This window comes from Pogona vitticeps, chromosome 3 (assembly GCF_051106095.1).
Source record: "Pogona vitticeps strain Pit_001003342236 chromosome 3, PviZW2.1, whole genome shotgun sequence".
Classification (NCBI taxonomy): domain Eukaryota; kingdom Metazoa; phylum Chordata; class Lepidosauria; order Squamata; family Agamidae; genus Pogona; species Pogona vitticeps.
Window position 1 is genome coordinate 142812086 of NC_135785.1, and position 263744 is coordinate 143075829.

A 263744-nucleotide genomic window follows, 5' to 3' on the forward strand; every position below is an offset into this window, starting at 1 on the left:
AGTAGGCAGAGCTGGAGGGATCTGCCTCCTCCCCCTTGCACGAAACAACACTTGGCTCCAACTGGAGGCTGCCCTGGTGTGGCAGAGCTGTAGGGAGATAAACTATGGCCGCTTGTCAAGAGTCCCTGAGGGTGAGAGTTCGCGCCCCCTGCTTCCCAGGAAGAAATTCATGGGAAGAGCAAGTCCACACTGGACTGCCTGAGGACAACCCTCTTTGTGAAGGTGTCCTCTGGCCTGGTCCAACATCTGAGAAGCATACTTAACAGACACACAAAGGCATAATCTTCCCTTTTTAAGTGACATACATTTTTAAAATCTAATTTTTAATCTGTGCATATTAATTAGCATATGGGAAATTATGTAATGATTTTTCACGGCATAAAAGTGAGACTATCGTAATTAGTTGCACACTGTCAATTTGATTCCAATTTCTGGTCACCCTTGCCAGAATTTCCTAGGCAAAAATTAGTAGTAGTTCACCCGGCCCTTCTTCTGGGACCACTCTGGGATTATGCAGCTTGCCCAAGGCTACACAAGGTGGCTCTTCTCCAGGATGGCATAGCAAGGAATCCGACTCCTGACCTCTAGCTCCACAGCCATAGAGCCAACTCACTGTCGTTAGCTAAAGGGCTGGTCTTGAACCTTATATTAGTCTTTCCGCCTTGAGACTTGGGAAAGCATAGCAATTTCTCAAGGCTTCACATGGTATCCTACTGGGGAGCGCTTATTTGAAAATGGAATATTAAGAAGAGGAGGAGATCTTCTGGAGTGTGAAAGGTGGTGGAAGGAACAGCTGCGATTTGCCAGGTAAATCAGTTTGCTTGAGACCAGGCATGAAGGCTACAAATAGATCTGACAAATGAAACATCCTGTTTGGCAGCCGGTGTGTAAAATCAGAATAAAATCAGAAAAACATGGCAGTGAACAAAAATATTGTAATTACTATTCCATTAATTGACACAATGAGCTTGATTTATATTTGTTTTCCATTCTCTCATGAATGACATTTATTCTGCTGCTCATCCTGGAATCTTTCCTTCTGTGGAGTTCACATTTTTTAAGAGCCTGGAAGTACCGATCTTGAAGTACCATCCCCATGAAGATGCAAATACTGTAGTTCCACTTGACTTCAAGCAGGATACGGCAAATGATTGGCTCAGGGTCATTCAAGGTTTTATGTGGTAGAGTGGGAGTTTAAACCTAAAGCTTCCTTTTCTCAGTTTAACACTCTAACCCTTACACCTTGCTGGTTCTGCTCTTGAAATCCTTGCTGGTTCTGCTCTTGAAATAAATGTAACATTTATTTTTTTAAAAAGCAAGGCAAGGCAGACTTTTCCATACACAAGCTCCCTATTTTATCATCTCAGCAGATAACCTGTCTTTGTGTCAGACCATCTGAATGTGGACTCTGCAAAGAAGCTGGGCTTGTAAAAGTTAGTTTTGGACTCCCAGCAAAACTAACTGTTTTGCTGGGAGTCCACCTGGGGGATTGTGGGAACTGCAGTCTGAAATGTACTTTTTTCCAGACCTTGCAAAGAAGCAAAAGTATCTGCCAGTGATTTGTACAGTTCTGATAGCTTTAATTCTGTGTCTGGCAATGGTGCTGGCCAGCTGTGTTTGCCCCATTGTCTCCTTGCCCCCTTCACATTTTAAAGAATTGCCAAAATGCCCTCCAAGGAAATTGCAGAGGCATTTAAATCTGGCCCTGCATAAGAAATGTGATCACTTGAATTAACATTCCACCTGACAGGATTCTTTGCATTTCTTCATTGCCTTCACATCTCTGCTTGTCTCGGGGATTCTACAAATTCCAGTCTGGATCAGTCATGTTCATTAAAATCCTCCTGCACTGTCTGTTTCATTATTTGTGCCATCTTTCCCCTGAAACAAAGGGGCAGATTGTCTGCTACAAGGGACACCTGCAGGAAGGTGCAGACCGTACAAAGGCTGGGATTGAAATGATTCCTCCTCCCCCCCCCCCAATGTAGGCAGCAAGCAATTACTTTTGCTTGCGATAGCAGACTGTCAGCTTTAAGCCTGAGACATTCCTCTAGAAGATTAGTCCAAATTATATTTTATTGCAGTGGCCTGCTTGCCTGGCCTAAACTTCATCTAGTTCTTAGCCTAATGGAATTCAATCAAGGGTATTAATACATAGTTTATGACATGTTTGGAGTTCTTTTGCTATCAGCACTGTTTCATGAGAGGGGGCTTCAAACAGCATCAGATAACCATAAACTGGATGCTGGATGTTGTAGAGCAAAAAGAGAGGATTTTATCATCTTGTTGAACCAGTGGCGGTGCTTAAATTAAACTGTCTGAACAAAGCTTTTGCATGTCAGCCTGTTGAACAGCAAAATGAAAGAGTGACACACTTCAAAGATCACAGAGGGAGAGAGCAAGAGAGCACCCCAGGAACTTATGTAACTTCAACTGATTACAAGCCACTGAAGCAAAAGTATCTGTTCAGCTTTGTGCAGTATGAGGTTTAGTGCACCAGTCTGTATGTTGCAGTTGCATCTGCTGAATAGAAACAGTGCCTGTTTCTAACTAGCAAAACAGCTTGGTCATGAACATGTATCTCTGTTGGACTTTTAAAAAAAAAAATCTATCAATTGTATTATTTAGTTTCAGGATTACGTTTTAGGTGAAGAGATAATGCTAAAGGACTGTGGTGTGTGCCAGTTAAGGAGGATAGGCCCTGTAACATCTCAGTGTGGCCATAGCCCAACCGGGGCAGTTGTAAAGGTAAAGGTTCCTCTTGACAATTTTTGTCCAGTCGTGTTTGACTCTAGGGGGCGGTGCTTATCCCCATTTCCAAGCCATAGAGCCAGCATAGGGGCAGTTGTACCTCAGTCTAAAAAGCAGATGAAGCTTTTACCTATGCCCCTAACCTTTCTATGTCTCCCCTCATGACATATGTTAAAAGCCAAGAAGTCTCTGTTTAAGTATCAGTTCTTGATTTGTTTAAAGTTGCAACTACATGGGCAAATACTGTGGGATCTGCTCCACTTATGACATGGATAAATTGAAAGTATTTTTATTGTATTTTTTTTACTGATTATATGATGCAAAGGCTGATTTGAATCATTCCAGCCTTTTTTTTTTGCTTCCAAAGCAGTTTTGTTTTTGTTTTCTGCTGCTGGGGGACTTCTACTTTTTCAATCCAGAATGATGTGGACTGGCTTTTCTACATGTGATTAGTTGTGATTAGTTCCTGTAACGACGGGGTGGTGGTGTCTGTAGGTATTTTTGTGACATAGGTAGTTGCAGTGTGATATTCAGGATTGAACATGCTCTGAAGAAGCTACTTGGATGAGTAGCGAAACGTTTCAGCCTAATAAAAAAGAAGTCCAGTTGCCATGACTCAACTTCCAGATGCTCCCACATTCTTTCCTCTCCCCCAATAATCTTCTGAATTATTACTTTTTTACAATAATGAGATTAGTGCTGTCACCTTATTGCTGGGTCATTGTTGTTATGATTCCCCATATTTACACCCCTGTCAGTTTCCTGTCAGATTAGCAGAGGTGGGACTTGAGGAAGGAAATATCATCAGAGGCAAGACTGGAGGAATGAAGGAAAGAAAGGGAGCTGTGGGCTGCATTGAATAGCATCTTGCATGAATAGTGAATTCCTCAATCAATCTGTATGAGCACTGACTGCAAATTCAAATGTAATACCGACTGTGAATCAAATCCAGTGAAGTCACATCCTAAGCTAGAAATGATGGCTATCAGATTCAAACAAGCAAGGACTTAACCCAAATATAGGCCATAGTTTAGGACTTGTCCTAAAGTATTAATTATAGTTTCTTGGGTCAGACAAACCAGGCAGCTGTGTTTAACTAATGTCTAACAGATGCATCTGGCTTAGAAACCATTAAATATGTTCTCTCCCCCTCCTCCATACTTTATCCTTTTTCTTCCCTTGACCAAACTCCAGTATTCATCTTCACTTGTGTAAATGGAGCTCCCTATTTAGAAGTTTAAAGGTACTGATGGCTCACCTGGGGCCACAGGCAGTATAGAGGGGATTTGCCAACCTTGCAGGAGAAGTGAAGGATTGTTTCTCCTCCACAACTAGGAGTTTTTTTTACCAGCGCCAAAATTCAGCCACTGGCTAGTTGGTCCAGTGAGATCCCTTCTTGGCACTACAGGCAGCTGAAGTAAGAAAAGGAAGAGGAGGGAAGATTCTGGCCAATCTCCCTGTGATGACTGAGAGGCAGGCAGAAAGAATATCTGAAGCAGGGGAGACACCTGAGATCCTCACAGGAACCCAGGCAGAGTGATCCTGTAGTTACAGAGCTCCCAAACTGGTTGCTCCTGTCACCATACATTACACTGGACACTACAATTGTTGAAAAGAAAGCCCACCTACTTGACCGGGCTCTTGTTCCAGGTTCCAACACAGGTGAAAAAATGTGTCCTGATTATTTCCCATGGGCAGGGATTTTTCAGTGTGAAGGAGAGGAACAGGCATTTTCAAAGAGGTGACCATTATGGGTGCAAGGGAAAGGAACTCATAGTTGTAGTTTATATAGCATACTTCTAGTAGGTTTGGTTGGGGAGGATCTTTCTAGGCTGGGCTGGCTGCCAATTAGTCCAGTGGTAATCGATTGGCCCTTCCCTGTCTCTGATTTTAAAGAGAGCCATGCCTCTCTGCTTAAGAGTATTTTCCCTCTCTTTTTAGTCTGCTGGCAAGTATGTATCTTCCACTGCCTCCCGGAGTTGTGTCAAATTCATGTTGGTTGCTTCGCAGACACTGTCCAGCCATCTCATCCTCTATTGTCCCCTTCTCCTCTTGCCTTCACACTTTCCCAACATCAGGGTCTTTTCCAGGGAGTCTTCCCTTCTCATGAGATGGCCAAAGTATTGGAGCCTCAGCTTCAGGATTTGTCCTTCCAGTGAGCACTCACGGTTGCTTTCCTTTAGAATTGATAGGTTTGTTCTCCTTGCAGCCCAGGGGACTCTCAAGAGCCTCCTCCAGCACCACAATTCAAAAGCATCAATTCTTCGGTGGTCAGCCCTCTTTATGGCCCAGCTCTCACTTCTGTACATCGCTACTGGAAAAACCATAGCATCGACTATGCGGACTTTTGTTGGCAAGGTGATTTCTCTGCTTTTTAAGATGCTGTTGAGGTTTGTCATCGCTTTCCTCCTGAAAAGCAGGAGTCTTTTAATTTTGTGGCTGCTGTCACCATCTGCAGTGATCATGGAACCCAAGAAAGTAAAATCTGTCACTGCCTCCATATCTTCCCCCTCTATTTGCCAGGAGGTGATGGGACCAGTGGCCACGAACTTAATTTTTTTGATGTTGAACTTTGCACTCTCCTTTTTCACCCTCATTATGAGGTTCTTTAATTCCTCCTCACTTTCTGCCATCAGAGTGGTATAATCTGCATATCGGAGGTTGTTGATATTTCTTCTGGCAGTCTTAATTCTGGTTTGGTATTCCTCCAGTCCAGCCTTTCGCATGATGTATTCTGCATATAAGTTAAACAATATACAGACTTGTACTCCTTTCCCAATTTTGAACTAATCAGTTGGTAGATATGCTTAGAAGCTCAATAATATTTTTCATTTCCTATTTCCTTATAAGAACTCTGATGTTCTTTCATATATTTAAAGTTTTTGGAACTATACTTTTTTATTTTTAAATAAAATATTACAGAGAGGTATTCTCTTTCATATGCTACAATATTGCAGTACTTTTTCTTTTCAAAGGAATTAACCCCATTAAGAGGCAATCTCTCTGTACATGTTTTTGCCACCAGCTTTGGCTTTCACCTAAATCTGTAATATGAGTATCTACTGAGAAAGTAACATTCTGTGTCTGCATCTGCAGAATGGAGTGCTAGATCACTAACAAGGCTGAAGTGCTCCTTTTTGCCACATCTGTCCAAGCCATTCATTCTGGGAGGAAGGCGGTGCTGAGAAAGGCAGGCACAGCGCAGATCAAAAGACCAGTGGAATATGCAAATTTGCTTTCAAATGTTATAAGCACATCAATGGCAGGTTTTTACGTGAACCAGAGCCTGTAATAACACCTGAATAAGAGTTTTCATAAGCCACCTTGGAGGTGACAGAAGCATTACATGGATTAGTGTTCCAGTTGTGGCTCAACAAAATGTGACACTCATCCCAGGGGTTTCTCATGAAAGGCAAACCACAGCATTTGCAAGGATTTGTTTATATCATGTATTTGTTAGTTGTTTTATAAAATGTAAGTGAGGTGAAAACCCAATCTCTTCCATTTCTTGTTTTGAGAAAGTTTTGATTAGAACTGAGAAAAATTCCCTCTACTTACAGCTTTATGAGTAAGAGTGCAATTAGAACAGAGCAGGACAAGTAGAACTCCTTTGTTTGATATACTTTAAGGGAATGAGAGAGCTATAAAAGATCTTTCAAGTCCAGGTTGTTTCCATTCAATTTCTGATAGATAATTTAGAAATAAATATAAACCATCATTATGAAAGAAAATATTTTACCACAATGATACCATTGCTTATCAGCCAAAATCCCGTTGTTTTTTTACATGTGCAGAAACCAAATTGCAAAACGTGTACTGGCTTCTTGCTGCTAATTAACAAGCGCCTGCTTGGATTTCTGGCCGTGTGCCAGTATGATGGGTTGACACACATGCCCCAAAATCCAAACAGTGGCTCAAAAGGTGCCAATGAAAATGCTTTGTGAGTCCTGCTGTTTGCCTGCCACAGATGTGACGATGCATCTACAGGGAAAGCATCCTTATGGACATCTGGCAAAACTTCTGGAATAGAACTTGCAGATTGTCTTCAATACCCCCCACTCCACCCTGTGCTATTCTGGATGTGATAAACACCCAGAGCATTGCGCTGGAAATGTTCTGGCACGAGAGGAGATTTCTATCAAATATGGTGGGACTATTATTTAGCTACCTTAAGCTCGGGAAAAGCTGGTCACTTTCTGATCTCCAATGCAGAGAAATGCCTCTTGGATAGATCTCAAGGAATCTGCAGAATGATACAGAAGCAATGGTCTGTGGTGTCTCTTAGAAGCAAGCCATTCATATTTTCAAAAGAACTAACTGGCCTGAAGAAGAGTCCTGGATAGTTCTTTGTGATGTTTCATTAGTCCTAATAAAAGACACCATCTTAGAGTTGCTTTTTCAATCAATAGGAATTCAAAGTACTTAACTTTATCTGCGTCATGCCCTACTTTTTCTTATGGCCACAATTTTACTAACAAGCACAAAACATGCTTCATATGATTAGCCATTAACTTTAATCCTTTGAAAACAAGCAACACATATTTTGTACTAGAATGAAAAACCTGCAGTGTTCTTTCTTTAAGCAAAGAGACTAGCCTGGATGTCAAGGTTTGGCTGCCATCTAGCGGACTAATATCCTCAAAGCTATTTATTTACCATTACTCTCTTAACAACGAAAAATAGTGATGAAATTCATAATCAAATCACTCTTCTCAGGTTGTGGTATGCAATGTGGCAAACAATGACTTTGGCTGGTCACTAAGTTTTTGAACTGCTTTTTTAAAAAAATACTGATGTCATTGCAAACCTGGAAAAGAAAATAGGAAAAGAGCCACTGGGAATACAAGAACGTCCTGTGGCACCTTAAAGACTAACAAATTTATTTATTATCTCCTAAGCTTTACATGGTCTATTGTCCATTTTGTCAAATCCTTCAGCCTTCCAATTCATTAGTAGATTCCATTCCACTACCAATGGTTTGCATCTAGATAAGAGATTCTTATGACTGCTGATGTAAATCGCTTTACCTTCTGTCAGAATTAGAGATGGGCATGAATTTTTTAAAAAACTAATCACCAAATTTATTCTAAAATTGCTAATTCATCAATTCATATTCATATGAATTAATGCCCCCAACAAATATGAATCAATGAATTTGTAGCGATTTTTGATTCATTGATTTGTTTGGGTATAAAATGGCCCCCAAGGCACCTAGGGACACCAAAATTGAAAGGAAGCTTCGTCTGACTCTCCTCTACAATCCTGCTGTGATTGGTGGCAATTGGGTTTCAGATGTCTGAGTTATACATCCACAAAGAGCCCCCCAAGAAAGTTCCCCCTAGGCACCGAGAGACACCAAAATCACAGAGAAGCTTCCCCTGGCTCTCCTCTATAATCCCTCCAAATTTGGTGAAGAGTGGGTTTCCCCAAGCCAACTGTTAAAGGACATTTTCCTGGGGGGACCAACTATATGTTGTAGGATTAGCTTTTGCTGCAACAGACTAACAGAGCTACCCTTTGGAAATTGTTGCAAGGATGGCTAAGGGATAAGAAAATGTGAAATTGTCTCTGCCTTGATTGTGTTCTTTGTTTAAATTCAACCTACCCTTTCATCCCATCCTCCTTTGTATCAGGCTGTGAGACTGTCTGGTGTGGGAGGGGAAAGGTTCTGTTATGAAATTGGTTCATAGTCTTGACGCACATCCTTTTCGATGCACAACCTTTCTTCTAAATGTGCACATTTTCATACATATGTCCCATTGATTGAAATATGCATTTATCTATATTTATTACAATATATTATACATTGAAAAGAGAAAGAGGAAAAAAGTTCATGTGCCACATATGTTTTATCCCCAGGATGGGAAACTGAAAGATATGCACTCACTTCCATTAATGGTTTCATGAATCAAAAATGAGATGAATTTGCATACAGTTGCTTTTCATGCCAGGTGTAAAATAACTTGGTGAAGGCGATGGAATGGCACTGGAGTGTTTGGGGCAGCTCTTCGGAGCAAAACAGAACCTTCTACAGAAAACAATTTTGGTGATGGAGATGATTGAAAACCAATGGTATCTTATTCAGATAGGTAAGTACTTAGAGTCAAGAAAATACATTTGTATCAATCAGATGCTAGGTACTGTACAGTGGTGCCTTGCAAGACGATGTTAATTCGTTCTGCTAATTCCTCCAGGAAAGACTGTTTTGCGAAGTGCTATAGCAATCACAAAAACTCATCGTCATGCAGATTCATCATTTTGCGAGGTAATCATCTAGCAGGGCACTACTGTATTTATAAATGTCATTCTTTGTACACCTTTTCATTTATTCAGCCAGGTTTTTCGTATTTTACAAGTAATACTATGTAGTGAGAATAAATGCCTATGGGTGGTACCAGAGGGCCTGGAGGAATTAGCAAACAAGAGGCATATGCCCAGACAAGTAGTTCCTATCTCCCCACATGCCTCTCCAGTGACAGAATTCTCTGGTTGCTTGAGAAACAGCAACAAATGGCTCTTCAAATATAAATTATAATTGAATTGCAAATCAGATGTTAAAATGAGGTTTCTGTCCTAAGAACCTTTACTTATAGATTAAAATAAAATTCAACAGGACTTGTTTTAGAGAGAATATAATCAGGATGACAGCCTTAAATAGAAAAAAAATGCTGTTATTTTCTCTGCAGTCTGAATAGGTAAGCCAAATTCATTTCCTTCTAAATGTTATGTCCTCCTGTGTTTTCTCCCAATATTTCTTCTGTACTCTCTCTATTGTAACAAGAAGCATGTTAAAAAACATATAGGAGCATTTTAACTCCTAAGCTAATTGCTGCAGATCACAGTACAAGTCCCTGGATATTGAATTAACTACTAGCATCTCTCTTTAAAACACTTCCAACCCTCATGCTTGCACAAAAATATGAAAAAGAGTTGCAAGTACAGTACAGTTAATAATTTAAAAGATGCAATAGAAGCGAAACTGTAAACTTCTCAGGTTTTAAAGTCAGGGTTTTTTGTTTGTTTGCTTGCTTTAAATCCACTTATTTTAAGGATCAGCCTGGGATTTTGAACAGGTAGATTAGCTGTTAAACTCTGCTCTCCTGAAGATAGCTGCCAGATTCAGCAGGTGAAAGGGGATTTATTACAATTTCTAGCAAGCCAGGGCTTGTTCTCTGACAATTTAATATCACACAAAGAAGTGTAACATGCCAAAGGATGGAGGCAGGCAGATGAATTTTAAAAGGAGGTTTTGTCCCTCCACTTGGAGCAAGTAGTAATGACAATAAATGCAACTTGGCACCTGGTTATCCTTAGGCCACAACACCTGAAAGTATTCTGCCACCAAGCATGCTCACTGCAAAAACTATGAATTGAGGAGACCTTAGCTGATGTACCGCTGCAAAAGAGATATACCTCTGGAAAGACCTGGCAACAAAATTGCAGTTTCCATCTAAGAAATACAGTATTTTGACACACTTGCCAGAATGCTATTTGTCTAGGTATAATATTATTATGCCTACGTAAATGAGCTGGGCGCTACACCATCAAAACAAAGATTGCACAATTAGGTTGTTGTAGGTTTTTTGGGCTGTTTGGCTGTGTTCTGAAGGTTTCTCTTCTTAACGTTTTGCCAGTCTCTTTGCTGACCGTAACATTTGTACAGTGGTGCCTCGCAAGACGAGTGCTCCATTTCACAACGAAATCGCATTACAACGAAGTTTTTGCAATTGCAAAACGATGTTTCCTATGGGGGAATTTCGCTTTGCGATGATCCGTTCCCTGCTTCGGGAACCGATTCTCGCAAAACGATGATTTTTGGCCAGCTGATCAGCAGCTTCAAAATGGCCACCGGGTAAAAAAAATGGCTCCCCGCTCTTTTCTGAGACGGATTCCTCGCTGCATGGGCAGGGAAAATGGCCGCGCTATGGAGGATCTTCGCTGGACGGTGAGTTTCAAGCCCATAGGAATGCATTAATCGGGTTTTAATGCCTTTCTATGGGCTTTTTAATTTCGCTTTACGATGTTTTCGTTCTACAGCGATTTCGCTGGAACGAATTAACATCGTAATGCGAGGCACCACTGTATTTTTGTGATGGGCCTGAATACTGTTTGTAGGTTGCGTTTTTTCAAAAATTTCCCCATGCGGTCAGTGACCCCTTTGATGTATGGCAGAAATACTTTATTTGTGGGTGGCTGTTTTTCTTCTTCAGTTCGGTGTTGCTTTCTTGGTTTGATGGCTCTTGTAATTTCATTCTTAGAACAGCCATTTCCCTGTAGGGCCCAATTCAGATGGCTGAGTTGGGAGCTGAGAAACTGAGCTTCACAGTTCTGATTTGCACGGTCTACCAGTGTTTTGATTATGCCTTTTTTTTTGTTGTGGGTGGTGGTTGGAGTTTTTGTGTAGACCTTGGGTTTTCTGTAGACCTTGTCCCAATAGGAGGTTTGCATATGACCATGATAAAGGACAAAAGGGACCCCCTCACCACTGGAGGAGTATACTGGATACCTTGAAGTTGCAGCCAGGTATATACTGTATTGGGACCACAAAACATAGCATCCAACAACAGAATCAAAGGACATGAAAGACACTGCAGTCCAAAACAATCGGAAAAATTGACAGTAGCTGAACATGCCCTGAAACAAGTTGGACGTGAAATCCTATTTCAAAACACAGGAGTACTGGACAACACCAGCAATCATTATGGTAGACTACACAGGGAAGCCATCGAAATCCACAAACATCAGCAGAGCTTCAGCAAAAAAGAAGAAAGTCTAAAACTCAACAAAGCCTGGCTCCCAGCACTGAAGAATACAGCCTGAAAAAGGTCAACGAACTCTACCCAGCCACAAGGACTGGTGATCTTTGCACACAAAAGACCAGCTAATGACACCCATCTATCACAGTGACAGACCATCCCCCCCTTATCTCAACAATACACCCATAGCAAAAAACACCCTGATCACCATAATCACCCAATCTCCTGAAAAGGACAAAAAACTGATCCCACAGCTTCAAATACTCAATTATCCCGCACACTACATCAGAACACAGACAGAGTTCTTACTCCTATCCTCTAATGATGCCAGCTGCAGAGACTGGTGAAATATTAGGAAGAAAAACCTTCAGAACACAGCCAAACAGCCTGGAAAACCTACAACCACAGAATCATATTTTCACAGAGTTGGCAGAGACCACAGGGGCCATTGAGTCCAACCCCCTGCCATGCAGGAACACCATCATCCATCATCAAACCATTTGATCCTAGCCGTGAAAGTCTTCGAGAATACATTGCACAGTTTGATTGCACAGTTGGTTGAACAGTTCCCATTGTGGTTGATTATGTCACATAGCTGCAGAAGTGCTTTGTGAATAGCACTTCCATTTTGCTTACTACCACATTGTGTAACACTGAGTTACAGGTAGGTAGCTACCAACAGGATTTCAACCACTTGGTAATTTCAATTTGGCTTTTATCTGACCCCAATTGACTGAGCCTAATGAGTTTACTAAATTATCAGCCCAATTCCCAGATGGGGGACTCAGGTTCTCTATGTCACCCCCTTCCCCACCAGCCAAGCAGGAACATATCCATTTTGAACAAAAGCCAAGTGAAGAGGTATGGGAACACACATGGCCTGTGCTTCTTTGTTGGAGAACTGGGTTGTTATACTCATTCCATAGTTGCCTAAGCTGTAACCACAAAACAGCAACCTCCCCAAGAACTCCTAGACTAAGAGCAACTTTCCTGGCAAAATACATCTTGCCATGTACATTTGGACTTTACGCTTTGGATTTTTTAAATTCTTCACAGTGGTACAAACCTGATAAAATGGTTTTAACCCATGAAAGCTTGTTTATTGTATGATTTTTCCCCCTCATGGTCTATTAAGGTATCACCTATTTTTTCATTTGTATTTTAGAGTTTTTTTAGTCACTGTGTTATTACTGGATACATTTCTATTATAAACTTAGTGGAATTTATTTTCCTATTTCTATTGTGGACAGCTGAACCTGCAGGCAAAAGAGGCGAGCCTTTAAAAACAGAGAACACTAATCTTCTAGGAATGAGACTGGAATCCCTACCCCACACAGGCAGTCTTTGTCTTCAGCCATCTAGCTGAAGTGGGAAAGTTATCCCCCTACACTTGTTGAAGCAGTCCTCTTATCACCCCTCACGGCCAGCTGTGCTAGCTAGAGCTAATGAAGTTGCATTACAGTACCTGGGGCTGCATTACACAAGGACCTCTGTAGAGATCCAGGATCTAGTAACTATACACCCCTTTGCCTGTTTCCAAGTTACTACCTTCTTGCTAACAGTGCATAGTCCCCCTTTTGTCATCCCTATGTGCAGTTTTGTATCAGTCCTTTTTCCTTCCTCCTCCACTCACTGGATTCTTGTTCTTTTTAATACTCCTCCTAACTCTTCATCTCTCTGGTACTCCCCCCCCTCCCTTTACAGGATCTTGATACCTGGTTTATTTTTAGTGCTGTGATGTTTTGTTGGGAACCTCTGTTATCTTAGTTCATTATCTCCTTTCCCCTCAAATGTTATTCATCACTAGGGGAAGGATTTCTGTGACATATTTTTTCCGCAATCTATTTTTGAGCTTATTGGTGGGTTTGAACATGTTTATGACTAATCTGGTGAAAAAGACCTATGTGGCGGATGCCCAAGTCGCTCCTGTCAATTACAGTGGAACCTCATGCGCAGGAGCCAATGAGAGGACAGGAGAGGCAGAAGTTTAGTCAGCTAGACAGTTGGAGAGTTAGAGGAGGAGGAGGAGGAGTGAGGTTTGCTGAGAGAGAGATAGTCACAGATAGAGAGATATTACTAATAAATAGACACTGGTTAAATTGAAAATAAATAAACAAGAAGTGATTTAATGTGGAACATAAAATATGATATGATTGTGATCTAATGAACATGAACAAAGACCATCTGTGATTCTGAGTTACCCTTTCATACCCTTTAATAAAACTGTTATTGGCAGCAAGTGTGAGAGTAAAGTTCTTTACTGTGTGGATAAGAGAAATCCACTGGTGGCAGCGAGAAAGAAGGAACGTTGCCAGCGTGGACCTGGGTTGAGGGAAACAAACAGTGTACGTCACAGGCCAGATTACTCATAAACATATTTGAACTTGCTTATGGGTTCAAATGTAGGTTGCAGAGAAAATATGAAATGTCATAGAAATCCTCCCCCTATTCATCACCTACACTTCCTCTACGTCCCACCTCCATCCTTCCCACTTTTCTATTTTATATGCTTGTTAAAAACCTCCTAAACTTTGGTCTCCTTGGTTATTTGTATCTTCTTCTCCCCAGTCCCAACTTCATTCTACACATGTTTTTAAATATTAACCAACATGACACATTTCCCTCGCTTCACTGAAGTCTGACTGCAAGTTATTTAGTTCTCTGAACAGTTCAGTTTCTTACCATCTCAATCTATGTCAGAAACTTGGCTACACCATATACGATTTTTCCCCGATTTCGAAACCTTTATTGGCATATGAGCGGACAACAACAGAACATGGGTACAAGCCAAGCGATGATCAGAGTAAACATAAAATAGGAGATATACTCAACAAGTAGTATCATAGGTAATGGGTTAAATTTGAGATTTCCAAAAGATATCTTGCAACGGCAGATGTAATCCGCGGGCAAGAATCATTCAGGAAAAAGGATAGGGAGTTGGGCAAGAGAGAAAGCCACAGTTCGAGAAACAGCTTTCTCAGAGATGAATGCGCCGGGCAATGAAATAAAACATGGTCCAGGGAATCTGGGAGGGTATGACAGAAAAAGCAGAGCCTATTTGCACGGGGGATCTTAGCAAATCGGCCTGCATGAACCGCCGAAGGGAAGATATTGAGGTGAGCTAACATAAATGCTCTTCTCTGACCAGGGTTGGTCAGTGAAGAGAAATAGTTAGAAGGACGTCCTAGTACACCATATACACAATGCAGTTTGGGTAGATGTGTTGTGTACTGAAAGTGGGAGCACAAATTTAAAATTCCACTAAGAAAATGCAATTTACTATTTCAGCACACTGCTAAGCAAACATCTCAGCTGTATAATGATTTGTTTTATTTGTTATAAAGCAGTAATCTTAATAAAATAAATCATATGTAATCCTCATAACTTTCAAAATTCATACTATGAAAATGTCCTTTCTGTTTCATAAAGTTATGTTATTTTTTCTTCAGATGTTGCCTAACCTAAAATATTCAGATTTTCTTTTCGTTATAAATTTTGTAAAATCCAATGAAGCTATTCTAACATCATGACTGGCTATGTCCCGGTTAGCATTTTCAGTACTCTGAATTCAAGTGTGATACAAAAATCCAAATGAAATACTAAAATACAAAAAGGAAGAAGAAAGGGGAAGAGCAAAAATATGAAAGTAATTCTTAAATCCTTAAAGCAATCCTTAAGTAATCCTTAAAGCAACGCAACACTTAAAAATGCTCTTGCGATTATTAGTGTGGATTGGGGTAGAAAAAGTGTGGATTCAATCCACCCACTGTCATCAAACAAAGATATCACTGTGAAACTGAAGGATCAATTTATGTCCACAAATAAAACTGTGGTCAACCTTCACTGAAGCTGATCACCTTTTCAATGGATGTGCTAATATGTTGTTATTGTTTATATGGTGTTTCATAACACATTAAGAAGATACATGAAGGAATACAAAATTTGATTAGATGAAAATTAAACATGGTTAGTCTCAATGAAAGGAATTTAATAAATGTTTCACCTTTCACTGAAATTAAAGAGAGTTCAGCAAATGCAAATTATGACATATTTCCTCAGAAATAAGTTCCTTTAAAGAACTAATAAAGAATAATTTGCACATACAATATGGATGTATTTAAACAAACAAGGGAAACAAAACCTTTTCCAAACATCAGCTTCCTTCATAGTATGGCATGTTGCTTTTTAAATTTAGTAAAATAACAATCAAAATTTCAATTTTACTCAGTGAGATTTGTACAATATAGGAAAAATCCAATTAAACTGTATGAGAGATTTTGCATATGTTCAAAAGTAAATCCATTTTAATCCAAGTCCCTCATTCAAATTGCAGTTCTACACATAAAGGAAGAATACTTCAAAGGTAATACATTACATGGTTACATTCTAGCATAATTTTAAAGGATATGAACTATCTGGAAGATGGCCAATAAAATACTCAAATTTGTTGACTACATAATTCAGTATTTCTGAAACACTGTATCCCATAAAAACTATGAAAAATTACTGGCTAACAAGTACTGTATTCTAAAACCCCTTATTACATCATACTTCTTCAGTGAAGTCTGCTGAAATCAACACAAGCAATAATAAGGTCATATAGTCCTAGCCAATGGACAATCCCTTAGTTGTCTGCCGGGCTCCTACTTCATTGTTCTTCTCAATGAAAATATCTTCTCAGTATCAGCTGGTCATATTTTCAGTTGCCTAGGAAGAATAATGTAGTTATATGGATTCAGTAAAAATGAAAATTAACATTTTCAGCTGCCCTATTGAAAAGGCAGAATTATCAAGTGTATAAAATTATTGGGATGGCCTAGATGCTCAAAGCATGGTAGGAATGAAAACAAAACAATAATTCTTGAAGTTAGTGCAAGAAAGGTGTCACGGTAAGTGTCCTGAGCACCTGCTTAACTGTTAAACAAGAAACATCCAAATATTATGGGACAGAGAAAGTAGGGTGTTGTTTGCTGCCCCTGCTGTTGCATCAGGCCAAGAGATTATGTGGTATATGCATGCAGACACCTAGCACATGCAATGCTTCTTGAGCATGTAGGATAATAAATTGTAAGGGAATCTACATGTGCATAACAGGCTTTCTGCTTCAGGCTCCTTCCACAACTCTACACAATATATTGGAGAGGATCGAAGCCCGACTTTCACCAGTATGATAACAACTTGGGGCAGGGGATGGTACTTGTAAGATAGTTATGTGTAGCAGAAATACCAGGCTACCCATGCCAAGTCATTTAAAAAAGTGTTCCCTTCTGTTCCACTAACCTGATCATTAGTGTTCTAAACTTTCTACAGTGGCGCCTCGACTTACGAACATCCCAACATACAACCATTTTGAGTTACAACCAGCTGTAGCTGCAAAATTTTGCTTTGACTTGCGGCTGGAACTTTGAGCTACAACCAAAAAAAGGCAGGGAATTCAAATTGCTAAGCATTGGTAGGCTAAGAGGCTGCTTCTTTGTAGATCTTTCACCCCAACAGCTAGAGTGAATGCGATCGGAGGAGGCTTCAGACTGCCTGGTAAGGTAAGGTGCTGCTTTATGCTTTTAAAAATCTGTTCTAGGTGGGTTTTGCAGCGTGGTTCTGGGCTGGGCTGGGCTGATGATTTTATGCTCGTATGGATCTTGGTGGGGGGTTTGTGTTTTTTGGGTTTCCCTTCCCCCATTTCCGATGGGTCCTGCAGGGTTTGTTTGCTTTGCTTTTTTTCATTTCCGATGGGTCTTGCACACTTTGCTTGCTTTCTGTTGTGCTTTTTTGCATTTCCAAAGGGTCTCGCATGGTTTGCTTGCTTTCTGCTTTACTTTTTTGCATTTCCGATGGGTCTTGCAGTTTGCTTGCTTTCTGCTTTGCTTTTTTTTGCATTTCCGATGGGTCTTGCACGCTTTGCTTGCTTTCTGCTTTGCCTTTTTTTGCATTTCCGAAGGGTCTTGCATGGTGTGCTTGCTCTTCTCCCCCCCCCGGCCAGAATGGATTAATCACATTTCTGATGGGTCTTGCAGTGTTTGGGGGGGGGGGGTTTGATGATTTTTTTTCTTTGGTCGGAACAGATTAATTGCATTTCAATGCATTCCTATGGGAAATGGTGCTTTGACTTACAACTATTTTGAGTTACAACCATCTTCTGGAACGGACTATGTTCGTAAGTCGAGGCACCACTGTAATAAGGAAAAGCATTAATACTGCATTGATCTCTTGGGCACTGAAGAGAGGGTCAGAAGCAGGCCTGGATCAAGCTTTGGCATCTTTCTGCACCTATCACAGATGATAAGATTTATACCAGCTATTTTGTCTGCAAATTCTTGCTTCTGCTTTGATAGCTAAGAAGGAAAAAAATCTTTCTGCGCGCATCTCTTTTGAGTGTGATTAAGTTCAGTGGGTGAACTATGATTTACACTTTTCCCTCCACAAATATGCATAGCCATTAACTATTTTTAGAGCAATGTAATCTCACTTGCCATAGCAAAATCGGTGTAAATGTATTCCAGGCAGCCACATTCTGCTCTGTTTTGCACTTATGTAGGCAGACCCTGTGAATTGTGGGGCTAATCTACAAGGGGGTGGTGGGGCTTTTTGGGAAAAAAACTCTTAAGTTTAATACCCCACGAGCGGCCCAGCCATATTATGGAACTAGGAGTCATCAAATTGCAGGCCTCTTACCTCTACTTTGTTCCTACGTTGTTTCTTTAAAAGACACACCACACCCTCCATAGGGACTTGACTCCCCATGCACCCTTACAAATCGCAGGGAATCCTCACAACTCACAATGGTGCAATGAAAGAGTTTTCTGAGATGAAAAGAAACAGCACAGGAATGGCATGGAAGTAAAAGAGTTGCTCTACCCTTTTCAGTTTGATGGCTTCCACTCCTATAATTTGGCCTAGGTAATTCCTGCCTAATTATGGGAATTTTCCTTTTCCCTGAAATTCTCACCCCTACACTTGCAACTGTTTGATGTAAATGCTAATTTCAGATGCAATTTCTGCTGTAAAGTTCTGTTCTACAGCAAAATGGGGAAAAAGCAGGATGGGAGCTAGTCTTCATGTGGCTTTGAATATTTATGTGTACCAAAAAATCCAAAAACATCCACTTCCCTGCAAGAAAAAATAATTTCACTAGTGTTGTTGACATACTTGTTTTACAAATGTTCTGTTAATTTTTTAAATTTTCTATAGGATTAAGCATTCACCTAAATCCAGATATTAATCCCAAACTAAGCAGACCTGCTGAATCAATGGAATTTACAATAGAGTTGATGTTTTCATAGATTTAATAGGTCTTCTGAAGTTGAGACTAATAATTTAGGTCATTATCTTAATCTCAACAGAGAAAGTAGAACTGATCGCATGTCTCCTCAGAACTACATCTGACTGTACTAAATGGCTCTTATTCCTTAAAGCAGTGGTCCTCAACTTTGGGCCTCCAGATGTTCTTGGACTTCAACTCCCAGAAATCCTGGCCAGCAGAGGTGATAGTGAAGGCTTCTGGGAGCTGAAGTCCAAGAACATCTGGAGGCCCAAGGTTGAGGACCACTGCCTTAAAGGATTTAGAGTTGCCACCAAATTTACTGTAAATATAATTTGACATATCCATCTCATTAGTAGCCCCAGGACTCATTAATTTTCATAGCTGGAACAAATCCTAAGTCTGCAACATTTTGTGCGCCTACTTAGAAAGAAACAAGCCAGACCAATCCCACTCACACTTGCTTCCAAGTAAGCATGCAAAGGTCAGGCTGCAAATTTAAAAGGAAACTCTGCTTAACTGGAGGATATATATTCAGGTATGGATGCACATACCCCTTACAAACTCAAATCATAGGGCAACATCCTGTTGAATATTTACATGCACATGTTTTAATTGCAAAAGCTGCCATGGTGACCTGGCATGGCATCTGATGTTTGTCAGTTTATGTGCAGCCAGCACCAACTCAGACTGCTGCACCAGCTTGTACAGCTGGAGCTTTTCATGCACACAAGTATCAAACAAATACTGGGCATAGTTATCTGTTAAAAAAACAGCAGCAGGAGGAGGAAAAGCCCAATGTGAATGACAGGCTACAAAAATTGTTGTTAAAGAAGTCAGTATTTGAGGACAGTTCAGATTTTTTAAAAATTATGATTTTGGAAAGTATGATAAATAGGTGTGTATCAAGTTCAGATTATGTTCTCATGACACCAAGTAAAGAAATGTGCTGGTTTTCCATACATTTTCATACCTTTAGGGCTTCTGTTGCCTTGCGTAGCTCTTTAATTACAGCAGATAATGCCTCTGGGTTTATTCCTTGTTCACAAAGACGTACACAAATGGAGAGAGTTTCCATGTCTAAGCCAGTGTTTAGTATTCTTGATATCTCAAGTAGAACTGAAAAATATTTTCAAATGAAAGTTCAGTGTTTGTTTTTCTATTGATAATTTTTTGTATGTACATAATTTTTCAAAGGCATACTCATAAAAAAACAGAAGTGTAATGTCAGCTGTGAAGTATGAGACAGAAGTACTCTAGGGATCTTCCACAATGATTGTTAAAAATCTATCTGATAGAGTGAAGTTATACTATATATCTGTACTATTTCTCTTACACACAAAACTCTCATGGTGGTGGTACAATCATGTCCACTGGATTCCTTAAGTTATAGAAGTAATGGAAAATAGATGCACATGCTCCTATACATTTTTAATCTGTCAGAGGAAACAGTCATTGGACACATTCCCAGGCCAATTTACCTCTTACCCAGCCACAAGGGCCAGAGATCATTGCACAAAAAGACCAGCTAACGACACCCATCAATCACAGTGACAATTAAACTCTCCCTCCCCCCCTCACAAAAAAAAAATTCTGATCACCCTATCTCCCGAAAAAAGAAAAAAAAACCCTTCCCACAGCTATAAATACTCAACTATCCAACAAACTGCAACAGAGCATGGACAGAGTTCCTACTCCAGTCCTCTGAAGATATCGGCCACAGAGACTGGCGAAACGTTAGGAAGAACAACCTTCAGAGCAAGGCCTAAGAGCTGGAAAAACCCACAACAACCATTAGATCCCGGCCCTGAAAGCCATTACTCTGCTTCAGGGCTTCCCCAGAAGCCCCGGGTTGGCCACGATGGGAAAGGAGATGGATCTGAAGTCCGACGTGAAGGCAGGAGCTCTTCTTAAAAACCAACCTCAACCCACCCACCCACTCGCCACAGTTAGAAACAATGACAACTCGGGGACCATAAGCTCTATTGGGAGAGAGGAAGAGACAGAGGGAAAGGGGGGCAAAGACCCCTCAGAGGGGCAGGAAAAGGGTTGGAAAGCCTCCCCCAACAACCTCCCCCCCCTTCCCCTCCGAAGGGAAGAGCAACAGCCGGCGACTCTCTCTCTCTCTCTCTCTCTGTGTGTGTGTGTGTGTGTGTGAGAGAGAGAGAGAGAGAGAGAGAGAGAAACAACATCTCCCGACAACTGGGCCCCGCAATACAGTACGTCTTCTGAGGGGAGTCGGGGTGGGTGGGGAAGCGGGAGTGAGGAAGGGTTGGGGACCACCGACATCTTCTCCCCCCCCCCCTCCAAGATCCTCACCGTCCATGGTCTCTCTCACGGCGTTTAAATTAGCAGCGGGATTCGCCATGGATGCGCCCGGGGGGGGGGGGAGGCGGAAAAACAACAACAAAATTCTGGGGGCCGCAGAGGCTGGCGGCGCCCTCTCACCCGGATGCAGAAATGTGTCCTTTTTTTTGTTAAAGGGAGCGGCTGGGTGGGTGGAAAGCAGCTAACCTCCCTTTGCTCGGTCCATCCTCAGGCTTGAGTATTAAGACAGAGCAGGTTCCCCCGCACAACAGTTCTCCTCTCTCTCTATTACAGGCAGGGATTATTCTCCCTAAAGAGGGAAGACGAGGGAGCTTCACGGCACACAAACGTTAACGTTGAACAACAGTTTTCATAACTCTATGGTTCACAGGCAATCCCGTTTAACAGTATCCTTCATTTTAGTGCCGGAAGTGCATGCTTTGTAGAGGGTTCTTTTTTTTCCTCCGTGATACTCCCCTGTTTCTCATTGAAAAAAGTCAGTCCCCAGCCGCTTCGCATAGAGCGCATGCGTCAACTAAATGGCTACTTTTTTTCCGCTTCACCCGCCTTCCTACGTTGGTTCTAAGCCCTGCCTCCGAGACCCGTTTCTACCAATAGGGATGTGATATGTTTTGAATGAAATCCCGCCTCCGTGCCGGCTTAGAACTTCCACCGCTGTCAATTTATTTTACTCCCCCGCACTGGCCGATAGCATGGGATAGTTCAAATGTATATAAAAAAGCTCCCGCTCTGAGCCGTGATTGGCCGCGCCAATGGCAGCCCCTGGCGCTGATTGGTCCGGGGCAGAAGAGGAGTTAAAGAGCTGAGGAATTCGGCAGAGTGAGTCTGTAGGGGGGTCTGAATGAACGCGGGGACGAAGAAGAGAGATTTCAAGGGTCATCGAAGGGCTTGCAGGTAAAAATGCTTATGGGGCTTTGAAAGGGGCCATCTTTTCCTGGGTGAAGTTTTGACCGGGTGAGCTTCATTTGCCGACACTTTAACACACCTGCAGTTATTTAATCAGCTTCCGGCTTCAGTGATCCGTTTGGGTCAGTGGCGGCTAGAATACACAGGCATGAAATGCAACACTTAGGTAAATCCCATTGATTTAATATGAACCCTATAATTGGGACTAACAGCTGGATATAGCCTGTTGTGCTTCCCTTTAGTGTCTTTGTTGGGCTGACTTCCCTAGCTAAAAGTTGGTTGGTCATAATAAATTTGCGGTAATTTTAATAACTTTAATGGCAATAATTTTATTAGGATCAACCCAAATACTGTGGAAGTGTGTAAAGCCTTTGGATTCCTAGCCTTACTGTGCTTGGGCTTGAGACTGCTATTTCTGTGGTGTCTGCTTTTTAAAGATATAGTTATTAGGTAGAATGTAAGAACTGATTTACTATTCCCTTCTTCTGGGAGCAATCTACCACCATGTAGCTTGCCTAAGGGTGGCACTTCTCTTGGGAGACAAAGATTGGCTTTCTTTACAAAGATTTATGATAACTAAAACAATGTAACCTAAAGAGGTGTGTGTAATATATGCCTTCAAGTCTCAACAAACTTAGAGCAACTCAAATAAGATTTTACAGTCAGGGAGATATTTAAGGAGTGGGTATACTAGTGCTATTTACACACACACTGTGAGTTTCCATGGCTGAGTGCAGATTTAATTCCAGGTCTTTTGAGTCCTAGTCCACAATTCCATCTACTGCATCACACTGAGTACATCAAAAAAAATAGTCTGCTACTGAGACTGCACTCTGGGCTACATTTACTGGGAAGGGGCCCCACCCCATCAGTCACAGAATTGGTCAGTTTCAGCCTTTTCAGCATCATTGATTGGTGCATAAACTTGGATTACTGTGATGTTGAAAGGTCTGCCTTGGATTCGTATTGAAATCCTTCTGTCATTTTTGAGATTGTATCCCAGTACAGCTTTTCCCACTCTTTTGTTGACTATGAGGGCTACTCCATTTCTTCGATGGGATTCTTGACCACAATAGTAGATATAATTGTCCGAATTGAATTTGCCCATTCCCCTCCATTTTAGTTCACTGACGCCCAGGATGTCGATGTTTATTCTTGCCATCTCCTGTTTGACCACATCCAGCTTCCCAAGGTTCATAGATCTTACATTCCAGGTTCCTATGCAGTATTTTTCTTTGCAGCATCGGACTTTCCCTTAACTTTCAGGCACGTCCACAGCTGAACGTCCTTTCGGCTTTGGCCTAACCATTTCATTAGCTCTGGAGCTACTTGTACTTGTCCTCCACTCTTCCTCAGTAGCATGTTGGATGCCTTCCGACCTGAGGGGCTCATCTTCCAGCATCATATCTTTTAGCCTTTTTGTTTCTGTCCATGGGGTTTTCTTGGCAACAATACTGGAGTGGCTTGACAGTTCTTGCTCCAGGTGGATCACATTTAGTCAGAACTCTCCACTATGACCTGTCCGTCTTGGGTGTCCCTACACGGCATAGCCCATAGCATCTCTGAATTACTCAAGCCTCTTTGCCACAACAAGGCAGCAATCCGTGAAGGGGGTTTATTTAGAAATGAATAAACATTAGGATAGAAATGCAAAAATACATTGAAAGAGAAACTAATTTTCACCATCAGGCATGGCTGAAACAGTTTTGTTCAGTGAGGTTTCTTTGTTTGATATATGTATAAGCCAGTAAAAAAGATGGACGGCCAACTTGGGTGGGTATCCAGATGTTCTTGGTGCTCAGCCAGGAAAGACCAGGAACTGCCACCCAGCACAAGATATGAGAGCTTCCTAGAATTGGTTCCCCTAAATCTTTTGAAACTTTTAGGGGTGCCTATGGCTGGTGCATATTGATTTCAGATCAGACAAATTAGTGAGTAAAGGGTTTCCTGGATGTAAGATTTTCAAACCATTGTTCTAAATCTCTGTTGTGTGCCATCAAGTCACTTCTGATTTATGATGATTGTATGAAAGGGAGGTTTCCAGGATGTCCTGTCCTCAACAGCCCTAGTCAGGTCTTGTAAATTCAGTGCTGTGCAACCCATCTCACATTTGGGTTTCCTTTTTTCTTGCTGCCTTCAATTTTTGCCAGCATTATCATATTTTCCAAAGAATCTTGCCTTCTCATGATGTCCCCAAAGTAAGACAGCCTCAGTTTCAACAATTTTACATCCAGAAGTTATTCAAGTTTTGTTTGCTCTAAGATCCACTTGTTTATCCATAGTTTCTCATGGTATACACAATGCAGGGACATTGCTGTAGTCTCTAAAACACAGATTGATCTCCTGAAATTCTTTGGTGTGCTCCAGTAGCTAGTGAACATTTGCAGTATGACATGGAGTGCCTCTTCCTTTTTGGAATCCAGCTTGAACATCAGGAATTTCTTGCTCCATATAAGCTAAGCCTTCGTTGCAATACCTTGAGCATCCCTTTGCTTGCATGGGAAATTAAAACAATGGTTCTCTAGCTACTGCAGTCCTAGCATTTCCTTTCTTGGGGACTGGAATGTATGTATATAGAATATTTCCAGTCTGTGCACCATTGCTTTGTTTTTCCATATCTGATACCATGTTCTTCCTAGGATTTTGACAGATTCCTTCTCTGTGGCTTGAAATAGTTTTATCGTTATCTACCCCTGCTGGTTTATTTCTTCACAGTGCTTTCAAAGCAGCTTTCACATCACTATCTAGAACTTCAGGTTCTTCATCATAGGATTTATCCACAAATGAGGCGTGTCATCCTTTTATTTTATTTTTTTTTTTTTGGTATGGGTCCTCAGTATACTGTTTTCACCTTTTTATTTTCTCCTAGTCAAATAGTGTCTTCCCTGTTGTTCATTCAATCTAGTATTAAATTCCTTTTTGATTTCTTGGATCTTCTGGAAGAGATCTCTTGGTCCTTCTCCCTCTCCTCCTCCTCCTTAGTTAGTTATCTTTGTCTCTATGTGGCAGTCTCTGAAACAACTGCAATCAGGGTTCTGACCCCATTTCTGTCATCTTTTCCTTTTTGCCTGTTCTTTACACTTTTTAGTGTTTCTTTTGTCATCCATCTACAAGAAATGTCTTTGTGCATTATTTGCTAATAATAGTTTCAATCCACTTTTTTGCTGGTTCAGGATCACTTGAGTTTAGTAATGCAAATCTGTTTCTTATATGGTCTTAACATTAATCAGGTATGCTGTTCAAATTCTGTTACATTGCTTGAAGCATGTGTTTGCAAAATAATAAATGGTTGGTTTTGCAGAACTCTATAAAAAATTCTCCTGTTTTGTTTCTGTCCCCTAGGCTAAATTTTCCAGCAATATTTATTTCTGCTTTGTTCCCTACTTTTGCATTTCAGTCACCTATTATTATAAGTGTATCTTGTTTTGATTCATGATTAATTTCCTCCTGGATGCTTGCATAAAAGCTTTCAATTTCATATTTTTTAGCATCTGTAATTGAAACATAGATTTGAATGATAATTTGTTGATAGGTTTTCCACAGAGTCCAAATAATATTATTCATCAGACCTTGCATTATAGTCCCTAACTGTCTTTGCTACATTGTGCCTCAGTCTTGGATCCATTCCACTTACTCTGAGTTTGTCATTTCCACTGCAGAACATTTTGTAGTTGTGTGACTGAAAAGATCCTATTCCAGCCTACTCTAATTTACTGACACCAAGAAATTTGTTCCATTTCTTGCTTTACAGTTTCCAGTTTACCTTGATTCATACTTTTCACATTCCATGTTCCAATTGTATGTGTTGTACAGTATTGGACTTTCCTTTCACTTCTGTGCACATCAACTACCAGATGTCCTTATCTTGTTGTATCATTAGCAGAGTGCTATTTGTAGTTGTTCTTTGTTCTTTCACAGTAGCTGATTGAGTGCTCTCTGACCTAGAAGTCTCATTTTTCAGCACTGTTTCTTATTTCATTTTTTTTTTTTACTGATTCATCATAGTTTTCATGGTAAGGAAAGTTCAGTAGTGTTTTACCATTGCCACTTTCTGTGCAGTACTAACAAAAGTTAGCTTGAGTGTCACCATCATTTCCACCTCCACCAGTGTCACTCTTAGTTAACACTGCTGCCCAGTAGCCTGCCACCCCCATCACCACTGGAACTTTAAAAGGGTAGATACAGCTTGGCTCTAAATCTATAAGTTAGCTTAAAGATGTCTAATAGAAACAACTTTCTCATTACTTTCTACATGCAGTTGACTATTATGAGCGGTGCAAAAGAAGCTACGATGCAGATTACTTCAGAGACTGCTCAGCTTGCTGTCCAGAACCCCTTTGAAAGTCCAAGTGATTACAGTCATCTACAGGAACAGATTGTCTCAAGTCCAACAATTTTTAAATCCAGAAAATCCTCAATGGTAAGATTTGTGATTTGTCTCTTTGTAGAAATAGGGTGGGAGGAGGATTTTCTTTTATGAATTTGTTGAAAGAAATTATAAGTTAGTGTATACATTCTAACATAGGTTGCAAGCAAGATCAATACATTAAATGATGGGCATGTAAGATTTTTATTTTAAGAAAGTTGTTCCTGATTTAGATAAGCTTGAATCTAACTCTTCTCTAGAGCAGCTAAGCATATCTGTAGATAGTGCAGAAAAAGACGACAATATTAAAATGGAATTCTTACGGTACTATAGTTTTATCTAGTTGGTCTCCTCTAGTGAATGATTAACATTGGATTGGGGGAGATTAAGGGTGACCATGTATTTGTGATCAATGGCTCTGTGTGCTGAGGACAAAAATCTTCAGCAGGAACTTTTTGCGCATTTGGAGGCCAGGTTCTAAATAGTGCAGAGCACCTACGCTGATGCAGAAGGGGTTCATAAATTCTTCTGAATACAGTGGTGCCCCACATGACAACGATAATCCATTCCACGAAAATCGCTGATAAGCGAAATCGTCGTAATGCGAAAAGCCTTTCCCCATTGGAACGCATTAAAACTCGTTTAATGCTTTCCAATGGGGAAATTATCTCATCGTCCAGCGAAGATCACCCATAGGGGAAGCCATTTTCCGAGCGCCGATTTCCTGTTAAAATGGCTGCCCTGCGAAGCATGGGTCCGGAAAAGACAGGGCAGCCATTTTGTGGAGCCAGAAAAATTGTCGTCTTGCAAACAAACGGTTCGCAAAGCACAGACCTAATCGACGTCCAGCAGAATTTCCCCATAGGATCGCAAAAAAGTCATCATCCTGCGTTTTTGTTGTTTAGCAGACTCGTCGTCATGCTGGGCACCACTTTATGTGAAGAATCTTAGAGATTTCACACTTTACTTTTACTCTTTATGTGCTATTCCTTAAAAGCAGATGCCTGAATAGAGCTCACGTTTATTAGTTATTGTTTCTATTTTCCTGTTTCACAGTGAAACTGTGTTTTGGTTAACAGTATGTTGAAACCCATTTTGGGTATTTATCATTTCCAGTTTGTTACATTTTATCTATACGAGCCATATCAAATTGCTGCTGCTGAATTTTGATTGATGAGGATATTCTTTCCATTGAATATTTTGGGCCTTGTTTTGCTACATCCAACATCTATCAAACAGACTTGCTCTGCCCATTTCCTCACTTTTGCACTTTCTTGACCTCTGTCTTGAGGTTGATGGCAGCTGACGCAGCCTGACCTAAGCCAACAGAATGCCCCCCCCCCAGATCAGACCCCCGCATATACCTCTTGTGAGATGTACACAACCCACATCAGTTTGCTCTTCCACTTTTAAGGCACTGAGGGGGAAAAATTAAAACAATGTTGTATCCCTAAGCATAAAAGTTAAATAGGAGGTAAATTGCTAGAGAAACCAACCCCACATTTCCTAGACCAGGATGGAGATTAGAGAATGGTACCTGAGCCAAATGTTCATCTCAAAAACACACCTAACCTTTTCTGCATCGTCCTTAGAAGGAAAGATCAGTAGCGCTGAGCCAGAACTCTTACTGATCCTCCTTGCAAGATTTACCTCCAGCCAGCCTCAAAGGAGGTCCCCTGAAAAGGAATCTGATAGACCAGCCCTATTAGATATTTGTATCTATGGTTTTCTTCAGGAAGATTATATGTCACTGTGGTGTTATCTTCTTCCTATAGACTCCAGGAAAATTTAGATGGTCTATAGATGAACTTGCTTCAATAAATCCTGTGGAAATAGACTCCGAAGACATACGCCGCCAAGCATTGTATTTAAGCCAAGCCAGGTCAGCTGATTTCTCTTGTATGCAGGCAATGAGATTTGATTTGTTTTCAAGTTCCCTTGCCTTGCACAGTCCTAACAAGTGCAACCACTTGCCTGTCCAAATCCTTCTGTTCTTCTGTGTCACAAAGTATCTTTTGTTTGCCACAGTGAACTGACAGCCCTGTTTCTTTTGGTGTTTTGTTCCCATTTTATAGAGTCGATAAAGAGATGGAAGAAAAAAGACAAAAAGCCATTGAAGAGGTAACTATTAATATGGTGGCCTTTCAGACTAGAAGATTAATGTTGCATAAGGTATATTGCATCTTGTATTCAGAGGTATGTGGCACCAAAGGAGTTTCGTTTGTTCAGCAACTCAAGTCTGGCCTACTGAAGCAGCTCATTGCATAGTAAACCAGCCCCAGAAATGTATGACCTGTTTGTGTTTGTTCAGTGGTGCATGTGTATATAGAAACACTTCGTTTTTAAAACAACACAACACACACACACACGCACACACACACACACACACACACAAAAACCCTTCACTTCTCTTGAGAAGCCTGCCTTGGTGGTGGAACAGTCCTTTTAGCCTAGATTTGCCCCTGACACGCTTGTTTCCAGTAAATAGGATTTATGGGGCTGCTTTTTCCCTGCTTCCAGGAGCTTCCATAATACCATCCCCTCCCCACTGTTTAAAGTTGTACAGTCTAAAAAGAGCTTTGCCATGTGGTGAATTCTTTATCCAGATAAAGGGTGGGATAAACTTTTACCCTGCAGATGTTGAAAGTACAATTGCCATTGGCTCTGCCAGTATGGTGTGGATTTGAGTGACAGGAGAATGAAGTGCATCAAGATTGAGAGAGTTGTGGTTTTGATTGATTAGTGTTTAAGATAAGGTATATTGATGACTGTGCCATTGAATAGTGTGTAAAAAGGTAAAGGTTCCCCTTGACAATTTTTGTCCAGTCGTGTTCTACTCTCATTTGCGGTGCTCATCCCCATTTCCAAGCCATAGAGCCGTCGTTTTGTCCGAAGACAATCTTCCGTGGTCACATGGCCGGTGCGACTTAGACACGGAATGCTTTTACCTTCCCACCGAGGTGGTCCCTATTTATCTACTTGCATTTGCATGCTTTCAAACCGCTAGGTTGGCGGGAGGTGGGACAAGCGACGGGCACTCACTCCGTCACGTGGATTCGATCTTACGACTGCTTGGTCTTCTGACCCTGCAGCACAGGCTTCTGTGGTTTAGCCCACAGCGCCACCACGTCCCTGAATAGTGTGTACATTTTAGCAAATAGGAAGGCTCTATCAAGTCTTTATCGCTGCTCTAGTACTGGAGGCGGTGGTCTGGGATCTTCTACCTGTGTCCCCAGCTGATGCAGGAATGAGATGATGGGGTGGAGTTGATGTTGCTTTTTAAGTTGGTTGTTAACCTACAATGGATACAGTATTATGGTGCATAAATATCTCAACATTCCTTTCAGTTCTTCACCAAAAGTGTCATTGTGCCATCTCCTTGGACTGATCACAGTGGGAAGCAGGCTTCTCAGTTTCATTCAACACGATGTACGTATTGACTCTTGTATCTAAACTAGAAAGGTTCAGATGTCCAGTGCAAGCCCCTTTGGCCTTCATATTTTGAGTTATCGATCTTCATATTTAAATGCAGTGGCCATAATCTTCTTTACGAATACTGCCTTTACTACATTGTGCCTCAGTCTTAGAGGTGGTTGGCATTTCTTTCTTTAGACTCCGGATTGCAGTTATGTCCCATTCAACACAACAGGGTTTTGTGCTTGCACAAAAGGTTAGTCTGTTCACTTTTGTGCAAGCTGCAGGGAAAGAGGAAGTGCCCACAGCACCGACAATTCCATATTTATTTAGGAACATTTCTTTTTCACAGTGTCTTGTTTTAGACATTTTTATGTTTCTTGCTTCCACTCCTATCTGTTTAACTTTATTACTTTCAGTAACTATTCCAACTTAACCGGGAAAATTATGAACCAATGTGAAATGTGTGTGTCCATCCATGTACACATACAAAAGTGTTTGTATAAGTGTTATTTCAGTTTTTAAATGAAAACTTAATATCTTGCAGGTATTGATATAAATAGTGCTTCACCGATTGGCAGAGAAATAGTTGTGGATCCTGGGAAAAATAATGGTCTGTATGATAACAATCTGGGAATGGACAATGTATCTGCTGGAATAAGTTTTGCTATTGCAGGCTAAGAAAATACTTTTCAAATAACTGCCTCTGTGCTAATCTGAAATATGTATATTTCATGCTCTGGAACTGAAGGATTAATACTTATTTGCGAGTTCCTACAGAACTGGGGAATTTTAAGAAGATCCTAATCCTGCAAATTATATTTATCATAATTTATTTATGCTTGTTCTCGTCCTGGGGTGGAAAAGGGAGATGGGAGATGGTAGGAATGGGAGAAATAGATGGGCTGTCATAAATTTGCTCTGCATCCATTACGCTGGATATCTTTGAACAGTTTATGTCCCCCCCCCATTTCTGCAAAAGTTACTTTTGCACAAAAATATGCACAAAAATGAGGAGGAGATAAATTTAACCCTAGAGGAGCCCAGTGGAGCATTCAATACTGTGTGTCTCTTCTGTTCTACAATTTTAGAATGTTTAGTTATATTATGCAGGCTTCACTTCTTTAAGGCATAGTAAACCAGTGCCGTTTGGATTATGTAGCAGGAATTAAACGTTTGCATGCAGCTGCTCATAATGCCAAGGAAGATTTTTTTAAGAAGCTAATTTTTGGTTTTTATAGCATGGGAGGTGGCTAAGAAATATTTCTGTTCAGGTTTTGTAGCAATACCCAGTCAATATAAGCTTCCTACAGGCTGTGTATGGACACCATAATAAATTATGGCTTATTTTGATGTGAATGAGACAAGGTAAGTCCAAGGCATGTGCGCTTCCCTGTCTCTGTTCCTTCAATGCAGCTGTGAGGAGAAGATTAGAAGCTTTTGTGAGTTTGTTTGAAACAAGTTAATTTTAGGCTGTGAGTTGTGAAGCTGGATTGCTTCAATAGCCGATTAAACACAGTTTAGGGGTAGGATGATATGCTAAACTGTGGTTAATCAGAAATGAAAGTGAATGCTTCGCATCTCCTTATATCCCTGGTGGAGGAAAAAAGGGGGCAGCATGTGAATCCAAGGCTTATCTAGGTCTGTTCCCACCATGATAAACCATGGTTTATCATATTGTCCAAACACAAGAGTCTTAAAGCAGACCATAGTGGTTTCATACAGCCTTCACTCACCCACCCACCCACACATATTAATCTTAGTCATATTGTCCTAAATTTCTGTTTGCTTTTTTTCCAGCTGCTTGCCAGACTTTATTATCTCTGCCTGTAGATTTTGACGTGGAAAAAATACTAGGTATGTAACTTGAAAAAATGAAGGTCTGTGCTACAGAGCATCTGTGAAGAAATAGCTATGGCGGGAACTGAGTTTCATATAAATGTTGATAGAACTGATTGATGACAATACTTACCACTGGCATACAATATGTAATTTAGAATGTTCCATAAAATACTTCATTTACATAATCTTTGATTGTTACATCAATCTTACACAGTAGGCTGCTAGTATTATCCTTGTGGTACATATAAGGTCCAGACGCTGAGAGATTGCCTAAACTCATATAATAAGTTTCTGACCGAAACAAGATTTCAACCAGGGGCTGCTGGCTTTTAACCTTTTTTCTGCACTACAGTGGTGCCCCGCATAACGAGCGCTTCGTTTAACGATGAATCCGCATAGCGATTGAGTTTTTGCGATCGCAAAAGTGATTGCATAATGTTTTAAATGGGAAAGAATCGTTTTGCGATGATCGGTAAGCTGTTTCGCTTACCGATTATCGCATAACAATGTTTTTCCAACAGCTGATCGGTGGTTCCAAAATGGCTGCCGGGTAAAGAAAATGGCCGCCCACTGTGTTTTCGCGCCCTTTCCTCACTTACTGGGCAGCGAAAATGGCGGCCGTATGGAGGATTTTCACATAACAGTGAGTTTTTTGCCCATAGGAACACATTAAACATGTTTTAATGCGTTCCTATGGGCTTTTTTGTTCCGCATAGTGACGAATCCGTATAGCAACAATTTTTTCGGAACGGATTATCATCGCTATGTGGGGCACCACTGTATATAGATTCTTGTCCGTCTATATCACTGGTTCCCAAACTTGGGTCCCCAGATGTTCTTAGACTACAACTCCCAGAAATCCTGCCCAGCACTGCTAGTGGTGAAGACTTTTTAGTTCAAGAACATCTGAGGACCTAAAATTGGGAACCACTGGTCTATACCAATCTTGTCCAAGCTGGTTCCTTTCAGATTTATTGGACTACTGCCCCCATGTTCTGTCACCATTGGCCATGCTTGCTGAAACCAGTGGGAGTTGCAGTGCAAAACAGCTGCTTGAAGACTCCCTGTGTATCTAGTGACAAAGCATGGCCTAACCTGGAAGGAAAGGTGAGGCTGTGTCATGGCTGCAGTCCCACTCACAGGTATCAGAAAAACAGTTGATATTAATGGGAATTCAGCCACCTGAGCTGCTGCACAAGGTTGCAGTAGAAGTATCTGCTGAAAAGGACTGTGCTAAAACAGTTGCTACAATACTATATTGTCACATTTGTGGTTCGTATATTTATCTACAACTTGCTATATATATTTTTGTTATTATTAATGTTAACGTAACTTGTATCATCATAGAAACATATTTCTTTCACTTCACTTATTATGCCTATTGTCACTCAGGTGAATATTTTAAAGTGGATGAATTGGCTGACCAGTCTCAGGAAAGCCTGAGCACTTCCTCCCTGAGAAGGAAGCTTTTCTTAGATGAGAATGGAAGCCTCTCCTCTGAGAACTTATCTGCTTCTCCTCAAAGTCCGCGCAATGCTCCTTCCTCCCTGGGAGTACTGTGTTCAATAGACATCTCGCCAGTCCGTTGCAGAAGCCCCCTAAACACACCAAGCTCGGTAAGGAGTTGGCGTGAGGCACTTTGAAGGGCATCCTCCCTCATGGTAACAGCTTGCCTTTGAAATGTGTATCTGCTTGTCCAAGCAGTGGCTGGCTCGGTCTTGCATTTGTTGGACTCAGCGAGGAAAGCAATCGGTTTCTAGATTTTGGAGAACATGTGGCCCTCTAGATCAGTGGTCCCCAACCTTGGGCCTCCAGATGTTCTTGGACATCAACTCCCAGAAATCCTGGACAGCAGAGGTGGTGGTGAAGGCTTCTGGGAGATTTAGTCCAAGAACATCTGGAGGCCCAAGGTTGGGGACCACTGATCTAGATGATGTTGAACAACAACTCTCACCATCGGTTGCGCTGATGGGAGTGGCAGTCAGTGGAAATCAGTGGAATCTATGCCAGTTGTTACAAATGCAACCTTAATGCTATTAAAAGTAGTCTGCAACTACTACTGATGATACTTCTGTTAGTCATTGCAGGTCCAATGTGTAATGAACAGCTGGGTACTGCTTTAATGAAATATACTACTAAACCCCTTAGTGCATGTATGGGGAGCTTGTTGCTCTCTAGATGATATTGGACTACAAGTCCCATAATCTCTGACCTCACTGGCTTGGACTCATGGGAGCTCTAATGCATCTAGGCCACAGGTTCCCCAGCCCTACCTTAATGAGAAGCAACAGATTGAATTTTACTGCACCTTTGAACAATGACGATAAAACTTTGCCAACAGATTAATTTAGCAGATCATTGAAATGAAGACTACTCGTGGTGTTTTTCATCCTGAGTTAAGAGCCAATAAATGGTGGCAGTGTGGATATCACTCTGTGTTTCTCACTAGCGTTGGAACTAGATACTTTATTGAAGTTGTTTCTTGGAGGCAGTTACATCACAGGAAAAGGACAGGAGTCGTATTAGGTACACACCAAAGAGCAACAGAAGGAACAGCTTGGTCTTCAATGGAATTTCTTATTTGTTTCTCCAAGACACTGGACATTTCTCACTTTTTGTGTCCATAAGACCACATATTTCCTTTTTTTCCCTTTTTTTTCTTTTTTCTTTCTTTCTTTCTTTCTTTCTTTCTTTCTTTCTTTTTTTTTTTTTTTGCTTGTGCCCTGCACTGTATGTTGGAAACAGTGGCATTGGCTACCATCCTTTTCCTTGAGCAAGGTTGGCCTTGGCCCAAGCCCCTGAGGGTTGAGCTTCCTTGAAGAAGAACATCATAAGGAGAAATTGAGCCTATCAGCATCAAGCCTATAGCATAGAAAGACCCATATGTTTAGGAAGATTAGTACCTTTGTGTTTTGTTAAATGCTGCCATGTGCTTAGCTTTTTCATTCAAGTTATCTTTATATTTAACTTATGAAGTGAAATGGTGTTATTTCTATGCTTCCTTTCTGAAACTTCAGGTTATGTGTAAGCGGCAGTTAGAGATCTGATTTAAACCTAGGAATAGTACTAAATTGTGAACTTAACTTTAGATTAAATCCATTGTCAAATCCAGTTGTAGCGGACACATTCAATCAATGGGTCTTCAGCCACCATGTAAGTCCCATCAATTCAATGTGTCTGCTAAAGTTGAGATGAAGAGGTGAATTTAAGCTAATTTTATTCACTTACGTAAACTTAGATGTGTCATAGGTGTGCCACTGTTTAACCTTACTTGTAAAAATTCTCATTTGTTGAAAGGGCCAATTGTCCTCCAGCCCTATTCAAGGAGGGACACGAACCTACAGTCTGGGCAGCTTATCAAGTCCTTCTTTTCCAGAGAGAAATCCTGCAAATATTGCCTCTCCTACTTTCTCTCCAATAGGCTTTCAAATAAGGAAGTCGCCACTGTCGGGTATGTTTTTACTTGTTATGCTATTTAGTTTTTTGACTCAGAGCTGCTGAGCCATGATTTACTTACCAAGGGTTGGATTCTTCTTCTTGGCGGTTTGAAAGCATCTCCCATTTTGCGAGGGTGGGGGTTGGTGGAGGCTATATCTGATTGCGTAAGAAGCTTGAAATCTGATAATTGAAGAAGCTTGAAATCAGAAGTAAGGGTTGTCTTATGTTTTACAAGCCAAAATGTTTGACTCAGGTTTTTGCAGTCTAAAGAAGTACTGTATGTGGATTTGCTACTTCTTTGAAGTACAGATGTGAAGAGTGGGTAATTCTGAAAAGCACACACCTTTTTCTAGGGGATGGTTCCCATTTCCCCACCCCTGACTTTTACTTCTCTGCTTTGGGTTAAATTGACTCACTCTGTGTTTGTGTGTTCTTTCTTTCTTTTTTTCCCAAATGCAGAACAAAGACCATTTATTTTTCGGTCTCCAGAAATCCCTTCTGTTTCAAATGCCTGCCGACCAGCTCCAGCTGGCACCAGGAGTTCTTACACAGAATGTTCTCCTTTAAAAACCGGTTCGCCCATGAAAATTGTGGCCTGCCGAGGAGCCACCCTGTATCAGACCTCTTTCATTCGCTTACCTTCTACACCTGAAAGCTCCAAAGAAGAACAGGAAGAGGAAGCGACTGCTTTGTCTGCAGACATTCCCTCACAGAAAGTCAATCTGCAACTGAATGGGGAGGCTTTTGCACATGGTACCCATTTGGTGGTTGCCCGTGTGTCCATTTCACCAGATCTCTCTGAAGGCAACCAGCAAGGGCGGATGTTGATCCATGAGCTTGGTAGTTTCAAGGAAAACCATACGGTGGATATGGTTGATTCCGAAGCGATGTTGGATGAAAACTCAGTAAAGGGTTCCGCTGGAGATAGTGGCATGGCAGTGGCTGGCTTTAACCTTGAAGGTTCTTGCATCTGCATGTCTCCTCTAGCCGAAAGCAGTGCAAGTCCCTGTGAAAGCAGCAGCCTTCAGGTAAGGTTGGTGGCTCCATATTTCATGCCTTGCTTCAAGCCTTGTAACAGAAGTAGTTTGCCTGATTTGGTTGAGGTGTTTTGGCTCAGAATTCTCACCTTTCATCTGATTTATAGAAATGTATAATATCTGCTCTTGTGTACTATTTTTGGAGGGCTGGAGCATGCCTCCTGTGCAAAGAGGTAAGGAGTTGGGGAAATTTCTTTTTGCTATTCTTGTTTCCTATGACTAATACTGAATTCAAATCCATGATAATGTGGCAAAGCCCCCCTCGTAACTGAGGAACCACTTCAGGTCTTCCCTATGGCTATTTCCCATGATGAACCTACAGGGAAACCCTGTGTCCAGAGGAAATATATTCCTCTGAAAACTCCAGATGGAACAGGCTTTACTTCCATGCTCTGCTCCTGAACTTTTTGGAAGCATTGGACTGGAAGTTTTTTGGAAATATAGTGGTGAGTTCCATGGGGCAAAGAAATATTTCCTTTCCTTTGAGAGTAGTTACAATTCAATTATTTTTAATATACTGTATCTTGTTGAATATTATATAGTGGTGCGTTGCAAGACGAATTTGTTCCACAAGTAGCATTGTCTTGCAAAAAATTCATCTTGCAAAATGTGGTTTCCCATAGGAATGCATTGAAATCTAATTAAGGCGTTCCTGTGGGCAAAAAAGGTCAGAACAAAGTCAAATTTGGTTTACAAAGGGTTTATTAAGTGCTATTTAAAGGCATAAATACTGTACTGATGATTTCAAAAATTTCAGTCAAAAAACTAACTTTTTAAGTATCATAGAAAAACATTTAAAAATCAGCAAACATGAGGCAGGAACATCTGCCTTCACTGAAACTGAACAGAAACAGTCACTAACAGTTCTTGGGTTGTGCAAAACTCTTCAGAAAGTGCTTTTTCAAGGCATGTAAACATACAGAACCCAACAGTACAGAAACTTTTTACATTTCACATTTTAAAGTGAATAAGTGAGGCTGAAATCTCTAAACCATCAGGACCAGTGTTTTAAGTCAGGAAACTGGAGGCAGACAGAATTGTCTCCACATCACAGCAGCAGTCTTTTACTTTCCCAGAGCTGCAGAGGGTCTCTCTGGTGATGGCCCGAACGATGGTCAACTGGGAGAAGGCTTTAAGCCTTGACCACAAGGCTTCTAGGAGGACGAGGAGGAGGAAGGCAACTGGGCACCACTGGTAGAAGCAGCAGGTTCCTCTTCCTGTCTCGGCCACTTCGTAACGAACCTCTCCATGGTCAGCTCCTTCTGCTGCCTTTTCAGCATCCTTCTGAAAGGGGACATGACCCTTGCGTCAGACATGTTGGCAAGGTCATGTGCCAGAGCCCAGTCTGCACGTTTTGCCATTAAACTGAAGAACTCCTTCAGTTTAGTGGTGGGCAGCTGTTCCTCCCCTGGCTCTTCTTCCTCTTCCAAAGAGGCCTGCTCCTCCATAGCCTCTGCCTGCAGCTCGACCAGCTCTTGGGTGGACAGCTCCTGGTCGTGGCCCTCCCTCCACCAGTTCACAGATGTCCTCCTCTGTGACCTCGAGGCCCATTGTCCTCCCCAAGGCAACAATGTCCTACATCACTGTTGACACTGGTGCAGGTGCAGAAACATCAGAGTCACTTGTTGCTACACAGTCTGGCCACAGGTTGCGCCAAGCAGAATTAAGATTTCTCCGGATGATCCTGTCCCAGGCTATGGTGATCAACTTCAAGCAGGTGACAATGTCAAAGTGGTCCCTCCAGTAATCATGCAGGTGGGATTGGTGGAATCGGGCACCTCGAAGCAGCGCCTGAAAAGCTCCTTGGTGTACAGTTTCTTGAAGTTCGTAATCACCTGCTGATCCATTGGCTGGCGTACCGGGTGGAGTTAGGTGGCAGAAACATGATTTTAATGAACTTGAACTCCTCTAACAAGTCTTCTTCAAGGCCTGGAGGATGGGCAGGAGCACTGTCCTTCAGGAACAGGGCTTTCAGCGGCAGGTCATTGTTCAGCAGGTACTGCTTGACAGCTGGGCCAAAAGCAAGATTGACCCAGTCCACAAACAGGACGCGTGTGACCCAAGCCCTAGCAGATCACCACAACACACCCAGTTGGCCTTTGTTGACCTTGTGCTTCTTGAAAGCCTGTGGGTTCTCCAAGTGGTACACTAGCAAGGGCTTTATCTTCATGGTTGTTGTGGGTTTTTCGGGCTCTTTGGCCATGTTCTGAAGGTTGTTCTTCCTAACGTTTCGCCAGTTTCTGTGGCCGGCATCTTCAGAGGACAGCACTCTGTGCTCTGGTCCCCGCTGGTGTTGGCACAGAAGAGGAGGGTCAGACGGTCCTTCATGGGCTTGTGGCCAGGCAGCTTGCTCTCCTCTTGAGTGAGGAAGGTCCTTTTGGGCATCCTCTTCGAAAACAGCCCAGTTGAAGACCTGCTGTAGAAGGTAGCCCTGTGTTGTCATGATCTCCAGGAACTCTGTGGCAAAGTCCTTAGCCACAGGAACATTGGAACTGGCAGCGTCTCCATGCCTGACCATGCTGTGGATTCCAGATCTGGTTTTGAAGCATTCAAACCAGCCTCTGCTTGCTTTGAAGTCTTCTGACTTGGTTGAGGTTCCTGGCTGTTGCTGCACAAGGTCTGCATAGAAGGCCTTGGCCTTCTCACAAATGACAGCCTCAATCACTGTGTCCTCTGCACGCTGCTTCTCTTGTATCCAGATGAGCAGCAGCTTTTCCACCTCTTCCAGAACAGCTGGCTGGTTCTTCACGATCCTGATGACTCCCTTGGTTACATCTGTTGCAAGGATCTTCTCCCTCATCTTAAGGATAATACTGATGGTGGATGGATTCCTCCAGTACTCCCTGGCAAGGTCTATCACTCGCATGCCTCCGTCGTGCTTCCTGATGGTCTCCTTCTTCATCTCTAGAGTATTCTTCTCCTTTGTCATTTTCCTGACCTCTGCAGAAGCAAGCTTCTTGGGAGCCATGTCAGCACAGTTGCTACGTTCACAAAAATAAAAGGCAGTGCTTCACACACACCTTCCCACCCCTGGCCAAAACTGCCTTGGACAAACAAGTGGCATTACACCCCCCCCCCAGCTAAGCCTGCTACCTTTCCTGTGCAACTTACAAAAAAAAATTTAATTGGCATAACACACACCCCCAGCACAAGCTAAGCCTTTCCTGTGCATCACATCCGCTTCACACACACCTTCCCATATACCTTCCTACCCCTGGCCAAAACTGCCCTGGACAAATAAGTGGCATAACACCCCCCCAAGCACAAGCTAACCTTTCCTGTGCAACTTAAAAAAATTGGCATAACACCCTCCTAGCACAAGCTAAGCCCCCTACCTTTCCTGTGCAACTTACAACAAAATTTAAATTGGCATAGCAACCCCCCCCCCAACACAGGAGAACAAATGCACACCCTACCTTTTGCTGGCCAAAAAGTTCTGAAAACCTTCATTTTCTCCAAAGACCACACCAACTTCTCCAAAGACAGGATGCCACCACATCAAACACAGGATGTGCCCACAACACAGACCACAGTTGCTCCTCTCAAAGTCAACCTTGGAACTGCATGTGGATAAGTGAACCCAGGCTGCATTGGGGAGGCTTTTTAAACCTCCCGGCACAATGCAAAATGCATCCTGGGTATTAACGACTGATATTTGAACAACAACAAAAAACCTGAAAATACTAGTCTTGTGAAAATCATCCATAGAAACATTCGTCTTGCGAGGCATCACTGTATATACAGTATCTTTGTGTGTTTGCTTCAAGCTTTTCTTGAGATAGTGAGGTGATGGCTCATTTGCTAATCAGCACATTTTAGTGACTAGCAAATGACTTCATAAAATAGTCTTGTATCCAGGTTAAATAGAAAGCAACTCCTGCTCAGGGAATCATCTGTCTAAAACAGATGGCAAACAAGGAAATGGGAAGGGGAACAAGCAAACTTAGGGATCAGTACGTACTTTATGTAGTAAGGCTAACTTTGGGAAAAGCGGGACAAAACAGCAGAAGGTCTTGCAGCTAAAACTATGTGGTGGGTCCTGCTATTCCTTCTTTCCCTTTGCCACAACGACAATATTTGTCTAAAAGCTGGATCTGGTCTGAAAACACATTGGTTACCATAGAAACAAAACATGTAGCTGTGCCTTTTGTCAGTGATTCTCTGATTTTTGTTTGTTTCACTGAATGTGAGGGAAAGGAGAGGAGACTCATTTCTCTTTGGTCTGGAACACATCATGTTTTTGCTACAGCTCATGTCATTGAGGCAAAAACAAGTTTTTCCTCTCTTGAATTTTTCATTCATGATCTTGTTTTGGGCCACAGGTGTCTATGTTGTCTTTGGCCATCCAAAGAGGGAAAGGGATTTTTATTGTCTTGCATTTGATTTGTATCATTATTTGTTTTATAATAAAGTACTATAGTTTTATGGTAAGTACTATATTATATTTTGCTGGGTTGCTTGACTGTCTGCTATGGTTTCTCCCGCTTCTTGCAGCTAGTTGGGGGGTCTGCTGCTTTTTTGCCTCCTGCATAACCTGTACACGTAGCAGCTTTTCTCATACTCCATCCTATCTTTTTGCTAGGTTGATAGTGGTTACAACACCCAAACTTGTATCAGTAGCCTTATGGACACTGCTGGAGCTGAGACCAGTTGCAAAGAAAATGATTCACACCATCATGAGCCTCAGAGCAAATTCCATGTTTTTAAAGCAAAGGTAAGATTGTTAAGGGCATGTGCAAAATCATAGTTTGAGCAGTATTGAGCTTTAATAGCTGCCAACATGTACGTAGGGCCTCTCTCTGAGGTGAATTGTATGTCAGAGAGGAGACTAGCAGTCAAATCCTAATGTATCAGCTCAAAAGTTAGTATAATTAAGTGTAATTATAATTATAATATTAAGAGTAAACTTAGTACTGCTGCAGTCCTCTGTTGTTTTCCTTTCCTGTATTTACTTTGTGGAATCAAAGAAAACTGAAGTGCACGGAGAACAAGAGTGGGGGAAAGAAACAGGAAATAAAATCAAACCTATTGTAAGCTGTCTTCAGGATTCATTGAGAAAAAAGCAGGGGATAAGGCTTTCTTTTAAAAGCACATTTGAATAAAAATGATTTTCTATGGTTAATAGGTTAATAAAATTCTCAGGTGGCGATTGTTGCATTCTTGAGTTCTATTTTCTTAATTTGACTGTTGATGTACATTTATGAATTCACTGTCCTCTTCTTTCCTACCCAATTGTAACCTGTTAATAAACACTTTTGAGTTTAAGTGAGGACTGTCTCCAGAAGCTCATTTTAAAAGGGGGTGGGTTTCAGACAGGGAGAGTAAACCCACTCACAATTATAGTACAGTGTCTCTCAGAAGGAATTTGTTTGCCCTGTGGACTACCTGCTGACAGCCAGAGCAAGTCACTTCTGTTGTGCTGCTTCTTGGTTTCCTCAAAAGATGGTATGGGGCATTGTCCAAATCAAACCACACTTGTTGTGACATGTTTGTCTATATGGAAAAATATTTGAAATTTGAGGACATTGTTTATAGTTTGCAAGTGACAATGCTCTTTACTACAAGTCTGTGTATGTTCTGCAAGACAAAATTGACATTGAGGGTCTACAGTGTCCCATTGTACCGTGTGTGGGTTGATAACAATGAAAAACTATTGATTGAATTCTGATAATTTGGTCCAATTCCATTTCAAGAAATAGGTCCCTCCTTGTTTCAGGCATGAAAAGGGGGCTATTTGGTTACAAGCAGTTTCCCAGAAATTGATCTGATACACTTAGTGAAAAGGATTGCTTGAGTTTTACAAACAGCAAATCAATTTTCTTTAATAATTACATGCAATTTTGAGTTGTGTTTGTTTCTCTTTTTTAAGCCTGGAAAAAGCATTCCTAGACAATGGACTGAAAATGACCCCAGCAGCCATCTTCTCGAGATGCCTTTGACCAAATGATGCAACTGTGCCATGCTTATGCTATTGTATGAATGTATGGATATATTTCTCAGCGTTCTTGAGAAACATATGAAGTCTGACACAACTGTTTTCCATTATCAGAAGAATCACTGTTAAGTAAATAGCCTGTGGAAACAACTCACCTGAGAAGTTTACTAAAAGACTAAATAGTAGTATGCAATAGCAGTTCTGCCAGTAATTAGGGAGCATGCAGAGCTGCCAAAAGACATGATCCCTGATAGCTCTCACATAGAAATGCTGCTGCCATACAGCCTGCACAAACAACTTCCCTGCTAGTGCATTTTTGGGCATGACAAGTTTACAAAACTGTGCAATGACACATAAACAGAACTCAGCGCAGCAATCTGCTCAATGTATTTTCCATGAAAATAAGTTCTACTTGTAGACAAACAACAAATGTGTATCTCCAATATCTGGATAGAAGATTATGCAAAGGATACAGTGCACTGTGATTTTAATGTAATTTTGCTTTTTTATAAAAAACTTATTACATATACAGAAATACGAACTTTCTTAGGACCTCCTGTTTACAACTTACACAACTGTGAACAGTATCATACACCACTGAGCACATATTGTAAAATAATCCTTTACATATTTTGATCACAAATTATATTTTTTAAAAATACTGGAACGACTGTAGATCAATAAAATAAAGACTTCTCACATCTAGGCTGAAAGTTGTTCATATTATGATTCATTAAGAGATTATCATAGATAATGGTGAGACAATGGTTTATAAATTTATTTATTTATTTAACTTATATGCCGCCCACACTACCCGAAGGTCTCTTAAGGTTACTTAAGTCTTCTGAAGATTTCAGGTAAGTTGGTTCTTGATGCTTTTAAAGCACAAAGTCTGTGGGCAGATCTTTTTATTGGCCATTCAGCATGGCTCCATTCCTTCATTTCAACTGATACTCTTTTATTGGGTAAAAGTAACAAAAAATACCCCATTGGTAAATAAATAGTTCTAGACTGAGAGAAGGGAATCCAGTAATTTCTAACTGCATACCTAGGGACAACAAATAATCTACTACTTAACTGGAGATGGCAACAGAACTTAAATAGTACATTTTTTCCTCTGTAGGACCTTGAGCAACACCTCTCAGAATCCCCTAGCAGCATGAGACTATGGAAATTATAGGCCATGTCATTGAGGGGCAACATGCCAACATTATTTAGATACTATCACTAAGAACATGCTCTATTTCAGTTCTATCTGGGATTTTAGTTTATTCCAGTGTCATTTATTAAAAGCTCTTTTTCAAGATTTACAATGGCATGATTAAACCTACTATCCAAAATATAACAGACTCAATACAGCACCATAACCAAGGTTACTTTGGAAAAAGCACAGCAAGAACGTTAGGGTCTGTGTATTCATGGACATGTATTTTACGTACTAGTTACCCATTAATTTCTGGGCACAATTCAAAGTGTTGGTGACAACTAAGGATTTAAATAACATAATACAGAAATAATTGGATAAGAGCTTCTAGTCATCTAAAGACTTTTGCACTGCAGTGAGAGGAAGTGGTGTGCCTTCAGACAGGTGAGTCCTGTGCTGTTTATGGCTTTAAAACCAAGCACCATCTCTCAGAAGCAAATACTGTAGATGGATAGTGCAACTCCTTCAGAGCATGGAATACAATTCTCCCAACTACACCGAGACTTGCAAATGATTGCAGCCCTACATACAACACATTATGACAGGGTAAATTGTCACTTCAAGTTCTGAAAAAATGAAGGAAAAAAACATTTTGACAGGTTCAGACTGCAGCAGAAAGTTAGCCCCTGGTATCTCGGAGTTCACCCACTCCTGTATTACAGTAAGTCAGCTCAGCAATACTGAAGTCCAAAATGACTGATCCTAAAACTTATCTCCTAGTCAAATCTGTTATGTGCCATCAAGTAAGAACCAACTTCGAGCAATCCTAACAGTTTTTAAGGAATGTGAAGTATGTATTTAAAGAGTGGTTTTACCAATTCCACCCCCCCCCAGTGAGTTTCCATGGCAGAGCTGGAAAATCACACCCAGGTCTCCTGAGTCCTGGTCCATTACTCTGTTCACTACCTTATACTGGGTACCAAGTCAAAGTAAGGTTCTTTGAATTTATTGCCATTACCTTTTGAATACTTTTCTAGTGTGTTATCACTGTAAAAAACAAATACATTCCAGATTTTGTTGTTCTCACCCAGCTTCCTCTGTGATATAGTTCTATGTAGAGAAAGTATTATACTTTTACTGCTTCATGTATGATTTGAGCTGTCCATTTGTAAGCCAAAGAATAAAACCTGCAACTGACCTTGTCCAATCACCACTTCTTGATTATTAGAGCTTATTCAATCATTACTAGCAGCCTGAACACCCACCAATCATTTAAATGCTCTATCAGTGCACATCAATAAAATGTATATTATAAATATAACACAAAACATAAACTTAATATTTTTAATTGATGATCCCAACATGGGGACTTGTTCTTTTCAAGAAAAAGTAAATCTGCTATGCTCTCTATTCCATCACAAAACTGGATGATCTTCCTTCTTCAAAGGTAAGAAGGAAGCAATATCAGACTTGAAAGACAAGGCTACAATTGCTGCCTACTGGAAACTTTTGGGGAGAGAAGTGGAATGAAATTATGAAGAGAACAGAGCAGCCAGAATGAAGAAGTGAGAGGAGGCAAAAACAAAACAAGCTCCTTTTGCCCTTTTTTTGATTTTGCACAAGAGAAGCCACCAAAATGGTACACTATGTTTATCTAAGCAGATCAAACCACAGCATGATCGTCTGGTTTCTTGTGGGATCAGAACATAGATTCTCATATTTTTTAAACATGCTTTTTACCTGTCCTCCTAAATAGTCAATATCCAATCATAACTCATTTTTGCATTCACAAACTCAAGTGTTTCATGATTCTGGTGGTAATTTTGCTGCCATTCTATGTAAAAATCACAAAACTTGGGCCTCCCCAATTCCCACTACGTCGTCTTCAGACACCAATGCAAATTTAATATTGCAATATTTATTGGAGAAGGGAGAATTTTATGCAAGTACAATGCAGTCAAGGAGATCAGTATTTATTGAACAGATCTTTTCCTGGCAATATGTGACAACTGACACATTTGCCTTGTGTGTCCCATTTATAGGTATGTCCACAAGCTCTTTCTTGCAATTATGATGTGCCCAAAGCTCCAAAAAGACAGTTTTAAAAAATGGATTCCATGTGACAGAGTTGGAGTTAGCTATAGATCTCAAGGGTTACATCTAATCATCAGTCCCAGTTCAAATAGAAAGGTTGGATAGATGGCACTTGAAGGCTATGTCACTACCACTGATTCAATGGGATAGACAACTGGATTTAGTCCCAGTTCTGCAAACTGAAGATTACTGGATTACACATCAAATGTTCTAAATATCAGAATTTAAATACAATTTTAGATTAATACTACACATGAAAAATATTGAAAAATGATATTGTAACTAGAATAAAAAAATATTTAAAGAGCTATAAGCCACATAAAACAATTCACTAAAATGGTATAAAACAATTTGTCTGAAATATAATTTATTTCTGATCTGAACAACTTGTTTATAAAATGAAACTATTTTCACAGCTGCTTCTTCTTCTTTTTCTCCGGTTCAGTGTTACTGCTCAGTTGCATGGACTGTCTTGGAACACTACTGTCTACAATCTGGCAGAGAAAAAAATGTTACATGCAACCTGTTAAAAAGTGAGCTTGTAAAGGTGCTGTTCTTTTTTTGTTGTTATGATCATTTTGTCAACCAACTTTAACATATACAACTTCAAAATCACAAAAAAGGAGTCTTCTGAGAAGCCACAAGGGTATGTGTGTGCTATGACATCCTTTAAATTCTCGAAAGCTTAAAATGGGATCACTTATGCTTCTTGATCATGAATACCCAGATCCAGTTCCAAGTGTTCCCTTGCACACTGAAACAAGGATGGGCGACTCTCCAGAAATGGTGGGACTGACCGCTGCTCCCAGCAGACTTCCTATGCTAGCCAGGGAGGATGGCAGCTGCATTCCTATGACATCTGAAGAATTCTAAACTCCTCACTCAGGCTTTAAGCCTTCTGTGTGCACTCAAAAGCAGGGCTGCCTCAATACACAAAACACTGAGTTGCTGTCCAGCATTGCCCCACCTTCAGTGTCATCTCCACTGCATAACTCCTTCCCCATCCCCATTATCTACCCTATCACTGCAAACTTTAGAGAAGGTCTCTTTACAGACATTTGTACTGAATATCCAGAGGTCTTGCAGCCATAGGTAATGTGCACCACATCAGGTTTTCAAGTACTTAAGGTTGTACAAAACTTGGGTTACAGGCAGTTTTCCCAAACACGATTACATTCTTCCCATACTGACAGATAGTAAGACTGCATCTTTTTTTCAGAACTTATCAATTTACAAAACATCAGTATTTACAGAATTATATTAAAATAATTCACCTCTGAACTTTCATAAGGCTCCTCCACAAAAATTAAAACTACTTAAGACTCCATTCTGTCTCCTGTAAACATCAACTGTTCTTCATCTTAGAAAAAGTATGCACATCACATTTAGAAAATAATGTTCAAGGACCAACAATCACATTCTAAATGCTGCTTTAAGAACTACTTTAAAGCAACATATTACAGTAGGAAGCCCTTATCCACTGGGAAATGGTTCCAAGCCCTACCACGGATACTGAAAGCCATGGATATTGGTACATATAGCACGGTAAAAGGGAAAAAATGGTTTCACATGCATTACAACTGGCCACTAGAAGGTGCCAGAGACCATGTTATGTATTCTTTTTTCTTTTTAATATTTTTAGACTGTGGATACGTGAAATGGCAGATACTGATCCTACAGATACTGGGGTCCTGCTGTATTTACCGTATTTTTCGCTCCATAAGACGCACCTCTCCATAAGACGCACTAAATTTTTAGGTGAAGAAAACAGGAAAAAATAATCTGGGAATTTCGCTCCATAAGACGCATACACTTTTCCCCCAATGTTTTTTTGGAAAAAAAGTGTGTCTTATGGTGCGAAAAATACGGTATATATTGCATTTCTCCCCCATAGGAGACCTAAGGTGGCTCACAACTAAAATGATAAAACAAACAACAGTTTTAAAATAACATAAATATCATACTAAACAGTTAACATATATTGTTAAAAACCAAGATTATAAATCATTTTGAAACATTTAAAAATCTGTAAGTTAATGAACAAGCATTCCTGTTTGAATCATACTACCATATTACTTTGAAACAACTGTCAGCTACCTACCTTTGGCTCTACTAGCGCCATACGGATTTTCTGGTGTTGGATATTGGAAGCATCTAACATAATGTTCACAGTAACTTTGTCAAATACATGGAAGGTTGTGCCTTGAACAGTAAGTGAGGGAATCTACAAAAGGAACATTTTTCCTTAATTTAAGTAGCACAGGTTAATTCTCACACGTCTGTTTTCAAAATTTATGGTAGATTTCAGTAAAAATACACAAAAATATCTATCAATCTTAGTTCTGACATACAGGAAAAAGTACGCCAAACACTGAAGAAAACACAATGGCTGCAAGTAAGTAACTTTGGTTAAACACAAATGTGGGCTTCCATCAAAAGATACAAATATATATCTACTGCATCTCCACCAAAGTAAACTTACAGGTTATTCAGACAGACAGAACCTGTAAAAGCTGCTTAAATGAGCATACACATGCACATCCACATGTGTACACGCACACACGCGCACGCGCACACACACACACACACACAAACACCTCAAATCTGTTTCTGTCAAGCTCATGCTAATATTACAAAATATTCGAAATTTTGAGAATCTGAAAGGCAAAATGGTAAGAGAATTCTTTCAAAAGCATGACTAAAGGAGTTGCTTTCACCATTTCATTTCACTTTCACACTGGCGCAAGGTGAAATACACATACATATAACAAAATTAAAACAACAAAGGTTGTTGAGTTAAATTTTGTAAAGATAGCCCTAGAATTAATATGATTTCCAAACAATAAATATGTAATCCAAAAATAAACACATTTTTACCTCATCATTGTATACCAGTGCTGGTTTGGGCTTATCTTTTTCTTCAAAAAACACAGTTCCCTCCAACCCGTACTTGGGAATTAGTACCACAATTGCATTCTTCCTTACAAAGAGAATATATGCCTCTTCATTCACCACACCTTTATTTTTGAAAAACAACTAGGAAACAAAAGTAAATTAATATTAAATACCGAAACTATAAAAAAGTATATTCACTGAATTCCTAGGAGAAACATTTCCTTATTCACATTGTCACCAATAAATTATGAGACTTCTCCCTAAAACAGTAAATATATTGTAAGATCGAAGAATCAAACTATTTTATCTATTTTTACTAACCTACTCTGTTTCAAAAAATTTGGATGGCTTAATCAAATCCTTATCATTTTACACTGAATCATAATAAAATTCTCAAATGGCATTTTCGTTGGTGTCATTTATATTGAGAGGGGTGAGGTTGCAAGAGTGAGAGAGTGCATCTATCATCTTTTCTTTTTTGGGCTGGTGAGAGAATAGCACTAATGGTATGGAAAAATCTACAGTGCAATCAAATCAAAGCTATGAACATACTAGTTCAAATTATACAAAATTTCAGTTAATGTGCTCTACTGTTGGAATCAAGAGATGAATACTTAAATTGTCCTGGATGACAGATTTCTTGGTTTGTCAAACATTTAGATTCAATGAGTAAGCAAATACATACAAGCCACCCTATACTCCTTCAGAACAAGACAGTAAAATGCTTCAAGGAGCTGATCTGGGAGACTCTGAGGGCTGCCAAATGTTGAAGATAAGCAGGTGTGATCCAGATCAACATTTGAATGACAAACCAGTAAGAGCCCTGGCTTAGCTGTTGTAAGTTTTCCAAAAAAAAGAATATACATGTTTCATCTTTTTTCAAACCCTTCATTTATAACCTGCTCTTTTGGCAAATGAAACACTGCTAGGCAATTGACAATATAAAACCACTTAAAACCTGCACATTTCAATATTAAAATGCTATATATGTCATAAAAATTGATCTGTCACTTTTCCAACAGTCTTCAATTCTCAAATACTTGGTACCACAAAAAAGAGACAGTGATTCACCTGAGTGTGGAAGGCAACAGAAGCTCTCTGAGCATACTGAGCCATTTTATGCCTGTAGTTGAGATTCTTACACAATTCTGCCAATTTATGTTTATCTGTGAGATCAGGATAAGTACCATCTGCTCCAATAGCCACGGCCAGTAATCGATGCACTATAATATCAGCATATCTGGAAAGAAAAAGAACAATCATCCCCAAGAAACAAACCCTACTCCAATGGTTCCAGGTACCCTAAACTCATATTACATGTTCAGATAGATTTACGAAAGCTGATGCCAGCATGCCACTCTTTTTATCTAGCTTGCCAAAGACACCTTTCTTCTGATAGCCATTCCTTTTTCCTTCATGTCCCAGTGCCTAAAGTCTCTAATGATGCATGTTGCAGTGAAACAACATGACAACACTGCAAAACTTTTCTTCCAGATGTATATCTGGTGGCATTTCCATTCAGAATCCAATGGCTTTGCAGAACAACTGTCCTGATCTCTGCACAGTATTTTCTGAGGCTTCATCCTAGTGATAACAGTATTTGTTTTCAGCTCTTTGCTTGCGCATACCCATTTTTATCTTAATGCTTACCACAAGTATGGTGGGAAATAGCTTAGATGAGTGGCGGTGAACCTTTTGGGGCTTGCGTGCCCAAACTGGGGGGGGGGGAATGGGGCAGCAGAACCGGAAGTGGCGCGGAAGTGGGAATCCCAGGCACGGAGGTGCCTTGAGACCCCACTCTGGATCCTGACTCACTGCTTGTCCGGCCACCAGCACCACGGTTGCAGCTGCCTGCTCAGGGTTGGCTGCGGAGGAGGGGGAGAGTAGCGATCCGGCGACTTATGTGTGCCGGCAGAAAGGGCTCCGTGTGCCAGCTGTGGCACGCATGCCATAGGTTCGCCATCGCTGGCTTAGATGCATAACCCCAAACCCACCATACTTCAAGCCCTGGCCAGCTTCAGGCTAGAATACCTAAATAGGGTTTAAATTATCCAAAATCATCCAAGATAGACCCAAAGTACACGTAAAACATATCAGGTAAACAAACGGTACGCAAATCTGTGACATCTACACATTTGATAGAAGTTCAGAACCGGAGACTGCCTAAAGAGTCATCAGTCCTAGTGGAATCTGGTGGAACATGGCAGTAGTCACACTACCTTTCTTCCCACTTTGAAAATACCATTAGCAGTACCTTCTGATTGGTGATGTAAAGTGTGTATAAATAGGTGAGGCTAAACCATAGTGATGAAAATCATTGTCCATTCCAGAACAAAAATAAACAGCCTGCATCATGCAACGAGTAGCCAAGATACGCAACAGTGTGTTTAAGTATGGAAAAGAAGGAGATTCTGCACAATCTAGTGAATCAGCCAGAGCTTTGGCCGAGTCAGTCTTGATTTCCAAACCCTGTTGAGGAGAAACAAGATGCCACATTCAATACTGAAAACAATTTTCTGTAGTTTAAACATTACCGAACAGACTGCTGACAAAATTCAGGAATGGTTGTTGTAGGTTTTTCAGGATGTTTGGCCATGTTCTGAAGGTTTTTCTTCCTAATGTTTCATCAGTCTCTGTGACCAGCATCTTCAGAGGGCAGAAGTTAGAACTCTGTCTGTGTTCTACACCAAACATCCTGAAAAACCTACAACAACCGTTGGATCCTGGCCATGAAAGCATTTGAGAAAATTCAGAAATCTTAAGTTGCAAAATTTTTAATTGAAATAATATCAACTGAGGGTCCTGATGGCAACTTTAGAGTACTGTATTTTTAATTATATTTTAATTGTTTTATTGTATTTAAATTGTTGTAAGCTACCCGGAGACCTTTGGGTAGTGTGGGCGGCATATAAAATAAAACCTTCAACTCCTGAGGATGACTAGCATTTAATGGTGACACAATCAAGCTCACATTTTTAAAAAATGCATTTTAGAACTCCTCACAGATCTGTATCCTCTAACATGTACTCCAAGCAAAAGTGGAACACTTAAGTGACAGCCATATCATATAATATTATTGTTCACAAGCAAAGTACTAATGAACCTACGTAGATGGATCAGAAGAGGAGGGCCAGGATTTAGGGAAGCTCTCTCTCTCCACACACACACAAATGTTTCCATATCCATCACATTATCGTACTATAATCAGGGTCCTTCCAGAGGAGAAACGTAGGGCACAGAATGGGAGTTTTCAGCTGTGTGACATATGCATGTGGATTTCCACATGCAATATTCTAGATCTCAGTGAATTTCAAATCAATGTTAATCCTTTATCTTTTTTGGTCCTAAGAACTTGCCTTAGACTTCGCTGCCTTCACAAGGATGTCATAATTTGATGGAGGTGGAGCAGGATGCTTTCTCAGCAAGGCATGCTCTGAAAATTCGTTGTAAATCTTTTGTGCCACTGAAATATTAGCAAGCAACATGAACTCTTCAACCATGGAATTGGTTTCTCTGTCAATAAGAATATAATACTTAATAAGAAAGAGAAAGGATAGTTTCTACTGCCATATAGAGATGAAGAATTCAAAACAGGCAATCTTCGTCAATAATATTAATACACTTTTACCTTGGAAATACAATTGTGATATTCCTCCTTATCCTGGAGATTCAGCACCCCTTCTTTTATGCACTCTGAAGTTCAGAGACTAGGTCTAGCTTGTAAGACTTGCTAGAAGCAAGGCTCCCAATGTCCATGATATATCAATATCCTCAAATATTGCTTGCTCCTGCTGCTACTTCCTGTTAACTCTTCCCGTCTGCACACACATGCATATATGTTCCAGACCAGGAGTCTCCAAACTATGGCTCAAACGCCACATCCAACTTGCCTTGCCATTTTATCTGGCCCGTTTCCTTCAGCCTGTGCACACACAGGAGGGCATGCATTCCATATGTTGAAAATATCCAGTGTGGCTCTCACTGTCAAAAGTTTGGAGACCCCTGCTCTAGATTCTAGAAAGTCTAGTCCACCGGCTCACTGTTCAGGGTATTATTTGTTCTGCTCAAACTGGCCAAAATCCTACTGTTCATCTAAGAGCACAGAACAGCAGTCATGCAAAGTGCCATGGCTAATCAATGAAGTGCTGAGAGTGATTGAAAGCACAACCAAATATGCAAGCACTACACTGTGAGTTAGTAGAGGCAACTTCTATGATTCTTTGCATGCAACTGAATGCCCATAAAAGAGAGAGAGACCACACACACACCCTACAGACAATTTCTCATTGATTCAGAACCTATTCCTACTTGACTGTGGTAGGATCAATGCTATGAGCGATTAGCTCAGTTCTGATACTGTAAAAAAAAAAATCCCTAAACGGAGTGCAAGGCTCAAAGGCACCCGAGATACTGGGTCCCAGCTGGTGGATATCAAGGTTTCAGTAAAATGCAAAACATATCCTGAAAGTCTGATTTCTAATCACATCATGTAAACATACAATCTAATCAGCTTTCAAACTCAGACCAACTTAAGTAAAAGTCAAGCATAGCCCACAAAAGCTGCTGCTAGTTCCTCAACATTCTCAGTAGCAAAACTCTCTTCTCAAACTTCTGGTTTGTAAGTCCCAGCAGGTGGAACAATTCATCTTGAAGCCATGGTTAGAAGATACTTTTGGAAGCTGGCTAACAAGAGCTATGTCACAATTTCTTAGGGCTTGTGCTGTCAACGCCAATGTGCAGCACTGCAGATTTTAGAATACAGTTTATTGTGATTTTAGAATGCAGCTCTGATCATAAGCAGACTTAGGCATCTCTAATTTTGCTTTGGCTACTTCAAAGCTCTATGAGAAAATGGTGACTCCAACTATGAAAGGGACACCTGTAACAAAATAATTGATTGTGACAAAAAATATTTTTAAAAACATACTTGAGTTCTTTTGTCTGTAAATCGATAGGATCATGGGTTTCACTATCCATGTGGAAACGGACTTCAGGTGAAGAAAGAGTTAGAGCCCTAGAAAGTAAATCAAACACTTGAAGAAGATAATTTACACAGCTTATTTTTAAAAATACAGACCTTCAAATTAATATTAATCACATTAATTCGTATCATATTTCTCATACAAATGTATCTCATTTCAAAGAAATGTGTCTGTATCTCAGTAATTTCCAGATTTTCATTCCTCAGGGAATATTTTTCATATAGACTTTTTTTTTTTTGCTAAGGACCCTTTAAGCATCTATTACAAAACCTGATCACTGTGAAATATGGTCTGCAAAGTACTACCTATAAAATAGTACTGGCATGGCCTATTGACACTACATGAATAAAATGAGTGAACAGATACTCTAAACTCCTGAGAAAACACAGAAGACAATAGTAGTGTTGGTACATTCAACAAGCTGTAATTCAAGAGAATATTAGTTCACTGCGAACAAATCAGTATAGCTGTGCATCTATAGTTGCAGAACTAAGCAAACTATGGCATTTCAGTTTGCAGTTTGTTTATTGTGATCCACAAACCTGACAAGAAATTAGCTTTATGGCTTCTGTTTCCCCTGAAAGGCCAAAAATTTAATCTTGGATTTACTCTGTAGCTAATTATCTGACTTCTGAGATATAAAACAAATCAAAGAACCAGCTTCCTGCTAGCTATGCACATCAGAATACGCAAGTCTATGGCTGGTTCACTCACTCCCACTGCAAGTGAGATGGAAACACCAGCATGTCATCTGTCCTTGTTAAACTGGGGTTTTGTGCAGGCCTGGCTTCTTCTGATGTTCAATGTGACCAGTTCAAAATTACTATGCTAAGGTAGATTTGGGGGCTAAGTCCAACTGTTAGTCCAAAATAAGGAAGACCCACTTTGACGATTGGATTTACATACATGTTGACTTAACAAGTCCCATTCATTCAATGGGTCTAACACTTGAATTTGGCCCTTTGTTTTTATAGGTGACAATAGGAAGATTGGCAAATGACAAAGAGCTGTACTGGGATGTTGTGAATCTAAGTGTCTGAAAAATGATTACATGCTGAATGAACAGTTACCCTTTATCAATCCTATGCTTTTTAAGAATTTTGGCTAGTTTATTTAGTCCTCTTAGACTAGTTGTAATGTCATCGTTCATGCTGGCAGAATCTATTTTCATCTGTGCTTCAGCATATGTAAGGGAAGCCTTCAAAGAAAGAAAGAAAAAAAACAAGCAATAAGGGGATAATTCTTAAAAGCAACCAATTTGAAAGTGATAGATTTCAAAAATTCATTTTTGTTAAGACTTATGGGTACCAAACCGGCTGTATTCTGGCACAAACAACCTGTTCCGATTTACAGAACTGCTTGTTGGGGATAAGGTGCTCCTATTTTAACAGTACTCTGTTCTTTGCATTATTGTTTATTTTTTTTCCCACTGAATTTTGACTCTTCTCTGTGTCAACAAAGATTCTTTGCATAGATGCTCAGGATGTGCATTTCAACACACAAGTAAATAAAACGACTCATTAATTTTAGGGCTCCTAATAGAAAAGCAATAAATCATACTTCTCTAGCTCCTTTGCTTCAGGAACAGAACTACCGTGAATTAAATGGTTTGCTGAAGATGAATTCTAAATTTGTTTAAACTATGTAAACTCTTTTTTAGAGTGCCTGTATCTTGCAGGTAACTATCTGACTGCAGATTTTTAAGTAGTGTTCTGATATTCCCTGTGCCTGTAGGGGGCAAGGGCAGGAAAACCCGGCCTCAGTCACCAGCTTGTTACCTCCAAGAGTAAAGATATAACAGCTGCAAGTTAGTATAAGAATCACTGCCATAGAAAATCAGCTGTTTAGGAGGTATGCAGAGAAAATGTGAAATTTATTTCTTCAAGACTCCTTATCCTCTACATATTTATAATTGTTAAATATTTGCCTAAACTATTCAGATACTCTGGAGTAGACAAAGTGTTGAATCAAGGGGAGGGACCTGGAATTGGCTCATTTTTAATGTCAAAGTTATGCATAAATCTCATTGCAGACAGCCATTTTCATGGTTTGCAAGATCTGAAAATATCATTCAACTATTTTTCCTAAACAAGCAAATACATATGAGACCTACCTTGGAGTTAATTACACTTTTTGTAAATCTAGTTCTCAAGATTTCTGCATTGTGATTCATTTCCCATATACATGAAAATGCAAGCCTAGAAAAGGAAAACGAATTTACCAATGAAACAGGACAGTCCACCTGACACTTGTTTGGATTGCCCTGCATTTGTTCATGAATAGAAGCTGCTTCCATTCACATGTATCTATCACTTCCCAAGCAATTTCATTTGACCCCGCCTTTCTTCTGCAACCCTCCGTGCAAAACATCCTGGTCCAAATATCTTCTAATTCTGAAAAAAGCGAGTGCCAGTGAATGCAAATGGCTGTAAAACATCAGCTCACACTCACCCTTCCCCAATTTTTGCAGCCTTAGAATCCAATTATCTTTCCAACCAAAAAGTTGATTTAGAAGTAACTTTCCTAATTTTAAAGTAAACACACTTTTCTTTCTTTGTTTTTCAATAAAAACATTTTTCTTTGGAACCAGAAGCAAACTTTTGGTAATTTCTCGTTCTGCTGGAACTGTGGTATGATCTTCAATGGGCCCTTAATGGCAAAATTAACTCTCAGACCTTCTCAAGTTGCCAACTCTGCTATAAAGGGAAGAAAAAGTGCTTTCTGTTCACAAAACAGAGAACAGAATTAAAGCCATGTCCTGCTTAGAACATTTTTAATTAATCTGCAAAATTACCTGTCAACATTGGATCTCAATGAACATAAGTTGGAACTAAGCAGCTCTGGAACCATATCAATTCTCTGTAAGAAATACCACAAATAAATAACCTCAATTATATTTTCATATATACAGACCAGATTTAGAAACCTAAACTCATTTTATTAATAAGATGAACGATGTATTCTTAATCTAAGGCTACTTTCCCCAATTACAGTTCCTAATCCTCCAGCAATCTTTAGCTCCACAAGTTATAGGGCTTGACTTAAAACCCATTTCATGAGTACTCTCCTGTCACAAGAATCTCCTTGGAAATGGCTCCCCAGAGCTATGAAGAGCCAGCCCTACTTGGATAAAATACAGAACTTCAGCCATCTAAAATTCTAAAAAGATACAGATCACATTCTCCTGCCCTGGCTTCCCAATCATACATGTATGACACACATTTATGTATCAAGGCTGGAATATATTTCAAATCTGAAAGAAACCAAGCTATAACCAAGACATGCAGAAAAAAGCTAGCAACAATTACTTTTTCACAGAGATACACAGTTGTGCCCCTTTGTGCAGATTCTTGATCCAGAGCATTTCCTGGCCGAATGAAATGGCTGACATCTGCAATGTGTACACCAACCTAGTAAATGAAAGGAAAATAATGCTTTAGAATTTTCAAATATACATTGTACACAACCTTTCTGTACCTCAAGTGATCTAGCACAAGTATCTATATTCTCTCAGACAGATTACATTTCACTTTTAACTTTCCATACTTCTTGAAGACATTGCAGCAGTGTTTTGCAGTGGGATCAGGTGACTCTTATACTCATTTACATAGTCAACAGTACTGTACTGTATATACAACTGGTTGCATAACTGTACTTGACAAGTGTGCAGAGCACCGAATATTCATTTGTTTGTCTGTTTATTCATTTGACTTTATCCCACCCACCTAGATTCAAATGAATCTACTCTACAGGCATGTAGCTAAGAAATACATCTGAATGAGAAGTAACTTTTTGTCTAACTACTCGCTTATATGGTACCACCCATTGATGCTTTTAGTCTTGCTCCCTGTATACCAAAAGCAAAAGGCATAAAAGTTAAAAGTTGCAATAGAAAAAACAGTGTATCAGCCTTTCACAAATATCTGAAGGGAACTTACCTCCAAATTTCCATTTTCCAACTCTCTGCAGTGCAATGCATCATCAATATCAGTACACCCAGGAGGATCCACACTGCATACACATAAATGCCTCAAGTCTTCTCTGAATTTCATATCCTGCAATTTTATTTTCCAACAATTTTAAAAACTGTTCCACAAACCATTATAAAAACTTAGCACTATTTTCAAAACTACAATGACAAGTAATTAGAAAAATGTAGTAATTAACCATGAACATTCCAGAAAGACCTGTTGCAGGAAAAACAAAGAAATCATGTCTTGTTGCGCCTTAAAATCTATCAATGAATATTGTGGATTAAGCATTAATGGGCCATAGCTTGTTCTCCAGAAGTATAAAATATTCACCTAAGGTACACATGATCTGTACACAATGCAAAGAGAAATCAGCAAATACAACACATCATAAGCAGAGGCAAACACAAGTTCCAGTAGAGCAGATTCAAGACAGAAATACAAAAAGAGAACTTTTGTATTGATTTAAACAGGCACACACTGGATTATGAAATTTACATATTAAGGTTATAGAAACTCATACTCAGGGTAAATGAAATGAGATGGAAGATCTATGTGCAATAATTCTACTAGAAAACAGTAGACAGGAGGTAACAACACTGGAAATACCGAACAGACACCCAGTTTGTGCAAGATTACCCAATGCAGCTACAAAAAAGACAAACAGTGCCTGTGTGGAAGCTAAAGTTTAATACAAGTTTAACATACATTTGGATGGTTATTGTCTTTAATTATGTATTGTGTATGTCAATGCTATGGGAGACAGCAGAGAGGCTATTTGGTATAGTGCTGCATTATACTTGGGAGAAAGCAGTTCAAATTCCCATTTGGCCAGGAAACTCACTGGTTGACTTTGAGCAAGTCACACATGCTCTCCCAGTCCAACCTTTATAGCAAGGGTTATTGGGAGATGAAACTGAAGAGAAGTAGAGATGAGCACATGACCTTGAGCTCGTTATTGGAATACTCAATGGAACATTAATTGAATTAAAAATTAATTCAAAATAGAGCTAGAAGGCACTACATTTGATCTTAGCCAAAAGGCTGAGAAGCAATTTCATGAAGTACCTTATCAGGATTGTTTATGTCCCTGTAATAGTGGGAAAGGGGAAATGGTGGGGCATATTCTTTCACACTGTTCCTTCTACCAGGACTTCTGTAAATAATTTATTCTATCTGTTCTTTTGTGAAGGTGCTATAGCCTGTCGCAGCTCTCCAATGACACTGTTCCCCCCACCCAGTTCTGGATACTTGCAACATAAATTTTACATACTACAGTGGTGCCTCAACTTACGAACGTCCCTACTTACGACCATTTTGAGTTACAATCAGCTCCAGCCGTAAAATTTTGCTTCTAATTGCGGCTGGATCTTCCACTTACGAATAGAAAAAGGCAGGGAAAAAAGGCGGGAAATTAGAATTTCTAACTGTAGGTGGCGACAAGGCTGCTTCCTTGTAGTTCTTCTGCCCCAGCAGTTAGAGTGTGTGCGTCGGAGGAGGCTTCAGACTTCCTCGCTTCTGCTTCTGAGTGAGCGTATGTGTTTGCAGGGAGGCTTCGGGCTGCCTAGTAAGGTAAGGTGACATTTTCTTCTTTTTAAAAACTGTGTTTTTGCAGTATGGTTTTGAGCTTGGGGGTTATGTTTCTTTTCTGTGCTGTGCTGGGTCTTGGGGGGTTGTTTGTTTTTTTGGTTCCCCCCATTTCCAATGGATCTTAGGGGCTTTGGTTGTTTTTTTTCCTCATTTCCGATGGGTCCTGCATGCTTCCCTTGGTTTTTCCTTTGTTTTCTTTGCATTTCTGACCTGCCCTTGTTCTCTGTGTATTCTGATCTGATCTGTTTGTTTTCTGTGCATTTCCAATGGGACTTGCACACTTGATTGCTTCCCCCCCTCCCCCGGCTGGAATGGATTAATCACGTTTCCAATAAGTCTTGCAGTGATTTTTTTTCTTCAGCCGGAATGGATTAATTGCATTTCAATGCATTTCTATGGGAAATGGTGCTTCCACTTACGACCATTTTGAGTTACGTCCATCTTCTGGAACGGATTATCTGGAGGTAATGTTTGGTGCAATGTACAGTCAACCCTTGACTTACAAATGGCCCTAGTTACAAACATTTCTACTTACAAACCGCTTTGATAGAAAAATATTGACTCAACTTGCTAGATTTGAGTTACGAACCGAAGAAACCGCGTGGGAGGTGGGGAAAGTGCGAAATTTGAACTTTCAGTTAACTGTTGGCCAGTGAAGAGGGTGCCTGTCTGCTTCCTCGCTCTTTCCAGCATTTTGAGAGTGGATTGGGAGACAGTCTTAAGACTGCCTGGTATTGCCAGTGCTGTACGGACTGTATTTTTATTTTTTGGCTTTTTAAAAATTTTGGATTTTTAGGATTTTTAAAAGGCGTTCCCTCCCTCCTTTGCTGCCCCCTTTTCCCCAAAAGGTGCTTGTATTGGCTTGTTTTGATTGAAAAGGTGCTTTTCAAGGTAATCTGTTGTCTGAAAGGTGCCTGGTTTTTCCCAGAAGGTGCTTGTCTTGGCTAAAAAGGTGCTTTTCAAGGTATTCTGTTGAAAAGGTGTCTATTCCCTCCTTCCCTCCCTCTTTCCTTTCCCTTTTTTTAAACCTAAGTCTGCTCCTAGTGGTAGGAAAGGATTAACCGATTTTGCATTCGTTCCTATGGGAACTAATGATTCGAGTTACAAACTGCCCCTCGACCTAAGAACCAAAAACAGCCAGAATGGATTAATTGGTTTTCAGTGCATTCCTATGGGAACTGCTGATTCGACTTACAAACTTTTCGACTTACAAACCTCCTTCCGGAACTGATTACGTTTGTAAATCGAGGGTTGACTGTACATTGTACATTCTGTTTTGTTCAGTACTTTGCTTAGTACTTATCTTTGACCGTAATAATTCAATTTCATAGAGCTAGAAGGCAGACGTGGATATAGTGATAAGTCTCCATATTATCTGCAAATATATTGGCAAGATTTTCTCCTTTAAAAAAAGCACTAATAAAAACATTACTGTCCCACCTATATTTAATTATGCTGCTAAAACAAACACAGTTTGGAGTAACCAAATGTATGGAAGGACTATTAGCTTCATTCAGCACTATTGGTCAAAACAAATGCCTGAACTTATAATTTAACTATCAAAGTATATCTCAAGGTTCTTGTTTATTACTGAATTAGAGCTCAAAAGTCTGAAATCTATTCAGATGCTAATTAATTAGTGATTTATTTATTGTTGTCTGTATCAGTGCTGTTATTATACCTGTTCAGTGATACTCCATGGCATCTGGGGAAGGAAACTGAGAACTGCTTGGGAGAAAGGCTGGTGAGGGACATCATGTTCTAGCAAGAGGACTTCAGTTTCAGTCTCCTTATCTCCAGCTGTCCCTAAATTCTTCACAAAATGGCCCTGAAGCAATACAGATCTTAGTTAATATTATGAAACAAGTTATTCTTAAAAAGTATAAATTAGGCTGGAAGCATAAGAGGATTTGCATATGAATTAGCCTCACAAGACATTGGATTCAAGACTTAGCAGGGCCAATAAAATTAATGGGATTTAGATATGGGTCCTACACCATTGCAATGACTTCTGGTGTATTTAAGATTAGTCTGTATGCTAATTCTTACTTAAGCAGAACAGGAGACGGTGTAAATATTCAGAACAGAGCAGCTCAGCTTTTTCTGATAGAGTAGGCCACAATGGTGTTAGATTTAGAGTAGTTTGGAAACAAGATGATAGGTCCTGGTAAAATGCTGTGCTGGCCATACAACACCCACAATAGCATGCAATTAAGTAAGCCCATGGCAGCCTCTTGAAGTTTCATCACTGAGCTGATTTGTTTATTTACAGAACCAACAAAGTATACTTGCACTTCATTTCCGACTTACATTAGGGTACCTTGAATTTCTAGGCCAGCCATCAATAGCTACAATAATTCTTTGCCCTTCAAGCACTGAAGCCTGTCTTGTTTCTATTCGAATTCGAGGGATCCTGCGATCAGCTGGTGTAAATAAATGCCGTCTTGACTGAAAGAAAGCAAAGGTATGTTTTATGAGAATCAACAAAGCACCAAGAAAATCAAGGCTAGATACACCACTATTATAATAAATAAATTCAGGCTCAGGTCTTACCTCTTTTATTTGTGATTTTGAAAGCATGCCACAATAAGGCCTCCAGTTTCTTTTTATAATGCCCACTATTCTGCCAGTTGGTCGCAGCATATTTTTACTCAGAGATGTCTTCAACTAGGTTTAGAAGTAAGTAAATAAAGTGTGAAACTCTCAAACATTTCAACCATGTACATGTAGCCCAACCTATGATGCTCCAGGGAGAGTACTGTCAAGTTCCAAATCATATGATTATTGTGATGTCATATGAGCTAATCTTTTGCACAGAATTGGCTTAAGGCTAGATACAACACTATCATAATACAGAGCAAGGCTGTGACGTGTTTAATTCTACACAGATACGTGATTTGTTATTGGTTGTATTATCTTAAGAATACTTAGTTCCATGAGAAACAAAGAAAATTACAGTGAACTTCTAGCATTTAGACCAGAAATACCTTATGAACAGTTGTGCGGCCATTTCATGAACAAGAAAAAGAACTGAGTAAAATTTCCAGGAGTCATGATTTCAATAGCTTGAGGAATTAATTCCTTTTGCCTTCCCAATACTATCAGAATGGGGAAACAAAATTCTGATAGAAATAAGATGGAACTGTACAAAGAATAAACTGAATTCTTGAACTGAAAAGTTGTGGAACTGCATGCAGTTTTGTTTCATTATACATCCAGCAGGGATACAAGGCCCAAAAAAAGCTATGTGGTACACATACATCTCAATCTCGGCCCTTGGAAATTTTACGAAGACTACATCTAGATCTGAAGACTTCACAAAACATTGTTCAAATATTCAAATCCATGTCTGTAGCTGGAAAGGCTAGAAAAATGACATTCCCCAGATGTTGAATTTTGTACACTTCATAATATTCTAAGTTTATTTTTGAATTTTCTCAAAATCATTGGCAATGCACATCCTCTTGATAACGAATCACCAAATGGAATTATCACACAGACACACATGTAAGCTTTAATGCAAGAATGAAAAATGTAAATGCTGAAGAAAAGATAAATCTGGCATAATTATGTCATACATTGTTCTCTCTTTCCTCTTCTTTTTCCACATTGTCATCTTCATTCTGATCGTCCTCATCAAGCAAAACCACAGATGATGGTGCAACCCAGGCATCCTTTGATAAAAGTTCCACTGCTACAATATCTTCATGGACTGCACGGTTGAGATTTTTAAGTCCTTGTATTATTATCTGTTAGTACAAAACAAACATTTACATTTAAACATCAGTAAAGAAGAATTATGAAACCACATACTAAACCAACTAAAATGTTCTTGTTTATATCTTCAAAAGGGACTGCATGTGTCTCCAAAGAGGCCTCAATTGAAAAGAAGGAAATTTGCACTGACTTATTGCTCACAAGGTTAAATTACAGGTTGCCCACTACAGGAGTGGCCTCAATACAAACATATCCTAACTACAAACTGGTGCCTTAATGTTGGTCCAGACTGCTAGACATACATGGAAACCATGAATCAACCTGCAGTAAACACTTCAACAGTTACAGTTGAAATGCACTAAAATCATTGGCTGATTTAAGAAATCAATCATGCACACTACCCCCCCATCCCATCTGCCTACCTTCAGTTAAAATGTGCAGTAACTCAGAGAACATCATCCAACAACAAGACATCTTTTCCCAATCAGGGATTCCACAGGTTAATTATGCATCAAACAAACCTCTCTCTCATCTCCATCTCCATGAACCCAAACAGTAGCTTCTAGGTAATTATCTCTACTGGCCCTGAAGGTTCCTTGAAGATAAAGCTCTGACTTTATCCCCTGCTGCAGTTTGCTGAGGGGAAGATGCTCTGGGAATATGATCCTTCCATTTTCTATCTCATTCTGTAAAAATCATATGCACAAAAATGAAATGATTAGCTGTGCGATTGATCCTAAGAATTACATTCAGAAGTAGATGTTTCAACACAGTGCAAAACAGAATTCAGCTGTGACATATTAGCAAAGAAACTGTACAGAATTATTTATTTATTTATTTATTTATTTATTTATTTATTTATTTATTTATTTATTTATTTATTTATTTATTTATTTAACTTATATGCCGCCCACACTACCCGAAGGTCTCTGGGAATTATGAGTGCTAAGGAAGACAATAAATCTGATAATTATTTCATGTACAGTGGTGCCCTGCATAGCGAGGTTAATCCGTTCCGGATTAACCCTCGCTATGCGGAATCGTCGCTAAACGGGTAGGGAAAAGGTATTGAAACGCATTAAACCTAGTTTAATGCGTTCCAATACCTTGCTTACTTACCCGTTCAGCGAGGATTCCCCTTGCCGGCAGCCATTTTCGCGCCCTCGCTAAGCGAGGGCAGGGCGTGAAAACGGCTGCCGGCAGCCATTTCCGGGCTTCCGGCGGCCATTTTGGAGCCACCGAACAGCTGTTCGGCGGCTCCAAAATGGCCGCTGCAATACCCGATCTTCGCAATGCGGGTTTTCCCCATTGCGAAGATCGGGTATGTTTCCGTATAGCGATCCCGAAAAAGGGATCGCTATACGGAAACATCGCTATACGGTGCACTCGCTAAGCGAGGCACCACTGTATCTTGTTTTCCCGAAAATAAGCCCTAACCCGAAAAAAAGCCCTAGTATGATTTTTCAGGATGCTCGTAATATAAGCCCTACCCTCAAAATAAGCCCCACCTAAGTGAAACCCCACCCTCCACCATTGTGCAGCAACCAGAAGAAGATGACATGACTAAAATAAAACATCTCCTGAAAATAAGCCCTAATGTGTTTTGGAGCAAAAATTAATAAAAGACCCTGTCTTATTTTCGGGGAAACACAGTATTAACTTAGGCTATCAACATTAATTCTCAAAGAACGCTAAACTGTGTATACCTCCGCTTCCACAATGATCTAAACAGTAACAGGAACTAATACAGTGAAATATTACAACAGAAACAACATGTGGATAAAACACAGCAACAAACACTATATAATAAAAGTAGGCAGTACAGCTGGACATTTAAGAAAACACATATTTTGAGTGAAACACTGAAAAAAAATAGAACTGAAAAACTGCACACCGTATTCTGTATCTTTCCAATTATTTTGGGAAGAATTTTTTTGCTTTATTTTCTCAGCAGAGTCCAATGAAAAGTCACACTATGGGAGAGAGGCGGGGCCAAGATGGGTGGAGGTTGCAAATTGGGAGCTCTCTCTCAATTGTAACCTCTGATGGAGGTTCTGTAGGCTTGAGATAGCCTAATAAATTTTCCAGGAGAGGAAAAATATATTCCAAAGAAGAGAAGCGCTGTCTGAGAAGGTGGGGGGAGCCAGACGCTATCTCCCTATCCCAGCCACCTTATACCTCACAAAGGGGCAGTTACGTCACACTCAATCACTCTTCGTTTCCACTGCCACCAAACATTCCCTCAAATAAAGCTTCAGGCCAAAGTATGATTTCAAAATAAAAACTTAGGTTTATTGTATACAAACAAAAGGAATGGTAAATCACTTGAATATAAATAATACTTTAATCACTATAATAATATAACAATCACACACACACTCTCACAGACCCTCACTATATAGCACAGTTCTCATCTCACAGTATCTCCAAGCCCTATCTCCCTATCTCAACCCTATCTCAAAGCCCTATCTGGCCCTATCTAAAACTCTCACACCATTCACTCCCCTTATATACAACAGCTCCACCCCTTATGTCCCACCCTCCGTCACGCCATTGGCAGATGACACACAGCTTCAGCAGTGACGGGCAGGTGATGTCATAGCTGTATGTAACAATCGGCATTCTCTTTGGCTTCAATATTACATACCTCTGTACAGGTATGTAAAATTGAAGCAGTCCAGAAGGCTGGAGGAGAACGCATACACAATTATATCCCAGATATATAGACACCAGTGTAAGCTAATTTATTTTACTAATGTATTTGAGCTGTACACTTGAAAAGCTACTGTGATATATGAAGATAGGTGGGAGTAATAGGCTGTAAGACTGAACACTGAAAACATTCAAAAGTGGACAGCTGAAGAGAACGGGAGGGAACACAGAAGCTTGTTAAAAGATTTTAGTGTGATGAACTGCTAAACTATCTGTCTGTAAAGTTCCCCCTTAGAGACATGCTGGTTACTACTGAATAGTTCCACAGTATTAATCATTTGGAATGTGCTTACACCCACTTGAAATTCTATCCATGCTGGAAGAAATCAACAAGTCCCTTACAGAGAAGAAAGCAGAAAATGGAGGCTGCTTATAATTGAAGCGACACCCTTGTGGATTATAAAAGGGAATAGATTGGAGTCTAATTTTCTTCTTGATTTTATTTCTTTTGTTGAGTGTGGTTGGGGGAGGAGTTGAAAAATAGCTCTTTGGGTTTAATATCTAATTTTCCTGTTGTTTTTGAAATATATTTTTGGTGGCGACGTTGGAAGAGTTTTTTTTTTCCTCTTTTCTTCCTTACGAGCTTCTATCCCACAATACCTTATCTCCTTCTACTCAAAGACTGGAAACCTGCCCAGAACGCTGAACTAGCTGGCTTTTGCCTTTTTCTCTTTTTCTTTTCTCAAATCTAGACATTAACAGACTTCTTGAAATGGAGTAATATTGACTATATCTATTACATCTAGGATATACTCTCTGTGTAAAAGTGATCAAGGGAAGTTTCCCCTCATCATTAATAACACTGACTCTTTGTTTGATTTAGTGTATCCTGGGCGATCCCCATCTGTTGGCTGATTGATTTGTGTTTGTTGGCTGTTCTTATACCTCTCTATATGTATACATCTTTAATGTATTAGATTATTTAAATCTACATAAGAAGGGTGAAGAGAAAAAGCAGATACCAGTGGAGAATATTGAAGAACGGTCATATAAAGGTTCTTATAAAAATGGCTGCAAAAGGTGGGGAAAGGAAGTCCAGCACCAGAAATTATACCACTGAGACTAATGCAAGAAACCCAGTCCTTTTTATTAACAAAAGAAAATTCTGAGAAGCTCATGAGCACCATGTTCAGCCAACAGACAGCCCATTTTGATAGGAAGTTTGATGAAATTAAGTCGGATATTTCAGATTTGACAACTAAAGTGTCAGACCTTTCCAAACAGGAGGAGGACATAAATTTACAATCGGGGCAAATGAAAGAGGAGGCAACACAGAAAAATCAAGAAATACAGAAGACATGAGACCAGCAAAGAAAATGGAGAAGAAAGTAATAGAACTTCAGAAGGACTTAAGAAAGATGGAAATCCGACAAAACCAGTATGAGACATCAACGATTCAAACCCAGATAGAGAATGCATCATATATTCTGAGGATACAGAATATACTAGAAATGCAAAATGAAGACCTCCCAGAACTCACAACTGACTTATTCTCAGATTGGGTAGAATGTGAAAAGGAGGAAATTAAGGGGAACATAGATGGGGCCAGAAGGATTTCCTCTTTACCAAAAAACAAACAAACAAACAAACAACCATCCCCCAAAAGATAAGCAAAGAGAAGGAAGGAAGACATTGAAATATATCCCCTGGGAAATAAAGAGCCATGGCATATAAGAAATGAAAGAAAAATATATGAAAATGGATAAAGATTATTAGCTATATAATCAATAATCAGAACAATAATATAACAGTCCAAATTGGATTTTCCCTTTTGCTCACTGTTTATATTTCTTTTTGATATGTAGAAATAGTACTAGATACAATGTGATCTGTAATGTATCCATTCAAATCCACCCCCTCCGAGGGTACCCCCATCCCAGTTGTTCCCTACCTTACCCTACCGTTATAAGAAAAATAAAAAATATTTTTAAAACATTTACACTATGAACCTCTTGACATTCCAGAAATTTTTATTCATAAGTCTGAAACATACCCCTTCATCATTTAGGCAAGCAAGTCGATCCACAAGTTCAGGATTACCTATCAAGCTCTTTATGTACTCTTCACCTACACACACACAAAAAAAATAAAAACACTTATTTAAGCAACAGCTATTGTTGGCCACACATCTCAAACTGGTAACAGTATAAACATCAAATTTATAAATAGGTTTGTAAATTACAGCCAGATTTGGTAGCCAAGAATTATTTCGTTTAGCCACTAGAATTCTGGCCTTTCCCATAAGGAATTAAGCAGAAGTCCCTTAAGAAAAATGGAGCTCTTCCCCTCACATCTCTCTTGAATTCTTTTTTCAAATTAATGCATTTCTGAGCCACCAAAGCAACAAAAGCTTCTAGACAGGAAACCTCTTAAAAATCTAGCCTTTATTTTTCAGAATTCCCATTTAGCAACAGGTCCATTTAAGTCTTGAGACGACAATACTGCGAATGCTATGAACACAAAAAAGACCTGCTCAGAATGCCCTCCACTGTAGAAGGCAGTCACTTGGCAAATTCTGTGAGAAAACTCACAGAAAGAGGGACTACCAATGCACAGGTTACAATAAGTTACAATATTACAGCTAGTAAGGCATGCCCAAGCCAATGATTTCTTGTGTCAAACTAGAGTTTAGTCCAAATTTGCTTTGAAGCACTGCTCCTCCAGGAGAAATCTACTTAAGGTTTCCTAGATCATTTTACTATCGATTTGAGCACCTCTAATTGTTGGACTTTCCTCCATCCCTTCTTTCACTCTGCATAAGATCCAATGGCAACCTCAGGACATCCTTGTTCACTATAGCAAAGCACATGCTGAGCCTAAACTTGCAGAGTTTTTAATGAAAAACTGGACTTACATGTATAAGCAGTTATTCCATCTTCCACGGCTTTCTCTTTATTTTTTTTATCATTTGTAAGTAGGATAACTCGAACCTTCTCCTCATTTTGTAATTTAGCGAGATGGTCATTGTACCATTTTGCTGCTACTCTAATGGCTCTGTCATTGCGGTCATTGGAATTTTCTCCTTGTTCTTGTTCTATGTATGTTTCTCTAAAAATAAAATAACCCACATACCAATTAGAAAGTAATATTTAATTATTCAGAACTGAGGGAATCATTTAATTCTGCTTCACCATTATTTCAGTGTAAACAATTCTGCCTACCCCCAGACTCTACTAGGAAGACTATCTGAATCATATGGGTTCTGGAATGGCCACAGCAGGTGCTGAAAAAGGAGTCTGGAATTACCACTAGGCCTGACTTTACCAAATCCCTATCCCCCTGCTCTTTTTCGTTCTCTTCTCTACTTCCTAGCCTCTGTCCTCTAACTCTCATGCTTTGCATTTTAGTCTCCCTCAGTCACATTCTGTTACAGAATCCACACAGAACTAGGACTACAACAGTCACTTGAAATTCTGTAAACAATTGCATTCTGTAAACAATGTGCTCTATGTGGTGATGCCTTTGGAAACTATCAGGAAACTTCAGCAGATCTAAAATGCAGCAGCCAGACTGTCATCTGGGACTGGTTACAAGAATCACATAACCCTCCCGTTACAGCAGCATCACTGGCTGCTGTTCAGTTACCGGGCACTACTTTAAGTGCTGGTTTTAACCTATAAAGCTCTAAATGACCTGGATCCAAGCTATCTCAAAAACCACGTATCCCATTATGACCCAGATCGGGTGTCAAGATCCTCAGGAGAGGGCTTTCTCTAGCTCCTGCCACCTTCACAGGTGGATCTTATGGGGACACAGGAGAGATTGTTGCTGTTCCCAGAATTTGCAACTACCTCCCACAGGAGATCAGACTAGCCCCATATTTGCTATCCTTCAGCAAGCAGGCAAAGACCTTTCTCTTTAGGCAAGCCTTCTCAGTAACCAGCTACCCGTGTGCCATTTTTAGACAGTTATGCTTTACTGCTTTGACTGGACTGTTAGCACTACTTGTGTTTTCCATTTTTGTGTTCTCCATTTCTCAGAATGAGAATTTTTTAAAATTTTCGTATACTTATTGATCCTTGACTTAATATTCCGTTAATCAATGTAAGATCCTTATCCATTGTTCTTAATATTTAAATATTTTAATGATGTTAACCACCACTGTATACTCATTGTTTTCAACTTTAAATATTGTCTTTCATTGTTGTAAGCTGCCTTGGGTCCTTTTCAAGAAGAATAAATAAATAAATAAATCAAGTCTCCAATTTTCAGTCACTTCTTATGCACAATAACAACAACAACAACAAAAAATCTGGGGCAAAATAGTTCCAACACATCTACTGCTTCTTGCCATCAAGGTCCTTTTTCCCCTGCTCCAGGCAATGTACATAACATCTCATACTGTTTTTTTGTGAACTACAAAGCTTAGACAATATACTCTGGTTTGCCAGTACACCCCATTCACTGGAATTCTCAATGGGTTCAGGAAATTCAGTAACTGTAACCCCAGCACTAATTACACTACTATTATTTCTGGGTCATGAAACACCCCACAACTCAGTTCATGAGTTTATATTCTTATTCATGAAGATTAAATGGAACATACTTACAGTAGACATGTTAGCAACACAGCCTTTTTTCCATGCAGGGGAAGAAGATTTTTTTTAAAAAATTCTGGTACGTAACAACTAAAACATCATCATATAAACATTAGTGTTTTACTCCTTGTTTAGATTTATAACCCCACAGTAACTTGAATTGCATTATTACTACTAGTTATAAAGTTTTCAGCCAGAAAAAAAACTGCAGATGTTACAACTTCTTAACCCTTTATGAGCCAGCCCAAGTATTAAGATCATCAGGAATGGCCTTTCTCTAGGTCCCACCACCTTCACAGGTGCATTTGATAATGACACAGAAAGGACTTTCTCTTTGCTGTCCCCAGACTTTGGAACTCCCTCCCACAGGAGCCCAGACTGGCCCCATATTTGCTGTCCTTCCGCAAGCAGGCAAAAGCCTTTCTATTCAAGCAAGTTTTCTCTTAATGACTGGCTGCCTGAGTGGGGCTTTTAAATGGACTGTTGTGCCTTGGTGCTTTGAATGTGTCTTGCTGTTGCTTCTGTTCACCATCTTAATGTAGTATTTTTTTTATCCTTTTTAATATTTTTTCTGTAACTTTAAATATTATCTTTTAATGATGTAAGCCACCTTGGGTCCTTCTTAAGGAGGAAGAATGGGTAAAAATACTTTAAATAAATAAATAAGAAATGAAATAGCTTTAAAAATACTAATCCCTTTCTGACACTACTATATTGTCAGGAACTTTAAAACATAAATGTCAATCAACCATGTCATATATATTACTAGCGTACATTAAAACCATCTCTTAGCAGCAAACAAATATAAATAGCAAAAGAAATTACTACTGCCCATGCTTACTTATGATGTTCATTAGTGAAAGAATAGAAATGTTTTTCAGGATTAGCTATTACATCTCTTATTCGCTTGTATACTGGTGCACTCCGCTTCCTTACTTCCTGAAGAACTGTCTGAAGAATAACAACATTTCTAATAACTGGATCTTCAAGTATATCAATCTGGAAAAAAACATAAGAGCAAATTATGCAATATTCATCTTACATGTTTTTTATCCTATATGATAAATTGAGATTGGAAGTAAAGTTTGAATTGCAGCGCATAAGTCCTACTATTATGCATTTAAAATACTCCAATCCATGCTATTCTCAAAGCAACAAATTCAAACGATATATAATTAAAAAAAATTATAATAATCAAACAAACTGAAAATCAAGTATTTCCCTGAATTTATCTAAAAATGCTTGGGTTTTTTTTTTTTGAACAGTACTTGAATTTCAACAAGTAAAAGCAACTAAGAAAAGTGGCCATACTAAGATGCCATAGGAAAGTTAGTCCTGTGTCTAAGGAGATTTGAGTGTCTCTATTTGATTTTACTACATTAAAGTATTTATGACAATAGTTTAGATCGCCTTATATTTATGTTCTCTTATCTTCATTTGGAGCTCATACAAAAAAGTATTTTCAGGGACTGGGCAACAAAATGAACTGAATAATGATACGTTATTTTTGTCTAAGTTCTAAGTAAGAGTGGCCAAATGTTATGTTAGGCATTTCCCGACGTTCCCCAGAGAAGTCCCTGCTGAGTGTGTCTCCTGCCTCAAGAGCAGCATACCAGTAAATAACCAAATGCTGGTGGTGGGCGGTGGGGGTGTAATATTGGTCCCTCAGTCCTCGCAGTCACTGTGGAAAAACAGGACGCAGCCGGACTAGGCGGTCTTGGGGTGCGAGCCACGTCCTGTCTACCTGGTGCAGCAACACGTTGGTGTCGAGGAGGAGGTAATGAGGGTCCGGGCAGAGGCTGCTGGCGGCCCCGCTGGGCTGGGCTTCCAGGAGGGGCCCGGAGGGGCCGTCTTCCCCGCCGCGGACCTCCCCGCAGGTCTCACAGGCGGCCGCCCCGCAGGAAATGTCGTCGCGCAGGTAGTGCTCGCGCACCACCTTCATCACCGCGCCGGCCCGCGTGCGCTTGAGGAACGTGCGCGAGGTCAGCATCTTCGCCGCCGCGGCCTCCGCCTCCTTCTCGAAAGGGAAGAGCGAGCCGCGGGGACACGGGAAGAAGAGGAAGTCCCGCCGGCCCCACAATGCACAGCGCCGCACACACACAAAGCACGCGACCCGGGGGGAGAGCGTCGGAGGAACCCATGCTCGTCAGCGAGGCCTGGAAAAAAAATGCGCCCTAGAGGTAAGAAAAAAATAGAGAATTCCCTTTGACGGCTTTTAAAGCCTCCAAATTGACGTCATCAGAACGAACGCGGAACTCAGTGTTACCTAATCATGGGTTCAGTCCTTATGCGCTTTAATTTCCTGCGCATATCCAAGCAGAAACGTATGGAATTTTCGAACTATTTTAAACAATAGTTCCAGCTTTAAGTTGAGGAGTAATGCCACTCTGAGCATCTTTGAGAGATGGACAAACGCCTCAAAGCCGCGGCGAGAAAAAGCTGACCAGTCAACGGCGGCTCCCTTCACTTCCTGTTGTATCTCTATGGTGAAGTGCTACTCCCGGCAAGCCTTGCGAAACGGCGGGAGAACAAGCCTTTCAGGCGCTGCGGCGCGTAGCGTGGGGTTGGTTGCCATGGTTACGGAGTTGCCTCTCTTCCGACAGAACGGAGTCCAAGGACGGCGCCTGCGCGACTCGTTGCGCCAGAGGTCGCCCGGTGAGTGAGGGTTTTGGTCTCTCTTGTGTTCGTTCGGAGCCCCGTTTCGGAGTGCGGAGTATTCTGTGCACGCCGTGCCCTCTTTGTGGTCCGTGAGGCGAGCTTGGAGGGACACCGTGACCTTCCAGAGGCAAAAATGCCCTCCCCCCCCCCGCCCCGCTTTGCCTGTTTGTTCTCCCTGGAACCTCCCTGGAGTCTTTCGGGCTCCCACCGCCTTTCAGATTCCCTTGGTATCCAAACCATTGCTTCGTCCTGCCTACCGCGGGCCTTTCTTCTCTCGTTTTGCCCACTTCCTACGTCGTTCTGGCCGTGCATCTTGTAAAGTAGCAGAAAGGTGGTTACTGTACAGTATCTAATTTCTGCTGTGCAACATAGATTGTATGCTTGTATTGCCCCATGCGAAATGATGCGATCCTAGAGCAACTAGGTTAATAGGGATTTTTACTAAACCAGACCAGTAATATTATCCCCATGTTGCAATTTTTAAGGAATTGGCAGTTATCCGAGAGTGTTGGTGACAAAAGGGGGAAAGAATGTATTGGTAGGTGCAAGAATGAAATTTTTCAGTAAATTGTTTTGTTTCTTTTCATGGTGTAATTCTGTTGCTAATGAAGCTACAAAAGTTTAAACACAGTGTGAATAACCATAGTTTGTTGAAACAAGCCAACTTCATAATACATGATTTAAAGCTGTTTGTTGAAATAACCAGTATGTAATCTGAAGCCAAGGCAGACCTTTCAACATCACAGTAATCCACTTTAAATTTTGCCTTTATTGGACTCTTTTTGCATCCCGCCACTGTACACCAATTGTGACGTTTACCATGTGACCCTTGCTTCACCAAACAATGGCTCACGCCGTCATCTCACCAGCAGATATAAATTGAGAAGTTACTTCTCTTTTTCACTGCCACCAGTGGATTTCCATTATTCACAGCATAAAAGACTTTATTCAGACACTTGCTGCCAACAGAATTGATTTATTGAAGTGTATTCAATTATATTGGAATCACAGATGTTATTTATTCATTGCATACAATCAAATCAATATCATATATCTTTTGCCACCACATGCACTGTCTAAGTATCTGTTTATCTGTACCAGCTTATCTCTGTCTCTCTTCGTACTATCTGTCTATCTTTCTATTTCTCTTGATCTTATCTCCTATCTCATATCTCCAACTGTCTGTCTTATTTTCAACTGCTATTTTCCATTCTCTCTAACTGCCACTCTCACTCTGTCACACCTTCTTGTATTTGCTGACTCCGCCCGTCCACTCCTTCCATAGACTCATGCAAATGAGATCTGGACATGGGTGACATGGGGCCAATCCTCACACAGACTTCCAAAGAATAGCAAGGAGAGACAAGAGGGCCTTCTTAAATAAATAGTGCAAAGAAATAGAGGAAAATAATAGAAAGGGAAAAACCAGAAGTCTGTTCAAGAAAATTGGAGATATTAAAGGAACATTTTGTGCAAAGATAGACATGATAAAGGACAGAAATGGTAGGGACCTCGCAGAAGATATCAAGAAGAGGTGGCAAGAATATACAGAGGAATTATACCAGAAAGATTGGGATGTTCCGGACAATCCAGATAGTGTGGTTGCTGACCTTGAGCCAGACATCCTGGAGAGCGAAGTCAAGTGGGCCTTAGAAAGCATGGCGAACAACAAGGCCAGTGGAGGTGATGGCATTCCAGTTGAATTATTTAAAAATTTAAAAGTCGATGCTGTTAAGGTGCTACACTAAATATGCCAGCAAGTTTGGAAAACTCAGCAGTGGCCAGAGGATTGGAAAAGATCAGTTTACATTCCAATCCCAAAGAAAGGCAGTGCCAATGAATGCTCCAACTACTGTACAATTGCACTTATTTCACACACTAGCAACGTTATGCTCAAAATCCTACAAGGCAGGCTTCAGCAATATGTGGACCGAGAACTCCCAGAAGTACAAGCTGGATCTCGAAGGGGCAGAGGAACTAGAGACCAAATTGCTAACATGCACTGGATTATGGAGAAAGCCAGAGAGTTCCAGAAAAACATCTACTTCTGCTTCATTGATAATGCAAAGGCCTTTGACTATGGACCACAGCAAACTATGGCAAGTTCTTAAAGAAATGGGAGTGTCTGAAAACCATATCCATCTCCTGAGAAATCTATATGTGGGACAGGAAGCAACAGTTAAAACTGGATATGGAACAACTGATCAAAATTGGGAAAGGAGTACGACAAGGCTGTATATTGTTCCCCTGCTTATTTAACTTATATGCAGAATATATCATGTGAAAGGCTGGACTGGATGAATCCCAAGCCGGAATTAAGATTGACGGAAGAAATATCAACAACCTCCGATATGCAGATGATACCACTCCAATACTTAGGCCATCTCATGAGAAGAGAAGACTCCCTGGAAAAGACCCTGGTGTTGGGAAAGTGTGAGGGCAAGAGGAGAAGGGGACAACAGAGAATGAGATGGTTGGACAGTCTCATCAAAGCTACCAACATGAATTTGACCAAACTCCAGGAGGCAATGGAAGACGGGGGTGCCTGGTATGCTCTGGTCCATGGGGACATGAAGAGTTGGACACAACTTAATGACTAAACAACAATAATCTGAAGCTTAGCTTGTCATGTTTGTGTGACATGTGAAGGTACAAGTAACAGAAAACAGTAGTGAATTACTCTTTGTAATGGTTTTGGTGGAAGAAATGGAAGGCAAACATATAAGCCAAAAGCTCCCCTAGATTCCTTAGCATATTATTAAATCTTCCTTTATAGAATATACAGATGCAGCCCAGTTTTTGCTCCTTAGCTGCCTATGCACATCACAGTAAACCATTATCTGTGGCATATTCTCGGCAAGTTACTGAGTTGGTACAGACTATATGAAGGCTGCTGTTCATGCAAGTGGCAGCAGCTAAACAAACTTCAGAGATTCCATCTATACTTAATTTAGTGTGATATGTGATACAACAGCTGTGGCTTTCTCTCTCTCTCAAGAACTAAGAGTCATAAACTATGTTATGCCTGTATCACTGGAGTAGAAACAAGCTAGAGTTCCCAGTTCAAGCATAACAATAAACAAATCATGGGAGAAGGGACCACGAGTTATTTATCCACTTAAGCTTGCAACAGAAGATCAGGCAGTATATACCAGCATGTTGCTTGTAAATGTTAATTCCACAGGCATATTTCGGAGTTTGAATTGAGCCAGTAAATTTCAGATTAGTGATAAACAAGCAAGCAGAAGAGTTTTAATTTCATTTAATGTTAACCTCTTGGGGAATACACAGATAATTCTCAAGTTTTAAATTTAACAGCCAAACTTTCTTATTTCTGTGTGTATGTATGCAGTGGCACAAACCTAACTAGTCAAGATTGCTGAACTGACAGTGAGCCAAATGAAGCTAGGCTGAATTCAAACATCTCCCACTCTAGGGATGCTGGGAATTACTGTATTTAAGAAGAACCTGACCCTGACATAAATTTGTGTTGTCATTGTGCCTGTGGGTCTGGGCTGAAATTTGAATTTGGCAGTACTCATCTTCACCTCTGCTCACCTTTTCAATCCTGCTCACCTTTTCAATCCTTGCTAGGAGGTTTGGACACCATAGAAGTTGTGCCAGCAGATCTGAGATCAGACAGCATAAGAGTATTTGTGCTGTCACAAGAGGGATTTCCAATAAGTACAGCTGGCATTTTTTTATTACACTGGTGCCTCACACAACAATGTTAATTGGTTCCAAAAAAATCAACGTTGTGTGAAACATCGTTCTGTGAAACACCATTTCCCATAGGAATGAATTGAAAACTGGTTAATCCGTTCCAATTGGAACAGATTGCCATCGTTCAGTGAAAATCCCCATAGGAAACATCGTTGAGTGAAACAATGTTTCCTATATTGGAATGTATTGAAGCCGACTCAATACATTTCAATGCCTTTGCGAAGTCCTTTTTCGCTCCTGTAAAAGTGTCTTACAATGTTTGGACACTGTTTTAAATGATTGCAATGGTTAGTCCACCTCCTGAAACCTATGCAAACTTAATTTGATGTTGTTCTGAGTCGTCCTTAATTTTTGGTGATTTTTTGAATTTTCTGTCATTGGAATGCATTGGACGGAAAGTTCAATACATTCCAATGAGAGAAAATTCAAAAAATCACCAAAAATTAAGGACGGCTCAGAACAACACCAAATTAAGTTTGCATAGGGTTCAGGTGGTGGGCTAACGATTGCAAGCATTTAAAACCTGTTCCAAACATTGTAAGACCCTTAAAAATGAGCGAAAACGGAAGAGCTTCAAAAGCACTGAAGCCGGCTTCAGTGCTTTTGAAGTCTTTTCCAATGTCCCTTTTCGCTCATTTTTAAGTGTCTTACAATGTTTGGAACAGGTTTTAAATGCTTGCAATTGCTAGCCCACCTCCTGAACCCTATGCAAACTTAATTTGGTGTTGTTCTGAGTCGTCCTTAATTTTTGGTGATTTTTTGTTTTCCCTATTTAAATGAATTGAACTGTCCATTCAATTGATTTAAATGGGGAAAATAAAAAAATCATCAAAAATTAATGAAGACTCAGAACAAAACCAAATTAAGTTTGCACATGTTTCACAAGGTGCACTATGGAATCCAAGCATTTAAAACAGGTTTCAAACATTTTAAGACACTTTTAAATGAGCAAAAAGGGACATCGTTAAGTGAAATTCCCCCATAGAGAACATCGTTAAACGATGGGGGAAATTCCTCAAAAAAAACCATTGCTGTGTGAATTCATCGTTGTATGAAGCAATCGTTGTGCGAGGCACCACTGTATTTTGGATGGTACTATGAAGTACATAGTTGTGATTGGGTTCTCTGTCTAAGGTAGGCAGGCCCAAGGAATTGGCGAGAATGACAGCTGGAGTAGAAGTCATAGTTCCAAACGGTTTTGCTTTATTAACTTTAACACCAGATAACTCCAGACCAAACGGGTCCAACAACTCTTCATCAGTTAACAAGTTACCCGTATTTTTCGCTCCATAAGACACACTTTTCCATAAGACACCAATTTTTTAGGAGAAGAAAACAGGAAAATATAATCTGTTTTCTTCGCTCCATAAGACACACAGACTTTCCACCCCCCTGTTTTGTGGGGAAAAAAGTGTGTCTTATGGTGCGAAAAATACGGTATATTTCTTAGGCTTAGTTCCCGTCTCTACTTCTTTAACTCTTATAGTTTCTTCATCCCAAAGAGGGGGGTTACGTTCTGGTTCAAGGCCGGTGAACTCAGCACCGCACATGTCCCGCAACAGGGATGCTTCACGACGGAACCCTCCAACCTGGGTAGAAAGGGGCTGACCCCACAACGGATCTCGCAATCCTCCATAGGGGGAATAATCAAACCCGCTTCCCGGTTCCATCCCTTCTTCTTCTCACCTGCTCCAAACTTCTTTACTTCCTTAGGCAAAGGCAGCAACCCATCCTCTCTCATGAGGTTCGGGAAATTCTTTACCAGTTTGGCTATCTTTTCCCTTTCTGCTCCGGTCTCTATCATCTGTATCTCCTTATTCACCATCAACGATCTCCCTCCCTTCTTCCTTCCTCCCCTCCTTTATATTGTCATCCCATCTCCACTCCTCCAACTTCTCCCCCCAATCTAGACCTCTCTGCTAGGAACACCTCTACTGCTTTGTTAGTCCCACTCTCTTCTTCGTCCAGTTTGATCAGCTCTCCCACTACACATCCTTCACTTTCTTCCTCTGTTTTCATTAGTGAGGATGGCTCACTCTTGTTCTTCTGCTCACAATAATATAGATTTCCTTATGCGATATTGTGATTTTTTTTGTAGTTAACAAATGAATATTGAGCAGTTTTGGCAACTATAAGGTCCTGCGTCATAGAATGTAATATCTTAATGGTCAATATTCGATTGTGCACGTCTATATATGCAGTAGAAACAATTAGAGGCAACTTACCACTTATTATAAATTTCCTTTTTTCAGTTTTGGAATATGTGTGCTTTGATTTCATTTCCTGTGAGTCATACACATCTCAAAATCAAAAAAGCAATTCTTTGGCTATGGGAAACCTGAAAAAGACTTCATTCCCACTGTGCAGACCAACCAAGCTGTGCAAGAGAATACCAGCCACTGCTCAAATGCTATAATTCAAACAAGGAAATTATCTAGGTATTAGATAACATGTTTATGATTTTGTTCATGTGCACTGTTTTGTATATTGTGTGAAGCAGTTCGAAATCTGTAACACACCTTTGTTTACTTTATTTTTACCTATTCAAGTTGCTTGAGTTGTTAAACGAACAAATGCTGTGAAAATGTCACGGAAAGGCTCCAGAGAATCTAAAAATGTTAATGTCTCCAGCTCTTTGGAATCAGAAGATATTAGTTTGGAGACTACAGTACCCACAGATGACGTTTCTTCCTCGGAGGATCGGGAAGGTACCGTCAAAATTACTAGACAGCTTATTGAGCGGAAAGAGCTGCTTCATAATCTCCAGTTACTGAAAATAGAGCTTTCCCAGAAGAACCTGATGCTAGACAACTTGAAGGTGGAATATCTGACAAAAGTAAGAACCAGTTTTTCTATGTTTGATTTTTTTACAGTTGCAAATGAGAGAATGTAGGTAGCTGTATTTATAGGCTCTTGCATGTTGCTTTTTAAAAGAAGGGTTATAGAAGAAACAAATGTTAATCAATTTTACAGCATGCTTATGTCTCTTAACTCTTATTATTTAGAAGTGTACCTTTGTTAAAAAACCAATTTGCAGAAAATGGAAATGTGTAAGAAAACAAGCATCTTACATTTGAAACAATTGCATTGGTTAGAATGGACTTTTTTGAGTGCCTTGATCAAAACAGTGCAGACGTTAATAAATACAGTCATGCATATGTGAAATTGTTTGTATCATGTATATAGGAGTTACCTGTTATGCTTGACAAAGATTTATCCTTACAACCCTTCCTAAAAGTATTTACATGAAAGTGATTCCCTTTCAGATCTGTGGGACTTGTTTACAAGTACAGTGGTGCCTCGCACAACGATTGCTTCATACAACGATGAATTCACACAGCGATGGGTTTTTTTGAGGAATTTCCCCCATCGTTTAACGATGTTCTCTATGGGGGAATTTCACTTAACGATGTCCCTTTTTGCTCATTTAAAAGTGTCTTAAAATGTTTGAAACCTGTTTTAAATGCTTGGATTCCATAGTGCACCTTGTGAAACATGTGCAGACTTAATTTGGTTTTGTTCTGAGTCTTCATTAATTTTTGATGATTTTTTTATTTTCCCCATTTAAATCAATTGAATGGACAGTTCAATTCATTTAAATAGGGAAAACAAAAAATCACCAAAAATTAAGGACGACTCAGAACAACACCAAATTAAGTTTGCATAGGGTTCAGGAGGTGGGCTAACAATTGCAAGCATTTAAAACCTGTTCCAAACATTGTAAGACACTTAAAAATGAGTGAAAAGGGACATCGGAAAAGACTTCAGAAGCACTGAAGCCGGCTTCAGTGCTTTTGAAGCTCTTCCGTTTTCGCTCATTTTTAAGGGTCTTACAATGTTTGGAACAGGTTTTAAATGCTTGCAATCGTTAGCCCACCTCCTGAACCCTATGCAAACTTAATTTGGTGTTGTTCTGAGTCGTCCTTAATTTTTGGTGATTTTTTGAATTTTCTCTCAATGGAATGCATTGGACGGAAAGTTCAATACATTCCAATGAGAGAAAATTCAAAAAATCACTAAAAATTAAGGACGACTCTGAACAACATCAAATTAAGTTTGCATAGGGTTCAGGAGGTGGGCTAATGATTGCAAGCATTTAAAACCTGTTCCAAACACTGTAAGGCACTTTTACAGGAGTGAAAAAGGACTTCGCAAAGCCATTGAAATGTATTGAGTCGGCTTCAATACATTCCAATGAAGGAAACATTGTTTCACTCAACGATGTTTCCTATGGGTTTTTTCACTTAAAGACGGCAATCTGTTCCAATTGGAACGGATTAACCAGTTTTCAATTCATTCCTATGGGAAATGGTGTTTCACAGAACGATGTTTCACACAACGTTGATTTTTTTGGAACCAATTAACATCGTTGTGTGAGGCACCAGTGTACATAGATTTGTGACTGGATTGCTAGAACCAATTGGAAAAGACTTAACATTTTATGGTTAGCATTATGTGATCCTGTGTAAGGGTTCCAGAGTTGGGCTGTCCCCCATGCCTTCCACCCCAGTAATCCCTCAGATTATCTCCCCAGGATCATTCTGTCCATGGAAGGTGATTATGCTGCTGATTGGCAGAGTTACCAGTGGAGGTGGAGGAAGAGAAAATGATAGGAGTTCTTGCCAAGAAAGTCCAGAGAGCAGGGAACCTTGTGGAAAGAGTGAGGTCCAAGCCTCAAGCTCAATTGGGGTGCCTTAGCTTAGAGGAGGGAAACAGTAGCCAACATCAGATCATGCGGAGCAAATCTAAAGGTCCGTGCACCTCCCATCCTAGCAGCAACTCAAAAGGACTGAATCCAGTGCTTCCCTGCGAAATGCTCCTATAGGCATATAGTAAGGGTTGTATTTTGCAGTCCCAGTCATTTGGGTTCTCTGTTACATAATCATGCGCACTAATGAGCCATTAAAATTTTCAATTAGTCTGTTAGTCTCAGGATGATATGGTGTAGAGTTGATTTGGGTAATCCCACAGGCCTTCCATAACCTTTTTATCAATTTGGAGGTCAAGCTCATCCCCAAATCACTGACTATTTCACTAGCAAATCCCAGTCGGTTCATGTAATTGAGTAAGGCATCTGCCACCGTGTCATTTTCCATGTTACATAAAGGAATTGCCTCGGGATATCTGGTGGCAAAATCCATAATGGTCAGTATGTATTTATTTCCCCTTCTGGTGGCTTTAGGTAGAGGACCCACCAGATCAATTCCCAGCCTTTGCAATGGGGACAGAATGAATTTTGGAGGATCCATGAATTGCCCTCTTCCATTTGGCAATACAGTGGCAAGAGGGATACCTAATAACCAAATAATTTCCTGGTAGCCTAAATTAGAGATGGAGGGAAATGTGGGCCACTACACTCCTCCTTCAAAATGATTCCTTCCTCCATAACATTTTCCGTCGACTGGCGGTCATCGGTCACTCGGTTGACCACTGGATATCGTCTGCTGGTCGTTTTCTAGTGATGTCAGCTTTAAGTCTGGCTCGGGGGTTCACTTGCTCAGCTAGGGAAAGGGTAGGCAGTTCCCTCTCCTCCTCTCGAACATCTTCGGATGCATCCCTCTTTAAGGCATCAGGGCTTACATCTTCCTCTTTCTGTATTACATAATTAACATTGTTCATTTTAGAAATTATTTTATAGGGACCCTCCCAAGCTAATGTAGCTTGTGACCCTTGACTGGCCTAAGTAAAAGAACTTCATCTGCAGTCCCAAACGTTCTTTCACGGGCTTTCTTGTCATACCAGGTCTTCTGCTTAGTCTGGGCAGCCCTTAAGTTCTTTCCGTCTATCTCTAGAGACCTTTGCACGCTTGCCCAGGGACAGAGGCCTCAGAGCAACTAGTAGATTAAACGAAGATGAGTGTATTTGAGCCTCGTGGCGCAGTGGTTAAACCACTGTACTGCAGCTAAAACTGTGCTCACGACCTGGGGTTCAATCCCAGGTAGCCGACTCAAGGTTGACTCAGCCTTCTATCCTTCCGAGGTCGGTAAAATGAGTACCCAGCTCGCTGGGGAGGCAATGTGTAGCCTGCATAATTAAATTGTAAACCGCCCAGAGAGTGCTTGAAGCACTATGGGGCGGTATATAAGCAGCACGCTTTGCACGCTTTGCTAAGGTTTATAGTGTAAATATGGAACCATGAAAGGAAGAACTGGTTTAGAGGAGAGGAATGTGCTTTCTGTTCTTAGAATAGTTGGCTGACACAGAAACAGTTTAGGAATCACTTTTGTGCCAGTTGAAAGAAAGCCAAAAGCCACTGCGTATCAGGAGAACCAGTGAAATAACCTTAGTTCCCTTTTCCCACCTCTGTTGAACCATGATGGGATGTCTTCTACAGAGGCATCAAAGGTTGCTGGTTTCAGGAGAGCAGCGATCTTGAACAGCTTCTGCAGAATAATCCTGCAACCCATAAGCATGGTATTTCAAATGTATATGTAACTTGCAGTTCACGAAAATCAGTACAGTGTTTATTTTAAGGAAAGCATGAGATTAAAAAAAAATGGGGATTTGATTCCCCACTGTGTCTGAGAGATTGGCTCAATGATCTATAGGATGCCTTCCAGCTTGATAGTTCTAAGATTATTATTGTTGGTGTTGTTGTTGTTGTTGTTAGTAATGTAGTTTGTGATGTAATGAAGTGATTTCCTCTTTTTTGTATAATTCAGGATCTCATAAAAATCTGAACTTGAATTACTTCAATTATCATTGTTTTTCTTCTACTTAATTACCTGTTTTAGATTGAAGAATTGGAAGAGAAACTTAATGATGCTCTCCATGGGAAACAGCTGTTATCTTTACGGCTAGATAACCAGTTGGCATTACAGCAAGAAGAAGCTCGGTATGGAAAGAGAACTGAGCACGACTGTTTTTTGAGCTCTGAAGTAGGAGCTAACTCATAGTTCCCTTTCATTTTTTTCATGAACACTTTTGTAAGCTTTACATTTATAGTTCAGATCCTCAAAATAGAGTAGACACAACATCAAACCATTGCTGGCTTCTATGAATGAGCCTGGCAGGACCCTCAGGTCACTGTGCTCCTTACTCCTCTTGCAAATTTTTGCCCTTGCTCCACCTTTTTTTTTGAAATATCCAAACCAAGGAAGTTTCACTTCTCTTCCGTATCAGAACTTAAATGAAATCATGTTAAATTAAGGCAGTAAGAAGTCATATTAAGTTTGCAGTCCTATGTAAACTAACCTAAGAAATACATAAATCAACTAAAAACATGGCTGTTTATTCAGGCCTTCCCTCCAGTCAATACGTGATCTTTTTTCTTTCTTTTATTTTTCTCTATTTATTTTTACTTTATTTTTTCCTGTATTGTAAATTGTTATGAAGTCATTTATGTAATAATTTTTGTGTTGTTTTTATTTGCTGTTTTATGCTGTATTGGAAGCCACCTAGAGTGGTCGTAAGATCAGATAGGTGGGATATAAAACAAACAAACAAACAAACAAACAAACAAACAAATAAATAAATGCAGCCAGCCATTGTTATGAGCTGTCAAGTCACTAGGTGATCCTATGAAATAGTAATCTCTGAAAGGTCGTATGGTTAGCTGCCTTGCTCAGGTTTTGAAAACTTAAGTCCGTCATTTCTTTTATTGAGCCAGTCCATCTTCTGCTCAGTCATCCTCTTTTCCTACTTCCTTCCATATTTCCCAGGCTTACTGTCTTTTGCAGTGAATCAAGTGAGGGGTGGTGGTTAGATAGTTGGACTGGTTTCAGATCCCCATTCATTCATGAAGTTTGTTCATTGCACCTCACAGGGCTATTGTGACAATAAAGCGAGAAATGGAAAGTCATATGCCTCTTGAGTTCACTGGAAACAGGGAGGGGGATAGAAGTTCAACTCATAATAAACTAATGAATAGTCTCTTTTTGTTATAACAAGTGCTGTATGAATGAAAGTAGATAATTACTTACATAAAAAGCTGTGGGAAGCCGATTGTCCTTCTGTTAATGTAAACTTCAGTTCATTGAGAAGCAGTATTGGTTGTGACAGCCTTTCAATTATTATTAAACCTTTGGTGCGTAACTGTTTTTCTGATTGGCTTGGGTTTTACAAATCAAATTATGGTGTCTACAGCATTAAAGTATTAAAATTCCACTGCTATAGCTTTTACAGCACAAGCATGCTAAATCACTGTATTAAAAACTTCTAGAGTTGCAGTGAAAAATCTATTAATGCAGTGACGCAGGTCACAATTTCCAACAAATGTCTTGTTCTGCCCTCATGGGATGTAATCAATAACTTCCCAGGTTTGCCAAAGCCTTGCTTCTGATATCTAGCTGTTCTTTCAAATGAATTGCGTTCATTTAGTGGTTTCATCAGTATTTATGCCACTCGCCCTCTTTGTTTCCTTTCTAACTGGGCATACACTTCTCATCTGGGTGAGGACTGTTGCCTGTTGTGTTATATGTTCCTTTTCAGATGCCACTAAAGGTTCTTGACTTGACTTGACTTGAAATATGCAAACATCATCAGACAGCTTTAAAAATGAACTGTGCATAAATTTATTTTCTGTTCCATAAAAGTGTTCTGTCACTTTCTCATCTATTTGATTTATGTTAAAATGCATAGTAAATCAGAGAGAATGCATAAAAGAGAGAGAGAGAAATATTTTACTAATGAAGTATTCTATAGCTTAACATGCATTATGCCATCTCCATGAACTTAAAAAGTAGCTTTTAGGTGATTCTCTATTGTCTCTTGAAGGCAGAGGCAAGACTATCTTGTGCTGCAGTTTCCTGAGAGGAAAATGCACTGGGAAGATGATCCTTTTTATTTTCTGTATTATTACCTGAGAGCCGTATGCACAAAAATGAAATTATTACCTAGGTCATTGTTCCTAATAATTGTTATTCAGCAGTAAGTGTTATTACACCATATATTAAAATACAGAATTCAGCTACAGAGAAACTTCACAGAATGATCAGTGTTTCTAATGGTTATGGAAGAAGAAAAAGTTTGATAAGTACATTTGCATTGTTAAACTAAATACAGTATGTAGAGTAATATTCAGGGAAAAGAAACTAATTATCTTTTTTAGTAAGTATTGGTAGTTCTAATGAGATTACTGTTTATAATTTTAAAGAATTAAAATTATCAGTTTTATAGAATGAATTAATTTTATAATGTTTTAACTGTTTCCATAGAAAACATCAAGAATTAATGAAACAGGAAATGGAAACTATCTTACTACACCAAAAGCAACTAGAAAAGAATAATAATCAGTTAAGAGAGCGATCTGGAGATATTCGTAGGAGCTTGCGTGATCTTGAATTGACTGAAGAATGCTACGACAAACTCAAATCTCTTCCAGAAGAAGAGCTTTCTATTCCTGAATATGTGTCTGTAAGCATTTGAGACTGCAACAGGCTATCAAAATTTAAATCTGTCAGAGGACTGATTTGGGTGGAGACAACAGTAAAAGAGTAGTAATAAGTGAATCATTATATATATACATTATATATATATATAGACAAAAATGTGACACCTCAAAGACTAATGACTGTATTATTAGGTGCCTTGTGGCGCAGTGGTTAAACTGCTGTACTGCAGCCAAAACTGCTTGCAACCAGGAATTCAATCCCAGGTAGCCAGCTCAAGGTTAGCTCAGGCTTCTGTCTTTCCGAAGTTGGTAAAATGAGTATCCAGCTTGCCAGGGATTGGGATGGGTGGAATGTGTAGCCTGCATAATTAATTTGTAAACCACCCAGACAGTGCTTGAAGCACTTTGGGGTGGTATATAAGCAGCATACTTTCGTTTGTATTTTAATGTTAGCTTTTGTGGATAAATCCACTTCCTCAGTCTATTTTACTTTTCTTTTTGCCTGATATGCTAGCACAGACTAATATGGCTACTTCTTTTGGGATTTCTAAAACAGTTGGCAATATGACGATATGATTGCTTTAGAAATGGTTCTTTTACCTTTGAAATTCAATGCAATTCTAAGATATGGTTAGTTGTGGGTTGTTATGTTGTTTTAAGTATTGGTAAATTTGAATCTAAAACAGAAGCAGGTCATAGACTTTTCGGCCATGGACTCCATACTGCTGAGTTTAAGTGATGTAACATAAAACTCCCCTTGCCCCATTTCATTGTTAAACAAATGTGTGTGGGCCATAGTTCTTGTTTAAAAATAGAAAAAAAATCAGCATTCTTTGATGGAACTATAAAGGATCCCTGGTGAATTCTGGGATAGCTCCATCCACGTTATCTCCCTCATCTCGAGTATAATACAAGATCTATTTAGATTAATTTACAATGTAATGTTCGGATCTGAAGTTTTGATGCTGTTGTTTTTAGGTTCTATGAACATTTCTAAATAAACATGCAAGATTGTACTATAATTTTTTTTAAAAAAATGAGATTGCCATTAAATGCAGATTAAGATCTATATATGGCAACAAATAATATATGGCTTGTGAAATATAAATATTTTGTTGTAATATTTAAGATTTTTGGCTTTTTGTTATATCATTCCATGATTCTTTATCTCCTCTTAGTACCTACATGTAATATAGACTTCAAACAGTTGAGGAACCCTGTGAATAAGTCCCCACAGCAAACATTCCTCTTGACTGAACAGTTAGAACCCAAATAATTCTTTGCACCTTTAAAAAAAGTGTTATGGGTATTACTATAAATGTATCATGTCACTTCTGGGCAGAAACAATGTGTTAAATAATAGCTAAGCTGTTACAGTCAAGTTCTCCTTATTTAGAAAACTTATGTTTCAGATACACAAGAAAGTAAAAGATTGTTATTATGCCAGAAATGGTTTTTAAACATATCTGCATAATAATAGGACAGTAATGATTACGTAAGAGGCCAGGTTTTAAAAAATCTAGAAAGGTGCACTGTAAAAATATTATCTTCATGTTTTAAGATATAAACAATTCTAGACAGCAAGAAATTTCTAATGATTGACCATATTTCTTTCCTTTCTCTGCCTTCCTTGTCTAATTCAGCTTACATTTATATTATTTTTCAATGGCCAATGTCTATAATCCCTTAATTGCCAAATTGCCCTTTTTTCCTTTTGACAAGAGGATAGGGAGATAAAAAGGTATAAAATGATTGATTGACTGACTGACTGACTGATTGATTGATTGATTGATTGATTGGATTTCTATCCTGCCCATCTAGACCAAAGGTCTACTCTGGGCGGTTTACAAATTTAAAAACAATAAAATCAAAAACATATATTATAGGTCCAGGATGGCAAAGTATAAGAAATTAAGATATTACAAGAGGGAAAGCCTGCCCAAATAGCCAGGATTTAAGTTTATTTATTTATGTGTTTGCCTTGTGTTTTTAGATTAGATTCTATGAAGCAATACATCCTTTAAGAAAAGAGTTAATTGAACTGCAGGTGAAGAAAGAAGCAATGTCTGAAGAACTAAATGACTACAGATCACAGCTGAAAATCCTGATGGAGGTTAGTGTGTCAATATTTCTTTTAAAATGTTGTTTCAAAACAGAAATCCCTTCTGCTTACTCATTAGTATGTATTGGCTTTGTGTGCTACTAGCATGTCACACACCCAGTGGATAATGTGATGAACTAGGAATTGGGAGACATGAGTTCAAATTCCTGCTTTGCTATTGAAACTCCTTTGGGGAGGGGGACTGGTAAGACCACTCCTTAAATAATTTACCTACTTTAAAAATCTTGTAGGATCACAATAAGTTAGTTCCAATTTAATGGCATGAAATGCTCACTGCCATTCGCACTTGTTGAAAAACAGCCCTGACAATTGCTTTGTGTTTGGGTGAGAAATGGTTAACTGGTTTAAAAAAGGACTCAGCTTCTGGGATTTTCCCTTGCTTAGTGTCACTTGTGAATGTTAATGAGCACAAGAATGTATCTTGTAAACCAGTGATCCTCAATCTTGGGCTTCCAGATCTTCTTGGACTTCAGCTTCCAAAAATCCTGGCCAGCAGAGGTGGCGGTGAAGGCTCCTGGGAGTTGTAGTCCAACATCTGGAGGCCCAAGGTTGGGGACCACTGCTGTAGACCATCATAACTGCTGCCATTGGTGTTGTCAACATTCAGACTACCCTTTGCTATGTAAAGCTTCTCATCCTTTTTCTTGCTGGCAGCACAGGCACAATATTGTGCAGCAATATCTGGCCATTTTCTGGCATTTTGAATTGTGGGTACAGGAGCACAATATTACACATTCATAAACCAGAGGTGTTTTGAAGAATTAAATATGGAGAATATTTGTCTTGCGTAGTCCTGTTTCATTTTTTCACATATCAGAAGAAGACAATTGTTACTTATTAATTATATATTATTATTTATAAATAAATAAATAGCCATTTGCTTCTGGATTTAAATTAAACTGTTCCTTCTGGTATTCAAACTTGGGGAAGTCTGGCTTTTTAAAAATTCTTCTTGGTAAATAGACCATGTTCAGAAAGTGAGTTGGATTTTTGAGTTATTCTTGCTGAATGTAATTATAATTCTCCCAAGTTCTGGTGTCACAGAGTTGCTATTTAAGGCTTTCAATTTCCTAATGAGCACAATAAATAAAAAATGTAATAAAAGCAATGAAGGTAGAGTTGTTCTTCGGCTCACTAAGTTCTTATTCATTTATTGAGAAGCTTGATTGAATGTGAGTGTAATCTTTCTTCAGAACATCTTAGCATAGTTTCCTATAAATAAAGCTGCTGCATCAAAATAAACAGAACAGAACAGAAATAAAACAAATAGAGAAATAGTATGTTGCAGCAGAAATAAAAGGTATCATATGACACTTTAAAGGCTACCAAAGTTTTGCACCACAGTGTATCATATGGGATGCATTAATCAGTCACTGAAAATTCATGTGGCTTCTAGTAATTTGATGAAGAGATTGTTGAAATATGAATGAGCATATACTTGAAGTATATGTGCTGTATCTTCAAGAATGGGTTGAGAAACAGCTGTATGTTTAGTGCAGCATAATTGCATGTAGGTTAACTGAGAAATAAATCACATGGAGACTTACTCTTAGTAAGTATTCTTAGGACTGTAGCCATAGAGGGTGATCCTACCTAAGTAAATTGGATGAGAGCCAATTGAGTTGATACTCAGATACCTGAAGGTATGTTGAAGCAAAAGCCGTCCAGTTTTGAGATGTTGGAAGTTATTTTGGAATATATTTTGGTCTGGTTTTTGCTGGCTGTGTTTCCAGGTGGAGGAGCATGGCTCTAGGTTAACTTTATTTGCCAGTTGCTCCATCTTTTCTCCACTACTTTTTTTGTTCTTCAACTGGCAGATCTTAACTGGTAGAAACAGGTTTGCTGATAGGCCTTACTGCTACAGTGGACCCTCTACTTACAGAATTAATCCGTATTGGAATGGTGGCTGCAGGTCAAAAAGTCTGTAGGTCGAGTCTCCATTAACCTACAATGCATTGAAAACCAATTAATCCCGTAACCGGCCTTTTTTGCTCCATTTTTGTTCCATTTTGGGTTTTTTTCTGGTCTGTAGGTCGATTCTCTGGCTGCAAGTCAAACCTAAATTTTGCAGCCAGAGAAGTCTGTAACTCGAAAAGTCTGTAAGTCGAGCCGTCTGTAAGTCGAGGGTCCACTGTAGTAGATTTATCAGATTAGCCAGTTGAAGGACATTCTGCCTGCTCAAGAGTCTAAGGATATGTCATCTGGCAAAATGTCTTCGGACAAAATATGTCTTCGGACAAAAAACGCTGGCTCTATGGCTTGGAAACGGGGATGAGCACTGCCCCCTAGAGTCGAACACGACTGGACAAAAAAAAATTGTCAAGGGGAACCTTTACCTTTACCTTTAAAAGATAATATTAATAATTCCATACTGTCATTTTGATTCCAACATATAGCAAACCTTCCCATAGTTTTCTAGTTATACAGAGCTGGTTTGCTATTCTTTTCTTCTGGGATACTTGGGGATTTAAAAAAAATTACAGCGGAGAATGCAGCTCAGAAAAGTAGAGGGTACCTTTTTTCAGTCAATATGAAATTGGAAGTCTGTAGCTGTGTAGTCACTTATCAGCCTGTCTCTGTCAAACCTGTCTTGTGCTTTGAAAAAAAGCTTTATAATGCCTTAGCATATTGTCATGACAATAATTAGTAGAAGGGGGGAAAGAAGTAAAGAGGTAAAATACAGGGTGTGAGCTCTAAATTTATGACATTCTTCTTCAGGTTAGAGGCTCATGAAAAGTTATAAGTATATATGAATGCTATAAATCCTACCCCTCCCAGAGAAGGAAGGTGTGGCTAAAAACAAGAGAAACTGATTTAGGTGAATTGCAAAAAAGTCACAACACCATCTACTCATTTGGTTTTTGTTCATACATGGTCCATAATAAGACTAAATTCTTTTGAGTAACAGACACAGAAGTGACTGTATTTGAGCCTTTACTACCTCTTAACCACTTGATGTCAGTGTCTACTTAGGAGTTGTTGGACTGTACCTGGAATCTTGAAGCTATTTGTTTTTCTGGGATTAAAAAAAATTATAGTTGAGAATGCTGCTCAGGAAAAGTAGAGGGTGCCATGCCTTTTTTCAGTCCACAAGAAATTGGAATTCTGTAGCTATTAATTTCTTGGAAAAGCTGAAAGTTTAACCTAGTCCTTTCCAAAACTCTAATGAAATGTGTCCTAATTATGTTCACTGTGATTTTTGCTAAGTATACCTCGTGATAACCAACCTTATACTACTGAAGTATCTTTAGATCTATGCTTTCTATTTGTGGAAAGGAGGTACTTGCAAATGTTGGTCTACATAATGCTTTTTATTTTAACAGACTCTCCTGCTTTTAATCCATGCAGGTCTCAGAATTGTCTAAAATTCATTCTGGGCCTTAGAAGATCAATGGGGCCTGGAAAGAGTTCCTTCTTGTCACCCAAGAAGGTAGAAGTAGTAGGGACTGTTTCAGTGCTAGGTTTGGTGTTATCATTTATTTAATTAATCAATGTATCACTTAATGTATCTAAAATAATATATTAACCTTTCCCCATAGGGCCCTATATTCATGACACTTGACCTGACAGGGCAAACAGTGGAGTGGGGACAGAATAGATTTACACAGCTGTTGGGAGAGAATACTAGTCCTGTTCATGATACTGGGTCTTTCAGCTACTGATTTTACTTGACTGGTAGAGGTTTAGTTCTGAGAGAAGGAAGTATTTCTTATGTCCAGAAGAAATACTACTTCAAGAAAATAATTTTGCCTGCCTCTCTAGAATTACCGTCATCTAAAGCAGTGGTTCTTAACCTTTGTTACTCGGATGTTTTTGAACTGCATCTCCCAGAAACCCCAGTCAGGACAGCTGGTGGTGAAGGCTTCTGGGAGTTGCAGTCCAAAACTCCTGAGTAACCCAAGGTTAAGAACCACTGATCTAAAGCACTGGTTCTTAACCTTGGGTTACTCGGGAGTTTTGGACTGCAACTCCCAGAAGTCTTCACCGGTAGTTGTGCTGACTGGGCTTTCTGGGAGTTGCAGTTCAAAAGCATCTGAGTAACAAAGCTTAAGAACCACTGATCTAAAGAACCACCCCTGCTTCTCATTTTCAGATTGGTTACTTTGAATAAGTTGCTAATTGCATATTTAAACATACTTTTTTACACCAAAGCAGCCAATCCACTGCAGAAAGGAGAAAGCCCATAGCACTACAGTATTCTGAATTGCTTTGAAGATTTGTGGTGAGGGTTGGTTTGGCCCCCTAGTTCAAGGCAGGATCACCTGAACACGTAACTTCTTCACTAAACTGTGACCTTTCTCCCTGTAAAATCATTTAGAAAACTAAGGGTTTTTCATGTATTGCAAACTGATCACATTTGTTAAACCTGTTTTGACATGCCAGTATTGTGTCACTTGAATTCACAAAACCTATCTTTTAGAGGAAGTGTATGGGAAATATAAAATAACTAGTTTTTCAGGGTTTAGCCCATCTGCTTGAAGAGTGATTCATCTACTAGACAGGTGGGAAATTGTCTGTACTTAGCTTTAGGAGCGAACAGTGTGCTTTGACATTAGTACATTTTAAAAAAATGCTGATGAGAGTACAGTGGTGCCTCGCACAACGATTGCTTCATACAATGATAAATTCACACAGCGATGGGTTTTTTTGAGGAATTTCCCCCATCGTTTAACGATGTTCTCTATGGGGGAATTTCACTTAACGATGTCCCTTTTTGCTCATTTAAAAGTGTCTTAAAATGTTTGAAACCTGTTTTAAATGCTTGGATTCCATAGTGCACCTTGTGAAACATGTGCAAACTTAATTTGGTTTTGTTCTGAGTCTTCATTAATTTTTGATGATTTTTTTATTTTCCCCATTTAAATCAATTGAATGGACAGTTCAATTCATTTAAATAGGGAAAACAAAAAATCACCAAAAATTAAGGACGACTCAGAACAACACCAAATTAAGTTTGCATAGGGTTCAGGAGGTGGGCTAACAATTGCAAGCATTTAAAACCTGTTCCAAACATTGTAAGACACTTAAAAATGAGTGAAAAGGGACATCGGAAAAGACTTCAAAAGCACTGAAGCCGGCTTCAGTGCTTTTGAAGCTCTTCCGTTTTCGCTCATTTTTAAGGGTCTTACAATGTTTGGAACAGGTTTTAAATGCTTGCAATCGTTAGCCCACCTCCTGAACCCTATGCAAACTTAATTTGGTGTTGTTCTGAGTCGTCCTTAATTTTTGGTGATTTTTTGAATTTTCTCTCAATGGAATGCATTGGACGGAAAGTTCAATACATTCCAATGAGAGGAAATTCAAAAAATCACTAAAAATTAAGGACGACTCTGAACAACATCAAATTAAGTTTGCATAGGTTTCAGGAGGTGGACTAACCATTGCAATCATTTAAAACAGTGTCCAAACATTGTAAGACACTTTTACAGGAGCGAAAAAGGACTTCGCAAAGGCATTGAAATGTATTGAGTCGGCTTCAATACATTCCAATGAAGGAAACATTGTTTCACTCAACGATGTTTCCTATGGGGATTTTCACTGAACGATGGCAATCTGTTCCAATTGGAACGGATTAACCAGTTTTCAATTCATTCCTATGGGAAATGGTGTTTCACAGAACGATGTTTCACACAACGTTGATTTTTTGGGAACCAATTAACATCGTTGTGTGAGGCACCAGTGTATTCTTACTTATCTCCATATGGTGCATACTATATGTAGAAAGTGTATAGAAATTGCAAACTCAAGACTATAGGAAAATGAACATAGGCAGTAGGTTCTCCACAGTAGAATCAGTTTGTGCAGAATCAACATTTTTAGGAAATATGTTTAAATCATCTTGTAGTGGGGTGTCTTTTGAAGTAAACAGAGTTTGTGACACTTGCCCATGCATAGTCTTGGACAGTTCCCAGTCCTGAGGTAACTTTACCGTGGGCCATGAGTCTCTGCTCTCCTTTAACAGTGAGACCAAAAGGTGGTGCTCAGAAGAAGGATGGTTTGAATGCCTACAATGAGGGCAAGGTGTGGGACTGACGAAGTGGCAGCTGCTGGTGGAGGTGCTGCTGGCAAGCTTTCTGCCTCTTTCCAGCGTTGCCTCTGTATTAGCATTGGCTCTGCTCTGGCTGACAATGGGGGCCTCTACACTGTGGCCTGTGATGCTATTTCTGCTAGGGAGCCTCTGGAGCTGCCTTGCCCTTTGGGGGCATAAAGTCTGACAACCCCACCCCCACCCCCAGTAAGGAGTCCTTGCTTGGTCCCAGTTCCCCTCTATCTCTGGGACCTTTTCTCTGTTGTAGGCCTTAGCCGCGTCCTCCTGTGTGTCATCTCAGGCTCTTTCCTCGTTCCCTGGTGAGTCACCCCTGCCTGCATGCTTCTTTCATCCTCGCTCTTCAGCTGGCCCTCTTGCCTCTTCCAAGGCCTCACTTACAGTCCCCAGCTGCAGAGAGGCTCCCTCCTCCTCCTCCCCACTCCATAGGTGTTTTCCTTAGCAGCAGTCTCCTCTCCCTTCTGGAACAGGTGTTCCTGTCCATCTTGGTACCAGCAGGTGCTGCTTCTGAAGGTCTTGCCTGGGTATCTGACATGGTAGCCAACAGCCCATTGGGGTACTAGTAACAACCCCCTCATGCTTAAATGATCAGCTGTAATAATCAGTACTATTCATTTCTTATGTGATCAAAATATTCTCACTTCCTGAAAATTCACGTTTTAATAGTTCTTGGTCTTTATTCATTTGCCTTAATGCTGCTTAGATTGTCAGCCTCTTGATCCAAAAAAAGTTAGTATCCTGCAATAAATCCATATTTCAGATATTTTTGTTGTTTATTTTCTTCCTTGTATTAAAGCCCATAATGCCATGCAGTAGAGTTGAGAGTGCAGAACACTATACAATGCACATTCTCAAAGCCAATTCCACGTTTTTGTTGCTTGTGCATTCTTCATCGTAAGGAAGCTGTGCTGAGCCAGCTCTGGTCTGGTGTGACTGTTCATTCAAACAAGCACTTAAAGATCAGCAAATTTAATAGACAATAGGTCAGCCTCTCTCTACCTGGTTATGCTGGTTGAAGATGATGATGGGATTTGTAGTCAGTACATCCACAGAGTGCTAGATTGAAGAATGCTGGCATAAGCTTTGTTGATTGCAGCCTAATTCATCAGATTCATAACTGATGTGAGCTGGCTGGATATCTCTGTGAGTTAGGTATCTGGCTGCAGAGCCAGAGTTTAGGAGTAATTCCCCAATGTGCTTCCCAGGAGAGCCAGCCTGTGTGGCCTTTGGCAAGCTACACAGTCCCAGTGCACTCCCAGAAGAAAGGAATGGTAAACTGAAATTCTTGCAATCAGTCATCATAACTCAGAATTGACTTGGTGACACAGAATTGTTATTATTATAGTTGATGTGGGAATTTTTGAAAATTGCAGTTTCAAATGTTAGATTGGTGTGCATTTATTCTTTGCATTGAGACTGGCTTATTTGCAGATCATGGTGTATATCGCACTGTAGGATAGGCATATGTGCCAACACCTGATGCTATGAATGATACATGGTCTTGTAACGGTATTGTTGGATACATGAATATTGGTTACATCTAGGTCTGTCTTTATCTACTGCATTCTCTGTGATTGATGGTCAATGATATGTAAACAAATACAGACTTGTGATCTGTTTTACATAGTATGTTATGGTAAGTCTCTAAATGAAAAAAAAAATCAATTCAGTCTCCCTGTTGAGTGTAGTTATATGTACAGTATATATTTAAAATTACATACTTATCCTATTCATACACCAAATTTTTATGGATCTCATGGATGTACAATACTGTTCATGTGCAAAATGGCCACAAAGATGCAATATGCCATTGGAAATTAAAGGAAAACTATTTTCAGTAACTTCATGAAAGATCTTTAAATCATCAGTGTTGAAAGTGAGAAGAGCCATTAGACCTCCACAGTTATCTTTAGGTGAAACAGAGTTAAAATGTTGATGCAGTGGGGTCCAAATACCTATTTTTGACATGTGCAGAAATGTAGGTAAGCCGAGTGGTATTCCATCCTAACACTACACTCTAATAAGGTGTTTAGAAGTTGCTTCTGAATAACGTTTTATCATGTAGCATGAATGGTTGTTGTTCAGTACCTCAGAGGCCCTTTAGGAGTGAGGAAATAATTTTATGGCTCTTTGGCTTGCAATCACGGGTAAAGACAGTGAAGATATTAGTTGCGTATGTCAGAACATTTTTCCTGGGAGCTCTAATTACTTGTTTCCCCTGACATCTAAGCTGATGAAATAATAACAATCAGTGCTAACACAATTCAAGTGTAAGATATATAGCACCTGCAGTATAGGTAGGGAACAATGTATATTAAAAGAACTAGCAATTATAGAGGTTTTGAAAATAATCTGATTTCCACCCCAGTTATTCCATCTAGAATTTGATTCATCCATTTTTAAAATAAATGAGTGACTTTCAGCTATTTCATCCTATTGACAGAACTGCCTCCAACAGGACAGGGCATTTCCTTTATTGTGTGTGAGGGTCCTCTCTTGATCAGATTAGATGTGGCAGGGCTGCAGTGTGGAGGAGAAAGTTCTTTTGTGCAAACAGATGTCCAGCTTCATGATTCTGGAATACATCAAGCATATATCCAGATATAGTCCTTCTGCAGTATGACCACTTGTAAAAAGCACTGTAGGAGAGGTTACTAGTATTCTATCGACTGTTAATATGCTGTCAAGTTGCATCTGAATTATGGCCACCCTAATAGTTGTTTCCAATGTATGTGAGATGCCCCCTCCCAGTGAATTTCTGTGGTTGAGCTCAGCTTTGAATCTGATTTTCCTGTGTACTTGTCTGACATGCTATCCACTAGCTACATGACTCCACTAATAGCAGGTAAATATTGGCCACTGATAGATCTAGTAAAATTTAATTCATACAGGAAGGCAAACAAGAGCATTTCTGAAATGGCATAGTCATTTTTAAGAAATTTAAATACATTTTTCAGAATTATGAAGAAGAGAGAAGAAATCGCTCAGATCTGGAAGTTAGATGTCAGCGTCTAACACTTGAACTAGCTGATACAAAACAAATGATTCATCAAGGTGACTACAGACAGGAGAATTACGATAAAGTAAAAAGGTAGGTATGTTGTAGTGAATTTGAATAGAATGACTTTGGTATTATCTAGCATCATCATAAATTCAATGGCCAAAATCCAGTTGAAGAAAAGTTGTGCATACGACAGCTATGCATACAGCTTCCTTGGAGTATGCACACATCAGTGGCTATGTGATCACTTGCGCAATTGGGAGACCAGGCTCGTGATAGATGACATGAAAAAGAGATGCCAAACTTCATATGATTGGCCTTATATAATTCCATAGGACAAGAAAATTCAGGCCAGTTCTTTCAGTGCAAACTTTCCAAAACCCTAGCTGTTAAAATATAGTAATCCACTAAATCAACTATAGAGAAGTTAAGTTGTGTAATATGCATTTGAGAATAAGCTTTTCTGGTAAAGAAAGCCTTTTATCTTCCCCAGGATATTCAAAAGCCACTGTGTGCATTTATTAATCAAGTAGTTATCTCTGTTGTAACAGATGAATCAATTAAAAATCTTCCTTAACATGTTTGATCAGTGGATTCCAGAGTTGGCTTGTGCTAGTAGTACCATTTTGGGAGGAAAGCGATGACAAACCTAGACGGCATCTTAAAAAGCAGAGACATCACCTTGCCGACAAAGGTCTGCATAGTCAAAGCTATGGTTTTTCCAGTAGCGATGTATGGAAGTGAGAGCTGGGCCATAAAGAGGGCTGACCACCGAAGAATTGATGCTTTTGAATTGTGCTGCTGGAGGAGACTCTTGGGAGTCCCCTGGACTGCAAGGAGAACAAACCTATTCATTCTAAAGGAAATCAACCTTAAGTGCTCACTGGAAGGACAGATCCTGAAGCTGAGGCTCCAATACTTTGGCCATCTCATGAGAAGAGAAGACTCCCTGGAAAAGACCCTGATGTCAGGAAAGTGTGAAGGCAAGAGGAGGACAAAGAACGAGATGGTTGGACAGTGTCCCCGAAGCTACGAACATGAATTTGACCAAATTCCGGGAGGCAGTGGAAGACAGGACGGCCTGGCGTGCTCTGGTCCATGAGGTCATGAAGAGTCAGAAACGACTTAACAACTAAACCACAACAACAATTAATAACATCCTAAAGCAGAGTCCCACTCAGAACACTCCTGATAAGAGAAGTGTGAGACATGTTCTTCCACACCTCAGTCCTCATGATTCCTGGCAGTACAAGCTGTTTGGCAATAAAACAGGCTGTCTTAGAAGATGGTGGCATCTCTTTTGTTAGAGTTTTTAAAGCAAGAAACTTTAAAAGGCCTTTCCAAACTAGTCAGCCAGGTGTTATGGTAGTGGATTCCTGCTTTGGTAGGTAGTTGAACTAGATTTATTTATTACTTAAAATATTTTTACCCTGCTTTTCTCCTATGGCAGCTAGATTGCTTTTGAGTTTCATCCTGGTTAATGGTTTTATGGTTCTGATCTCTTTTCTTTGAAAATTAGTGTAGGAAGATGATGACATATGTTTTTTATCATTTAGATTAGCCTAATTCATTTTGAAACCATCACATGTAAGAATGAACATGCCAGTCAGAGACCTTTGCAGCACTTGTGCTAAACCATTCCTGTGTTACATATGTACAGGGAAATGATATTCATTGGTTCACAGTGTGAAGTAATGTTGAAGCTCAGCATGGGAGAGAATATCAATTATCTTGTTAAGTCCTGACATCATACTTGCTTCAGTTGTCTCAGATTTTTAGTGGATACCATATTTTTCCATTTATAACATGCCCCCATTTATACGGCACCCCCCCCCCATTTTCTAACCCCCAAATTAAGAAAACTTAGCTTTGAGGATTCAGCCCCTGGGCTCAGAATATCGGACATTTTGTCTCTGTTGAATGTTGAGCGTACAGGCTTCAACTCCAAGGAGGTGTGTTCCAGTTGGTTTGTTCAGGATCAGCTGACGTCAGTTCCATAAGATTTGTGATTGGAGAAAGCTAAGTCTCCTAACTATAGAAAGCTCAGCCTTGTGGCAGAAGGAAGCCTGTTTACAGAGGCGTTTATTTATTTATTTATTTATTTATTTATTTATTTATTTATTTATTTATTTATTTATTTATTTGATTTATACCCCGCCCATCTAGGGGGCTTTAGGTATATACTCTAGGTATATGCCCTTTTGTTCTCTCCTCAGCTATCTCAGCTTACGTCCGTATAAAAGACGCCCCTCAATTTTTAGGCTAATGATTTTAGGAAAAAGTAGCGTCTTATAGACGGAAAAATATGGTACTTTGAAGGAATCTAAATATTGCAACTGGAACAAGTTCAAATATTCTTGTGCTTATTAGTGGCCAAGTAAAATTAAGCATAAACTTAATTTGGCCTCTACTAGTAGAAGACCATCTGAAGAGGAGTGCATGTTAGATTTGTATAAAGGAAGGTATTAGTAAGAATTGTGGGCTTAGAACTCAGAATGTTACAGTATCCCTAATCATGGTGTCCTTTTGTTTCAACAGTGAACGTGATTCATTGGAGCATGACTTCTCAGACCTCCGAAGAAAATATGAAATATTGGAGGTCTCTCACAAAGCACTAATCAAAGAAAAAACTGATTTATCAAAAGAGGTAGAATCGTTTGGGGCTTCATTAAAAAAATTACAAAGCTATTGAAATGTGTTTCTTTTGATTGTCCTACATTATCGCTAAAATTTTTGCTTCAGTCATATTTTGTTGTGTAACAATTATGCATTGTTTTGCTGGACTTCTACAGTGTACATCAATCTGGCTCCCTTGTTTATTTTATTTATTTATTTATTTATTTATTTATTCATTTATTTATTTATTTATTTATTGTCATTGTAAGTATATACACAGTATACGCATACAATGAAATTCAAAAAAGGCATTGGGTAGGTCATATAACCAGGTTACAGTATGCTGTAGAATATAGTATGCTGTTTGTAAAGAAAAAGAGATTAACATGGTGGCATCACAGCAAGTGCAATCGAAGAGCAAGAAATAAGTATTAATGCAAACTGAGGTACAGTCAAATGAGCTGTCTCACAACATAAAGGAAGTGGAAAAGTGTAAACTTGCTTCCTGTTTTGTTGGCTTTTTGTTACATCATTGTGAAAGCTGTGTTGAAGAATTGTAAGGACATCTTTAACATAAAATAAAAATTAATGTACAGTATAAATAAAAATCCTGACTTGGGGAAGGTTGTATATGCAGATGGCTTTATTTTTTATCATGCTTCTATTTGTATACCTTTTCAATTTAAAGGTTGCAACTTTACAACAGTCTGTCACCTTGCTCCAAAAAGATAAGGATTACCTTAACCGTCAAAATATGGAGCTCAGTGTTCGTTGTGCTCATGAAGAAGACCGTCTTGAAAGACTTCAGGTTCAGCTAGAGGATGCCAAAAAGGCCAGAGAAGAAATGTATGAAAAATATGTAACATCTAGGTATGTTATTCAGTTTATCTTTTTAATGTCAGTATGAATCACTACATTAGAAGCTTGTTGGGGAAAATTATACTAAATATAATGCTTATGGTCAGTTTAGCAGAAGTAATGAGGCCCACCAACTGGAATCAGATTCTGGTTCAATGTCCTCAGTTTTCAGTTTTTATGGTAACATGCAAAAGTAGAGAAACTGAATAACCATTGGTACTTCTGGATTCACCCAAGTTGAAACTAAGCTTTCTAATCCTTAATTTCTTCTCGTTGAACTTGGAGTATTTATATGCTACATATGATTTGTCCTGATGCTGAATTTATTAAAAACACAGTTTAAAACTATGTGGCATTTCCATTTCTTTCATCTTTCTTCATTAGGAGTGATGTTCCCATAGGCTTATAGATAATCTTTTACCATGTTAGGAGCATTTGTAGAAACCAAGTTACATGAATAGGAAACTGTAAATTCTGAACTCATATTGATTCCTTTGCTAGCAGCTTTTAAGCAGAAATCTGCCTTTTGTTTCAGGAACGGCAAATCTTCCTGTCATCTTAGCTCATGCTCAGGTTGATAATGAATGAGCTAATAAGATTATAGCAAAGGCCTGTAATTTTTGATAAGGACTAGGAAAGCACTGATTCTTTACACAGTCAATAAAGGTCATCAGAATAATTGATTACAAGAATAAGAAAGCATTTTGCCTTATGTTTTAAATTTTTTTTCAAGAGATCATCATAAAGCAGAGTATGAAAACAAACTTCATGATGAATTGGAACAGATAAGACAGAAGACATCCCAAGAAATAGAACAGCTTCGAACAGCGACAAAGGAAATGTATGAGCGTGAAAATAGGTAAGAAAACATTAATTTTACAGGAAATGGTAGTGTCACAATCCCCACGTGGCCCCTGCTTGTTTCACCAAACTAGGAGTTCATGTTACGTGCCCCTCAGCTGCCACCAGTTAATTACGTCAACATTACCTATTATTAATAATCGAGGTCCAGGCCATATGTCATTTTAAAAGAACCAAATAGAAATTGTTTATTGTTACAGATGTTGATAGAATAAGCAATGCTGTTAACTCTTAAACAGACATTCTCCTTTATCCCTCTCAACCACCACTCTCCCGCCAAACTCCAAAACTTTTAATCTCTTCAACTCTAACTCTCTGTCTGACTTCCCCTCCTCCTGCTGAGTCTTATACAGCAGTGGTCCCCAACCTTGGGCCTCCAGATGTTCTTGGACTAAAGCTCCCAGAAACCTTCACCACCACATCTGCTGGCTAGGATTTCTGGAAGTTGAAGTCCAAGAACATCTGGAGGCCCAAGGTTGGGGACCACTGTTATAAAGTATCTCAGGACTCTGACCCTCCAGCACTCCCACTGGTCTATGCAGATAGAATATTCATGACTTGGGTGGATGCTATAGGTAGATATAAATACACAAATACATCAGCAGTCAACTGCAGTGTGGAGCATTCCTCACTTAAAATTCCAGCAACCCCATTTCAGTCGTTCTGTGATTTGGGTTGCTTCCAATAGGACTGAGCGTGCTTAGTGATTATGGAATGTGCCATCATTCCATAATCACTAAGCACGCTCAGTCCTATTGGGGCCATTTGTTTTTCCTTCACTCCTTATAATTTTTCACTTCAGACTGTTCTGCTTCTGCAAATCCCTGAGCCTGCTGATACTTCCATTGTAATATTGTGTTTTTTTGGTGGGGGTTATATGAACTAGCAATCCCATAATTAAAATCATTATTTATATGTATGATTAGGAATGCAAATATGATGAGTCTGTGCTTTATAGTGGTGGTCCCCAATCTTTTTAACACTGTGGACTGGTTGGGGAAGGCACTTGCCCGGGCATTCACCACTCGCATGCATACGTGAAGGAGCAAGGGGCGCTCACACGGGTATGTGCACACTTGTGCACATGCACAAAGGACAGGGGGCACTTGGGGGCACTCGCATGCATGTGCAAAGGGGTTGAGGGGTTCTCACACAGGCGAGAAGGGGCTATGCGGGTGTGTGGGTGTGTGTACGGGGTGGTGGTAGATCTGTCTCTGCGGTCAGGCCCCCTGGTTTATAGTTTTGAAGCAGATTCACATTCTTTTCTCTTTCGCTATGCTAGTATGGAGCTCCCTCCACACTGCTTAAGTAACATCAGAAACATAAGAAGAGCCCTGCTGGATCAGGCCAAGGGCCCCTATAGTCCAGCTTTCTGTATCTCACAGTGGCCCCACCAGATGGCTCTGGGAGCACACGAGACAACTAGATACCTGGCTCCTGATACCACTTCTCTGCATCTGGCATTTGGAGGTACCTTCTTTCTAAGCCTGGAGATTCTACATCCACATCAGTCCTTGTAATCTATGATAGACTTTTCCTCCAGAAATCTGTCCAATCCCCTTTTAAAGGCATCTAAGCCAAATGCCATCACCACATCCTGTGGCAAGGAGTTCCACAGACTAACAACATGCTGGGTCAAGAAATATTTTCTTTTGTGTGTTCTCACTCTCCCAACACTCAATTTGAGTGGATGTATCCTGGTTCTGGTCCAAGCCCAGTCATCATTTTAGTCACTCTCCTCTTCCGGTTCTACTATGGCTTTTTTGAGGTGCGGCAAAGAGAACTGTATGCAGTACTCCAGGTGCAACCTTGCCAGTGTTTTGTACAATAGCATTATAATGTTGGCTGTTTTATTTTCAATCCCCTTTTTAATGATACTTAGCATGGAATCGGCCTTCTTCACTTCTGCTGCACACTACCTTAGCACTTTCATTGAGCTGTCCACCAGCACACCAGGATATCTTTCCTGATCCTTAAACGGACATTCTCCTGTTTGAACCCATCCGCTGATAACTAAAGTTTTGATTTTTTTTTTTTTTTTGGCCCAGTGTGCATTACTTTACAATTTATTATATTGAAACATGTTTGCCATTTTGCCACCCATTCTCTCAGTTTGGAGAGATCCTTCTGGAGCTCTTCTGAATCCCTTCTGGTCTTTACCACCTGGAAAAGTTTCATGTCATCTGCAAACCTGGCCACCTCACTGCTTATTCCTATCTCCAAGTCATTTATGAACAGGTTGAAAAGCACCGGTCCCAGGACAAATCTCTGGGGCACACCGCTTTTCACCTCTCTCCATTGTGAAAATAGTCCATTGACACCTACTCTTTGTTTTCTGGTTCTCAACATATTCTCAGTCCATAAGAGGACCTGCCCTCTTACCCCTGACTGTGGAGTTTTCTCAGCAGCCTTTGGTGAGGGACCACATTAGATGCCTTCTGAAAATCTAGATAGATAATATCCACTGGTTCACCTGCATCTACATGCCTGTTGACTTTTTCAAAGGAGTCTAAACTGTTTGTTCCTTAATAACCCTTGGGTGGATGCCATCTGGGCCCGGTGACCTACTGATCTTCAATTTATCAATTAGGTCTAAAACTTCCTCTCTTTTAACCTGTATCTAATGTAATTCATTAGTCAGGAGGGGCTGTTTGGACAGTGGAATGTGCTCAAAGTCTTTTGTTGTGAAGACAGATGCGAAGAACTCATTGAATTTCTCTGCAATCTCCAAGTCCCCCTTTCCCTCACCTTTCCCTCCCTCACCAACCAGAGAGCCAACTGCTTCTCTGGCATGTTTCCTGCTTCCAACATATTTAAAGAAGCTTTTATTATTCCCCTTTATATTGCAGGCCATACATTCCTCAAAGTCTTTCTTTACCTTTTGTATCATCTTCTTACATTTCTTTTGCCAGAGTTTGTGTTCCTTTTTATTTTCCTCATTTGGGAAGGATTGCCATTTATGGAAGGACACCTCCTTTCCCTTTAAAGCCTCTCTAACTCCGCTTGTTAACCATGCCCACACCCTCTTGGACTTAGCTGAGCCCTTTCTTTGCAGTATACACTTCTGCTGGGCCTCTACTACCATTGTTTTAAACATACACTCTGAAGAGACTGGATTCATTTTACCTTCCCTCAATGTAAGTGGCAGGAACCCTCATTCTTGCTTTTCTATTTTGCTGTCAGAACCTTAGTCTTTAATGTGAGCAAAGCTAAACTTGCACTTTTGCCTAGAATGTAAATATTTCACAAAGGTATAGCATAAAAAGACAAGCACAGTCATGTAATCTACTTTGCACAGCCTTCTGTTCAATGGAAATCAGTGTTGAATCCCTTTCTTACACTGACTCTAGAAATTAAATTTTTACTAGCGCAATGTCTGTTGGATTAGTTCAGTGGCACTGTTGAATGCAGACTCTGAATTCTTGCGCCATTGTTACTTCTCCTGGATGGAAATATGTTATGGCCTTTTTTCACATGATCTCAGTTTTTGATGGTCTAAGACGGAAATACACTTCAGAAGTTGCTATACCATTTAATTTTAGGGGTCTTCTGTTGGAGATGGCATATCATGAGAAGAGATAAAGCATCTGTTAACCTTCTTTGGATGTAACGTTAAGCCATTGTTTTAGCATTATGAGAAGAAGCAGTGATTCTCCAATTTGTGCCTGCCTTATCTGCTGCAGCATTATGAAGGAGCCATAGATATTTCAGTACAGCTTTAGAATAAACGTGACTGTCTATAACATCCTAACCTAGAGAAGCTGTGGTTACGTATGCTTCAGTGGAACAAACCAAATGCAAACCACAGTTTATCAAATTATCTTGTTTCAGCATACCAAAATTGAGATTAATAGTTTAGAGTTTGGATTATATAATGAACTGTGAGACAGTTAAAATGAAATCACTTTCTTATGACTACATCAGAGGAGAAGGGAACCATGTAGGCCCAAGTATTACTGTGGCTTGTTCTTGTAACACTGCAACCAAATATAGCATTAATTGAACAGATAGGTTTCTGTGCAGTAAATTTGAAAAATATATTATTGTTGAGTGAGCAAGACCAAAAATAAATCTTGGACACTGGAACATAAGAGGTCTTTCTGCCAAAAGAATGGTTAGCAAACATTAGTGTGTTCTTAATCTTTAAAACAACTTTCAGTGTTTAATGTATTCTGTAGTTCCATATTATAATTCTTTCTTAGCCTACTTAATTCAGTGAAAAGATGAGAAATAAGCCGTCACTAAGAAATATACCACAATAAGCTAACACAAAGTTTGCTTCCGTAAAAGAATATAAAAAATGTCTGTAATAATGATATTCCTACTTATTATGTATAGATTTCTTCAAGTAGAGACAGTTAATTATAGCAGATAGCAGTGCAGAGAAGACAGGACATGAAAGTAATTTCACATTTTGCATTGTTTTGCACTTAGTTATGAAAGCTGATATAATGTAGGCAAGACGTTATGTAGGATTTGGTATTTATTTCCCTTCTTCTCCTCCTCCTCCTCCTCCACCATCATCTAAATTATATCAACCACTAATTGCATCTCAGAGGTTAACAGAAATCTTACTTCCCATGTATGGACTTGTATTGCATTACATAAAACAGTTTTAAAATCTGTTTGTTTATGGAGCTTTGACAGATGTAAAGCTGTTTGCATGCAATGTGGCCAAGAATATTGGTCTGGAACCAGTTGGCAGAATTTCTATTCCTCATCTTGAAATTATGGTTTATTTACTGCCAAATCCTGAATGTCTTCATGATTTAAAAGAACATTTATGAATAAGAATCTTGAAAACAATGCTTTATTTTTATGCTTGTTGGAACAAAAAGGGTGTGGTGAGGTAGTGAATCATTTATGCTTCCCTTATATTTCTGTTCTTAAACTTGGGGTGTGTGTGTTTCTCCTATCTAAATTATGTCTATCTAAATTTTATGGTGTTCCAAACGATCAGTAGCATCCACATGGACCTGTAAAGTGACTGAATAAAGCTATCATCCTATTCTCTCTTGCATACTCTTTCTGAATGTTTTTATTTATTAATTTAATTTAATTTATACTCCGCCTATCTGGACTACCAGACCACTCTAGGCTTTCTTTCTTTTATTAAGAAAGAGTTTTGACTGAACATACTCCAATGTATATCTGTGTAAATACATTTAGGATCAGAATGTCTGTGATTCTCAAGGTGCAACTACATTGGCAAAACAAACCAGAGTGGTTAGGTTTGCTTTAGGTGATCACTCAAAGACCCTCAGTTGTTTTGGTGCCAGTGTCCACACTGAGCTCTCAGTCCAGTGTGGTTTGATCCATACCCAGATCCCTCCTTCTCTTGATACCACCCTCCTGCTGATCATTGGTTCTCCTTGTATGGCCTGCCATTAAGCTGATTGTTGCACGGGAATATGGGAAAATGAACAGCTTTCCAAATTGTCCATACACATACAGACTTCCACATACTGTGGAAACATTGTAGGCTGCTGGAGTTTGTCAGAGCTGTTTTGATTTTATATAGATTTTTATCCTTTTTTCATGCATACAGAGGTGATCTAGTATTATACTGATGTAGCAATGTAGTGATAAGGTGACATCACTAGACTCGATAGTTTTTTAAAAATAAACAAAATGTACTTTGGGGTGGCTAATGAGAAAGATGGTGGGTGCGGGTGTTCCTACTATCCGAAACACCATGCCCCAACTTACTACGTAACCAGAAACCCAGCAGAAGTCATGCTCCCCAGTTCTTTTATAGTACAAAACAAACAATCACACAGGCAAACACAATTTGAATCATTGCAGTTAGAAGAAAGTAGAAGCCTCCAACAGCATGGGAAGGAAGTGGAGATTGGAAGGAAAACAGGATGGGATGATTCACATTGACCTTTATATTGTATGATCATTGAAAAGTACTTTGAATTCACCCATGCCAATTCCATAGCAGATTGCAAAGTATTTTCCAGTGTAGTTGCGCACTCATTGTCTTTCTTGTATTCTTTCTCAACACAATGCTTTTCTAGATGCACACTTTAAAAATGCTGTGGGCTACATCCCACAGCATATTTTTAGTGTTGATCAAAACAGACTCATGGAAATGAAAAGGATTTGTTAAGTGAACACTGGTGTCTCTCTGATTTTTAGTGAGTCTACTTAGTTGGAACTAAAATTGGATTTGTGTGGATCACCTCTTAAGTAGATTAAGAATCAAGTTGGATATGCGACTATAAAATCAGCCACATGCCTGAAAACACACCTGACTGTGTTGGAGCAAATGTTTTTAAATTTGCATTTTGTGACTGCTTCGGTTTTCAAAACTAGAATTATTTAAATTGATTTTTCCCCAGAATGAAAGGACCACTTTTTTGTATCTTTTGTATCCTATTACTATTTTTAACATTTTAATTTAAAAAAAAAATCCTTCCTGCTATTTTCTAGTTGCAGTTGCTTACTGGCTTCACTTTTGGATCTAGTTCTGCCATCATCATATTTGACTGATGAATAGATGCCATTATGTTCAGTCAAAAAAATAAAAATAAAAAATCTCTTAAAAAAGGGAACTGGAAAATAAGTATAGGAGCCATGGAAACCTTTACTTTCTCAGCATGACAGTCATAACAAATCAAAAACTCTTTTCACTTTGTAGTATATTATTAATGCAATATTGTATATAGTTGAATTACATTTTGAGATGGCTTGTAATTCTATGCTGCTTCTCAGTGTAAGGCACAAGCTGCAGGTGGGCTACCAGCCACTGACTCTATACTGCCATTGACATCCTCCCTGATTTTGAAATTTTGCAGAGGTGTACAGACTCATGACGTGCTGCTACAAATATGTGTTGGGCTCCTTTTACTTGGAATGCTGCAAATTATGCAGCCTAATCAATAATGCAAGAAATGAACCTAATGTTTTCAGTCTAAGAGCCTTACAGCTAAATGAGAAATGCTTTTTGATCTAAAAATAGTATTTCTTAATGCAACAATTACCCTCTTGAAGAAAAGCAGTGATACTTCAAAGGTAAAATCTCTACAGCTGCCACAATAAAGTGCCTCTTTATGAAACAGATTAATATTGGATATTATAAACATACTTTTAATGTAGAAGTATACTTACCACAAAGTAACAGTCCAGATCACCCAAACTTAGGACTCAGATTCAGCAGTAGGAAAGTATAAGAAGAGTAGAACTATGAAACAATATTTTGAATGGAAATGGGTGCTTCTGTGGAACTCTACTCTCCACTGCTTCTTGCTCATGAGTGCCTTAACACTTGATTAAATTTTATTGACATCTCACCCACCCACCCCTTATTAGTCCTCATCCTAAGCACAGTGAGTTCTTTAAATAGCCATTCAATTTCACTATGTGATGACACCACAAAAGGGCAAGTGAGGCAAGTGGGCATAAATCTTCCTGCATTGCCTCATCCTTGCTCTGAATTAGATGTGTTATGTTGTGTAGTTAAACTTTGGTAGAGCTGTAGTCAATAACATCCATAGAAAGGCTCCAAACAGGCCACAAAAAATAGGGACAATGTGACCACTCTGCCAATATTTTCATCCATTTTAGAACCTCAAAAGCCTATTCATGAGGCTATCAAATGTCTTGAAATTTATTCTTTGTTTCAGATCATCATTGCTTAGTATATAAAATGTAATATGTGTGCAGAATTTGGATTCTTTTAAACAGAATATGTATATTGTCTCAAGAGACATCATACACATTTTGTATGCTTTTAACAAAAACCTGTCCCGTTTGCTGCAGTTTTTGAGTGAATAACCTAGCTATATATATATGGTTAGAGTTGGTTTTAGCAGATGTTTGAGGAAAATGTTGTGATGGTTCCTGACTTAGATGTGTTTTTAAAAAGTGGTTAGCCATTTGGATTCTATGATGGTTAGCTAACTATATAAGTCATATTAACTGATGCATACTATACTGCATTAACTGAACCTTCACATACAGCAGAAGTATACCTCTGAATGGTGTAAAAATTGTAAAGTCTGGTTGCAAGCCTTAGTGGCAAGAAGGCTGCAAATGTCAGTTGATGCTGCTCTGATTGTCACAGCAATGGCAGCCAAATATATTTTCTCCCATCATTTTTGCCTCCGTTGCCCATCTCATGCCCTTGTATATTTTCTTTAATACAATATTTATGTATCATAGTAAGCATCAGTTAATATGACCTATGATTAATTATCACAGAATCCAAATATCTAATCATGTAGTTTTTTTAAAAAAATCACAAATCCCTCTGTAACAGTGACCAAAATCCTGCTGTCACTGCTGCCTCCAGTGCCTTTTCTGGGTCAGTGTGGGGCTTCCCAGTTGTGGCTCAGAGAGTTCAGCTGCCATCGTGAGGGTCCAGGTGGTGGGGAGATCGGTGCTTACCTGCCACGGCCCTTTTGAGGAGCAAAGTTGACCCACTCTCCTGTCCAGCGTTCTTAGAGGAGCAGTGGCAGGTTCTCTTCCAGGACACAAAAGATTGGGGGCGACTCTTCCTAGCCCTCTGACCAGCCTTCTGATCCAGACTCCAATGATCGTTCTGCCTCTTCTTCCTTGTTTTCCTTTATCCTTGGCTCCCACCGCCCTGCTCCACCTGCAGCCTTACCCTCCAGCTTCTGCTGCTCATTCTCACTCCCACCAAGGTGCTCATCAGCAAAGTGTGTATCCCAAAAGTGCCTTGAAATTTGAATAATAAAGTCGAATGTTACTGATTGATTCAGACTCAAAAATATTGTCAATCTGGAAATAAATTACAAAATATGTACATGATAAGAAGGGGGAGTTTATTGTACATTTTAAAATTTCAGAAATTTAAGAGAAGCAAGAGATAATGCTGTGTCTGAAAAAGAGAGAGCTATAACAGCTGAAAAAGATGCTGTAGGAAAATACGAGCAACTTTTGGAACAGTAAGTATTTTCACTTTCCTTTTTGAATGCATATTTTAAAAAGCCATTAAATAGGTGTTCATTTTATTTTATTTTATTTTGGAAAATATCAAAGGATGGGGATTATGTGTGTGTTACATGTCATCAAGGTGATCCTGACACACTGTGACCCTAGAAAGGGTGTCCAAGGCAGTTAGATATGTAAGGAGTGATTTTTTCCATTGTCACCTCCCAGTGAATTTTCATAACTGACGGGATTTGAACCTCTCCTCATCCAAAATGCTATCCTCTATATTACAGTAAACCTCCGTATTTGTTCATAATTGCCAGTGTATTTCAAATTTTCATCTTGTCTTTCCGCCATGTCTAGCTTCTTATGTGGAAAGTTATAATAAACTGAAAGAACCAGTTTAAAAAATTGTAATTTTAGTAGAAAAATGTTTTTGATAAGCAGCTGCATTATTTAGTGGGGGAAAATATGTTAATCTTTTAAAAATGTGTATTTTTGTAAAATTCTCTTCATAACCCTAGTTCTGTCCAGATGTGTTGAATGACACATGTGAAGGATACTGCCTTGGGAAAGACTGGCCATAACTAGAGTGTTCAGTATTGGAATCTTGACATTCATGAAGATTAGGGATTTCCTCTGATTCCTCCCTCCTCAGCTATTCTTTGGCAGAGTGGGTATTCTGCATCATAAGATTTAATTTGTTTCCATAATTATTTTTTAAAGTAATTATGACTCTTTCCCCTCAGTTGGCCAACAGCTCCATTTTCTTAAGTCCTCAGAAGTCAGTTATTGCTTCATTCCTAAACTCATTATATTGCTTTTAGAACAAAATCAATCATACATTTTTGAAATGTGACAACAAACATGCTGTTGAACATGTCTTTTCTCTTGGGAAAGAATTTGGGAAGACAATCCTGCTTTATTGTTAGTCATAATTATGTTACTTACAATATTGATTTTCATGAGATTATTAGTGGCAACATGAAAATGCAGCTGTTTTTAAATGACTAACATCACTTGGCTTTATGTGCCATAAATCCATTTTGTAATTTTGTGACAGACATTGTGATGATTTTGTGCTTTAGTGAATTTTTAAAACACAACTATACAAATTAAGAAAATATGGTTGTGGCATTCACACCATGGCCCCTGCTTGTTTCACCAAACACAGAGCTCACACGGGTATCCCAACATGTCCTTTAACATGCTGCCACCCGTTGATCTCTTTATCAACCTATGTTTCCTATGAAAGACTGAGGTCCCTTCAGTACTGAACTTTTAAACAGAAACAGGTTTATTGATTACAAGTTGTTTTAGGACTAATTCTTAAGCACATTCTTAAAGTTACAAAAAGCTCCAGTATTTTACTTTAACCTCTTCTATCTTATTTAATACAGGTCACACTCTGACTAATCACTCCTTAAACACTCTCTCTCCCTCAAACCCCCAAACTCTTTCTCTCAAAACTCTGTCTCTGACTGAACTAACTAGACTCCAACTCACCCCTCCCTTCTAGTTAATCTGGCTCCACCTCCCAACAGCTCTCATTGGTACATGCAAATAATCTTCTACCTGAGCCAAAGCAGGGTGATCGCTATAGTGGTATATATTAGCATATTCCTAGGAAACAGTCTTTCTTGACTATATAACAGTAAACTAGTAATATAAACATATGGTGAGAATGTAATTACAGTATTGGAGAAAAAGGAAATCAAGGTGTTAGAAGATAGGTAACCTACTAGGTCTCCTTCATGGATTGCTGCCTTGTTGTGGCGAAGGGGCTTGAGTAATTCAGAAATGCTATGGGCTATGCTGTGCAGGGTCACCTAAGACGGACAGGTCATAGGGGAGAGTTCAGATTAAACGTAATCCACCTGGAGTAGGAATTGGCAAAACACTCCAGTATCTTTGCCAAGAATACCTCATGAACAGAAACAAAAAGCTAAAAGATATAATGCTGGAAGATGGGACCCTCAGGTTGGAAGGCGTCCAACATGCTACTCAGAAAAAGCGGAGGACAAGGACAAGTAACTCCAGAGCTAATGAAGTGGTTGGGCCAAAGCCAAAAGGACGCTCAGCTGCAGATGTGTGTGACAATGAAAGGAAAGTAAGATGCTGCAAGGAAAAATACTGCATAGGAACCTGGAATGTAAGATCTATCAACCTTGGTAAGCTGGATATGGTCAAACAGGAGATGGCAAGTATAAACATAGAAATCCTGACCATCAGTGAACTAAAATGGACGGGAATGGGCAAATTCAATTCAGACAATTATTATTGTGGCATGACTCCTGTAGAAGATATGGAGTAGCTCTCATAGTCAACAAAAGAGTGGGAAAAGCTGTACTGGGATACAATCTCAAAAATGATAGAATGATTTCAATATGAATCCAAGGCAGACCTTTCAACATCACAGTAATCCAAGTTTATGCACCAACCACCAACGCTGAGGAGGCTGAAACTGACCAATTCTATAAAGACTTACACCACCTTCTAGAACTGATACCAAAGAAAGATGATCTCATTCTAGGGGATTGGAATGCTAAAGTAGGGAGTCAAGGGATAAAAGGAACAACAGGTGAGTTTGGCCTTGGAGTTCAAAACGAAGCAGGACAAAGGCTAATTGAGTTTTGTCAAGAGAACAAGCTGGTAATCACAAACACTCTTTTCCAACAATACAAGAGGCGACATGGACATCACCAGATGGGCAATACCAAAATCAGACTGATTGTATTCTCTGCAGCCAAAGATGGAGAAGCTCTATAGAGTCAGCAAAAACAAGACCTGGAGCTGATTGTGGCTCTAATCTTCAGCTTCTCATAGCGAAATTCAAGCTTAAACTGAAGAGAGTAGGAAAAACCACTGGGCTAGTAGGTATAATCTTAACCATATCCCTTATGAATGCACAGTGGAAGTGAAGAACAGATTTAAGGAACTAGATTTGATGGACAGAGTGCCTGAAGAAGTTTGGAGAGAAGCTTATAACATTGTACAGGAGGCAGCAAAAAAACCATCCAAAAGAAAAGGAAATGCAAGAAAGCAAAGTGGCTGTCCAACGAGGCCTTACAAATAGCAGAGAAGAGAAGGGAAACAAAACGCGAGGGAGATAAGGAAAGTTACAGAAAATGGAATGCAGACTTCCAAAGAATAGCAACTAAACGACTAAACAACAGCAACAAACCTATTAGGTACGACTGCGCCCTAATGTGATCAACATTCATTAAAATTGCATGAGTAAGTTTTAACATAGCCAGCTGATCAATATATTCTGGGTACTAAAAATGTTGCCCTGTTGTTGCTCTAATCATTATTTGATGCATTAAGACATTTATGTATGCCAAACCTGTTTTAATACTGATTTAAGCCTGCTTCCACCCAATCTAGCCACAGGGATACCAATGCTATACATTCATTACAGTGTAAACATTTGGGGAAAGTAAATTGGCAAGTAGTAATTTGGAATAATTTCAGTTTTCAGTAGTTTCAGAATTACCATATTTTTCGCTCCATAAGATGCACCTCTCCATAAGACGCACCAAATTTTTAGGAGAAGAAAACAGGAAAAAATAATCTGTTTTCTTCACTCCATAAGACTCACAGACTTTCCACCCCCCTGTTTTGTGGGGAAAAGTGCGTCTTATAGTGAGAAAAATACGGTATAATACTTGTGAAACACAGTGTAAAAACAGTTCATTACTCTCTCTCTCTCTCTCTCTCTCTCTCTCCCTCTCTTTTGGAGCTCCCACCCACATTTTCATTAATCTGTCCTCTATACCTTCTAGATTCCTTCCTGGCCTGTTACAGCCAGTTCAGACACTGTCAGAGTATATGTGAAGTAAGGGGATTTTTGCTTCTCTGTGCATTACTTTATACTTAAATTGAGTTGTATTTGCCATTTTATTGGTCTTACCTACTGTACTTCAGAAATATTCTTCTGGAGGTCATCACATCATTTGTTTTTACCTACTGGGAATGTGTTTTTTCTCCAGAAAACTTTCCAGAACATTTTCCAGGGCCTTAAATAGAATTTTATTTGATTTAGCACTTATTTGATTTACTAAAATAACATTTTAATATCCCCAGTCACGTAACCATGTGAACTGAAATATCTGAAATAGTGATTAGAATGTCAAACTTGAAGTGAAATTAGAGGGTCCCAAGTTCAAATCCCCATGCAGCCATGATTATTATAGTGTGACTAATATGGGCCAGGCACACTGTATTTGCCTTGCCTCCCTCATAAAGATCTTGACTTGTAACATACTTTTGTGTACACTTTGTGATGCTAATCATTTGTCACTTAATAGCACAATTACCTTGGATTCTGACTTAAATCTTGCTTAACTACTGTGTATAAGAATGATTTTGCTGGTACGGCCAATTTTGAACTCACCAAGCTTGCTTGAGAATCCAGTGATAATCTAGGACTCTGGAGACCTCTGTTCTAATCTCCACTAGAAACAGTTCCTAAGTATCTCACATACCTTGAAAGCTCTGAGTCACTATAAGCTGGCTATGACTTGATGGCACATAGCAGCATAATAGTGTGGTTGTCTAATATTCCATTGATATCCATTCATTGTTATTAATACATTTTATGAACCATTTTTTGAAAAATCATATTCAATTAAAAATGTAAAGAAAATTCCACATTAATGTTTTTACCATACTGCATAATTTGGTGCTCCCTCTTAGACTCTAGATAACTTCTGCTGCTTTCTTTTAACTCTTGGCCACCTCTGAACAAGTTTGAAAGTGTTCGTCCCAGTGCAAATTCTTGGAGGATGCCAGTTCTTGCATCCCTCCATTGTGATTACTGTCAGTTTGTTTCCACTTGTCAACTTCCTGTTGCTTATTGAATCACTGTTTCTGGATTTCCTTTATCTGCATGCTTATAAATATTCTCAAATGATTCAAGAAGATCTATGAGACATGACTTATTCTTTCAGAAACATGCAGATTTTTCTTCATCAATCTTTTTTACTATATACTAGTTAACTTTATTGTGAATAATGTTCTTTATTAATTTGCCTAGAATCTATTTTATGCTTATTGGTTTAAAATTCCCCTTCAGTCTTCTCTCGATACCATTTTCCCTCTGTTCTTCAGATTCCCTTTTTCAGAAAGTTAGTCAAGATAATTCACTAAATTTTCCATCGTAAAGAGAACAGTGTCATGCTCACAGCCTCCTAAAAGGTCATTGGGCATTTGGTCAGGGACTTTGGCTGGTGCTTATCTATCACCTTCTCACTGGGTTGAGGCCCTAGACCCCAGCAGTGCGTAGCATAAGCCCTTTGAACAAGTCTGACCTAAAAGAACACTTTGCACTTACTCAGTGCTTTGCAAGTACAGGCACATGGGCTTTGTGATTCCTTAGAACTCACAACACCTCAGTGAGGTAGGACTCTTAAATGTAACTAGTTTCTGGCCCTCTCCCTTCCCAGATTTAGCCAGACCCTGCTGTTCAAGAGATCAGTCCTCAATAAGGATTTTATTATTAAATTTTTTATTAGAAATATAGTTTCATTAGAAATCAGTTTATATTGCAAAAGCATTAACATTTAAGAACATATTCAAAGACCATTGCAGTTAAATAAAATAACTATTTCCCGTTAAAAATAATAAATTACTAAGCTGAACTACAGAAGCTAGGGTGGGCTATAGTGGGCTAGCCCCTACCTCTTGCTTTCTCCTTTACTTACACCCTCTCTCCTTCAAGCTACATGCTGATACCATCATCAGAACAGAATCCATCATCAGGAATCAATGTACACAATTCACATAACCCATCTTCCATTTTATACCCTTCTAACTCCTCCCTTCTTCATGGCCTCTTCTAGCTGTTAACCAATTAAGCTTTAGGAGTCATACCACCTCTCTCCGCTCCCCATTCCTATGAGAGTCCAGGTGTTGTTTGTCTTCTGTAACAACCTTGGAATGTTGAGTCTTCCAGGGCCTCTCGATATGGCCTTCAGTTTTATCTCAAACCAGGCTGTACTGATCTTCAGAGAAACACTCTCATGGTGCATAGGAAAACACATTCCAAGTCCCTTAAGTCATCTTCACACAGAACCTATCTGACTCCATTTTACTGTACATTTCTCTGACTACATATCCCCTCATCATACCCTTACAACCACATATCCCATGATCATGACAAACAGAATGCTCAAACCTTTCTCCCTCCCTCTCTTATTGTCTCTCTCTCTCTCTGTGTTTAAGTTTGTATTCCTGTTTGTTTTCATTTTGATGTCCTAATTTATGAGGGAATCCTCCTGACAGCAAATTTGAATGGTGATAAAGTTAACATGTTAGCTGAATTGCTATTAATTTGGTTTTGAATAACCCAAGAATTTTCAGGAGGGATTTGATAGTCATTACTAGAGGGAGGATTTCTATTACATGTCATATTTTTTCTGCAACATATGTTTGAGTTTGTGGGTGGGTTTGAACATGTTTATGGTGAGAAAGGCCAGATTACTCATAAACATGTTTGAACTTGCTTATGGGTTCAAATGTAGGTTGTAGAGAAAATGTGAAATGTCATAGAAATCCTCCCCCTACATTTCTTTTCCTTCTACTTTGTTTATAACAAGCCCCTTGTTTGTTTGGCTTTTTTCCCAAAGCTGCTTCTTTTGGAGTAAAGTTTTAATGCATTAGATTGTACTGGCAATAGTCTACGTTTTATAAGATTATAATCACTGTTTCCAGCAGTTGTTTTGGGGCAGCTTCAGTTGTGGATTCAGGGTGGAATGTGAATTTGAATTAAGAAATTAAACTTATTTGTATGAGAACTTACCTGTGATGATTTGGACCGATCACAAAAAGGATCTTATGCTTTCCAAACCTTAACAACCAGTGTTGGTATAATCCGAAACTTTCAAATATATTTGTTTATACAAAGTATATGGAATGTTGCTTAACTTGACTGGCAGTTCAGAAATACCTCCGGCAAACCCTGTGATGAAGAGTATAACTAACACCTAATTTTCAAGTTAGGTACAAATATTATAACTTTTTTCTTACCGGTGGGAACTGGTGATATTTTTTTTGTCCAATACATTTGTGTAAAATACTGTCTAAAACAGTCCTAAGTGATCATTTAGAATATTTTTACACACAGATTTTTTAAAAGATTCTATTGTTTCAACCATAGTGTGAATTTTTTTCTTTTATGAAGTAATTAATAGCTTACATCATCTTGTGTTCTGTGTGCTTACACAATTTCAAAATTGTTGCCTAAGGTGCATTGCAAGTGCCAGGTAAGGAAAAATTGTGTTGATAACCATATAAGGAAAATTCTAACTAACAAAAATGCTTCCTAAACTATTAAGTCTTAAATAGCAGAAGTAGTATTACACAGCATTCCACAACACTCCTCCCAGACATTAGTCCTGCAAGGGAAGGGAACCCTCCAGGATAGAGTGAAATACGGCACAAGGGGCTATAATTGGAAATCATGAGATCAGTCCTGTTTTGTGTGAGGCGAAACACCTTTCTGCCTGTACTATCTCTAGTTCTGAATGTTAACTATTGCATGAATGATCTGGTTCTATGATAAAACTGGTTCTATGATAAAACACTTAAAAGTGTCCTAGTTACATAAAAATATGTATATTTAATTTGCATTTCGTGGACATAATCCAAAAGACATAACATACAGGTGGAATATATCTTTGAAATTTGAAAATATTTTTATTAGGATTGAATGGAATAGTTTCTGGGAGTTTTAGTTTAAGAACTGGTGACCCAAGGTTTGGAAACAGTGGTATAGACCAGTAAAATCCTCTGCTGTTGCTGAAACTCAGTTCCCGTTAATTGCTACAGTAAAGTTATATCAGGAACCTGTATATTTGCTGCTGTTTTCAGAGAGCAAAGCTGCTTCCCCTGTCCCCAATTCAGCTTCAACGATTTTGTTTCAACAAATGTTGCAGAAATTTTTCCACCAATTTCTCCATCCTTGCTTCACTTCATGGGTTTCTCTACTTGTGCTGCTAGGAGAAGCTAGTCTGAGAAATGTTATGTGTAAGTTCCAAAGTTCGCATGAGATTGAGTATGCTTCCTCTCACTCTTTGAATTGTGCCCAAAATGGACTAGCAGTTAGTGAAGTTTTCATGACAGGAGAATTGTGTGATCCCTGTAACCTATGCTGTACCATCAAGAACATTGGTTTCACTTGTCATTGGTGGTCTCTTTGTCAAAGATTCCAGAAATCTGAACAGGCAGCAGAGAATAGCAGGCAAGAGGTGAACTTTCATGTTGTCTCCCAACATGGAGGACAGCAAGACTGAGGCCTCAGCGCCATCCAACCTCCAAGGATTAGGTCTTGACCTACTTGAGCAATAGATAGGTGTCTATAGATAATGAGTCTCTGGTCTGGAACTCACAGAATTCTGCCTGGGGAAATCTAAGAGGGTTCTGGAAGTTGCAATCCAAGGAAGGAAGGAAAGTAGGAAGGAAAGAAAGAAACAAAGAACATCCTTATTGCTGGTGGCGCTCACAGAATTTACAGCTGCCCCCTAGCCTCTCTGTCTTGTTCAGCTGTTTCTAGTTAACACAGAGAAAGCATTGAAATGTTGGTTGTATCTTTGCTCTAGTCTTTTCAAACAGTGCCTCTCCCTGGGACAAATATAACTGACTCCATTTATTGTCTGATACTTCCTTGTTGGCTGTGCTGCTTCCAGAAATGTTTGGAACAACACTGACCTTTGAGGCTCTGTATTCTTCCACATTGGTTTTCTTCCACTGAGTTCTTCTCTTCTGAAGCTGACTGAGCAAGGTGAAGCATGACAGGTACCAAGCAGTATGATATACCAGAAGAACAATCTAGAGCTTTAGTACATCCTCCAAACAAGAGTATCTTGCTCTGTAGAAAAAAAAAACAACTGTAATATATTCTCTCCTCAGTGAGAAGAGGACATTCTTTCCCAGGAAAGCTTTCCTCAGACTTTTGGCACTTGTTTTCCTGAGAAGCAATGCTTCTCAATACCTCCTTGTTTGCAGTGGGATTTGGGTGCTATGCTGTGCTCTGTCTGTATGAAAATTAAATGTGGTTTTTATTAAAAAGTGAATACAGTACTAAGAATCGTCATTGATAGAAAATTGTCCATCATGAGGATTAGTTATAGGGCAAAGAAAAATCTATTGATGCAATCTAATTCTAAATTATTTAACTTGGAAGTAAGACCAGTTGCTTCCAATAGGCTCTGTTTTAAAGTAAGTATAAATTTAAGCTGACAACCTATCTTATCTGTATTAGGGTAAACACTGTGTTAGGCCTACCTAGAAGAGTCCTTTTGAAAACAACAAGATTTAAGTTATTTGTGACTAATTTTTCATTTTTATTGGGTCCACTGCAGGTAAAACTAATGTTGGATTTTTCTGTCTTCTGAGTTCTTAGTATTGTTGACTTGAGAACATGTTTTATATGTACAGTGGGGTCTTGACTTGAGAACTTAATCTGTATTGGAAGGCGGTTCTCAAGTCAAAACGTTCTCAGGTCAAATCTGCATTTCCCATAGGAATGCATTGAAAACCATTTGATCCGTATCTGCTCTTTTCCGTCCATAGAAACTAATGGGAAGCTGCTATTCTGCCTTCGACCACTAGAGGGGGATATTTTGTTTCTTTTTTTCTTAGGTCAAGAAAGGTTCAGGGAAGGCAGGGAAAATACAGTCCAGGCAGTACAGTACCAGGCAGTCCGAAGACTGTCTCCCAATCCACTCTCTAAACGCTGGGAGGAGTGAGGAAGCAGACAGGCACCCTTTTCACCGGCCAACACTTAACTGAAAGTTCAAATTTTGCACTTTCCCTGCCTCCCACGTGTTTTTTTTTTCCAGTTAACTCAAATCTAAGTATGTAAGTCAAGTCAATATTTTCCTATGAGAGTGGTTCTTAAGTCAAAATGTTCTTAACTCAAGCCGTTCTTAAGTCAAGACCCCACTGTACAGTATTGGTACTATACACACTGAATTGATATTCTGCATTGTTAAACTTTCTGAGTATGTAGCTTTTAATACATCCTTTTTGTGTGAGCTTCAACAACAGTTCTGAAGAGCTCTGTAGGTTAATTACTGTACCCTTCCTGGTTGTATAAGACCAAACCAACATGCTCTAGTGAAAATATTTTTTTTCTCTTCAAAATTCTTGAAATGCTTTTTTTCAAATAATTTGAGGATTGAAATTTTTTATACCTTGATGGCGGCAATAATACATGATTAATTCTTTTGTCAATTCTTAATGATGGCGATCATTATGATGAGTGATACAGGTGAAAGGTCAGAGAGAGTACTCATATAGCAGTTCTTTCATTGGTTCTTTATACATGATGTCATCCACTCCATTTCCCCAATATCAGATGCATGCGGCTGTTTCCAAAAATGACACTTTACACGAATTCATTTTTATTGTATTTGGGTCTTGATTTTCTTCCAATGAAGTTGCATTGCTGTACATTTCTCCATATTCTATCCCCATCCTTTTCCCCCCTTATAATATGTTATTCCATAATAAATAGTAAGCTACAGATATGTAGGCTATATAAGAGGGAGCAAAGATGCTTCTTCAATGTGATCTCTATGAATCCACACTAGTGGGTTAAACAGCTCCTGCGCTGGTCCTCTCAGAATCTTCCAGAGCTATAGGGAAAAAGTCACAAAGTTTAGGTTGCCCTGTACAGCGCATGCTCTGCCTGCCAAGCCTCAGTTCCATTTTTCCGCCCATGGAGTTGGAACCTCTCGTTCAGAGCTCCTTCAGACTTTACATTTCTGCGTGTTTTATTGGACTTGGACTTCGTTTTTTCGACCATCCAATCTCTGTTGCCCTGATCACGGAACATTTGACTTCTCTTCTGCCTCTGGCGACCTTGCAAGTACTTAATTGGTTTCAATTGTGGCCTATTTACCCCCTGTTGAGGCGCCACGCGCCTCCTGGACTGCTTCAGTTACCGCCTCATCAGCTTGTTTTCCCACGCTATTCAGCCTATTTCACCTAAAAGAGGGCCATTTAGCCGCTGTTCTTCGTGTTCAAGAAAGCTTCCCTTTTCTGATGGACATTCTCTTTGTGTTTTCTGCCTGGGAGAGACTCATTCAGCTAGCCGTTGTAAACACTGCAAAGAATTTACAAAGGCCACCTTGAAAGCTCGCCAGCAATGTCTTAAATATTTTTTTGTGGAGTCAGACTTTGCTTCACAACCCTCAGACATGGAGTCTACCCAATCTACATCCTCAGTACATTCTGAGGTCCGACTTGTCTCTTCATCCCCTCCTCAGGCTGCGAAGGAGAAGCCTAAGAAGTCTACAGCAAAAACAAACAAACAAACAAAAAAACGCAAACTGCTTCGTCTGCTCCCTCAACATCTTCTGAGCCTAAACAGAAAAAGGCGCCAACAAAGCCCAAGGCAAAGCCAAAGGAACTAACTTTGGTTGTTCCTCCAGTCTCCACTTCTCTGCCTTCGCCTATACTGGAAGACTCCTCGAGGGACTGAGACTCAACATCAGAAATGGGCACCTCTCTTCCACCTCGACAAGAACCTCCTGTTGACGCCGAGAGGTCATCTACTGCTAGCTAGCTCGCACAAGTCATTGCTGGCTTAGCAAATGCCCCTACAAGCCCCGTTTTGACAGGGCGGGCATCTCAGTCCCCTTCTTCAGCATCGGGATCGCTTCCTTCCAAGTCTCCACATCCACCTCGAGGGAGACCTGAGAAGCCTACAGAGGTTCCTTCCTCTTGACGTCCTCCACTTGATAGGGATGAAGAACCTCCATCTAAGAAGCATTGACACCGACACAAGCACAGACACGTCTACGACTCCGGTGTTGAAAAACGCAGGAAACATCGACGCCGAGGAGACACTTCGGTCTCTGACTCTGACTATAGCATAGAGCGCAGGAGATCGCACCATTGACACTGAAGGAGGGATTATTCTACTGAGTCTTCTTCGACATCGAGAGATCACAGGAGAAGACAAAAAAGGGCACGTTATGCCTATTCTTCCTCCTCCCCCTCTACATCTCCACCGTGGAGGGATCGACATAGAAAACCCCTCGATGTCGAAACTCACAAATCCTCGACTTTGAAGGGACTGCAGAACCCTGTACCAACAGGTCGACAGTTAACTACAACTGGTCAAGCTCAGGGCTCTCAACCAGTCCTGCCTCCTCCCAAAAAGACAGGTATTGTGCCTGATAGAGGACACCATGCAAACATCCTCTCTCCCCGGATGATGAGCAACAAGTCTTGGAGAACTCATCTGAACATGAGGAAGAGGAGACATCTGAAGCATCCTTATACACACCCTTACCAGGGGAACCTCTGGGGTCAGATGCCGCAGACATTCATCCCTCCTCTCCATCTGAGGATTTCTCCTCTTACACCCAGATGGTGTCTCGGATGGCTAAGACTTTGAAACTAGAAACTGAGCAGTCATCTCCACAGGAAGATGACTTGATCTTTGGGGATATCAACCTAGAGAGATCTCACCCAGTGAGCCTCTCTTTTGTGCCTGAGCTACTGGACTTAATTAAAGAATACTGGGAGCATCCTGCTAATTCTACATCCATGTCAAGGAGGACTGAGAACCTGTATCGCATTCATGGAACCAACACCTCCTTTCTATTAAAGCACCCAGCACCTAACTCATTGGTCGTTGAGTCTAGTGCTTCCAAGACCCCAGCTAAGGGCCACACCATGCCTTCTAATAAGGAAGGGAGAATATTAGAAGTCTTAGGACGCCGAATGTACTCTGTGACCACCTTTGTCCTAAGAGCTATTAACTACCTAGTCACAATGGGGGCCTACCAGAAAGAGCTCTGGTCCAGGATCCTGCCAGCATTACAGATTGCTCCAGATGACATCAGGCAACTCTGCCTTAACACCCACGCTGAGGCTTTAACGGTATCTAAGCATCAACGCTTGGCATCTCGCCATATAGCAGATGCCACTGCCAAGAACCTTGCTTCTATCATAACCCTTAGAAGACATGCATGGTTATGCTCAGCTAACATCATAGAGGACATCAAAATGAGGGTAGAGAACCTACCTTTTGATGCTTCTGGACTTTTCAACCAGAAGACTGATGAAAATCTTGAGAATCTGCATAAGAGTAAAAAGACAGCAAAGTCCTACTCCATTCAACAACAACCTAAAACAGGAAAAATTCAGTGGTACTCTAGGTATTTACATCAACCTTATCAACAATAATCTGCTAATGCTTACCATTTCTTTGGTACTCAGGCTCACCAACGATCTTCCAAAGCTTCTTCATCTACTGCCAGCTTCAAACCACAATCCACCCAGAAACGACAGTCTTATAAAATACCTGGCAAGAAGTCAAAGCAATATCTTTGACTTACCCAGAACCATTTCGCTTGCCGATCACACCACCAGCCTGTCTCCATACCTTCACAACTGGATCAAAATAACACAAGACTCTTGGGTCTTAAGCATTATAAGCTCAGTTTACCATCTGGAGTTTACAGAATTGCCTCCTCTAGGACAGGTCAAGCCTACATCATTCAATCCTGTCCTAGAAGAAGAGATTCTCACTCTTCTCTCAAAACAGGCCATCCAAAGAGTTTCAAATCGGGACATAATAAACGGGTTTTACTCCCGATATTTCACGGTACCCAAAAAGGACGGAGGCTTAAGGCCAATTCTGGATCTGAGAGATTTGAACACCTACCTCAGACCACGCAGATTCAGGATGGTCACCTTAGAATCCATCATCCACCTGTTGAAGGAAGGAGTTGTGGATCTGAAAGATGCATATTTCCATGTCACCATTCATCGAAAACACAGGAAATACCTGCGTCTAATCTTCATGGACACTATCTACCAGTTTGTGGCTCTCCCATTCGGCCTCTCGACGGCTCCACGGACCTTCATGAAATGCATGGCTCCTGTGGCAGCTTACCTCCGGCTTCAAGAAATACAAGTCTACCCATATATAGATGATTGGCTGATTGTGTCCAGGTCAAGAGTAAGAGCACTGAAAGACACACAATATGTCCTTCACACCCTAGAAGTGTTGGGCCTCTCCATAAATTACGAGAAGTCCAATCTGGAACCATCTCAGGTGATGGATTACATCGGGGCAAGACTAGACTCAATCCATGCTCGCATGTTCCTGCCCCGAGAACGCATATATAAGATAAGAAGGGCAATAAAGAAATTCAAGCCTCACGCAAGGGTGTCAGCAAGACTCACCCAACATCTTTTAGGTCTGATGGCATCAACAACATCTGCCCTATCTAATGCTTGCCTCAAAATGCGCTCCCTGCAGTCTTGGATGCTCACTCTCTTCGACCCTCTTCGAGACAGTCAGCACAAGCGACTGACAGTCACTCCAGAACTTGCTCTACAGCTGCAATGGTGGACATTCCTACCACATATTCTAGTGGGACATCCATTTCATCCTCTTCAGCTCACATGCCAGGTCACAACAGATGCCAGCCCCCTAGGTTGGGGAGCTCACTGCAAGGGTCACCAGATTCACGCATTGTGGTCCCCTCAAGAAGCATCGCTCCACATCAACCATCTGGAGCTTTTGGCTATCATACAGTAAAAGTGCTCAGGGCCTTCCTCCCTCTGGTGCAAGGCAGAGCAATACAGTTGGTGACAGACAATAGCACGACCATGTTCTATATAAACAAACAAGGAGGAACAAAGTCGAAATCACTCTTGCTTCTGGCACTCCACCTATGGGAGTGTTGTTATCAGCAGCATAACTTTCCAGTGGTCATTCATGTTTCCACAGCAGAAAATAAAGTGGCAGACGAGTTGTCGTCGCTTGTTTCAAACTCACGAGTGGGAATTGGATCCAGTTGTGTTCCACACTCTATGCCGCAGATGGGGGACGCCCTCGATAGACATGTTTGCAACCCGGGAAATGTCCTTCACCCGGACCTGGAGTCCCTCCACTTGACAGCGTGGAGGATATCCCATCAATAAAGTAAGTCATTGACAAAGCTAGAAAACCTGCTACTAACCGTCTTTACAAACACAAATGGCAGAGTTTTCTTAAGTTCTCACCTGTGGCATTATCTATGCTCCTTCTCTATCTCCAGCATTTGTTTGATTTAGGTCTTTCCAAGTCTACCCTTAAAGTGTATACATCAGCCATTGTTGCTTTTCAGCCCCATGGCTCTCAATCATCCAGGTAGTTTTCCCATCCAACGAAGGCCTTTTTCAAGGGTCTTTCAAATATGAGACCTCTTGTGAAGAGACCTTTACCACAATGGTCACTATAACTTGTGCTTCATGCTCTTACTCGTCCTCCTTTCGAGACTATGGCTACTTGTGACCTTAGACTGCTGTCATTTAAGACCTTGTTTCTAGTGGCCATAACTTCGGCTGGCAGAGCCAGTGAGTTGTCAGCACTTCGTGCAGACTCTCCATACCTTTAATTTTTCAAGGACAAGGTTGTTTTACACCCAGATGTTTCCTTCCTCCCTAAAGTGGTTTCAGAGTTTCATGTTAATCAACCTTTGTTGTTACCTACATTGTTCCCAAATCCAGTTTCTGATGTTGAGCACATGCTCCACTGTTTAGATGTTTGACGTGCACTGTCTTTTTATGTTACAAGAACTAAGGACTTTAGAAAAGTTCAAAAGCTCTTCATCTGCTTTTATGGTCAGCGTAAAGGGTCTGCTGCCCCATCATCTACTTTGTTCAGATGGTTAGTTTCCACCATTTCTTTGGCCTATGAATTGCAGAACAAGCCTCTCCCTGAAGGTCTTCAAGCTCATTCCACTAGAGCTGTTGCCACATCCACGTCCCTGCTGCGAGGAATTGACATTCCTGACATCTGCAGAGCAGCTACCTGGTCCAGTGTGTCTACCTTTATCACACACTATAGACTGGACCTATGGGCCAAGAATGAGACCAAATTTGGGAGAGCAGTGCTAACATCAATCCCGCAGTGACGGCCCGCCTTTCAGTAAGTGAGCTTGCTAGTCACCCACTAGTGTGGATTCATAGAGACCACGTTGAAGGAGGACAGGTTACTTACCTGTAAACATGGTTCTTCAAGTGGATCTCTATGAATACACACATCCCACCCGGCCTCCCCACATGTTCGTCACTGTTGAGTGAGGTCCAACTCTCTATGTGGCGGGCACATAGAACTGAGGCTTGGCGGGCGGAGCATGCACTGTACAGGGCAACCTAAACTTTGTTACTTTTTCCCTATAGCTCTGGAAGATTCTGAGAGGACTAGCGCAGGCGCTGTTTAACCCACTAGTGTGTATTCATAGAAGAATGAAGAACCATGTTTACAGGTAAGTAACCTGTCCATATTTGGTCAGGGTTATCATTGTCATGAGTGCTATTTCTGTTGCCAGTCCTCCAAAAGTGTTCTTGGCTCCAGCCTATTTAGTCTTCCAGAACTAAAAAGGAGACCCTGGAGTGAATAAAGAAACCTACAAAAAATAATAGCCAGCATACTAAAATAAATGCTGAAATCCAGTTGATAGTCCCAGCTAGAGGAGACACCTTTATTTGATAGCTAAATAGTAAGGTGATATTTGATTCTATAGGCATATTCTAGTTAAGCCTAACAATTAGAGATAAGCCAAAAACTCTTGAAGTTTAATTTAAAAAAAGTTTTTCTCTATTTTAGTAAAACTTGTTTGACTTACATTACTTAACCTTCAGAAAATTTGCCTCTTGTATATCTTGATTCCCATTGATTTGATGCTAACTAAGCCGTGTCAGCTGAGAAGGAGGGAAAGCACTAAAGGGTAAGTTTGGGGTATGTTCAGCCAATTTTAAAAACAAAAGTTGCAACCGTAAAATCTGTTTTGTAATGACATCCTATTTCTGTGAATGCAAACATTAGAGGAAACAGACATATTTTCCAAAATTATATTAAATGTGATGTTTACTGGAGCGGAAGCTCCATGAATTGCTGCCAATGAAGTGTGAGTATGTTTCTGCCAGTTGTAAATAAGCTCTTATTTTCTACACTATGTGTTCTGCTGCCATAATGACTCATCTTATACATGTTTGAGGTTAACCTTCAAAACATTTTAAAGCTTAGGATTGAGTTATGTGTGATTGCACCCTCTTCTAGAAGTTTAACATTTATTTTCTATTGCAGGAGTAATTGGCATCTATTGTTACTGAAATTATTTTTGTTAGGAAAACATATTTTTAAAATTGTGACTGAAGGACTCAGTTTCTTATGGGACAGTTTTGTTATGTTTGTAGTATTCTGTAGTGCTAGCAATATAGACGTGTGTGTGCATTTAATATTTTTTTCAGCTAATACCTCAATTCTAGGCATATCAGTCTTCATTGGAAGTGAACTTAATGCATGTTCAGTCTTAAATCATAATCTAAGGAGTTATAAGAATATCACTGTATGATTAATTCTTACACATGACTCAGTTGGGAATATCCTTAAATTATAATAGCTTTATTGTTTAAGCTAGGACTGTAACTCAGCAGATCTCGGGTTTCTGTCACAGCTCTTATCATGAAGGTGTTGCTTTCCCATTCAGATAGCTCTGAATTTGAAATATCTGGCAAAAACATAAGAAAAATAAACAAAAAAGAACAAAAATGTTGTGGCATCTTAAAGACTAACTGCTATGTTTTGATGTGAATTTTTGTAGACAAGTCCAGTTCCTTGGATATAAGAGTGAGACTATGTGACAGTGACCTTTAAGACCCCTGTTGATATTCAGACCCCCTCTCAGAAAGCATTGCTTTGTAAATAATGACAGTGATTGCTGGCTAAATTAATTCCAGGCTTTAGATAACAAGCAGGAACAACATGGTAATGAATATCTCCAATCACCACTGTGGCTTGTGCAGTAGCACTAGTTAGTTAGAAAGGAAATATACTGTAGTTGGGAATACAACGGATAGAACGCTATATTTTAAATTTTATAATGACCTAAGAAACCTTGGTTTATGTTTAAGTCCAGTGACTAGAGAACAATGCTTTCTGGAAGAGGAACAGAATATCAAAAGGGGCCTTAAAGGTCATTGCCAGCTTGTGCCCAAATACAGTCTCTGTTCTGAAGCCAAGGAAAAATATTCATTTCCCATGTAGTCCCACTTTTATATCTGAGAAAGTGGACTTGTAAGTGAAAGCTTACATCAAAATACAGTAACACCCCCATATCTGCAGAGGATTGGTTCCAAGCCCCCCCCCCCCCCCGCAGTTGCAGATGCTGAAAAATGCAGATTATAGTGAATGCCCTTCCCACCCTTATTGACGATCTGGAAGGAGAAGGAAAGATCTTGAGTCAAGGGACTCTCAGGAACCCCAGTCCTCTTCTGGATCTGTGCAAATCCAACAGTTACCCAAAGAGCTGAGCATGGAGGCCACCACCAACACCCCAGGAGGGCTGCTCATGTGCTTGCTGAACTGCTTACCATCACCTTGTGCACTATCAAGCCCTGCAAGCACACTTGCCTCAATGCAAAACCAGCCAGCACTAAGTGCTGCCCCAGAAGTACCGCTGTCCCACTTCCCGCCTAGATTGTCCAGCCAACACTTTAAACACCTGTATTGGGGGGTTACCTCCGGGTAAACCAGCAGGCAGGAGGAGGAGCATCCTCCTCCTGGGAGAAAGCTCGCAAGAGGCCTTAACCTGCCAGAGACCATGCTATGTATTCTTAATAGCATGGTCTCTGCGTCCCTCTAATGGCCAGTTCTGATAAAACATTTAAAAATAAATTTCTGGATTTTTTTTCTTTTAATAATTTTAGACCGTAGATAAACGAATCATCAGATACTGATCCTATGGATAAGAGGGTCCTACTGTATAGCAGTTAGCTTTTAAGGTCCCACAACATTTTTATATTTTTCATGTTTCTGCTGTGATTGCCTGATATGCTAGCACAGATAATGTTGCTATCTCTTCTAAAAGTGAATTTGAAAGTATCTGCTGTGTTCATATTCCCTTTATGATGTATAGATTGTTCATTCCAGCAATAGTTTCCTTGAGCCATAAAAACAGTGAAATAACTTTCTACCCAAAGTGTTTTTTCTTTTTTTTTAACATTTTATTATTTTTTATAACATACATACCTACAGCAAACAACAACAGAAATACCTACAAAACAATAACACATAAAACTAACAAAACATACAAGATTAACAAAGACAAACATATAGATGGGGAGGTATTTCCCATACCAGCTTATCTATTATGTAAGTTATGACTACAGAAATAGTGTATCCGTGTGCATTTGCACATGCTATATTCCAGATCGCTATTTTATATATCTAATTAAGTGTCTAACATCCTAAATTTGTAATACACATTTTAAATTCTCTCATCTGCATTTCCATCCGTCTGTCTCTTATCATACACATTCCTCATTTCCTCTTTAAAATTTCTTATCCACCATAATATCCACACAGGCCTGTTCATTCCTTGATGATCTCCATTCTTATATACAGTAAACTATGTATCTAATCTTTTCAGCATAATCCTTCTTATAATTCATACATATTTGATATTTCCATATACATGCCTAATAACAAAATATCCAATATTATTATTTATCATCATTTCTAAAATTTATAAATCACATACGCTTGTCTAACCTTGGATTTCATGTCTGGCCAAATTTGCTTATAGTATATTAGTCAATTAATTATATCTATCTTAAACCAATTGACCTCTATTATTTATTCAGCAAGTAACTTCCCCCTTTCTGATTTTTATTTATCAGCGCTAGTGTCGTCAAACCGGGATTGGTCTCTTAATATTATCAACATTGTCACTATTATGATCACACATATTTAATATCTCAATATACATGCCTCACAAGCAAAGTATTTTCCAGTTTTGAAATGCCATCTGTAATATTTCTTTAAAACATTTTCTATGCTATTAACTAATTTGATCCCAATGTAGTTGTGATGGCTGCGATGACGTCACCTGCCTATCATGGTTATGCTGGAACCCATCTGCCTATAGCAGAGCAGGAGGTGGGACTCCAGGAGGTGGAGCTGTGTATATAAGGGGGGGGGAGAATGATGTGAGAGAGTTTTTAGTTAGTTGAGAGTTATGAAGAGTTAAGGTCTGAGTGATAGTGTGTATGAGGGGATACTTTATTATTACTGATTGCCTTTTTATTTTAGTTGATAAAGGGATTTACTATTCCTTCTGTTGTTATCAATAAAATACAAGTTTTTATTTTTAAAATCATACATTTGTCTGAAGAGTCTTATGAAGGAGTGGTTGGTGGCAGCGTAAATAAAGTGTGAATGAGAGAGTGTCCTGACCAGTGTGACGTGAAAGAGGGACGTCACAGTAGTCAATGTTTGGATTTTGGAGCAACATAGAATACGATCTCTGATCGTAAATTCCTGCCCTGAGCTTTGACCCCTCCCCCTTTATGTTCTTTACATTCTTTCTTTTCAGCATAGTCTTGAGATACATTCTCCCTTCCCCGCCCCGCCTTTTGTCTTTTTTAGTCATCCTTTGAAGAAAAAGAGTCTTTTTCTTCTTTCTCTCTGGCTCTGCTTCCCCAGATCGTACAAATTCCTCGCCTCTCTCTGACAGTGGCTGTTCCGAAGACTGTTTATTGAGGATCTGGTCGAATAATTTCTCCTTACTCTCAATCTTTTCATGCAAAGCAGAAAAAGTCATTCTCAAGTCAATTTTGGTCTCTTCCAATTGCATTTCCAAATGATTAATTGTGTAACTCTGACAGTCTTGAAGCAGTCCCAATAAATAATCCATTGCAAGTTGCGATGGTGATTCTCCCCCACCTTCCATGACCGTAGCAGTCGGCAGCTTAATTACTCAAATTTCCCATATGATTTATTAGCTAATCCACACTTAAAGTCTTACAAGGGGGGATTCCATGAATGCTATTTGATTTGCTGACCACCTTGTAACCAGATACAGAGCCATTTAGGTTAAATTATGCAGAATTATTTAGAGTTCTTAAGTCCTGACTTTATAAGTTTATGAGAAGACAGTTTCTCTGGGAGGGAGGGTTAAGACGAAAAATAGTAAGTTGGTTTTGTTTCTGTGCTGTGGTGTAGTAAAAAAAACCTCTGATGTTACAGGCATCAACAGATTTATGCCGCTTGAGATCTCCTTCTCAACAGCTTTCGAAATGCAGGTTTGATCTTTTACTTGCTGTAGCTTATCAGCAGATCATTAATCTTCGTTTTGCAGTCAGATAATAAATTTCCAAACATCCCCTTGCCGAGCACCTAACTCACCATGATTGCGACTTCACGAGACAGATTGCGTGTAGGAAGGGAACTCTTCCAAAACACAGACTGCCATCTGCAATTCGGCGGTTCCAAAGCCCCTACTTGCTAACAAGTCCCACTCTCCTGTGGAACTTTCCCCCCTTCTTCTCCGGGGGGGGGGGGGTCCTCTGACTCGAAGTAAACCCAGGGGAATCCAGAGCCCTGGAATTTCCCCTGTTCTCGCTGCTTGTTGCTCCTCCTCCTTCCAAGTGTTTAGAAGAGTCTCTTTGTGGTGTGTACATGCATGTCTTCTGAGGGTAATCTCCTTTGCCACTGTCTTCAACAGACTGTTTCGGACATGCATTTGGGTTGCAGTATGTGAAATTGTCTATATAGTAGATGGATCAGATTAATGTTGACATAAATGATAGACTTCCGGCTTGACACCGCGACGAGACAGCAGCAGGAGGACAGAGCTCTGTCCCCTGGGCTGAAATTCTGACCTGCTTGGGATACCAAACGGTGTCGGAACCACCCTGGAGGGGTGGTGAACTGGGGGGGAAGCCTGTTGATCACGGGGGGGCGGCGGCCACCCCGTTCGATCCAGGAAACTCCCTAATCAGCCAACAGGCAGAAACAAGCAATCTTTGCTTGCCAAGTCATCGGTAGCCGACTAATGAGAACAACAATCAAGCGATATAACATCAGCCTTACTACGGGTGAGATAACTAATTGCTTCTGATTACCCCTGGACAATACAATTCCTATTTATAAGGGAAAGAACCTTCTATCACTCTCATGAATTATTAGCGGCAGATAATCTGGAGAGAGGATAGTTGATATGAAAAAATATTATGAAGATTAATTGGAATTAACTACTGTACTCATTCAAATGCATTTAAATACTTTAAGAACATTATAATTTGGGAATTTTCTCATAAGTTATTATTAGACAAGTTTTGATGCATGTTCCGACTCTTGTTTTGTCTACCTTGAACATTCCTGTTCATCTCCCTTTGATTTTTTTATGCTCGGCTGGATAAAATTAACCCTAAAGTGGTTTTTTCTTTAAACTGCACCTTGGCCCAAAGTAAACCTTTTGGAACTATCTCCAGAGACTTGGAATTTTAGTTTTTGTTGATGCAGAAATGTGGAAATTAGGCTACCAGGACATGGCTACAAACACAGAATTGAACTGTAAGGCTTGGCGCTTCTGAATTTTGGTCCAGGCCTACTTAGCCAAACTGACTAGCTGGCATAAACCCGTGGAAATTAGGCCATCTGGCCGCGGATACAAGTACTGCATTCTACATTGAATTGGACTGTGAGACTTGGGGACCTTGAACCTTGGCTTAAGCTGGCGGGTATCTGGGACAGAATGGCACAAGGACAATTTTGGGAGGAAATGAAATCTGCTCTTCAGACAATACTAGAGATAGTGACATCCCACTATCAAGAGGCAAAATTATCCAATCAACATCGGGAAAATTATAGTCAACAAGCAGTTGGGAATAACGAAGAAGGAAATGTGCCAGATGATGTAGACCAATCCAAAGAGGAGCCGGAGGAAACTAACCTAAAAGAAACCTCAACTTTGGACCAGAGGAGAGTACTAAGGGAAGACAAGGGGACAAAAACAGTAAAATTAACCAAAAAAAGCCTGGAAAACTCATCGAAGTGCTTAAAGAGCTAGTGGACATAAACCAGATGCACAAAATAGTTTCAGAGGGCATGAAAGATGGCATAATGCTTAGAGATACAAGAACACAAAATGAAAATAGGGAAATGAGAGAGGGAATTACTTAGAAAGATGAAAGGGAAAAAAATGAGAAGGGGCCCTTTAATGCTGGAAAATATGTATATATTTAACATCAAGAATTGTAAAAGGGTATACTGTATTCTTTATATTAAAAAGTAGAATTAAATTGAAATAAGGGAGCCCTAATCAGGATAAAGATGCAATATGGTGGTCTTTCATTTTAGGTAAACTGAACTAGATATAAAGCTGGAGTATGGACCTGGAACTACCTTTAATAAGAATGTTACTAGAAGACCTGAGAATATTGCATATTAGGAAAGTAGTGTTATGATAATAGCCATACTATATATCAAAATATGTATATGAATGGTTTGAATGTTTGAAAGATGTTTGGAATCTGGGGGATAATTGGGAAGATACTGAGATGTAAAAAACAAATAACTGTAAGCAAATATGTAACACGATGTTTGACAAGCACAAACTAATGTAGATAGGTTGAAAAACTAATAAAATGTTTATTAAAAAAAGATTAATGTTGACATAAATGATAAATAGGTTGTACTTTGTAAATCAGAACAGTGTGGATATCAGGACAAAGAGTTTCGTTCTGAAACTTAAGAGTTTCCAAGGGGATAAAAGAAGCTAATAGAGCCTACTAATGAGAATACAAACCTGGTCTTCTTCAGTGACAGGAAACCTGTCCTCTATTGCTTGATGTTCCTCGTTCAAGTGTTTGACAATAATATGGTAAACATCTTCCTGAATCTTCCCATCCTGATCACCCGGTTTATTACAGTGGTGCCCCGTATAGCGAGGTTAATCCGTTCCGGATTAACCTTCGCTATACGAAAACATCGCTGTGCGGGGCAGGAAAACCTATTGGAACGCATTAAACTTAGTTTAATGCGTTCCAATAAGTGTGTAAACTTACCCCCTCCAGCGATGTTTTTGCTCCGGCGGCCATTTTGGAGCCGCCGATCAGCTGTTCGGCGGCTCCAAAATGGCCGCCGGAGCCCCAATCGTTGCAAAGCGAGTGCGGCGATTGGGGCTGATCCGTATAGCGATCCCTTTTTGGGGATCGCTATACGGATTTTTCGTTAAACGGTGCACTCGTTAAGCGAGGCACCACTGTACAGTGTTTCACAGAAGGGCCACACTGGTAATGTCTACTGATCAACTGGTTCCAGTAACATAAACTGTAGCATCTTTCTCCATAGGCTGTCTGAGCTGTGAAGACAAAATACAAAGAAGTCTCTGGATGCAAATGGTGTCCAGTTGAGAATTTCTGAAGAATTCAAATATGTGGTCCTTGGTGTTCCTGTTTCCAGAATCAGTATTGCAGACTAGAGACATGCCAATATAACTGTTTTTAAATGGTTTGAAGACAGAATCTGGGGGTCTGAAATTACAGGTTAGCTAACTTAACATATATTTCAGGTAAACTGGTGAATTTCTTTTAGTGAAGATAAAACTATTAAGCATATAGAAGAGTAGGTCCTGCTGAAAAGGACTTAGTAGAGCTGCTATAGAAGTAATTTCTGTGTCACTAACCTTTTAGAGTTTTTTGAATAAATACATGAACAATATGATCCAGTAGTCATTGCTTTCTTGAGTTTCTAAGAGGTGTTTGACCAACAAAGATTTCTATGCAAAGTTATCAGTCACAGGTTAAGAGAAGTATTTTTCTATCCTGAAATCTGGTTGTAGAGCAATAAGCAGAGAGTTACAATAAATTGAGAGATTTAATTAGGGAATCTCTCAGGAATCTCTATTTCAACAACTGCTTTTTAATTCATTCATAAAGACATGGAGTCAGGGGTAAGCAATAAGGTGGCCAGGTTTGCTGATGACATCAAATTATTTAGGATGGTTAGTATGAAAATGGACTCTCCAAACTAGAGGACATTAAAATGGCAAATGAGATTTAGCATAAAGCAAGTGGAAAATAGGGTATAGTAAACCACCAACCTACCCACCCCTACCTAAAAAGCTAATCTCACATACACATGGATGGGATATGGGCTGGTTTGATGGTCATTGAACAAGAAGAGGATATTTTAGTTGAAGTGTATAGGTCAATGAAAGTATCAACCAAAAATACCTATTGGAAAAGGTCAAATTCTGTATTGCTCATAATTGAGAGGCTAATCAAAATGTGAAATGCTGGTATCATATAAAGTGACCTAACATGGAATGCTGGATATAGTCCCGGTTAGATCTAAAAACAGATATTGTAGAGTTCAAAAAGGCGCAGAAAGGGATAGCCCAAATGGTCAGTGGACTGGAGTAATTCCCCTGTGAAGAAAAATTCCAGCATTTGAAGTTGTTTAGCTTAGGGGGGAAATGCAACTACAGGAAGACACAATGGCTGAAATCCTGTTGCTTAGTGAACTTTCATAACTTTCACTCCATTCCTAACTGACAAATAAAATGTGCCCACTGAGCCATGTGCTTCCCCCCTCCCCCCAGAGAATCACAGCAGGGGGTCTTTGTTTGTTGTTTCAGAATGGACTGAAAATTATGAATTTTCTTACACTAAGCAGCAGGATGCCAGCTGGATAGTTCAGTGGTTTAGGCATCTGGTTGTGGAGCTGGAGGTTGAAAGTTCAGTTCAATACTCTGCTGTGCCTCCAGTGAGAAGAGTCAGACTGTGTGGCCTTGGGCAAGGTACACAGTCTCAGGACACCTGATATCAGTCAGTAGATGTGTATGAAATTATGCCTCGTTAAGAGAAGAGGAATTATATCAGAAAGATTTGGATATCCTGGATAACCCAGACAATGTAGTTGCTGACCTAGAGCCAGACATCCTGGAGAGTGAAGTCAAATGGGCCTTAGAAAGCCTGGCTAACAACAAGGCCAGTGGAGGTGATGGCATTCATCTTAAAAGACGATGCTGATAAGGTGCTACATTCAATATGCCAGCAAGTTTGGAAAACTCAACAGTGGCCAGAGGACTGGAAAAGATCAGTCTACATCCCAGTCCCAAAGAAGGGCAGTGCCAAAGAATGCTCCAACTATGGTACAATTGCACTTATTTCACATGCTAGCAAGGTTATGCTCAAAATCCTCCAAGGTAGGCTTCAGCAATATGTGGACCGAGAACTCCCAGAAGTACAAGTGGGATTCCGAAGGGGCAGAGGAACTCGAGACCAAATTGCTAACATGCGCTGGATTATGGAGAAAGCCAGAGAGTTCCAGAAAAACATCTACTTCTGCTTCATTGATTATGCAAAAGCCTTTGACTGTGTGGACCACAGCAAACTATGGCAAGTCCTTAAAGAAATGGGTGTGCCTAACCACCTTATCCATCTCCTAAGAAACCTATATGTGGGACAGGAAGCAACAGTTAGAACTGGATATGGAACAACTGATTGGTTCAAAATTGGGAAGGGAGTACGACAAGGCTGTATATTGTCCTCCGGCTTATTTAACTTATATGCAGAATACATCATGCAGAAGGCTGGACTGGAGGAATCCCAAGCCGGAATTAAGATTGCCGGAAGAAATATCAACAATCTCCGATATGCAGATGATACCACTCTGATGGCAGAAAGTGAGGAGGAACTAAAGAACTAATGAGGGTGAAAGAGGAGAGTGCAAAAAACAGTCTGAAGCTCAACATCAAAAAAACTAAGATCATGGCCACTGGTCCCATCACCTCCTGGCAAATAGAAGGGGAAGATATGGAGGCAGTGTCAGATTTTACTTTCTTGGGCTCCATAATCACTGCAGATGGAGACAGCAGCCACGAAATGAAAAGACACCTGCTTCTTGGGAGGAAAGTGATGACAAACCTTGACAGCATCTTAAAAAGCAGAGATATCACCTTGCCAACAAAAGTCCAAATAGTCAAAGCTATGGTTTTTCCTGTAGTGATATATGGAAGTGAGAGCTGGACCATAAAGAAAGCTGACCGCCGACGAATGGATGCTTTTGAATTGTGGTGCTGGACGAGGCTCTTGAGAGTCCCTTGGACCACAAGGAAAACAAACCTATCAATTCTAAAGGAAATCAACCCTGAGTGCTCACTGGAAGGACAGATCCTGAAGCTGAGGCTCTAATACTTTGGCCATCTGATGAGAAGAAAAGACTCCCTGGAAGAGACCTTGATGCTGGGAAAGTGTGAAGGCTAGAGGAGAAGGGGATGACAGGATGAGATGGCTGGACAGTGTCATCGAAGCAACCAACATGAATCTGACACAACTCCGGGAGGCAGTGGAAGATAGGAGGGCCTGGCGTGCTCTGGTCCATGGGGTCACGAAGAGTCGAACACGACTAAACGACTAAACAAAAGAGAAGATAGATAGGACAGTCCTTCCTTTCTCTCCCGTACTAGTAAAACCTGGGGTCACCCATTGACACTGAATGGTGGCAGATGGAGGACAGGTAAGGGAAGTGCTGTTTCACATAATTATTATTAAAGTGTGGAATTTGGTACATTGAGAAGTAATTACAGTGGGTAGTTAAGAAAGATTTAAAGGGAGTTTGCACAAATTTATGGAAGATATTATCAATCATTATCAAATCTAAGTACTGGATACAGCCCGCTTCTAAATATCAATTGCCAGGGAGCATGAAGAGAGGAATATTGTGGCACTCGTGTTCTGGTTGTGAGCTTCCCATAGGCAGTTAGATGGCCACTGTGAGAACAGACTGCTGGACTTGATAAGATTTTGTTTTCATCCAGTGTAGACTTCTCTCATGTTCTTCCTTTGATAATTAATTTGAACAAATGGCACTGGGAGCCCCATAGCTCTTGCGTTATCTATTCCCACAGGGATCCATCTTGTGCCCCATATTTTCTAATGTCTGTGGTGATGATGCTTCAGTTCTTTTCTGCAGTAGTGGTATGACACCATTAACTGCTGTTGTATTCCGAAGGAAGTTAAAATAAGGTCTAGATGTGTTTTAATTTTATGCTCTGCTTCTGCCCTGAAATATGAAGTTTTAATAGGCAAAGCAATCATAAGGTTGCAATTCTAACTGTATTAGCAGATTAGTTCTTTTATGCTTTGCTGTGAGATGGGAGCTTTGGAGGAAATGGAAGGAGGTGCAGGAAAGCGGTGGTTCCAAGGAAAGAACTGGACATGATCTTGATTTGCAGACAAGAAATAGAGGGAACTTGCCCAACTATATTTTTTGCCATGGCTGTCTTAAACAACACAGAACTTCCTTTGGAAACTGGACTTGATCCTTTCAGTCCACACCCAGTTTAAAGGGATACTGCTAGATTTAAACATTTGGATGAGGATTAAACAGAATTGTTTTTATAACAGAAACGTGACCAGTTCTGGCTGGATTTTACTGCAGTTTTGCACTTACTAAACTTAAATGTACTATATGTTCTGTTCAATATTCGAGTGTTCTGCATTGTTTTATTGATCAGTGCAGATTCAGTGATGACCCATGTATTTTTATATATTCTGGATGCCAACAACATTTTAAAGCATGCATTGCCTTTTTTTATGAGAGGTGCCAATGAATATTGGTTTTATTTACAGATGTTTAATTCAATGATGGTTAATAGGTTTTCACAAATTCTTTCTATTTACTTTATAAATATCTTATTTATCTGGTATCTGACTTTGTTTCACCATGCCAAAGATCCTGTAATCAGTCAAAAATTATGGAATGATTAGGAAAACAAACAACCTTTAAATGGCTGATCTTTTTTTAGAATCAATGCTGTAATGACATTGGACAGGTTGAGACACCTACTGGTCAAATTCACATATGCTAATTCCTGCTAAACTGCAAGTACCCTTGCTTATTGAGTACAAGCAGTGTGCTCATTCATGGTACCTGATTGATTATAACAGAAGGAATAAGGAAACCAGGGGACTTTGTTCATGATTTTTTAATCATTTTGTCAGAATGCTTGCACAAGTGTCACTTAGCTAGTTTCCATACATGCGCTCAAGGAAGAGCCAATATTCACAACTTGTTTTCTAGTGAAGGTTGTGTACCCCATCTCTGGCCTGTCCTCCCGATTATGCTATCCATCACCAAGATAGACTGGAGGGTTGGGAGGGAGTTTCTGTTGTTTATAAGGACACCCTTGAGGTTGTCAGGCTTTCCGCCATGGCGATGCCAGGCCTAGAGGCCCTCCATGTGTTGCTTGAGGCCAGGGATGGTATTGGGATCTTGCTGGCATACTGTGCTCCCTGCGATCCAGCCACCTACCTACCGGAGCTAACCGACTTTGTCTCCGCGGCTCCGTTGGGATCCCTGAGACTGATTGTCTTGGGTGGTTTCAACATCCATACGGAGGTGGAGGTTACCAGTCCAGCTCTTGAGTTCTTGGAAACCATGGCTTCCTTGGACATGTCCCAGCAAGTTAATGGCCCCTCACAAATGGGTGGCCACACTTTGGACCTGGTTTTCTCCACTGAGCAGAGAGTGTGGCCCGATGGTGACAGACCTTTGGTTGGTCCCCTTGTCATGGTTGGACCACCACCTGATAAAGTGCAATCTCTCAGTGGCCCTCCCTCCCTGTCGGGAGCAGGGGCCTATTTTCATGGTCCACACTCGCAGGCTACTGGATCCTATTGGATTCCAGGATGCCATGCGTGGGATTCCAAGTGACCTGGCTGGTGCTCCTGTCGAGTCCCTGGTGGATGGCTGGTATGCCACCACTGCCAGGGCTGTAGACACAATCACTCCTAAACACCCTCTCTGCCGTAGAGGCCGACCAGCACCTTGGTTTAACCACCAGCTGAAGGGTATGAAGCAGAATAGGAGAAGGCTAGACAGCGTTTGGAGGTGGAACCCAATGGAAAATAACTTAAAAGCTACCAAGGTCGCGTCTAACCTTTACCTTGTTAAGGTAGAGGCTACTAGAAAAGCCTACTTTACTGTCCGGATAAGCGAAGCATACAATGAGCAGGTGAAACTTTTCCGTATAGTACGTGACCTATCAGGGATTGGCCTGGGAGGCTCTCTGAGTTGGGGATTGGTGGCTGTGGTGGAACCTCCACGTCACACCTGTCCATCATGGGAAACTCAAGGGCAGGAGCCTATGAGAGGACAGGAGGGGTGGAACCAAGAGGAGGGTTGAAGAGTTAGTTAGACAGTTAGGCAGACAGGGAAGAGAGTTGGAGAAAAGAGGTTGCAGATAGGGAACTGAAGAGAGAGTTAGCCTATTGTACTGAGAAAGTTAAGAATGTTAGAGAGAATAGGAAAGTTTAAAAGTATAGAGAATATATATATAGTCAAAGAAATATTATAACAGTGAATAAAAACAAACACAACATGAAAGTAAATGATATTTAATGAATAAGTCTAAACATCTGTGATTTACTCCTGTGATTTGCATGACATTTATAAAATCAGTAAATCTGGTGGCAGTGTGAAGTGAGGACAAGCATCCAGAGGGTGGACTTGCGCTAAAGGGAAAATAAAGGTCACAGGGTGTACGTCACAGTGGCCTTGCTCTCGCTTGGCTCTGGTCCTTCTTGGAGGGCCATCCCCAGAGAGTTCAGCTTGGTGAGAATGTATTGGCCCCGTGGTCCCTCAGTTGTGAGGTCCCGCAAGGTTCATCTCCCCAATGCTGTTTATCACTTATATGAGGTCATTGGGGGAGGGATAATCCGGGGATGTGGAGCTCCATGTCAGCAATATGCCAGTGACACCCAGCTCTACAGCTCTACATCTCCTTTTTTCCATCCACAGTGGATGCCATTCAATTTGGTTCGCAATCTGGGGGTCCTTCTTGGCCCGGCGCTTATCATGGAGACTACTGTAATGCTCTCTACAGGGGGCTTCCTTTGAGACTGATGCGGAAGCTTCAGATGGTCCAGAACACAGCCAGGCTATTAACAGGGGTGAAAAGATTTCACCATATTCCCCCCACCTTGGGCGCCTTACACTGGCTACCTATCCACTTCTACATTGATTTCAAGGTGCTAACTATTACATATAAAGCCCTTAACAGTTTAGGACCTCACCCAGTTCTACCCACTCCAGTTAGGTCAGGCGGCTGAGGGGCCTAACGCCGAGAGAGGCCCAGTGGGAAAAAACTAAAAATCGGGCCTTCTCAGCTGTGGCCCCTCGCCTTTGGAAGAACTTACCTGTAGATAACCACCTGGCTCCCTTGCTGAGGGCCTTCAAGACTAACCTGAAGACATGTCTATACAGACAGGCCTTCCCTATAACCATTACCTAGCCTATGTCCCCCTTTCTTTTCCTTTTCTCTCTCCTTTTCCTTCTTTTTTCCTTTCCTATCTTGGACGAATTTGGATTTTATCTTAGTTTATTTTTATATTATAAGCCGCCCAGAGTAGACACGTTCTAGACGGGTGGTATATAAATCAAATAAATAAGTAAATTAATAAATAGTTTTACAAACCAGAGCAGCAGCTGCACCCACACTCAAACAACACTGTAATCAAGTTACAGAGCAAAGCTTGTGGTCTGTTTAGTAGCAGGAGCATGTGGGCAGCATCTCCTAGTGCACTGAATGTAGTACGCCAGGATTGCAATTTACTGGCTTGTCACAGACTATCAGCAGTTGTTGGTCCTTATGAGAAGGGACTGCACTAAGCAACTCAAAACTCCACTGCATACCTAAAATAAAGCACAAAATGGGGTTTAATATTCAACCTGACAGAAAGCAGCAATGGCTTGAAATTACCCCTCTTGTAACTAAAAGAAGAGAACACAAAAGCACGACTGCAGTTGAATGTTCAGAAGTCCAAAATCATGACTGTAGAAGAACCATGTAACTTTAATGGTGATGACAAATAAACAGATTTTTTTAAAAAAGATTTATTATGATCAGTGACCAGGAAGATAAAAATACATTATTTTGATAAAATCATGTAATATCAGAGACATTGGACAAGACATGTCACCATCAATGCATCGGAAATTGTTTTAAGACTTTCTGTGTCTCAGTTCATCCTTAATCCAAATTAAGACTGTAGCCAAGAAATCAAAAGACTGAGATTTAGAAAGGTGGCATGAAGGAGCTAGAAAAGATCCTCAGGTACAAGCATGTGTCACTGCAGACCAAGGCAAAGTTCCCCTATAGCAGGATATTCCCAGTTCCTGTGTGCAGATGCGAAAGCCAGATAGTAAAGAAAGCTGATGGGGGGAAACTGATTTATTTCAATGGGGATGTTGAAGGAGAGATTTACAGATTCCATGGATCATCAGAAAAACTAATAAGTGGGTTCTAGAACAAGTCAAGCCTAAACACTCCCTAGAAACATCTAAATTGTGGTTACAGTACTTCGGGTACATTATGAAAGACTTATTGGAAAATATGATAGTGCTGGAAAAGATTGAAGGTGACAAGAAAAGAGGAAGACCAACTAAGAGAACTATTGAGTCAGTCAAGGAGGTCATGGCCTTGAGTTTGCAAAAGTTTAGCAAGGCTGTTGATGACAGGACACGTTGGATGTTACTCATTCATACTGTTGCCATAGGTTAGAAGTGACTTGATGGCACTTACCAACAATAATTTATTTTTATTTTTATTTATTTATTTCATTTATACCCCGCCTATCTAGTCAATTGTGACCACTCTAGGCGGCTTACAACACACACTACAAAAATTAAACATATAACATATCACATAACATAATTTGCATAAATAAAAGATAAAATAATTTTTTTCTCAAAGATGGCGAGAACCGGGTATATTATAGTAGAAAGAAAAAAGAATAATTAGGTATTAGCTGGAAAGGGGGAAGGCCTATCTGAGGCACCAAGGAGAGAATATTTTAAATGGATGCTCTTGGTCAAATAGCATTAGAATAGTTGACATCTGAATGCATTTTTAAATATTTGTAGTTTAAAGCACTACATTAGACTATAGATTCTGCTCCCGAAGATTACTTGTTGGTTCCTGGGTAAAAATATAGAAGTCTACAAGAGGAAACAGAGTACAGATACAGTGATCTTATATTTCTATATGTCTCTTGAGTTCCTAGCATGTGTTATGGGGGTGGGGAAAATCAGGAGAATGAGGAAAAATATCAGAAGACAGTTTTAATATTGTGTTAGTGGCTACAAAATTTTAATTATTTACTGGAAGATTACTGGTATTATTTAATCCAGTATGGTCGTTTCCTTCATAAATAAACCATTATTAGGATAGTTTAAAAATATGTGGTTCTAAATATGTTAATCCATAATGACATGGATTTGAGTTTTCTGTCATTTAGATTTTAAAAATCAGTGTTCATATCAGTATTAATTATATCCTTCCCTACAATCTTACATATTGCCCCGTTAGCTGTATGGTGAGATTCTTCACCTCTAGTTTGGGATAGTGAGAGACCCACCAAAGTTTAGCTAAAGTTACTATTCATCAGTTGGTTTCAGTCTCCCCAAGTTGTTTTGTTGCTAGTAAGAGATCTAGGGAAGAATGAACCTTCTGTCTCATTTTTTTCTCTTGCGCTTTTCAGCAAAGTCAAATATTGTGTAGGTTTTTCTTGGGACTTCTCTTGTGCCTTACAGTTTTGGCACAAAACAAAGGAGTGTCATTTTGTGTTGGCATCAGGAAATGGCAGGGCAGAGCTGTGAGAATAATTTCTACTACTTAAGACTTCACTTTGCACAAGGGCTTATATGCAAAACAAATCTTCACTTTTGTGGTGAGATTGTATTGTGGTTCATGTTTGATACAAAATGAAAGGAGGGAAATCCTCCTTTGACTTCTCGGTGAGAAAGTGAAGGAATTGGTTTTTTACATCTTACTAGGCATGTGGGGGAAAGAGTAATTAAATGAACGTCATCTAGAACATCAATTCCTTTTTGTTTCTAAACTGCTGTTATCACATATTCACAAGTTCAGATCTGCAGCTGGTTAATGCTACAGTGCATTCTGTCTGTATATTCTGTATGGCTAGTATGGCAGTTTCCCATAGCATATGGTTTTTGTTTACAAGGTTGTATTTGCTTGCATGCTAAGTGACTGGGGTTGATAGACAGCTGTATGTGGGACGTGTGCCAGGAGTGGTTGTTAGCAGTTGCGAAATGTCAAACAGTATTTATGATAGGAACAATGAGCTGTGGAGTTCCTGGCTGGAGTGATTCTGCTTGCATATATGGAGTGACAGTATGAAAGTTACAGAGGGTGAGAAAGAACTGTTAGTAAGATGTGTGTGTTGGAAGTGTGGTTTTGGTTTGGACTGTGTATTATGAGAGATTGAATAGAAATGTGGTCTTGTTAGTAGTAGTGTTGAAGCAATATATATAAACAGAAATTGCTTATAATTAAAAGTAAAGCAAGTAAAGAAGAGAAAGTATGGCTGTAGACTGAAGAAACTGACAAGTTGAACTTTGTTCTTATTTATTATTACTGCCTAGTCACAGAACCGTTTGAACTCTTTCTGGTTTAAAAATATTGCTCATTATTTTATAGATATCTGCCATAAAGTGTGTGTGTGTGTGTGTGTGTGTGTGTGTGTGTGTGTGTGTGTGTGTGTGTGTGTGTGTGTGTGTGTGTGTGTGTGTGTGTGTGTGTGTGTGTTTTGCTGGTTAGTGTGCTGTGCCACACAGTTTGTGTAGTATCATCAAAGTAAAGAAAGCTGTGTTTCACCAAAAATATTCTTAGTTTTCAAAGGGTAGAGCAAAATAGCTTTGGCAGAATTATAGCAACAGTGTGAACAGAAACTCAATCCTGAACACCACTTTGTTGGTGCTCAGGATAAGCCAAGAGATGGAGTCCTTATTTACTAGTAGTACTACTAGTTTTAATACTTAATTTATTTAATACTAGAACTACAGAGCTGGAAGGAACCCTGTGGATCATGGAGTCCAGCCCTTGTCAAGGAGGCACAGTGGGGAGTCAAACTCCCAATCTCTGCCTCAGCAGACAGATGCCTAAACCACTGAGCTATCTAACATGATAACACCAGACTTTGTGTTGGGGTTTGAGGTTGTTGTTACTTGGGTGATGGCACACAGGTAGTGAATGTTGGTGCAACTTATTTCTCAATGTTCCAGCCATGGAGATTTACAAAGACTTCAATCCAATCAGGTGGGCGGGGTGCACTCTTGCACATGTGTGGATGGGCAGGGTGCTTGCCCGCGGGTGAGCAGGTGGGCGGGGTGCACATGTGAGTGGACGGGGCACACTCACATGCACGTGCAGGTGGGCGGGTCACCCATGCATGCAGGTGGGTGTGCGGGGAGGCGTGCGTGCGGCTGGCGGGAGATCTGTCTCCGCATCCTGGCCCTGCCAAGGCCACAGACCGGCACCGGGCCACACACTGGGGTTTGGGGACCCCTGATGTAGGGAACTTTGGGCACACATAAAATAACTGAATCCTGATAAGAAACTATATACCATCAAACTTCTCTGAATGTCTAAACACCAAGTGCGTTTTTAAAAATAATGCTTCCTGCCCCACTTAAATACATCCATGCTCTTACCTAAATACTAATGGGTCAAATCTGGTTGCAGGGTTATGCATACATAAGGCAAATGGGCTAACATTAGTTACTTTTAGCTACCTATTTGTATGCCACCTTGCTCCCTATGGCATCATTTGAAAATCTTTGTGGTCTGTTTCTTACTGCAATCACCTGGTTGAGTGCATCTACCTTAACCTCTCCTATTTTCTCCACCTTCAATAGATTCTCATTTCATTCCTTTTTTGTAAAGTAAGCTGGTTATTGTTGTCAAAATACAAAGCACTGTGTTAGGAATATCCTGGTTGACATAAATATTTCCAGTCATTCATAGAATTTTAAGTAAAATAGCTTGTTTCCAAAAAAATCTCATAACTATGTTGTTATCCAGACTTCTTTGGCAGCAGTGGTCATTATTTTATATTTTCATTGCGATGTGAACCTGCAAAGTCTTCACATATGCAGCATAGTTGTGCAAATGTTGACAGACCAGTCTTTTTAGGATCTGTGAAATATTATTTGTAGATATGAGTGCATTAATTTTAAAAAGTATTATGAAATAGTTATAAATGGTTTAGTTTACCGTATTTGTGGGCGTACAAGACGAATTTTTGGGGGGATGGTCTTATACACCCAGTCACCTTATACACCGGCAAATACGGTAGTCTGTATAGATCAACATGTGGAAGGGATTGCCACTCTGAAATTGGCCTTCTCAGCCACACTAGACACTATTCCAAGACCTCTATTCAGAGCATGTTACCATAGACTCTTGAGACTGAAGGATGCCTACATTTTATAGATCAACATATACAGTATATCACAGAAGTTACACCTCCTCACATTTCCTAAATATTTTAGTATATCCTTTCATGTGACAAGACTGAAGAAGTGACACTTAGCTACAATGTGAAGCAGTGAATATACACCTTGTACAACAGTGTAAATGTGTTGTCCCCTCAAAATAACGTAACACACAGCCATTAATATCTAAACCACTGGGAACAAAACTGAGTACCCCCCTAAGTGACAATGTTCAAATTGGGTCCAAGTAGCTATTTTCCCTTCCTAGTATCATGAGACCCGTTATTGTCACAAGTCTCAGGTGTGAAGGGGAACAGGTGTTATCGCTCTCACTCTCTCAAACTTGTCACTGGAAGTTCCACATGGCACCTCATAGTAATGAACTATCTGAGGATCTGAAAAAACAAATTGTTACTCTACGTAAAGATGGCCTAGACCAGGAGTGTCCAACCTTTCACCTTCCCTGGGCCACATTAGAAGATGAAAATTTGGTTTGGGGCGCACATACATTTGGTTTGGGCCACATGGGGGGCAGCCCTAGCTGTCCTCCGCAGCCCCACTCCAAGCGCGCTTACCAGCAGCTGCGATCTCAGACAGCAGAGGCTGCCAGCTTCGACTCCGGCGGCTTTATGGGGCCAGGAGAGGGTCCACCTATTGACGGGGACGGCGCAATGCAGTCACGCAGCCCCCCCGTCCCCTTCCCTCCCACTCCTTCCTTCCCTCTCTCTCCCTCTACTGTTGTGACATGCCCCGGCCGCATTCCGGCCGCAAGCGCCAGCAGTATAACTTGAAACTTTGGAATTTCTTTAAAAATAAAAAAATTGCACTGGGCCGCATTACGAGGTGACCTGGGCCGCATGCGGCCTTGGGCCGCAGGTTGGACAAATCTGGCCTAGACTATAAGCAGATTGCCAAAACCCTGAAACTGAGCTGCAGCACGGTGGCCATGATCATACAGCAGTTTAACAGGACAGATTCCACTCAGAACAGGCCGCACGACGCTCAACCAAAGAAGTTGAGTGCCCGTGCTCAGCATCATATCCAGAGGTTGGCTTTGGGAAATAGACGTATGAGTGCTGCCAGCATTGCTGCAGAGGTTGAAGGGGTGGGGGGTCAGCCTGTCAGTGCTCAGATCATATGCCGTGCATTGCATCAAATTGGTCTCCAGGGCTGTCATCCCAGAAGGAAGCCTCTTCTAAAGATGATGCACAAGAAAGCCCTCATACAGTTTGCTGCAGACAAGCAGACTAAGGACATGGATTTCTGGAACTGTGGTCAGATGAGACCAAGATAACTTATTTGGTTCAGATGGTGCCAACCGTGTGTAGCGGCAACCAGGTGAGGAGTCCAAAGACGAGTGTGTCGTGCTTACTGTCAAGCATAGTGGTGGGTGTGTCATGGTCTGGGGCTTTGTGAGTGCTGCCAGCACTAGGGAGCTACAATTCATTGAGGAAATGATGAATGCCAACATGTACTGTGCTATACTGAAGCAGAGCATGATCCCCTCCCTTTAGAGACTGGGCCTCAGGGAAGTATTCCAACATGATAACAACCCCAAACATACCTCTAAAATGACACTGCTAAAAAAGCTGAGGGTAAAGGTGATGGACTGGCCAAGGATGTCTCCAGATCTAAACCCTATTGAGCATCTGTGGAGCATCCTGAAACGGAAGGTGGAGGTGTGCAAGATCTCTAACATCCACCAGCTCTGTGATGTTGTCATGGAGGAGTGGAAGAGGATTCCTGTGGCAACTTGTGAAGCTCTGGTGAACTCTATGCCCAAGAGAGCTAAGGCAGTGCTAGAAAATAATGGTGGCCACAGAAAATATTGACACTTTGTGCCCAGTTTGGATATTGTCACTTAGGGGTGTACTCACTTTTGTTGCCAGCAGTTTAGACATTAATGTGTGTGTGTTGCATTATTTTGAGGGGGCAGCACATTTACACTGTTATACAAACTGTATACTCATTGCTTTACATTGTAGCCAAGTGTCATGTCTTCAGTGTTGTCACATGAAAAGATATACTAAAATATTTATCAAATGTGAGGGGGTGTACTCAGTTCTGTGATATACTGTAGATATCAACAATATATTTATTTTTTATTGTGGTGTTAATCCCACCTCTGGCCTGACACTACTCTTTCTAGTTAGGGAACCATACATCCAAACTTTTGGCATTTTGGCTAAGATCAAATCTTGTATAGTAGTAGAAGTAACTTTATTACTGTCAAAGACCAGTTAAAAATGTTGCACAGTGTGATTTGTCAGAGAAAAGAGGCAGAGCCAAAATAAGTGATCTTGTGTGCAGACTATATGGTTGAGGAAGATTATGATGATGATGACAGACTAATAATAAACATTATTTGAGATACTGTAGAGTAGACCCATTTTAAGAACAAATGTGAATTGTCATTACTTTCGTTTAGGTTTATCAGCAGTGCACAAAAATCCTGTCAAGGTCAAAAGTATGACACTCAAACTTTAACCCTAGAGTACTATAAAAATTTTAACAGCTCTTCGTAATTTGAGTCTGTGATGGTCCATTATCACTAATATTTATCCCTTAGAAAGTTAATTCGAGTGTGAAACCAGATAACCCCTGTCTGTCATATCACTGTTAATCTGGATATCAAGGTATAAGTATTTTCATTGTTACAATGATTCCAGGCAACATCAGCTTACCTGTTTCTATAAGCTTTATTCAACTACATTGCTTTTATACATATAATTCCAATAGTTAATGCAAACATTGTTTATTTAATGTAACTTTTTAAGAAGTTACAAGTATATTGCTTCATTTACACAGAAATTAAATTTACAGCAATGAAAAATACATGCAAATAATTGAAAATATATGAAGACTAAATTCAAGTTGCAGACAATATACTTGAGTCATAATTCAGTCCAAAAATGCATGAGTATAATAATAATAATAATAATAATAATAATAATAATAATAATAATAATAATAATAATAATAATAATAATAATAATAATAATAATAATAATAATAATAATAATAAATGTTTTAATTGCATTCTAACAATACAGGAGCTTATACACACAATCAAAAAGTAGAGAATACATCTGTTAAAACATTAAAGTTCTTAGAAGTAAAAAGATATGTCAGCAAAATACATTTCTGAGCCTTTAAGCATATTCAGACACACAATACAATACTGTGTGTTTCAGCTCTGACAGTTTGAATCTATGGAGAGAAATCCATGATCTCTTTATTTTTGTATGTTTTCGGCTTCTGGAAATGAAGTCATTTGCTGCATCATTTCCTCCTCCTCTTCGATGTCTGGTGATTAGTGCCTGGTATCTTTGTGTGTCCTGTGTGGCATGTGTCATTGTCTTGCTTCTTATGTTTATATTTCTCTCATTTGTTTATTTTTCTCTTCAACTATCAACAATTTAGGCTTGCTGGTACAGCAAAACACTGCCCTATTAAATGCATATTTTGGAATACCTGTCGTAATTTGCATTACTTTTGCTAAGGCAGTAATCCACAATCCTAGTAACTAATGAAGATGAGAAACTTCCAGCATAGCAAAATATTGTTTATATTATGACTAGGTCCTTTGAACACTTGCAAAACTACCAAAACACCAGGAGCATAAATTGCTGTTGAATGGATCTTGTGAGGTACCAATTTGTTGTACAGTGGTGCCTCGCAAGACAATTTTAATTCATTCCATGAAAATCGTTGTCTTGTGAAAAAATCTTCTTGTGAGGTTCCCTATGCATCGGTTTAAAAAAAAAAGTCTTGCAAAGCATCGGTCTAAAAAAAAGTCTTATGAAGCATTGGTCTCAAAAAAAAACAGTCCTGTGAAGCAAGGCGCCATAGTGATCGCAAAAACCAATCATCTTGCGGGCTTTTCGTCCCACAAGGCAATCGTCTAGCAAGGCACCACAGTACTTGCATTTTAGTACTGTATTCTAGGAGTTTCATGATCTAGAATTTTTCTTTTCTTTTCCAATGTTACCCTTTCATTTTTATTTTCAGTATTTACATGTACACACTCAAGTGTTAGCTTGCTAGGAAACAAATCCTTTGTAAGAAAAATTTCTGCTTTCCCTATGATAGCTCCAACTGAGATCTAGGTGACTGTCTTGTAGAGACCTTTCACACGCTAGTGTTGAAACCTTGATTTTAAAAGTATAGTGTACCTTTTCAGAGTTGTATTTTTTACACTCCCTTTACTTATTTTAGTACTCTGTACCTACAGATTCTCAAACCTTGACAGCTTTGTGATAAGATTAAGTAACTGAGGAAACATAGTTAGGATTAAATGTTAAATGTAGGATTAAATGTTACACTCAGACAAATCTCAGAAGTGATTATACATTTTCTTTGGCCATAACATTTGGCCATAGTATCTGAAATGGTAGTATCTTAATGTGTGATAATATATTACAAATTATTATTGTTATGATAGAAGATTTGCAGTGACATGTAAGAACCATATCTATGTAAGGGAACTGTCTCAGTTTTAAAGATGGCAGGGAGGAGGCTGTTATAATGATCCAAGAAATTTTCCAGTTTTGATAGTAAATCATCTGATTATTCCCAAAACTTGAGAGCTTTGTGTCAGATGTTGATAATGAAATACTTTTGTTAGTTTTGCTATAACCAACAAATGTTGCTCCCTGCTCCTGCTTGCTTCAGATGTTTTAACCATAGCCAAGATAATCATTCCATGCCATTGGCTAAGTCCCACTTTCTTTTATGTTAACAAAAGGCTATGCATGCTACCATGAAAACAAAACTGAGAAATTATGGACATATTGAGTCAAGTTTAAGGGATTAGATTTCAGCAGTTTAAATGAGAGAGTTTGGTCTTTCTTGTTAAAATTAATGGGATTATCATGTGAGTTGGATTCCAATAAAGCTTGATGAAGGGGGCTGTGGACTTTCCTGATCACTCCTACCCCCAGGTCTTCCAGAAAGCATCTTCATACAAATCTGTGGTGTGATCAAACATGGAATGCTCCCTGGAATTGGTTGACACATTTGAAAAAGAATATTTTAGAGCTGTAAGTGAGAAACAACAATGCTTACAGCCTGGAGCAGTTCCCAAGTAGGCAGAGGTTATGTCTGAGACTTCAGTTTAGAATAAGGCAAAATAAGGGAAGGTATAATACAGGGGTTTAAAAATAATGCATGATGTAAAGAAAGTTGAGAGGCATACGTTTTAACTCCCTCATATAATACTACTATCAGCAATCTTCTAGTAAATTTCCTTGGCAAATTAAAATAATTGCTTCACACAATACCAACTGTAGAATTTTTCTACCTTAATATGTAATTTTAGCCAGCAACAGGAATCACTGAGAAAATGCATTAGAGAACTTCATAGAGGATAGGATATCTGAATCTTGGTGACTATATATTATCTACTGTATCAGACAGTGTGCTTCCTACTACTAGTTGCTCAGAAACATAACTGGAGGGCACAATTCAGTGATGTTGTAGGCTTCCCCTAAGCATCTTTTTAGCCAATATGGGAGCAAAATGCTGGATGATGGGCCTTTGATCTAATCCACTAAGGCTCCTCTCATGTTCTTTTCATATAGCTAAGTACAATTTAGTTATTTTGTTTATTTCCTTAAAAACCTTTTGTCAAAATTTTGATATTTTCTCACATTCCCACTATAAATGAATATAAAGGTTCCCCTTGACATTTAGTCCACTCATGTCCGGCTCTAGGGTGTGGTGCTCATCCCTGTTTCCAAGCCATAGAGCCAGCGTTTGTTCAAATACAGTTTCTGTGGTCACGTGGTTAGCATGACTAGACACAGAACACCATTACCTTCCCACCATGGTGGTACCTATTTATCTACTTGCATTTACATGCTTTCGAACAGCTAGGTTGGCAGGAGCTGGGACAAGCGACGGGAGCTCACTCTGTTGCGTGGATTCAATCTTACGACTGCTGGTCTTCTGACCCTGCAGTACAGAGGCTTCTACAGTTTAACCTGCAGTACCACCATGTCCCCATATATATGAATATACTTACCTGCTTTTTGGCACATCTTAGAATAATTAGAATTTATTTGATTTAGTTCACTGGAGTCAAGTACCACCTGCAAACCAATGTATAGAAATTTTGTTTTATCTTTACTGACATAGATTTCAATATTCCTTATATTATTCTAAACACTGCTACTTTTCCCCCCCAGAACATTTTCCTATAATGTTTTTGTCACCCTCGCTATGTGGCCCCTGTTTCTTTGACCAGACTAAGAGCCCATGCTACATGCCCCTCAGCTGCCAACAGAACAAGAGTTTAAACTGAAAGAGAAAGAGCTAGCTTTGAAAACCCAATTAGAGGAGCAAGCTATGAAAAACCAGTTAGAATTGGAAAGAGAAAAAAAAATCAGAGAACTTGAAAGGGAAAGGGAATTTGAACAAGAAAACAGGCAAAGAGAAAGGGAAAGGGAAATGCAATTTCAAATTGAAATGAAGAAATTGGAATTCGCTGCTCAAAATATTATTATTATTATTATTATTATTATTATTATTATTATTATTATTATTATTATTATTATTATTATTATTATTATTATTATTATTATTATTATTACTACTACTACTACTACTACTAATACTAATACTAATACTAATACTAATACTAATACTAATACTATTATTCCAGTGAGGGAAATCTCTCAAAAATCGACCTAAAGGAATTTCCTCAATATCAGAAGGGGATTGTCCGGAATCTTTCCTGATTTCATTTGAGAGAGTTTGTTGGGACTTTGAGTTAAACATGATGAGAGGATGAAAATGTTAAGATCACAAATAAGTGGAGTTTCATCTGAACTTTATTTACAAATGCCTGTGGAGCAAGCTAGAGATTTTGAGGCTGATAGAAAAATGGTGTATTCCCGATTTGGAATTAATTCAGAGCACCTCAGAAGGAAATTTAGATCAAGTTCAAAGAAACCTGAGGAGTCTTTTGCGCAGCTTAGGGCACGTTTGATGCAGTATCTCAATAAATGGTTGGAACAGGAACATGTGTCTACCTTAGGTCAAATGAGAAATGTGTTTGGATTAGAACAATTTTATTCAATTTTACCAGAAGAGTTACGTCATCTTGTCTAGGATAAGGATCCCAAAAATGTGCTGCAGGCGTCTGAATATGCTGATTCTATTAGTGGAATCAGAGATCCCCTTTTTTATTTTTATGTAAAATTTGGTGGCAAAGTATGGGATGATAGTAAATTCAGTAAAAACAAAAGTTACTTCAGTCAGGCACAAGCTAAGGGAAGCAAACCCTCATCCCCCCTGAAATCAAATAATCCTGAGGGAAAAGTTAATAAAACCTTTTATTCTGAAACTAGAGCCAATAAGAAATGTTTTTCCTGTGGGGAAGTGGGTCATTTTTGGACTCGATGTGAAACTCAAAAGAATAAAGATTACAATCAGCCTAAAATAGGATTTTCCTTGCAGCATAATAGGTTGCAGCAATCGGCAGTTGAAGTTGAGGCCTCTACCAGCAGCAGCACTGTTGCTTAGGAAACAGACTTGGCAGAGAGCCCAGAAATTGCTGAAGCCAGTGTTATAATGTTTTTTATCCAGTGTGATGAAGATTTACTGGATAACTCTGGGGAAATTATTTTGACAATATAAAGTATTTAGATTTAAAATATACATGTTCCCAAGTTACTATTTGTCACTCAGACATCATTCCTACAGGAAAAAATGTTAGAACATGAGGTCATGGCATTAGTTTGGACTCTGTGGTTCTACCAGTGGCTAGAATAGCAGTGAAATACCATGGGTGGTCTGGTATATTGAAAGTAGCAGTGTCAGATCAGATCCCAGCTTCTTGTTTGATTGGTTTTGATCTAACCAAGCATATGTTAAAAATATTCTCTTTTGAAATATATTAAATTACTCTGAACTTCTTCCATTTCTGTATGTCTAACATCTTTCTTTTCGCATGTATCTCTGAAATAATGCTTATATTCTTATTAGAGATGGGGGAAATTTTATTCATATACGAATATCAATATCCCTGCATAGGTGGCAGTAACGAGGGTCCAGCCCCATGGGGCCGGATGGTCCACTCACCTATCTGCCACTGCCGCAGTTATTCTTCCAGTGGCTTTGCAGATCGCAGTCGGTTAGCCACTCCTGGCAGGAGGCAGGAGGACAAGCCCCGCTGCAAGGTTGAAGAGTGACTCACAGATTGTGATTCTTATCCATCATATATTTTCTTTCCAATAATCATATTTTATCTGAAAGTTTCTCATATGATTTTATCATAGTCTTTTATGGTAACATGATTCACTAATACCAATTCCTCTGATTATCACCTTCATAGTGTCCCAAATATTACTATGCTTGCAGTGTTTCCTGTCATTAATGTCCCATATCCCCTCCTTTTTTTTCTATTTTATGTATTATTTTCTTTTGTTAAAAAGAGTATTGAATCTCCAACTCTTAGCTTCTCTATAATCACATTTAATTTTAAACTCCATATTTAACAAAGCATGTTCTGTTACTTTTAAGATTTATCTCCATTTTAATTACTCTCAAAAGCAGTTGATTAGATACAAATATGTAATCTATTCTAGAGTATGGACAGAGGAGTGAAGTGTACATTTCTTTTCATTTTCTGTCATCACTCCAAATATCTTTCAGGTCAGTCCTCCTTATTCTATTCAATACTATTATTTTTCTCAGGTTTAATGGGGTTTGATTAATCCTTCTTTTTATCCATAACCATATTCAGATCACCTACCATTATTACAGACTCTTTCCTTCTTTTTTTCCAATCTCTTAAATATCTCTTTTAAAGGACTTGTATGGGTGGATTCTTTAACTTTAAAGAACCTTTAACTGACCAGTTTGCATTCCTTCTCCCATACTCTATTTCCCTTTTAATATCATCTCTGCCTGAAATTAATACTGTTAATTAAATATTACCAAACAGTTCTTCAGAATATATCCCTATCATGCTTATTTATTATCTACTATAATATATGAAACTTTGACTCCTTAACATCATCAGGTCCTTTCATGAGGAAATGGGCACTGTAGGTTTTGATGGCTCAACATCAGATCCCTTTGACATCCGAAGCGGAGTGAAACGGGGCTGTGTCTTCGCGCCTCCCTGTTTGGGATCTTTTTTGCTGCCATGCTGAAGCATGCCTTTGGAACTGCAACAGAAGGTGTCTGTCTCCGGACTAGATCAGACGGAAAGCTCTTTAATCTCTCTAGATTGAGAGCTAATACCAAAGTCCAACTGAAATGCATACAGGACTTCCTCTTCGCCGATGATGCAGCCATTGTTGCCCATTCTGCTGAAGACCTCCAACAACACATGAATCATTTTACAAAGGCCTGTCAAGACTTTGGACTAACAATCAACCTGAAGAAAACACAAGTCATGGGCCAGAGTGTGGACTCGCGTCCCTCTATTGCCATCTCCACACAAGAATTGGAGGTTGTTCATGACTTTGTGTACCTTGGCTCAACGATCTCTGACACTCTCTGCCTAGATGTTGAAATGGATAAACGAATTGGCAAAGTAGCTACCATGTTGTCTAGACTCACAAAGAGAGTATCGCTTAATAAGCTGACTGCATATACCAAGATCCAGGCCTATAGTGCCTGTGTCTTGAGTACACTCCTGTACTGCAGTGAGTCCTGGACCCTTTGTGCATGGCAGGAGAGGAAGTTGAACACGATCCATATGTGTTGTCTCTGATACATTTTTGTATCATCTGGCAGGACAAAGTTCCAAATAGAGTAGTCCTAGAACAAGCTGGTATTTTTAGCATATAAATTATTGAAACAGCAGCGTCTATGTCAGCTTGAACATGTCGTGAGAATGGCTGACGGCCAGATTCCAAAAGATCTCCTGTATGGAGAATTAGTGCAGGGAAATCGCCCCAGAGGGAGACCACAGCTGCGATATAAGGATATCTGCAAGCAAGAAGGCCTTAGGAATGGACTTCAACAGATGGGAAACTTTGACATCTGAGCATTCAGCCTAGAGCCATCATGGCCTCTCCCAATTTGAAGAGACCCAGCAGGCCGAGGCGAAGAGGCAGTCCCGAAAGCAGCAAAATCAGGGAGCTGGACAAGGGGCAGATCATATTTGATTTCAGTGTGGAAGGGATTGTCACTCTCAAATTGGCCTTCTCAGCCACACTAGATGCTGTTTCAAGTCCTCCATACAGAGCACGTTACCATAGTCTCTCGAGACTGAAGGATGCCTACACACAATATATGAAACCAATTTCAATAATACTCATTTTTCACCTTGTTAGAATCTTATTCTCCCAATGTCCAAATTAACTCTCTCTCCCTAAAACCATAACACACTCCCTTTTTCCTTTTCCCTTCCAGTCCTTTACAATACAGTAACGTATGTTTCAGGCAAATAGATCTAAAAAGGGGGGAAACGTCGGTTAGTTTAATTTTATTTTAATAAATGTTACTATTTTAACTATTCAGTCTTGTCCGTATGCTTGTATAATTTATTCTTTCAGTAGAATTGGTTTGCATGTACAGACTTAACAGCTTTAGTCTGTTAATAGTATTCTAAAATTAGATTTCTACTCTGGATAATGATGTCATTTGGATGGAGAGGAGTTAATATCCAGCTTTCTTGTTCTTTTATATCTAAATGTTGGCTGTTTTGCTGATTTCAGAGTTTCTGACCTAACGATTCTCAGGTTATTTGCAGCATAGGATTCATTATGGTGCAAACTGTGTGTGTCATGGGGAATCTGTTTTAAAGCAAGCAGCTTTGAAGAGAGCTGTAAGCTTGGCTTCACTCTAAATAAGAGATTTTACTAAACCAAAATGCAAAAGACTCTGTATATTTAATTACTAGATGAAAAAGTAAATGCAACATCTGGCAAGAATCACTTTACTGTTTTGAAGCAAGGAAACAGTACTTAAAAGAAAATAACATACATTAAGAATTTGCCATCATTTTGTTGCAAAAAAGTAAATAAATAATACTTTTATTTGAGTCATTGTTCACTGTGTGTTCACTTATCCTGAAACAGTACAGATACAATGAAGTTATTATAATGCTAAATGAAATAGTAGGAACAAGCAAAAGCAGCTTGATTTGATGCAGTCGTCTGATAGCAGATTATTATCAAATTGACTTCCGGGTTTGCTTTCATCTGTTCCATTATAATTTGATTTCATGATGTCCATGATATGGATATCCATGTGCTTCATAGTCTTGTTACAGATTCAGATGTTCTAAAAATGAAATGCTTGTTCAGATGAAAAGAGAAGATTCCAAACTGTATGTTTTATTGTATCATGAGAATATGAAATCTTCAGTATCCAAAAAAACATTTCTTATTAAAAATCTCTGATGTGTGTTTTTTCATAGCAAATAAAAGAAATGTAGCCATATCTCAGTCAAAATAAAAGTTAGAGTTTAGACAACTAAAACATCAGTACTTTACATTACATTATCTTATTTTCAGGTACAGGCAGTTGCAGCTCAGCACAGAAAGCAAAGTGGCTGAATTCCTCCATCAGAGCAAACTGAAGTCCTTTGAAAGTGAACGTGCACAACTCATGCAGGAAGAAACTTCCAGGAACCTTTCACAGTGCCAGCTGGAATGTGAAAAGTACCAGCGGAAACTAGAAGTATGTAAGAAAACCATCCAGACTCTTGCAAGTTTCAGTTGATACATTATGTGGATCAGGACAGTGATGAGGGTCTTCAGCACATGAACATTGCTCTCTTTCCATCTCAGTGATAATTAACTAATAAAGGATTTTATCACTTTAAAAAAACAATTCTACCAAATAACACATAGAGCAGCCCAATAAGAAACAAATAAGATCTATTGGCACGCATTAACATAGAGTGATTTTTTTAATCGTTATATGTTATTTTTATAATTGTAAGGCAAATTATTTTGTTGTTACATACATAATAAAACAAATGCTATGAACATTTCTCTGATTACATCTTCAGCCAATCTTGGCTGTGATTGAAAAGAACTTTCATTTGAGAGAATTTCAGAAGAGAAATTTCAGAGAATTTCTCACGGGCAAATTTAGAATTTTTGTGCTTACTTTTTAATGAAATGATTGAGAAGTATGTTTATGTCTTTTCTTTAATGGTACAGTCCTCTTAATCAAGCCAGCAGTACTCCTTTGCCCCTCCCCTTCCTACACGTCAGTTAAAACTGATGGGAAAATGTCTTAGGTTAACTCCTTGCACAGGCCTTTTTCCAAACAGTCAGGGAGCAGTCAGGCAAAGTCCAGGAGAAGATGAGATGTGCCATCATAATGAATTAACTAATATCCTACCTTTCTTCCAGGACCCAAGGTAGCTTACAACATAATTTAAGAACAGATGCAACAAAGAAACCGTTAAACCAGGGGTCGTCAACCCCCGGTACGCGGCCTGGTGCCAGTGGGCTTACCAGAACTGGGCCGTGGAGACAAGTCTCCACCCCCCGCCTCCCCCCGGAGGGGCGTGTCGCACTTTCTGAGGGGTGTGTTGCTGTCCTAATGGTTCCCCCAGCACCCGTTCCCTGCAGGGAAGCTGTTGCGGGCAGCCCACCTGGGAAGCGCCAACGGCCGGTCACCATGCTCGGTGCCACCCCACCCCAAGTGGGGCTTGCCTTCTGGGTCCTCCCATCAGAGCCTCGCTCCTGCCCTTGCAGCAGCGGCTCCATTGCTCCTGGTGGCCCTGCCCGGGAGCCCTCGCCTCCTTCTTCTCCAGCAGGGGAAGCATCCCCTGTCACCGGAGCCCCGCTTCCCTCGCCAATTGAAAGCGCTCAGCAGGGAGGGAGGGGGACGCACCGGCCTTAGCTCCAAGCCACAGCCTGGGCGGCTGCACACCATCCATCGGTGAGGGAAGTGGAGCTCTGGCAGTGGAAAATGCTTCTGCTGCCAGAGAAAGGGTTGGATAGAATGGTCTGTCATTTCTGGAAGCTGCCTGGGCTAGCCTCGCAAAGTTTGCTCCTCTGTCATGGTGGGGGTAGCTGCTGCTGCTGAGTGCGCCTTTTTTTTTGAGGTGGGCCCTCAGAGGAAGGTTGCTGGACCTCCATGTGTGTGTTTGTGTGTACGCGCCCGCCCGCAAGCACCTGTGGTGGAGGCCGCCCTGTTCTGTTTAATTTTGCGGGTACCGATGTGGGCTTTTCTCCTTTGGCAAGGCGATTCTGTGAGGGTTTTTAAAAAAAGTTTATGTTATGCCCTCCCTCCCCCCCGGCTAGCCACTCGCTGGCGCTCCCTCCCTTCTCTGCTTCTTCGTCTTGCTGCTGGTGGTAGTGAAGAAGGAGCCGGAAGGGGTCGTGACCGGCAATGAGGGCTCTCACACATCCTCCTCCTCCTTGGAGCCCCAGCCAGGCTAAGGAAACTCCTGGGCGGCTCTTGCTCCGCTTGGCAGAAAATCTGATGTGGCCCAGACTCTGCCTCCAGCGGCCCCCAGATAAATTGAGTTTGAGACCCCTGGCTTAGAACAACAAAAAGCAGTAATAACCCACCATTAAAAGGCCTTATTTTCCATTATGATTATATTGGTCTTTGAAAAAGAAGGATTCTCTTCCCAGTGATGTCTGAGAATGGTGCAGGGGTTCATGGAACTCTCAAAGGCTTTACAGAGGAGCCTCTCAGAAATACCTGTCCCATGCTCCCTTGAGACTTCCCTTGAGCACTTGCACCACTCCCAGGCACCAGTAGAAGCAGTTTCCTTCTTCTTGAAAGACTGGTATAATGATGACGAAGACTCACATGGAAGTGAGAAAAGCTCTTCTTTTAAAGTACACTTCTAGACTGCAGTTCCCAGGGTACTTACCGTATTTTTCGCTCCATAAGACGCTCCGGAACTTAAGACGCACCTAATTTTTAGAGGAGGGAAACTGGAAAAAAATATTCTGAACCAAATATTGTAATAAAATATTTAATAAACTATAACAGAATAACATTTGAACCATGTAAAGTGAACAGCATTCAACAGTGGCATTAAGAACCATTACCACTGTCATTAATAAATGGAGAGACTTAAAACTTTGTGCACTCTAGTTTTCTGGAAACCCCAAGAACTCACCATCACTAGAGTCAGAATTTAGGAAGCTCATTTGCTCACAATCACTGACATCACTTTCTTCGCTGTCTTCATATAAGATATCGTCTTCAGTTCCATCTAAGGCATTGCTAATGCCACATTTTTTGAATGACTGTACAACAATCTCCTCCTTCACTGAGTCCCAAGATGTTTTCACCCATTCACAAACTTGAGTGATGGTGGGCCTCTTCATTCATCCAGTAGGTGTCAGATCATGATTACCAGCAGTCATCCATTTGTTCCACTCTTCTCTCATTAAGACCTTAAATGGCTTGTTGATGGAAACATCAAGAGGTTGCAACTGGCTGGTAAGACCTCCGGGAATTACAGCTAGATGAGTCTTCACTTCTTTGAAACATTTTTTTATTGGTTCGCTAATATGTGCTCTAAAATGGTCAAGTACTAATAAGGCAGGTTTTTTCAGAAGTCCTCCAGGACGTTTGGACCAGACCTTTTCAATCCATATTCTCATTCCATTTTCATCCATCCATCCTTTCTCATGTACATGTACAACAACTCCTCGCGGAATCACTTCTTTTGGAAATGTTTTCCTTTTGAAAATCAACATGGGTGGCAATTTGGTGCCATCGGCACAGCAGGATAACACAGTTGTGTAATGGGTCTTCTCATGCCCTGAAGTTTTCACACTGATGGTTTTGGCACCCTTCAGATCTACAGTCCTATTAGATGGCACATCAAAGGTTAGCGGGACTTCATCCATATTCCCAATCTGGCCAATTTCAAAGCCATTTTTCTTCCTAGCATCAATAACGAATTTATGAAAGGATAGAATTTTAGATTCATATTCTTCTGGCATTTTTTGTGCAATTCTAGTTTTGGTCCGCATAGTAAGACCACATCGCCTCATAAATCTGTAGCACCATGATGGTGATCCTGTAAAATCCTGAATGCCTTTCTCTATAGAAATGCGTTTTGCTTCAAATATGATCATTTTTGTCGAGACAGAGAAGCCATTATTCCGCTGATGTATGATCCATTCTTTCATGTCCACCTCCAACTCTGGCCACTTTGCAGCATGTCCACGGAAAGTGTGCTTACTTTTATCAGCTTTTTGCAGCTGATCTTCTTGTTTCCTCCACTCTCTAATCATTTTTTCAGATGGCGGAGGCCCAAAATGTCTCTCTGCTGCTCTGTTTCCATGTTCTTTAGCATATTTTACTACCTCTAGTTTAAAAGGAATTTTATATGCTAGCCTTTTCTGCCTTATCATCCTTGCACTGGTAGAATGAGTTCCCGTAATCTGCAAGAAAAAATGTGCCACTTATTCATCACCACATCCACTGCCTGATTCCTTTTGCAAATATAACCTCAAAGCAGCACAGAATCATAGAATAATGGAATTGGAAGGGGCCTCTAAAGCCATCAATTCCAATCCCTGGTTCAATGCAGGAATCCAAATCAGAGCAGATCTGATAGATGGTTGTCCAATTTTAGAGACTCCAATAGGATAAAATACAGTAGCTGGGAATCACAATGAAAAGATAAAATCTACCAGCAATATTGTGGTGGTGCATTGAACCTTCTGGCAGCCCAAAAAGGCAGACACTTATTGACAGAATAACCTGATGGTTCTTGCAGTCACCATGACTAGCAGTAATGGGTCTTCGTAAAGCTACTGGATTTAAGTAACCATTTGAGATCAAACAGCCTTACCCTCCTACATTTTGGGAAAATAGGTATTTCTTGCCTAGTTGGCAGTGAACTCAAAGGGAACATGGATGCATGAGGGGGTCAGGCAATATCACTGCCCTTGGTAATGGAAATGGTGGGACATTTCAACTCATGATCCCTGTTTAATAATCCTTTATTACCACCTCTCCCCAGAATCCCTTGGGCCCCAAGACCTTTGGGATCAGGAGTTTGCACACAGCTGGCTAAGAGGTGCCAACATGATGGAGATGGCAGTGGCTGGGAGACACAGCTGGATCTTGCTACTGTCTACTTTCTTCCTTGGTCTGAATGTGGCATCACAGCAAAAGTGGGGTGGCAACAAGCAGCAGGGATGGCAGTGGGGCTTCTCTTTCTGACATCCAGTGGCAAGAGGACTTGCACCAAGGCTGGCCGAACAACGATTAAGAAAAACCAATAAAAACAGGGGGAGCAACACAATGCAGCTTTAGTTAACACAAAAAGACTACTAAAATTTTTTTGCAATTGTGTGTGTGTACGTGTGAAATCTCCTTGGGTTCTTAAACCAATTTTCAAGATTTCAAAGCTTTACTTGAACATATTCAGATCTGTGATTCAAATCTGCCCTCTGCAATTCAAATTGCCTTGCTTCTGATGAGTCCATAAAAACTGGACTCAGCTAATGTGGCAAGCTGATACACCAAATAAAACCTGTAGCCCCAGTGGTAATATATTAAGGAAAGGAGTGTTAGGTCCCTTTTTGGTTTCCCTTTTGAACTTTATTCTGCATGTGCTCAGTGCCTTTTTAATCATTCTGTGCTTCAGAATGAAATTTGGCTAACAATACACATTAGCCTCCCCCCCCCCGTCCCTTAATGTTTTAAATATCTGCAAAATTACTTCTATTTAAGCCTAATTTATGATGAAGTGATGCAGCTTCCTGCAAAGCTCTGAACTACAGAGAGCTATTCTAGCAGGCTCTCAGTAGTAACTTTATCTTCCCCTCAGGCCTATTTAACTTACTGCCAAAGTTAGAAGCTTTTGTTTCTGTCCTCTCTCTCTCTCTCTCTCTCTCTCTCTCTCTCTCTCTCTCTCTCTGCTTCTCAAAATGTCTGGCTAGTCACATGCTCTAACTTCTCTGCAGAAGGTGAAGGGAAAGAGACTCCTTCCTGCTTTGCTTCTCCAATAGAGAAGCCTACTGGGTGATGCAAGCAGGCAGATATGCTAATATCTGTGCACTGGAGGATTGTGGGAGGAACATCTAGCCCCTGATGGGGGTCCTGTGGGGCACCCCAAAACACTGAGTAGCTCTCCTGGCCTCTTTCAGGACTGGGGCTGTGCAGCCCTGTTCTGATCAGGAGGTACAGCCGGCGGTCACCATGCCTTTGGGGGATAGTGCACACAAAGGGCCAGGAGGCTTAGGGGCCATTCAAACTCAAACCTAGCAGGGGAGATACCATTGTTGTAAAAGTGGTTTTCCCAGGGTAAGGCTCATCTATTGCACTTCAGATGAGCTGACCCCTGTGATTTCCCAAATGTGGGAAAATCAACTGCTTAAGTTGGGGACTGTGTTTCTGGTTTTTCCAGAATCACTCTTTCCCCTTTGGTCTTTGGCTATTTGCATTGTTTGCTGCCATAGACCTGTTTGCCTTGCTGGTTTTCTAGGTGGGCTGCAGGAAGCAGATCCTGGAAAGCTAGCAGTGCAGAATCCTGAGGTCTGAACAGCAAGCAGTCTCTGCTGCCAGTTCAGAGGCCTCTTGGCATGGCAGTGGGAGGCTTTTGGGTGGTGGTGGCTGAACCCTGGGTTATTGTATTCACTCCATAAGACGCATGTACTTTCCCTCCCACCTTTTTGGAGAGAAAAAGTGCGTCTTATGGAGCGAAAAATACGGTACTGCCGGGGGGGGGATTCATTGCAAATTCTCTTAGTCTCCATTTGGATTGATGACTGAACCAAGGTACAGGAAATCTTATAAAACTGGATTTTTTTCACTGTCAACATTAAAGTTAAGTAATTCTTCTGTGAACATGATTTTTGTCTTTTTAATATTCAACTCTAGTCTTGCTTTTGCTCTTCTTTCCTCTTCATAAGGTGTCATTTCAAGTCACTGCTGCCTTCTGCCAGTAATATGGCATCATATCTGTATCTTAGATTATTGATATTCTGCCAATTTTTGCTCCTCCTTCATCTGAATTTAGTCCGTCTTTCCATGTGCTATGTTCTGGATATAGACAGAATAGGCAGAGAGACAAAATACACTTTTGTCTGTCACCTTTATGAATGGGAAACAGTATTAGTATTCTGTCCTAACAGTAACCTCTTGTCCAGAGTATAGATTAAACATCAAGACAATCATATGTTGAGGCTATTTCTTCTAGAAATGGCCTTTCTCATGATCAACAAAGTCAGAGACTTTATAAAGTACAGAGTAATTTTTTTCTGAAATTCTTTGGTATGCTCTAGTAGCCAAAAAATATTGTAATATGATCTACTGCCTCTCCCTTTTCTGAATCCTGCTTAAACATTGACATTTCTCACTCCACATGTGCTAAAATCTTTGTTGCAAAATATTGTTTGCATGGGAAATTAGTGTAATGACCACAAAGTTACTGCATTCTGTGGCATTTCCTTTCATGGGAACTGGAATGTATGTTGAAGATTTCCAGTCTGTGGCCCAGTTTTTCCCCTATATTTGTTGGCATAGTCTTTTTATTATTTCTATAGATTCAGTCTCTGTAGCTCGGAATACATCCCACCTAACTCCTGGTAATTTCTTTATTTGAAGTGTTTTGAGAGCAACTTTCAACTTCTTTTCTTGCATGACACAACTCTTCTTCAAAGGAATCTGTTATCCTTGTTCTCTTCTGTATATTCTTTCCATCCTCACTTTATTTTATCCTTGTCAGATAACAGTTCCAATGTTAATTTTTCAGCATGCTTATTCTAGGTTTAAATTTCCTTAATTTCTTGGGTTTTGTGAAAATCTCTCGTTTTTCCTCTTTCGTTGTTCTCTTCTATTTCTTTGCACTGATTATTATAATGATTCTCTTTGACTCTATGACATTCACTGAAAAATTGTACTTAGGATTCTGACATTATTTCTATTTCATCTTACTTCTGCATCTTGTCTGTCATTAACACTGTTGAGACTTATGTCAGTCACCTCTCTAGGTTTTTTTGTTTTTTTCAGACTATAGTAGTTGTCTTTTTCTATTCTTTCCTGATAATCTCTCTGGTTTCAGTCTACAGTTCTTCTAGTTCACAGTCAATTGTAATGATGGAAATCTGTTCTTTAGATGTACTTTATATAATAAATATTACAGAAATCTTACATTGAATCATATTTTGGCACTATGAATCTTTTTATATTCTTCATCTTTACACTTATTTTTGATACTATTATTATCAGTACCATAATATGGCCTTGTTCTTGTTTTAGCAGAGGTAATACAATTTCTTCATCTGCTACTTCCAATTATAGTCCCTAGCTGCTTGGGCTGCAACTTGCCTCAGTATTAAAACTACACCATTTCTTTTGATTTTGTCATTGCTAGAATAAAAATACTACAAAGGATGGTGGCTGCCTAAGCATAGCTCTGCTGATTCTTCTGTGATTCCAAGCTATTTTATCTGGAAGCTTAAAAGGCTGTCAACAAAGTATAAATGCTGTGTAGATGAATTAATTTTTGATTCAATATATGGCAACATTGTTTCACAATCATCATTTTCATAACACAATATTAGCTATTTAATATGCTTGTGAGAGTGCCAAGTTGAAGGGACAATCCCAAGTGTTCTTTCATGTGAAGAACCTTTGGACAGCATATCCATCATGTCCTTAAAGTTGAACTATCTGATAATACTTTGTGATGCTTCTCTTTCATTAAAAAAAAGGAAAGGAAAAAGGTACAGTGGTGCCTCGCAAGACAATGTTAATCCTTTCCATTGAAATTGCTGTCTTGTGAAAACATAGTCTTGCGAAATACGATTCCCCATTGTAATGCATTGAAATCCGTTTAATGCATTCCAATGGGGAAAAATCGTCATCGTTTTGCGAAAATCGGCCATAGGGAAGCCATTTTGCGAAGCATTAGTCCCGAAAACACCCATTTTGTGAGTCGCGGACCTAGCTTGTCAAAATTGTCATCTTGTGAAGCATCGGTGCCAGAAAAAGTCTTGCAAAGCACGGACCGAAACATCGTCCTGTGAAAATCGCCCATAGGAAACACTGTTTTGCGAAGCGCTATAGTGATTGCAAAAACTCATTGTCATGTGGATTCATCGTTTTGTGAGGTCATTATCTAGTGGGGCCCCACTGTAGTGCCTAAGTGGCACCATGGGTTTCTTTCAACAGCAGTTGTAAATAATGGAATATTGCCCTTTAACATAACCTTGTAAATTATATTATCACAAGTAATCTCTGTTTCAGTTTTTAGTTCTTTGTTTTGGTTATTAAAGTGCTGAAAATATTTTTCAACATTACAGTGGACTGATTGTTCATGTATGTGTCTCAGTGAAAAAGGAGTTCCATTTTGAGCCTGTGTCTGCCTGGACATTTTTCATGGTGTTCCAGTCCAGTAGGACATTCTGTCTCTTACCAAACGCCTACTTTGAGTTGGCATTGTGTCAAATGTATTTGTGACAGAATAAGCTACATTTGTTGTGATATGTATCTGATCAATTTAGTATTATGTTTGACAATTATTAATTTTTGGTTGAGCTTATTACCTCTCTCAATAAATCCTGGACCAAGGTCCTTGTTTCTTTTTCTAGCTATCTCTGTGACTGTTTCAGCAGGCATGGGATTTGCAGCCCCAATGCAAGAACAGTCAGTTTCATTTTATATTTCTATGGCACATTACTACAAATGACATTAAGAAATGAATGGAGTGATATTATAGTTAGCATCTAAGGAATAACAGTGAATTCCTTTTGTAACACCAGTATTCACTGATCTGTGGTCTCAGGATTACAATATAAGATTTCTTCTTAATAATAGCTTTTAAGGTTCAGAGCCAAAATTACGATAAATAATAGCAATTCAACTAATCTTTAAAAATATTTGGCCTGTTTCAACTTTCCCTTTCTTCAAGCTTAATTTACAGTCCTCTGTTTACTATCTTTTGCTTTTATGTTTAATTTTCAACTTCATAGGTTTTAACCAAAGAATTTTATAATCTTCAAGCTATGAGTGAGAAACGTATTTCAGAACTTCAGGCACAAAATTCTGACTACCAGGCAAGGCTCGACACGTATGAAAAACTGGAGAAAGAACTTGATGAGATAATAATGCAAACTGCAGAACGTAAGTCTTTCTAAATCACCCTGATTTTCCTGTGGTTCAGTGTGGGAATATATTTAAAATCTGATAGCTGTTAATGAGATTTAGAACATTATATATTCTAAGAGTTTTGAGTACATATTCTACGGGATAATAAGATTCCGATAAAGTATGTATCATATTATGGAGTAATTGGCAGTCAGAATATCTGCTGAATTTTAATTATTTGCTTTAATGAATCTATACCAAATACCATGTACTGGGAATAATCCTCCAGATCGCAGGATTATAATACAATACATATCAGGTCTGTGTGCAAATGTTTGCTTATTTCTCCTTGTTATACCATATTTTTTCTGTGTATAAGATACCCCCATATATAAGATGCCCCCCACTTTTCCAACCCAAAATTAAGAAATCTTAGCAAATGTAGGGTAAAAAGGATCAAAGTGCTGCAGGATGGCTTTGATCCCTGCTTTCTACCTTTGTGCTAAATCCCGTGTGGCTTAGCAAAAGGAGGGGGGAAAGGATCAAAGCAATTCCATGACTGCACAGTTATTTTGATCCCTTTCCCCCTTATACAGCCATGGGATTGCTTTGATCCTTCCCGCCTCCTTTTGCTAAACCCCATGGGACTTAGCAAGCAGAGGAGAAAGCAGGGATCAATGCGATCCTGCAGCACTTTGACCCCTGCTTTCATTTTGCTAAGGCTTAACAAGTGGAGGCGAAAGCAGGGATCAAAGCCCTGCAGTATCACTTTGATCCCTGCTTTCCCCTCCACTTGTTTTTTCTCCTCAGCTTACTTCCATGTATAAGACAACCCTCAATTTTTAGTCTAAAGGTTTCAGACAAAAGTACAGTTGTGTTCAAAATTATTCAGCCCCCACTGAAATTGAATGTTTTGGCCATTTTGACATTGATTTTGATCATTCAGTCATCTTGCTTACATTTACATGAAAGAGGCACTTGTAGGTCAGAGAAATATAACCTTAAGTTTATAATGAAATAACCACAAATGTCTTTTCTGTGCTCACATCATTATTAGTTTTTATTCAACCCCCAAGTGACATTCAATCTTAGTACTTAGTACAACATCCTTTTAAACGTGAAGCATAGCTTGACACAAGTGTCTTGCAGCGATCTACGGGTATCTTCGCCCATTCTTCATGGGCAAAAGCCTCCAGTTCAGTCAAATTCTTAGGCTTGCGTACTGCAACTGCTTTCTTTAAGTCCCACCAGAGGTTCTCAATCGGATTTAAGTCTGGTGACTGCAATGGCCACTCCAAAATGTTCCAGCCTTTCCTCTGCAACCATGCTCTAGTGGACTTGGAGGTATGCTTGGGATCATTGTCCTGTTGAAAGGTCCAACGTCTCCCAAGCCTCAGGTGTGTGACGGACTGCATCACATTTTCATCCAATATCTCCTGGTACTGAAGAGAATTCATGGTACCTTGTACACGCTGAAGCTTCCCTGTACCTGCAGAAGCAAAACAGCCCCAAAGCATTATTGACCCTCCGCCATGCTTCACAGTAGGCAAGGTGTTCTTTTCGTCATATGCCTTGTTCTTCCTCCTCCAAACATAGCGTTGATCCATGGGCCCAAACAGTTCTAATTTTGTTTCATCAGTCCACAGAACACTATCCCACAACTTTTGTGGTTTGCCCACATGACTTTTGGCATACTGCAGTCGACTCTTCTTATTCTTGGGAGACAGCAAGGGGGTGTGCCTGGGGGTTCTGGCATGGAGACCTTCATTACGCAGTGTGCGCCTTATTGTCTGAGCTGAAATTTCTATACCCACATCTGACAAATCTTTTTTCAGTTCCTCAGCAGTCACACGGGGACTTTTCACCACTCTACGCTTTAGGTAGCGCACAGCAGTCGAAGTCAGCATCTTCTTTCTTCCACGACCAGGTAGCATTTCAACAGTGCCCTTTGCCTTGAATTTGCGAATGATGCTTCCTATGGTGTCTCTTGGTATGTTTAACTTCTTTGCAATCTTCTTATAGCCATTGCCCTTCCTGTGAAGACAAATCACCTCTTCTCTTGTCTTCCTGGACCATTCTCTTGACTTCACCATGTTTGTAACCACACCAGTAAATGTCTAGAAGGAGCTGAGTATCACAGTCATTTTAAAGCTGCCTAATTGGTGCTTATTATGCTTGATTGGTGCTCGGTGACATCCACAGGTGTTTTCAATACCTGATCGAAAACACCTGAATGAACCTCTCTTCTTCAGAGTGGTAGTCTTTAAGGGGTTGAATAATTGTGGCAATGAAGAAACCACAAAAGAAACATTTACTACTGTATTACATAAACAATTGATGTTATTTTAGTTGCATTTGGTTCTTTAAAACGTCCTTGTAGGATTTCATTCTGAATACAATTCCAAATGTACACTATAGTCCCTAAACCCCTTTACAGCATTGGGGGTTGAATAATTTTGAACACAACTGTATAGTCTTATACACAGAAAAATATGGTAATTACTTGATATATTTGACATGGGAGCTGCTGGACTTTTTAAAGCAGCCCTCCAGGTTAGATACTGTAATTTGTAGTTGGAATTGTTTCCCCTGATTTAGCAACAGTGTTCTGTGATATGATTCTGTTCTGTGAAAAGATTTCCACTTCTGGCATCACCAACATCTATTGCAGAGGGCAAAATGCATGTTGCCGGGTACTAGAGACATGTGTGCACCCCAAAAAATATGGTGCAGAAAGTTACATGGAGGAACTCTTGTTTTTATAATTTAGGCACACAAATTATTCTCCTGCCACATTTGATGACTAGCAACCTTAGAACTTTGAAGGTCAAATAATCTGTTCTGAATGATTCTCTGGTTTGGATGCTTTTTTTAAACATCTCTGGAGTGTGTTCATATGCAAGGAAATATATGCATAAATCTATATGAATTATTGGTCAAAATCCTGTTGCACTGCATTGTAACTCACACTAGAACAGGTCCATGGGGATTTAGTGAGTTAACTCCTCTGTAAGTTCCATTAATTCAAATGGGCCTATTCTAATTGTGATTTACTTTAGCTTAGAAACAGGATTTGGGCCATTTTTTATTTCTTTAGAGGCTTAGAGCATATTATAGTCATATAACCTTAACTGTGACTACTGAAGTAAGATTCAACATGTATTGAACCCTCTTCCTCTAGTCTCTTTTTCATCTGTTTCTGCACATACAAATCTCCTCCATGCACCTTGCTTTAAAGCCATCGGTTCTGTTTCAATGCAGAGACAATGCAATTATCTCCATTACAAACATTAAAATCACAACATTACTTTGAGAAACTCTTACGATTCTTTTTCATGGTCTCTCTTCACCCTGTCATATAGGTTGTGCACTTAAATGGATGCCCATTTAGCTAACATTTTGGTGGGAGCCCTGTCCTTCATGCATATGCTCAAGGGAACATGGATCTTGCCTTCCATATTATTTCAACTGCCACAGGTCATAAGATGCCTTGAGTATCTTTGCAGGGAGAAATGTGGGGTTGAAGTAAAAAAATAAACAAAATACAGAACGTTTTCTTGACATTCTTTTCATTGTTCCAGTAGTCCATTTGCATTTCTTACATCTTCTCAGACAAGCAGATGAAAATTGGGTTTCAAACAATGTGCCTGTTTGGGTGAGGGTGTTACTCTTCAGTACAGCTCTGTTGAGTTGATGCGTCTTTCTGCCCAGTCAAAATCCATTATTCTTTTAATAGGCTAGAGGGGTATTATCGTAGGTTTCAAACATTCAACTCAGGACGTGTTATTTATAAGGTTTACTTTTCTTAGTTTTAGAATAACTGACTTAATTGTTAGAGAGGGCTTATCACTTTTATTTTAATCTAAATTATAGTTATTTGCTTTGATAAACTTAACTGAATAAAGAAGTCCTCGATCGTTGTGTTTACTTCCTAGGATGTCATTCCCTTGATTGGACTGTTTGCTATTACTTCCTACTTCCAGGAAGTAAACATGCCAATCAAATACCTCCCTTTTCAATTAAGATTATTAAGGCAAAGAACGAGCATTTTGAGCAAAAATAAAAACAATAAGTTGTTTTTAATAAATAAATTAGATCAAACAATGTTAAAGATGAATAAGCTATGAAAGTCGCCTTTGAAATCTACTGGAGAAGACCTTCTTATAGTCCCATTACCTTGAGAAGCCTCTTTGGTGGAACCCTGAGAAGAGAGACTCCTCTGTAGTTGCTCCCAGGCTTTGCAGCTGTTTGCCAAGAGAAGCTAGGTTTCCTCCACTCCTCTCCTTCCAATGCGAAGCAAAGACCTGTCAGATTTTTGTTGATGTGTTGGATTTCTCCATTTGTTTATTTGTTTAAGGTAAACTAGTACTAGTATTTTAATAACAAGAGTTTAGCATTTTGATTTTAATTGCATTTTAATAAAATGATACATTTAAATGTACTTAATATTTGCAACTTCATTTTTAATTGTCTGCTGTTGTTAAACTATTCTGTGCCACTTTGGAGCCTAGTTCTGGCAGAAAATAGCATATAAATAAGTAAACAGAATAATACTACCATAGAGTTGTATAAGTAGCAGAGAATGGTTTGCAGCTATAGTTCTTTGTTGCTTTTTTAAAAATCCTAGAGGTCATGGGGGCTTGGGGGCTGCATGTGGATCATGGGATATATTTAGCCTAGTCTATGTGTAGAGCTTTGGGATGTGTACTCCTTTTTGTTAATGTACTTCAATACTTCGAATGCTTTGGTACTTAGAGTCCAACCTTGTTCTTTGCTGATGGAGTGCTACAGACTTGAGGAAGTCAGTCCAGCTCACTCAATGACTGGTACATTGTGTGATGAGGAACTTGTGGCGCAGTAGTTTAACTGTAGTATTGCAACCAAAACTCTGTTCATGGTCAGCATTCCATACCATCAGATTCAACAGTTCAAGGTTGGCTCAGCCTTCCATCCTTCTCAGGTCAGTAAAATGAGTACCCAGCTCACCAGGGAGGGGCAATGTGTATCCTGTATAATTAAAAATTATACAGGCTACACATTGTACCAGCCCCATACCGCTGGTACATAAACAGTTGTTGTTGTTGTTTAGTCGTTAAGTCATGTCCGACTCTTCATGACCCCATGGACCAGAGCACGCCAGGCCCTCCTGTCTTCCACTGCCTCCTGGAGTTCGGTCAAATGCATCTTGGTAGCTTCAATGACACTGTCCAACCATCTTGTCCTCTGTCGTCCCCTTCTCCTCCTGCCCTCACACTTTCCCAACTTCAGGGTCTTTTTCAGGGAGTCTTCTCTTCTCATGAGATGGCCAAAGTATTGGAGCCTCAGTTTCAGGACCTGTCCTTCCAATGAAACAGTAAACACTTTATTTTATCATGCAAAGAAGCAATTGAGTATAATTAGCATAGTGAGGTTTCATCAAAAATTGGATATTAGAAAGAAACAAGACAGCGTTAATTTGCAAGATGAAAGTACAGCTGCCTCTACTTTTGGAACTGATCATGCACAGCTACTAATAAATAGTTTTCACTATGCACATGTTGATTCTTTTTCAACAACAAATGTTAATGTTGGAACTAGCCACTTGCTTATTTACTTCAAATAATTTTAGGCTATTTTTAAGTGTAGAAAACGTCTCAAAAGAGAGTTAATAATAATAATAATAATAATAATAATAATAATAATAATAAAAATAATAATAATAATAATAATAATAATAGTAATAATAATAATGATGATGATGATGATGATGATGATGATGATGATGATTGATGATTGATGATTGATGATTGATGATGATGACGACAACGACGACGATGATGATGTGCCATCAGTTCTGACTTATGGTGATTTCTTTCAGGGCTTTCCAAGTTGAAAATATTCAGAACTGGTTTACCATTCTCTTCAACAATATAATAAAACTAATAATCAATTTAAAATTAAATAAATAAACTGCAGCAATTGCAGCAAAAGTCAGCATTCAAAAAATGCAGTTAAAAGAAAAGCCTGTAAGAAAATGGGTCTTTGGTGCTTTCAGAAGTGGTGGATGACAAGAGTCCTGGCAAGTGCTTGATGAAAACTTGTGCCAGAAGAGCTGGGCCTCACTATCAGAAGAGCCAGAGCTAATTCAGAAGGCAAGCTAGTGTGAGAGATCCTCATTCAAGTTCCTTGAGTCAAACCATTTGACTCAAAGCATACTGAGAACCAAGGCGCACTATATTGGTGGCACCTGAAGGGGCTGCCCAGTTGGAGCACTGAGTCTTCATCAGCTGCGGTTTTAGAACAGCTTTTAAAGGTGTTTCCACATAGAGTACATTACAGTAATCCAGCTTGGATAAAGTCACAGTTCAGGGTATTAGCCTAAGCTGCTGGAACATATCCTGGACATCACTGTCACCTGAACAAACTGTTCCTCAATTAATGGCATGTCTAGTTCCTGAGTGAAAGTCAGTCCCATGAGCACTCCCAGTCTTCATACTGTATTTGTTTCTTCAGGAAGTACCGCCTCATCAGATGCCAGATTGTGGTTGATTTCTCTAACCATAATGTTTCTGTCTTGTCTAGATGTAATCTCAGCTTGCTTGCTTTTATCAATCAAAACAGTTTCTCCAGACGTTGGTTCAAAGGTTTTATAGTCTTTCTGGAATCAAAAATTAGGGTTTAGTGTTTTAAGAATATCGATAACATTTGAGTTCAGATCTCTAATGACTTTCCCAGTGGTTTAATGCAGATGATTAGGATCATTGAGGATGACATGGGATCTTGAAGCACCCCACAGGTGAGTGGCACAGGGTGAAGACACCCACAGATACTATTTTCCAAAAAAGGTCATCTGGAAAGGACTAGAGCCACCCTAAAATCCTGTCCCCTGTTCCACACCTGACAAGATGAACAATTCATGCAGTGGTTTACTAAAACATCCTTTTTTTAAAAAGATAACATGTTGCAAGTTCATTAAAAGCCTTTTCTTAAAAAAATTAGTCAGTCTGGAAAACAAAATCCTGCCAAAATAAAACTTCTTTTGGCTCTGTTGAAAGCCAGTGACCAGAATCAATAGGGTAATATTCCTCCGATCGATTTCCTGATGTAAGTCATCTGCTAGGGTCACTAAGGCCAAAAGCCAGACCTGAACATGAACTAGAATGGATTTAAATACAGCAGGACCATGGCATCCACAGGGGATTGGTTCCGAGACTCACCCCACTCCACGTGGATGCTGAAAAACACAGAAATAGTGAAAGTTATATATAGCATGATCTCTGGCTCCCTCTAGTGGCCAGCTCTGGTAAATATACTGTGAGGGGTTTTACTTATTATTTTCAGGCAGTGGAAAAGGGAATCCACAGATACTGATCCTGTGGATAGGGGGGTCCTCTGCATTCAGTATCATTCAACCCTACCTGGAGTTAAGAAACCAACATACATTCCAACACTTCATGCTAAAATGGAAAATGTGAAACTACACAGCAAGTATGAAGAACTACAGGAGCTAAAGTAATTTTCTTCAAGAAGGATCTCATTACATTCTCTTTTGAGTGAAGATCACCCCCCCCCCCCCATTTTAAGGAAGCATTAATTACCTCCAAATATCCAGGCCAGACTTGGCAGATTTTGTAAACCGAGAGAGTGAAGGGGCCAGAGAACAAGTTTGTCCACATTGTCAGATAGTACAAGATGAAAGGTGTCAATAACATTAGATGCTTTGGATGTAAAGCATGTGCTGTATTACTTAGTGAAAGTCTTTCTGTTAGATGCTTGGCATATGAAGCATGTCCTCTACCACTTAATTAAATACCTTATCTTTCACATTTACAGCATGCACTCTGCCACTCATAGCAGAGTCCTCCCCTACTTGCATTTCAAAGGAATGAGAACTTGCTCTCAGTGGAATTTTTTTTAGAGAACCAGTGTGTTAGCTTGAATGAAGCAGTGCCCACAGATCTAAAAAGGCCAGAGTAAAGTTCCATTTTAGCTATAACCTCACTTGAGTAGTTTTCCCACTTTTCACTCCCTCTATGAGTCTATAGACTGCTGCCTCAAAGGCTAGTTGTATTAATGCATGCATAAAGTAACTGTCCACACCCTCTGAGAAAGATGATTCATCCATCAGTGGTCACAAATCTTTTTCTGTGTGTCCATATTCTTCAAAATTGTCTCTGCCAAGCATGACATTTGTTTTGATGTTTTAATAGCACGCTTTTGATCAAGTGTGCATGTCTGTGTGTCTAGCAGGTCAGACAGGGATGAACAGGCAAATGTGAATATGGAGATACAAATGTACCATTGTAAATGAAAACGTTGAGAAATTTCATTTGTTTGTTCAGTATTCATGGTATTGGATTTTCTGTTATCAAAATAATATGTTCCTTATAGTGTACCCTAGAGCTCTCTGTATATACGTACGTGTGTGTGTGTGTGTGTGTGTGTGCGCGCGCGCGCACATATTTGCAGTCAGATATGAGAGACTTGCCAAAAATATTTTGTCCTGTACATTCTGTGCTCATAATTATTCTTCTTGCCATGTATAATTATACTGTTGCATATGTTGCCAGGAAAAAAAGAACACTCACTTCCAGGTCTAGATAGTGCTTGTTGGCTCTTCTATATCATAGATCAGTGTGGAGGTGCAAGGAGAGATTATTAATGAATTTCACATATAAATAGCTTTTTAAAGGGGAGTAGTGCTAATGGTATAGCTATGAGATGTTTAAACTCTGACTTGTTTTTACCATTGGTCTGCTTCTGTACAGGGCACGATGTTGCTCACGCCTTCTGGAAGGCAGGGTAAAAAAGCGAAGTGTACCAATCAGCCTGCCCTGGTCTTGCTTCCTCCTTCCTGCATCTATGTTTCTCTTGCCAATGCAACTTTATTCTGAGGACAGCCCTCAGGTTTTAACCTATGAAGCCCTGAACGGCTTGGGTCAAAAACTATCTCCCTTTATGAGCCTGCCCAGGTGCTTTTCTCCTTAGTCCCACCATCTTCACAGGTGCACTTCGAGAAGGCCTTTTCTGTCACTGCCCCCAGATTCTAGAACTCCCTCCCCCAGGAGGCCAATCCTTCTGTAAACAGGCAGAGACCTGTCTCTACCGGCATGTTTTTCCTTAGTGACTGACAGTCTGGGAGACGATAAAAGGGTTTATATTTTCTTGCATTTAAATCTGTTTTTTGTAATGCTTTTTCTTAATATTTTATTTATTTATTTATTTATTTATTTCATTTATACCCTGCCTATCTAGTCAATGTGACCACTCTTAGCACAATATTATTAGTTCTTTAATGTTTGAATAATTTAGTGTTTTTAGCTTTTATTATTGTACTTTTAATGATGTAGGCTGCCTTGGGTCCTTTTTTTAGGAGAAAGGCAGGGTGATCAGACAGAAAGATAGGATTGCACCCCATTCCACTCCTTTTGATGCAAGTGGCTTAAAGGGGAGAGGAATATGCAGTTACCCAATGTGGACTGTGCTAAAATTCTAGATTTCTGAATTGTTTAGTACATAGTGCTGTCTTCTGGAAACCCTTTTCCAGCCAGTGTATTGGGTTTTCATCCCCTATTATATCTCTGTCAGTAGCAAGACTGCCTTAGATGCCAGTTACAACTTTATTTCACTTATCCGCCGAGAGCACTAAAAGGTGGTAGAAAGTTTGTTTTATTACAAAACTATTTGCTAGGATGGTGTACACAGATTTGGCTGAAATCTTGAATTCTACAAGGGTAGATACATTATTGCTTAAAAAATTGTTTAGAATCTAGGCCCTGAGACTTAATCTACCAAAGGGGCATGGAGGAATTAAAGGTGTGAATGCTTGTGCAAGACATTACTTCACCTGTCTTGCAGGTATACTGTGAGAATAAAATGGGATGCAGGGAAGACTTACTTAGTCCACCTCGAAGTCCATCAGGAAAGGTGGGGTGTAAAATAGATTAATCATTGTGATTAGGTTTATTTGAAACTTGGAGCAGTTCCTCTTTTTTGGTGGGAAATATTTATTTATTTATTTATGTGATTTATTTGATTTATACCCCGCCTATCTGGACCACAGTAATGACTGAGACTTTTCTAGAAGATGGCGCCGATGGCGGACGGGTAGCGCGTCTCTCCTCGCCGCGTTTTTCCGCTGCCTTGGTCCGCCTCGGTTTGCCTCTTGGTTTCTTCTCTTTTTTCTCTTTTTTTTTTTTTCTCTTTCTCTCCTGGCACTTTCGCTCTCTCCCGCTCTCTCATTTCTATTGTTTGTTTTTTATTTACTTATTTTATTTTGTTTTGTTTGCTCCCCCCCTGCTCTCCCCCGCATGCCCTGCTGGCGTGAACCAGGAGCCTGCGTTTCTGGCCGGGAGCTCGCAGCGGGGATCGGAGTTGGAGCTGGAGTAGGGAGAGGGCTCCTCCGGTTCCCTGCTGGGCTCGGAGGCTTGGGAAAGCGGCGGACGACGGTCTGTGTGGAGGCGATTGTCGGAGGGGGAAAAGATCTATGGGCTGATGACGGACGCCCTGCCCCCCCCTCCTTGGAGACGAGCCTCGCCGCGCTGGTCGCTGGACGCGTCGGGGAGATCTTGCCACGGAGCTTTGGCGCGGTGGATGGTCGCTGCTACCAGCAAGCGCGGAGCGTAGGACGCCGGGTTCACCTGCGGAGTGGTGGTGAGCGGCTGCCTGAAGGCGCTTGGGGGACCCTCGTTGCCTGGGAGGTGCCTTGCCTGGTGGAGTTGGCGGAGGAACGGGGCATCTCTTGCAGACTGGGGACCTTGGGGACGCGCCTGGACGGACTGCTGGACTTGGGGGTAGCTGAGAGGGTCCAGGATCCTGCAGCATCAGCGGGAGCTGGGAGGTCACCGGAGCGTGGGAACGCCGGCGCCATGTTGGAGATTCCCCCCCCAGCTCCTTCTTCCCTCGCCTGCTTCTCTGCCTCAGCCTGCTTGCTGCCACTTGATCTCCCCCCAATTGGATCCTTAAGGGGGGAAATGGCAGGGTCCAAGCTTTTTCCAGCTTGCTTACTAGCGCTTGTGACCCTGCCCTGTGTCCATACTGAGACCTCTGAGCCCGTTATTGTGATCTGGGACTCCGGCCGTGTTAACGAAACGCCATTGACTCCAGTTCTATCTAAAGGGTCAAAATCAACTGTCAGAGAAAAACAACTCTCGGCTATATGTGGGGGATAACCTTTGGGGGAATTTTGTAGTCATATTGTGTTCTTTTTTTTTTTTTTTTCTTTTTTTTTTTTTAAATTGTTAATATTTTTTGTTTTCTGTTAGATTACTTTTGTATATTTTATAATTGTACATGTAATTTATTTTGGGTTAACTTGATTGTTTGCACTTACCTGTCCTTTTTTTTTTTTTTTTTTTTGATATGGTTTGGAAGGCCTGCCGTCCCAGCGAGGGGCCCCAGAATATTTCTGTGATTACGGGTAGGGGGAAATATGGCGTTGGCTCCGTCCCTGCTCGTGTTAGAAGAACTAGGGACAGATGTTTAAAGGCTGTTCCTTGTTCTGAGACGGAGACCAGCCTCCAGTATCGAGGTAGCCAGACCAGCCTACCTTCCACTCTACGCCTGGTGTTGTTGAATGCCAGGTCTGTATCCAATAAGGCCCAGGTAATTCAAGACCTTATTCTGGAGGAGGATACAGACCTGGCTTGCATAACCGAAACTTGGATCGGCGGAGAGGGGGGTCCCCCTCTAGCTCTCATCTGTCCGCCCGGTTATGCTGTCCAACACCAGGGCAGACTGGAGGGTCGGGGGGGGGGGGAGTAGCCATTGTCCATAAGTCCAGCTTGGAGGTCACTAGGCGCTCCTCGGTGATAAAGCCGGGTCTTGAGGCCCTCCACGTGTCTGTCGGGGCCAGGGACGGTATTGGGATCTTGCTGGGCTACCGTGCTCCCCGCGACCCAGCCACCTCCCTACCGGAGCTGGTGGACTTCGTCTCCGCGACACTGTTGGGTTCCCCGAACCTATTGGTGCTGGGGGATTTCAACGTGCGCGCGGGGGCGGAGACATCTGGTCCAGCTCTTGAGTTCTTGGAGACCATGGCCTTCTTGAACATGTCCCAACATGTCAACGGTCCCACTCACGTGGGGGGTCATACACTCGACCTGGTTTTTTCTACCAATGGGAGCGAGAGTGGTCCGATGGTGACTGACCTTGAGTCGGTACCCTTGTCATGGTCGGATCACCACCTAATAAAGTGTACCATTAAAATGGCTCTCCCCCCCTGCAGGGAGCTGGGATCTATTGTTATGGTCCGCCCTCGAAGGCTACTGGATCCTGTTGGATTCCAGGATGCCATGAGAGGTGTTACGGCTGACCTGGCTGGCGCTCCTGTCGAGGCTCTGGTGGATGGCTGGTTTGCTGCCGCGACTAGGGCTGCTGACATGATCGCACCTAAACGCCCTCTCCGGCGCAGAGACCGCCCGGCACCCTGGTTTAACCGGGACCTCCGGGCGAGGAAGCGGGTCAGGAGACGGCTAGAGCGCAGGTGGAGAGGGGCCCCGACGGATTTTAATAGGATAGCTGTCAGGGTCGCTACTAACCTTTATCTTGCTAAGGTAAAGGCTGCTAGTAGATCATACCTCGCTAACCGGATAAGCGAGGCGTCCAACCAGCAGGCGGAGTTATTCCGTATAGTACGCGACCTTTCCGGAGTTGGTCCGGGTGATGGGCCTCCCCCTAGTTTTTCGCCGGACCAATTTGCAGCATTTTTTAAATCAAAAGTGGAGGCCATCCGCCGGGACCTCTCTCCTTTTTTGAGTACAGTGAGTCGAGCTGAGATGTCCAGCGCTCCGTCTTGCCCGGTGATTTTGGACACCTTTCAGCCTGTTACGTCTGATACTGTCTCCAGGGCGCTTGATCGCTGTCGTGCCACCACCTCCTCTTTGGACCCTTGCCCGGCCTGGCTAATCAAAGCGGCCAGGCCGTTAACAACGGAGTGGGCCACGGCTATTATAAATGGGTCTCTCCTTGAGGGCAGATTTCCATCTGCCCTGAAGGACACACTCATTAGGCCCATTAGGAAGAAACCTAGTTTGGCGGCGGACGAAATTGGCAACTACAGGCCCGTCGCCAATGTTTCCTTCCTTAGCAAGGTAGTCGAGAGGGTGGTGGCCGATCAGCTTCAGGCGCTCTTGGAAGAAACAGATGCCCTGGATCCATTCCAGTCGGGCTTCAGGCCGCGCCACGGCACAGAAACGGCTTTGGTCGCCCTGTGTGATGACCTACTGAGGGAGGCCGACAGGGGTAAAGTGTCCCTGTTGGTCCTCCTCGACATCTCAGCGGCCTTTGATACCATTGACCACGGTATCCTCCTGGGGAGGCTCTCCGAGTTGGGAATAGGTGGCCTGGCATTGTCCTGGCTCCGTTCCTTCTTGGAGGACCGCCTCCAGAGAGTCCAGCTTGGGGAGAGGGTCTCGGCCCCGTGGAGCCTCAATTGTGGGGTTCCACAGGGGTCGATTATCTCCCCAATGCTATTTAACATCTATATGAGGCCGCTGGGTGGGGTCATCAGGGGGTGTGGAGCTTCGTGCCACCAGTATGCGGACGACACGCAGCTCTACATCTCCTTTTTGCCAACCGCAGGAGAAGCCGTCCTGTGCCTCCAGCGCTGCCTGGGGACTATACTGGAATGGATGCAGGAGAACGGGCTCAGGCTGAACCCGGACAAGACGGAAGTGCTGAGGGTGGGCCCCCCCACAGTCGGGGATTTGGGTAACTCCCTCTCTTTTGGGGGGGTGACTCTCCCTGCCAGGGATGGGGTACGCAGCTTGGGGATCCATCTGGACCCGGTGCTCTCCATGGAGTCACAGGTGGCATCGGTGGTCCGCACCGCCTTTTTTCACCTTAGGCGGATAGCCCAGCTGCGGCCCTACCTGGAAGTGGGGGCGCTCACCACCTTAGTACATGCGCTCGTAATCTCAAGATTAGACCACTGTAATGCGCTCTACGTGGGGCTTCCTTTGAGGCTGCTGCGGAAATTACAGGTGGTGCAGAATGCGGCGGCCAGATTACTTAGTGGAGTGAAAAAATTCCAACATATTTCGCCCACTCTGGCCGCATTGCATTGGCTGCCCATCAGGTTCCGCATCGACTTCAAAGTGCTAATGCTTACGTATAAAGCCCTAAACGGTTTAGGGCCTCGATACTTGGCGGAACGCCTACTCCCACCAAGTTCTACCCGGGTCACACGGGCGAGCCAGGAGGTGAGGCTGAGGAGCCTAACCCCGAGGGAGGCCCGGAAAGAGAAAACAAGAAATAGGGCCTTCTCGGCGGTGGCTCCTCGCCTGTGGAATAACTTACCTCCTGACATTCGCGGAGCTCCCTCGCTGGGCACTTTCAAGAATCTATTAAAGACCTGGATGTTTCGGCAGGCCTTCTCATAAAACTATTTTTTGATTTTCTTATCTCTTTATTGTCTTTTTTCTCTTTTACCTGTTTTTGTATTGGTTGTTTATTTTTATTGTATTTTAACGTTGTTGTAAGCCGCCTAGAGTAGTCCTCGCGACTAGATAGGCGGGATATAAATAAAATAAATAATAATAAAATAATAATAATAATAATAAAACTTTATTTTCATTAACTTTTGGTGATTTCACAATCACTTCTATTGGATCAAAGCAGCTTAAATTTGGTAACTGTCTTTAATGTGATGATGTAAACTCAGTTTGTAGATGCAGACAGCTCACTGGGGAGGCTGGACCAAACCGCTCCCAATCCGTAGGGTTCCTCAGTGGGGCACTCCTCACCAGTGTTTTTATAATTTTGATTGACTGTGCCCAGTATAACAACAACAACAGAGTAGCTCTTCTGGGATGCACAGTGGGCAATTTAATCCCAACCTCTGGCTCTGAATCCCAACTCAGTGAGCTATCCAGCCAGCTATGAGATAGATATAATTAGTGCATCATTATTAATAACTCTTCAGTCTTTTAACTTTGTTATTAAGTCTTAATGCTATTAATTTACGTTCAAAAAGTGAAATCTAAAATATGCTTTTTGAGGCTAGGACAGCAAAAGGCTCACAAGCCCTGTTCTCACTTTCATCAAGCCTATTCATTGTTTACTGGGAATGCTTGTATCCCACTTTCCAACCCCCAGAAGCTCTCATTGTGACTTTTTTTTTATTTGGCCATTGTAATTTAGTTCTGTTTGTTTTTGGTCTGCTTTCATGATCTGCTTTTTAGGTTTCTGGGGTTTACAGGGTGCATGGGTAATGAACAAGCATGGCACAATGTCATTTCCTGGAGATCATGGTATCTAATTAGCTGGTCTCAAAGACATTGGTTTGTTTCTGTTACTGTACAAAACAGGCTCTAATAGCAGCTAATGGATGTGTCCAGGTTGACCTCCATTCTAATCAATATTTGTTTTTTCAAGGAAGAGGGAAACAAGAGCCTTATAGCCTCTCTTTTTATTTCTGATGAATGAGGCCAAGTTGGCTCCCCCTTCCAATGAGGTTCTTTCTAGGAGGCGGGGTTTGCAATCTACCAATGAATTGTAGCCCCCTAGCCAATCTCTCCTAGCCATGAGATTGATTAGAGTCCCAGAACTCCTGCCAATTGAGGCTGAATCTGAGCTTGTAACTTTATTCTAAATACTAAATGGTACTTTAACAAAAAGCAACATACCATGTAAACATAACACAGTGTTTAACTGTTTTAAGGAATCCTTAAAGATAAGAAAATTACCAAAACTCTTAAAAGGTATAACCAAAAACCAATTTTATGGAAATATGGAGAAATGTATGCAATACAAGTAGCTTTCTCATTTCATTAAAGGAATATTATTACTCTATCATATCCAAAGGTAATGTGTTATGTGGAGAACTTTTCACTTAAGAATTTGTAATATCTGCAGTTACAGGTAACATTACTTACAATGTTATTTCCAAGCTCTGAGCTGAGTGTTCATACTGTGATAGTGATTATTATATCTGTGCTATAGCTGCCTCTGGTAATGTAGTATTGCAGTGAACAATTAAGTGCAGTATTAAAATGTTTAATTTTAGCTATTTAGATAAATTTCCATATTATAAGCTGGTATGTATGAATCTTGATTGATTGCAGTAATTCTAGGTTATTTAATTCTTAGTCTTTCATTTTATAGAAGTCAGTTCTTTGTCAGCTTGAGCCTGCATATTGACACACAGCATATTCATTACCCCTTCCTTTCTATCCACTATTTAGTCAAAATATTTGGAGAAGGAAGATTTTCATGAAGAAAACAAAAGTAACCAAAATGGCAGTTGAGCAATTTCTGTGATATAAAATGAAGTATGCGTGTTCATATTATGTTGTGACCCTGTTTGTGTCATAGGGCCTTTTTTTCTCTACGGTTCTCTTTTTCCTAGCTGTTCTTCTGAAAGTCTGTTTTATTTTGTATTTTTTTAATATAGTTGAAAATGAAGATGAAGCAGAAAGAGTTCTGTTCTCTTATGGATATGGTGCAAATGTTCCTACAACAGCCAAAAGGCGGTTGAAGCAAAGGTAAAGCGGGTGGGGACTCACAACATTGCTTTTTTCCCCTTACAAAGTTTGTGTCAATGAGAGATGTGTGAAAATCTATTCTGCAGACAACTATTAAACAATTGTGCCTTATGGTGGACCTTCTGATAGAGTCAATTGGAAACTTCTTTTTCTTCTGGCACTTCTAACATGGTGCCCTTGCTTGCATGTGTTTGTTGTACAGTATAGTCTCAATCATGGAGACTACTTTGTAAAAGAGGTGACTGGTCTGTGGAGGAATGGAGAACTCAGTTTAGAGTTGATGAACCTGCCATTCTTTCAGATCCTTTTATTCTATAATCGTAAACAAGTTTAACTTGTAATTCTAAGCCAGCATAACCTACCATACTTATGCATGAAAATAACTTGATAGAGTACATTGCTAAAAATAATTTGAATGAGCACATTAATTCCTATTTTAATATTCAAATGCTGTAGCTGATGATATGATTAAATGCACTTTTCAGTTAAGATATTATATGTATTTTATTGTTTTAATAAAACGATATGGATTTCTTTTAATTATATTATCTTCCATTAACTGAAATAACACTCTGCTCCAGTTTAAACAAACATGCAGTGCTTGAATTGTGAGTTATTTTCAGACTCCAGTGAGAATTCCTTTGTATCACAGAATTTAAAAATGGCTCATCTCCAACAGAGTGTTTGTGTGTGCCGAATAAAAGATATTGCACCCAGATGCCCAGAACTAGAAAACACTTGAAGCCAAGTGAAATAAAAGTAAAATAAAATTAAATATGATAAAGTAAAATTTTGGCAAAACTAAAGGGGGGAGAAAAAAGAGGGAGGAAAGGCAAAATATTGTGACTCTTTAAACATTAACATTTATTTCAGTGTGATTAGCATTAGTGGATCAACATCCACTTCTTCAGACAGAGGGAGCCCAATGACTATGTCCTCTGTATTTATACATATCCTCATGGTGGTAGGAATTCTGAAGAGTTGAGAATGCAGACAGATAATGAATGGAGTAACAATGAATCATTAATATAACTATAAAGATCTTTGTCACATGGTACATTCACCTACATAAAGCTTGGTGTCCTTTTTCCCTTTTGGCATTGCAGACATGATGTTGCAGGATGATATGGGGCCCTTTCCTGACATTTTAAATCATGAACACAGAAACAATATCCTACATTTTTGAACCAGATGTTTTCAGAAGGATTGAATTTGAATCAGACGTTTAGCAACACACAGTGCACTCAAATTTATAATGGAAGATGTAACCTACAGTATCCTATATACAGTGGTGCCTCGCATAGCGATGTTAATTGGTTCCAAAAAAAACATCGCTATGTGAAACCATCGCTATGCGAAACACCATTTCCCATAGGAATGCATTGGAAACCGGTTAATCCGTTCCAATTGGAACGGATTGCCGTTGTTAAGCGAAAAAACCCATAGGAAACATCGCTAAGCGAAACAATGTATCCTCCATTGGAATGTATTGAAGCTGACTCAATACATTTCAAGGGCTTTGCGAAGTCAATTTTTGCAAAATTAAGTGTGTCATAAAAGGGTCAAAAATGGTTTTAAATGCTTGGATTAGCTTCTGCACCCTCTAAAACGGATGCAAAAGTTAATTTGGCTTTGATCTGACTTTTCATTAATTTATGGTGAATTTTTCCCCCCAACTTTTGACAGCTGTCAAAATCTGACAGCTCCATTATTTCCTATGGGGGAAGAAAAAATTCACAAAAAATTAATGAAGACTCAGCAACTGTTCTAAATTCTTGGGTTCGTTAGAGGACCCCCTAAGTCGTGTGCAAACCTGATTTGGCTTTGATCTGAACTTTCGTTAATTTTTTGTGAATTGTTTTCTCCCCCATAGGAAAGCATGGAGCTGTCAGATTTTGACAGGTCCATTGGTTCCTATGGGCCAAAAAAAAAAAAATCACAAAAAATTAACGAAAAGTCAGATCAAAGCCAAATCAGGTTTGCACATGACTTAAGGGATCCTCTAACGAATCCAAGCATTTAGGATCGTTTTTGACCCTTCTAAGACACTTTTTTAATTGAAAAAAGAAACATCGTTAAGTGAAGCAGGGGACCTAAAATCGCATTCGTTATGCGAAGCATGGTCCCAAACTTCGCTAAGCGAAAATCGCCCATAGGAAACATCATTATGCGATGCATATTATTTTCTAAAAAACACATCGTTATGCGAATTCATCGCTAAACGAGGCAATCATTAAGCGAGGCACCACTGTACTTGGAAATAAGTCTCACTGAATTCCATACAGCTTCCTTTTATGTTGGCTCCCACAGGATTGCAGTGCAACTGGCTTTGGCACTTGTAGTCAAATAGCCCCAGAAAGAAATTATTATGGATTCAGAAGTATTCAGAATGTTTCTGGACACTGTGTCTGCAAGTGATAATTCTTGCTGGTATAGTTAGGACAAAGTTTGATTGAGTTCAGTGACACCTATTCCTGTGGTAGGGCTGTAGTCCTGATTCACCCTTCTTCCCAGAAGTAATCCCCATTCGCTTCAAAGTGGCTTACCTCTGAATCCACAGGTGCAGAATTACGGGTTGTTTCCTGGGAATCAATCTTGTTGAACTGAATTTTCAGAAGGTGTTTGACACGGTCCTTCACCAGAAGCTGCTGAGAAAACACCACAGTTAGGATAAGAGGGTAGATCCTCTTATGGACTGAGAATTGGTTGAGAACCAGGAAACAGAGAGTAGGTGTCAATGGGCAGTTTTCACAGTGGAGAGAGGTGAAGATCAGTGTGATCTTGCCTAGATGCCTTTAAAGAGGGATTGGACAGATTTCTGGAGGAAAAGTCCATTGCAGGTTACAAGCCATTATGGGGATGTATGATCTCCAGGGACGTGGTGGCGCTGCGGGTTAAACCGCAGAAGCCTGTGTGCTGCAAGGTCAGAAGACCAGCAGTTGTAAGATCAAATCCACGCAACAGAGTGAGCTCCCGTCGCTTATCACAGCTCCTGCCAACCTAGCAGTTCAAAAGTATGTGAAAATGCAAGTAGATAAATAGGTACCACCACGGTGGGAAGGTATTGGTGTTCCATGTCTAGTCGCACTGGCCATGTGACCACGGAAACTGTCTACGGACAAACGCTGGCTCTACGGCTTGGAAACGGGGATGGGCACAGCCCCCTAGAGTCGGACACGACTGGACGAAATGTCAAGGGGAACCTTTACTTTTACCTATAATCTCCAAGCTTAGAAGGAAGGTACCTCCAAATGCCAGATGCAGGGGAGTGGTATCAGGAGACAGATTTCTAGTTGTCTCGTGTGCTCCCAGACGCATCTGGTGGGGCCACTGCGAGATACAGAAAGCTGGACTAGATGGGCCCTTGGCCTGATCCAGCAGGGCTCTTCTTATGTTCTTATGAATGGGGCTCACTTAGAAGTGCATAGACCCTGGCTTGCTCTTACTGAATAACTGAGAAGGGAAGAAAGAAATGAAGGAAGGGAGAAGAGTTGCTACAGCTACAAAATATTTCAGTAGAGCTGTCTTTCTCTTTGCTTCCTTTTCTCTCATGTTCTGCTTCTGTTACTTCACTGTCTCTCTGTTGTGTGTGGACGTGCTGTTCCTTTCTCTCCCTTTGGCTCCTCTCCTTCTCTCTTTTCTTCCTGTGGCTCCCTTCCTTTATCCCTCCCCCTGCACAGGTTCTCTGTCTCCTTTCTCTCCCTCCCCCTTCTCGACCCTACCCGAGTGTCTCCCCCCCCCTTTTTTTTAATGGTTTCTCTCCTTACCCCTCTCTCTGGCTCCTTCCGACCCTTTAGGGCTCCATATTTTGTATATGTGTGTTCAGTGACACTTATTCTACATTAAGGCTGAACCCCAAATCTACTGTTTTGCATTGAAGAAAGCCTCGTTCACCTCAATGAGACTAATTCATTTTCTGAAATACTGGCAGAATATTTGGGCCATTATTATGGAATACTTCAAGAAGCCTGTGCAAACATTCCAGAGTAAAAGCAGCATCTTTTAAGATCCTGTATCTTGTAAATAATAGGACAGATGAACTTCAAATTTTAAAAAGCATTTAGTAGGAATATTTTCTTTTCAGGAAGCAGCGATAGATCATAAGATAGCTGGGAATCTTTAAGAAAAAAAACAGAACTTTAAAAGTACTTGTCCAAACTTCTCAATTGACACATCCAAGCCCATACTGCATAATTTCACTCTTCAAATTAGAATCCCAGTACAAGAACTCATTTGAAAAACTACCGTTTTTTGTTTGGAATGCCCCCTCATATCAGCAGTAGCTTACAGAATCTATTTTGACTGGTTACATGGTACCAGATACAGTCCTTTGTACCTCTGATATGTCCCCATTCTCTGGGTGGTATTGAGGAGAAATCCACTCATTGTGTTTTTTTCCTTCACTGCCAAGAAAAGAGGTAGAAATCATGGTATGCAGTCACCTAATTTAACAGAGACTCACTCAACTCCTATCTCTCACATTGTCATTAAGAGTGGTATGCTTGCTTTATCTTGTGCAAAATACGTAACTTTCTGTATGCTAACATTGAACTAACTCTCCAGATTTGTTGTTCTTACATGGCTCAGTTGTCTCTGACTTATGGCAACCCTATGAATGAGAGATCTCCAGAATGTCCTGTTTTCAACAGCCTTGCTCAGCTCTTGTATTCAAGCTCATAATTACATAGTAAAAGTAGCACTGTCAATGCACAGGAGAGAGGTATTGGCTCACCTTGGGAAGTAACAAAAATATTGAAGCAGGAAATACTAAGGTGATACGTACAAACAAAAGAAACCCATCAAGAGCTGGGCATGCTCAGTGGCCATAAAATGCTCACGGAATGTTGCCAATCCCACTTGTATATTATTTGACTAAACTTTTTTGCAAAAAAAACCCAAAAAACCCCAAAACTTCTAAATAACAATTACAGTATTAGTTTATGTAGTGTTGAAGATTTCATCCAGCTTGTTATGTGGCCAAAGTTTAATTATCTGTTTATTGTAAATACAATGGGGCCAAATTTTTGTCTATCCTATAAAGCATCTTGGATTTTACTGGGCAAGTTTGTCTGATATACTGTACCTCAGTGTTTTTAATTGCTAGGTTTCAGATAATAAACACGACTAAATAAATACTGCTTCAGTTCTATCCAGATAATACTTTTGTTTTCAATAGAAATAAGGATTGCTAACTATTGCTCTAGTCTGTTGTTATTGTTACTGTTATTGTTGTTATTGCTGCTAACTGAATTAGAATTCTCTTCTTTCCTTCTGGTGTCAACCTTTCACTAATTACACCTTTTTTCTAGTAGAACTGGTCTCATTCAAGGGAAATTAAATGAGTTTCAAAATGTATACTTTTCCAGGCTGTAGGAAGGTGAAACTTCAGTTGTTGTCAGTACATGAGGTGGTATGATTTAGTTTCCAGCATGACTGTTAAAGCTAGTATATCAATTACTGAGCACTTATATTTGTTTTGAAACTGCAGTCTTGAGGCAGGGATCAAATAGTATCCATGTGAAAAAGCCATTGTTCTTTTTCATGGTCTCTATGATCCACACACATGGTTTCTTGCATGAGTGCAGAACAGGAAATGTCCAGATAAAAATGGGGACAAATATAAAAAGGGATCGGCTTTTTCAACAAAAACAGCTGATTCGTTAAATATTTGTCCCTTCATATTCATGGGTTCCAGAGACTCCCACGAACACAAAGGGACGAATATTTACCTGTTTTTATTCATCTTTCATATTAAAAAAAAAAAAACACTATTCTGCCTATCGGCCCTGATCAGCTGATTGGCGGCAAATAGGCAGCCAACCCCCCCACAGCCAGACACCCCAACAGCCTACCCCCACCCACCCCTTCCTCTCCCTACCTTAGCCCCCCCCAACACCCTTTACCTTCATGGCTGCTGCCAAGATCTTCTGTCCTCCCAGCCATGACATGTAAAGGACAACCTGGATTCCCTTAGCCTACCTTAAGGGAATCCAGGCTGCCCTTTGCAAAGATGGCAGCTGCAGCTTCCCTACCTTAAAAAATAAAAAAAATCCACAAATAGACAAATAACTTTGTTGTTTGTTGCTTCATGTGGGCAATTTCGTGCTTCATGAGTAGTCAACTTTTGACGACTCACAAACCGGGACGACTTGCCAAAATGGTGCGTCATCCCTATCTCCAGTCCAGAGCTGAATAGCCTCTAACATTTTTCGTCCTCTCACCATCTACAATGCATGCTGAGCCCTTTCCCCTCAGTCCTTTTTTGCCCACCATGGCAGCAAAATTTAGAGTGTTCTGAAGCATCAAAATCTTTCTTAAGTAAGGTTTTCAAACAACTTTTGCCTCAAATCTTTCATTTTCCCTCCTCGTCATTGTTCTTAATCCTCCTAAACAACAGCAACCGCCCCCCCCCCAAAAAAAAAACATACTTAGTTGCCTTCTCATCATGCTCTACATTCTTTGTTCTCGTTACCAATCTTTCTGTCATTCTTTCTGGTTTGCCTGTGGTTCGGCTAATGTTAGAATTCCTGTTAAATGACAGATGTGGCCCCACCATAACAAATCATTTCTTCCATTTTAAAATTAAGAGACGATTGTCAGTGTTTAAATAAGATGATTCTTCTTGTTTCTTTCATAGAGACTGGATATCATCTTAACTACTCTGACTTTGAATGCATCCGCTCTAAATTCAGGCCAGTCTCCCAGGTTATTCAACCAATTAAGTTCTCTTTCCTACACTTCTGTTTCCATTTATTTTACTTTGATTGACCAGTTGTAACAGTCTGTACTTGGCATTTCTCATTATATGACCAAAATATTCTAGTTTTCTGCATTTTGCATAATACAGTACTTGATTTCTCATTTGTTCTTCACTTTAGTGGCTGCGTTTTATCCAATAAACTTTTAACATCATATGATAGGTCTACATTAAATAAGGTTAATAAATTGTTTTCTATTGGAATGAGGATCTGTTTTCCTTCTCATAAAGAAATATAGCTGTTCTTCCTGTAGTACAAATATAAATGTACTATTCATTCATAGAGCTAATGTTAGCATTTCAAAAGAAAGCATGTTGTGAGACCTTAAAGACTAACAAGTTTTATTTGGCATTAACTTTAATGTACTGAAGCCTGCTTCATCAGATTATTACATCAGATGAAGTGAGTTCCAGGTCATGAGAGCTGATCCCAAATAAAACTTGTTAATCTTTAAGGTGCCACAAGATTCTTTGTGTAATAATAGATTAAGCATGGGTACCAATACCCTGAAATGTTATTTTAGAACTTGTAATAATGAGTGATTTGCATGGTAGGAAAATACTTTATTCTTTCACCACATGAAGCTAACAGATATAATGTGGCTTAAGCTTCCATTGGCCAGAGCTTGTAACATGTTTTCTTCTTTCCATAAATCTGTAGAGTGCCCCATGAAAGCTAATGGCATATGATATTACTTAGTCTTTATAGTACTATTTGATTATATAGCTATCCCTGTTACTTCTCTTGAAACTGTAAAGATCCATGAAGACTTACAAATAAATTGTGCAATGTATGTAACAAAACTGCATGAGATGGAAGAGTTTGAAATGAAAAAGCAGATAGAAGGGACATTTAACCTCTTTCATTATCTATGACTTTTCTGCTTCAACTTCTTGTCTTCTCCAAACTCTTCTTTCACAGTGCTTCAAATGTGTATTTGCACATGTGGAAGCATAAATGTCTATGGCGATATTGTAGTGGGTAGGGGGAAAGCTGAGCTTTCTCCCCATCCCTCACACCACCGTTCTCAAACTATTACTTCTCCACTTAAAATTGCTTATTCCTGAAACTGTTGCCTTTTTAAAAAAAGGATAAGCAATTCATCTCTAAGGATTTATTCATTTCCCTCAAAAGGCTGTTATTTTTCATCTAGATGTTAGTTCTTTCACTATTTTTTCTATAATATGGATAGAGCTAAAATTGTAATGAGTCAGTATTTGGACCAGGATCTAAAAGGTTGCCCACCATACACTGTGCATGTGTTAGGACTTTCAGGTGAAGTCCATTGCATACCAACACAAAATAATAGACAGCTTGGCGTGCCTCCAGAAGGAAAAACAGGAGAGTAATTGACTCTAGATCCCAGACCTTCAGACCTTCCAGTAAGATATTCTTCCCAACTTCTTGTATTTACCTTATTAATTTTAATTTATTTGTCTTTCTTCTTTTAAATGTTATTTTGTGGTTCACTTTTAAGGTACAGTGGGGTCTTGACTTGACAACTTAATCCGTATTGGAAGGCGGTTCTCAAGTCAAAAAGTTCTCAGGTCAAATCTGCATTTCCCATAGGAATGCATTGAGAACCATTTGATCCGTATCTGCTCTTTTCCGTCCATAGAAACTAATGAGAAGCTGCTATTCCGCCTTTGACCACTAGAGGGGGATATTTTGTTTCTTTTTTTCTTAGGTCAAGAAAGGTTCAGGGAAGGCAGGGAAAATACAGTCCAGGCAGTACAGTACCAGGCAGTCTGAAGACTGTCTCCCAATCCACTCTCTAAACGCTGGGAGGAGTGAGGAAGCAGGCAGGCACCCTTTTCACTGGCCAACAGTTAACTGAAAGTTCAAATTTTGCACTTTCCCTGCCTCCCACGTGGTTTTTTTTCAGTTTGTAACTCAAATCTAAGTATGTAAGTCAAGTCAATATTTTCCTATGAGAGCGGTTTGTAAGTCAAAATGTTCTTAACTCGGGCCGTTCTTAAGTCAAGACCCCACTGTATATACTGACAGGTAGAACCTTCAGTTTGATTTCTAAGGATCCTACTGGAAAGACAGAACATAAATTGAAACAATTGTTTAGAACCACTGACTAGGCTGAAGAGATACATATGCAATTAAAAATTAAGTCTTCTTGTCCCCCCAGACTTTATGGTCTTCCTAAGATACATTTAAAAGGATGTCCTTTATGTCCTATTGTAAAAACCATTCGCTCCCCAGCCTATAAAATTGCAAAGTCTCTTGCAAGTTTATTGAACCCCATGCTGGGACAAACTGAATTTCATTTAAAAAAAAACTCCAGGGCCTTTGCACAAGTAATTCAAGATATAGTGGTATGATATCTAAAAATGATTTATTGTTAAGTTTAGATGTGACATCTTTGTTTGCTAGGGTTCCAGTGGAAGCTACATTAACTTTATTAGAAGCATTATTTCCTCTACCTGTAGTAGAATTGTTTTAATTTGTACTTAAATCAACTTATTTCATGTTTAATGGGAAGTTTTTTGAACAGGTAGGTAGAATAGTGATTGAGGCCCCCTTGTCCCCAGTAGTAGCTGATTGCTATGTGCAAGTATTTGAAAAGCAGGCCTTAGCACCCACACCATATAAAGCATCTTTTTACAAAAGATACGAGGATTATATCTTCTTGATTTGGAAACATGGAGAAGAAAAATTATATGAATTTGTAGCATATTTAAATAAGATCCATAATAATATACAGTTTACAATAAAATTAGAAGGAGATAGAAAATTACCTTTTTTTGGATGTGCTGGTACATAGGAATAAATATGGTCCTGTAGGTAGAAGTGTATATAGGAAGCACATACTAATCTCTATTTGAACAGTGCTAGTCATCATTATCCTGTGCAAAAACGTTCAGTAAGACATAAAACATTCATAGATCAAGAACCATATCAGATCAAGACTGCATAGGAAAAAATTGGTGTTTTTGATGCAAATATTTCAGTTGAATGGGTACAGTCAAAAAATTATTCCCACAGTGCTACAAGACAGCAGTAAGTTGATTAAGCAGTTAGTCCACTTGGAATGTTGTGTGGTATCATCACATTGAGTGTATATTACTGTATGCAATATAGTTGGTATGCCATTTGTATCCTATAGATCAGTGGTCCCCAACCTTTTCCCAACCGCAGACTGGTGGGGTGGCTGGCACACTCACATGGGGGGTCATGCTCACGCACATGTGCTCAGAGGGAGTGTCGTGCTTGTGGGTGAGCATGCTGCTCTCGTGTGCATGCACTGGGCACACTCGCAAGGGGACAGAAGTTCTGTGTCCATAGCCCAGTCCTGCCTAGGCTGTGGACCAGGGGTTGGGAACCCATGCTGTAGATGACAGAAATTGTTGAAAGCTTCGTCTTTTATTGTTTTATTAAAGTTTTTACTTGGAAGCTAAACCCATTAAGTTGTTTGGGTCAATTCAATCTGTTTGACTAGGACTGGTCAACTTTTATTATGCTCCAGGAAAGCAGAGTTTTTCAAGAGAGAAAAATGTTTGGTATCCATTGTGGCTTGAGCCTTCTTTCAGTGTAGTAGCAAAATCACAATATCTATCACAGTAGTACTTTCCCTATCCTTTCTGGACCCCATATTAAGGTTCCCACTAAGCTTCAAAGCTGAGGTGCGCAGTGCAGAGAGAAAACTTAACTACTTGCCTACTCAGGATAAAGAGGCCAGCCATTCCTAATGGTCTTACAAATGCCTTATTACTAACACATGGATCACCCCTCCCTTCCATTGCAAAAGGGAACAATGGCTAGCTAGACGTGTGTACTATTTTCAGAGTTTTAGATGATAAACTATAAACCAGTTTGCAACCATAGCTAGAACTGCAAAGTGCACTACACAAGTAATAAAATATCATGCTTAGAAACATGGTGGAGCATCCTACTTTCTTGAAGACACCAACAGTAACTGTCAGAAGTGACTGTCAGTACAGACTGAATAGAAAAGGAGAGGAGAAATCTGTACATCGAAGAAAAGAACTTAAGAAGGACCATGCTGGATCAGGCCAAGGGCCCATCTAGTCCATCTTGCTGTAGCCCCACCAAATGCTTCTGGGAGCACACAAGACAACTACATACCTGTCTCCTGATACCCTTCCCCTGCATCTGGTATTTGGAGGTACCTTCCTTTTAAGCCCAGAGATTATACATCCCTATCATGGCCTCCTCCAGCAAGCATCCTGTCAGGGTCCAGGTTGTGTACAGTTGTCTTCAGTAGCAGAGACAAGGGCACCAGGACCCAGCCAACAGCACAGCATGCCAAACTCACACACGGGCCAACTAGCCAGGATCGGAGAACAGGAGTGGAAACCGACTGGAACCAAGCCGTGGGAGTGGGAGCACTGAGCCAGAGCAGGAATGCAGGATCAGGAATACGGGACATCAGAGCAGGAACTCTGGATCAAGAACACTACAACACAACCAAAGACTTACGTTGCTAAAGCAAACTTCCGGGAGGGAGAGTCCTTTCTTTCTTTCTTTCTTTCTTTCTTCCTTCCTTCCTTCCTTTCTTCTTATATGCCGCCCACTCTGGATGGCTTTAAACAGCCCTTCTCTGAGGACTCCCAGGTGGACATCATGAGAGCCCCAGCAACTGTTGCCCTGGCAGGGTTCCAACCTGTAAACACTGGGCTCTTCCTGGGACCAAGCTGGCCCCAATCCTGCAGCTGCCAGGGCAGTGATACAGGGGAAGCCCTGCTGCCACCCAGATCCTAACACACCCACTTGGAGCAGGCAGGGCAAGGATGCCCTGGACATTGTCTCTGAGTGAGCACCCACTGAAGGATGCGGGGGGGAGAAGCCAGGGCACCTACGGAATGCTTGTGCACCCGAAGAACAAACCATTACAAACTACCATCTCTATTCACTACGGTTCACACTTGTCAAAAAGTCCTGACAGTTGCTTTGTTTTTTTGTGAGCAATGGTTAACTGGTGAGAAAAGGAATCAGCTTCTGGAATTTTCCATGGCATACTGTCATTTTGTGAAAAGTAGTGAATGCAAGAGGGTATCCTGTTGATTAGTGGTTCTCAAACTGGGATCCCCAGATTTTCTTGGACTGCAATTCCCAGAAGCCTTCACCACTTGCAACTGGGAACACAAGTTAGAGAACTACCACATTTCTCATTATGTCTAACCCTCACCCAACTCTTGTGGCTTTTCCCTGTTGCAGTCAGCTAAAAAGCTTTCAGGAGGATGGACAACTGACTTTTCTGTCCCATTCAAGTCTAATGTAAAGTGGCACCTTTGTCCATGGGATATTCCCTTGAAAAACAAATAAAAACATTATCAGCAATGTTATACCTTTTCTTCCATTATAATTTCAAATCCCATCATTGTTTACCTTTTTCAGTGTTTAGTTAACTTGAGTGTGTGTGTGTGCATGCACATGCATGAGCTCTGATTTTAAAGTTTGGAAATTTTCTTGTTTTTCTTTTTTTACACTGACAAAAACACTGCAAAAATGGCAACAACTCCCTCTCCACCACATACCTCTCATCAAATTATGTGATAGGATATAATTCCATTGACAATGTAATCTTGTCATCTCTGATTTAGCATAAACTAAACAAAATCTGTTTTTTTAAAAAAAAAAAAAAGTAGGTTCCTGAACAATAGCAAAACTTACTGTGTTGAAGTTTAATATGTTTGTCACTGTGGTCAGTTCAACTTGAAAAAAGCATGTATCCAGTATACTCAGCTGATATATTTGACTAAATATGTGGCATTTTCATCTGTATAAATCATTGCTGAAAATGCTGTGGTGCTGTTGTAAGTCAGCATTTCTCAATCTTTTGAAAGCTGTAATTGTCTATGGAAAATGAAATCAGTAGCAATCTTCAGCTTGTATTTGACTGATTGTCTGGGTTCCCCCCCCCCAATGCTTCACAAAACACTTCAGTTTCAGGTCATACTGCAATAAATGCACGTTACTTACATGTAGTGTTCCTTTTTACACTAAGTACAAGTAAACATTTTCCAAAGAGGTAATGACTGCTATAAACTCTCTGTTCCCTAGACACACTGAAGTATTGTACACATTCCAAGAGGCCTGCTTGTTTGAAACAGAAAACTATTTACCTCTGCTTGACTGAACTTCAGCATATAAAGTGTTCATTTTAGTCAAATTTGGTTTGAAAACAGCAGAGAGGACTTCCTGGCTATCCATTTTTGTTGTTCTGCATGTAACCTTCAACTAAAAAAGCAAGATACAAACAAGATGATTCTTTTTACCAGTTTGCTTTTTAAATAGACTTAAAACATCTGAATCAGCATGAAAAACGTTTAAAAACCGGAATCGTTTTCATATGCATACTGCTTATATTGACATAATACCAATTTAAATTTTAAACAACATGCACATTTCTGACATTTGCAGCATATGGAGTTTACAGGAGAAACACTGTAAAATATGGAAGAAAGAATTGGGCATGTTTAGCCTTGAGAAAAGAATACTGAAGGGAGATATGATAGCATTTTTCAAGTACTGTACATGGAAAATTCTCATACAAAGGAGGGCCAGAATCTGTTATCAATTATCCCAGACATGTAATAATGGGCTCAAGTTACAGGAAGCCTGTTTTTTGGTTGAATATGAGGAAAAGCTTCCTAACTCTTAGAGCAGTATGACAATGGAACCAATTAACTTGGGAAGTAGTGAGCATTCCAACACTGGAGACATTCAAGAGAAAATTAGACACCCATCCGTCAGATGTACCTTGATTTGGATTCTTGCATTGAGGAGGGGGTTGGATTTCATGGCCTTATAGGCCCCTTCCAACTCCATGATTCTGTGATATCTGTTTGTTACTGCTACAGAGTTATCATTACAGATATTGGGAAAGTTCAGTCTTCCACTGATATAATGTATGGAATTTTTGCTCCTCCCCTAAGCCCCATTATCTGTGCTGCAAGCAGTAAGTGGATGGCCCAGTTCTGGAGGAAGGGTCCAGTTGGCCCAGCCACCTGTGCTGGTGATATTTGTATTCATCTCCCTTGGGAGACAAATACGAATATACCATATCTAGTTGTGACAAAGAATTCTATGTGTGAAGTTCTGCTCCCTGAAAAAAATTCCTGTATGTTACCATCAATCATATCCCAAAAGGCAATGGCATACAGAAGAGGGATACCAAAGAAGACAAAGACAGTACTTCTCCATTAATTGTACTTGATATTCTCCTGTTCAGAAGAGAACAACCACTTCATGCACAGTGTGCTGTTCTTATATTGGAACCATTGTAATACGCTAAGTTGGAGCAATCCAAATGAAGTAAAGCAAGACTTAAGCAAGGACGTTTGTGTCTGTCTTGTGTCCCAAATAGATTATGAGGTATTATTATAGTGCAAGAAAGCACCCAACAGAAAAACAATGAAACTGAACCCCTAAAATGATATGTGTGTGAAAAGGAATAGCTACACTACTAGTGTTTAAGCACTAGTCTTTAATTACTCGTTGTTCTTTCTGAACACAGAAAATATTATCTTCTATGGTACATGTATTTGGTTATTTGACAATGGTTTGGTCAAGTCAAGATCCCATAATTCTTGCCAAAATACACCAAAAAATTGTATTGTTCAGTATTCTGTTTCATTTTTTTTCCTGTTGTAAAAATAAATTACTTCATATGTTTACTTCAGTGACTTTATAATTTAGTACAGCTTAGATAAGTGTAAGTAGGAGAGATACTTTTCTGTAATGATTGCCTAAAGGTAATTTTGTGGTCTGTGGATGCTTTCAGATAATTATCTAAAATGTAACAGATAGAGACCGTTGCTGCTGTAAGCAAAGTGATATGTCTGTGTTATGGGAAAGAAGGGGGAGTATTCAGTATTGTTGTTCTAACTCACTTAAAGCTGCATGTGTGGGCTATGGGTATTGGACTGTAGAGCTGGGAAATAATCCAGTTCAGCCCCTACACAAATGATGTTTCTTTTCCACTCAGATATTTCTAATCCACTTTTCAGCAATCTTGAAAATATGTCCACCAAAATATAGATAAACTGTTTGTTTGTTTGTTTTTTAGCATATTCGTTTGCACATTGCTTAAATTGACAGTAAGCCATGTATTTCAAAAATGCTTCCTTGCATAGTTAGGTGGCAATTGTCTTCTCATGTTTTAGCACAAATTGTGAACTAGATAAACTGAAGTGTCTAGCCTGGGATTAATGAAATACATTTGTAAATGATATTTTATCATATATATTACTTGTGCTAATGAAAAGTAAGGATAGGTTCTCTGTGGGTTCGTTTGTCATCTTTTGGAAGATATTCAGTTTGAGATGTCCTTTTCTCTTTTGGCACAGTGTTCATTTGGCAAGAAGGCTACTACAGCTAGAAAAGCAAAATACATTGCTTGCAAAAGATCTGGAGCATCAAAAGGAACAAGTTACCCAGATTTCACAAGAGGTATACAACTTCTAACAAACATACACACATACACTCTGTATGTAGTGGACAGAAATTTTAAAGCAGTATTTGTTTGGATGATTGAGGAAAACACATATATGTTAAGCCTCTTCTGAGCAATTTTTGTTATTTTAAAGCAGAGATGAAAAACCAGATTACTTTACAGACTAAACAAAAATGCAGACTAGACAGATACGTCTCTGTTTTCTGAACACGGGAAGAACTAGCAAAACTGGTTCAATGTTCTTAAGGTATTTTCTTTTCTTTTTTTAATTTGAGGTATTTTGTTTTTTCATGTAATACCACTGCTTTTATTCAGTTGGTTTCACATTCTTTATTCACTGATGCATGTGCACCTATAACTCCTCCCTTTCCTAGTCTGTAGTCACTTTTTCAATTTTTATCATATAAAATTAATTTCTGTTTATCAGTGATAAAAGATGAACATTTCACGGGGTTTACTGGTTGTATTGCCTCTATATTCAGTTTTTTGAAATGTTGTTTCATGATCATGGTGTCTCCCCTGTCAACGATTTAGGAATAACTTTACATAGTAACTACAGTGGTGCCTCAGCTTATGAACTTAAGCTGTATCGGAATGGTGTTCTTAAGTTGAAATGCTCGTAAGTCAGAGCACCGTTTCCCATTGAAATGCGTGGGAACGGGATTAATCCGTTCCAGCATTTTAAAAAAATACCAAAAATAAAACCATGCAGAAAGCTCCATCAGAAGGTACTGGGCTTTAAAAAAAAATAAACAGAGCAAGCCCAGAAGGCTGCAAAAAACAACACCAGCACCTTACCAGGCAGACCGAAGCCTCCTTTGATGGCCCTCACTCACCGGTGGGGAGCCTCCTCCTGTGCCACCACCGCATGCTCAGTCCATGGAGGAGCCACTACGACCTGTGCGCCTCAGTCCAGCGCAGTGCCTTCGGCCGCCTTTACTCATGAGTAGACCAGCACATTTAAATGCCCTTATTCATGAGTAGACCCGCACCAGGTATGGGCAGGGAGCGCACCGGCTTCTTGCGCCTGGTAGCGATCCGGAGCTGCCCTGCCTCTCCTTCCTCCTCCTGCACCACAGGAATAAAAAAGTTCCCTGATCCCCTGCTCTAACCGTTGGGATGAAAGAGCAACCTTTTTGCCACCAACTGTTTGAATTTCCCGCCTTTTTTTGTTCTTAGGTCGAAGCTCCGCTCGCAAGTCGAAGCAAAATTTTGCGAGCAAAGCTGCTCCTAAGTTGAAATGTTCATAGGTAGGGGTGTTCACAAATCAAGGCACCACCGTATATGTTTCTGTCTTTTGTGCATGTAAGTCAGGCTAAAGAGAAGGTGAAAATGTGATGTAGCAAAAAAAAAAATTAAATCACGTTTCAGTTGAAAAAGTAACTGTGGTAGATAGTCCACTTTAGTGCACGTGAGTCTATAGAGGGCAGACTTTCTGTCTGCCATGAATAAGTTTATTGTAGTGTGATCAATCATGGATACAATTCACACTTTCATGGAGGTGGATTGTATCTACAAAAGCTCACACAATAATAAATACAACAGAAAAAATAAAGAAGGAAAGAATATAGTGGCATCTTAAAGACTAACTGCTATATTTTAATGTGAGCTTTCATGGAAAAAGCCACTTCCTCAAATGCAAAAGTGGGACTACATAGCAAATATTTATACATTTATGCAATACCCCAAAACAGAGAGACTATTTGATTTTTGGGTCCAAGTTGTTGATAGTGGAGAATTTCACACTTGGAAATGACCTTTAAGACCCTGTTGATACTCAGCTCTGCTCCCAGGAAGCACTGTTTTTTAAACAGTTATAATAATCGATGGCTAAATTAATCCCAGGCTATAGATAGCAAGCAGGAACAATATGGTAATGAGTAGGGTAAGCCTTCACGAATTAAGTAGGGTAAGGATTTCCATGAAATGTCCTTTGTCTGCAACCTATTTGAATTTATAAGTAAGTTAAAACATGGTCTGGATGCTACTTTTTTTTTTGTCCCAATATATACGCATATATTGGGACCACAAAACGTACCATAGCATCCAGACCAGAATCAAAGAACATGAAAGACACTGCAGAATAAAACAACCAAAAAAATCGGGAGTAGCTGAACATGCCTTGAAACAAGCAGGACATGAAATTCTACTTCAAAACACAGAAGTACTGGACAACACCAGCAATCATGTTAGACTGCACAGGGAAGCCATTGAAATCCACGAACACCAGCAGAGCTTCAACAACAAAGGAGAAAGTCTAAAATTCAACAAAGCTTGGCGCCCAGCACTGAAAAACACAGCTGCAAAAGGTCAACAAACTCTACCAAGCCACAAGGACGGGTGATCACTGCACACAAAAGACCAGCTAACAACACCCATCAATCACAGTGACAGATCATCTCTCCCCTTATCACAACAAACACCCATAACAAAAAACACCCTGATCACCATAATCACTCAGTGTCCTGAAAAGGACAAAAAGTTGATCCCACAGCTAAAAATACTCAACAATGCCACACGCTACACCAGAACACAGACAGAACTCTAGCTCCTATTCTCTAAAGATGCTGGCCACAGGGACTGGCAAAATGTTAGGAAGAAAAACCTCCAGAACATGGCCAAACAGCCTGAAAAACCCACAACAACCATCGAGTCCCGGCCATGAAAGCCTTCAAGAACACATTAAATTAAAACGTGTTTATGAGTAATCTGGTGAGAATTACATGGTTTTTATTTTGTCCCAAAAGTCATATTTTGGCCTTTTTAAAGTGGTGTGTCACATTTCTGCTTAACAAACGTTATATTTTGCTCATATTTTGGTTGTTGGCAACCCTCCCTACTATTTCAAGATGCCTAAAAAAGTAAAAGTTTGGTGAGTGTAAAGTTACAGCATTTTGTTTGTGTTTTGGGGAATAGTAGTGATGGTGATTGTTTTACAAATTGTGTGAAATTAAGGTGTTAGCCCAAAAGCATTTTAGTATTCAGCGACAAAACATAAGAGTTGTTAAGCAAGATTTACCTTTGCTGAGAACAGGCCTTTTTTTTTCAAGAGCTTGTCATGAAAACTTAAATCTCTGCCTGCTATGAAGATGTGTTAGAAAAAATAACATTTGCTATAATAAGATACAGGCTTTGATAGATTAAACAAGTGGTGTAAGATATGTAGCTAATATTATTATTGGCACTCTGAAATATGACAAGTCTGGTGAAGTATTTTTTCTAACATGTGGAACTCTACAAAAAGTAAACAATTCCACTATTTCACTACCATATTTTATATCATATGCCTTGCACATGGTTTATACAGAATGGCTGAAGCGATTCAAAACAACTATCCTGATGTACATAAGATAATTTCAAATGGGAAAAATGTTTATGAAAGCTCCACTTCGAATACAAACATTCTAAGAAATTGCTCCTACTTTGGCTGTCCCTCTCCAATCTGTCATGATGAATTGGGGAACTTGGCTGGATGCAGCTTTGTATTATTTCACAAATTATGATTTCTTGCAGTGGGTAGTTAAAGAATATGACTGTTCTGAATCTTCCTCCATCAAGATTGTGCAATATTCCTTTTCTGAAACCTTGGCTGGAAACTTGACATACTGTATATGAAATCTAACTTCAGTGGATTATCAAAAGCAGTGACCACCTTGAAACTGTAGGAATGGAACTTAGTGATGGACTGAAAATTGTGGAACGACTGAGGGTGATTTAAAGAGAGCAAGAGAAAGTGGCTGAACAAAATAGTGATAAACTGAAAAGAATGCTGCAATTATTCTGGGTTGTTCAACACTTTGCAAAATAAGTAACATTCTAAATGAAGCAACATTTGATGACTTTGAGCCAGAATTTTCTTCATATGAGTTGACTTTTTTCAAATTTGTTTCTGTAATCTGTAATGTCGAACAGAGTTTCTCTAGATACAAGAACATACTGATGGACAACAGAAGGAGTTCAGAATTTGATAATCTCAAGATTCATGTGATCATTCAGTGCAGTTCTGCTGCTGACGAAAACTAGTCCAGATATGTTCACTTGATTCCTTCAGTACTAGCACTTCTGCAATGGAAGTGAAGAAGAATAAACCTTTTAATTTTTATGTGTGTATATAAGCACAGATCTTAATACTTGGCTGCTAATTTCATAAAAATTGTAAAATCATATTTTTGGTTTAATTGGTCATATTTAAACAATTTTAAGGTCATAAATGCTTACATATTTCTGACATTTTTAGGTCATAGAAATTCCTGTCTTAGTAATGAGTATCTCCAATCAACCATGGGACTAGTTAGTGGTTAGTTAGGAAGGAAATACAGCAGGGAAAAGCAACAGATAAAACACCATTATTGTTGTATTTTACATTTTATAATTCCCTAAGAAATCTTAGTAGACTGATAGCAAAATAGTATTAGTGGGCGAAATGAGAGCAAAATAGCGATAACTTTTAAAGCCCTATGTATGATACAAAATAGGTAAAATAGATAGGTATTTATAATAAACAAATAGGTACTTAAAAGATTAAACATGGCTATTTTTATGGTTCATTGGAAGTCCATTGAAATGTAAACATTTAATATGCCTTTGACCTACCGTAGGTTTTACTATACTCTTTAAGTGTGTTTTACAAGATTATTTTTGTAAAAAAAATTTAAAAAATTCTGAAATGAACAAAATATTGTAACATATTCTTTCCTTTCTTCCAGCGGGACAGGGTTAATTCTTTGTTGAACCAAGTGCAACAACCATATAGATACCTCATTGAATCTGTACAACAGAGAGATTCTCAGATACATTTGCAGAAAGAACATACTGCACAACTTGAAAAGGATATCAGGTAAGTATTCAAAACGCTGATGTATATCATTTTATTTGGATCCTGGAATTATGTTTTTCTTAAAGGTCTGTTAACTTCCATTTTACTGGCAGGTCATTTTCTAAGCAAGCTTTGTCTGCAACTCAGAGTTTAGCTGAAGATTTTATTGGTTGCCAGCATAATGAAAACTATTGCATTATTTGTTTTCTCTGCAGTGTGCTACATTAGCTGGTTGCACCCCATTAATTGTACAATGTTACTTTTCCCATTGAGCAAGCAGTTTTTATAAAATGTTGCTGTCCTCCATTAAATAACTGTTTCAAAGTGGCCATAAGCATAGACACTTAAAGTTGTATTGTCATCTTAATTACATAAAGGACTCCTTCTGTATCTTGAGATTCAAAGGGCATGAGTTACTCGCACTGCCTAGAATCATATTTGGTTGCACAATATAATTATTTAACAGGTGTTCATTCTGGGTGGCTGCTGTATGCACAGGCATATGGAGATCACACATTTGCACACCCAGCCATCTGATAGAGAGCCAATTATGCAGTTTCCCTTACATACACACAGTGTCTCACAACAGGTTCTCACACTGATGTCTTGCAGTATTAGCAGCTTATTGAAAATGTTTTACTGTTTCTGAGCAGTAAGCTATGTTTCTCCTTCGTGGCCTCTGTGAATACACACTAATGGGTTAATCTGCGCTCGAGCAGAGCAGTTTTGGAAACGTTCACAGCTTTAAGCACTTAGTGCTGGGACCTCCCCTACACCAGCTATATAACTCCGCCCCCGGCACTAGTGCTCAGTTCTTTTTTCGGCCGCTGCTGTAGCAGCAGCTTTGTTTGGAACTTAGCAAGTAAAAACAATTGTATTCCGATTGGTCTTCCTTCATGTTTAACACTTGGGTACTCTCTATCATAGCTACCAGCTATGCTATTGAATTCAATATACCCCACTGTCATAGGCCACGTTATGCCCCACACACACACAAAAAAAAAAAAAAAAAAAAAGGATGGAGGCCTCTCGCCCAGCCTTGATTTTGAAGGCCTGAATTCTTTTATTACTCTACGTAGATTCCGTATGGCTTTCTTGGTCTCTGTTATTCACATGTTAGATCCAGAGAGTTGGTTGGATGCTAGTTTTCATAATGGTATCTGGTCAGGCAATCAATGTTTTCTCAGGCTTTCAGCAAGGGGAATCACTGTTTACCCGTAGCTGGATAACTGGCTCCTGGCCACTGAGTCCAAGTCACAAGCTGGTAGATACACATCCTTGACACTGTCCCTTTGTCAGCGTTAGGACTGAAGGTCAACATAGAGAAGTCAGTTTTGCAACCTACACAGGGTGTAGATTGTATTAATGAGACTTGGGATGTTTTCTTGAAGCAGAGTTTTTCTTCCGTGATGACAAGTCTGTGAAATAGCTTGATTTCTTATGCTCCTTTTTTCTTCAGGCACTTGCTTCCCCGTACTACAGGTCCAGTGACTCCTTGGGCTGATGGCATCTACCACAGCCGTAGGACAGCATGCTCAGTTGAGGATGCGGTCCCTTCAAGCCTTGTTTCTCTCACTTTTTCAGATATCTTACAACCACCCATCCACATTGCTGCAGGTGACACTGGAACTCGCTGCATTACTGGACTGGTGGGGATCCCCCCCCCAACCTATGCATAGGGAGACCCTTTGGTCTCTTCACCTGGTTGGTTCAGTCAGTGGTGGATGCCCACCCACCACCACGTTGCCTTTGGCCGCTGGTAGCCGGCCTTCATATCATTGTGCTGGAGCTCCTGGCAAGCACCAAGGCCTTTTGGGCCTCTGAGCCCCTACTCCGGGGTTGGGTAGTCCAGGTCACATCAGACAATACCACGGCAGTTTATTATATAAATAAGCAGGGCGGCACTCATTCGTTACGCCTTCTTGTTCTCACTGTCAACCTTTCAGAATGGTGTTATGCTTGCCACATTTGTCCACTGGCTGTACATTTGGTGGGCGGAAACGATTCTGTGGCAATCCATCTCAGCAGACTACGGTTCTGCTCTCTTGAGCAGGCTTGCGACGATGGCACCTTTTGTTGCCTCTGTCATCGATGCGGGGCTCCAGACGTAGACGTTTTGCATCTTGATTAAACGGCATCGGCCGTAACTCCCTAGGGGACACTTTCCTGACAAATTGGTCATGGGGCCTCCTTTACAGGTTTCCACCTTTCTCCCTTCTTCAAAGGACTGTTGTTTGTGTCCACCATGAGTGTGCAAACGTCATACTTGGTCGCCTTGCTAGCCATGGTTTTTGATCTTGCTCCCCTGAGCTGCGAATACATCAGGCTGCACCTGGTCCCTCATCTGCTTTCTCGGGATGAGGATTGGATATTTCATCTAGAACTCGAGTCCCCCTACCTGTCCGCATGGATTCTTCCCCAACTGTAACAAACATGCTCAATCATGCTTGCAAACCTTCTGCCACCTTGGCCTACTCATAGGTAGGCGTTCTGTAACTGCATCAAAACGACATTTGCCTACTAGACCAATGTCTCTGGAAGTATTCCTTCAGTTTCTTCTTCACCTGTTTTGCCTGGGACTGGCCCGTTCTACCTGCAAGCTGTTTCTCCGAGGCCTGGAGAATATATGCCCTGCCTATAGACCACTAACATTTCAGTGGTCTCTCCAATCAATTCTTTGGCAGCTTATGAGGCCTCACTTCAAGCCCTTGGCGTTAGCATCACTCCACTTGCTGCCTTTCTCCTGACAATAACCTTAGCTTACAGGACTAGAGGATTGGCTACACTAAGAGCAGGTCCTCCTTTCTGTAAGGTAATCTTACTGCCAGGTCTTACCTTCTTGCCTAAGGTTTTTTCTGCCTTCCATCTGAACGAGCCAGCTGTCCTTCCTGTCTTCTTTCCCACGCCATCTTCAAAGCTTGAGACAGCTCTGCACGCTCTAGATGTGAAGCGTGCTCTGTCGCATTATGTGCATAGCACAACCACTTTTCGTGCCTCACAGCATCTTTTTCTCACCTTTATCAGCTCCTCCTTCAGAGCACCGGCTTCCTCTCAGACCATTTCTAGATGGTTGGTAAAGATCATCCATCTTCCCTATGATTTGGCAGTGACTCCTGTTCCAAAGTCAGTGAGAACTCACTCTACTAGAGCTGTGCCATCCTCAACAGCCTTTCTCCATGGAGTGGACATCGCGGATGTCTGCCACATGTGCCATTCCGCCTATCCTCATCTCACTCTATCACCTTGATGTCTGGTCAAAGGCTAAGGCAGGTCAAGCTGTCCTGGCTTCTGCACTTTTGTGACGTCCCTCCTCCTGGTTAGTCAGCTTTCCAGTCACCCATTAGTGTGTATTCACAGAGGTCACGAAGGAGAAAAAGAAGTTAGTTACCTGTAACTCTGGTTCTTCAAGTGGTCCTCTGTGAATTCACATGTCCCACCCTCCTCCCCACTGTCCATCATGTATGCCATCGCATGCTGGGCAACAGTGGTCGGTTCCTTAGAAATGAGGCACTAGTACCGGGGGCTGAGTTATATAGCCAGTGTAAGGGGAGGTCCCAGCACTAAGTGCTTAAAGCTGTGAAAGTTTCCAAAACTGCTCTGCTCAAGCGCAGATTAACCCATTAGTGTGAATTCACAGAGGACCACTCAGAAGAACCAGAGTTATAGGTAAGTAACTTCTTTTTCTCAAGTCTTGATAAATCACATCATATTCAAGAAAGAAAGAAGACATAAAGTGTCTCTTAGGATGTAATGCCTTGGTGCCAAGTGAATTAATTTGTGTTTTGTGATGTTTGTGATGCATGCAACAATTAATATATTCTCTGTCCTACAACGTATCTTTCTTCAAGCGTGGTCTCTGTGAATCACACTGCTGGGTATCGTCTGCGCCTGTGCAGGGAACCTCGGAGCTTTCTAGATCTTCTAGGAAACAAAGAAGGAAGGGGCATTATCCCGTATTGCGCATGTCCCACCCGGCTCGCACCAGTTCCATTTTCTGAGCCTCAGCGAGAGGAACCTCTTCCAGAGCTCTTCGTTTTTAGACTGAACCTCTACTTTCGACCTACCTTTTTCAGCTTTTCCTTGAGTATTGCTTTATCTGGGACGTTACCTCCCGCCCCGGATTAGACCCGGACTGTCGACCACGAACTCGGATCTCCCACCCATTATCGGACTGACATTCAGGCACTGGACCACCCTCCGACAATTCTCCACCATGAGTCTCCTCTCCCCCACGTGGAAGCTCTCCCGTGCCTTCCCGACAATCCCACGTGGCACGCTTGTGCCGGCCTGCTACTTCAATAGGCCCTCTTCCAGACCATCAGAGCCTACGGCCGCAGCACACCTGGGCGTCATGGAGCGGGACCCTACCCCCATGGGAACACCCCACCCCAAGGGATCAGCCACTCCACCACCGCCGCTACCGGCAGCCAAAGCTCCAGCCAAGCCAAAAAAGAAGCTTACCTCGGCGGCGGGAAGCAAACCACCCCCCACCAAGGCTGCCGCTAAACAGGGGGAGGGCTCTAGGAAAAACAAACACCCTGCAGCAGCAAAACAGGGCCGCCGGGATATACCACCGCCTTCAACCCTACCTATGCTCCCAGCGCTAGAGAACTCGCCACGGGACTGCGAACACCGCACTGATGCGACTGAGCCCATCATGCACTCACGAACAGAGGTTTTTCCACCTCCTCCAGGATCGCCTCTCCTACCTAGCCAGCTAGAGGGTGGAACCTGTTCTAGCTCGGCTCCTGCCCTTCCAAGCCCTGCGCTAGCCGGGTGGGCGTTCTCCCTCCCCCTTCACCATCAGCCTCATCCGGGCGATCCTCCCCCCCCGAAAACGGGCGGAAAAGAGGAAGCATGTGCAGAGGGAACGACCACGGCACTACCCCTCAGACATTGCAGTCGGCCCCTGCTCTTCCTGTTGCAGATACAGATCACCGGCAGGGGCCCTGATCTATATTGAGGTAGATCGCAGGACCTCCAGACGTCGCAGAGTGCGGGAGGACTCTACCTCCGAGGACTCTTCAGACTATGAGAGGGGGAGGAGATGCAAGAGGGTCCAATACACCTACACTTAGGCATTGTCCTCCTCCCCCTCGACCCCCCTGCAACACCGGGGGCATCCCCGCCGCTATGAAAGGGACAACCATAAGAGGGTCAAGTACCATGGGACCCACCCCTGCCTCTCCCCAGCGTTGCCACAAGGGGAGATGGGAGAAGTCAAAGGCACACAGCCATCGAGGAGAGCCATTTCTCGTGCTCCTCTAAGTCTATGGTCTCATCTGTGGGCTTAAGGAGACATGCTTGGCTACGCTCCTCAGGAATAACAGAGGAAGCAAAATCTCACATCGAGGAACTCCCATTCAACGCCAAGGGCATCTTCAACGAAAAGACAGATGACAAAATGGAAAACCTCCACACAATCAAAAAGACTGCAAAGTCATACACCATCCAGCAGCAGCCTAAATACCAGAGGTACCTGTGGCACCGCCCTTATGGCCAGCAGCATTATCAAGCTACCTCATCTAATCAGGCCTACCGCCCCTACAGGCAGCAGGAAAACCCCAGGTCCTCCCAGCCACCCGCTGCAAGCGCTCCCTTTCTCCCTCAGCCAGCATCACACCGCAGATCATCCTACCACCCACCCGTGAAAAAACCAAAGCAGTACCTTTGACTCAAGCCGGTCGACATCCTCTCGGCTTGCCCCCTTCCTCCCAAATTGGCAATCCATAACAAACGACAAATGGGTGCTAAGCATAGTACAATTCGGCTATCGATTAGAATTCCTAAAACTTTCTCCCTTGGATCACATCCGATACACCTCATTCTCACCAGCCCTAGAAGAAGAGGTCACATCGCTCCTTCAAAAAGGAGCCATACAAAGAGTCTCACCACACGCAGTTCCGAGAGGTTTTTACTCTCGGTACTTTGAGGTACCCAAAAAGGGAGGAGGAATCAGGCCCATTTTAGACCTAAGGGACCTGAACGCCTACATCCACCTCCGACGCTTCCAGATGGTAACCTTGGAGACGATTATCCACTTGCTATGTCAGGGAGACTGATTCATGGTAGTAGATCTGCAAGACGCCTATTTTCATATTTCAATTCATCCACACTACAGGAAATACCTCCGTTTTTTCTTGGAAAATTCTGCCTTTCAATTCTGTGCTCTCCCTTTTGGGCTATGCGCAGCCCCACGCACCTTTACAGAATGCATGGCACCGATGGCAGCTTTCCTACGCCTCGATGGTGTTTCCGTCTACCCATACATAGATGACTGGTTAATCGTCTCCAAATCCCGACACGATTTGATACGCGACACTGCCCTAGTCCTCAGCACGCTCCAAAATCTCGGGCTCCAAATAAACAAGAAGAAATCCCAGCTATCACCTACCCAGGTGATAGATTACATAGGAGCTCAGCTAAATTCCAAGAAAGCAAGGGTGTTCCTCACCCCAGAGCGTATCTCAAAGCTGCACAAGGCCATACATGCTTTTCTGCACCAGCCCATGGTGTCGGCACAGCAAGCCCAACACCTACTAGGACTAATGGCGTCTACCACTGCAGCACTTCCCCATGCACGCCTAAAAATGCAGTCCCTCCAAGCCTGGTTCTTAGCCCTATTTGACCCACTGAGGGACAGCACACGCAAACGGCTTCCGGTCACGAGAGAATTGGTGAGACAGCTCGGATGGTGGACATCCCTCCCGCATCTCCTTGTAGGGCGACCATTTCGGCCCGTACGCCTCTCCGCGCAAGTCACCACGGACGCCAGCCCCACATGCTAGGGAGCCCACTGTGAGGGACACACGGTACATGCTCTTTGGTCAGTGGAAGAGCGCCATCTGCACATAAACCATCTGGAGATGTGGGCCGTGATAAAGGCTTTCTGCGCTTTCAGGACGCTGGTGCAAGGGCGTGGTGTCCAGGTCGTCATGGACAACACCACAACCATGCACTATATAAACGAGCAAGGAGGCACGAGGTCTTCAGCACTGCTCTACCTAACAGTGCGCCTTTGGGAGTGGTGTTACAAACACCACGTCTTCCCTGTGGCAATTCATATATCAACGGAAGAGAATGAACTAGCGGACTGGTTGAGCCGACTACCCAAGCAGACCCACGAGTGGGAGTTAGACACCTCAACCTTCAACATGATTTGCCAGAGGTGGGGAACCCAGATGATAGACGTCTTCGCCACACCACTGAACAAGAAATGCGAAACGTACTGTTCCCGGGCGGAGCGGGGACAGGTGTCATTACGGGATGGTCTTATGGTGCCTTGGACACACCATTGTCTCTACCTTTTCCCTCCATTTCCCCTGGTGCAGAGAACACTAGTCAAAATACAACAGGACAGGGCCGATGCCATCTTGATTGCTCCGTGGTGGCCGTGTCAGCCCTGGTTCTCAACACTAAGGGACATGGCACTGGACTTCGTAAAGCTGCCTCTAACCCCGCACCTCCTGTCTCTGAATGCGGGGCAGGTGCTGCACCCAGACCTACCATCCCTGCATCTAACGGCCTGGAGGATCATACCTTAATCTACGAGGTCCTCAACCAGGCAAGGAAGCCTTCCACGACGCGCCTATATTCCTATAAGTGGAAGAATTTCCTGCGCTTCACCGAGTCAAGGAACTTACAAGCCAGACCAGCATCACTCGATACACTGTTGCGCTACTTGCGCCATCTTTTTGATCAAGGTCTCTCACTGTCCACCCTGAAAGTGTATGTATCAGCAATAGTGTCCTTCCAACTGATGGAATCAGAGTCAGCTAGGCTGTTTTCACACCCAACAGTCAAGGCCTTCCTTCGGGGAGTCCTGAACCTACGCCCACCTATGAAATCACCCACACTGCAATGGTCCCTCCGGCTGGTGCTCAGAGCCCTCACAGGACCCCCCTTCGAACCCATGGCTACAACTAGCATCAAGCTTCTATCGCTCAAGACCCTATTCTTGGTAGCCATCATGTCAGCCAGACGGGCTAGCGAGCTCGCCGCCCTGCATCATGACCCTCCTTACCTGCAGTTCTTCAAGGACAAGGTGGTCCTCTACCCTGACCCGTCCTTTCTCCCTGAAGTGGTCTCTAGCTTCCACCTAAACCAGCCAATTTCTCTTCCAGCCTACTTTCCCGCCCCGTCATCCGAGTTGGAACGCTCCCTTCATTCTTTGGATGTTAGAAGGGCTCTCGCTTTCTACACAGCCAGGACTAAGGACATTCGAGCCTCCCCTAGACTCTTTGTCTGCTTCTACAGCCTGCGGAAAGGCGCCGTGGCAGCGCCATCTACGCTGTCTAGGTGGATTGTTTCCACCATTGAACTAGCATACCAGCTACAGGGCAGATTTCCCCCTCAGGGCCTCAGAGCTCACTCCACCAGAACAGTGGCGGCATCCACGGCCTTGTCGAGAGGGCTAGACATCCCGGAGATCTGTAAAGCAGCAACCTGGTCCACGGCGTCCACTTTCATCACGCATTATAGGCTGGACCTTCGGGTCAAGAACGACGACGCCTTTGGGAGAGCTGTCCTAGCTTCGGTGCTAGAGTGACAGCCCTCCATCCGGTAAGCAAGCTAGTCAGTCACCCAGCAGTGTAATTCACAGAGACCACACTTGAAGAAAGGCAGGTTACTTACCTGTAACGTTAGTTCTTCAAGTGGGTCTCTGTGAATTCACACTTACCCACCCTGGCTCCCCTTTATCCGTCACTCTCAACTACCGCTCTGCTTAGAACAGGGTGGCAGATAAAATGGAACTGGCGCGAGGCGGGCGGGACATGCACAATATGGGATGACACCCCTTTCTTCTTTGTTTCCTAGAAGATCTAGAAAGCTCTGAGGTTCCCTGCACAGGTGCAGACAATACCCAGCAGTGTGAATTCACAGAGATCCACTTGAAGAACTAACGTTACAGGAAAGTAACCTGCCTTTTCTGTGTTTTGTTGTCAGTGAAAGCAATGGCTTTTCATGCCTCTAAAATCTTGTGTACAATATGACCACCATATCCATGGGATCAGTACCTGCAGTTTCAGTTATTTGCTGCCTGAAAATATTAAGTTAAAAAAACCCAGAAATACAGGTTTCCAAGGTGTATTACCAGACCTTGCCACTAGAGTGAACCAGAGACTCTGTTTTATATATATATAAAAAGTCTCAGTAGACTTTTCCAAAACTAAAATGTAATCTGACAAATATACTGTAGGTTTCAAACAACTCTTTTCCTGCTTCAATTCTTGGGAGTTATACCTATTAGCTAATCTTTATGTTACAGCAATGTAGCTGTATACTAAGACTACTTCCCTGCCCCTTCCTCCTATAATAGCTTATTAGATAGTAGCAGAAAGTTTGCAAATCATATTTGGGAATGGAACCTTATTTTCAAAAAGTATTGGTGTATCAAGCAAGTGAAAGTGCTAGCTTCTTCAAGTATCATCTGCCTCTTTGCTATTTGTCTCTTCTGTAGCCATGATTCTCAACTTTTCATATTCCAAATGTTTGGGCTTTCAACTGTTAAACATCTTAGCTATTGTCTCTAATAGTCAGGTATTTTGGAAGTTGAAATTGAAATCTGTAACATCTGGAGTCAGTAAAAAGGTTCTATCAGGGCAGATGAAGCACTGCATTATGTGAAACTGAGGATATTCCCAGTCTGATCTCTCCTGCCTGTCTGAAATGGAAGGTTATGTTCACTTCTTGTTGAACTCCCAACCTCACTTTGTGTTTGGGGATGGGTGAGAAAGAAATGAGAGTATAAATGTGGCTAGTCATGCCTATGGTGATTTGAATATTAGCTTAAACTATTCCATAGATCACAGCCTAAATAGAGTGCTTGCATTTCCCTTTTCAAAACAGTATAAACATACAGTTTTAAACTAGGGTAGAGGTTTTTTCTGTTGTTGCTTCAATGTATATTCACAGTTGCAAGCAATGTATTTTTAAAAATTCATGTTGCAACTAGAACACAAGATTAGAAGAAATCTTCTATTTTTATTACTGTATTTCCTAATGCAATTCCTTTTTTCTAATAGTCTTTTAAAGAAGGAAAAGACAGATTTGCTGCGCGTCAAGAATCAAATGGCAGCAGATTTAGAAAAACTTCTAAATCAACGTGAGGTAATATTTGTTGTTATATAGATAGGTATTACCATAGATGTGTTTCTCCAGTATTTTAATCATGGGAATGTTTGATTATTATTTTTTTAGCTTACTATAGAAATGCTTTAAAGAGATGCCTGAGAAATTCTCTTGTACTGCATATCCTAGATCCTTCCCCTTTCTCTATTTTTATTTATTTATTTAAAATATTTATACTCTATCTTTCTCCTCATGAGGACCCAAGGCAGATTACAGTATTATAACAAACAATACAGTATTTAAAATGGTTTTAATATTTAATTTTTTGCTTGGGTAATATATTTCCTGTCCTAGAGTACTACTGCTCTGTGGGCTGCCGGGATGACACAGCTTTGTTCTCTTCAGCATAACTTGGAAACCAAGAAGCTATGAGTCACACTACAGTTTATTAATACCTAGACAAGCCTTGGGTTCATATGCTAACCCCCTTCTCCAGCCTGATCAAATAATTAATAGAAGCAGTGCCACTGAAAGTGTAGAAGGAAAGGGATGAGGGCAGAAGACTGAAGCTTGGTGAGTCTCCTTCCCTATAGCTTAGCATTCTGTGTGAACAGGGTCATTCCCTCACTTTCCAGATTTGTGTATCCTGAAATTACCAAAGTAGGAGGAAGACTACCAGCAGGGTAAAGTAGGCAAATAAACTATCTGCTTCTTCTGTACTGTTCTAACCTTATAACGTTCTGGGCAAAAGTGGGAAAGAGGTGCCTAGGATTGGTTGGAATTTGGGAAGGACCCCTTTTGCTTGCTTCCATCAGTAGAAAACATTCCGTTTCTTATGCTCAAGTAAGGGACTGCAGTGATGTGAGTCTCATGCATATGACAAATATGGTATTTGATATTTTTACAACTTTCTTGGTGTTACTTCACTTGAATAATTAAATTAGAAGTAGTAAAATCTCTGCTTCTAATTTCTTCCCCTTTTTAGTTATTATATTACATTTTACCTGGCTTTAAAAATTAATTCTAACTATAACCGTTGGCAAAGTGCTTCCAGATGCTATAGTGAAAAGCTCTATTACTTTACAAAAACCTGTTCTTTATAGCAAGAACTCTTTGTACATTAATTTCTATTAAATGCCACCAGCTGTCTTTTAACACATTTGTTCGAAGCCTTTGTCTTGGAGAATGTGTAATGAATTTTTAAGTTATGAATTACATGCTATTTAAGAGGTATGTTACTACCTACTCTAGGTAGATTATACCTTTTATTGTCTTCTTAATACATGGTGTCAGACACTGTTAACAGAAGACTCATTTATTTCACCTTCGTAAAAAAACTGTTTCTCAAGAAGTAGTATTTAAATGTATATGCAAAGGTGAAGATGACCACCACTGTATGTATAATAATGAAATAATATAAACTGTTTATAATTTCCAAGTTTCTCCCACACAAGCAAGTACATGCCGGTTTCATACTTATTGTACAAATATTTTATGAAATTGTTCTCAGCGATGTTAACTATGACAAATTAACTTCATTTATTTGATGTCCCTTTCCAAAACTTCTCCCACAAAACTGTGAAGTCCCTTTCCCTACATTATGTCAGCATCTGGGTGGCGGCAGGGCCTTGGCAGCTGCAGGATTGGGGCCAGCTTGGTCCCAGGAAGAGCCAGTGTTGGCAGAATCAGATCCTGCCAGGTCCCATGAGGTCCACCTGAGAGTCCTGAGGGAAGGCCTACTTTGGAGTGATGTAGATCTGCTTTTTCCAATTAATTCTAGGCCCAACAGCTTCACTGTATACAAAAGTGCAAGGCTTGGGAATTCAGTATCTGACCAATCCTCCTCCTATATATACCTAACAGTGTGTTAAAGTCATCTACTGTATAGAGACCCTCCATTGAGCATTCACACAATTTGACGTTTGGAAGGTGGCTTTATGAGTGAGAGTTTTAAAAAATAATGACTCCTGGGTATTGAATTCTCTATTTAAGGAAGCTCATTTGCCACTTACAGTGATATCCATCCATTATCAGTGGTTATTTTTCTAGGACTTTAAATATCTTGTTACTGTACTTTGGACTCTGTGGCATTGCTGGGAGTTTAAGCTCATGTACCTCTGAAGGCTTTTAACTGTTATGATTCAGACTGTATTTTACTGCATTACAGATGTATTGAGGTCTTCATGTTGTTTTTTATTTTAAGGATTTACTGTTGAATTTTAAAAATTGTGTTACTGTCATGCTTTTAAATGATTCTGTACAATGGTTATGCAATTTTTGTATGCCTAGTTTCTGAAAAATATAATTAAAAATGAGAAAAACTGATGACAAAATCTTACAACAAGAGTCAATAATCCCCCATATAAGGTAGTAAGGCAGATGGACATCAGTGCTTTTTCATCACTATATCCTTATGTGCAGACACACACACACACCGCAAGCTCACTCCAGTGACCTGGAGTTTGATCCTGAATCTTCGAAGGCCCCTTCAAATATTCTAAGTATTACTCCTTCACAAAGGGTGTATGAAGAATGTGGAAGCCAAAGTCTGGGTGCCTCCACATGCAATGTTCAGGGATTGTTCTGTTCCCTTATACCAACCCATAGGTTGATTTTTCTAGGCCCCACAGCAAAAGCCTGTGCAGAAAGTGAAAGTGTATAAATAATGCTTCTTCATTTTTCTGGGGCAGAATGGTTAAAAACTACAGTGTTTTGTTCGAAGCATTGTCAAAAAGATTTCAGTATCTGCCTCAGGAGCACCTACATATGCAGTGGATGCAAAACAATAGCCCACGCCAGAAATCTGAAAAGAAATTTCAAGTTTCATTTTTTTAAAAAAAGTACTGTAATAGTAAATTGCAACTAGAGGAAGCCATTTTGAATCAACATAACATAAGGAGGAACTGATTCACTGAATCCCCAATGATTCAGTATGCCTGTTTCACTGTCTCTTGTTGATTCAGCACCTACTTTTCAGCCATGTCTCCTGAGCCAACCTGCCAGCTACCTGTTGTGTATGATTTATTTACTGCTTGACCGTGCTTTGAGTTCTGATAATTTTTTTAAAAACTGGACTGGTTTGGCTTGTGATTGCTCTTGGACTTTGCACATGAATTTTCTGTAGGATTCTGTTTGCTATTCATCTACATTACCTTAAACCCAATGTTGTACTTGCCTAGCTGAGTTTATCTTGTGCTTCAGACCACCAAGACCATGTTTTTAGGACCAGCTCATCTGAGAGCAGGACAATCACAGAGCCAATATGTAATTTATATAATATTTCTGAATAATACAAAGACCATATGATGAAGCAGAAGAACTGTGAATCAAAACAAGATAATGAAAAGAAAAGTCTTAATGGGTGACTGATGTTGGAGGCATTTAGGAGACAAAGGGAACTGTTACAGTGATTAGTACAAACCATTAGACAAGAACAACAAAGAAGGGAGGAAATCAGGATATCTTCCATAAAAAACAAGAACCCAAAGGAAAATTTAAATCAAGATTAAGGTAAAGGTTCCCCTTGACATTTAGTCCAGTCATCTTCCACTCTAGTGCACTGTGCTCATCCCCGTTTCCAAGCCGTAGAGCCAGCATTTGTCCGAAGACCATTTCTGTGGTCACATGGCCAGTGCAGCTAGACACGCCGTGGTGGTACCTATTTATCTACTCGCATTTGCATGCTTTTGAACTGCTAGGTTGGCAGGAGCTGGGACAAGTGACGGGAGCTCACTCTGCTGCATGGATTTGATCTTATGACTTCTGGTGTTCCGACTTTGCAGCACAAAGGCTTCTATGGTTTAATCTGCAGTGCCACCACCTCCCTTTTAAAATCAAGATTAGGGGTGCTGAAAGATCAAGAGGGGGTTATATTATCTAATCTGGATAAAATGAAAGAGAAGATAGAGGCAATAAACCGAAGAATTACATAAAAGACCCCTGTTAGTGGTGATGGGGCAGTCAATTGGTAGCAGCCCAGCCAACCCCTTCTCCTGACATATCGGTTCCATGTGGTGGCCAGGGAGGGTGCTGGGTTATGCCAGGAGACTGACATGGGTCAGGGGAGGACTGTGTGTATTAATCAAATATTGATGCTTTGTAGTTGCATTTTGGTGGGCATAAGAGTTATACGTGGATACAGTGCCCCTAACCCCAGCATTGTTGAAGGGAGACATGTATGAGAACTTTGAATTAATTTCCCTTGCAATCAAAAGGACACTCATCCAATATTTCTTTTTCTTTTATGTCAAGGATTTAAGCTGAATTCAGAAAAGGGAGAGACACTCGAGATCCTGATGATGGGTCCTATGAAATTCTGAAAATTGTATACTGCATTTGGATCACTACCAAGAGGAACAGGGCTGTTTATTTGCTCTGTCACTTCTGTTGCTGTGATCTACATTTGATCTAATCAGTGGTGCACCTCTAGGGGGAAAAGGTTTGAGACTTATCTCTTCTGATTCTGAGATCACATGGAAAATAGAGAGGTTTACCAGCTCTTGCTAAACCTGCCTCTCCTTTTATTATCATAAAACAGCATTGTTCTTAGCCATGATTAAATTGGTGAACATTTTAGAAGATTTTTTTACTTGAAACATTAGAGTAGAAGACATGTTTGGAGTTCAGTGGCAGCTGAAAATGTTATCCTGCTAACCATAAATATTGTTGCTAGTTTTCTGTTTTGTGAGGAAATACCCAGCATCTTTGTATGTTGATTTTGTTTTTAGAAGATCAAAAACAGGCTGGCTGGTTAAACTCATCAGTTACATTTCTCCCCCAGCTCTTTTTTTTTGGGGGGGGGAGAAGGAGGAGGGGATTGCAGAATTCTGTTTTAAAAGATATTAGACAAAATAGAAAACAAAACTAAAAACGAGAGAGAGAGATGCTGTGGCACCTTAAAGACTGACTGGTGTATTTAACAAGTCCACTTCCTCAGATACAAGACTGAGAATATATGATAGTCATATTTATACATGGCCCAAGGTGGGTGTACAGATAATGGACAAAGTGACAATAGTATATTAGCAAAAGAATAGGCTATCAGACTGTAAATAGCATAGTTGCCATAAGTTAAGGAGAATTTCTTCCTCTTTGCTTATGTGGTGCAACCTGGTCCAGTCTTCTAAAAACAAAATTATGGGTGAACAATGCTTAGTTCTTTTAAACATTCAGCCAAAAGGTAATTATCATTTTTCTTCTGCTACTTTACTTGCTTTGTGATAGTATTTTCTATTAATTTTCTGTAAGGGTGTTTTTTCCACAGTAGATTAGAGGGACATTTATGTATGGCAAGTAAGCCCTGGAGCTATTCTCATCTGAAGCTTAGAGAAGCAGGCAACAATTACACTGTTAAGTGATTGTCAAGACATTTCTGGTTCCTACTGTGCTGTTTTATCAGCACTTTTTTTCTCTCTCTTTTAATCTGTTGAGTTTCTGAATTAGTTAAGGGTGAATACAAAAACCTACTGAATTTATAACACCTGGAAGCTTTTAACAAATGGGTTCACTCATGCATAATTCTTGTAGGTGGGAGGAGACCACTTTTGAAAAACTTGCTAGTTTCTCCTAGACATTTTCTCCCAAGGAACTGTCTTTTCAATTATTCTACCATGTAAAATAAACATATGCTGAATGTAATCCTCCTTCCAGAAAACACAGTTTGCATGTGCTATAGACATAAGTAAGGTTTATTGTAATGTAAATTCATAAGAAAACAGTCTGAACATCTCAGGTTTTTATTTAGAAGGGAAATGTTCCACAAAATAGACAAAAATTCATTTTATTTGCTGGGATTGCAAGATTGAACCGAAAAGCCCATTCTGAGGAATGCATTTTGGAAAGAGATAAACTGTACTTTTAAAGACTGAAATTTTAGCAAGAAACAGCTGGCAGTAAGAGCATCTAAATGTTTAAAGCTACTGAATTAGAACCATTTCCCCTATATTAACAGTAAATCTTTCAGTCATGTTGCAGTAGCTGTCTTTTTGCATATTATACTGTTTGGCATTAGATATAAAATATGGATGGAAATATGTTTACAATAACAAATAAAAAAACAACATTTTAACATGCTTTACTGGAACAAAGAAATCTACAAACATTTTTTACAAATTTTTAAAGGAATCATTTCTTGGTTCTAATAATGAGAATTAAAACTTTGGTCCTTTGCTCTTCCCCAGTCGTGCTTTCTGATCTGGAAGTTTCATCTTCCAACATTGTCTTTTGTTTCATTTTCGACTGTTTCATCATAGGGTTTTCCAAGTAAGAAATGTTCATAAGAAACTTCAGCAGTGGTTTCCCATTGCTTCCTACTTTCAAAGTAAGAAAAGATTAGCAGTGATTTACCATTGCCAACTTCTGTGCAGTACCAACAAAAGTTAGCTTAAGTGTTACAGCTGTTGCCTCCTCCACCAGGGTCACCTTCATCTACTGCTGGTGTCCAGTAGCTGCCACCCCCATCACCCTTGAAAAACTATTCATTCTCTTCTCCTAGTTTACTCCTACTATTGATGTGGCTGTTACCCTTGAATGCACTTAATGTATCTTAGTCTGGTGTTTCAGCTATGGCCATTCCACGTTGGATGGCCCTGCTGGGACACCAGGCCTGTAATGGACTCTGGTCTCCTGACAGCATGTTCTCAGCTTCACTGACTCACTCAAACATTTCACCACATTAGTGTGTCCATCTAAGAAGAGCAAAGGCGAAGTATAACAAAATTAAAACCAAAAGGACATCTAATGGTGTGCAAAGAAGTGAAAGGAAAGTCCAGTGCTGTGCATCATATGAAATTGGAACATGAGAAATATGAATCAGGGTAAACTGGAAAACATAAAACAAGAAATGGATTGTATAGACATTGCTGTACTTGGTGTCAGTGAACTAAAATGGATTGGAGTGTGATAATTTCAGTCACAATAATATAATAATGGGATTGGAAGGGGCCTATAAGGCCATTTAGTCAACCCCCTGCTCAATGCAAGAATCTATTTTTAAAAAATTATTTTATTAATACAAAATAAACCTACTACACAAAAAATAAACATACAACCTACTACACAAAAAACCCTATATAAAATACAAAACAATACAATAAAATAAAATACAATTACCCATGTGCACCCATCACCCTGAGGACTAGCATTACACTTCATTCCATCCATTTTCACTCCAAAATTTCATTGTTTCTTCCCTCGGTGTAAACCCCCTCCCTCTCCGAAATACATGTTCCAGAAATACATATTTCCTTAAAATCATTATTTTTCATTTGGCCTCCACTTATTTTCATATCACATGCCAGTTTGTCATTGATTGCCATATCCCATAATTCTCTATACCATTCCTCCAAATTAAATTGATTGTCATTTCTCCAGTTCCTTGCAAATATTATCCTTGCTGCCGTAACCATTATTACTATTAAATCCTTATTTTCTTTCACCAATTGATCTTCGTTAATCAGATTCAATAATGCTATTAACGGAGATGTTTGAATGTTCAATCCAGTTATTTCAGATTTTTCTTTAAATATTAAATTCCATTCTTTCTTTCTTTTTTCGCATAACCACCACATATGTAAATACGTCCCCTTCTCTTGTTTACAGCTCCAACATAATGTTGACACAGTTTTATCCATTATATTCATTTTGACCAGCGTTAAATACCACCTCCATATTACTATATAGCAGTTTTCTTTTATCCTTATTGACATGTTCTTCATAATTCTCTGATCCCATATTTTATCCCATTCTTTTCCTATTACTTCTTTATTCAAGTCATTTTGCCATTGCATTTTTAATCCTAGATTACCCTGTTCAACTTGATTTAATAATTTATATATTTGGCTAACAGTTTCTTTTCTTTCTGTCTTTCCCTCTAATTTCAATCTTTTTTCTATAATCTCTTCAAATTTTGTCATTTTTCTACCTTTCCCTTCTTTAGTATACCATTCTCTTGTCCACCTTTCAAATTGAATTAAATTTAACCATGAAATCCCTTCTCCTCAATGCAAGAATCTAAACCAAAGTAGATCTGACAGATTGTTGTCTAATTTTCTCTTGCACGCCTCCAGCATTGGAGTGCTCACCACTTCCCAAGGGTATTGGTTCCATTGTCATACTGTTCGAACATTTAGAATTTTTTTCAGAATATTTAACTGAAATTTGGCAACCTTGAGCCCATTATTATGTGGCCTTCACTTTGGGATGATCAAGTATAGAGCCTTCCCTTTCTCTGTATGACAGTCTTTCAAGTCAGACAAATGCAACTCAGAAGAAATGGAGTGGCTCTAATACTGAGGCAAGATAGTACACAGACAGCTAGGGGCTATAATGCAAAGTTTGGCTGAATAATATCAATTAGACTTTTGAGACTAATTGATATCAATTTAAACATTATTCAGAAGAAGACCAAATACAAGATTGATTGACTCCCTAGAGGCATCCCCAGATTTTAATTTACAAGAGCTGAGCAGGGCTGTGGAGGACAGGCCACTTTGGGGATCTCTCATTCATAGGGTTGCCGTTAAGTCCGAGGTGACTTGACAACATCTAATAGCAAACATTTGGGGGATAATATTTTTGTCGCAAATTCTATTTATCCGTCATCCTGCCAACAGCACTTCGTATAACATCCAAAGAGATTTAGGTGACTTTCCTTGCTAAGTCAGTTACTAGACAGAGTAATGAGTTTCTAATTATTTCACAGCACTTCTTTAGACAGTAAATGTAAGCATTGGCATCCATACCCTCCCTGTCACTCAAGAAACAGGAACACACCATACAACAGGACTTGGGAACGTTTGGCAGTCCAGATATTGCTGGACTGCAGCTTCAGATCATAGCCGCTTTATTGAGAAACTTTGAGTGTCAGCATCACAGAGGCAGAACATACCATCATCCCTAGTACAGTAGCCAATGCTACAGAATAGTGGAAGTTGAAGTTCAACAAATCTGAAGGGCCAGACTCCACCCAGCCATGGCATGCTTTTTTATTTTAATGAAGCATTGTGAAAACCGGGGGGGGGGGGGGGGGGGAACGGGAAGACAATAACTCCTTCTTTCGAAAGTCTTTTTAATTGCAAATACAGTTTACCATTTGGCATGGGAGACTGTACTATTCCAAAAGCACATACGCAAAGCCCCCATGTTTGCCCATAATAAGTTGCACAGATCTTCAGATCATAGCCACTGCACTGAGAAAGAATCAGCATCACAGAATAGAATATATGATTACCTATCTTCTGCAGTTTGACATCCATGCACTTTTCCTAAAGATTGTTTCTTATATCAACCATGTGGCTCTACTAAATCCTCTCCTAGCCAAAAAAGCAAGTAACAGTTTGCACAGGGAACATTCTCCTCTTACAAGCAATATAAAGCCTTTGAATTGACCAGGCCTGGTATAAATACTGGGACTTAAATCCAATTGTTAGTCCTAACTATAATGGTCCATCAACATGTAAATATGTAAATCCTGTTGATTAAAATAATCTATCTGTTGTTGGAACTTCCAGTTAAATTCAGCCCGGGGGAGCTTGACTCATTCTTATTCTATTGAGAAACTAGTGTCTCCTGTTTGCTGCACATCATATCTCAGCTTCCCCTACACCCTGCTTTTCCAACTCAGGTCTCTGGCTCTTTGCAGCTAGCTTGAGCTAGAGACATAATATGCCATCCATCAGTATTCATATATTACTGTTAATAGCCTGTCCCAACCTGATATTGTATAAGCAAAGTGCCCACCTTATGTACACTCTGCTTGTAGTCTTTATTCTTAATAAGGAAAATAATTTGTGTGGCATGAAACTACTTAGAATCCAGCACAGGAAGTATTAATTGAGGACAGAGATGCATGTTACATTAGTGGGCATGTTCTGAAATCTGTGTTCCATGAGATAGCTCAGATGCAGAGTCAGAAAGCCTGGAAGTATCGGTGTGAGCAACAGTTAATCTTCCCTCTCTACATAGGTCTTAATGCACTCAAGCTGGGATGATTGAATTGTTACCAATTGTTGCTACAGAAAAAGGGAATTGTATGCAGATATCTCAGGCTGGTCACATCAATGCGTTTTGTTTTGTTTTTTGTTTTTCACTGACATTTGCCCCCTTCTCTCTTTTTCCTGCAGACATACATACATATGAAACAATAAAATAAATAAAACAGCCCCTGAAAATAAGCCCTAATGCATTTTTGAGGCAAAAATTAATATAAGACCCTGTCTTATTTTCGGGGAAACACAGTAGTCTTAAACAATAGCCTGGAAAGCATAGACAAAAGAAGAATGTGAAGATCCAACTAGGGAAAAGATAGATTAGTAAATATAGTAATACTAGAAAATGTTTAGTTTTTCTTTTTATCTTTCTTACTAGTATAATTATATGTTGATGTAAATGTACTATCTAACTCTCTGGAATTTTACCCTTTCCCTATCTATACCTATCCCCCAATCCCAAATTCCCTTCCCCAAAATCCTACTCCCACTGAAAAGAATAAAACATTGTATTAAAAAAACAAAGCATCGAAGGGAGCAGGTTATGGAAGCCTGGGTTACCATGTCCACTGTTTTCATAAAAACATTTTAAAAATGCTTAAATGCAAACATCTATTATTTCCTCAAATATTGGTTAATCATATTCTGTGGTGGAAATGAAGGTATGGTGTCCCTTACATAAGATTGAGTTTTATAAGAGGAAATCTCAACTAATATTCTCTGTGCTGCCTAAGAATTAGCCTCTCTCCAACACATATGATGGCCAAACAATTACTAAAAGTTTGATTTGTTTTCTGTGAAACCTAACTCTTCATGAACCTCAGAATTTCAGAGATTATAAATGAAGAAACATTTGCCTCCTGATCCTGGGCATAACTTGAAAATCCTACTGATTGCTATAGTTTCAAAGTGGTAGGTATGCTTAGGATTGCAAACTTGGTGCCTTAAAGATGAAACATGTGCCTGCAGTATAATTGTCTAAGTTATTTTCATCAAGACATTTTGTCTATGCATTGCTTTGGCAACATCTTTGCAGAGTTCACAACTTTCAGCAACATGTTGATATCAGTTATGCAGTCCTTTGAAACAGCTGCTCTGCAGTTGAGCTGTTTTGACATGCCACTACACATGGCTGAATTATGCAGATAGTTACAATATTAAATGACTGAGCAATAAGAAGAATGCAGCCAGTGGCTGGTTTGGTGTGCTTTAGGATTTAGGATGGTGGCATGAGGAGCTCATAACTGAAATATTGGCATTAATTTACTAGGCATAGCCATTGCTACAACAAAGCCTGCCTATTTTTACCTTTTGAGCAAAAGAATTTACATCCGACAGTATTGTAGAACTGCTTATCAGCAATAATGTTTGAGGAATGGCATGCTTTCATCCTTTAAGGCATGTTTTCATTATTGCAGCCAAAACAGTATGTGAATCAGTGGGATATTCATCTTAAAATTAGGAAAACATTCTTCTCCAGTAGCAAATATATTCTTGTTTGCCATCTTCTGTCATTATAAAGTAAAGATTCATTTAAAACCCATGAGTTACAGGAAAAAATCAGGACTCCTCACATTTTGCTGTAATCAATATTTTTGTGAAGATTGCAGATATCCTCTACAGAAGAACTGAAGACTGAAGTCAGACTAATGCCCACATGCTTGAAGTAGTGCTCTTAGCATACAATTAACCAGCTTCTGAAAATGGAAAGCATTTTTTCACAATTGAAATAGGGGTATGCGTAATTTTCAAAACTTAGTATTGATGTTTTCATGTAAGAAAATCTTACCATTATCCACCCACAGCAGAGCTGACATTCTGAAACAAGTATTTCTGTCTGAATTGCATTAGTGGGAAAATCTCCTGATTGAAAAGAGGCAAGCTCAGAGCAATGATTCATGCAGAGATACAAAGAGCAACCATCTCATGAGCGTGATGAAATATATTGTATCTCTACATTTGAGGATGACTGGTTGATCCATTCACGTTTAGTGAAAATAATGCTGATCCCCTCATTTGTGATGTAAATGCTACTAAATTACCTAGCTCTTAGATAAGAGGCAAGTCTAGCAGTATATCATTCAGAGACACTACATGCAGTTATAAGGATCAGGTAACGCCCATTACAGCAGCAGCACTGGCTGCCATTCCATTTCAAGGTACAGTTCAAAGTCCTGGGTTTCTCTAGGTCCCATCACCTTCACAGGTGTGTTTGGTGGTGACATGGGAGAGGGCTTTCTCTGTTGCTGTTCCCAGACTCTAGAACTGCTTCCCACTGGAGCCAGGCTGCCCCATCTTTGCTGCCCTTCTTCAGGCAGACTTTACCTGAGTGGCTGTCTGTTTGAGAGGGGTTTTTAAGTGGATTGTTGTGCCTTGTTGCTTCTAAATGTGTTTTTAATATTGTTTTGATTAACTATTTTTAAGAGAATATTTTATTTAATTCTTTTAAAATATTTGTATACTTACTGTTTTTAGCTTTTAAATATAGTCTTTTAATGATTTGAGCTGCCTTGGGTTCTTTTAAGAGAAAGATGGGGTAAAAATATTTTAAATAAATAATTAAGTTCACAGGATGAGGTTGAATCAATCACTGTCCAACTTAAAAGAGTTGATTTGAGTATATATATAAAATAAATTACTATCTCCTGGATCTTGATGGGAGAACTTGTTCTCTATGTTAAACGTGTGATTATTGTTGGTGTGTGATGTGATTAAGCTGAGAAACAAAGCCCTGAATTATATTTTGCATGGGTAGACTGAAGAAGCCATGACAATTTCCCTTTGTTAACATGATAATGTGTTTCAGAAGAATAGAATATGTTAGGTCCACACAGTACTTACTACTACCGTTTTTTTATTTTCCACACATAGGTCAACCAGAAGTGAGTGGGACACCTTTTCTCTTTAATGCTTTTTAAATATTTTAGTGTAAGTTTTGTATTGTATTGATTCATTTTTTCCCTGGCTGTGCCCCCCCCCTGCATTTTTCCCTAGGAGTAATTTTCATACATAGAAGTACTTCCCCTTGAAAGACATACTCCCTTATCTCAGCCATCTGATTATTACTTGTGTACATGCAGATTGGATTAAGAAGCCATTCTTCCTTTTCAGAACAAACATTTCAAAAGAATTATTTTAAGATAAAAGGCAGTTTAAGTGAAAAGGAGCTAGTGAGTTGCTTAACTGTGTTCTGTAAATCTTTTTCTATTACAGCATTTCAAAAATGATGGGATGCTGTTTATAAAAATCTTGTGTGCTTTTGTTGCTTTATTACTTCCTTTATGAAGTGGTTTCAAATAAGTAATCAGCCAAGGAAGATTGCTATATAGTAATGGTTCCACTTATATAGTTTGGTGTGATGAATAGAAAATACATATTCTGTAATCCATTATTGAAGCTTGGGGGGTGTCATCTTTTGTCAGGAACTTGCTGTGATGAAACAGATGTTGATCAGCCTTCATAGTAAACCCCAACGAGACAGTTTTCCTCAAAACCAAAATAAAAATCTGCCTGCAAAATTCATATCCAGTCTATCAGCCCATCTACCTTTAGAACATGAGGAGGAAAGTACATTTGCACCCAAACCAACATTATTTGTAAGTATAGTAATTTTTAAAGATCTGTGAGTTTATTTATGTTCTTTTAGATTAAAACAAGCTTTTAGATTAAAACAAGCTGGATAAGGACTGGGCTGAGCCATGTTCAAATCAAGCACTCACCCACCCACATCTGTGAAAGTTACAGACCTTGAGCAAGCTACTGTATCTCATCTCATCCCTATCATATAGCATTCTTATGAATGGGAAATGGGAGTGAACTTTAAAAAAAATTATGAATCAGTTTTTTTAAAAAAATTAATTATTTAAATAAATAAATGTTGAAACCATACTTGTACCAAATAGCATAAGGTAACATACATGGTCTTCCACCCATTTTATTGCCACATTATGAGGGCAAGGTCAGCTGAGGGGGGAGGGGAAGAATGACCCAAGGTCACAATGTGAACATCATACCTGATTGGGACGTTGAACATGGCTCTTGTAATCAGTGGATAACACTGACTCTTGGTAAGCAGAACCCAACAAAACTTTTATCTAAACAGTATAATTAATTTCTTAATTGATTAATTTTTTAGTGTTTCATCTTTTGCTAATTTTATGCCATTCCGTTAGTAACTTCATATTGTTGCAGAACAGGAAAGGTATATGACTTCAAGCCATATTTTATATTAAGCCTGTTTCTCTCTCAGTGAATTTCTTATACAAACATTGCTACTATGAGAGTATACCCTACACTGTGCCATGGGCTAAGTGCATGCACGTCTGTGAAATGATGGCAAGTCACCTTTGCTAGCTACAGAATATACAGAATAGTTTACAGTTGGTCAGGATGTAGGATGGGAAAATTGTTCTGTGTAGTTCTTGATCGTAGTCTCTATGCATTCACATTTATGGGGCTGTGCCTGTAAAAAACAATCATTTTGGAATGTTCCAGACTGAGAGCTTTTGACTGCTGGGAATTTCCTCTAAACTGCCTGAGGAAATTCTGCAACAACTTTCTCCGCAACCACTTAAGGCCACCGGCAAAGTGCCTCCTGATATGCCTGTGTGAGGCTACACTTGAAGGTGGAGGAGGAGCAAATGGCTATGCTGATCCAGCAATATACGCCTATGGGTGTATTGGTCCCAAGGATGCCTTTGATAAACCATGTCAGTATGAACTTATTCTCCAGAATGAAAGCTTCATCTTGTTGTTGTTCCTGCAGGGATCAATAGAGAAGGAATACTTTGAGTGCAGGAGCCCATGGTACAATACCTGTCAATACCATTTGAGATCTCTGTCATATTGACAGTGCTGCTTACACTCTCCTGGGCATTATTGCTATCAGTCTCCACACTGCAGCCATTACTTGTTGAAGAACTTGAGGTGGTCAACTTGAAAAACAAGGGAGGCCCTACTGCCTCCAATTTCTATACCATCTACAGCTTCAATGCCTACCTTAGTATCAATATCAACACTACTGTTTTTCATCACTAGACCTGTAACATACACCACATTAGTGTGCTGTTGGCTTTGTTACTGACATTGAACTTGCATCAGGCCTTGGTATGAGAGACCCACTTGGATGTGAGGTAGCTAAACCAGTTTTAGCATCTACATCAGCGATGATCATTGTAATGGGCACAGAACTGACAGGGATCCAAAAAAAGACCTGCCTTCAGTTCATGGAGTAAAGTCCAACAGAGAGTCAGATGTTGGATCGAGCAGGATGATACTGACTGAAACACAGAGGAATCCATATCACTGAATACCACAGTATCTCCTTATGACTCTCCTTTGCAATTGGAAAACATACTGGTCTTTTCTGACAGATTAATTCACCTCACAAAGTGTCTGGACATACATTTTTGCAGACAAGATCCTCCTGAAGATGACCCCATCATTTCAGTATTTAGGGTCCAGAACAGCACTCCAGTTGCCTTACCAGTGTTCTCCCTGCTGAGATCTGCCAAGGAGAAATATAGAAAGTCACAATGGTACCAGTTTCAGACAGGTGATTTGAGAGTTATAGAGTTAGGAAGAAGCCTGTGGACATCTCTTCTAACATCTAATACTGAACTCTGTCATCATAGCATCTTCAACAAGGAAGAGGTTCTCACTGGCTCCACTGGACAAGGAGGGAAGAAGACCAGATCTGTTCAGATGCAAAGCTTCATGTTGTCAGCAAAGATAGCAAACTAGCAAGCTTAGGTTGGGTGTTATAAAATGTTCCTGTGGGACAAGGTGGTGGCTCTCATAGATTAACTTCCTGACGATGCAAAACAAGTTGCATCATATTTCATTAAAGAAGTGAACAATGTGTCGAAACAACAGATGAGTGCAGTGCAACATGTGGCCCGCCAGCTCTGCCAAGGCTTTGGCAGATGCTGTTACCTCAAGACATTACACTTGGCTTTGTTCCACCAGTCTATCACAGGGTGATAAAGACAAGGTAGCAGATATTATGCAGTTCAACTGCCAGGGTCTTCTTTCATCTAGGATGGTTGAAGAGCTGGATGCAGGCCATATGTTGACAGCTACAGCTAGGAAAATAGGAGTTCCTCCACACACCTCCAGCTTCAACTACCAACTTGGGAATGGGTCAGGTTTATCACCATCACAATTGTGCAGCTTCCTAGGTAAGCAGCCGTCCCCTTCCAGTGAGAGTTCTTTGCTTTGCAACCCAAACAAGGTTCCTCTGCGGGATCCGAACAAAGGGCTGCAGAATGAAGGAGCAGATATTGACAAGTTTCTCAGCATTGTCACCTCACAAAGTACTGTAAATACTACCATCCATGGTACTGGGAATGCTCCATAACAGTGTACTTCTCACTTAAATACCAAACCTGTCATCTTCACTACCAGATTTACTTCAAGCTTGGAATAACATTACTCCCTATCAATGTGTCCTCACTATAGTCTAATGAGGCTATCAAATAGAGTTTGATCACACCTCTGACAACATCATCAGAGGTTTTGTTGCAAAAAAATAGAGAGCCTTATTGGCAAAGGAGCTATTCAGTTAGCACTGAGACATCCAAGTGCTGTTGGCTACTTCTGATATTTCATTATATCAAAGAAAAATTAAGGTCTTTATCCAATCTAAGATCTCATGGTAACTGCCTGTACAACCAGAAAGCATTTTCAAATACTAACTGGCCAGTTTACTAGCTATTTTGGCTTGCAACAATAGACCTGATAGATGCCTACTTTCCACATAACCATGTTGTTGCTGTTTAGTCGTTAATTCGTGTCCAGCTCTTTGTGACCCCATGAACCAGAGCATGCCAGCCCTCCTGTCTTCCACTGCCTCCCAGAGTTTGGTCAAATTCATGTTGGTCGCTTCGGTGACACTGTCCAACCATCTCGTCCTCTGTTGTCCCCTTCTCCTCTTGCCTTCACACTTTCCTAACATCAGGGTCTTTTCCAGGGAGTCTTCTCTTCTCATGAGATGGCCAAAGTATTGGAGCCTCAGCTTCAGGATCTGGCCTTCCAGTGAGCGCTCAGGGTTGATAGAATGGATAGGTTTGTTCTCTTTGCAGTCGAGGGGACTCCCAAGAGTCTCCTCCAGCACCACAATTCAAAAGCATCCATTCTTCAGCAGCCAGCCTTCTTTATAATCGAGCTCTCACTTCCATACATCGCTACTGGAAAAACCATAGCTTTGACTATGCTGACCTTTGTCGGCAAGGTGATGTCTCTGCTTTTTAAGATGCTATCTACGTTTCTCATTGCTTTCCTCCCAAAAAGCAGGTGTCTTTTAATTTCGTGGCTGCTGTCTCCATCTGCAGTGATCATGGAGCCCAAGAAAGTAAAATCTGCCACTACCTCCATATCTTCCTCATCTATTTGCCAGGAGGTGATGGGACCAGTGGCCGTGATCCCACCAAGATCTACCCGGATCACCTGCGCGAGTCAGGAGGTGAGGCTGAGGAGCCTGACGCTGAGGGAGGCCCAGAGGGAAAAGACACGAAACCGGGCCTTCTCGGCGGTGGCTCCTCGCCTTTGGAACAATCTCCCTCCTGAGATCCTCCTGTTAATAGTTGATGTTTATGGATTAATGTATACAGTATATGTTGTTGTTAGCCGCTCAGAGTGGTATAAATATACCAGATGGGCGGGATATAAATCAAATAAATAAATAAGTAAATAAATTTATGTTGAGCTTCAGACCATTTTTTTTGCACTCTCCTCTTTCACCCTCATTAACAGGTTCTTAATTCCTCCTCACTTTCTGCCACCAGAGTGTTATCATCTGCATATCTGAGGTTGTCGATATTTCTTCCGGCAATCTTAATTCCGGTTTGGGATTCCTCCAGTCCAGTCTTTCACATGATGTATTCTTCATATAAGTTAAATAAGCAGAGGGACAATATATAGCTTTGTCATACTCCTTTCTCAAATTTGAAGCAATCAGTTGTTCCATATCCAGTTCTAACTGTGGCTTCCTGTCCCACATATAGATTTCTCAGGAGATACATAAGGCGGTCAGGCACTGTACAAATTGCTGACTGTATGGAGCTTCTCCATCTTCGGCTGCAGAGAACATAACCAATCTGATTTCGGTACTTCCCATCTGGTGATTTCCATGTGTAGAATCGCCTCTTGTGTTGTTGGAAAAGAGTGTTTGTGATGACTAGCTTGTTCTCTTGACAAAACTCTATTACCCTTTGCCTGGCTTCGTTTTGAACTCCAAGACCAAACCTACATGTTGTTTCTTCTGTCTCTTTACTCCCTGCTTTAGCATTCCAGTCCCCTGTAATGACAAGAACATCTTTATTTGGTGTCAGTTCTAGAAGGTGTTGTCAGTCTTCATAGAATTGGTCAATTTCAGCCTCTTCAGCATCGGTGGTTGGTACATAAACTTGGGTGACTGTGATGTTGAAAGGTCTGCCTTGGATTCGTATTGACATCATTCTATCATTTTTGAGATTTTATCCCAGTACAGCTTTTCCCACTCTTTTGTTGACTATGAGGGCTACTCCATTCCTTCTATGGGATTCTTGCCCACAGTAGTGGATATGATAATCGTCTGAATTGAATTTGCCCATTCCCGTCCATTTAAGTTCACTGACGCCCAGGATGTCAATGTTTATTCTTACCATCTCCTGTTTGACCACATCCACTTACCAGGGTTGATAGATCTTACCTTCCAGGTTCCTATGCAGTATTTGTCTTTGCAGCATTGGACTTTCCTTTCACTTCCAGGCGCGTCCGCAGCTGAGCATCCTTTCGGCTTTGGCCCAACCACTTCATTAGCTCTGGAGCTACTTGTACCTGTCCTCCGCTCTTCCTCAGTAACATGTTGGATGCCTTCGGACCTGAGGGGCCCATCTTACAGCGTCATGTCTTTTAGCCTTTTGCTTCTGTTCATGGGATTTTCTTGGCAAAGATACTGGAGTGGCTTGCCACTGCCTGCTCCAGGTGGATTGCGTTTAGTCGGAACTCTCCACTATGTCCTGTCCGTCTTGGGTGTCCCTGCACGGCATAGCCCATAGCTTCTCTGAATTACTCAAGCCCTTCACCAGGACAAGGCAGCAATCCATGAAGGGGCCATGTAACCATACATCTTTGCAATCCATATCTGTGGTTTGCTTTTGGAGAGACATGTTAATGACATCAAGTATTGTCATTCAGCCTTTCTGTGGCTGTGAGTGGTTTTAGCATAACAATGGCAGTGTGGGCAACACATTCAAAAGAACAAGGCATTGTCATTTATCCATACATCAGTGACCAGCCTGTTATAGCTTATTATCAGCCTGTTATATCTTATACATGGTTCTGCCTCTACATTGCTTTGACCTAATTAAATAATCTGTGACTGTGCCTTAATATGGATAAGTTCTGCTTGATCCTTACCTTCATGTTCAGTGTTCAAAGAAGGTTTTTCAAGCTCTACTCACCTGTACCAATGGCCACCAGCAATTCCACTATGACATGAATGGGGATGAATTGTGTGAAAGACTTGTTTAGCAGAGTGTACAAAGATATCAATGAGTGTGAGGTCCATCCTGTGCTACTGAAGAGAGGTCTAGAGTTGACCTCCAATCAGCTTGTTGGATTCTAGGATCAACAGGAAGCTTTTGCTGCATTACAGCAAAACAGAAACAGTAGATGATTCCCTAGGAGATGCTTCAGTCCTATAATGGGAAAAGACATTACTGATTCTAACATTCCCATTGTTAGCCAGAGTGGTGGTAAATCTTTGCAAAGAGAAGCCACACAGAATATTGATAACACCATGTCAACATGGACAGTTTTGTTTCCTCCTCCTGCTTCTGCAGATCAATCCAAGGCTTCCTGCTTGGCTAGATGTCATCTCCAAAGTCAGGATTAATCTTTTATCCTGATATTACTAGTATGTCTCTCAGCCTGAAGAGTGCAACCTGGAACATAATTATCAACATAGTACAGAAAGCCAGAAAAACATCACATCAATTTCTTGGGACCTTTTACAGAGAAAGATAGGGTATAAATGCTTTAAATAAATAGATAATGATGAATAAATAATATACTGTAAATGCTATGAATACAAAAGAAAGGCTTTTTGCAGATTTGCAAAAGATTGAATGTTTGATCTAGACACATGTTCTAAGTGTTGCATTGTTTTTTACTGTTGGACAAATCTTTCTTCTCTGTTAAAGTGTACTTGTTAGCTTTATCAGCTTTTTCTTTGCTAGAGGTAAAGACTTATGCCTCTTTATTCATGATAATAGAGATTAAGAATTTTTTATGAGGCATATAATATAGATTTCTGCCCATGTCTCCCGTTGTGCTCATGGTATATTTAATTAATACTGACTCCATTTGTAACGTCTCCCTTTGAGGCTTTGGTCAACACATCTTTGGAAGTTTTTGACAGCAAGGACAGCCTTGCCTGGTAGCCATCACATTTGCTTGAAGGGCTGGGAAGATGTGTGCTCTATGAGAAGGTCAACCTTATTTTTGATGTCTCAACAAATTGATACTTCAGCTCCATATCACCTTTTTACCAAAGGTTGTGTCAGGTTTCCACTTTGTACAGGACATTGTGCTGCTCCTCTTGTTTCCATCTCCTTCAATACTAATAGAGAGGAATCTCCACATATTCAACATAGGAATGGCACTGCCTTTCTTTGAATGGCAAAAAAACCACACATTCAGGCAGTCTCCTCATCATTTCTTGGCACATTATGGTCACTAACAGAGACAGGCCATTTCTGCCCAAAGGTTTGTTAAGTGGCTCATGAAAACGATTACAGTGGCTTACTAACTAGTGAACATACCTCTGTCTAACACTCCTAGAAGTCATTTTACCAGGCTGTAGCTGCTTCCAAGAGTGCAATTCTCTTCACAGTAGTCCAATAAGTACAGGTTCCTACCCATCGTTGCACCATTTTTGGTGGTGAGTTCCCTAGTCCTGACCCATTAGTGTGAATGCAGAGACACCATGATGACACCCACCCCCAAAAAGGTAGTTTTGCAATACAGTATGTGTTGTTGTTTTTTAGTGGTCTTCCGTGCATTCACACAACCCTTCTTTTCCCATGTCTGGCACTTGTGGTTAACTGACTTATGCTTCTGTGTTATCTGAAATTTAAAAGGTGAGGCATGCATGGGGAGTGGTGTAAACCAATGCTCAAAAGCTCTCAATCAGGAAGATTCCAAAAGGGATGGCTCTGTGAGGTGCAGGCCCATTTGTGTGAGTGCACAGAAGAGCACTCAAAGAGCAAATGTGTCACTCAAGCAACATTTTTCTTTTCATAGCTGGATGTGGGAGTAATTCAGAAACTCCAAAAATCTAGGAAATAGCTTTGTAAGAACAAATACAAGTGGAAGATGTCTGCCAAAAGAATGGTGAACAAATAATAAATATGTTCAAAGTAGTGGACTTCCCTTCATTGGAAGTTTTGAGCCATCACTGTTTTCAGAACCTTCCTATTGCTGAGCATGTTCGTTTATGTGCATTCCCAGGGACTGGAATGACTGAAATCTGATTGAAAAAGTTGAGCAGGGAACACAAGCAGGTTTCTCAGTGCTTTGCATCATTCTTTGGTTCTCCCCATGACTGGCTCAAGCAAAACAAAATGGTCACACACAAAAAAAATGCATGTATTGTTATGTAATGTGTGCAAATAGCAGAATTCGGCTTTTTGTAAAGTAGCTCTTCAGTTGCATTCTTGGGTGTTTAGCTTGTTATCTTTTGTATGTTTATCTGAGACTGCTTTTTTTAAGATTAAGTCTACATTTTGTTTTCTTAAAACAGACAAATGAAGCTCCACAACAATGGCTGAAGAAGGCAAAGCAGAAAAAAGTATCCTAGATTATTATTGCATCAAACACATTGTCGTCATGATCATGTTATAAAACTTACTCATTAAGAAACTATTTTTACTACTGTATTCTAATTATTTTTAGTATAGTTGTTGCAGCATAATTTTTTTTTTAACTTGTGGGACTGCTTTTGTGATATTTCAAAATGCAGATACCAGGCCATATGTATAAACAGTTCTAATAAAGAGAATTAATGTACTATACTGAAATTGATATTCATTTAATTATGCATATTGCTTAATAACAAAATTTTTAAATAAAGTACTGACATCCAAGTATCTGACTTACTTAGATACTTGGATGTCACAGAACAAAATAATATTGCTATAGGCTGTTGCTTATTAATGTCTTGCTTTGTAAGAAATAAATCAGAAACTGATGTCAAGAGTTTTAAGAACACTTGAAAAGAAAACAATTCCAATTTATTGCTAAATTTTAAGGTAGCCTGTTTTCCTAGGCAGACTCAGTATGTTTAACAACTGAGTGTTCGGTAGAATAAAACAGGTACATTTTTTTCTTGTCACTGTGGTATTGTTACAGGAGGAAACCTCAGGCTCATATGTTTCCCTTTTCCTCTCATGTTCAGACACTTTTTTCCTTTGCTCTTGCCCCCACTAGTCTATATCTGGAAAATATAAAGAGAGATGTTGTTCTCCATGGGCAGGAAATTAATATATAAACTAGAATGTGCAATGAAAGAATGCAGTTTGGAGTGTGCAAAGAAAGAAGTAAAGAATTTGGGCAGATGTAACCTGAAAATTGAAACTGAGATTTTATCAAGGAGGAATACAGAACTATTATTCCTCTAGCCAAAAGAAAAGCTTCAATGCATGACTATTGATCGATCTATCTATCTATCTATCTATCTATCTATCTGTCTGTCTGTCGGTCGGTCGGTCGGTCGGTCGGTCGGTCGGTCGGTCGGTCGGTCGGTCGGTCGGTCGGTCGGTCGGTCGGTCGGTCTGTCTGTCTGTCTGTCTGTCTGTCTGTCTGTCTGTCTATTTATTTAATAATATTTAAACATTTATAACCCACTCCATATCACAGGATCTCAGGGTGGGTTGCAAAGCTGTATAAAACAATTTTGAAACATAAGATATTTAAAACAATGTAAACCAAACCAACACAAAATTAAAATATTCAGACATTAAAAAGATTAAAATTTGCAGTAAAACCTGCACAGACCACAATCCTCAAGCCACAAAGGCTCTAATAAATATGTCTTGAGTTGCCACTGAAAGGATACCAGTGTTGGCACCAATCAAGCCTTCAAGGTGAGCACAATCCAATGGTGGGGTGATGTGGCAGAAGAAGCAATCCCTGTGTCTCCACATAATGAATTGTTCTCAATGGTTGGACAAGGAAGAGAGCCTTTCCAGCAGTTCTTAGCGATTGGGCAAGTTTATATAGAAAGAGATTTTTAAAATTGTTAATGATAGATGAAAACTGAGAATAAAGGGTGACAGAAACTGGATTAGAATCCTAAATGCAACTTTTCAGCAGCTAGGACATAGGAAGAAATAATGCTGTTAAAATAATAGTTGTAAAGATATGGAAAAGAGCAATAAAAAGAGAAACAAGAAATAAAGGGATATTTAACGTAAGATTAGGTGTGCTGAAAAATCAAGAGGGCAGCATGTTACCTATCAGGATAAAATAAAGAGAAGATGGAAACAATATACCAAAGTTCAGTGCAAAAGAGATGGAAGGATGACAGATTCCTTTGAAACAGCATCCAATAATTAAAAAAAAACAAACCTTCAATTTTAGAAAGTGAAGAGAAAACCATTCCCAGCATAATCAGAAGAAATAAATAGCTTGAATCCAGTAGTAAGTAGTAATTAAAATAGGCCTATTGAATCAGTGAAACCTACAGATGACTTAACTCACCATATCCCCACTAATTCAATAGGCCTACTCTATTTGTGTCTTACTACTGGCTTTCAGCTACCAGGAGCATATGGGATACCAACAGAACTTTTTCAAGCTACAGAGACTGACACTATCACAATTATAACAAAAATATACCAGAAAACCTGAGAAAATTATCCAATTATTGGAAAAAATCAGAAGAAATAAATCACAAGGAATAGATGTAATAGCAGTAGAGCTGTTCCAAGATTGAGAGGCTGAATCTCAAAATCCTAAAAAGAATATACCAACAAATATGGAAAATAAAACAGTGGACCACAGACTGGCGTTGTTCAATATACATTCCAATTCCCACAAAAGGAGTGCAAAACATTAAGAACACAAAAAATTGTGACTTTGAAAGTAGTTGACTACAAAGAAATCGAAATATTTCTTATCCCAGATACTGCATTCATGAAATCAGAAAAAGACTTGGACTTGGAAGGGCATCTAAACCCTTAAGAGTAAAGGTATTTCTTCATTGGGATTAACTGGAAATCAAGGCCAAGGTTATTTTACTTTTATATTTCCATTTGCTGTGTATGGATGTGAAAGTTGGATATTGAAAGAATTGACTGAAAAAGGAAAAAAAAATATTTTCCACTGCTGTCGATAAAATAATAAATTTTGACCTTCTTATATGCCCTTTCTCCAGGACCTTCCAGTCTGCAATAGCTTCTTCATCCCCAGTTCAGTGGAAGGGCACAAATGCCCAAATATACTCTCCTGCTGATCACAGGAAATGGAGAAGACCAGGCTTGCAAAGGATGCAAGTGAGCTGACATGGATTGGATTGAAAGTGAAGCCAAAACTCATTTCTACTCGTACAGTGAGCACCTTTCATGTCCTGCACAGCCCCAGAATGCCAAGGGGCACCTTGGAACTGTGCTGTTTGGCCAAGGCCACACAGACTGGCTCTAATCCTGACAGGCACAATGGGAAATTGAACTCTTAGCTCAGTGGTTTACGTATCAGAGGCTGGGAGTCAAATTCCCTACTGTGCTTCAGGGAGAAGAGCCAGCCAGTGTAGCCATGATTAAGCTGCACAGTCCCAAGGCACCACCAGAAGAAGAGTGGAGATGCACTTTTGAATATTCTGTACAGCAGTGGTCCCCAACCTTGGATCTCCAGATGTTCTTGGACTTCAGCTCTCAGAAATCCTGGCCAGCAGAGGCGGTGGTGAAGGCTTCTGGTAGTTGTACTCCAAGAACATCTGGAGGCCCAAGGTTGGGGACCAGTGCTGTACAGTACCTAGAAAACCTTGGAAAGGGTTGCTATAAGTTGGAATTGACTTGACAGAACACAATTATATATATAGTAATCAAGGTATTACTGTCCTTGTTTTAAAGTGTAAATTGTCATTTGTAAAACAAGAGTTTGAACTGCAAAACGTTTGCAAAAGGTTTTGGAGGTCACAAATGTGGGTTTTTTTCCTTTAAAAACATCAAGCAGAATTTGCAAATGGTTATCTCCCACATACTAACATGGAACATGGTCTTCTATAAAGCTCTGCGCAAGGCCTACTGAAATAAATGGAATGTTGCACAAGAAACACAGCTCCTTTCATTTCACAGAATCCATAAGAAGAGAACTCCCCAATGAAGTATCAATAACTCAAATAATTCATTTCTTACTAAGGGCACCCCAAATACACTGCCCGAGGTGACTGACTCGTCTTTTTTTTTAAAAAAAATCCTTTCCTATCTCCTCCGTCAACTTCCTCCCCAAGTTTTGTGTGCTTTCATCTGCTTTTTTCAGATCAGAGAATGCTTTGAGAACTGAGCTTTCATTGACACAAATGTGTCTTACTGTAACAGAAAAGTGCTTTGATCAGGGAGTGTGCCAAAGCACATAGTAAATATAGGTGTTTTCCAGAACTGGGATGAATTTTTGTGGGAGGGAGAAGTTAGAGCTTTTTGATGGTGATGCGCCACTTCTTGTGTGTGTGTGTGTGTGTGTGTGTCTCTGTGTGTGTGTGTGTGTGTGTGTGTGTGTGTGTGTGTGTGTGTGTGTGTGTGTGTGTGTGTGTTTCAGGGATAAGTAGAATGAATATACTGTAGGAACCTAGTGATAGATCTCTGGGTGATTTGTGATAACAGTAGATCAGCAAGTATTTCTGATTCCCCCAATAAGATTAGACACAATAATAGGACTAAATTAGGATGCCAAATAAAGAAAGTGAGTTACAGGTTTCTGTGTGAAAAAAATGTGAATTCAATTCTGTTCCTGAAACAGCAAGTCACCATCTTCCTTAATTGTATGATGTCACTTCTTCATTTTTATACAACTCTGGTTGATGTATCTTTGCCTCAACTGGGGGAAAAAATCACCATTCCAGTCTGCAATCTACTCACCACTACCATATATGTAGCCAGATTGATTCTGAGATTAATTACTATACAAAATATTAATTTTAAGAGGACATTATTGTATTGTCTTTTTTAACCTATAGAGGCTGTATGCTTACCCTACGGCAAGTTCCGCTGAACACAGAAGGACTAACTTCCAAGAAAACATTCACAGTATTGTGCTAATCTTAGCTTCAATCCTATGTAACACTTACTACAGATTAAGCTTCAACGATGTCAGCAGGAACAAATTCAAGTAAATATCAAGATTTTGGTTTGAATTGCAGGAACCAGTGCAGGACAAATTATCTCACTACTGTCTTGTTTCTTTATTACTCTGCTTTTCCTTCAAACATCCCAATGCATTTGCCTTTGTCCCTGTTTTTATCTTCACCACAAACCAGTGAAGTACAGTGGGGTCTTGACTTGAGAACTTAATCCGTATTGGAAGGCGGTTCTCAAGTCAAAAAGTTCTCAGGTCAAATCTGCATTTCCCATAGGAATGCATTGAAAACCATTTGATCCGTATCTGCTCTTTTCCGTCCATAGAAACTAATGGGAAGCTGCTATTCCGCCTTCGACCACTAGAGGGGGATATTTTGTTTCTTTTTTTCTTAGGTCAAGAAAGGTTCAGGGAAGGCAGGGAAAATACAGTCCAGGCAGTACCAGGCAGTCCGAAGACTGTCTCCCAATCCACTCTCTAAACGCTGGGAGGAGTGAGGAAGCAGACAGGCACCCTTTTCACTGGCCAACAGTTAACTGAAAGTTCAAATTTTGCACTTTCCCTGCCTCCCACGTGTTTTTTTTTCAGTTCTTAACTCAAATCTAAGTATGTAAGTCAAGTCAATATTTTCCTATGAGAGTGGTTCTTAAGTCAAAATGTTCTTAACTCAAGCCGTTCTTAAGTCAAGACCCCACTGTACATCAGGTTTGAAGTGATTGGGCCAGGTCACCCAGTGAACTTTGCAACTGTGTGGGCATTCAGGTCCAAGTCTTCCTTGTGTTCATCTTCTGACCACTGCACCACATGGTCTCTTGGAGAGAAAAAAGTTTCAGTAAAAGAGAATGCTGGGTCAGGATGGTGCATGAGTATATTCAGTGAGGCTTGGTGGCACAATAGGGGTGTTACCTGTAAACCAAGGGGAATCTCTCCCGTTTCCTGTGAAATATTGAAGCATATATTTATGAAGTCTTGGACCTCTGCAAATGTGGGATGGGTGCTTATCCTTTAATTCTGCTTAAGTTACAGGTGTGAATCCAGAGAAAGAATCACTTGTGAAAGTAAGGTCATTATTAGGACTGCTAGATAACTAGAATTATGTCTGCTCCAGATAGAAGGTTGTTCAAATGAAACCTGCTGGGGCTTGGAAGCAACCTGAGTCAGGTTGCCCTGGAGGGAGTTTCATTCCCTGTGCCGATTGTGTAGGCCAGGAGAATGACCAAGCATGCATTTGGATGAACAAAGAAAGGGAAGCCCCCTCCTGTGTGAGTTAATGCTGCTATTGTTCCTTTGCTTTCCCACTGGCTGGAATGAATTCAGTTCCCAGAGTCCTGGGATAAAATAAGTACCACAAAGTGCAATTCCAAAGAATGTATGTGCTTATTCAGGCACTTGTCATCCCTCTTACCTGTCAATGTCATTAAAAGATTGACTTCTTTCCCCCCCCCCCCAATCTTATATCTTATCTGAAAGTATATGGGGGGACTTTTAGATGTTCAACCTAGCCTACTGAGTTCCTGTTATGTCTTGGTTCAGCTAGCTGAATATTCAACAAGGCTACTCACATCCATTGAAGAGTTTCCTTCAACCTGTTTTGCCTTGAGAAAGAGGCGTTGGGATGCCTTCTTAGGATGCATAGCCATGGTGTTAGAACCCCACATGATGCTTATCTGCCACCCCATCACCTCTGACCACTGGTCCATGTTGTCTAGGCTTCAAAGGGCTTGCAGCTCAGCTATAGTTTGACAATGTTGCCTTTTTGGATGACATCCCCCCCCCCCGAATCTCCAGTGAGTATTACCATTGTCCATGCTAGCTGGGAGATTCTGAAAACCACACTTAAAAAGAAAAAAGGATTTTTCTATGCTTTGGATTCAGCAATATTTCAAGAGGCACAAATTCACCACTGTACATACCTGCACCAATCCATTGCCACCTCTCCAAATCTCTGAATAGGGATGGGAAATGTTTGCATATTTTCCCTCAGCATTGGCTATGCTGGCTAAGTGTATGTAGGATCATAGCTTATGTACCACCCAATAATAGAAGTTACATTCTAAATTAACTTCTAGTTGTTTCCACAGATAGCCAAATGATTGGTTTAATGCAACAATAGCGAAAAACAAAATATATTGAATACTAGATTTAATCTCACAGTGTATCTCGTGATACTCTCTATAAAGACCAGTGCAACTCAAACTCACTCAGGATTAGTGGTAACAAGATGCATAGGCTATTTGTGACCAGCAGGCTCAATAGGAAAGGGAATCTAACAGAACCGATTAATACCTATAGAGGAGTCAGACAGGGCTGCTTACTGGCCCCCTCATTGTTTAATCTATATATAAATGATATAGTAGAACGTCTGAATTCTCCCAGTCTTCATTCTCCAAAACTACACCAAAGACATATTTCTATCTTTCTCTATGCGGATGATGCCGTGCTTTTAGCGAGAATGCCAATTGGCCTAAAGAGAGCCCTTAAGAAATTTGCAGACTTCTGCAGAAAGAAGGAATTAGAAATAAATTATAAAAAGACAAAAATCATGGCCTTTGGTAGAAGACAAAAGAAAAGATCTTGGATTATAAATGGGCAACCTCTTGAACAGGTCTCTTGCTTTAAATACCTAGGCATGGCCCTGCAATCCACCGGGGTTAGGAATGCCCATATCCAATATGCAGCCATCCAAGGGGAAAAAACGGCAAACACCATTCTAAGATTCTACCATTCAAAAGGGGGCCGTTATATTTCAGCAGCCCAAAAACTTTTTCAAGCAAAGGTGGTTAGCCAGATGCTCTATGGCACCTTCATGGGGCCTTCACCCAGCTGTTTTGACCCGATAGAGTGGGTCCACTCAAAATTCCTTAGAGCAATACTTGAAGTCCCTAGATGCGTAACGAATGCGCAAATCAGATTAGAGACCGGCTCACTAAAAATGGTAGCCAAAATTGAACTAGCCTCCCTTCAGTACTGGCTTAAAATAAACTTTCAATCACAGGGATTAACACACCTACTCCTAGAAGACAACTTCCAATCAAGCTGGTTAAAAGCGGTCTTAAATAAACTGCAAGTAATGGGATTCTCTCCGCAAACAATATTAAGTATGCAATGGGATAAAGCAAAATCAGCCCTTAAACAAAGATTAATGGATATGGAGAGACAGGAAGATCTCAGTAGATGCCCTAATTTTAGAGCAATAGACACACATAAATATCGTCCGCTCCCTATGGCCTACCTATCACAGCTGGAAACGTATAAATTTAGGAAAGCCTTTACTCTGGCTAGATGCGAGGCTTTCCCCTCTGCAGTGCTGGAAGGCAGATTTAAGAAAACCCCGAGGGAACAGAGATTCTGTCCCTGTGGCTCCGGAGAGATAGAATCTATCGAGCACATGATGCTTAGGTGTGACAGACATAATAAGATCCGAGAAAAATATATTACACCACTTTTAAAAGATATGCCAAGCCAATTGGATTCAGACCACTGTAATCAATTGCTAACCGACCAAGATCGGACTATCACAGAACTGGTAGCGAAATTTTGGGCGGCATGCTACAGCAGACAGACTAGATAGCTCAACGCTTAGACCTTGGCCATACATCGCTATATTTGCTGCTTTAGACATTCTTAGCTGTTTTTAGACATTTTACCTTTTGTATGACTATATATGCCACTCTCCTCAACGGTTTACCTTTTATCTTTTAGCAGTTTAACCTTTTATCCTTTTAGCTTTTTACCCTTTTTTTATCCTTTATTTTTACCTCTTGTATGGCTTTGTAGTACATGCCTGTCTATGAAGTTATGTATTCAATTTTGTATGGCTCGATGCCGTAATAATAAAATGTATGTATGTATTTGTGACCAGACTAGGTAGTCCATGGAATAGGTTGTTTGGGTTTTATGTAACCTCATCTGTCTTCAGTATTATCTTTGTTCTGATATATTTTATAAATCAATGTATCTGTTGCCGTCTGGCAAGAAGATATAGAACAATTAAGACTCAGACCACACGTTTTCTGAATAGTTTTTATCCCAGAGCTATAATTGCACTTAATAATGAGCTTAAAGACCACCAGTAGTGAATAGTTAGTTGGACTGTGTTACTTGGCCTGCGGTGTAGATGTTTGTATATTTAGTGGGGACTTTTAGTGGGTGGGGAGTGTTGGGGGATTTTTTTAGTGGGTGGGGAATGTTTGGGGAATTTTATGTGTGTGCATGTGTCTGGTCTCTGGGTGTCTGTGAATTTCATTGTGTATATACTTACGACAATAAATTATTATTATTAAAAATATTTTTAAAGAAAATAAATCTTGAGACACCCTTTGGAAGGATGTGGAATTGCAATCATATTCAGGCCTACTGAGACCACTAGGACTTATTTTCTATTGGGTAAATAGCTTAGGGGTGGCCTATCTTCACAGCTTAGGGGTGGCCTATCTTCAGTAGAATCCCATGTGGATACTTTTTAATCAGCACCTATCTGGATATATGAAGTCCTCCCCACCCCAAAAATTGCCATGAGAGTATACAGAACTATTTATTTCCAGAGGCAAATGAGTCAAAAAAGGAAGTATGTCACAATGGGATATCATGCAGAGACACATCAGACAACCTCAGTTCTTTGTGCTCCTGAATTCCGTCACGTGTGATGAATTTCTTGTGGCACCCTGACAGTTCACTTGCCCCATTCAGTGCCTCCTGGCACACCGAGAAGGTGGTAGACCCACAGAACACCGTAAAAATGTTGTGCAGAAAGAACACTTGCTAGTAACCACAGATAGCAGGAATCCATTGTTGCTGCCACTCCAGACAATATTAAACGAATCCCTTATTGTACCATGAAAGGAAAAAGTAAAACAAAGTTTTAGCAAAAAGTGGTTGCAGATTGGATCCAAGACTTTCCCCTGCAAATGAAGTTATGTTTACTGATCCAACATGTCTTGAAATGGCTCACTAATAGAAAAGCTTTGACTATTCACAAAGGAAGTTGATTTTTTTTCCCTTGCAAATGAAAGTATTCTTTTTCCAGTGGCTTTTAAAAAAGTAATCTTCCTAGAGGATCTCATGTCTGCACATGGTTTGATGCTGTTTTCTGACACAATCATCAGTATCATTTTTCACAGCAGCAGATTCAGGATTGAACATGACAGATGTAATGTTCTTCTCCCCCTCTCTAGGTCCACAATCTCACACAAAAATCATTTGGGTTTTCCAAATGAATTTCACAGCAACCTTGCCCCATCAGAGCAATTAACAAATTAAAATAAATTTGTCTATAACCGTATCTTACTGAACTAGTGCAATGTGAGGATGTGGTGAGAGTATTGACTGAGGAAACCCAGGTTCAACTCCACCCATTGGCCATGAAATTTATTAGGTGGCCTTGGGCTAGCTGCTCTCCCAGCCTGAGTCTACCTCAGAGAGTTGTTGTAAGGATAATATGGACACACAAAGAAGAAGCAGGCTTGAAACATAAATACAGTAGTTATTGTGAACAATAAGTCTGCTAGATCTCTTCAGCTTTGAACAGCAGCCCTGGAGCCGATTGCTTTTGAAACTGGCAGGATGGTTAGTCAGTTGCAAAAAAAAAAAAAAAGTAACAGAGTTGCAGCACCTTAAAGAATCAGTTCTTCAGAGAACTGACTTGTCCTTCAGAGGAAAAGTAGAGGATGGGTGAGATTGACAGGACTCCCCAGAAGACTTGAAAGGCCAACCCATTCAAGGCAGTTGTTTTGCTCTTGGTTCCCCTAGAGGGCAGGACTAAATAGAAGGGTCATCAACTATGAGAGGATAGATGTCTATCAGTTGCTAAGAGGGCCTTTTTGAGGGAAAGAGCAGTTGGACAATAGAACCAATTACCTGGAGGGCTGATGGGCAAAGAGAAATTTATTTTTTTTGGAAGAGGCTCACAGTCCTCGGTTAAGCTCCACAAAGGGCTACTGAGTAGTTTAAAATGTGTTGGATGTATGAATGAGTGGATGGGTGAATCTAATAAGAATGCTGTACAGTATTCCCTATAACCAATGGGGACATATGCTGAGAGTTGCAAGCCAACAATATTGATCTGTGAAGCCGAATTTGCCCTCTCTACTTTCAAGAGTGGACAGCTTCAGTAGGTCTGGGAACTGCTCATGCACATCCTGGACCTCTAAGACTTGTACCTACCCCTGCCCTCTGAAGAAAACTGGTCTCTAAAAGGCCTGATGTGCCTTTTAAGGGGCAATTTTCCCACACCTTCTTGATATGTTTCAGGCCCAGACTCATACATCAACACTGGAGGAGATCAGAAGACCCCTCTTATTTTGATCCCTCTCCCTCCACAGTTGAGGGGCACTGGAATACTGGGGTACCCCATGTGACCCACATTTTTGCCCACCACTTCCTTAGACTGCCTCACAAAGGCTGAATGATATAAATCATTGTTAATTATCATTCACTAGCAAAATATTAATCATCAGAATGTTTGGATGTGTTGGAAAAGAAATCTTGTTTATGGTTCTCCCTCACAAAAAAGATAGTTGTGCTGGAGAGGAGAAAAGCCCCGGCTGGGTAATGTTCCCAAAGAGAGCACTTAACTTTTTATGTGCATCATCAGCGCCCTGTATCTGCATAACCTCATTTGGGATTCTGGCTTTTGATTATACTCAAGAGTGACAGGAGGCTAGGAATATCATAAAAGTACATTACAAAGCATGAAGTACTCCTTTTAAATGCATTGTTATTTTGAAACTGCCCCCCCAATAGAAAATGATAGATATGTTCATTTATGTATGTATGTGAGAGAGTATGTGTGAGAGAGTGCATTCTCCCACACTGATTGCCTATAGGAGGCACTTCTAGAGGACATCTGAACCAATCTTCCCCAGAGCTTGCAATCTTCTTTTTTTTTTTTCAGGCTACAACTTCCAGAATCCTTCAGCCAAGGGCAACCATGTAATTCGGGGAACTCTGGGACTTACAGATTTAAAAGCCAATGGAACTGGAGAACAATTAGATTTTTAGTTCTTATGGGAACAGGAAGAACAATCATTTAATTGTTCAGGCGTAACATCTCAATAAACAGTATTCGAGTCACAAACCAGCTTCCATGGCCTCCATGCAGCCTCCCAACCAGGTGATCTTGGCTAAAGATGTACACAAAATGGCTGGAGTATTATTTACTCTTTTTTTAAGAGTGAGAGACTCTCTTGCTTTAAACAAAGTGTTTTGGGGGCCATACAGTGAGAAAGCTTGCCATACAGGTATGTATTATCTATCCAGTCTGGGACTTGACTTTGATGCTTTTCAACAGCTTTGAAAAAGAAACACAGATCAACAGAAAGCCTTATAATGTAAATCCGGTTGGGGGCAAATGAATGAATCAGTTGGATTTGAAATGTTTATTGAAGAAATGCAAACCACATTTCCAGACAAACAGAGCTATCAATAACCCCTGTCTGATATGGAAACGAGATAGATTAAGGGAGTCCAGACAGTCAAAGTGTGTTTGATCATTCTTTTAGCTGAAAATAGCTCTTTGATCTGATCCCAGAGATTTAGCCTTGCCAGTGGGGCAGCTAGGTAATTTTAGACCCTGCATTGAACGGGGAGGCCCTTTAGATGGCCATTTCACGTGCATTGCTGCAGTTCTAGAGAACACAGTTGACAAGTCTCTTCTTCCTACAGCCAGGCATGGTATGGGATTTATGCACAGGCAGAATGATACATGTCAGGGCCTCAGATTATGAGGGGCCTCTGAATGTTAAAAAACAAGAACAAAATGCTACTCTTCAAGTTTTAAATAATACACATTTTACCATAGCATGGAGCCAAATAAGTGTGACATCGCCTAGAGCCTCATCATGTTTTAATCCACCCAACCCTCTTGTATTCTAGAACAAAACAAAAAAAAAATCCCCAAACAGGGTACCTCTCCTGATTATTAAAAAAACCACATTCAAACCATATGCAGTTATACATTTTAAACTTGTTGAAATCATGACACTGCCAAAAATGCTCATAAGTCAGCCAGTGAAAGCTTCCATGCCAGTTTTGATGTGTAATCCTGCTTTTTCATTTTTTTTTTTTGCCTTCCTCAGTGATCATTTCAAGTTTGTTCTATTTCCCACCAATAGTATGGTGTCCTGAATTATTCACATTTCTTCCACCATTTTTAGTTACAACTAGAAGAAGTAAAAACTGAGTTTGCTTCTGTCTGCTCTTGTTTTTCCATAATTTATTTTGTCTTCTTCATATTTCAAAAAATCCTTTTATGAAAACATGATGGAATACTGTACCCGTAATATACCTCTTAAATGTTAATGTAATAAAAGCATAATCTGAAGCTGCCCTAAAATAGTAAGGGTACTGTAAAATGTTCTGGACCTAAAGACCATTGTTTAATATTTATGAGATTCTACCGTTTTTGACCTTCAGTATTGAAAACAAGAGAATTGCATCCATTAGAGCTGGTACAGCTATTGGGGTATAAACTCTGTTGAACACAGTAGCCCTCACTTCTGAAATAGACACGGGTAGGGTATGAGGTGATTCAGATCTCATCCCAGGATGGTTTTGTGAACTCGTATGAAGGTGAAGGGAGCACAGATGTCCATCTTAACAACATGAGGATGAAGCTCAGCTGATATAACAGGATTGGTGTGAAGAATATTCCATGGAATTTTTAAATTATTATTATTATTATTTAATAGATATATAGTTGTCTTTTCATGATAAAAATGGATTACACCTTATTTTAAAATACCTACTCAAGCTTCACGATCAGCGCCCAGTACACAGATAGCTAAAATAACAAATAGAACAAATAGAACAGCAACACAGTACAGCAAAATTAACCAAAAACAAATTGGGGGAAAAAGTCTTTCAAAATTCCTTTACAAAAGCCAGCAAAGAGAAGGTGAGGCATTCCAAAGTTGGGAAGCCACCATAGAAAATCCAATGGTGCTATGGATATTTGAAACACATAGTACACTTTTCTGTTAAAATTGCACAGATCTGAGCATCACATACATAAATAAATAAAAATTCCAATAAATGAATACTGTGCTGCTATTTTCTACAGGAAGTGGCCTGAGAAAGGTGGGTCCCTGACTTACAAAGGCCTCTGTTGTCAATGGTGCAGTGGCCCCCATCCAATGACGGCAGCCTGACTGGCCCCCTCTCCTGGCATGGCAGCTCCACATGGTGGCCAGGAAAGCATGCTGGGAGGCTGGCACAAGTCAGAGAAAGAGAGATTACGAGAGAAGCAATGGTGTATGCTTTGGAGTTACATTACATTTGGGGGAGAACAAGAGTTATCCACAGATATTGAACTACAAAGGAATCCAGCACCCCTAAAACCAATGTTGTTGATGGGGAAATTGTGTGTGTGTGTTGAGCATTATTGCCATTAGCATTCTCAAACATGTGCACCACTTTGACCTATGTGAGAAGAGTTGGATCATACTAAAAATAGTTGGACATTTCAAGCAGACATTGATCCAGTGTTTAAAAATGGAAATGTGGATTAGTCAGCTTGGGCTAGTGTGGGATTTATATTTACTATAACATTGTTCCTGCAGACAAAATAACTCTTTCCATCAGCGAAGCTCAGGAAATGATGGCTTTAAACTGGTGTAAGATGCCACTGGTGGTATCTTACACCAGTTCAAGTCCCATCACAGGAACCAAGGCCAGAACAAGATATGTTGCTGCCTGAAGGAACAGACAAAATGGCAGCCGACTCCATGTCCTACAGTAGCCCAATGAACTGGTGACTGAACCTTCCTTCAACAATGGCAATTTATTTAATTTATTTAGTGTTTATATACTACCTTTCCTCGCTACAGGGACCCAGAGAGTCTCACAGTCAATCACAGTAAGCACAGTAAACATGCCATAACATTCTATTCTGTTTATTTATCCCTTTATTATTTTTTCAGCTGGCAGAATCTCTCCAGAATGAAAAGCAAAGGGCAGACAAGGAGAATCTTAGAGATCTTTTGTGTATTTATATGTGACAAAGAGACAGCATATCTTTAAAAACAAGATATATTTGGTGACACTCTCATTAATCTTGCAGCGTATGGGAAGAGGACTGAGTCCTCCACCACAGCTTTGGACAACAGGCTACTTTTCAGGGCATAAGACAGGATGTGTAGCACACAGAACTCTGTCCTCCAAGAGAAGCAAATGGCTAGGAAACTCTGGAAGGAGGGCTGACGAGCTGCCACTGCTGCCTCCCCCTTACAACTGCTGCCTGAGCGAATGGCCTCAGTGTATGCCCAGTGGATCCACCCTGATGCAAACAAATATGCTTCATCCATCTACTCAAGAGGGTACAAAGAGCAGGAAACTTGGTTACCTCAGAGTTGGTCTGACCCCCACATCGTAGTCCTTTGAAGACATGTTTTTGGAGACAACTTCAGAGCAAATGCAACAGCCTGGCCAGCCAGACCTCATGATGCCATTTCTCTCCATTATAACAGATCTTCAGAGGAAACTTCTGTACAGAAATCATTGCATGTCAAGCTAGACTGCAAAGGTCTGGCAAACAGTACTTGTGGAAATACTGGCACCTCAGAGTAGATAATATGTGGGGAATCTGTAGCTGTGCAGATGTTGCTAAGCTCCAGTGCCTCTCAGCCACATGTGGCCAAAGGAGAGAAGCAATAAGAGCTGCAGTTCAATAGCATCTAGAGAGCCACATATTCCCCATCCCTGTAACAAACTCTTGAGAATCATGACAAAATAAGTCTCAGCTGCCTCTTTATCACATATCTTTAAGCAAAGATCTCTAAGAAACTCCCTGTCTGCCACCTTTTTTTCTTTCTAGAGAGACTCTGCCACCTGAAAAAATGACCACGGAATCAATTAAAATCAACAGCAAATTGAAAGGTGGTCATCACTGCCACATTTTTACCCATGTACATCTTACTCTAGCATTGGGTGTCAATATAGTCCCTTGATTTGGTACTGTGGTGTTTGTTGTGCACTGCCTGTTCTTTGTGTTGCCAAAATACAAAAAGAATAGTTGGAAGAGTGGAAGAAGTGCAGATGAGTGGCATAACTGCCTGTGTGGAGCAGAAAAGAAGAGAGAAAACTGTTTTTGCACATTTTATATAAAGCAGGCGTGGTCAGTTTTTGAGCCTGCAGGATATAATTTGGTTTTCAACAAAACTGAGCCTAAGGATCCCTCTGTTCCAGAATGGAATCCACAGTTCATGAGTCACACATAAAACACAAAACAAAAAATACTCCCGATTTAATTTGCAGGCCAGCTTGCAGTAGGGGTAACTGGGTGCCTTATGGGTGTTGCCATTGTGAAACTGTTGGGAGGTAGAGATCCTTGCTGATCTCTAGGTCTACAGAGGGATCCCAGCCTACCTTTTACCAGATATCTGTGAGTCAAATATGCTGGGCAGACAACCTTTACAATATGAATAGGCTGTTATTCTTAAAGATGAAATGGAAGAAGGATACAGAGACACTGGCAGACACAAACAAGGGGTGGGGGAGGAATGTATAAACATCTGTCCCACATAGAAACAATTAATTCTCTGGAACAAGTACCCCAAAACAGGAATTTTCCTTTCCTGTTTAACTGTTGGGTAGCCCATAGCCCTCCAGATGGTGTTGGACTACAACACCGATTATCTCTGGGTGTTGACCCTGAGATTGGTGGAAGTACAGAAATATCTGGAGTGCCACAGGCTCCCCACTCCTGGATTCAATAGATTCAATAGATTTTCTAGGTTGTACCTCATGACCCAATTTCCCACTTAATTGTGTGATGTCTCCTTCTTTTACAGAACATATGAAGGCAGTTAAGGTGTGTCAAGACCATTTCTGCCACCACATGATAGATTGGAATGTCTGTCTAGGAGTCTTCATATAGTTACCATGAAGTAGGACTGTGTTAGCTGGCTGGATAACTCAGTGGTTTAGAGATTGGGAGTTTGTGTCTCCTAGAATAAGAGCCAGCCTGTGTGGCCTTGCACAAGCTGCACAGTCCCAGGATGCCCCCAGAAGAAGGGAATGGTAAACCACATCTATGTATTCTCTACCTGGAAAACCCTGGAAATGTTTGTCATAAGTTAGAATTAGCCTGACAGCACACAATTTTTATTAAGACTGTGTTGCTAATGCTGCACAAATTTCTTGATTCTGGACAATGGGGATTCAAACTCCTGACCTTTGGCTCTGCATCCAGGTGATTTCACTCAGTAAGCTTTCCCTTTTTTAAAGTAACAAATATTAATCAAATTTGGGGAAAAGGTTGCACATTCATCTAATCAAAGCCTTTTCTTAAAATTTGCAGAGGTGACTGATTAAGACGCTGCAACTGACTGGCATTTTCTTGTTCACGCAGTGCCTTGTTTTTCTTTGTGCAGCAGCATCCCGTGGATTCACGGCAGGATTGTCATTTCATATAACAAAGAAGCTAATAAAAACAAGCCAAACAGCATGCCATTTGTTTCTAGCAACTGTCATAAATATAGTTTTATTTCTATGCGCTAATGCATGCAGTGTGCTATGTCATACCTAAACATCTGCTCCCGGGAATTTCTTTCTTAGAGAGCTGGTACAACAGCACACAAAGAGGATAAGAAGTAGAACAGGAACTGGGAATGCTACTGATCACTATGTGTCAGGCAATAAATCCATGCTTCGGTTGAATTTAAAGTACAGGCATATACATTAGGGGTCAGGAATGTGTGACCCTCCAGATATTGCTACTGTCATGTGCCATAAAGTTGTTTCTAACATACGACAGCCCTATGAATTAGTGATTTCCAAAAGATCCTAACATTAACAATTTTGCTCAGGTCTTGAAAACTAAGGCTCTCCAAAATGTCCTGTCCTCAACTAACCTGCTCAGCGCTTGTAAAATAAAGCCTGTGGCTTCCTTTATTGAGACCATCCATCTTCCCACTGCCTATAACATTTCATAGCATGATTGTCTCTTCCAGTTAGTCTTCTCATGGTATATCCGAAGAATAATAGTCTCCGTTTAATCATTTTAGTTTCTACACTTAGAAAGTGTTCAGGATTGATTTGATATTTAATTCACTTATTTGTTTTTCTGGTATCCATGTCAATATTACATTTCAAATGAATCATTTCTTTTTTCCTGTCATTGTTGCTTTTTGACAGTAATATGGTATAATCTGCATATCTTAAATTATTCATATAATTCTCTATCAAATTTCACCCTCCTTCATCTGAGTCTATTCCAGATTTCCATATTAAATGGCATAAAGACTGAATAGATATGTATTCTTGAATGCTTTCATGGCTGGGATCCGATGGTGGTTGTAGGTTTTTCGGGCTGTCTGGTGGTGTTCTTGAGGTTTTTCTTCCTAATTCTTCACCAGTCTCTGTGGCTGGCATCTTCAAAAGACAGGAGTCAGAACTCTGTCTGTGCTCTGGTGAAGTTTTGTGGGATAGTTGAGTATAGCTGTGGGATCAGCTTTTTGTCCTTTTCAGGAGATTGGATAATTATGGTGATCAGCGGTTTTTGTTGTGGGTGTATTGTTGTGATAAGGGGGAGAGATGATCTGTCATTGTGATTGATGGGTGTCGTTAGCTGGTATTTTATGTGCAGTGATTACTGGTCCTTGTGGCTGGGTAGAGTTCGTTGACCTTTTCCAGGCTGTGTTTTTCAGTGCTGGGAGCCGGGCTTTGTTGAGTTTTAGACTTTCTTCTTTTTTGTTGAAGCTCTGCTAGTATTTGTGGATTTCAATGTCTTCCAAGTGCAGTCTAACATAATGATTGCTAACATAATGACAGAGTTATGACTCCTGTCCTCTGAAGATGCCAGCCACAGAGACTGGTAAAACGTTAGGAAGAAAAACCTTTGCAACATGGCTAGACAGCCCCCAAAACCTAGAAAAAACCACTGAATAGATATCCTTCTGAAATTCTTGGTGCACCCTAGTAGCCATTGCAGTTATCTAGCAATATGATCTTAGCACCTCTTAGTTTTTTTAAAATCCTGCTCGACTATCAGACATTTCTCTCTTCCTATATGATAACAGTCTTGTTGCAAAATTATAAAGATTAGTCTTCATGCAGGTGAAATTAGTGCAACAGTTCTATAATTATTGCACTCTTAGAAACCAGCTTTCTTTGGGACTGGAATATATATTGAATGTTTCCATTCCAAGGACCATTGCCATTTTCCATATTTGTTGGCATATTCTTTTTTAGGATGTTGATAGATTCATTTTCTATAGCTTGAAGTAGTTGTATTGGTATCCCATTTACTTCATTTGGGATTCTGACCTTTCTTTCTATTACTTTTTTTAGTTTTTTACTTTTATGTCTCACTGCTGTTAACAATTTTAAGAGCATCTGTCAAACTTTTCTTCCTTTTGACTACACAGATTGTCTTTTTCCCATGCCTCCTTGAATGTGTATTTGCTTCATTCCACATTTTTTCTTGTTCATAGTTAATTCAGTTTAGTAATGCAAATGCATTCTTTTCATGGTCTTTAAATTTGTCAAGGATGCTATTTATACTATATTTCAGCACAGTGATTCTTTTAAAGTTGCTTTTTCACTTCTCTCTGATTTTTTTTTATATTTACAGCTCATTATTTATTCCACAATCTGCTCCTGGTCTTGTTTTTCAGAGACAATTGAGCTTCTCCATCTTTTGCTCCAATTGTATCATCCTTCTGATCTCTGTATTGGCCCTCTGTTGACATCCATGTGCATACTTTTTCTGGCTGACTCTGGACCAAATTCTCCACCAGTGTTCAATTCTGCTTCATTGCCTACTTTTGCCTTCCAGTCTCCCATAATTATCAACACATTCTCTTTTGGCTGTGTGACCACCAGTCTCTTCCTGGACACCTGTGTCGTTAGAACATGGTCTTGAATGCTGCTTATGTTGATAGGCTTTCAATAAAGTGTCACTGATATTGTTCAGTCAGACTTTTCACTACAGGCCTTAAGTACTTGTGCAATGTCTACTTGCTGTGAGAGCCACTCCATAATTTATTCTAAATTTGTCATTTCTAAAATAAAACAACAAATTATAATATTGAAAGTGTCTTATTCCAATTCACTTTGGTTTTCTCACGCCTTGTACTACAAATGTTTAAACATTCTATTTCTTGTTTTACAATTCTGAGCTTACCTTGGTTCATACGTACTTCTTACATTCCATATTCCAATTCCCTGTCACAGGCAGCACTGACCATTCCTTTTACTCCTATGCACATCAAGCCATGAGATGACCTTTTGGTTTTAATTCAGTCACCTTTATTAGGAACAGCACTATTTGTGTTTATCTTTTGCTGATTGAGGGCCTTCAGACTTAGAAGTCTTTTCTTCCAGCACTATAGTTTGTATTATCAAATAGTTTTCCAGGTATAAATATTCAGAAGTGATTTATCATTGCCTCCTTCTGTACAGTTCTGATAGGTCAGCTTGAGTATGATTGATGTTGTCTGCCAAAACGTCTCCCTCTGGATCTTGGACTATAAATCTCATCATCCCAAGCCAGCGTTACCAATGAGGAAGGCTGATGGGAGCTACAATTCAACAACATCTGGAAAGCAACATTTTCCTTATCTCTATTTCTTCTATCATCCTTCCATACCTGAACAGCATGACAACAGCACATTCAATGTTTCAAAAAACTGTTTTCATTTTCTTACTTAAAGGTTGTCATTTCTTTCCTCTTTCTCTTTGCAACTGTCTCTATGCGTTGGGCACAGAGATCAGAAGGATCTGTCTGTGATCTCATCTTCTGGAATGCAGGAGCACAAAAAAAGTTGTCAGACTGCTTCTTTGGGAGATATTTCCCATCCAGGTAGCTCTTGATGCCCTGGACAATGGCTGAGTTGGCCTTGCTAGTTTCTGGGAACTTAGTAGAAAAGGTCTATATATAGGTTGTGTGATGTGCATTTTTTAACCTCACATTTTCCCAGCAATGATAAATATTGATCACACAGCCAGTTTTCAAATTCTTAAAACTACACAAACATAAAAATGTGAAATATTTTGACATAAAATGTCACCTCCAGTCACAAATTAAAGGATGCTAAAACATTATAAAACTAAAAGAAAACTCATCTGAAGCACTCACATACAAGCAAGTCCTTTGCTACCAGGGTCTTATATGAATCGTAGTTTTGCAGGTATTGCAGGCACCTATTGAACAACACCTGTGACATAATTTATGATTCATCTGATAGGAGGTGAGATACATGCAGTCCACAGCTATATCAGGCAATCACACCTTTGGTGTTACTGCACGTGACCAGTGACGGTCCATGGAGAATGTCTGTACATATGCTCCGCTTGTAATTTTTAAACATTTATTCATTTGTTTGTTTATTTAGTTGGTTAATTCGTTGTAGCATTTATATCCTACCACCACTACTCCCTGGCATCAAGGTGATATACATGGCTCTTCTCTTCCTAACCCTATCTTCACAATAATCCTGCAAAGGTGGTTGAGCTGACAGACTGTAACTGGCTGAACATCACTCAGTGAATGCCATGGCCAAGTGAGGATTTGAACTCAAATCTCCTGAGTTCCTAACCACTACATTGTCCTTCTACTGATTTGAATCACAGGCTGCTTATGCCATGGTCTTTATACTTAATCTATGCTGACTAAGGGATTTGGGTTGGGGTTGGTCTAGAAAATAATTTTTTCAAGGTTAGCCCTTAGAAGGCTAGGAATTATTGTTGAACAATTTGGCAGCTTTGAATTCAGCTGGAACATTTAGAATAGTTCTGCACTAGGTGTAATACAATATCGGGGTAAGTAAATAATAAAACCCTGTGTCATGCTCTATCTACTCTTATCACATGGCTGTAGATCACCTTTAATATAGAGGATATAAAATAAAGCATATGTTAGTTGGTTCTTTTCATGCAGAGCTGATAACTTGCATTGCTTATAAATGTAAGTGGCCCCATTTAGCAGGCCAGCAGCCTACTCTGTATTTCCTATTTGTTGTAGAACTGTATTTTGGGGGAAATGACATTACAGTGGTTAAAGAACAGAACATCATTTTGCCCTTAGATTAAAGACAGAACTCTTTCTCCGCCTTATTTTTTTTACTAGTATCTCATTTAAGTTGAATGGAGTTTCCATACAGCTGCTACTTCGTAGTTCTAAACAGCTTCATCTCCTTCTCCTTCTTCTTCTTCTTCTTCTTCTTCTTCTTCTTCTTCTTCTTCTTCTTCTTCTTCTTCTTCCTCTTCTCCTCCTCCTCCTCCTCCTCCTCCTCCTCCTCCTCCTCCTCTTGAAACAAAGGCTTCCTAGTGGTTTCTAACAAACTGCTTCCATGAATAGGACAGGTCTGGTCCAAGCACACTACTTCAATAATGCAGTCTTCATCTCTGTAGACCAAAGAGAGCAGCTTCCCTTTTTCCAGCTCCATGGCCATTAGAATTGATTGGGGAAGTTGATGGGGGTGAGGAAGGCTTATTAAACTTTTTTAAAAATTATTCTAATTACAGCCACTTCCCTTAGTCCCATATCAGTAAATGGACATATGAAATTGACTACATTAGAGCATGAGGAGCTTCTGGTCTAATTAATTTCACTCTGGAGAAAGGAGAGAAAATGATGGAAAGGGTCTCCCCCCTCCTGCAGTGGGGACATAACATATTACAAGATAAATTGAGATGGGGAACTCACGTGGTGGATGTTCCTCTGTGAGGCCAACTGGCCTCAAGCTATTTTTATTTTCCTCCCCCCCACCCTACATTATTTCTTTAAAATGCAGAGGAAATTGTGTAGGCCACAACAAACATTCCAAAACTGTTGTAAGCTGCCCAGAAACCTTTGGGTCGAGTGGGCGGCATATACAGTAAGTTAAATAAATAAATAAATAAATAATACATAAAACCCATGCAGTGGTGATAACTTTACTAGGCCAGCTACAAAGACACCAAAGTTCTGATGCAAGCTTTTAAGATTTTATTTATTTAATCCCAAAAGCTTGCACAGAGATTTTTGTCTACTTTTAGGACTTGACCGAGCAAGTGATTGAACTGCTTTGTTTCTCACTGCATTATCCTGCTTGTTCGCGGCTGAATTAAATCTATACATCCACATGCCTATACTGATTTGTTCCTGAATGGTCTTATATCATTGTCCATACAGTAATTTCAAACAATACTTTTATTGCACACTGGTCCACCTACTGTATCTTTGAATGCCCTCCTCCTGTCCCTGGTCCTTCTCCAAAGCACCTGCCAACTAAAGTTTGTAAAGTTGAAAGATGACACTTAACAATGATAGACGTTGATCTGCTGCATAAATATCTCAGCAACCCTTTAGATCTGTACAGGTTTGATTCAAACTTCTCCAGCCCAACCATCTATATTGGCATTCTCCCTTGGTTTAAGCGAGGGATGACAAACTTCTTGGGCCATGTGTAGATGATGAGGCCATTGTTGCTCTCCCTTTTAATCCTCTGTTTCTTTAAACTTTTCCTTAAAGAGGATTCTGTATTTATCCTTGGCCACTGTTTCTGTTAAAGCTGTAAAAAGCTGTATTCAGCATGCAGCTATCCTTGAAGAGCATCTAGAAACTCCAGTTGGTGTTACATCTGCTTAAGTGATGTTGGCTATCAAGATCAGGCTATGGAGATCATGCTCCATATTGAACATCCTGTTGGCAGGCAGTTTTTCAGGCCTGGTTCAATGCCTTGCTTTTAACAGAGCCCTAAATGGCTTAGATCCTGTCCCTTTAAAGCAACATCAGTCATGTCATGAATGTGTCTGGATGCAACACAACTTTTCAGGAGAGGCCTTCCCTTCTTGAGGATATGAGTACCTGGGGAAGCTTGCTTGCTAAGCACTCAGGAGAGGACTTGCTGCTGTGTTGCACCCAGGTTGTGGGGCATACTCACCTTGGAACTGCCATACATTGTCTAGCTGCTTTTAGGAAGGGTGTGAAAATGTATATTTTATATTTGGACTTTTACATAGTTTGGATCATTGTAATTTTTAAAGTCTGTTTCAATGAGGCTAACAGCCTTGAGCATTATTTTATATCAGGATAAAAGACACGGTAAAAATGTGGAAAGGTAGGATATAAGGGTCCTAAAAGAAGAAAATGGTGTTATTGCATTGCTACCAATTTTCTCTAACCTTAGAAAATAAAGTTTGGCACAGGTGCTGAGCAAACTGCCTTATTGTGTCCAACTGGTTTGTCCTCCTAGAATCTGAATATAGGTAAACTGTAGGAAATGTTATTTAATCATCCCTCTTACCACCTTTGAGTCACAGAAAATGAGGAAGAATTATGCAGGCATGTACTCTCATACTCAGTCTGAATTTATGATACAAGGGGGAAAATGCATTCACAGACCTCTGGGAAGACATGTTTATGTGAATAATCTATATTTGGGTCATGTACAGTGCAAGCTGTACCTTCTGAGTTTTTGGCTTGAGACAGACAAATCTTTACCTGCTGCTGTAAAGGAATACTAAGAAGCAGTTTGCGTGTGAAATTCATATTCTGGTTTGCTTGTTGCAATTGACAGTGGACTTTTTCTGTACCACTTTATGAAAAGAGATTGTCTGGTTTTTTGCGTTTTAAATTGGTGCAAAACAACCATAAAGTTCATTGCATGGTGCATAAATATCTACTGCGTCTGCATATCCTGGATCATGGGAATTGATTGGGTCTGGTATATGAAGTCTCTACCCATATCAGAACCAGCTCACATGATTGGTAACATCACTTGATCTATCATGGAAAACAATTTAGAAGCATATTAGAAACGTACATTGATGGGGAACTACCCCGGCTCTTTGTAACATCTCACCACCACCTTCAGGTATGAGAAAGATTGGGAAAGAATGCTGAATTCATCAGATGCCTTATCAGCCTTATCTAATAATCAGAGCTCAGCAAGAGAAGCACCGAAAAGATTTGAGTTCATTTAATGTTGACTGCAGAACACAGGGCAGTGGTTAGTGGGATTTATCCTACTGGGAAGATCAGCAAGTGAATGAACCATTTATGCTTGGATATGCTTGGATCCTGGAAGGTTATAAAGCATTGCATTGCCAAATTTGTCTCCACACTTTAAATGAGGAAGAATTATGTTTGTTGTAGGGTCTGGTCAAGAGTCGGTGTCCTCTTATGGATCAGTAACTGGCTAGTCTAAACAGAGAACAGAAATAAAAGTTTAGTTCTTGCAATGGGGAAACATCTTAGCCAGATACTATAGCCATAGACTCTGACAGAATTTGCAAAATGCAAGTTACAAGCTTGGAGAGGTACAAGCTTGAGTTACAAAGTTCTCAGGCTAACCCTTAGGGGATGTAGAATCAATTGTCTTTCTGCATTTCTATAGATAAAGGCACACAATGCCTTTCCTTCTATGCATTCAAGGTCACCTGTGCTTGAAGCACAAGCAGCAAGAGCTAAGACAATTCTCCACATCAAAAAAGGGGAAGAGAACACTTGAGTGGTGGATCCAAAGTAAGCAAGCAAAGCATGCTGCTTATATACCGCCCCAGAGCGCATCTCCGCACAGTGCCTAGAGAAACCATGGGGATTCACTGCTGCATGATGTTATGGTGGCTTCCAACTTGGATGGTTCAAACTACAGTGGGGTCTTGACTTGAGAACTTAATCCGTATTGGAAGGCGGTTCTCAAGTCAAAAAGTTCTCAGGTCAAATCTGCATTTCCCATAGGAATGCATTGAAAACCATTTGATCTGTATCTGCTCTTTTCCGTCCATAGAAACTAATGGGAAGCTGCTATTCCGCTTTCGACCACTAGAGGGGGATATTTTGTTTCTTTTTTTTTTCTTAGGTCAAGAAAGGTTAAGGGAAGGCAGGGAAAATACAGCCCAGGCAGTACCAGGCAGTCCGAAGACTGTCTCCCAATCCACTCTCTAAACACTGGGAGGAGTGAGGAAGCAGGCAGGCACCCTTTTCACTGGCCAACAGTTAACTGAAAGTTCACATTTTGCACTTTCCCTGCCTCCCACGTGGTTTTTTTTTAAGTTCTTAACTCAAATCTAAGTATGTAAGTCAAGTCAATATTTTCCTATGAGAGTGGTTCTTAAGTCAAAATGTTCTTAACTCAAGCCGTTCTTAAGTCAAGACCCCACTGTAATTCATAGGAGTTTAAGGCAAATGGTAACTACTTATGTTGATATAATATGTCCCCTGGGGGGGCAGTATGCTTTGGATATTACTTGTTGGGAAATAAATATACTGGGGGAAAGAGGAGTGCTTCAGGTTTACTATATAAGTATCCCATACAGGTATCCAGGTATCCAGGGTTTCCTATAAAGATATTTAGCTGGATGCTGTGGGGACAGAATGATTTGACCTTAAAATGTTTTTGGCATGATCCAGCAAGCCTCTAATTGTGGTCTTGTGGATCTTATTCTTCAGTAGGTCTTCTTGGAGTTTTTGGCCTTCAATTCATATATACGAGGGTGAGATTTTCTTTCATGGTTCGTAATTCCTTTTTGGGGCAAACTGCCATAGGAAACAATGTTACCATCCTTAGGTCTCATTGTTACACTGCAAAAAGCTGATGCAGGAAAGTGAACATCCCTTGGCCTTTTGGATCCCTTCAGTGGGCGTGATCTGTGGATGCCTCTCCCACTGCTCCCATTTTTGAAAGATGATTCCAGATTGCACATCTGTGCATGGCTGAAATCAGTTTTAGCCATTTTGCACTTCAGCTCATTGGAATGTCTTTGTTCTTGTTTCCATTCCTTTCCACAGATGTACAATACAAATGAATTGAATGGGAGGCCGAAATCTAACTGAAGGTTGCTTTTACATAAGGGACATAGCCATATTTATTCTTTAGATCATAGAAGTGCTTGGTTTAGCAAAACTATTTCAGTATCGGTCTATGAATAGGCTGAAATGATTGCTGGCCATCTAAATTTTGGGTTTAATTTGCATATTGAACTGATTCATTCATTAAATTTGATTAAATATACATATTATGAAAATCTCAGTATATGTGCTTTTAATATACTAAGGAAGCACATAGTAACATATGACTCACATAATAAAAGATGCCATAGGTTACTAGAAGGGCCATATTTAGCAATTAATTATTCAGTCCTCACTAAACTGTCCATAGCTTTCAAATTCATCAGTAAAAACTGATACTTATGGAGTAATCAAATTCTTGTAATAGGTAGATTTAGCTAATAAACCAGGCTTCAGTTACTTAATTGACTAGACCAATCAAACTTCATTGACTACATAACCAAAACAATGAAGTTTACATTGATTAATCTGTAAATGTAACAAATAAAAGCTAAGATTGCATATTCATTTATCTGGGAAGCAGATCCATTGATCTACTTCTTTGCAGACATACTTGATTGCATCAATACATTTCCTGCCTTGGTTTAAGTCACAAGTCACTGCCACTGAGGTGCCTGGAATATATATTTGGGTTTTATAGAAAGTAGGCAATATCTATTTCCTTATGCCACTATAATAATCACTGAGGTTTATGTAGTAAATTTCAAGCGTGCCCCATGGTAACTATTGCCACAATCTTAGAAAGCCCTATGTTATGATCCCCATGTTATAGACAGAGGACTGAGACTGATAGAGTGTAACTAGGATTACTCCCTGTCTATAGGCTGAAGAATGTGGCTGAGAAATCTGCCTAGATCATTCAACAAAGAAGACCTCTGCTGAGAGGGCATCCACATCCAAGAGGCGAAATCAAAAATGTCTTTCGGTTTCTTCTTCTCTGTCTTATCTAGTGCATTAGTAATGTACTGAGGAATGCAGCTACTAAAAATTTCAGGGTAAATGCAGGCATTTCTGTCCCTCCCCCAAATGTTTAAATATCTCCACACTCATCTTGTATCTGCAAAAGGCCAAAAGGCCATTGGATGTCCTTTTGCATCCAGCAGTTTCCCAGTCAGCAACTCTTAGGCACTGCTCACCTTTGTGCTGCTGCTGCTGTCAGGAGGTACAAAGTATTCTTTTAGGTTTTAGTAACAATGAGGAGGTAAGGTGAATAACCAGGGTGCATCCACCATTCGTTTCCTAATCTTCATCGGAATCCCATGGGCCATACTCTTCTTGTATTATTCCCCCTTCTCTCTCTTCCCCCATCTGAGAGTATTTTGTGCCCTGTCACTGGTGACTAAATACATTGGAAGGCATTGTTGGCATATTCAGACTGCAATGCTTTCAACTGTAGCAAGGCCTTTTTTTCTAGTTTTATCCTCCCATTCCATCCTGCTTGGATGGAACTTACTGACACTTGACGTTTATTCTTGTTGTTCCATATGGAAAAACTTTTCTCTGAAAGCCAACATCCATTTTCCAAATGCTGGTGCCACCATGTCTTTCATCCCCCGCCCCCAAATACAACCAATGTCAATATGCATTTCAGATTCTTCCAGACCAAATAGATTTTTGGAATGTTATGTGGCCTCACAGTGAAAAGTTGTGACAAGCAAGGCTGGCTTCAGGGACTGGTATGATTGGGCACTTGTTAAGATACCTCTTCGGTGGTCACACAGCCCCTTGTGCTGTCCCCTCATAATCACTTTTGCCTCCTGCTCACAGTCCCCTCCTGGCAATAAACAGCAGAGGGGCGTGTGTGAAGGAAGCAACTCCTACCACCACTTGTCCCTTGTACAGAAGGCCAGGGTAATGAGAAGTAGCAGAAACAACAGCAGCTGGTGGCAGGGAGGAAATGAGCCTGCATCAAAAATGGAGGGCTGAGTGAACAGTTCCATGGTCTGGGAGCCCTTCAAAACTCAGATTGAGCACTGCTCATAAAGTGCCCCTGCCCTGCATTGCAGACAGAAGATGCATGCCCCAAAGGAGATTACACAAAACAACTTTTCAGAGTCCAAACTTGCTCTTAGGAAATGTGCCATTTCTTTTTGCAGATGGCACATTCTTTCATCATGCATTTACAATGGGGGAGAATATGTCTATGAAAACACACCCCTAAGTCACAACTGCATTTTGTCTGACCCACCAAGGAAAATGCAGCCCCACCAACCATGAATGG

General features: G+C 40.2%; 5 protein-coding genes and 2 non-coding genes across 12 annotated transcripts; 3 read left to right on the forward strand and 4 right to left on the reverse strand.

Annotated features, from left to right (window-relative positions):
• Positions 1-14230: 14230 nt before the first annotated feature.
• On the reverse strand, positions 14231-21582 carry MZT1 (mitotic spindle organizing protein 1). Its single transcript, XM_072994735.2, has 3 exons — positions 21085-21582; positions 19739-19884; positions 14231-16214 (listed from the first exon to the last, which is right to left on the reverse strand). The coding sequence occupies exons 1-3, from the start codon at positions 21131-21133 to the stop codon at positions 16191-16193; spliced, it is 219 nt and encodes a 72-aa protein (XP_072850836.1). The 5' UTR covers positions 21134-21582; the 3' UTR covers positions 14231-16190.
• Positions 21583-21770: 188 nt separating this feature from the next.
• On the forward strand, positions 21771-42736 carry BORA (BORA aurora kinase A activator). 2 transcript variants are annotated; one of them, XM_020801841.3, is made up of 12 exons: positions 21771-21987; positions 26258-26419; positions 28141-28247; positions 28441-28486; positions 29713-29794; positions 30327-30392; positions 31580-31636; positions 33014-33237; positions 34919-35072; positions 35519-36087; positions 40679-40810; positions 41966-42736. In XM_020801841.3, the coding sequence occupies exons 2-12, from the start codon at positions 26267-26269 to the stop codon at positions 42041-42043; spliced, it is 1668 nt and encodes a 555-aa protein (XP_020657500.3). In that variant the 5' UTR covers positions 21771-21987; positions 26258-26266; the 3' UTR covers positions 42044-42736. The 2 variants fall into 2 exon arrangements, with proteins under 2 accessions (XP_020657500.3, XP_020657501.3); XM_020801842.3 differs by having other exon boundaries at positions 21915-22165.
• DIS3 (DIS3 exosome endoribonuclease and 3'-5' exoribonuclease) lies at positions 42502-71743 on the reverse strand. Of its 2 annotated transcripts, XM_020801839.3 has the most exons (21): positions 71419-71743; positions 70516-70673; positions 67991-68184; positions 67130-67203; positions 62946-63110; positions 62286-62456; positions 61261-61374; positions 61018-61155; positions 60389-60535; positions 57085-57201; positions 56455-56556; positions 55941-56005; positions 55260-55344; positions 54217-54344; positions 53092-53178; positions 51521-51677; positions 50419-50633; positions 49236-49404; positions 48147-48305; positions 47371-47493; positions 42502-45763 (listed from the first exon to the last, which is right to left on the reverse strand). In XM_020801839.3, the coding sequence occupies exons 1-21, from the start codon at positions 71662-71664 to the stop codon at positions 45680-45682; spliced, it is 2898 nt and encodes a 965-aa protein (XP_020657498.3). In that variant the 5' UTR covers positions 71665-71743; the 3' UTR covers positions 42502-45679. The 2 variants fall into 2 exon arrangements, with proteins under 2 accessions (XP_020657498.3, XP_072850829.2); XM_072994728.2 differs by lacking the exons at positions 54217-54344; positions 55260-55344.
• LOC144588528 (U2 spliceosomal RNA) lies at positions 57984-58173 on the reverse strand. The gene has a single exon (XR_013544137.1). It is a non-coding gene; the product is annotated as a U2 spliceosomal RNA (small nuclear RNA).
• Positions 71733-235472, forward strand: PIBF1 (progesterone immunomodulatory binding factor 1). 4 transcript variants are annotated; one of them, XM_072994730.2, is made up of 18 exons: positions 71733-71854; positions 78605-78891; positions 82790-82890; positions 85211-85409; positions 87380-87499; positions 96512-96645; positions 99094-99202; positions 99860-100041; positions 100763-100888; positions 109707-109805; positions 157372-157537; positions 166777-166927; positions 183264-183354; positions 198437-198539; positions 203250-203380; positions 213385-213469; positions 226839-227012; positions 235202-235472. In XM_072994730.2, exons 2-18 carry the CDS (start codon positions 78640-78642, stop codon positions 235256-235258), a joined length of 2280 nt encoding a protein of 759 aa, XP_072850831.2. In that variant the 5' UTR covers positions 71733-71854; positions 78605-78639; the 3' UTR covers positions 235259-235472. The 4 variants fall into 4 exon arrangements, with proteins under 4 accessions (XP_072850831.2, XP_072850830.2, XP_072850834.2 ...); XM_072994729.2 differs by lacking the exon at positions 71733-71854 and adding an exon at positions 72158-72329; XM_072994732.2 differs by lacking the exon at positions 71733-71854 and adding an exon at positions 77559-78493.
• Positions 159793-162700, reverse strand: POGK (pogo transposable element derived with KRAB domain). Its single transcript, XM_078390767.1, has 2 exons — positions 162645-162700; positions 159793-161232 (listed from the first exon to the last, which is right to left on the reverse strand). The coding sequence occupies exon 2, from the start codon at positions 161200-161202 to the stop codon at positions 160165-160167; it is 1038 nt and encodes a 345-aa protein (XP_078246893.1). The 5' UTR covers positions 161203-161232; positions 162645-162700; the 3' UTR covers positions 159793-160164.
• LOC140703498 (U1 spliceosomal RNA) lies at positions 163055-163215 on the forward strand. Its single transcript, XR_012082859.2, has one exon. It is a non-coding gene; the product is annotated as a U1 spliceosomal RNA (small nuclear RNA).
• Positions 235473-263744: the final 28272 nt, after the last annotated feature.

What these genes read in the sequence shown, in the direction of transcription:
- MZT1 (XM_072994735.2), bottom strand. Translation starts at nt 21,133, where the DNA reads ATGGCGAATCCCGCTGCTAATTTAAACGCCGTGAGAGAGACCATGGAC. An exon ending in CGTGAGAGAGACCATGGACG is followed by an intron (nt 19,885 to 21,084) that starts GTGAGGATCTTG and finishes AATATTTTTCAG; the next exon opens with TTCTACTTGAGATATCAAGA. An exon ending in AGGCAACAGAAGCCCTAAAG is followed by an intron (nt 16,215 to 19,738) that starts GTATGAAAATGT and finishes TATTCTTCCTAG; the next exon opens with GCAACTGAAAATATGACCAG.
- BORA (XM_020801841.3), top strand. Translation starts at nt 26,267, where the DNA reads ATGAGCGGTGCAAAAGAAGCTACGATGCAGATTACTTCAGAGACTGCT. An exon ending in AATCCAGAAAATCCTCAATG is followed by an intron (nt 26,420 to 28,140) that starts GTAAGATTTGTG and finishes TTCTTCCTATAG; the next exon opens with ACTCCAGGAAAATTTAGATG. An exon ending in CCCTAAACACACCAAGCTCG is followed by an intron (nt 33,238 to 34,918) that starts GTAAGGAGTTGG and finishes ATTTGTTGAAAG; the next exon opens with GGCCAATTGTCCTCCAGCCC.
- DIS3 (XM_020801839.3), bottom strand. Translation starts at nt 71,664, where the DNA reads ATGCTGACCTCGCGCACGTTCCTCAAGCGCACGCGGGCCGGCGCGGTG. An exon ending in GAGATGGAGATGAGAGAGAG is followed by an intron (nt 62,457 to 62,945) that starts GTTTGTTTGATG and finishes TTGTACTAACAG; the next exon opens with ATAATAATACAAGGACTTAA. An exon ending in CACTGGTATACAATGATGAG is followed by an intron (nt 47,494 to 48,146) that starts GTAAAAATGTGT and finishes TTCCTTTTGTAG; the next exon opens with ATTCCCTCACTTACTGTTCA.
- PIBF1 (XM_072994730.2), top strand. Translation starts at nt 78,640, where the DNA reads ATGTCACGGAAAGGCTCCAGAGAATCTAAAAATGTTAATGTCTCCAGC. An exon ending in AAACTGATTTATCAAAAGAG is followed by an intron (nt 99,203 to 99,859) that starts GTAGAATCGTTT and finishes TTCAATTTAAAG; the next exon opens with GTTGCAACTTTACAACAGTC. An exon ending in CAACTTGAAAAGGATATCAG is followed by an intron (nt 203,381 to 213,384) that starts GTAAGTATTCAA and finishes TTTTTCTAATAG; the next exon opens with TCTTTTAAAGAAGGAAAAGA.
- POGK (XM_078390767.1), bottom strand. Translation starts at nt 161,202, where the DNA reads ATGATAAGGCAGAAAAGGCTAGCATATAAAATTCCTTTTAAACTAGAG.